Genomic DNA, 254,210 nt, shown 5'->3' with positions numbered 1-254,210 from the left:
CTTAGAATAACAATCTGAGCCGGTCAGTGAAATGATTCAGTGCATTCTCAACAAGCAATACATTGAATGTCTTTACAGCCTGTTTCACTGCTGCAGGGCGAGGCAATGAAGCATCCCAAAAACCCTTTAGACTCCATTAAGACCCTAAAACCATTAAATTCACCCAGGTTTTAAAATACCAGAATTCCCCTTCAAAGACCTGTTTTAAGGGACACCCCAACTTTTTCTTATGAAAACAACAACTGTTTACTCACACAGTATTTTTCTTTCATTAAAAATAAACAGTAGCTGAGAAGAGAAAATAGAGATAATTAATACATTGTAATCTTTGAGTTTGCATGCTAAAATAATAAGCACACAAAAAATGTATTAATTTGATATGATTTCAAAAACATTCAGTAAAAGGAGTCAAAATTATGTAATGCTTTTTTGTGTTTTTTTTTTTAGTTTTTTACTTTTATTGTGAAGGCCAGACGTCTTACTTCCAGGTGATTTAATGGCTCTATTCCGGTCTTTGTTTCCACCTAGATTGACGTCACTTCACCTACCGCCGGACAGTGTAGAGACATAAACTCGTCTGCCCTGACAACACAAATCATTCACACCTCTGCACAGTGTGCAGGGTCCTCAGCTGACAGTGCAGATGAGAGGTGATGTGCAGAGAGGTTCAAACACCTCATGGGTCGTAAGGTGAGTTCAGGAGGACGTTAGAGACGTGAGGTAAAACGACAGGACTCCACAAATAACATTCATTGAACATGAGTATAAGAGGGATTCAAACTTTTTTAACATTTTCCATTTAATTATCTTTCCAGCCAATTACAAACTACCTTTGTGATTTCATCTGGATTGCAGCTACCCTCTAAAAGGTAACTTAACTTACTTTGTTTTTTTAAATGTACCCCTTTTTTCTCAAGGGCACAGGTGTTGCCCTTGAACACACCTGTACAAAGCAAAAACTCTAAAGAAGGCCTGGTCAATCCTGGGTGATCACACTCATCCTGTGTTTTCAGAATTTCTGTTGTAGCAGCTTGGTACAAGAATGATTTGGTCTGAAAAGTTCTTGTCTTTTCGGGAAACACTCTACAGGGGGGAGAATTTTTTTTTAGGACACATCCATTATGATATAATGAAGGATAAGTGTTATTTATAATTATCTGACTTAAGGGTGGGCTCGTTGTAGATGTTCGTCAGTAGGCTAAAGACCCGCCTCAGATCCACCTCTTTGTTTTGATTTAAAGTTAGGTAGAGTCAGCCGCAGCATTTCCACTTTGGCAACCTCCATCAATGGGCTTCAAATGGTTCATGTGTACAGTCTGTGGTCCACCTCAGCCAGGGTTCTGAGCACTGTAAGTTTACCTAACAGTAGACACAGTTTGTCCTGATTAATGAAGCTGCTTCCTCTGAATCACAAAACACGACTCAATTTAACTTGCTGCACGACACATTAAAATGTACTAATAAATGTGGCCTACATGAAAAGAATTAGCATGTCTCTTGTAACCATGGACACAAACAAAGTAGTGCAGCAGAATGTTTGGGTTGCTTGGTAACAGGTCTGTTTCATTTCAGATGAGGAACTAGTTGAGTTAGTGGAGCAAAACATTTAAATATTCTGTTTTCTTCCTTATGCTGGTTGTACAACTGTTGCATTAAAGCAATATCACTCAGGAGAAAGTGAAGGCGGTTAGCCTTGTGTCTACGACCAAGTAACAGCAGTGCAACTTCCTTTTTCCCCAGAGTTGGGTGATGACATTTATATCCTGAGACTGGTGCTCAACTGGCGAGGATTGGACAAAGTGGATGTGCCAAAGAAATAAACTCAACAAAACAAAACCAGACCTAACTAGTCTCTAATCTCTTAAAATGAAAAAAACAAACGTAAGTAACATCTCTACAAAATATTGAAAGACAAAACTACATGGGTGGCACAAACCAAACTTACCTAGTGTTTCTAACAAAGCCAACTAAGTAAGTGTAGCAAATGTATGGGAACCCCAATTTCCCTGTAATCCAACCTCACCACAAACCTTTCAGAACAATGATCCAAAAACAAAACTGACAGAGAATGATGATCCAACATGACTGGCAGAGAGCTGTTACTGCGGAGTTGGTGTGTGTTTATATGAAGCCTCTCAGGTGCTGATCATTCAGTTGCTGGGTAAAACAGGTGAGGTTGATTAGGTGATTACCTAGAGGAGCAAATCAAAAAGGAGTGAGGTCTCATGCTGTCAGCCATGTAACAAAAGGCAAATCCGGTAATAATAGCATCGGACACTGCCACGCCTGCCATCTGGGATATCTATAAAAAAAAAAATGGCAACCCCTGCCTCCTCTTTATGTCATGTCCTGCTTGCTAAGACCCCCGTCATCCAACCGGGAAAACTTTTGGCTGTAAGGGATATGTTGTTTGTAACGACTTTGGAAAAATTCAGGGGATGGCTGCTCTATCCATCGGAGGCTGAGAATTCGATGGATTCTCAGCCTCCTGTTTATGTTTAGTGCATTCAAACACACAGATTCAGAAATGCTTCAAAATTTTAATAAAAACGGAGGTTGAACTGATCGTGATGCTTTGGAGAAAAAGCACCAGCACGGACTGTGAAAATGCTGTGTCGAGTCAGCCGGCTGACATGAGTGAAGATACAATCAGCACAGAGTGTGAGGAAGTGTCGGCCCGCCTCAGGCTGCTGACCAGCTCTGTGTCACACTGATGAACAGCACTCCTCTTCCTCTGTGTTCTCTGTGCACAGGAGGCGTGACAGCTCACAAATCCTGCTTTATAATGCTGCTGACACACACACACACACACACACACACACACTGCAGCCTGTAATTATGCCCCTGTCTCATGGGGATATTGATGGATAAGAAGGTGTGGCTCTCTCCATAACTTCTGACAAAGGCTCACTGTCACGTTCTCCCACAAAGCACTTCTCTGTTCCTGGACATAATCATCCTCTTCATACCGTTCACTGATCGAATGCAGATAGAGCTTTGAGTGTCCAGTTTTTGTTTTATTCAATGTGGTCAGTTGGACATCATGAAAGTACGGTGGCTGACAACAGCAACAGACCTGCATCGCCCCCCATGATATAGATTAAGAAAAAAAAATGCAGCAAACTCAGAAACAGTGTGCTGATTCAAAAAATCATACACAAGTCTATCACAAAATGCAGTGACTGGATCATGCTACAACTGAAAAAAAAAAAAGTTGAAAGAAGCCGATAAACGTTGCAAAATCAAAACATAAATACATAAAACAGCTACAAAAAGACAAAAAGCTACAAATCTGGTGATCCAGAACAGTTTATCATTAAGAGGGGAGACAGAGTGAGGGAGATGAGGAAGTTAATTTATTATCAGACCACGTAGCTGAAGATGTCTCAGGACCTCCTAAACAAAATTTTATTTTTTTAAATATTTGTCTTTGATGAGGATGCCTTTGTTTCTGTAGCCAGCCTCATGTGGACACTCAAGGAACTGCAGTTTTTTGTCCTACGACAGGCTTCAAGTTCACCACAAACCCTCCACTCTCATAAAAATATCACAGGTGCTTTTGCACAGCTATTTTTTTTCCTTGGATCATTTAATCTATTTCTTGATGGTTTCAATTAGAGAGGTGGATCAAAGGCAATAATCTCTAGAGCCTGGTAGTTGTAGGGTCGGTCGTTTCTCAAGATAATTAACCCAGAATTGCTCCTGTATGCTTCATTGGAGGCGTAAGAATGTGTATGAATGTGATTACTTCTGATGGTCACTTTACAAAGCAGCCTCTGCCATGTGTGAAGAGTGGGTGTGACGTGGTGTACAAGCTCAAGTCCATTTACCATTTTCATTAACAAGAACACATCCTGTCTCTTACACCTCTAACACAGACAGCTACACTGAGTTACTATAAACAGAAAAGGTCTCAGCTCGTATGCAGACAAGGACAGTTTAAAGTGTGGTGATGTTCAACTCTTGGTTTGTGCTTTTTTGTGTGCTCAGTGAAGCGTGTCCGAGGCTTAGGGTTGCTTTACATTTTTTCATCTGAAGTGAGCCAGAAATAGGATTTTTATGCTTTCAATGTTTGAAGGTCACACTGAACAGTCCTGAGCTGCTCACACAGCAAACAGAAACCAGTGTATGATGGAAAAGTGCTGATGTACCTGGGAGTGCTGTGAAACGAGGGTGGGGATTTACAGATCCATGGCTTTAGCTGATCAGCTGTTTTTTTAATATACTGACGTCCCTGCACCCTTTTTTCTATAATGCATTTTATAGTTTAGCAATATAAAGTAGAACCTAGTTAAACAATGTAAAAACATGTATATTTGAAGAGCAAGAAACTGTTACAAAAGCAATTTAATTATTAGCTCTCATAACAAAACAGATGACAGTAGGCAAACAGGAAAACATGTCCAAGAACGGCAAAAGAAAATCTGGATTTTCTCTTCCTTCAAGAAACAACATGTAACTTTTACTCCTTAAAAAAAGTAGTTTCACCTTTGATCTAATAGTAGCATCTCTCCCATGTCCACAGAACGCCCTGTTCACCTGTTTTGAGCACTATATAACTTTGGCAGCAGGCAGAGGTTATCTGGCGAGCAGTGCATACAGTTTTTGGCACTATAGTTCACACAGCAGCCTCCAGCAATGAAGAAGCTAGTTAGCCCGTACGGTTTGATATAATAGCTATGGCTAAGAGATGTAAGAGGACGGTCATGTATGAAGCTAAGAAGAGAAAAAGAGAAAAAGAGAGAGCAACCATGCTGGACTAGAGTTAATATTTTAATAACGAGAGCTTCGTGAAACAGTACGCTGCAAGTCAGCAAAAGCGCTCCAAACCAAATTCCTCCATACCGTTGCTTTAAAGATGTAATATGCAACATTTTAAACTTGAATATAGTGGAGTCTGTGCGGTGAGGGAGTTTTGTTTTGGACTGAGAGAACAGGGTTTAAGTGAGTCACATATTACAATAGTCTGAAATATGTTTGGACTTAATCCATCTTCTCAAAGACGATGATCTCTATTGGTGGATCATTCATTAACATCTAGAACAAAAACATCTTTCAGTGTACTACTTGACCTACTTGTGCAAGAGTCAAATCAGAGAAAAAGCAGGAAGAACTACCGAAGAGCATTTAAGGTAATAAGTAAGCTGTATTCTAAAACATACTTGGGGGACCTGTTAGGTTGTGGCTTCTCTTCTCTTATGTTGCAGGTACATATAATTGGTAGGTGTGGCTGTCCAATCAGCCTGACTGAACGTACCTGGGCCCAGTGCTCCTGTCACTATTAAAGCTGTCACCTTAGTCTGCTCAGAAAGACTTTCAACATGAGCCGTGTTTGGTTACTTCATCTTCCTTTTCCATCCAACACATGCACAATACACTTTTCATTCGCCCACTTCACTTACACTGACTCTACTGACATCTACATCTCATATATTTTTGCAGTCTATTCATAAACTCACAGTGTTGTCACTTTAACTACCTCTTTGCTCCTTATCTCATTTGCATTTTATTTTTATTTTTGTTGTAATTTTTGGAAACGATACATTTCTGTGAATGATTGGCTAAAGTGCCTTTGCAGACTTTATTTGTCTGTTGATTGAACAGAACATAAATGAGCTGTAATGTTATTAAAGTCTGAAGACAAAAATGTTGTCTACAAGACAAAAGTACAGAATCAGAAGACTAACTTCTATTGATTTGTATGCTTTTCTGTTAACAGCATATCAAAAGCAGTACTTAATAGCTGCATTGTTTCAATTGGCCACTAGATGGTGCCAAACTAGCTGCACTGCTGTCTCATTGCAGTCCAGCTGTGAGTGTGTTGGTATGTTTTTTTCCTGGAGGAGGTAAACACTTACATGTACGACTGATTGTAAAAGTTAATTATGTCAAGAAACATGGTGGTCCGCTTTTAAAGCCTCAGTACTCTGCTTTGTGTGTGTGTGTGTGTGTGTGTGTGTGTGTGTGTGTGTGTGTGTGTGTGTGTGTGTGTATGTGTGTGTGTGTGTGTGTGTGTGTGTGTGTGTGTGTGTGTGTGTACTGTCCTTACATCACACAATCATGAGCATGGCTTAAAGCACACACATATTTACTGAAGTGCCATCTGCAGAATGAGCTCACCCTGGGATAGTGCTGCTGAATGACTCGTTGCTGCACCGTTTGTGTGGAATGATTAATTAGCCCACTCAGTTAAAGCTGCTATTTAAGAGAACATAGCACACTGATTTTCTAAAGGAGGAAAGACAAACAGAATATTCATTAACCTCACTCCCCGCTCTCTCTCCTTCTGTTGTGCACACACATACTCGCTCATGGCAGCGGGACAGGTCAATTACTGGCAGCCTTTAAATCAGTTTGTTTCTCTTACAGTTTGTAAAACAAGGTCAGTGTTCTCGTCTTTTTGGTGACCTCAGCAAGTTCAACAGATGTTTAAAGTGTAAAGATTCACTCAAGGATTTTTGTTCTACTTTCCAAAATCAACCCCAAACCCTCTAATTTCTCCTAAGAGAGAGTTTTATAAAAAACAACAGTTTACAGACGTAACAGTCAGAAAATGATGTTGCAGGTTTGTGACATGAGAATCAGTGTCGGAATCAGAGGAGGACTTAAGCTTGTCATCATTTAGATATACACATATCTAAAGACAGAAGTCTCCATTCGATCCGCAGGGTCCCTTTGCACCTTTAAGTAAAAGCTGAAGACCCAGCTCTTTATTTAAATTATTGATGATGATGATGATGATGGTTTTGTTTGATAATGACAATTATATGATGGTTTTAATGCTGATTAGAACTCTCAAGAACATCTGTCAATGTTGTGCTTTGCCTCTGTGCACTGCCTGTCAGCACACAGCACCTGTGTGTCAGATCAGACTTAAAGACTTACTGACATTGTTTCCTCCTTTCCACATCCTTCCTTGAGTTGTACTTACTCTCTGATTTACGTCGCTTTGGATAAAAGCGTCTGCTAAGTGAACTGTAGAATATAAAGAAAAGCTACTGCCTGTATAACAACAATGTAGGAATTCAGCAGTTTGGTTTTGCTTTGGTGCCAACAAGAGTGCAATGTGGTAAAACATTGAAGTCAAAGAATGTCTCCAAATGTACTCCAAACGCATAAAGCTAACTTAAAGACAGACAAGAAAAGACAACTTTTTGGCGCAAGATGGATTTATTTATTTGTCTTAATGCAAACCTGAGACATACTGTAACTTGGGTTAAATGACTTTCTGCTCAGCATCAGACAACGATGACATCAATAACAATATGTCCTAATGTTATGAATAATATCTGCAGGGATGGACACCCGGCTCCTTGTTCAGTCCCTCTCTCTTTTTCTTTAATTTGCTTCATCTATCACCACCCTCTTCTCTCTTTAAGCCTCAGACAATGTATCTGCTATTTTAATGTTAAACTGTTTCATATCATACCTTTAAAAATGTGCTCATCTTCTCTGATGTGGTTAAAGAAGCTATTTATTTTGCAAAGAACCAAAAGGAACACATGCAATCTGACCTGAAGACTGTGAAATTGGGTGAGTAACATCTTAAATGTGCAGACATACAAACGTTACCTACAAGAAAAGAAACGGTGAGCAGGATCTTATCATCCTATTATTTGAAAAACTCCAATATTTTTGCTCACTGTCATTGACGTTGATCTTAAAAGGACTTCCAATTTCTTACACTCCTGTGAACTAGACATCATTTTTCTGTGAGCTCAGGGTTAGCCGAAGCAAAACTCTTCACAGAAACAGCACGAGAGTCAGCGTGATGACAGTCTGTAACTGTGAGTGTTTGATCATGTGTGTGCATGCATGTAGGCAAAGAGGGAGCTTACAATAAAAGGAAGGAATGTGGTGTTTTATGGAGACTTGCCACAGGGCAGTTTGTCTAATGAGGAGCACACAGCAGAGATATGGCAACATGCTGGCTGTAATTTAACCGTTATTTTTTATGTTGACGGAGTCATGCAGTTAGAGTTACAGATTTTCTTTGCTTTAAGCTGCTGATAAACTTTTCATTTGTGCAGAAGTCATAATGTGATCGCAGCATATGGAGGATAAAGAAAAGAGAAATGCTAAAGATACGACGTCATCATAGAAAGTGGATAGCTAAGATTCCAACACAAACTAATGGATGAAAAATCCCAAGAAGACATTGAGTATTGGATTATTCCCAATGGATTCACATTAGTGTCAGAGAGAAGAAAGAAGATCACACAGGAGCAGCATTGGAAGTTGACAATTAACACAGGGCTATGGTCAAACTGTTAATAAAGTGGAAGAGATAGAACACATATGCAGAATTGTTTATTGCAACATCATGACTTCCTGGAGGGAGTGTAACATTCAATCCATCTTTATTTGTACAGCACCAACTCATGACAAGTGTTATCTCAAGACACTTAACAAAAAGCAGGTAAAAGACCTTACTCATTGTTATGTTATAAAGACCCAACGTTAAGCCATCATGACCACAGCACTAACCAACATTTAGCAAAGTTAGAGTGGCAAGAAAAAACATACTTGAAGAGGCAGAAACCTTGGGCAACAGGACTCATGATGAACAGCCATCTGATGCAACTGAGCTGGGCTTGAAATGACATTGGCATCCCATTGTTTGCCTCCTATTTCCCACATTAAAATGTATTTAAACTGAGGTGATTTTCATGTAAAAAATCTAACATTTTCAACACTATCAACATCACTCTAATAAACAGTGATTATAAATGATGATAAGAAGGTTCTTTCCTTTTTTAAACAATGGAGAAATGATCACTATGTAAGGAATGAAGTGGGGTCAGACACGTCTTGGCTCACTAATAAAATGTTATGCAACAATTAGAACATTAATAAAGTATACAATTAAATATACCCTATGTAAATGTATGGTTGGGTAATAACTTTCTAAAATAGAGTGAAGTCAAACTCCCTCTGGATTTGTTGTTCTGAGCTCTGTGTTCACACAAACATATTCAAACATGTATTTTCTTCTTCATGTAAACGCAAGTTATGTCCATAACTATGGATCTATGAGACCGAACAATGACCGTCACCACGGTCTTTACTGTGAATAAAGCCATCCTTCTTTCTATCTTCCAGACCAAAATATCAACAAAGTCATGTGACTGACTTTAGGGGGATAGCCCCTCAGCATATAAGCATCCAGGGCAGTCACCACTTCCTCTTGCCGAGAACGCGTCAGCCGGTTCAAAGCGTTAAGAGATGGTGATGGTCACCGTTCGGTCTCATAGATCCATAGTTATGGACATAACTTATTTTGCACTGCACAGTTTTGAAGAAATAGAGGAATGGATAATGGTTCCATTTCTTTAATTAAAATTTGGCATTGAATGCTTGCAATATTTATCAGCGGGTAATAGCATAACTGGATGACTTTGAAGTGTTTCAAAATGTTGTATTTTACAGTCGAAGAGAACATCCTGGTTCCTGAAATGTAGTTTCAAACTTAAAGACCGGGGTTCAATGAGAGCAAGGGATGACAAGATGCATCAGGACTATAATAAAAAACAATCTCAGTTTTAATTCAAGACAATTTCATACCATTGATTTTTTCACATCTACAGGACAAACCGCAGGTAACTCTCAAGTACTTTGATGTGGTACTATTAACTTGGAATATAACTGTGTGCCATCAGTGTAGAGGGGAAATGAAATATACTGGTTTAGCATAATCTGGCAGTCAATCAATTTCAAACAATTGAGATTGAGATTGACTGACAGATTGGCTCAGTGTTGGCATTGTGCCGGACCGTTGTGGTGGAGAGGGAGCTGAGCCTGTCGGCGAAGTTCTCATTCCAACCCTCACCTATAGTCATGAGTTTATGGTAGTGAAAGAAAGAATGAGATCGTGGATATCAGTGGCCGAAATGAGTTTCCTCAGCCTTAGAAATAGGATGAGGAGCTCAGACATTCAGGGGGAGTGTTGAGTAGATCCGCTACTCCTTCGCGTCCCCTAATCTGGCCAAGTGGGAGCACGAGAGAGAAAATAAAAGCAGTCCCAGCATTTATCATACATTACTTGACAAAAGACAAAAAAAAAGAATAAAAACAAACACCTCACAGCTGTCCCAGATAGTCAAGTGCTGCAGCCTCTCAATAATAGTTTTGTGGTGAGCTTTGTCAAAAGCTGTGCGGTAACACTTTATAATTACCATCATCTATAAAGGGTAAATAAGGGTGACTGCAGTGTGCAATTCGGGCCCCCACATTGAGCTCCGCCCCGAATTGACTTCACTAGGAGTTTTGTTAATTACTTTTTATCTGACTCACCCTAATAGATTTGCTCCAGGGTAGCTCTGCTTCAGTATTTGACATGGAACAACTCTTGTCTCGGTCTGAGTAGGCTAATTAGGGCAGCAAGTTTGGTCCATTGCTGTAAAGGAATGGTGGGGGGGGGGGGGGGGGGGGGGAGTAGGCTAAAGTTAATTAAATAGCCTACAGTTTTGGTTTTTTTTCACATTGTTGGAAAATAATTATATATGTTAGTCGAGCAGCATCAATTTTAGGGTTAAAAACTAAATAGCCATTGTGGGGTTTTAATAATTGGTGAGCCCTGGTTGGTTGAATTCCTTTACTAATGGTAAACCCCGCCCCTTCTTTCACATGGTGCCATAAACTTAGATTAAAAGTGCATAGTGAAATCTAATATTTAATCCAATCAGGCTATAGAAGCCCATTTCCGCCAGTTAAAAATATTGTATTGTATAACGTTGTTTTATTGCCCATATTAAGTCAAAATGATGAGATAAAAAGTCTGAATTATGAGATGAAAAGTTAATGCACTCCAAAATAAATAAATAAAGTAGTTTTTGCATTTTAGGGTTGTATCATGTCCACTCTGGTGGAAATTTCTGTAACTTCTTCAGAATTATGAATTTAAAATAAAATAAATAATAGTAATTATGGGGGAAAAAAAATCAAACAAATTTGTGGGGAAAGTTATAGGCTACATGCAGCGTGTGTTTTCATGGTCAGAAGACTAGAAAAGTGCTGTGAGTCCAGTCCATTTACCATACCAATAAATTGTCATGTAGTTTACCAAACCAAAGACTATTAAGTGCTTGCTCTTTAAAAACACTTTGGTATGTTTTTGTTGTAAAGGAGATAGCACTTTAGGTATGTTATGCATTTTACTTGAGATTGTCTGTAAAAGAGCCTTAGAAATCAAAGTGGCAGCCACATCTTTATCAAAGCAAGAAAAGGTTGAACTAGGCCTACCACACAAAGATAAGTAGAGGGGATTGTAAAAACATGTGGTTTGGTCAGCCTTTAAATATAAATATTATGAGGGTGGAGCACAGAGCTCACAGATACTTTAACCACCTGGATAACAGCACCACCTGGTGTCCTTTTTTTTAAAGAGGGGGTTAATCAGATAAAATTGAGAAAAACGGTGTTTTATATTTTATATATATTCTATCTATATTCTATCTGCAGACTCAATTTAAAGACTAAAAGATTGGGGAGGAAATGATTTGACAGAAAAATGATTGGCTAAAAATAAGTTCCAGTTTTATATATTTAAAAAAAATGTAGATTGTAGATTTAAATAGCCTACATTCAAATAAATAATGTGTAGCCTATAATCTCCATCGTAACCCAGGTTGCTAGGAGACGATTCTAAAAAGTACTTTGAAACAAATCTCAGTGAGAGACAGCAGCAAATATTCACAGTGCTTTCAAAGTTTGATATTTTGGAGGATTTCTTGGACAAAGAGATTCATCAAGGACTTTTTGTTCTCTGAACATCGACTGAACATCATCACGAAGCTCAAGAGTGTCAACACGGACGACGTGAGATTGATTCTTTGAATAAAACTGTTTTACTGTCCAAATCGTTTCTCCTCCTATCAACAAGTGTTTGAGCATGCAGGATGTAAGATTGATGATTTGAATCAAACTAGATCGACACGATCACACTTTTAAAGTTCAATAAGGTAACATGGACTCAGAGGTTTTTAAGACTATTCACTTTTTATCACAAACAAATATGAAAACATGTAATAAATTAAATATTAAAACATAATCATGTCAGCAGCTGCTTCTGTCGTGATCTTTATAAAAAACTAAATGATTTTAACTGTTTTAAAACTCAAATAGTCTATTTCATTTATATTGTGTTGAGAAAGAAACAGTGAAAGTAGTTCAGGAACTTTAAGTTTGATCCTGAATGAATCTATGTGAGTGTAAACTTTAATAACACATTAAGCCAACAATATATAGATATTAAAAAAATACTTTCTACTGTAAATACTCATAGAAATGAGACTTTGAATCATTTAATGAATAATTATTGATTGTTGGTCATAACTTTATAGTGTGAGGATGTGAGGACTTTATTTTTTAGAAAACATATTCTTCAATTTATCAGAGGTTTACATTTTGGGATTGTTTCTGTCTTTTAGACGAACCAGCGATTCAGGATGGCCTACACCCTCGTCCAGGACCTGGACTGGTCCAGCCCGAGGGTGATCCTGAGGAGGATCCCGTCTTCAGCCGGCTCTTCAAGAGGTTCATCACCGAGGTCCCCGCCTGTAACTCCTCCTCGCTCTCCTTCCTCTCCTGCAGAGGTAATTATTCACTTGTTTCCTTTGAACTCAACAGTTGGTTTGTATTTCATCTCAAGAATGATTGAAATCTTTTTTTAAACCCTAAAGTAAATCACTGATCCTTAACAACTTGAAGTTTCAGTACAATTCTTGTTTATGACTTATCTTTTTACTGGTTAAAAACCTCAGTTTAGTTTGATTAATATTGTGTTGTGGAAGAAACTGTGAAAGAAGTTTGGTTCAGATAATTCATTTTTCATCCAAAAATCTTTGTGAGTGTGCACTTTGATCTTTTGATAGGTGAAGCACATCACACCAACAATAAACATAAAGGCTGACAGCCTGCCTACAAAACAATACAAATATGAACTACAGCAAATACTTGTAGAAATGTTTGTTTGAATGACTTAAAGGAACACTTCTTGAATGTTCTTTATAACTTCAGATTTTGAATGTTGAAATGTTGGTTTGTTTCTGTCTTCAGTGCTCCCACTGGACTGTCCACGACCCGGATCAGACCAGCCTGAGGATCAGACCAGCCTGAGGCTCAGACCAGTCTGAGGCTCCATGATGATTAACAAGTCCATGATAAACCTGTTTCTGTATTAAAATACAGAAAAGGATAACACAGAACAACACAGACAAAACAACAAACAAACAAACAAGACCAAATAACTTTTGAACGCTTTGAATACAACAATTTCTCTAACCACTCTCTATCACAACTATCTCTCGTGCCTATCTCAAACCCACAAACTCCAAAGTAGACCAAAAGAGTTGACACTCCAGTCATCGGAACAGATTTTATGAGATGCTGTGATGTCATAATCAACCACATTCTACAACTCAACAACAGAGAACTCATCATTTAGAACTCTTATCGCCATGGTAACACAACACAGAAGATTAACAACAGCTGGAGATGTTTCCAAGGGTCTACAATTACACATTTTTTTAATCCTCATCTATTCCCTCGTTAAATTAGAGCAATGCAAAAATAAAATGGCAGTTTTTTGTTGACATCATCCTCCAAGGCAAAGTTGCATCATCATTAATATTAGTTTATGCACCAAAACAAAACATGCTAGGTAGAAATTCTGAAAAAGTCAGATGAGGTTGTTAAATCACATACAACACTAATGGGATCTTCATGTGCTATAAAAAAGATTGTGATGAAGGTTGGCCTACTGTTTGCTATTAGGGCCAGCTCATTTTAGCATGTAAGCACACAAAAATCTGCTTCATTCTTGCAGTAGCCTTTAATACAAAGAACAGCTGGAGTTTATGATAATGGCATTAGTTTTGCTGGTTGTCAGTCATAAAACAAATTGGATAATTTGACCTGATGATGAGGCAAAAGAAAAAAAATGGATCACAATTATTAAAAGCATTACATGTAGTTCTTATCATCCTCCTGCTTTAATAGAGTAAGAACTGTGTACCTGTCGTACATTGATTGCTGATCTGACTCTGATCCTGAGACTGTTCCACAAACACATGGCACAGACAGTAAATGAATGAAGTCATGTAATGTACATATGTGATGATGTATGTTACCACATGCATTATGAAAACATTCCTGCCATTCAGGAGGGTAATGTTAATGTAGTTATCTATCATTCCTCAGATTGAAACCTAGTTAAAGACATAGGGAGTTTTTTTGAAAATGTTTTGCACAGTGACATAAATGAAGCAAAGACCAGTGCTATTGTTAAATAGATTAGTCAGACTATTTTTTATATTAATTTCCGTTTTTTGAATTATCCGTTTTGATGTGAATACAGGTAGTGTGACATATAAGAGGATGATTCATTGGTCAGGACTGCTGAATACGTTTAACATTGGGCTTTCATCATGGAGACTGGAGTCAATATCATTTTCACATATATGAATTAAAATTGAGGAAAACACCAGGGCCCGTATTCACAAACATTTTGAGAATCCTCTCAGGGAGCTCCTAATTTAGCTTAAAAATTCCTAGCAAGGAGTCTTAGCCTAGGAGTGATTTAGGAACATTGTTAGAGCAACTCTGAGCGAGGAAGAGACAGAAACTTTTATCTTAATGTAGTCAACCCCGTTGCTAGGTATGACACATTTTTTCAGAAACTGTGATTGGTTAATCAAAAAAAATTGAGATAAAACATCAAACATAGAACTAGTCAGACACTGTGTAATAATAATCTGTGTGACGTACATTTAAAGTATATAATCTACAAAATGTTTGAAATAACATGCCCACTTGTGCAGCAGATTCTTCATTGCTGATGGTTATATCAGCATGTGAAGAGCCTTAATTAGTGATTGGATGCATCAGTGGACCACATGTCGAGAAACTCAACATGCATGTCTCACTTTGTACTGAATAAAAGTCATAGATGGATTGAAATGTCTACACAAATTGTTGTAGTCTGTTCGGCCCAACTATGAGTCAAAAATAATTTGTAATGCAGTGTTTGGAGGACATTTCTCAATTTTCTCCTCAGCTTGAGAAACTCTCAAGCGGACAGGGAAGATTATAGACATGGCAGCAAACATAAAGACAACTGAGCCCCGAGCCAAGTGGTATATTAAAAAGAAGACCAGCTTGTTGAATTATGGCAACAAAACGAGTGTCTTTATAATCTCCTGCAAGATCACACAAGTTTCTGTGAGATCTGGAATCGGCACTGTAAAATGGTGACAACAAACGGCAGATGTGTGTTTTTGTCAGTCGACTTTAACAGCTGCTTATGTTTGCACAAATGCACACTGTATTATATCATTTTTCAACAGAGAGTTACATCACTATTACATGCCACTACATAGACAGAAGACTTGGAATTTAAAATCAGCGGTCCTGCTAACCGAGGCCATGCCAGTCAGACACACAGCAGACAACCTAGCTGAAAAATTGCATGAGACTGTGTGGAAGCTGTGTCCATGACAACAATAAAAATATTGTGGCAGCAAACGGTCCCACTCGTGCTAACTGGCATTCTGTTCCATGCTTCGCATACACTCTCCATCTGGCCACGTGCACCTTCTGGTACATGCACTGGGTAATTTCTGCAGCTGGGAAGCTGGTGAGCCATTTCAATCATGGCATTGGTTGCCTCTAAAGCACTGGAGAACAAACAGGAGCAAATGAAACTACCAGTGTACCCACTGATACAGTCCTGCAAAACAAGACGGAACTCTGTCTGCGAGGTGTCTGAGAGACTGTTGGAGCAGCGCTGGGCAATTACTGCTGTGCTTTCTGATCACACAGTGACCAAAACTCCAAGATGCCAGAATTTTGGAGCTAAAAGATGAATACTTGCAGCTCATGGAGGATGTCGCGCCTTTAAGTGTGCCACGACCGTTATGTCTGCCGAAAAAGAGGTCTCAATCTCCCACACGTAACCATCACATTCAGCCTGATAAATTCTCACCTACTGAGAAAAGAGGACGACAGCAGCAGGTGCTCTGAGTTTAAGTCCAAAGTCCGGGACTCACTGGATGTTCGAATGAAGGTAACAAGTTGAACCTACAGTAACTGCATTGCTTCTTTGACCCCCAGTTATTACGGATTATTATGTTATCATTGTAGCGCAGTTAATAAATATAGGCTATGTGTTATTTTAGTTACGGGCAATACTTATCACTAATGTAATGTAACTCATGCGGAGCTATTATATGTGCAAAGGTTCAGTCACTGGACCTGCTGTCTTCACCAGCACTGATTGCATCAATGTTAGACCCTTGCCACAAACACCTTGGATGTATTTTCTCCAGGAGAGAGAATTTTTGCTAACGCTAAATTGCTAGAACTGGCGTCAGCAGTGCCATTTGATAATGTGGCCTGCAGGACTGATGAACTGACACTGATACTGTCTTCTAAAGAAAGAGGAGCCGCCAAGAGGACAGTGCCGCTGCAGCCATGGCATTCTTCCTTGGGATCAGTACTTTTCAAAAGCATGCAAGAGTTTTGAAACAGTGGTGAAAAAGGCACAACAGGCATGTTAGTAAGTTCCCCCCTAACCCCCTCAGATCCACATTTTTTCTGCTGGGCAAAGTTTTTTTTTGGTCAACACCAGGAAAACCCAGAGCCTGCAAGAAGAGAGGGAAATGCTATGACGCAATCTGAACATGCACATGAACACAATATATGTATGATTATAGATAAGATTACCTAAAAAAAAAATCAGTTTTGCCTTCAGTAAACGATCATGGAACTTCCAACACATAACCATACTTTTTATAGTAGGCTAATAAACTGATAACATGGTTATTATACTTGATAATACATGGAATGGAACTGGAACTTGAACTTGAACTTGAGAAGACGTCAGCTTGTGGATGTTTTCATGTATTCTCATTTTCGATGAGCAGCCTTGAAGCAGTTTCGATGTGGCACAAAGCACAGGTGGATGTGTTTTTCCTGTACAGTATGGCATCTTCAATCTGGTAGCCTCTTTCTTTTCATCTTAATTTGGCATGTGGTCAACCATGTCATGCTGCACTTCAGGTAGAGGCCTTACATCCTGAACTGGTCTGTGAACTGGTCTGCGGGGCACATGCTGTGGTTCTGGAGACATACTGGGTCTTCCACGTTTTGCTGCCAATGTTTTATGGACTCTCATAAGACACTGGGCTACATTCATTTTGAAATGGAGGAGATCCTGGATGTCTTTGGTCTGGATATTAGCTGTCTCGGCGTCCAGCCTGTACTCCAACCAGCTGTTGACCACAGCCATGTCAAAAGCATGTGTGATCATTCTCAGGGTCCACTTTTTTGACCCAATATATGTACGGTACAGACTGACAAGTTGATCAAGCAGGTCAACGCCGCCCATTGCTTCACCACTTCTGGACTCAACACCATCACAAATTGGGCCCTCTTTTTGTCCCACCGCGGCACTTCATCCATTCTACCAACACCAACGAAGTTGGAGGCCATGACAACTGGTCTGTTGTCATACCATTTGACCATTGCCACCTTACCATCACGGCTTACAACTTCATCACAGCTTCCTCCTGCCTTTTGCCCATCTCTTTGTCAGATTGTAAAGGAGGCCTGGCAAAGAGCAAGAGACCTTTGCTGTTCCAGCGGCATGAATTTTCCTCTCAGCCAGCAGCTCCAGAAGATCGTACGTTGTGAAATAATTGTCAAAGTACAACTTGTGGTTGGCCTCAGTGATTTGCTGGCTAAGATGGTACACCACTCTAGCTCCAAGTCCCAGCTGCTTCCTGTGCTGTTGTGATGGCTCCATTGTAGTGCCTTGGTGCAGCAGGACGTCATAGGCCATGCCACTTTTCCCACACAAGAAGTATATCTTCACCCCCCATGAGTGTGGCTTGCCTTTGATGTATTGCTTGACAGACAGAGTTCCGCGAAATGGCACCATTTGTTCATCTACGCAAAGTTTTCTCCTCGAGTGGAATCTCCAAGCATCTACTGCGTATGCAATCATAGAGAGGACATACCTTGAAAAGCACATCAATGTTCTCAGCTGGCTTCTCCAAATTGTTTAACCAAATGCAAATGTGACCGGAGCTGAAAGAATCTGTCACAGGGCATGGTGTTTTGAAAAATACCAATGTCCATCCCAGCTTCCCAGTACATGGAGACTCTTGGCATCTTCATCACTCCCATAGCAAGGTGGAGACCGATTAGGGTTCTGATCTCTCCTGAACTTGGCGGTTTGAAACTTTGTGTGCCACTTTGCATGGCATAAACATTTGTGTTGTCGGCCATCAAATTGAAGATCTCATCTGGTATATACTGTTTGAAGTATTCATAGGGTCTCATGGGATGTTTATCATGAATTGGAGGATCTTCAAAGGGAGTGTCCCTGATTGTAGTGAATGGCCTGTGACATCACTTGATTTCTTCCTTCCTGGTTACTGTCATCTCCTCTTGTCCTCCTCTGTCCACCTCTGCCATCATCTTGTCCGCCTCTGTCACTACACTGTCTGTCTGTCTCCTCAATCTCAATCCCATCTGCCACATCAAATTATTCAGGCATGCATGTAAACTCTCCACTGTCCCTCTCTGAATCTAATAACAAAACAATCACATTTTAACTAATTTTATGTATTCTCACTCTTGAACTCTTATGCATTCCATTTCAATCTTACATATAAGACATTAAATTGATGAAAACCACATACTAAGAATTAAAAACACTCTTAATTTCTAAACTTACCTTCTTTCTCACTATCCTCCTCATTTCCTGAATTCAAGGAATCAAGTTCGGATAACTCTCCATTTACGAGACGTTCAAGGAAGTCTTCAACTTTATACTCTACAAGAACATTATGTACAAAAAAATATATATTAAAAATGTTATAATCATGAATAAATAAACTGTGACATCATACTTTACCTATGAAAAAGCTTACAGGTATTTTGTTTCTTTATAGACTGAGACTAAACATGTGAGTGTTAGCTAAACTCGCCCAACTCCTGATGTCCATTGCAATGGAAAATCCTATAAATTAATGACGTGACATATGTTCAAAATAACTTCAAATATTATCACTTCTAACAGTTAAAATTATACTGAAAGCAAGTTTGTTTTGGCCAGCATGAACATAAATTTATATTTTTGATTGAAAATGGGCACTTACTCTTCCCTCTCTGGAGACGCTCCGCCATGCTTGTCTTGTCAGATGTCTGTCACTCTCTCAGAGCATGCTCAAAGTCATGACATGATTGCGATTGGATAATCAGGATCCAATCAGTAACCAGCAGTGCTGACATCATCCAATTACAGAGTATTTATTGGTTTAGAGAAATATGTCATGTCCATTCCAATGGATGCAGGGTCAGAAGGGACTAATGTTCTCCTGGAGGGCTTGTCTGAGCCAGCCATTTCTGCCTTCAAATCAACATGGCAAATGACATTGCCGCACCAACAGAGGGGCGCTACTAGGTGCATTCCAAGCCCTCTTCAGCATCTGGCAGTATCTCCAGCTGCAGGGATAGCTGCTGAGAAACGGGGCTGTGAAACACCTGCCCAGACCCCCTCCAAGGAGCTTGGGGCTTCCACTGGGGTTGCAAGTCCAACAATCTTAGCCACACTCAAAACCATTTCAAATCACATCACTGGGACCAGGCTCCTATGCACAATCATCCACAGATGCAGACTTCTCCTGGTGAGATGAACTAAAAGAGTGCATCCCCTCAGCAGGCTCTGAGCGCCTCACTTCCTCCAAGAGGGATCCCTGTGCATAAAGGGAGATGGAATCCAAGTGAACAGCCAGTGGCTCCTAATATGCCGGAAGGTGTGCCTGGGAAGTCCAGGTTGAATGATCTGCCTCAGAAGGTGCCGCACCTGGAGAGTGAGCCTCAATCATTGCCACTCTGTCTGACAGACCAGGCAGCCAGGCAGCCAAAATCTGTAACTGGGTGTCCTCTGACCCTACAGCATCCCCTGGAGGAAGGGCTGGACTATGGTGTGGTGGAGAGGTACGCTTTGGGGGCAATTTTTTACCACCGCTCATGGGAATGCTCCAGAAGACGCTTGTGAGAGCGGCAGTCAGTGTTACTCGTTGTACCCCATTCCCTACCATTGGAAGGAGAAGAAGGGAGGATGACCTCCCAGCCTCGGGGACCTCTCTTCCAGAGGTAACTCCATTGGGTTGCTGGGCATGGGCTCTCGACATCGTCCAAAAGATGAGCCATGCCCCAAACATGAAGGACACTCTTGATCACGCGGGTCCATGGCTGCCCGATAAAAAAGCGACAAGCCTTGGGAGCCATCAGGCTGAAAAAAACAACAACACTTTTTCTCACCTGCTGCACGGGCATCAAATTATAACCCTCTCTTTGTACGCAGACATTTGAGGTGATAAACAAGGCAAAAATAAACTAACCCACCTGCTGCTCACAGAGGTTTAGGAAAACAACTACTCAACACAGGAACAATCGTTCATTTATACCTAATGTCTGTGTCTTATTTTATTTATTATTTTGACCTGTTTGTACTTACATAAATCCCCACTGTTTACGCGAACGTATGAGGGAAAATAAAAAACCTTAACTGCGCACTGCACACTGCAGAGGGGACAATTAACTTGTTTAACCAACTGAAACTAATAGTATTCTAAACACTCTACTGTGAAAGAACAACAGGAAAAAGCAAGTAGCCTACCTGTGTGCATACAAACAGCTGGGATTAATTCAGTCAACATAACCCGTAAGGTACCCCGTCTATAACAACAAAGCAGAAATGAAAACAGAGCAGCTAGCAATCCTCAGGGACAGAGGGCACCTGCACAACAATGTGACAGATTTACTGGTTCTGACATTCAAAACTCACCGGTGTTGATTTGAAAATCTGCTCTGAGAGTCGCTTAGTATAGCTTTTTAAACAACAGAAAAAATGATGACGATAAATAATGGATTACATTGTAACTCAACCTTTAATGACAAGTTACTAGAAATAGTTTGAGTGTCTTCTGCACCTGAACACTGTCTCACCTCTATTCCTCCTGCTGTAAGCTGTGTTGGGCAGTGCATAGTGAGTGGTTGAGTGACACGCTCCGTCAAGTGACCTATGGTCATGTCTTGATTTTTTACTTTTGTCCAAACCCTTTTCTTTGTCGCAGATCCTCTGCCCTGATTGTACTCACCTTTGCTTGTTAACCCCTGATTGTCAGTGTATAAAATCCCTGGTGTGTTCCATTGTGTCACCTTGTAACAGTAACGGTAACAGTCATTATTGGCACATTTTCTAGTATTTGACCTTAGCTTGATATTTTTGATCATTGCCTTTTTCCTGCTCCCTTTTGGAATTGTTAGCCTCGCTGATTGATTGCCTGTGCACCGACTCAGTCTGTGAAACAAACTGCCTTTTATTGAACGCTGCTTTTGTGTAAGCCTGCGTTTTTTGGGTCCATTAATCTGTCTGGTTCTGTTATTGAGCAAGTCAGGGAGAAAGTGAGAGAGAGAGAGAGAGAGAGCGGGCAGAGCCTGCCTGGAGCTGGCCAGGGTTTGTAACACCCATTTAGGGATATTGGAAGGTGAATTACTGTAGTATTTGTAGCACAACTTTTTCATAATCAGAACTCTGCAGGAGCTTAAACTCTTGGTTATTCAAAAGGTTTAATCCAGTTTACCTGTTCCTAAAGAAACACTAGACTTTATTAACCTGTTTAAAATAAAGATTTTAAGGGTGTTTTCATTGTTCTGATTCAGATGATTAATTGATATTAGGGTTGCAAATTCTAAGCACTTGACTAACCCTAACCCTACTCGACCATTGGTAAAATTAACGCTCAATCACTCGATTAATCGTGGTTTTAGTTTAGTTTTAGTTTATTTGTTTATTGTTTAGTGGACAGTCCCCTTTAATTTACTGTACAGTAAAAGAAGCAGCTTTAGCCTTTACAGCTAATTTCCAGCTGTAGTCCCCGGCCAGTTGAATCATTAAGATTTAAAATACAATAAAATACATTTATAATTACAACAGGATTAAGCAAAAGGAAAATAGACATACAGCATGTCACACACAATTGGAGCAGGCACAAACAAAGCACAATCAAAGCAGTTCATGCAATAAAGACAATACTGGGGCAAAAAGAATAATCATAGAGGCCACATTGAAAGCACATACAAGACATAACATGGAGGCAGACAGCAGCGGCAGCAGCAATGACCATGTGACATCAAACACACATATCCCATCTGACATTGATTAATGTGTGCAGTTATAGTTGTCAGACAGCCATGTTTTAAGGTGTGTTGTAAAGGTGGAGTCTCTTTGTATATCTTTGATAGTGGTGGGCAGTGAATTCCAGTTTAGCTGACCAAATGTGCTCTTCCTAAATGGAATTAGAAGGTCACCTCGTGTGGTGCTTCTAGTGATCTGACTGTTATGTTGGATTGAGGAGGAGCGGTGTTATGCTGAATTTTGTAGACCAGGCAGATGTTTTTGTATTTGATAACATCTTCCCAGCCCAGCAGTTTATGGTTATTTAATATAATACAATGCTGTGAACTGTTAGGCTTCTGGTCTATCACTTAGAGGGTTTTCTTGTAGAGAGTAGCGAATGGCTTTAAAGACAAGCTGCTAGTTCGACCCCAGCTTGTCATACATTATCTTTAAAAACATGAACGTTTTTTCTTACAATAACAATACCCAATGTGCTTTTTTCTTCCTCAATCAAACCTTTATTTGCTCAGCAACATATTTTCTGCATATGAAAAATGTATATGTCTGCCCTCTATACATTTAAAATGTTATTAAGGCCGACTAAATAACGTTAATTGAATAGCATGCATGCTCAAAAAAAATCTCTGCCATGTAGCCGTCTTTTTACCCAGAGCATTGGGTGCATAAATATTACTTGTTGGCCTATGATGACATATCAAACATAAAATAAACTGAATACCAAATTACACTTTGTGAACTCTAATAAAAAAAGACCCTGTCGGAGGTCAGACGGGAGCGCAGCCTGGTCACAAGCAGCTTTGCTAGTCGGGGAAATCTGTTCGCATTTACTTTCCATCAGTCTGTCGGTTTCGTATCCAAAGGTAGGGGAATGTCCCGCAAAAAGTTATCCACCTCCGTATCCATGCTTTCAGCGGCGGGAGAAAAGCCATAATGACGAGGGCTGATGTAGGCTGCAGCTCCCGGCACGAGTAACGACGCGTCTCTGTCGCACAGCACCGTATAGTCTCTGTGCGTTTGTTAAAAAACTCAGATGTTTGTGTCGAGGGTCCAGCATCGTTGCAACATACAGCCTACTTTGTAAATACACCATTGCACTGAGGTAAAGGTCATGTGTACTAGTTGCACTTTGCATTTTGGGAATGTTCCAAGACCCTCAAAGACTCCAAGACGGTTAGCTAGTTAACCCACCAACAACATGAGTCATAGGTTGACTTGGAGCAGTGAGGAGGTCAACTATCTCAACAATTGGACAGATAAACATGTTTATGATTTTTTTTTGTTTTTGGTTATGACATCCTACCTAGCCCATCAGGCTGAAACATCGTCTTGCCCACTCCGCACTGAGAGGGACACTCGAGCACATCTTGAGCAGCTGCTCGAAGGCCCTGTGGGATGGTCGCTACCGTTGGCGCCATGAAGGTACTTAAGGTCGTTGCTGAGAGTGTCTCTGCCGCCATAAAGAAACAACAAGCCCCACCGCCTCACCCACGAGGCAGAAACCAGTCATCAAGGCAGATGAGCAGAGCTGCAGCTGGCCTACTCCTCATGGCACAGGACTGGCAGCTCATGGTTGACCTGAGAACCGGCACACATCACTGTGACCAGATATTGTCATTTAGTCAGAGGCCTCAATAACAGCTTGCCCTGATAGAATTGACTGAGCCTTGGGAAGACCGTATTAAAGAGGCTTTTAAAGGAAGCTGGCCAAATACCAGGGACTTCTTGAGGATAGCCAGAAAAGGGGGGGGGGGGGGGGCTGCAGATGTTTTGCAGGCCATTCTATACACAGAGTATACACCCTGCTGAGCATGAGAGGGTTGGAGGCAGCAGAAAAAGCCTCGAGGTGGCTGTGGATGAAAAGGAGTTTAGTCGTGGCCTAATGCTGCTGGGATCAGCCTGGACTGAGGGTGTATGTGGTTGCGAGACCTGAAACACCCAATGAACCCAGGAAACATCACTGAAGATGTGTACCAATGCGTGAGGGCTCCAAGACTATGGAACGACCTGCCCGAGGAGATCAGGTCGGCAGAATCACTCATCTCTTTTAAGTCCCTTCTTAAGACACACTTTTTCCGGCGAGCCTTTCCTGATTTTTGTTGATTTTAAATTGTTACTATTTTCACTTTTTGGGATTCCTTTAAAAGAATTGTATGTATTTTACAGTTCTTTTAAAAGGGATTTTACATCTTAAAGTGATTTTTATTCCTTAATCTTGCCTTGTTTATTATTCTATGACCTGCCTGGTTTTATATTCGCTGTCCTTGTAAAGCACTTTGTAGCTTTAATCTTCAAATGTTTGACAGCACTCACAAAAACACAGACGTAAACAAACTTGTGAATCAGCGCATGAAGCAGATGGGCTTTAAATGCTCTATTGGTGTTATGGTTTAACACGTGTCTCTGATAACTGCTGACTTTTAACTGAATTGCATCTGAAGTTGAAAACTGCTGTTGGAAATGAAAAATGATTAGCAAATGTTTCTGTTTAGTTTTTCATTAAATACATATTTTATTAGTTAATTTTGATATTAAAATGAAAATATAAACATTCATGGAAACTGGTGTTGTTTAACACTGGTCACAAACTGTGGCTGAAGGTCTCCAGTTAACAAGGTCACTCTTTATATCGTAACACTGAGCCATGTTGGCAGAGAAACTCTGAGGAGGCCACATTCTCTGAACTAATCCAGATGTTGAACCAGTAGATGTTGTTGAGTCCTGTGATGCTCTCTTCTAGGCGATCTCTCGGCTTACTCTTTTCATTCTGCATCAGAGTGCATGTTGTGACCACATATGTACAAATGGGCCAAGGAGGGAAACGCCCCATTTTGGAACAACTTCCCAAAACAATCCAGATGTGAAAGAACCCTAAATCCAGATTACTAGTGCTTTAAATGGTATTATATACTAAATACTGTGTCCGCAGTGGGCGCCAACATCAACACAAACTGAAAGATCCTCACAGCTGTTTTAAAATGAATATTTGAGAGCTAGTTGGTGAACTATTTTATGAGGACAAAATCCTTTATTTCACAACTCTGGTGTCTACAATGTCACATAGATTCAGCAATGCAAAGGTAAAATATTCAAAATCTTAAGAAACACATTTTTTCATTTATGTTGACAATTTAAGTCATCTTATATTTAGTTCATGTATCCGGTCTGAATCCTCTGAAGAGATTATTTTTGTGCACAATATAAATATCTTGTGAGATCAGGTTGTTAGCTTGTACTTACAAAACAATGATCATGAGCAAACAAGTTGTTTTGTGCGCACAAGTCAAATGCTAACTTGTGCTAACTAGATAAATATGTTGTGCACCGAAGATATGATAATGACATTTTTCACTAGATAATTACGTCATGTACACAAGATAATTGTATTCTGTGCCCAAAATAATAGCTTGTTTAGCAAATAGCAAATTTAAGTTTATACTTTTTGGGGGACTTTAGGGGTTCCTTAGAAACCAGTCCTCTGATGGGATCATATTAATATGATTGTTTTAGATCAAAGTTATTATAATCCTACGCAAAAGTTTAAACAATAAAATTGAAATCCTTCTTTTCTTATTTTTAACAATCAGTTTTCTAAGATTTGATCCATTCACGAAAACATTGATCTAAATAGTTTACTACCCAGGCCTTTGACAACAAGGCCCGGTTGTCAATTGTGATGTTTGACCCCTTTTACAGCATCACATTACTAATTCAATTCAATTGATCAGAGGAATGAGCACTTTGAACTATTTAACATGAACTTGTTTTCAGTTTGGGCGGTGCAATGGTTAGCGCAGCTGTCGCCTCACAGCGAGTTGCCCTGTCGGACAGGAGCCTCTCTTCGTAGAGTTTGCATGTTCTCCCTGTGCATGCGTGGGTCCTCTGGGTCCTCTGGGTCCTCTAGCTTCCTCTGGATAAGACATGCCTGTTGGGTCAATTAGCCTGTAGGTGTGAATGTGAGTGTGGCTGGTTGTCAGTCTCTATATGTCAGCACTGGGATTGACTGGCGAACTGTCCTGAGTGAACCCCACCTCTTGACCAATGACAGCTGGGATTGGGTCCAGCCCCCCATGAAGTCAAACAGGGATAGTTCGGCCCAATCTGTTAACATAGAGGCGGAGTGCTTTATGACCTTATCTGCAATCATCCACCAGAGTGGGATCAAGACGCTTTACTTTTGGGCTTTCATGTCATGCATCTTTGAATACAGTCCCTGGTAAACTAATAGATAAATAATATCAAACAGATAACTTTGGCCCATATGGTATTTTTTTCTAGGCTGCGTAAACATATTTAAATGCAAATAACAGATATGACAAAGGAAACATCAGACAGAGTGTTGGAGCATCAGAGGAACATTTAGCAGGTCAATAGTGTGTGACTGTTGAAATGCTTTCCTGTAATGCATGCAATGAAAGTATCTCGTATTTCACCTGTATACTTAGAAACCCTAAAATGTATAGAAGAGTAAATGTAAGTTTAAGAGAACTGCTAAACTATTAAGAAGATAAAACACAAATGAGCACGTGTAATATGTCAGATGCTGTTCATGACTATATGAACCAGAGGTCATTAAAAATAGAAACAACACTTTACAGTAGACTTCAAATAGAAACTGACCCAATCTCAGGTTGGTCTCGTGAATGTTGGACACATAGAGGATGACGTTACAAATAAAGTGTACACCAAAGAAGAATTAAAGGGACTTTTTACTCAGTTCCACATCATCAGCACCATCAAATACATGTAGTGGCAGTTTATGTACCAAACATACTGTATGTGCAACTACAACAAAGTACAGTACAGGAATAATGAATCATATTTGAGCTACATTGGCAAAACAAATAAAAATAACAAAGACTCATTGATAAGGCATGGTATTAAATAATCCTACAGCATACAAAAAACAAATAACCGTTAACACACTGACGACTACTGACAATCAGCTGATTCCACCGGGGTGAAACAGGTCATAAGATAGCACCATTTAACTAGGAGAGATTAAGGCCTTTAATTAACACATGCACACACATGCACACACAAACACGCACACGCACACACACACACACACACACACACACACACACACACACACACACGCACACACACACACACACACACACACACACAGGTGAGTCCATCAATTGATTAAAATGTCATCAACATAATAAGTCACACATCTGCACCAGGTATGAGGGTTAACAGGGTCCTGCTCAACATTGTTGTACCAAGTTAAAGCCTTTTTTTAAAAATGTGTTAACTTAAAAACATGACCACCAACTTTGACCTTTGTCGAAGAAAAAAAGAAGTGTCATTTAGAGATGGTGATACTAAATGTGAACGCACCACAATGTGTCCTGAGGATTGAGGTCACATATGGAGGTGACCCTGGGATGCTTTTTGTCCACATTGGTTTGGTTGTGTGAAACACTCATATGTCCACATTTAAGACCACACCCCCCTGGAGTGACATCATCTTTTCGTACCACTGTCGAAAACAGGGGAGAACAATGCTGCCTCCCACCAGATGAGACGGTGATACATTTGTTTTTATATTACATGTGAATGATGGGTCCTTATTCGCATACGCAGCAGCAGCAGGCAAAGTGAGATCCAAACACACAAGTGGTCACTGAAGACACATTACTCAAGCACCGTCCACCTGTGATCAGATCACTAAATTCACAAGTTGTATACAGGGTCTATAAGTCATCTGGTTCACCAACAAGACTGTGAAACACCTTCATGAAAACGAGTAAAAACGGAGATAACAGCCTGCTAAAAACCTACTAGTGGGTGAAGTCAGACCCTTTTAGCCCTTACGCGTTGGCACATCTATGTTTTGAGAAAAACTGATAAGTATGTTGATAACAGTAACATTTAGTGGCTCAATGACTAAAATGGTCTGCAGGGTCCAGATGATGTTTAGCAGCAGCTGTATAGTCATGACAGTTACAGTCTACTGCAGGAGGGGACAGGCTCATAGTAAAGCAGTAAATGAAGCTCTTATGTGTTCAGACCAAAAGATGTACAGCAAGTTAGATTAACAGAACCTGTGAGAGTTTGTTCCTCCAGATATGTTGGACAATCAAAGAGTTAATGTCCCCTCTTCTCTGTGATCTCCAACTGTGTCATGGTGAACCTTTCTGCTGTTTCTCAGCTCAGTTTAAGGCTGGCCAAGTCACAGTTTGATGACCTGTTAGTGAGGATCAGTACCAGAAAGACTTCTCAGAAAGACACCGACTACCAGTGTTTCAGCTGTGGAGCTCCAGTCCATCTGTTTCCACTGAGTGACAGCTACAGTGTTTATAACAAGTCACACTAAAGTCAGCTGAAATCAGTCCTACTTCAGCGCTATGAACAGGTTTGACTGACATTTAAATTACATAAACAGGATGAAAGGATGCTGAAATGCAAATTTTTATAAAGACAAGTCTGGATTCAAGATTTGTCAGGTATGTATTCCAGATGAGAAAACCTTTTTTTTTTTTTTTTTTTTTTTTAACGTTTGGTTTGAATTTGTCTTGAATCAAAACTATGAAGAATGTTATTATCTTGTGCACACAAATTAGATGCCATGTGCTTACGTAACAATTATCTTGTTTCCACAAGATAATAACATGGTTACACAAGACTATTATGTGTGCAAAATATTATACAATTGCCTGGTGCACACAAGTTATCATCTAATTTGTGCTAACAAGAAATGAACCTGTCAGCTAGATGATAACTTATAAGCACATTACACCATTATAACACGCTGGACTAGTTATTAAGATGACAGCCAAAGTCAAAATAAACTTCATGTGACAGGTTAATGTCATGTAACAGATACAGCTAAATAGTTTATTTAAGCTTAATATTCAGGCCTGTTATGAAATTTTAATTTCAGGTTGTCATTATAAAGACATCCTTAACAAGGTCTACTTTGCATTGAAGGTGGTATAATTGACTGAATGACACTTGATGACAACATTCATAAACATTCATAAAGCCTCCTTCATGTTAAGGACAGGTGTCATGTCAGTCCTTTGTATACCCCTTCAAATAAAGTGTAACCTATTTATTTTTTTGTACTTTTTGTGACTTTAGGGACGGCATTGCCTCAGGTAATCACGCTGGAAAAGACTTGCTGCATTTCTGGTCTGAACACACATCTGGATCCTTGTTTTTCTGCTTTAACAGGATACTTGACGTTGGATTTGTTATCTGCCAAAGTGTTCATGTTATGATTACAGCAAAGTCAAGGGAAGTGAGTCACTGAATCTTAAGGTCACATGTCAGCAGCCTTGTACATCAGACTCATGTTTCTAAGTACTACAAAAAGCCGAGCAGGTGAAAAAGTGTCAGTTCTCTCTGCTCAGACTGAACCCAACATTCTTACCGCTAACTGCAAAACAAACAATTTGGCACAGATGGTGATCCAAGAGATGACTAAAATAATCCTTAGGTTAAATCTGAGTAATAATATTTGCAAGAAAAGTGAGATCACCAACTTAAACACAACAACCACGTACCCTCAAAGCTTTCTACACCAGTTTGGTTGATAGGCTGTATTCTTACAGTATTTCATTATGCATTAGCAAAGAATATAATAATACTTGAGTATCATAATTATATTATATGTAAACAATTTAACTTGTTTTTTTTTTTGAAAATGCAACATTTGACTATAACACAGTACAACATAGTAATAATAAAGGAGGGAGAGACAGAGAAGTCTTCTTTCTAATCGAGCACATATTTTCAGTCATTCTGTGCAATAAATCCTCCTGAAGTGGAATTCTAAATACTCCCCTGTTTTTTTTTTTTTGGTGTACAGCAAAGAGAAAAATAGGACATTTTCAAGTCTTCATCAAAATTAGAAGCTTATGAGCCCATTTTAAAAACGTACACTTTCATGTACTGGCTTTTTTTCTTATTTAAATACAAAAAGTTCCATCTGTCATTAACTGCTTTTTCTTATAACGTTTAACAATATTATAAAACATTTACAAAAAATGGAACGCTATTTGGAGAGAAATGTGGTCATTAGCTCTTGTGCAGTATTTTCTTGGCGTAAAAGTCCCTACAGGTGTCACAGCAGCGCTGGTACCACCTCATGTCCTGGCACAGGTTCTTCTCTCGGACCACGCGACAGTACACCGTCCACTGGTCCCCCAGGCATTTGTAGGTCAGAGCAGCTGTTTGGGAGGGAAGGAAAAGGGCAGTGAGTCAGTTTTGAAAGCTTTTTAATTGCCCTCCGAGAAAAACAACACTAGTATGTGTTACTACCTTTGGGCATTATTTTAATTAAAATGTTTCATCTCTTTTTTTAAAAGTCACATATTATCAAGTTTAAATAAGTCTCAGAGCTCCTCAAAACATGTCTGTGAAGTTTCTTGTTCTAAATCCACTCTGATCCTGTATTTGATCATGTCTATAAACCCCTCTATTTCAGCTCTGCTCAGAACAGGCTGTTTCTGTGTCTGTACCTTTAAATATGTAAATGAGCTGTGTCTGACCACGCCCCCTCTCTGGAAGGGCTTGGGTGTCTCTGGCTTTCTCGCTCCATCATAGTTTACGGTGAGAAGGCAGACTCAGAGGGCAGAACAAACACCTAGCTGTGGGAGTGTCACTCAACTGGGGGAGGGGTTACTGCCCTTTGTGATGTCATGAAGGGAAAATCTCCCACAGCCTTTTTGAGCACACATTTTTCTGAGAAGTGGAGCAGGCAAAAGATTAAATGTTTTATCTCTCATCAAGCACTTTACCTGTTGTGTGTATTATTCTTGTAAGAACATCAATGAAGTTTATCAGTGAAAGTCAAAAAAGGAAAATAAAGAAGAAGAATCTGTCCGGGAGTGAAAAAAAAGGAAGAGGGAAAAAGATAATGACAAGTATAAGAGTAAGTGACAGAAATGCTGTTTAGCTAAACTCACTGTTGCTTATGATTTGTTGAATTTGTTCGTTACATGCCTCAGTAACAGATTGGTCCTGATTTAAATCTTTGTTGACTGATAACCTTTTTGAGTTTCTTCATATCTTTGCTGCCTCTGACAGAAAATCTATTCAGACTCGTTCTGAAGGGCTGCTTAGGCACTAGCTTCTTGTGAGTTAAGACAGAACATGTCAGGGGACATAAAATATGTGATTTTAAATCAACAAAAAGAAAATGGATTTCCATCTGATCCGATCCTTGTTTGCAAAATCTTGTGATCCTGATTGATCTAAAATGTAACCATAAAAGCTAGAACATTCAGATTTTTTTGCAAAAGAGAGCTAGCTTTTTAATCGTCATGTAAATATATTGTATTTCTGGTGAGCACACAATTTGTGTTAAGTATTACATGTGATAAATACTTGATTCTGATTGGTTAGAAGAGAGAGAGAGAGGGAATCGACATGCGGGAATGGACCCACAGGTCGGATTTGAACACGGGCTGCTCGCTCTTTAGCACTTTAGTATCAGTACATAGGGCGCATGAATGAACTACTAGGCTACAGGAGCACCACATTGTCTTTTCTTAAGTGATTTTAAGGAAAACGATTATGGTCGAAGCATAACTATCATAACAGTACATTACCTTAAAGGCTTTATATGTGATTTTTCACACTTAAATGTAATATAAATCAAGTATATCCTCTGAAAATAACTCTGTGAGTCATGACTGTCTACAATGGGTGTAACACCCGAGTCCCACTGTCTGTGATGTTTTCAGAGTCCTATCTTCAGTTTGTTTACATCGCCAGGACGGCCGGCTGACTCCTCCCCTCGTGTATAAAAGTTGTTTAATTGAGGGACTAGAGAAAAGAAGAATAACATACTGTACTCACTGCTTAACTGTGTTTCTAGATCACGCTCATTTCAGGTAAATTTACATGCAGTGTGAAGATACGAGCATAATAAAGATCGCTAGCATTAGCATGCTAACACAACAATGCAGCGCAAGTTGTTTTGGTTTCATGCTGGTGCTCAAGGGCGACATCTGCTGGATCAAAAAATAAAGCCTCATATAAAGCCTTTAAGGAAAAACAGATTTGAGGAATATGAAGCTTTTGAAGATTGTCTGAGTGATGACATCACAATAAACAAAATACTAATATAGGCAGTGGAAGACCATTTCTCTCACAGAGTTTTAAGAGTTATGTCTGAGTTATTTTATTCCTTTTCATATCTATTCAGCAGATTTCTTTGATATTTAAACTCCAGAATCAAGTAAAAATATTTAACTAACAACAGGCCTTGACCACTTGTATCATTTCTCTTCTATAAATGCCTTTAATTCTACACAATGATTATCACAGTGGCGGTTCTTCTGGTCCCCGGTCACTGAGGATCAGCTGGTCTGTTTGATTCCTGCAGGGTTTAAAATGAAGCTCTGCGTCTGAATGCTGTGACGGGGGCGTGTCTTACCGAGCCTGGGAGAGGTGATGGTGTTCACGTTGATTTTCTCGTTGCAGGTCCCTTGGTGACAGGGTCGGTAGGTCGGTGGTCTCAATGTCGATGGACAGTCGTTACCATGACGACCAGTCACTTTGTGCATGCACTGAACCACTCGGGACTGCAGGCCCTTCCCACAGGATGACGAGCACTAAAACAGTCACATAAAAGGTGTCACATCTCTTTACTTTTACTGGGACTCCCTCGAGGTCGACTCAGAGGCTTCATATATCAAGTTACTATCAACATGATTTGATCTATTTATTTAGCCTGGTTTGAACACTAAATACAGCAGGGGTTTTAAGATTTGTAAAGTTTTTTGCTTTGCTTTACTTGTAGAAGGTCGACCACTGGATTAACCTCATTTTGTATGTCATGTCTGAATTCATCTTCCGGAAGAGATAATAACATCTTGAGGAGGCGTGGTTGACCCCGTTGCTAGGTATGACACATTTTTTTCAGAAGCTGTGATTGGTTAATCAAAAAAAAAATTACAAAAAAAAGAAAGTCATAAAATCTGGTCAGACATTTGTAATTATGAACAGTATGAAATTAGCACGTGTGTGATAATATGCTGGTACAGAAAAAAATTCAGAGATGGATTGAAATGTCTGCACAAATCATTTTGTCTCATGGGCCCAACTATGATTCAAAAATACTCTTAATGTAGTGAGTGATAAACATTTCTTAATTTTCCCCTCAGCTTGAGAAACTCTTCATCCTGTTAAAAGTCACTGCTTACAGTTTTACACCTTAGGAGCTCTCTTAAGTGCTGAGACACTTACTGAATAACTGTCATCTTTACAAGGATCTAGTCCTACCTTTGGGAGGAAATTCGAAGAAAATGTCATGATTTTAAGAATTTTCTAGGAATTTTGTCACTAGGAGAAACTCTGAGTACTTAGGAGGCTTTGTGAATACGGCCCCAGGATTTTAAGATGGACAAATGTTCCTTTTCAGCAGTGGAGCATTTGTCCATCGGTCTCCACTGAGAGGCAGATTCACTGTTTCCTGCAAGAAACACATTGTCAGTAATCTGGTTTACTACAGCGCCTTATACCCAAGTGCACCGACTTTTCTGTGACACTGTTGGAATAAACGTTTGAAGAGGGTGCCAAATTAACTATTTCATGAAAGCAACATGGGTATCATGGATCCTGTAACGTTTTTGTTGATTCAGTTTCTTCAGATGTCTGGTCCTTCTCCAGGTTTCTGCCATTTAAAATGTTGTATTTTTTTTGCTCAAGCTGGATTCATGTTGTGTATGTCCAAATACAAACCAAGGAGCATGGTAGTCCTACTCTTTATATAAAGTGATTGATTTATCAATGGAATAATTGACTGTTAACATACATTTGGGAGTATTCTCTTTGCTACTCAAACAAATCTATCGTGATCAGAGTTTTTCAACACATGACACTGTGCATTAGCACTAGAAGTAGTGTTAACACTACTGCAGAGTGATGCCAGTAAACCATAAGAGCTTCCAAACTCACTGCTCCCCTCGGTGGATGGACAAAGCAAGACAAAGACGAAGTGGGAATCAAACCACATGTCTGCTGCAGCTGTAGATGAAGCCTGCTGGTTTGAAGATAGACATACCTTGGACCAGTCTCCCGTCTTCCATTCGTAACATTTGGAGAAGTCCTCACAGGGCTCCTCTTTGGTGGGCTGGGACAGGGGATCACACAGACTCTGAGGGTTTGTACATGACACTGTCCGTCTACGAACACCTTCACCACAGCCCGACGAACACTGCAGGAGGAAACGGATGAAGAGGAAATAAAAACAGGGACGGAGAAGAAAAAGGAGTCATTTAGGTTCAAAGAGATGTTTATACAGAGTAACACAGTTGGCTTTGTCTTTTTGACAGCACCTTTAATTTCACTGAAGAGACAATTATCATGAGAAGATTTTATTAGGCTTAAGAGCTGCAAGGGGAAATTCCAATTAAAAAAAAAAACCTGAGCAGGTTTTATGTGGTTTTAATGACAAGTCATAAAAAGATATATTATTATATTATATATATTACTGCTCCTGTGTATATAGATTTTCTAAAAAAATATATTTGTGAGAAAAGTGAGATCACCGACTTAAAATAAATAAAATAAATAAAATAAATAAAATAAATAAAATAAATAAAATAAATAAAATATAAATCTTTAAGGGCAAATGTGCTGATTAAAGTATACGCAATAAAAAATCCTGTTTTGTGACATTACAGACTCAGATTGTTATCGTTAGACTTTTCTTAGACCAGAAACAGCCATTACATCACTCTCCTCAGAGCCACCACACTCCATTGACAAAAACAGTGATTTATCACAGGATTACCACTCCCCTCCTACTTATGTTTTCCAATATATTTATTATATATATATATATATATATATTTGTGATGGATCTTTAAAAACCCTTTACCAAAGTCACACATTAACACAACCAAACGAATGAGTCGAGCAGCAGTTGACATGCAGCTTCCTTGTTTTACGAGGTCAAATAAAACATTTTGTCAGAGGAGTCAGGTGGCTTTGAAAAGCACACTAGAACGTTCGTTTCTGGATAAACAAATCTTATCCTAACAAATAAAGTCTGACATGTTGATGTCATTATACAACCCCATTTTACAAAAATGTTGGGACATTTTTGTAAAATGTAAATAAAAAGAAAATGTGATGATTGAGAAATGTCATTGTTTTTCAAAAATAACGTGCCCATTTTGAATTTGATGCCAGCAGCAAGTTTCCCAAAAAAGTTGAGACAGGGTGATGTTTACCGCTCTGTAGCATCACTTTTTCCTTTTACTGCTCTCTATAAGCATGTTGTTAACTAAAGTGAAAGTTTTTGTGCGTAATATAGGTTTTCAGATGTTCAATAGTTCAGGGTTTCCTTTGTCTTGTTTTATGTTTCATAATGCTCCAATAATTTTCAATAGGTGACAGGGCAGGACTGCAACAAGGCCAGTTTTTCACCCTGACTCTTTTACTGCGGAGCCATGCTGTTGTAATACGTGCAGAATGTGGGTTGGCATCATCATGCTGAAATAATCAAGGCCTTCCCTGAAAAAGAAGATTGTCTATTTGGCAGCATATGTTGCTCCAAAAAAACCTGTATAGATGGTTCAGCAATAATGGAAATGTTGTCATGTTGTCTTAGTAATATCTTAAAAGTGGACACAACGTCCCACATTTCTTTTTTAAATGGTGTAGTCGTTACATTTGCAGCTGCTGGCTGAAGCAATCTACTGAAGCAAATAACACAAAATTTTACCTTTAAAGGCTTTCTATGTGATTTTTCACACTTAAATGTAATATAAATCAAGTATATCCTCTGAAAATAACTCTGTGAGTCATGACTGTCTACAATGGGTGTAACACCCGAGTCCCACTGTCTGTGATGTTTTCAGCGTTTTCAGAGTCCATCTTCAGTTTGTTTACATCGCCTGGACGGCCGGCTGACTCCTCCCCTCACGTATAAAAGTTGTTTAATTGAGGGACTAGAGAAAAGAAGAATAACATACTGTACTCACTGCTTAACTGTGTTTCTAGATCACGCTCATTTCAGGTAAATTTACATGCAGTGTGAAGATACAAGCATAATAAAGATCACTAGCATTAGCATGCTAACACAACAATGCAGCGCAAGTTGTTTTGGTTTCATGCTGGTGCTCAAGGGCGACATCTGCTGGATCAAAAAATCACATAGTAAGCCTTTAAATCATGTAGACCCATGTTGAAACAATTAAAAAAAAAGAATCTCCCTTGTTTCCACTTATATAAACCCTCTAAGGTTATCTCTGTGTGTGTCCAGAGGACATGAGCTCAGCATGTTTGGTACCTTGGACCACTCTGAAGCCTCCCACACTGTGAGGCACAGTCGGCCCTCACAGCCCTGAATCACCGGGGGTTTCCCTCCCTGGCAGTACAGGTCTCTGGTGTGGATGAGGGAGCCGTTCTGCAGGTGGTACACACAGGCCACCTCCCTCTGCTGCAGACCTTTACTACATGTGACGGAGCAGGACCCCCACTCTCCAGTCACCCACCTGTGGAAAAAAAACACAGACAGTTTTTAGAGACGTCAGACGACGAGTCTGAGGTGACAAATATATTTTTTTAATTTACTCAATTTAATTTAAAACAATAAATAAATAATAAAGTATATCTGCAGATCACAGCATTCTTGCTATTGACAGTGAGATTTGTAAATAAAGATAATGTCTCAGATGGTAACAAATACTGAAACTACTTGAAATGATGCAGCTTTTTATTTTACAGTCTGTTGTGTTCACATACAGAAACACTTAGTAAATAAAAAGGAGTGCAGGTTTACGTTTCTGTGAACAAGAGTTTGTTTGAATAAAGAACCTGAGTCAAGTAGTAGTCTTTGTTGAGTTGAATTCTGTTTAGCAAAACGACAGTGTGCAATAAGAACATTCAGCAGCGAAGATCAAAGAAGACGAAGAGAAAAATACGCTTTTATAGTTGAATCAAAAGAAGGGGGTGGGGGTATCAGTAACCCCTGTTGTTGGGCAGATTTAAGAGTCTAATGCTAAACATAGTCTAGACAGTGTTTGTGTCTTAGTTGGAAGAAGGGCAGAAGGTCATACAGAGGTTTTCTTGTTAAAAAAGGAAGTTCATGCAGAGGTAATGTTTTCCTCTCCTCTGAAGAACAGAACCTGTGGGGCAGAGAGGTTGATGATATTTCCATGACAATGTCACTGCTTGTGTAATTATTATTGGAAGTGTAGCGATGTGTACATAGGTCTATATAGCCTAGTGATAAAAAAAATGAAGGATGTGATCTTCTTTACTATTCACCACTGCACTGTTTCATATTTTGTCATGAAAATATTAGTCTTTTATTGTTGATATTTAATGTTGTACCTGTATATGAGAGAGCACAGAGTCACTGTTAAATTCCTTGTGTGTGTAAGCATACATGACCAATAAATCTGATTCTGACACATCATTGATATTCATGAAGAATCCTTTTGATTTGTAGTGCGGTTAAAAAGCACAGCTTGAGTCACAGCTAGCTGAAGAGGAGAAAAGTTATCATAAATATGTTTTTATGTGAGATCTGAGAGCCATCGCAGCTCTACTACTGATACATGTTCAGGACAAGATCAGCAAAGCGATAAGGGCCACCGCTTTGTCTACAGGGGGCGCCAAAATCAATACAAACGGAAAGTTCCTCATAGGAGCCTTCCAAGAAGTGTGCAACCAGAGCTGAAAGGATATGCACGCCATTGAGTTGATAGAAGTATTACAAATGTATAACAATTAAAACTACAACATCTGTAATTTTATAATCAACACGTTACAGACATAAAGACAGAGAGCTTATGTGAACTTTGTTTTCTTTAGATTTTTCTTTTCTGTAGGCTGCATTTTGTGTCACTTCTAAATGTTTCAGTATAAACAATACATTTTGCTTCTGTTATTTCCATTTCCATCTATATTAAAAAGGAAATAATCTTCAGAAAAGGTAAAGGGGTAATAATGGATTGGAAGTGTATAAAAATTTAAATTCTGGTTGGCGTTTTTTTGTTTTGGATTTTGAAAATTTCAAAAAAAATCAGAGAATCGAAAAAGACCGAGTACTTTGAGTTTTCTGTTGTATCTTTCATCACAAGAATTTCACTGATTTACACAAGTTTAGGTTTGAGATTTGTTGATTTTTTTAAGCTGAGGGTAAACCTCTAAATGGCAACATCCGTGACAGACTAGAGTGCCTTTAGCCTAGTGGTTAGTGCATCCGCCCCATGTACAGTGACTGTAGTCCTCCAAGTGGGCAGCCCGGGTTAGTATTCAAACCTGTTGCTCCTTTCCCACATGTCATTCCACACTCTCTCTCTCTGTCTCTCTCTCTCTCTCTCTCTCTCCAAATTCTGACTCTATCCACTGTCCTGCCTCTTAATAAAAGCACAAGAAGCCCAAAAAATAAAACTCAAAATACATCGCATACATTGATCTTTTATGCTTTTTTATGTCCTTGTCATGTAATCTGATGAACGTTGTTAGAAAAAAGTTAGTTCAAATGGCTTAAGCAAACAACTACCCTGAACAGTCTTACACTGCTCTGACATCATCAACGAAACACAAAACAGAAGCTTTCAGTGTTTTCCATTTGAACAGGATTCTGTGAATTATATTTTCATATCGGTGAGTACAGTTTTTGAGCAAAAGTCAGCAAAATGATAGAGTACTTTGTAAGTGTAATTGGATGAAAACTACTAAAACGTCTTCCATCAGGACGTCATCAGGGCTCAAACAGGGTGAGAGAGGTCAATATGCTTTATGTCTGAATGTGACAAATCTACAGTATGACTCAAAGCATCACTTCTGACAGCGTTACATGTTGCTTACACACTGACACTGAAAGGGTTTACTGACAGCATCCAGTGACACGCTCGCCATCAGGCTCTGATTGATTGACAGTTAAAAACCTCAATATATCAAATGTCTTCTCAGAGTTTGAATGAATATTTACATCTGTGTTCAGAGCAGCTGACACATTCACAACCAACCAGAAAATTCCAGAAATACTGTGTGTGTGTGTGTGTGTGTGTGTGTGTGTGTGTGTGTGTGTGTGTGTGTGTGTGTGTCTCACCTGTACTGGCAGGGGTGAGAGTTGCAGTGTCGTATTTGGGGATGTGGTCTGTTCTCAGGTTGACAATGGCTATCGTTGACCACCTCCATGGTTTTATTGGCTATCCTCATACAGGAAACCACTGTCCTCCTTTCACCTGCACACACACACACACACACACACACACACACACACACACACACACACACACACACACACACACACACACACACACACACACACACACACACACACACACACACACACACACACACACACACACACACACACACACACACACACACACACACACAAACATGTTGTGGTCAGCACTCAACAGTCTGGGGTTTTAGAACACACATTATTTAGGGTCACATCAGTATATTTAAATCAGACAATGATGCATCGATATTTCAAGAAAATGTTTTTATCTTTTTTTGTCATGTCACATCCCCGTCCTGTCAGAGTGGCTCACATTTAAATAATTGTGACCATTTCTCAAGGACACTCAAGGAAATGCAGCTTTTTGCACTTCTGCAATGGTTGTGTCTTCAGTCATTCCCCACTCTCTCTCCTCCCAAAATGTCCCGTCTCTCTTCAGCTGTAAATGGACTTCAGCTTGTATCACGCTCTTCTAGTCTTCAAAGCGCTTTTACAGGTCACACCTACACATTCACACCACGCCCACACACTGATGGCAGAGGCTGCTAAGTGTCCATCAACTAATCCAATAATACACATTCAGACGCCGCCGATGAAGCAAGACGGAGCAACTTTGGGACACATCTGACATGTTGGGCGGCAGTAGCTCAGTCCATAGGGACTTGGGTTGGGAACCGGTTCAAGTCCTGGAAGTTGGTCTGGTAGCTGGGGAGGTGCCAAGTCACTTCCTGAGCACTGCTAAAAATTAGAACCCTCTGACATTCCAGTTCAAGAGTTGTGACAAAATGGCCCAAAAAAAATGAACTTGGAAAAAAAAATCTGTACTTTCTTTTTATTTATTATATTTCATTATTTTGTGACAATACGCTCAGTATGATATTGATTATCAGTGAAATTTATGTTGTTGTTTTTTCAGAATTATTGATCCCTATTTGGCGTTAAGCTGCCAGTGTTTTAGTTGACGTCATTGCCAGCAGCCGGTGAGAGAGCGAGTAGTGTCACAATTATTATTGTTGTGCCAAACGACTGCACTATATATTCCACTACAGAAAACTTCCTTAAAGAAGGAATGAAGGATGAGTGTGTGATTTTTGGACACAAGCAAGGTTTCAATCATCGCAGTGATATATTGATTATTAAACACAACCATATCCCATGCCAGTGGTTCCTAAAGTGGGGGGAACCACCCCGAGGGGGGGGTCGCTCTTTCACAGTGAACAGTTTTTACATCGTTTAACTTCTTCACCTGTTTTCATCATCTCCTTTATCCCCCAGTTTGACTGAGGTCAAGTTAAATGTACTTTCAGGAGATTGATATGATTACAGTTAGTCCTCCAGAGTCTGTGATTGTCTGTTCTTATATTTATACATCTATTCCATGGTGTGGATTTTTGAGATATTGACAAACTAGATCCATCCATCCATTATTCATACAGTTCTGGTTAATTTATTCCTGTTGTTTCTTATCCATCATTGCACTACGGTCACTTTATTTATCTCATTTTTACCTTTACAGTTATATTGTATATATTAGTTCTGTTGTTCCATTATTCACTATGCACCTTATTAACTTATCATTTAGTGTTTGCCTACTTGCACATAGCTCTGTATATACATATTTATTTCTCGTTTACTGCACATAGTTCTGTGTACATCTGTTTACATCTGTTAGTCCGATCACTGTCCACTTATATCTACTCTTTTATATTTTGTATTTTTAAGTTTAAGCTTTAAGTTGTATTTAAATTGACACTTTATATTTTAGGTTCAAAATGTTTCGTCTACCTGCACTGTTGTTAATTTACTGCTCTGTGTGCCATTGAATTGCCCCCCCGTGGACAAATAAAGTTTTTTGAATTGAATTGAATTGAATTGAATTGAATTATCTATACCGCTATTCCCATTTGGGGTTGCAGGGGGGCTGGAGCTGTAATTGGGCGAGAGGTGGTGTACACCCTGGACTGTTCACCAGTCCATCCCAGGGCTGACATATAGAGACAAGACAACCAACCACACTCACATTCACACCTATAGGCTAATTTTTGATTCCCAAATGAACCTAAGGAGCATGTCAGAGAGAGGCTCCTGTCCGAGGGGGATTAGAACCAGGAACCTCCTCGCTGCCACCACTGCACCACCATGCAGCCAGATGAACTACAGTAGATCATTTAGATAAACATTTAAACCATGTAAGAGGACTAAGTGAATATAAAATGATATAAAAGTATTAAGTTTCATATTTAAAGTACAATCTGAAAGCTGCTCCCTTACTGAATACTTTCTGTGATTTATAGACAATAATTTGCGTTTCACTTGACAGACAAAGGGCATGTTCTTCTGTCTGTGTGTGTGTGTGTGTGTGTGTGTGTGTGTGTGTGTGTGTCTGGTAGAGACTGTCTTCATGAATCAATCTGCATCATTGGTTTCTCCTGTGGAGTCAGCTGTGTATTTACAGAAGCTGATCAGCTGCTTACCATGATGTCAAATCACACACGTCCATTGGGATGTGAAGCAGATAGTTAAACTCTAATCCGGCATTAAAAAGAGATGAAGTGAGCAGTGGTGGGCCCCCCCACCCCCACCCGCTGCTCCACAGACCACTAATCCACGAACACCTGACCTCATCTCCTGGATGAGAGCAGTCGACTGCGACTTCAAAGTGCTCCTCTCACATACATGTGCTTTGAAATATTTTGAGCGCTGGATCCCAATATTACAAAGAAACAAGAGGATAAGAGGAGCTGCTCGGGAGATCAGCAGCAGGGTGCCTGGCAATTAGGTTTGCCCTCTGCTCCCTGTGTGTGTGTGTGTGTGTGTGTGTGTGTGTGTGTGTGTGTGTGTGTGTGTGTGTGTGTGTGTGTGTGTGTGTGTGTGTGTGTGTGTGTGTGTGTGTGTGTGTGTGTGTGTGTGTGTGTGTGAATGTGTGAATGAGAGAGATAGAGAGAGACAGAGCTGGACCCCTGCTCTGTCTAACATGCTGTTGATAATTGGCTCGGATTAGCCACTGGCTGTCTCTCGGTCCAAACTCTCTGATATCCCCCCCCCCCCCCGTCCAGTCCAGTCCAGACATGGCTCCAGTCTGCCCATTCACCGCCGTCGCTCCTTACAGGGGGAAATCCTGTTTCATAAACTGGGCCCTAAAGTACAAACACTTCTGAACTTACTACAGTAGAATACAGCCAGCAGCTAAAAGACAGCCGGTTTTCTGGCTGCACAATAATCCTTTAAGAACTTGTGACTCGAGTCGGACTTGAGCACTGATGGTTCGGACTTAGACCCGGGCTCGAGCATTTACTCCATTCAGACTCTGAAGATGGAGGAGTCTTCAGAGACTCACTGTGGACAGCCCCCCTCACTCTGAGACCTCTCCATTAGTGCATTAATAAAGTATAAATGATTATTATTATAATTTCAAACTCCTGACAAGACAAAAGTATCTATCATAGTCTTAAGTTAATAAATGGAATGTGTTTTAATTTTAGATGTTAAAAGTGTATCAGTCCTCACTGGAGAGCCTCTAAAGAGAGAAATGGATCATTAAATTATGCACAGAGTACTGATGTACAGAGACTGTGTTTGCTCTGCAGTGCAGTTAGGGGAGCATTTAACCCTTTGTGTGAGATTTGGGAATTAGACGGTATCTTTTAGTCTCATTCCCACAGGTTGAGCAGGCTAAATAAGGCAAGCAATACATTTCAGAATCAGGCTCTGAGTTTCCCTTGCATGGCAAAAGCAGAAACCTGAAGTGATTGCAACAAAAAGCTAAATGTTTAGACATCATATCTGAAAAAGCCTCGCTAGTATCATCATAGAGCTCCCTCTAGTTATTAACCCATATCAATAACTTAAATTAATATTTTTGTGTTCCATAAATGCATGTTTCTATCTTTACACCGTCTCCCTCACCACTCATGTCCCTGTAAATAACTGCAGATGGCATGCTGCATGCATTGTCCAACACTCTCCTCTCCGCGTATAGCCATGAAGCAGCCCTGCCTCCTGCAAAGAAAAACAACCTAATGAGAGATTGTTCTTTAAGTATTACTCAGTATCCCCACATAATGAGAAGACTATAGTTTATCCAGCAGACGTCAGGTGCAGCAGGATTAGAAATGAAGCAGCTGGAGGCGAGCCCACCACAGCCTCAGTTTGTCTCTTTTATTCATGGTGGATTACAGTTTGTCTATCTGCTTCAGATCCCGTGTAGATCCAGAGCACACAGCGTGGAGAGGAACATCAAACAGCACACAGATGACCAAGAAGACCGACCAGTGCTTTTAGACTGGATGCATTTTCTATTGGAATTGTAGTTTCATTATACCAGAAACGAGACCTGGTCATTATGATTTCCATATCACTTCCACTCTGTTTTATAAGTTTTATTGAATCTGTTTTAAATCTTTGCATTGCTGCATGGTATGGAAGCCTGAACTTGTATAGGCATAGGTTGGGCTTTTGACCTTGTATAATCAGCAGGTCCTGAGGAAAGCTAGGGCCATACTTCACAGTGAGTTTGACCTTTAACCCTCAGGTCGTCGTTTTAGAGCTCCTGTGAGAAAGACTAAAAGACTCCAGGTCTCATTTTTACCAAGTGCAATTCATATGTTAAACAACAATTAGCTATTTGTTGCTCTTTTTGCACTTGAATTGCACATTTGCACATCTCCACTTTGCACTTTAATGACTTGAATTTCCATTCTGGTATGGGCTCTTGACTGATTTTATTGTGCTGGTTTTATTTGGTTTTATTTTTTGCTGTGTTGTCTGATTTTTTAAATTCGTTTTGGTCCATGTTTTATGTTGATGTTGTCCTTGTGTTTCTTGTCTTCTGTGTGCTTCTGTTGCAACGCAAATTTCCCCTTGTGGGAGAATAAAAAATCTGAGTCTGAATCTGAATATTTTATGGAACACAAAACTATTTTGCTATTACACAGCAACATATTAATTCCCATTGATTTGTTTTGCATCATCCATATTCTGGGGTTAGCTACATTAAAACTGGTATAAAAAACCCATCCATGCACCAGGATTTTCACACTACTAGAAGCCAATATCGAGCAAATTGACATGGTACACAGTATGTCACAAGTTTGGTTATCTGTGACGCCAATAACATTGTTTGCTTAATCCAGTGCACTCATACAGTACAGACATGTTGTATTTATGTTCAGCAACAAGTCTGCAGTCCCCTTCAGGTTGAGAGCATATGGTGCACATCTCTAGCCAACTCGTGAAAGTTTGCACCCTTGGCACGTGAATCGAGTTATGCGATAGTTTTGCACACTTCAAATCCATTGTTACGTCTTCAGCTGAAAGGTTGTTTATGTATTTTGATGTTATGCTCGTTGTAAACATGCAGTATGTAAATTCCGCCACCAGGGGGCTTTCAATCAAAACAATAGATGTCATTGAGGCTGGCGGGGAATTATGGGAGTGATTCTCTTTGCTACTCTATTCCTTACCCCAGATGAAAACGAACTCTGAGTAGACCGTAGTCAAGACGAAACCGACCCGAGGAAGACAATATGTTTACTGACGATGTATCGTGTATCATGACGTTTTTTTTTTTATCACAGTAGCACACAGCAACAGGATGGCAGCCTTCAGTAGCAGCTCCTGCTTCCTTATGCAGTGGTCTTTGACGTAACATCCGGTGTTTCCATGGCAACAATAAAGATCTCCTGTCTGCCAAAGACTCGTCCAGTTAAAACTATTAAATTAAGGATTTCTCTGGCTTTCATAACTGTTGGAAATATTTGTGGTAATGGAAGTACTCAAAAACAACAAAAATATAACAAAGTCAATTTTTCATGAATTTAGATATTTGAGTGTAATAGTTGTATATTTTACACCTTTAAGGAACGTTGCGTTATGCTGAGTGCACTTGAGTGTATTACGTTGAATGTGAATGTGATGCGTAGTGTTTTAAAGACTGTTGACACATTGTTGATGTGTGTTTGTGTTAATGTGTTAATTTTAAAGTGAGATGATGCGCTGTGCATGTATGATATGTAGAAACATAAACATTGAATAATGTTCAGTATTGTTCAAATGCATGAGTATTAAAACACTGTGCATTAAAACACTGTTTAGGCTTTATTTGCCTTCTGTTTTCATGCTGCTCGATGAGAGAATAATAAAGTACTTTTGCACCAGTCACAAGCCTCCACTGTTTTACTGATGCCAAGGGCTGCTTGTTTCGTTGTGTGATGAAAGTGTGTTACCTCCTCCACACTGAACAGTGCAGTCCTGCCAGCTGCTGTGAGTCCAGATGTAGAGGTACTCTGGTTCTCTCTGCTCCTCACTGCTCCTGTCCTGAGTCAAGTTCAGAGACACGGTGTACTCATAGTGGATCCCGTAGCTCTGGTCATGGAAAAGCAGCACCTGAGAGGACCACAGAAAAAGGAACTGATACTTACTGACCAAACAATACTTTAATCTGCTTCTGGGATTCTTTACAGAACATAAAATATTTTTAAAGTATTCTTATACCCCAAACCAGCATGTCAAATAAACGCTTAGACCTCTAAAATAGTATTATTCGGTCTGCACATTGTGATAGTTTGAAGGTTATGAAAAATAATTAATGAAAGTACTAATTGTTTGCCATTACAAATGCAAAGTCCTGAGAATACATTTTTCACACATGCTACATTGAATTGCCGGATTCTCTAACAACAATGCAGCAGCTGGTTTGTCCTTCTTCTTAGTTTAGACTCCAGTCCCAAATGGTCTTTTTTTGTTTTAACCAGACGGTTTTAAGGCCGCCCCACACGGACGTTTTACCACTCGCACCTCGGTTTGCCAGGCAAACAGCAAACGAACAGGTGTTCCAGTGATGAATTAAGGCAAGTCAACTGGTTCAGATATAACTGTTTCTACTAGAAGCTAAAAAAAAGCCTCTGCATTTTCTAATAAGCTCCAAACGTGGTAACACCAGGATAAATATTGGAGATGCTTCGAGCGTAGAAAGGTTTAAGACCGATGAAGAGCTGGCTAAACACTGAAGCTTCAGTGTCTGTGACATGGCAACCTGAGCGCACATCGACTCTACGGAGGAGGGGGCGGGCAGAGGGGAGATTTAAATTTGGGCTGCAGTACACATTTATTCAATCTTGTTCAATGTTTTTTTTTTTTATGTAGATCTAAACAACAAATGGTGTAAAACCAAAAAAAAACTAGAATTGCAACACACCAAAATTAAATTCTGGAGTTATTAAATAACAAACTCATTGTCAGATAAATTAATGCACACAAAAAATTAAGACACTGTTTGAAGTCTCTGTAGAATAGTTCCAAAGCAAGACACAGAACAAAGTATCAATACGGAGAGCAGACTTTTTTTCTTAATGGACAGAAACTCTTTTAAACAGGAAAAACATTTTCTGTGATAAATGTGCCTGTATTAACATTTCTACACTGATACATATGTGACTTACAAAAGCCCTATTCACATGGGCTAAGTATAACCTGAAGACCTGTTTTTAATTTGTTCATTTTGGAAATAGCCCCCACCTTCAGTGTTCGGTGCAGCACACTCACACTGAATAAGTGGAGGCTGACTTCACTGTACTGACATTTCTGATTGAAAACATTGTTGTGCACCTCACATTTTGCAGGCAACAATGCCTTAATGCTTCTACTGTTTGCCAGTGTTTCCCCTAGACAATAAAAAGCTTTCACCTGACGTCACACACTAATGGACCAGGAGCTCTGTGTTCAGGCTTATTAAGAGACGAGAGGTTATTTAAGCAAATCAATTATCGTTCATGAACTAACATTGAAATAAAGTGGAGATGAAGCACAATGAAAGTACAAATTAACCAACATGTATACATAATGTAATATAAATAGAGTAATATGGATTTTGTGGTTTTTAATTAACTCTTTCTGTGAATGGGTCTCCATACCGTGTAGCAAGATGATTTGGCTGACTTTGCACCCAAATGCTGTCAAAAACCTGTTTACAATGCCCAACACAGAATCCAATATTCTCTAGCAGAAATAGATCTTCTTAAAAAAATGGCCACACCAAAGGCCTGAGATGCCAATTAGGATTGGATTCCTATTATCAGAGGAGCTCTGCGTTGGCTGAAATATGGTCACATGACTGATATCTTTGGTTCTTAATTAGCGTTCATTCACAGATGACCGTGTGCCCATATGAATAGCGATACACTGAAAAAAGTATATTATGATACACTGATAAATGTGTGACTTTATTTGTAATAGTGTACAGTAGCGGTATTGACAACAAAAGGTAACATCATCTTTTCAGGGAGTGTTTGATATTAATCATAAATATATTATAATTATAAGATTCTTGTGCAGCTCTGTCTCCTCCCCTCTAGTGTGTGGAAATGTATTTCTGAAAGTTTTATCTGTGTGGGGCTGCTGGTGCAGATCCTGTGGCTGATTGGAGGGATCAACCAGAATCGCTGCAATCGGATTGGCCAAACCACGACATCCATGCTTTTAAATCTCCTGAATCTCCATCTCCTTTGTGATTCATGTAGGCTTGCTCTTCTGATCATGTGAGTGTGGAATTCAGTTTAGATTTTGATAGATGGACTGTTAGTTTGTAAACACCTTTGAAAAGAGATTCACTGTAAATTTAGAGCACCGCACCGTAGTCATTAAAGAGAGAAGCCCTTTTTGTTACTACTTTTTCTACTATTTTTTTTAGCAGATTAAAATAGAAAACTGTCTTGCTTGTGTAAGAGTTTTTTTGCGATGAAAGATTAGGACTTGTTTGGTTCACTAAAACACTAAAACTACTGCGTATCACATAGTGACAGAAAATTACCTTTGGTTAGAGGCTCAAGTCAAAACATTTACACCCAGAAGACTCGCATGAAATCATAAAATCATACCAAAAGTTCCATAAATAGGTAATAGCCTACGTTCAAAGCACGTGTTTATCTAGCAGAGGGATTTTACACAAGGCTAGATAAAGACTTCTTTTAAAATCTGAGTTTTTACCTGTGCTGCTGGCTTTCTTTGGAGCCGAAAGAGTGGGGAACTAACATTTTGTTATTGTACCTTGAACCTTGGTATCCTTGAAAAACTAGTTTTTGCTTAACTTCAACTTGTTCAGGGTCAAAACATCTTTGATAAATTCCGATCTGTAATAAACACAGCTCTGAGACAGCATGATTAAGAGTCACCGATGTGATCCTAATGCAGGCAGGTAGAGGTGAACACTTCTTGATCTAACAGCAGCCTTAATACCATCAATCAAACCTTTTTTATTTGACAGATTTTATAACTGGGCTGGCATGTCTGGTACAGCCTGAAGCTGGTTTCAATCATATTTGAGTAATAGGTATTTTAGAGTCTATATCAATAATCACACATTCCTCCTCTGCTCCTCTGCCGCTCGTCCACTCATCACATCCCAGCCTTCTTTTCTATCCATCGCTCTAATTGTAAAACTAAAGGTGATTTGATGTTTTAGGCCCCCCACCCTTTGGATTCAACTCCCACAATCCATCAGATCTGCAGAATCTTTGGAATGTTCCAAAATGCATCTAAAAACTCACCTGTACAGACAAGCCTTCATGTAACTCTCAAACTCTTCTTGTGCTGAGTGTGTTCCTGTTTTTTTGCCTGATTCCTATTTTGCTGTTTGAAATTTTGATTTGTTTCTGTAAATTTTCCTCCTTTTTGATTTTGATTTTCCTTTTTTGGTAAAGCACTTTGTATCTTAGTTTTAAAAGTGATATTTTTTCTTTTTTTTACTCCTTTGTAATCTTTTAACTTTTCTAAGTTTTATAAACTTTGAGAACCTTTTGATTTGCTTCTGGGTTTTATGATGCAGTTCTTGTGCAGGGCTTTACATTGTCCACTACTTAACCACATATCACTCATTTTGAACTTCAATGGAACATATGGACAAAACAAACCAGTGTACAGGTTTAGTCATCTGTGATGGCTGTGTTTACCATCAGGTGTAGGGGGGTCTTCGTGGGTCCCTTGGCAGACATCTTCTCCCACAGTCCTCTCCTCACGTAGCGCACGGTGGTCCCGGCCAGCTCAAACTCTCCAGGGAGCTCAATCTTCCAGTCACTGTTGATGGAACTCTTACTCGAGTCTTTGAGGGCTGTAGAGACGACACAGGAGGTCAGAAGAGAGACAGACACACACACACACACACACACACACACACACACACACACACACACACACACACACACACACACACACACACACACACACACACACACACACAATTGTGATTATTTCTGTTTGTTTTTTTTGTTTATTTGTTTGTGTACACTGCAGAGCATGGAGGGGTTATGGTTGAGTCGGACTGACACTGTGACTTGAGACTTGGCAGTGAGGTTGAGGTGATGTGCTGCATACAGCTGTGTATTGCCAGTCCTTGAGCCTCTCCAGCTCCCGCCCAGTTAGGAGTCAGAGTTTAAGGGCCGAACCCTCTGGATTTTCTTTTCCAGTTGGTAGGATGCGCATGTAGTCATGAGTTTAATGTTGGCCAGATTGATAGGGTCTGTCTGTAATGATACCCAGGTCAATGCCTCATGTGGTTGGGCAGCTGGTGTAGCTGTCCATGTCAAGGAGAAAATTGCTGACTAGAAAAGGTCCTTGAGAGCCACAGCTACATTAAAGGGGTCATAATATTAAAAATCCACTTTCATAGTGTTTTAAAACATATATTTGGGTAACCTGAGTGTCTACTGACCCACAAAATGTGAAATAAATCCATCCAGTCCTTTGTTTGTAGTGCTCCGTTTCAAATTTGCTCAACTTGTGAGGTGACAAGTGGGATTCTGGTTAAAATAATCCCCTCCCCTCCCCTGCTATCTCCACCCATGGACTCCACCCCCAGCCTAGAACAAAACCTTTGCACAGGTCGGCCATTTTTATTCTCGCTACAGAGGAGTGATGTCTACCAAGAAAAGTTAGGGGGGGGGCTCATTACATTTAAAGAGACACACACACCAAAACGGAGCGTTCTGAGAGAGCTGGTTTATACAGGGTCACAAACCTCCTCTGGTGCTTGATTCATGTTATATTTTGACCAAAGCACAGCACAGATGTTTCATTTAGACCACAGGGGACTGTTTGAAAAGGTGGAGAAGAGGGATAATATGTCCTCTTTAAGCTTGAGTTGGTAGGATAACATCCAGCTTTCTGCGTTTTAAATGCACTTGATAAGGGACTGTGTGGGGAAAGGGGTAGATGGTTAATGAGTGTATCATTGGCATAGAATATAACGCTCAAGCCATGTTAGTGGATGATCTGACCAAGGTGTAGATGGTGACAATGATGGGTCCAAGTACAGAGCCTTTTTTTACAGAGATTCCAGCACAGCACAGTGATGCCTATTGGTGTTAAAGTTTGTGATATTACATCATGGCATGCAAAAAGAGTGAGTCATGTAACAGACAGCATGAATCTCACACTCACCAAGCTGCCACCTGCTCGCTCTGATTTTTACAGTGACATAATTTTGTTATGTTCTCTTACTCCTCTGTTACTACTCTGATGATAGCTTAGCGGTGGAAAAACTTTGACCCTCCTTTTTTGCCTCAGAAGAAGCAGACAAGGCATAATAGAAGTTCAGCTCCTCACTGATGTCCTTAAACACTAAACCACTGGACCGACCAATGCTGAATAGTCAACCTAATCCGTCTGTACAGAGGGCCAGGGAGGACCTTGTGTCCTTTCATGAAGCAAGTCCAAAAAATGATCAAGAGGGTTATCACAACACATTACGCTATTGTGATGTGACTTTTATCTGATTGGTGTTATTTACAGTCAATGTCCAGCACAAATAAAAGCAACATCTGGCTGAGAGTGTGGGGCTGGATTGGTGAACAATGCGATGAAAATGACTGACGCAAGCTCCCTCAAGAGATGAAAGGATCGTAATCAACCTTAAGATCACCTTAAGACAAAGAACAAGCCAGAAGTGGTTGTTGATCATGAAGAAGAAATATTCTCCTTGCTCTTTCCAGTTTAATTGTCCGGTCCTGGCCGTGAATGGAGAGTCCCTCTGGTACAATGGAATCTGGGATCAAAAGGCTTTGGCCCGGTCTCTGCCACCATGGGGGAGGAGGTGGAGCCATGGGTCTTTGGGTCAGAAACGCTATTCATAAGTGGCTATCTTAGGTTTTTCATTGATTACTTTTTCAGGCTCTGACTCAAAAAATCAGACGTCTAAGTGTTGTCTCAAATATAATTGGTTCATCTTCTCCTCCGTCTTTGTAAATCCTGTCCTTCAACTCTTAAGACCTTTCTCCCCTACTCCACTCCTTAATGTTTCTTCCTTTCCTAAACTTTAACGTCTGATAGCTTTACCTTTGACCACAAAACACTGACCAGTTAAACCTTGAGTTCAGGTGAACAGGAGTGCCAAATTTGAAAATATTACCTCCAACCATTCCTGAGATATGAACTTCAGAAGAATGGGACTAAAGGACAACCGAAACATTTTAAATCCATCCATTCAGATAACATATTCATGAAAATGAGATCATGTGAATGCAAATTTGGTGTATTCAGTGAGGTGAACGTCAGCAGCTGCTGACACAAACGCTCAAGTTACCTGAGGTCATTTTTTGTTTTATGTCGATTTTTTTAAGCATTATTTTCATTTCCTGTTTTATTTTGTACTTACGCTTGTCTCTGCCTTTCACATTCCACTCTTCCTGTTTTCCCACTTTGTGCTTCCTCGCCCCGTGTCTCGTTTTCCCCTAATCGTCTGTGTATTTAATCCCTGTCAGTTCCCTCATGTCGCCTCATTCCAGCATTCTTTTTCTCTTGAGTTTTCTAGTGCTTGACCTTTGCCTGCCTTTTTGACTTTTCGCCTTTTGCCTGCCCCTCATGGATTTGTTTGCTTTGGTATTTTTTGGATTGCCTGTGTACTGACTTGAACTGGTTATTAACTCTTTTATCCCCTTGTCTTTGTATCTGTCTGGTTCTGTTAGCAACACAACAAGAACCACTGGGTTTATGAATACAGTATCTGGAAGATTGTGCTGATCAATTTCAATAAAAAATTAAATCTTCTCAAAGATTACCAAGAAAGCTATGTGATGGTTTGTCCTCCACCACTTTGATCCGTCTGGCTCCTGCAGGGATCACCACGGCCTCGATGTAGCCTGGTGGAAAGACAGATACGATAATAAAACGTGAACCGTTTCAGAGACAAAGTAGTCAAGAGCAACAAAACTTGAACAAAGAAACAATTGAAATCAAAAGTCAGACAAATGTAAAATGTCAGGAGGTTTCAGTGCAATGAGGATCTTTTGTCTGACTTTTGAAAACAGATTATTTGGCATACAGAGATGGAGACGGGGGACAGGCTGGTGACTTCTGGGTAACAGAGATGAACTGTCCTTGACCGAGGGCTACTTGACAGTGCTCAAGAAGTGAACTGGCACCTCTTCAGATACCAGACCAATTTCCAGACTTGGTCCACACAGGGTCTTGAACCAGTGTACCCTACCCTAGCTTTTTAAAAGTTAAAAAGATGATTATAAAAAACCTTATCTGCAATGTCCTTTCCAGAAACACTTCAATGTGGCTGACACTCTCTGAAGTATGCTGGGTGCTATTCTCTGCTATAACTGTGTGCATTAGAAGAGTGACAGAGAATGGAAGGACTTTCAGTAATGCAAATAAGCTCCCTGGACAAACTCTCCACCTGGGGCTTGGTTTTTCAAAAGCTATAATTTCAGATACAATGATCTGGATTCGGTAATCCATTATTTTGGAGAAAGGATCAGGTATCCAGTTCACTTTTCTCCAAGTCCATATAACTGGATTGGATCACTACAGACTTTTAAAGGGATACTTGGGGATAATGGGGATACCCATTTGCATTAAGCTTTGTATCATTAGAAACCTGGTAGTATTTTTGAATGGTCGCGCATCCCGCCCTCATTTCCCCAAGACTGGAAAGTTCTGTATATTGAAGTCTGAAAAGGAGCTTCCAGTGACGCAAATATCGTCATATTGCATCACTGGAAGCTGTTGCGGTTAGCGGTGTGAAACTACAACACTAGTTCCTCATATTTTCGACCACTGAAGCTACAGACCAATCACAGATCAGTGGGTGGGACCTCACTCCCAGAATCAAAACTTAACGTCCGCCATATTGCTTGGAAGCTATGCTAACAGGCTCTATGGAGAAAGCTGATAATGGCAAAAAAATATGAAAATAGCTGGGCTAGCAACGGCCCCGGCGGCTACTGCTGCGCGCTGGCCGCCAGGGCTGCTAGCGCGACACAAGACTGGCCTGTCGGCAGCAACCGTCTCGCGGCTATATTATATATATTGCTAATAATTTATTTAACATTTCTACTACATATATGATCCAATGTCAATACAGATTCATGTTTCAACGAGGGAAGTATCCCTTTAAGAGTAACAAATCCAGATTACCAGAGTTTAATACTTTGTCCACAGGGGGCGCCAAAAACCACATAAACTGAAAGAGCCTACCAGCCGATTTAAACTAAATATTCTTTGTTAGATATTGATGATAATTGGTGAAATATTTTACGAAGACAAGTAAGGAGGCTGTCGTGTTTCACCTTGACAACAGCACAAACTGAAGGAAACTCACAATCAGAGAAACCTTTAGCAAAATATGTTGAGTTAATTTTGGACTCAGTCATCTCTGCCCCACAGACAGACACCAGCCTCGTCTGCACACAGATTTGAAGGACAAAGTTTTACAGTTACAAACACCAGAATGACTTCATACTTACCCACACATCAGAGTCACACAGTTAACACACCATCAGGACACTTCTGACTGACACTGTGCCACTTTAAGGTGACATCAAACACAGACACACTGACAACACAACAGCAAAACATTTTGAGGAATGAACACAAATGATGAAATGCAAAATGACTCTGTGGACTGTTCAAAACATTCTGCGTCTTTACAGGTTGATGTTAACAACAGTGAGTTCTGCTGTTCGATGGTCAAAGAGCAAACATAAACAGACAACTAAAAGCACAAACATTTAGACAGTGCTGCTCCAACAGGAACACATTTCTTCAGCTGTTAAATCAAGTGATAACAAGTTGCACTCCTGTATTTGCTAAATTATTCAACACTGGACGTTGTTGCTTTGTTAAATATACATCTAATGTTTATTTCAGGAAAGAATCTAAAGATACCATAACTACTAGCCAAGCAGGACCTCAGTCATTTTTCTTAAAGATGCTTAAAAATCAATGCTTTGTCCACTTTGTTGTCCACTCCATGTGCAGATCTCTTTGTTTGCATTTCGAGCATTGTGTTCATTCTACAAAACTTTGTGAGCCTTGTTCTGAAACTGATCCTGCACAGATCTTTTCTCAGGGTTCGGGTAACTCCTCTCCACACAAACAAACAAATAAACAAACACACACACACACACACACACACACACACGCACCCTCCTACCAGCCCACCAGCACCATCCAACAGCCCGCCACCACCCTACACACCAACAGTTACACACAGGCGGCCATGGGTTCACCTGGGTTTACACACAGCAAATACCAAATGTGTGATGTTTATACAGTACTCAAATGTCAAACTTGAAACATCTCTAAGGTTTTATTAGAGTCGACTGTTTTCTCCCCCTCCTCTGCTGGCAGGAGCAGCAGGGAGAAGGAAACACTTTGGATGAAAGGAATGTGTCCCTGGCATAACTCTCGTCTGGATAATGAGGTAACGAGGTCAAACATCTGCTTATGTAACTGTTACATTTAGACTTAACCCAGGGGAGCCCACAGATAACTGTTTGCATCATCTACCTACAGTGAATCACTCCGACAGTGCAGGAAAACACACACACACTTACACACACACACACACACACACACACACACACACACACACACAGTGCATGCACCTTACATGAGAAACACTTGGGGACAGCTCTGGGTTTAGCCATCACACAGGTAGATACCCTCTTACACTGCCTAGTGGTGACTGGAGGACAAGACAAGGAAGTGATCACATGTCCTGTGGACCACACCAGCATGTGCATGCACATGTGCACACACACAAACAACACACACAGGTTCCCATTCCTCTTGGGATTAGGATCCTGGTGCATAGAGAGAGGCTGATCATTTCAATTGACATTAGACTTTCAACATGAGATCAATTTTGATTCCTGTGTGCGTTAAATATAAGTTACCCTGCCTCTTTACTACCACCCAAAGATATTAACATCATTTCATCAAACTGTTACTGCCAATGGAAAGACTATTCTAGAGGATATTCTAGAGCAGTGGTTCCCAACATTTATTGGCTCATGGCCCCACTTTGACTTCACAAAACTTATAAAACACATTCAGCTTTTTGATCAAATTCATTTGTTTTCAATCATGTAATAATTGCATGTAAACATTCATTTTAGAGCACATTTAGGATTTTTCCCTGCATATTATTGAGCACAGACGAAGAAAGGCTGGGATGACATTTCTGCTCAATGGATGACAGACAGAGACTCTGCAAGTTTCTTGTTTTGACATTGTCTACTGCTCACAGTAGACTGTGTTCAGTATATTTTAAAATACAATATATGTCTTATTGATTAATAAATACAAATTTCAATCGATACCAAAGAGGAATCTAAAGCGCCGTTTTCTGATGTGTTGGCTCACTGACCATGCTGTCTTATTTCAAAGTCGGAAATGAGAACGGCCTTATTGACTTGTTTCTAGAAATCTAATTTTTAGCTGCAGATAAAAACAAAAACAAAGAGTAAACAATATGACACCCAAACAGACACTCACCCATTCCTTTGGTGTGGTTGAAGTCTCCTCTCACGATCCTACAGGAGCGCCCGTCTCCGTTGCACACACCGCAGCGGTCCTCTTTGGCTAAGGAGCCGATGATGCCGTCACAGCCAATTTTCTGACCACAGGAAAAAAACATAGCCATATAGATTCACTGTCTTTAACTGATCCATCTCTCTCTTACTGTAAGCCCGACATATTCTCAGATGTCTGACATGAGCCATGGTTCTGTTGGAGGTTTCTGCTTCGGTAGTTTCTCCTTGCCACTGTTCAGACTCATTTACTGACATTGCTTCCTCATTACTCTCTGATGTATGTCGCTTTGGCTAAAAAGTGTCTGCTGAGTGAATTGTAACATTGTAGAATTGTAGAATGTTGCTTTTCTAAATGTTGCAAAGGTCTGTGCTCATGGTTGATTAATGTTGGGTCTTTGTAAATAATATAATAAAGAAAAAAAAGAAACAATAAAATATACTGTCTGCAGGAGGAAAGCTTGACATTACGTGGTGTTCATCAGAAGGTGGTGTTAAATCTTGAGGAAATCAATGCACCAACAGTTATTTGCCTTTTTCACATAAATGCAGATTTCTCCCTGATACACTGCAGAACAGGTGAAATGATTTGAGTCCTTAATTTTTCTGTGGTTGCTTGGATGAAACCAGGTATTTTTAATGCATATAATTACCGTCATTAAAGCTTCTTGGAAGACCTCTTGGTTTGTGTCGATTTTTGCACCCCCTTGTGGACAAATATGTATGGTCAACTCCCTTTGCTGCTCCTGTCCTACTTTAAGAAACTCCTCGCTGTAAGGTCAGAGGTCTTTCCTGAAGAAAAAAAAAACCTGTATGTGCGCAGAGTTAACTAGCTTATGTTTATCTACATTTAGCTAAAGGTAGATATAATGGTGTTGTTGAAAGTTATTGTACTATTTGACTGACTTTGAAACTAATATTTTAAGGTGGAAAAGTTAGATATTGCTGCTTTAAAATAGCAGAGGTTAGTATCATTGTCAGAATCCTTCAGTCACTTCTGTGGCCCACATTCACGAGCCTCTCTGGACTTTCTGCAGCTACATGAGGCCCTCTCCAGGCAGACTTCCAGGGTCCTTCCCGGGTCTATTTTCATAGCTTCACTAAATATATTGTTCTTCCCTTTTCCTGTCTGCTTCCTCCTTTTCGTTTCTCTCTCCCCTCTCTCCTTGCCAGTGTTTTCATAGCATGGCTGATACTCACATGCCAGGCTTAGAAAAACATCCAAGACTCCTCCTCCTCCTCCTCCTCCCTCTGTAACCTCAGAATCTGCATATTTCTCTCTGTCTCCACTCTCTAACTTCTCCACTGTTTCTCCTCTTAGTGGAGACACAGAACCAGTGTGCAGGCTGGAGAGCTTGGGCGAAGCTTGATAAATGCATGATGTGGATGTTTGAAATTAGAAAAAGCAGAGGTGAAGAGACAAAGGAACGGAAACCCAGGTTGATGATTGTGGATTCAGGTCTAATATTAAGATCTCATGCAGAGCTATATGCACACTGTGTCTGCAAAACTTTTCAGACCTTAAATGGGAAATTATATTTTTCAAACTTGGGTCAATATTTGGGTTCAAAGCATTTTCATATGGAAAGTTCAGGAATAATTAACATGTCAGGCAAGCTGATCCTGAAATCTTCCTGAGTTGCTAGTTCACATCTACACCGTGCAGTGTGAGACTTGTGAGGGGGGGTCTCAGTAGGCAGGACATATGAACGTAGGACGTATGAAGAACTACGCGGCAATGGTGGAGACTGACATTACAATTACATTTTTTGACACTTTTTGCAATATCGTCATTAGAGTGGAGCGCTGGTCATGAGCCTGAGCTGCGTTATAAACACTTTCACCTCATGCCACTTGCTCGCTTGCAGTGAATTTTCCATTTACACATGCAGCTCAGCAGTGTGCATGTGTAAATGCACCACACAGGAAATGTGTTATGGCATTACTTTAGTTTTACAAATGGTGAGCACTGAACACATTATTCAGGCAACACAACAAAAGATCAAAACAACAAATAGATCCAGGTGGAGGTGAACCGCCAACCTTTGTGTCCTGTGAGGTGAAATGATTGATGTAGTCTGTGTTTGTAGAGAGTGATGTTTGTGATGAACAAAAAGGGTCTCTATGAGGAATGATTTCTGTGATGTTGTCAGACACTCAGAACATCAATCTGAGCCGCTAAGTGACAAAAAAAAGTACTTATAGTGTTTAGTAGTGTCATAAAGCTTTTGCTGCAGAAATAAGAGCCCGTTTGTGTCTGCTGGCCGAAGATATATCGTCAGGGTATTCCAAAATATGTTTTATCTAACAGTTATTCAAACCCAGTTAAAAACCAGCAAAATCCCCTTTGATTAGAACACTAATATAAGCCCTGTTCAAGCAGAAAACACTGAACACTTTGAATGTGTGCTTCATCTCAACTTCTTCTGAGTGATCTTGCTCTGTGAAGGATAGATGAGTCATTGCTGCGATGTAAGAATTTTGTAAGCACATGTGCGTCATGATAATTGTATCCATATTAGAATTTCTGGACCCCCCCCCCCTCTCTCTCTCCCTCTCTCTGTGTTTGTTTGCCTGGCCCGGGATCAGGGGGAATTCCTCACAAATGTTTCACATCCAACATTTGCAAATAAACACAAAAGACAGGCTGTAGTCAAGTCATCAGATCAGAATAAAGTCCTCATCCCTCCACACAGCTAACCATGATTAAATGAATGAGGAGCTCAGCCATCCCCTGTGGACGTCACAGCGTTGAACTGGAAGACATTTTTTCAATTATGTTATCACTGATGATTTTTTTCTGATTAAAGTTGTATCCAATTCTGCACAGTTCACTGGGTGCAGAAAAGACTGAAGCTTTATTTTTGGATCAGTCTCTCTTACTAACAGCAGCCTGTTGCACCAGCTGGATGGAAGTTCTCTCTTTAGTTTGGGTGTGTGTGTGAAGCCATAAAGGCCCTGGCACACCAAGCGGATGGCAAAGAACGAGTGGCAACGCCTTTGTCTTGGCCAAGAAGTTGCACTTGAACACACCACAAAGACTACAGCCGACGGCCAACCACCATGTTCGTTCTGTGCATTCGAGAGAGGAAATAACTCTCCATGCCAGCAGGGGGCGGTATAGTCCGTTGCTATGATACAAGAAGACCATTTTCACACCGCTGTCGCTCACCACTCGTAGTCGAGAATAATGTCTGATAAAAAGTTAAAAATGGCGCTGGTGTTGTCAGCTCTTGGTCTTTTAGTGGAAAAAATAAATGAAGAGATAAATGAAACCTCTGAACAGCCAATCAGAGCATTTCCTCTCACCAACTGCGCTGACCGAAACCGACGCAGATTCAACATGTTGGACGAGAAAAGGCAGACTGGGGCTGATGGGTAGTGACGGAGCTGGATTCACTGATCGCTCACTGTTGGTCCAACGGGGACCGACAGCCGACGACCTCCTCGGTGTGTCAGGGCCTGAAGTTTAAACCCACCAACTGTATGAAGAATGGACGGCCCAACACCTCACTTAGTGAAGCAAAAATATTTGGAGCTTCCTATGTGTTAAACAACTTCATTTTTTTTTAACAGGCTATAGTTTGCTCAGTTTGCTAAATATGACGATCTGCTGACATCACGCTCGCTCATGATTGTAACCTCCGCCCCTTTTTTGTGAACATTCTTCGTAGAAACTCTGGGTTTACTTATTGATTTTTCTAGCTTTGTGTGATCTTTTATTGTGAAGCCAGAAAACCGTTAAGTAAGATTTGTGCGATGAATAAGCAAAGTATTGCAGGTCTGGCCAACCCGCGGCTCTTTGCCCAGTCTCATGCGGCTCTTTGCCCAGTCTCATGCTGCTCTTTGCCCAGTCTCATGCTGCTCTTTGCCCAGTCTCATGCTGCTCTTTGCCCAGTCTCATGCTGCTCTTTGCCCAGTCTCATGCGGCTCTTTGCCCAGTCTCATGCTGCTCTTTGCCCAGTCTCATGCTGCTCTTTGCCCAGTCTCATGCTGCTCTTTGCCCAGTCTCATGCTGCTCTTTGCCCAGTCTCATGCGGCTCCTCAGTTCATATAGAATTTTGTGTGTTCTTTTTTGTTGTTGTAACGTTAGGCCCATCCATTGTGTTTGTGTTAAAAATTGCCCTTGCCTGTCAGTATGAGGGCATGACAACATGTCTAATTTTGATGTAGCCTGCGAGCCAATCACAAAAATGCCTGCGAACCAATCAGCTTCGAGGGAGGGAGGGCCTTATTGTTGAGTAAACAATTTGTGTGAAACAAGCCAAGTTCGCTCTGAAAATGGCAGGGAAAAAATGCACAGCAAAATGAAAATATGAAGATGAACACAGGACGTTTTTAACAGAGTGGGAGAGTTTATATTTCTTCGTTCAACATAATGGCAAGCCATTCTGCCTTATATGCCAGGCGTCATTAGCACATTTCAAGGCTTCAAATCTTCAGCGTCACTTCAGCTCACTCCATGCTAACATCGAGCAGGAATTTCCAAAAGGTACTGAGCTTCGCAAGCACAAGTTAACAAGTTTGAAAAATCAGACAGAAAAGTAGACACAGTTGTTCCAGAAAATTACGACGCACTCAGAGATCGTAACGCTTGCATCGTATCAACTGGCTTGGAACATAGCACGAGCTAAAAAGCCATACAATGAAGGGGAGTTCATTAAAAAATGCCTCAGTGACGTGGTTGAAATCTTGTCTCCAGAAAACGACAAACTAAAACGAATGATATCAGACGTCCAACTGTCCCGCCACATTGTTGAACACAGAATATCAGACATTAACACCGCAGTTGAATTGCTCTGTGAACGGGCTTGTGGGGCTGTGCAAAGCTGACAACACATTTCCAGAGTTTTGGAATTTCCACTGCATCATTCACCGGGAGCAACTGGTGTCTAAATCACTGAATTTAGACCACGTCATGAAGCCTGTGATGGAAATCATCAACTACATCCACACACACGCACTTAACCACAGGCAATTCAAGAATCTCATCACCCAACTGGACCAAGGGCTTCCAGGTGACCTGCCGCTGCACTGCACTGTGAGGTGGCTGTCTAAAGGCAAGGTGCTTTCTCGCTTCTTTGAGCTTTTGGATGCTGTGAAACTATTCATTGAAGAAGGACAAGGACTTCCCGAGCTTTCTGACGCCAAGTGGATTATGGATCTGGCCTTTTTGGTCGACATGCTGTGTCATCTGGACAGACTGAACCTGGATCTGTAGGGTAAGTTAAAAATGCTGCCTGACCTGGTGCAAAGTGTGTTTGCATTTGTCAACAAACTGAAGCTGTTCAAGACACATATTCAAAAGGGAGAATTAACGCATTTTCGCACACTGCTAAAGCAAGCGGGCAAGCCACCAGCGCCGCCCTGAAAAAGCAAACAGCCAGATATGCAACACTGGTTGAAAACCTTCACGAAAGCTTTGTGACCCGGTTCCGTGATCTACAGCTGAAAGATTACGTTCCTCGTCGACCCGTTTAATGCAGAGACGGACTGTTTGAAAGCCCTGCTAGTCACAGACGAGGCAGCGGCCGAGTTGGAGATGATCGATCTTTGTGAGGAGGACCAACTGAAACCTGTTCTAAGTAAAGGGACCATTGAGTTCTGGAAGAGTGTGCCAATGGAAAAATACCCCAATGTCAAACGGGCTGCGCTCAAGCTACTGTCAATGTTTGGGTCAACATACGTCTGCGAGTCTGTTTTCTACCCTGAAACACGTGAAATCAAAACATCGATCTGTTCTGACAGACACACATGTGAAAGAATTGCTTCGAGTGGCCACAACGGAATACAAGCCAGATTTGAAGAGGATTGTTCAAGGCAAGGAATGCCAGAAGTCCCACTAAGAAGAAACACGCATAGTAAGATAAAAAAAAACAAAAAAACTTTTCACGCATTTTGTTATTGACGCTATTGTAAATTGTTACATTTTTGTTTGTGGACTTGGTTGAACTGAGAGTTTGTGTGTGTGAGACAGTGCACACAATGTTCCTTGTTGACTAGCCTGTGGTCTTAGTTAGTTTTAAGTCCATTTTTTTGTGTGTGTGTCTGTGTGTGTGTGTGTGTCTCTGTGTGAGGGTGTGTGTGTGTGTGTGTGTCTCTGTGTGAGGGTGTGTGTGTGTGTGTGTGTGTGTGTGTCTCTGTGTGAGGGTGTGTGTGTGTGTGTGTGTGTGTGTGTGTCTCTGTGTGAGGGTGTGTGTGTGTGTGTGTGTGTGTGTGTCTCTGTGTGTGTGTGTGTGTGTGTGTGTGTGTGTGTGTCTCTGTGTGTGTGTGTGTGTGTCTCTGTGTGTGTGTGTGTGTGTGTGTGTGTGTGTGTGTCTCTGTGTGTGTGTCTCTGTGTGTGTGTGTGTGTGTGTGTGTGTGTGTGTGTGTGTCTCTGTGTGTGTGTGTGTGTCTCTGTGTGTGTGTGTGTGTGTGTGTCTCTGTGTGTGTGTGCGTGTGTGTGTGTGCGTGTATGTGTGTGTGTGTGTCTGTGTGAGGGTGTGTGTATGTGTCTCTGTGTGTGTGTGTATGTGTGTGTGTGTGTCTGTGTGTGTGTGTGTGTGTGTGTGTGTGTCTGTGTGAGGGTGTGTGTGTGTGTGTGTGTGTGTGTGTGTGTGTGTGTGTCTCTGTGTGTGTGTGTGTGTGTGTGTGTGTGTGTGTGTGTCTCTGTGTGAGGGTGTGTCTCTGTGTGTGTGTGTGTGTGTGTCTCTGTGTGTGTGTGTGTGTGCGTGTGTGTGTGTCTCTGTGTGAGGGTGTGTCTCTGTGTGTGTGTGTGTGTGTGTCTCTGTGTGTGTGTGTGTGTGTGTGTGTGTGTGTGTGTCTCTGTGTGAGGGTGTGTCTCTGTGTGTGTGTGTATGTGTGTGTGTCTCTGTGTGAGGGTGTGTGTGTGTGTGTGTGTGTGTGTGTGTGTGTGTGTGTGTGTCTCTGTGTGAGGGTGTGTCTCTGTGTGTGTGTCTCTGTGTGTGTGTGTGTGTCTCTGTGTGTGTGTGTGTCTCTGTGTGTGTGTCTCTGTGTGTGTGTGTGTGTGTGTGTGTGTGTGTGTGTGTGTGTGTGTCTCTGTGTGTGTGTATGTGTGTGTGTCTCTGTGTGAGGGTGTGTGTGTGTGTGTGTGTGTCTCTGTGTGAGGGTGTGTCTCTGTGTGTGTGTGTGTGTGTCTCTGTGTGAGGGTGTGTCTCTGTGTGTGTGTGTGTGTGTCTCTGTGTGAGGGTGTGTCTCTGTGTGTGTGTGTGTGTGTCTCTGTGTGAGGGTGTGTCTGTGAGTGTCAAGGCTATTGTTGTTTTTTTATTTTAAATCTGTGTGTTTGAGAGAGAAATAGAGAGGAACGTGGAGGAGGACGAGAGTGAGGCAGAGAGCAAAAGAGAGGTGAAGGGACAGGAAGATGTTCATGTGTGCCTGTGTGTATGATGTGGCTCTTTGCAGTAAGACAGCAAAAAATGTGGCTCTTAGTCTCTGACTGGTTGGCCACCCCTGAAGTATTGTAATATATCTTAATGCTCAAACTTTTAAATAGCTACAACGTTATGCAGATTTTTAAAACTGAAGAAGAGACGAACAAACAACTTTTTTAAATGTAAATGGTTTTACAGCAAATGTCTTTTGATGCAGATTTTGGGTATCAGGAGGAGCGAAATATTGTTCAGCTTTAGCAACGCAGCATCCACTGCATTTCTAGCTGGAGTCGATTTTTTCTTTGTAGCACTAATTTGCTTCCATTTGGATCTTTTGATTCATGTTGTTCTTTTAGCATGAGTGATAAAAAATGTGGCTTCTGTCTGACCCTACCTCAGCAAAGCGTGCCGAGCTGCTTGCTGTCAATCATCTGCAAGACAGTCGAGACTCGGAGGAGCGCTACACGATAAAAAGCTTCTGTTGTGTGTGTGTGCAGAGGAGCATGTTCATCAGCTGAGAGGACTATGTCACCACTTAAGAACAGAAACGTAGCTGAACTGTGACTTCAACCACCAAGCCAAAGACAGTCTGATTGTGATATGTATTATAAGACATGAATGTGTGGCAGTGTGTACATGTCTCTAATGTGTGTGTACCTGACACCTCCCGTTAACACACAGGTCAGCCTCATACGGTCCACAGGGCGTCCCGTCCATCACTCTGTCAGCCATCAGCACCGACACATCTCGACCCACCGGGCTGCAGAACAACACACACGGCTTTTCTGCTCACACACACACACACACACACACACACACACACACACACACACACACACACACACACACACACACACACACACACACACACACACACACACACACACACACACACACACACACACACAGAAAAAAAACTGAAATTATGTGTGAAGTGGGAAATGCTAATGTGTGCTCATGCTAAGTTCTGCATACATTTCTCTATTTCCCATAACACTGAGGGGTAACTCACAGAGAATGGGTTGCTGCAGCTTCCATTAATTGCGAACAAATTGCACCCACTGTCTGCTTCCTCTCAAGCTCTTCTTTACAAAGCAGAAAGCACAAATGATATTTAAGTGCAAACACGCCTTTGAAGTGCTGCTATTGCTCTCGTTCGCGTCTACCCTACCCTGACACACAGCTCCAACACACTCGCACTGTCAGTAAACTCAGTCATGTCTCTAATTATGCAAAATGTATTACTCAATATATTCAAAACGGATAAGTTATAAAATAATTCAACCCTGTGCAGCATTTACCTAAAAAGAAAAGTGATAATATGTTTAAAATAATGTATCAGGCATGTTTGTTTCTGCTGTAAAATTGTACTTATTAATATGGGACCTAATGGAAAATGAAGCTTCTCTTGGACATTTGAGGAACCTGGTTGCTGCAGTGGTGAGATTTCTGTGTGTGTGTGTCTCACCGTCATTAATAACAGCAGTCAGCATGCTGCCCTTCTTCTTGCTGGCATGGCGGTCGTAGGAGAGACACTGCAGGTCTCTGAAGCTGGGGGCCCCCTTAGGACAGGGGGGGCCTTCACAGGCTTTGTGCTCCACGCTGGTCCTCTGACAGTGTCGCCCCCCAGGACCAGGACTGAGCGCACACACACACACACACACACACACACACACACACACACACACACACACACACACACACACACACACATTTGTTTTTAAGTTTTTTTTTCATCGATTATTAGTTACACACCTTTTTGTTAAAGGGTTAACTCACATCCAACATAACACAATAATACACAGTTACAAAACAAACAAACTGATCCCTCAAGGCACAAGTAACGCACAGACTCTGAGGTGTGTGAGTGTCTCTCAATAAGGTCTGCTATAACAACCTCTTATGGTTGAAACAATCCTTTCTGTTCTGTTGACAGATGTTTGGTATAACAATCTGATGTACTGGTTCACTAAGAATGGATTGCAGCCGCTAATAGCTCCAAAAATGTCCCATCATTTGATCCCACTAAAAAGTTGTCCTGCTTACAAGACTTTCAGTCATTTAGAACCAAATACGCAAAATTGGATTTAGGACACCCCAGGAATTTAAGCTCGTTTTTTAATGCGATTTGGAGAATGTTTGCCTACACATGCAATCAATTTCTCTCTCCCACATCCACAGACAAAAACACTGACAGGCAGAGAGACGGACACACAGACGGGCAGTGAGACGGGGACATACGGAGGGTTGTCACATTTCCTCTGTCTGAACTGGACTCCTGTACCACAGGTCCTGCTGCACATGCTCCACGGGCTCCATGGACTCCAGTCACCATCCACATGCTGAGGGATGGGAGTCTTACTGACACACTCGCCTGTCCTGCACCACTGATACACACAAACACACACACACACACACACACACACACACACACACACACACACACACACACACACAGTTAAAATACACTTTTCACTGTCAGCAGGCTTCTTCTGTCAAAAACTGGCTGCCTGAAAAAAATTGTACTCTGGATGCACTGATCCGATACTGCCTCAAATAGATTGATTGGGTATCTGTGACAATGGGCTGATCTAATTCAGTTCAATGCTTATCTGTGCACATGCACATATTACGTCACTGTCATCAGTGTGCTTTTAGGTCCTTTGCATTTCGCTTGAGTGTTTTTTCAACTTTTGTGATTTTTCGGTTAGACTGAATTTACATTTAAATTTCATGTGGTGCTGGTGGGGCAGTGGTTAGTGCATCACTAGTCCCATGTATGGAGGCCATAGTCCTCCAAGCAGGCGGCCCATCAGGATCAAATCCCACATGTGGCTCCTTTCCCGCATGTCATTCCCCTCTCTCTCTCTCCCAGATTTCCAACTCTATCCAATGTCCTATCTCTCCATTATTGGCACAAAAAGCCCAAAAATAAAGCTTAAAAAAATAAAATAAATAAATGTCATTGACTTAATTGAATAGTTGGCTAGGAACCTCCCCGGTACAGTATACATTGTATGCATATAATTCAGCTCTCAGTAAACGAGGGTTCACTCAGACAGCAGAGGGTGAGAGGTGCCACTGGCACACAGAGTTCAGGGAAGAGTGTTGTCACAATGTAGTGTGTTTACTATGCTCCTTATATCTGGAACAAACTCCAAGAAAACTGCAGGTCTGCTGAAACTCTCAGCTCTTTTAAATCCAGGTTGAAGACACACCTGTTTACAGCTGCCTTTCATTAAACAGCTTTAATAAGATTTTAAACTTTAACTCTGCACTGTAGCTTTTAACTCTTTTTATATTTTTACTTTATTTATTTCAATTAATTTCATCTGAATTATTTTTATTTGAACATATGTTCAGATTCAATAATTCCAGTGATTTCTTTTTTTAAATGTTTTATTTTAATGTTTCTTTTCTTTCCTCTGTCATGATGCTTTTGATGTCTTGTGTGAAGCACTTTGAATTGCCTTGTTGTTGAAATGTGCGACATAAATAAACTTGCCTTGCCTTTACATTTTGTTTATTTCACATATTGTTTAACTAATTAGAAAAAGCCTGATGCTGCCTTACACATAAACGGTTCACAGTGTCATCCTCACAGTGAAGAATATACAAGTTATTAATTAAACACTCATATCAGATCAAAAACTCTGTGTCAGCAGATAAAGCCTGGCTATCTGTGTCAGTATCAGAACTTACAAAGTTGGATGGGTGCATAACTAATGTGAAAATAGTTGTGGATGAAGTGAAGCTGTACCTTGTCTGCTCCGCACTCTGTCCCATCCAGAGGAGGATCCAGTTTAGTCTTACAGGTCGAGTCTCCTTCTACTAAACACCACAAACCAGCACACATCAAGTGCTGACACACACACACACACACACACACACACACACACACACACACACACACACACACACACACACACACACACACACACACACACACACACACACACACACACACACACACACACACACACACACACACACACACACACACACACCCTCATAAATATCAGGTTATTCTCATACCAATGTGGGTTAAAACAGCAGCATTGATGTCTATGATGACTTGGATGTACAACAACAGATCTGTGTCACACTTATCACAATCCTGCTTTACTTTTTCTCTCGTTCTTTAATCGGCTCGCTGTTTCAGTGAACGAATGGTCGTGTGTGACTTTAGTCTTTCCTCGGTTAGTTTGAATACAACATTTTGTAGCAACCAAAGTAACAGATGAACATAGCAGCAGATCAGCAACAACTTCTTTCAAGGGAGGCTGGTGACTTTTAAAAAAAGGAAATAAAAAGGCCTTTTTGGTGCAAAGATCCTTTCAGCCACTAGGGGGCTTCATACAGAACATATGTACACCTGTCGAGTTTGCATTCAAAGCAAGCCGCATGAAAAATAAGACGGAGAAGTCTGCGCTGCACTGTTTGCTTTAAAAATAGAATGTGTGCTTTTCTCTGCAGTGAAGGTAAATAAATGTTATGAACACAAACAGAGAATTCATGGAATGTTTTGAACAAGTTCAACCCTTTACAGACTAAATATACAGAGTACAAACATGTACTGATGAAGGTTCTTTTTAGTCTACTTCTATGTTTCACAGTGGAATGACATGCCTGGAGCTCAGCTGGACTGTGTTTCCTTTGCTAAGGTTATATAATTAAGTCGCGACCAGGTGGATGCAAACAGCAGCAACCTGCTTAATATCAGGCTTTAGTAACAAGAGGTCCGTCTGCTGGAATCTCAAGTATTTTTACAAAAAACAGGGATTACCACCTTGTGCTTGTTTTCCTCTGCCAACCAGTCCTGTAACAGTTTACATCCATCTGTGTTTCCCACACTACAACGGCTAAACTGCAGCAGAATAAGATGAACTTAAAGGCTTAATATGTAATTTTTTGATCCAGCAGATGTCGCCCTTGAGCACCAGCATGACACCAAAACAACTTGCGCTGCATTGTTGTGTTAGCATGCTAATGCTAGCGATCTTTATTATGCTCGTATCTTCACACTGCATGTAAATTTACCTGAAATGAGCGTGATCTAGAAACACAGTTAAGCAGTGAGTACAGTATGTTATTCTTCTTTTCTCTAGTCCCTCAATTAAACAACTTTTATACACGAGGGGAGGAGTCAACCGGCCGTCCTGTCGATGTAAACAAACTGAAGATAGGACTCTGAAAACTCTGAAAACATCACAGACGGTGGGACTCTGGTGTTACACCCATTGTAGACAGTCATGAGTCACAGAGTTATTTTCAGAGGATATACTTGATTTATATTACATTTAAGTGTGAAAAATCACATAGAAAGAGAGGAGGGCCAGAACACCAGAGAACTTCTCTCAGGTGAATTGTCAGCTTTTAAAGTTCAGTAAAATATGAAATCCTAAAACAATGATGTTGAATCAGAAAAAAACATATTGAACTCCTCATATCAGGGCGCTGATGGCCTAGTGGTTAGGTCGCGCCCCATGTGCAGAGGCTATAGTCATTCAAGCACACGGCCAGGGGTCATGTACAACCTGCAGCTCTCTTCCCACATGTCCTTCCCTACTCTCTCACTCTCTCACTCTCCTGATTTCCTCCTCTTATCCTCTTACTGTACCTATCTTAAAATAAATGCAATAACTTATTTTTTAAACATGAATTTCTTTTAACCTTTTTTTTTAATGTCTGCATTTATACTGCTGTCCTTTTATGGAGTAACTCCTCGTATAAACCTTAAAAAATGAATCACACACCTGGTGTTGGGAGAGGCGAGCGTTACAAGAAGTGAATAATCGTTGACATTTAAAGCTTGAGCACTGATGAAGTGTGTCATACCTCCATGTTGTTACAGAATGTGGCGTTGGTTCCAAACAGGATCTGGCACTGTTCGTCCACACTGTAGTGCATGCCCGGCAGCTTGGGAGGAAGCCGGACCTGGTACCTGGTCCTGGGGTCTGTGTGCAGGAGGCAGACACTCGCTTTGGTCCTGTTTAGAAAGACACACAGGTCGTGGGTGTGCGATATAACAATAGTAGATCATGAGTGATTAGTTTTATGCTCCTACACAGACTCGTCTCCTGCTCTCTCTTTGTTTTCGCAGCAGAGCGGGATTCATCGCTGAACATGAAAACAAAACATAATAGTTATTTATATGCCGGTTATATGGAACTCTTTAAGGTATTTCCAAAACAAACAGGGTGCAAGAAACATTTATTTAGTTTGCACAGCCAAAGGCTTTATATGCAATCTTTTGATCCAGCAGATGTCGCCCTTGAGCACCAGCATGAAACCAAAACAACTTGCGCTGCATTGTTGTGTTAGCATGCTAATGCTAGCGATCTTTATTATGCTTGTATCTTCACACTGCATGTAAATTGACCTGAAATGAGCGTGATCTAGAAACACAGTTAAGCAGTGAGTACAGCGTGCGTGGAAGCCAGAGTCAAATGTGACCGACAGAAACAGTCAGCTAACAGACGCACATCTCTTATTTAGGTGCTGAGTCGTAAAAAAATCCCCAGATATAATGCACAAAGACTCGCAACACTATGGCTCCCAAAGATATTATTTATTTGCTCAAACACATTTCGAGCCCGACCCCGCACCTGAGGAATGAGTTCAATTTACAAATTATCCCTGAACTCAAGTTCACTTCATTTGTCTGTCTACTCGCCATTATATTGAATAGTTTCTACTGATAATATGTCTACACTCCTGCAATTTAACTGATGTATCACTGATTGCACAGCTCTGGACAGCTTCCCCATGTCAATACTGTCCATTTACAACATTTACATCTACCTCCAGCAAAGTATGTTGTATTTAATCTTTTCATATTTAAGACTAGTAATGCTAAGTTAAATCCTGGTTGTATATATTTTTATTCTTAGTTTTGATATTTTTAGTGCTTATTTACTTTGTATTTAATATCATATTGTGTTTATTTGCTAATATTGTGTGTTTGGATAACCTGCTGCTGTAACGCCACAATTTCCCAGTTTGGGATCAATAAAGTCATTCTATTCTATTCTATGAAGAGTTGGGGAAAGACAGAGTCAACAGGAGAGCCACTTGGACCCCAAAACACCAAACCATTCAGCGTTTCATCGTACTTATTTGACATCCCAGAATGCACAATATGTAATGCAGCCAATACTGTCCTAATTAAAAAAACAGGTTGACCTTTATTCTTGTATGAGCAGAAGCATTCTTCAGGCTGTATTTGTTGTTGGTTGTTGCAATCATTGTCAGACTGTCAAGACGAGCATTTGTGATCCTGTTTCTCTGTTTGGCCTCGACAGTGTTCATGTTTGAAAATGTTCACTCCCATGTGTATGTGCGTATAAAGAAATACATCACTATTTGTAAAAATGGATTCAAAGTGGGAAGGTCTTCGTTGACTGGAATATCTATTTAATTTCAAGAATTAGACGATCAACTGAACATACTGAAAATAATGTAAATTGGGGGAAAAGGCTAACTACTTGGTGTATCCAGCCAACCAGCATGGACAGGAAGTAAAGGATTGATGTAATTTAGACAAACAACATGTCCAAAGGATTTTTTGCGGTTTTTTTGGATGGACGTTGGTTGACTTCAGCAGCTTCTCACCTGAGGAAGTTCTCTAGGTCATCGCGGCTGCAGGAGGACCAGGACAGGTCGCTGGGGTTTCTCCCTTTCACCCACTCTCCAGACATGATGTGGGAGTGACCGGTGCACGTGGCGTGGTCGTCGTCATGGCTCATTCCCATACTTGATTGAGACACAGATACAGTTGTGTTAAAGAGAAGTAGAGGTGGATGGGAGTAAAGTTGTTGAAAGTTTGACACTTTTGGATACTACACACTTTTTAAAGCGATAAAGTCTCTGTGATTTTTAATGATCGATAGAATCAAAATGTACTGAAACTGAGAGGTCACATATTAAACTCCTTCACAACAACAAAGTCTCAGAGATCCCCAAAACAAGCATGTGAAGGTTCATGCCAGAAAACCACTCCAATCCTGTGTTTTAGCATTCCTATAAAGCCCTCTATTTTCAGAACAGGGTGCTTCTGGGTCTGTAGCTTTGAATGCAAGTGAGCTGTTTCTTACCACGCCCCCCTTAGAATGACCTGGTGGGCTTTCTTGCACCATGTCCACTTGTTGGGTAAGATGGTCATAAAACTCAGTCCAAGCTGTTTAAAGGAAGTCTTTTTCTCGCTGCACACTAAGCTCTAAGCGTCTTTATATCACTGTCTTGTGTTTTTTTATTTTTTTTTATATAATGTTGTCTTGGCTTTTAATTTGCTTGTTTGAATGATTTAATATAATATGTTGCCTGTAGGGGGTGCTGGTAGCCTAAGGGCTCAAATATACTTGCTTTGAACAACGCGTATGCGTAGACAACCTGCTGCGACATTAAAGTAAATGTTCACACACTTAGCCTAGGTACAACGCGTGTTACTGGAGGATTCTCTCTAGAGGGCGCACCACATAAATCAGACTGCGTAAAACACCAAAGTAGAGATGATCTGGGGCGGCTGTGGCTAGAGTCATCTTCTCTCAACTGGAAGGTCGAGGGTTAAGTTTGCGTTCATTTCTGAGTACGTTAACAACCAACGCTCCAAACCACCGCAGGATGCGATGTGTAGCGTTCTCGTCCTTGTAGCTAAAAGGGAATATACTCAAGGCTTTATGGTTAGTGCGCGCCCCATGTACGGAGGCCGTAGTCCTTTAAGCGGGCGGCCTGGGTTCAAGTCCGACCTGTTGCCCCTTTCTCACTCTCTCTCTCTGATTTCCAACTCTATTCACTGTCCCATTTCTACAAAAAAAAAGCTTTTAATGTTTTTATAAATCACATTGAATTGCCTTGTTTCTGAAATGTGCTGTATAAATACACTCGCCTCGCCTTACTGCTGTTTCTCTGAGTCACTGGATACTGTGTGAGATGAACAAACCTGCACATTGCAGTGAAAGCACATCTTAACCATTACAAATTTGAAACATAACAACTGAGCAGAGTCAGAGAGCCTGAATGAGGCTCCAACAGAAATAGTTTACCCACAATGCATCATTGAATCTGTTCACACACAATGCATTTCTTGGAGACAGATAATAATATACAGCAACCCAGGGCGGAGTGTCGGGTTGAACAGGAGGATTCATTTGGACACTCTGTGTGTCTGTGTGTGTGTGTGTGTGTGTGTGTGTGTGTGTGTGTGTGTGTGTGTGTTTCCAACCAATGCCATGACCTACATTTGCAAATTAAAAACAACAACCTGTTCTCAACAGCAGGCACGGATTCAGAAAGTAATAATTCACAAATGCAGACTATTCTCCTCTGGTTCAAACTGAGCTGAATTGAATCATATTTATATATTTTTTTATATTCGCCTGCAGAGAATAGTGCAGTGTCTCTGACAACAGACAGGTTTGTTCCAGGTGTCTGACTTTACACATTGGTCAAAGAAAAGAGACACATAGAACAGCAAAACAGTTTTTAAGTTTTCACTTTACTTCAATCAGTGCTTCCCACAGGAGGACTGTGCAACTCTGGTCAGGGCGGGGAATATATAAAAGTAAATTAAATATACTTGAAGGATTATGTCATCCCTGATCCAAACAAAAACATGATATTCCCACAAACAGAGAGATACACCACTTTCTTTTAAAGGAGGGACATCATACTGTGTGTTCTGCCCGCTCGCCTCATAGACTGTAAATATTACGTTAGCCTGCCTGGGAGCTGGAGTCTGACATCACTTTCCTGCGCCGTCCACTTTGCCATTTCATTTTCGAGTTGGTTTGAATTATGATCACTTTTTAGCACGGCAAGTTTTAAAACAAAAAGCCTAAGACCTTTTCCTTTTCATTTGAATGATGTCATACAATATTTATACATAGAGAGTAAAAATATAATGCAAACTGGATGACTGAATATTCATTTTAAATATAGGTCAAATAATGCACCTATAATCTGAAAGTTAAAAAGTGTTTCTGTTACTGTATTTTCATTTTAAAATTAGCTTTTTCATTTGAATTATGATACAGATGTAGCGGGGCATTTTTTGAAAACGATAAAGCAAATGTAATTTTCTTCCTCATTTTAATTTATTTAAATTTTTAATGTGCATTTTTGAAGTTGAAAACTAAAATTAAAATTAGATAATCATCATTTTATTTTTGAGTCAAATAATACACTCATTCTAAAAATTAAAAAGCATTTCTGTTAATGCATTTGAATTTTCAAATTAGCTTTATCGTTTCAATTTTGATCACTAATCGCTCCCATACTTGAGTGCTCTCAAACTTTAAGTATGATATGCAGCACAGAGAGAACATGATTATAATTCTACTGACTTTGTGGCTCATTTTGAGTTGTTTCATTTACATCAGCCCTCTTAAAATCCTGGATTTCTCCACTATGCAAGACGGGGACCGACTATACATCATGTCCATGTCACCTTCCCCATGATTGTGCTCATGCATGAGCAACTATACTGTCCCGTTCTTGAGCACAGTATGGAGCACTCACACTAGTAAAAAATGATCTGGACTTTGGGGGTCAAACATGCTTGGGAACAGTACAGACCTCCTTGTTTAAGTGCACCATTAGCGTCAACTTGAAAATGTATTTTGGCAGCCGTAATGGTTGTGTTTTACCTCTACGATTGTGCTTGAAAATCCCACTGGTAATAGTAAACTTAGTGGATAAATATTTAGAAACAGCCTGTATAGGTGTATATTTATGTGTATCATAGCGTTCATCTCGTATAACATGGTGTACTGTGTCTGTGAAACATAGATCCATTAAAACCCAGGACACGATGCCAGCCTGAGCTCACAGTTTATACGACCGCATTAGCTCGTTAAAACACACACAACACAATAATTCCATTTGTGTAAGTTATGGAATAAGTGTCACATCAGCACACACTGGTACACACACGCACGCACGCACACACACACACACACGCACGCACGCACGCACGCACGCACGCACGCACGCACGCACGCACACACACACACACACTGGCAGCATCAGAATCAGTGTGTGCCAGCCTGGTACCTTTTCTGGCCCACAAACCTGGAACAGCAGAAACCGTTCAGTAAAAGTGTGTGTGTGTGTGTGTGTGTGTGTGTGTGTGTGTGTGTGTGTGTGTGTGTGTGTGTGTGTGTGTGTGTGTGTGTGTGTGTGTGTGTGTGTGTGTCCTGAGGGGGTCGGCACAGTCTGAGCTGCTCCAAAGCTTCACACACTTCATTGTGATTCTCAGGTGAACGTGTTCCTGTGCTGTCAATGAGGGATTTATATGTAGACTTTATGTTTCCAGGTTTTAAGCACAAAGTCATGAACAGACATGAATGTGATAAGAATGCTAATTTACTGTAGGGGCGCCATGAGGGAAGCTTCACAATCATGTATTAGTGATCATTCATGTGTTATGTCTTTATTCCTGCACACACACACAGGAGACTGAAACTGGAGATTCTGCAAAGTTTAACCATTTCATGCATCGCCTTAAAGGTTTGTTAAAGGCTTTATATATTTTTTGATCCAGCAGATGTCGCCCTTGAGCACTAGCATGAAATCAAAACAACTCGTGCTGCATTGTTGTGTTAGCATGCTAATGCTAGTGATCTTTATTATGCTCGTATCTTCACACTGCATGTAAATGTACCTGAAATGAGCGTGATCTAGAAACACAGTTAAGCAGTGAGTACAGTATGTTATTCTTCTTTTCTCTAGTCCCTCAATTAAACAACTTTTATACTCGAGGGGAGGAGTCAGCCGGCCGTCCTGGCGATGTAAACAAACTGAAGATAGGACTCTGAAAACTCTGAAAACATCACAGACAGTGAGACTCGGGTGTTACACCCATTGTAGACAGTCATGACTCACAGAGTTATTTTCAGAGGATATACTTGATTTATATTATATTTAAGTGTGAAAAATCACATGTAAAGACTTTAAGAACAAGAGGAAAGTAGAATTTAAGGGAGCTTGACAACGTGGTGTACCCAGTGTTAATTTTATGACTGATAATATGTTGATAAAAGTTTTTTTTTTTCCTTCCAAATCTTTTATTTTAAAGCACTTTGTGCATCTGCTCTTGAAATGTGCAATACAAATGAACTTTACTTCCTTACTCACATTTCGCTGCCTGCCTTCCTGCAGAATGCATTGCAAAAAGCTTGCAGGGCACAAAAGGCTTGGTGGCGTCACTTTAACATCTTTCTTCCCTCATTATGTCAACATCGTCCATACAAAGTAAAGCAATGTGACCACAGACGTTTTGAAATGAAATCAAAGACGCGCCCCACCCCCCACCCCACCCCACCCCACACACAGCAGCATTGTGGACAGTATAGAAGCAGTCTGATCACACCATACAGGGTGGCAGTGAAACCTACTTGTGTCCCAGCTCATGAGCGATGGTGAAGGCCAGATTGAGTCCGTTGTCCTCAGCTAACACACACTTCCTCTTCGCACTGCAGACTCCGCCCAGATAAGCAATACCTGAAAAACACAGCAGTGTATCAGAGAGCTGCAGATTGAACAGTAACAAAAAGGGTTTGACATGAATGGACGAGGTAAGGTTACAAGCTGAGTGATGCATTCAATGTCCACGAGTCTCTAGGTCATTTGATGTATTTGTACATATTAAAACACATAAAATCCATTGACTAAGAAACAAAAAAAGAGATGTGTCAGGAGAGGTAAAAGACAGACCTCCACTTTATTCAAGCTAAAAATAAGGATAACAACATTTTAGAAAACTTAACAAGACACACGTGTTTTTGTTGCAACAGGTCTAACCCCCCCTCCTCCCCTATTGGCTTGAGAACTGTGAGCCAGTCATTGTGTGGATGTGATTGACTGAGAAAATTCAGAAACAACCTCACACTCCCCATAGTTTTCTCGCAATCAGGAAGATAATACCTCGAGGAAACTTTCTGACTTGTTGACATCGCATATCCTGAAACCTAAGACCCTCCACCCCTCCCGTTGGACAGGGTGACCCCGCCCTGTCATACTTAAATGCACAAGTGTTCCTGGCACAGAAGTAGATATGTTTGCATATTTGTGGCAGTATCAGCAGCTCTAATTAGAATAAATGACCTGCCGTAGTTGGTCCTACATAAGCTGCTCAGATTGTCTTTGAATGACACTGGATGCTGGCGGCAGGCAACAAAAAGCCTGTGTGAATCAAACAAAGCGTGACAGTGAGGTCAGAGCGTGCCTGAGATTTTCTGCAGCATCAAAGATCCGTTGAAGCCAGCACTTCTGAGACTAAAGCCCCTGCACAAAGAGCTGCGATCCACAGCGCTGCGTTATCTGGTGCTGGCTGTTGACCCGGCGTTAGGGGCACGCTGGCTGATCAAACAGTGATGTGGCTGGCTCACAGAGCTGGCAACACATCCAGCCAGACAGCCTCAAAAGAGCCATTAATCCTCATCAGGCCCCTACACACTCACAGCGCCGCGCGGGCCTGCTAGCGGCGCAGGGCCGGCCATTTATGTTGGGCTAATTAGCCGTTACAACATGAAGGGCTTTCCATAGAGCTGCTGAATCCTGGACGCTCGGCGCTCCAAGTGATGACAGCACAGGCCTGAGTCAGCCTGAACGAGATGCTTTGTTCACACACGCACGCACGCACCCACCCACCCACACACACACACACACACACACACCCACACACACACACACACACACACACACACACACACACACACACACACACACTTGCACATAAACACTTGCAAATACTTGTTCACCGTAAACTGACCCTGGTGACTTTTATGTCACATTGGCCTCCCCTGTGATAAGCACACTCAAACACACACATTTGTTCAGGGGACCCCCCAACAACACATTCATTCTTTCAGTGACAGAGCCGTACATCCTGCATAACACACAGTGCATTATTGTCGACTTGCATTGGGTCATCTGTAGGAAAAGCTAGAAAACCCTAAAAAGTGAGTCTAATGTTTGAGGCTATCTGCAGATGAAAGCTCCGCCTGATTCTAACTTCACTCAGACATGAGATCATGTTTGTTTGGGAAAGAGATGCACTGATTGTGAAACTCAAGGCAGCTACTGATGTTCAGAATAACAACGTAGCTGACTGAAGATTCTGATATCAATGTTTTAGCATTGTTTTTACGGTTATTGTTTTTCCAATGAGCTGTGAGATGTGATGTATTTAAATAGTTGTCATTAGTCCTTCCTTTTCAAATGTCACTGGAACATGAAATACAAACTGCACGTTTCTGATATTTCCCTGAGATGATGTAAGACTTCCACACTGATAACTTTGACTTTCATGTTTAAATACCTCTTCTCTGAATCAGGAGTTAGGTGTACTAGCTTTTCCAGCATTGAATTAATGCAACATGACAGAAACACATCAGCTTATCATCAGCGTAAAGCACATTATTTGCAGATGGGCTGGTTGTCAACAGGGCGACATCAGCCGATACAGATGTTCAGTTGATACATCACTGCATCTGTAATTTGTGATGATCCATTTATGAAGATGATCCTTTCAGATTTTTTGATCCTTGTAACATTCTGCCAGACAAAATCTAGACTTTCTGCAGATGTCACAGATAAATCTACCTGACTCGTTGATCAATCTTTACACTGACCATCAGAATGTTATACTGGAACTTTTTCTCTTTTATAGAATCTACAAAAGAATCTGTGCACATGGGTCTGTATTTTCAGCATTTGGAGTGCTCTGGTTTCTGTTTGTGGTACATTTGTAGAACCAGCTGTATTGACCAATTACGTTTCAGCAGTCGTTTAGTGTACAGGAGAAACAGTCTGTGTGGACATCAAAGCAGGCATAATCCAATCCGCACTAATGACATACAGGCTCCCATCAGTACTACTTTGACAATTATTTCTTCCAAAATAGATCAAACATGTCTACTTGAGTGACAAATCTGCCTAACACTGTGTCTCTAAAGCCACTTAGCGTTTAGATCTCCTGACTAAATGCTTCAGAAAAAATCAATCTGACCTCCTTTCAACCAAACAAATAAGTCTCTAAGTTATTTTCTTCTGCTCTTGAGGATAGACGTGACAAAGCTTGACTTTTAAAGTAAGCCAGAGTGCAGCCCATGTGAAGCTACTATCTACTGTTGAACTGAGAGTCATGAGAAAACAAATGAACGGGCACTACTCTGGGAATTGTTATGGACAATATAATAATAATGTAACTATAATGATTCATCAGTGTAAAATCGTTGGTTCTGCTGCTGCCCTGCAATGTTCTGATGTTTCTCACTCAGGAGATAATCTGAAAAGTCACCCATTTTAAACATTTAAGGTCCAACCTGTCAGATCTGCAGAAATGATCACGTTTGATTGTAATTATGTAATAGCCATTAATGGACAGTGACCTGTGGATACGACCTTGCATAGTCAGTACAGACTTAAGTGTAATACACACTAACTCACATACCTTACTTAGACACATAACTAAAATAAATAAGGTCACATAATCTACATCTCTATGCACAAATAAGTCACTGATGTGTTCCGGATATGTGTTCAGTACAAACAGATAAACCAATGTGATACATCAATCTGTTTATTTCAAGAACATTCCAATAATCCAAACAAATGTTCCATTAAAGACTGATTCTGAAAGTAGCATTCCCTCAGTGCTCTGTCTTCACCAAACCCCTCCCCTAGGTGCTCCCTCAAAAGCCACGCCGCCTCATTACATGCACGAGAGCTGTTGCTCCAGAAGCGGTACTCAGCACATCGCTTGCAATGTGTAGAACCTACATCGTATCATTTCTCATTCAGCGGTGAGGAAACTCACAGTATTGAGTCCGTCATCGGTGACGCACTTTGAGTGTGGGCTAGTGCACGCAAGGGGTAGAGAGCGAGCAGGGAGACAGGGAGGCGTGTGATTGGTTCATCAGATTGGTACCTCTTGGCAGACACTGGTCCAAGTTTTCACAGGCTTACTACTGCTACAGAAGACAGATTTTCTTTGTTCCTTTTTCAGTGAGTTATTAATTTCTGTCAGGACCTAAAGACAATTTACACCAAAATCTGAAAAAAATGTATCTGGAGAAAATGACCAACCCTGCCTTTAAATTAAATACAATACAAAACATATAACAAATAAACTCAAAGTAAGCTCCCATATGCTGAACGCCGACACGGGCAAAAACGTGTATGCCTTTAATTCACACCTGGCTCCAATTACCTGGAGCATGTCTATATGCTTAGCATAAGCGAAGACTCCACCTACAGTTCAGTATCGGAATTACACTAATTATCACATCGTGTTAACTAAGCTCGTATGCAGAGACAACATGGTGGCTATGGCTCAGGGGTTGAGTCAATCAGAAGACTGGCAGTTTGAACCCTGGTTACTCCTGTCTTCATGCATCATTGGGCAACATACTGAAACAAGAGTTGCTCATGAAATGTTTCCATGACAACAGTGGGCAGTGACTTATGGCTTACACAGAAGCAAACCAGGAAGGTCCTCAGTCAGCTGCTGCTCCTGGAGTAAATGATAGCAAACTCAAATCCATTCATCCAATCTACAACTCTGTTTACTCTGGTGAGCAACTTCTACACTCATAAGGACACTTTCAGCCGTTTGCAGATACACTCATGAAGTGTATAAAGCAGATAACCTCAGACCTCCCATTGACTCTGAAACAACACGGTGTCTGTGTGTTGTTGTATCTCTGCTCGGGCTCAGTTCAGCGTCACCTCTCAGCATAAAGTCAACCGTCAGTCTCCAGTCTGGCCTTGTTTAACATCAACATCCCATCGAGCCCTAATCTCCCAGTTACATATCTGCTCCAGCAAAGCAAACACAGGAAATAGGATACTGCTACAAATACTACTGGACCCCAGTCCCACCCTCCTCAACCACTGACTCAAAACTTCTGCTTTGTCTTTTTAATTTTAGACCTCCATCAGTCAGCTAATATGAGGACAGGGCTCAGCTTTTTTTAAATATCTCCTATCAGTCAGCCTGTATTGTCTGCTGCTGGAGAACATTATTAGAAAATGGTTTAAACAACCTGGAAAACTACACTCTGTGTCCTTCCAGCAGCAGTTATGACTGCAGGAGACAGGAGACAGTTGGCTGAAATGATGGAATATCAACCCAAGTGTTTGATGTCAAACTTGCTGAAAACCTCACAACATGTTGAGTTTCTTCACACACTCTTGGTTGCAAAAAGCTGCTCAAACAGCACAGACGACCTGTGCAGAGCTAACACACATGAAGTTAAGCATCAAAGGTCCCTCTGTCGACCAGAACTGTTTCTCTGCATCATCAGCCACAGAAGACTTGATGAAGGAGAAAAATCCTCTTTTTCTCCTTCTGTATGGTGCGTCATTTTCTCACACACCATACATTACTATTATGGACTTACTGCCCACTAAATTAGCCCTCACTCATTGTTTATTGCAAGTGGCAAAGCATTCTTGGATACCCAGCATCTGGCTGACGACGCCACTTATTAACAGCCTTTCTCCCTCATTGAGTCATTATCACACATTTACAGAAAATTGTGTAGTGTATTTTATTAGATACAATTTTAAGGGTGCTAGTTCTATTGACAGATACTTACCACCAAGGCTAGGCAGACTCACATAAACCATTGTAAGCTTGTTAGCCTGAACTCAGGGCGAATAATACACCGTGACACACCCTGTGCATTTGTGGATTTATTTATGCATTTGGAAATTGTTTGCAACAAAAAAAGATCCATTGTAAATTGCAAAAGAAAATTGTTAAAAGCTAACATCCTACAGCAAATACACCCTTAAAGTTTATCTGCTCGGTGCAGTTTGCTCTTTTATTGTATCCAGTTGTGGAGAACTTGTACTCCTCCACCCTTCACCACACAGATCCAACATCTCATCCCAACAGAGCTCAGTTAAATCTACATTAAGATTATGAGTGTTGAGAAACAGGGACGACCGTTCTACTTGTGAAGCACACGACTTGACAGATGTGATACTACACTGCCTTTAAATGTTATTAAAATAAATTGTTAGAAACGTTTTTCCTCCCAGTAGTGAGGCTGCTAAAGGATCTCGTTCAAAAAAAACATCACATATATTCCTGTCCTATGTAACAGTAACAGACTGTCTCTACTCATGATGAAAGTGTGCTTGTAAAGAAACCAGGACAGGTATTACCGCTTACACCACAACCAAATAATGACAAAGCACTATCATCTTTTGAATGGCCAAAAAAGTAATTCTGGAAACTATTTAAACATATGATATATTTTGCACAATAATGGAAGTATAAAATGTTCAAAAACAGAAAAAGATATATCTGTCAGAGCTTGTGCACTATAGAGCGTTATCTATCCATCCATTATCTATACCATTTATCCTGTCAAAGATAATGGGAGATCTGACGCCGATCCCAGCTATCATTGGGAGAGAGGCTAGGGTATTAGATTGATGACAAAATGTGTTGCCCAGGAATGTAATTGAGTATAATTCCTTGGTTACATCATCTTGCATGTTTTTCATACTGTGGACATAGCATTGTTTTCTGGAGCTGAGTTGCTTTGGAGTGAGCAATTTCACATCCTTACTATCTCTCATGAGAATAACAGTGACCATGACACAGATCAACAAAACACACCATAATGGTGGCAGCTGATGCAGCACCATCCCTTCCTTTATTTTTCAATTTCTGGGAGCATTTCACCCTATGTATAGAAAAGTGTTGAACTTCCCTGCATCAGAGTATCAACCATAGTCAGAAAACACAGGGGCGCTAATAGCCTAGCGCTTAAGACCCGCAATATTCCATGTCGCAGCTGCCATGGGTTCAAATCCAACTTCAGCCCTTTGCTAGAGGTCAACCCCCACTCTCTCTCTCTCCCAACATTTCCCGTCTCTCTTCAGCTGTTAATCCTGTCCTAGCTATTGAAGGCAAAATGGCAGAAAAACTTTTTCTAAAAAATAAACAACAAGCGGCAACATGCCCAGCTCGACTGTTGAAGTGTTGGGTGTATATTGTTGCACACACAGCTTAAACTGAACGTTGTCCTGCTATTTATTATAGTTGCTGATCACTCTTTCTTCACGATCTGCTGCTTCGGTCCTGACAACAATGTAACACTCTCCCTCTCGCTGTCTTTATTTATCGCCTACACTTAAACACTAACCTGGGTTTGAGTCCAACCCGTGTGTCCTTTGCAAAATTTAATTCCCCAGTCTCTCCCCCTGATTTCCAACTTTATCCACAAACACATAAAAAGCTGTCCGCTGGTTCAGTTTTTCTGTCAGTCACCTTTAGGGAAGATGGGATGTGGACTATACTGAAGGCTTGGGATGTGGCAGGGTTGCTATTGTGAAATTGAAGGTAAAGTCTTGCCATGGGGTAGTTCACCCCAGTTCAGATTTCATATTTGTGTTCTGATAGTCTGTCCTGTAGAAGTCTTTTTTGTTCTTCGAAATACAGTTTAGTCTTTTTTATATTGGTGCAGTGGTTACAGTGGTTGCATTTGTACACTCTTTTTGTTTTGGGCCTAGCCATGAAGATTGGGTGCTGGGTGAAGGCAACAGTGGACCAGTTTCTCTTGGGTGTTGGACATCTCCTGAAACTTATGAGTGGTGGTCAAGGAAAGACTTTGCTTTGTATTTCATCACTTTGAATGCTGTCTTTGTTTTTGATAATTATATTTGTTATGTTTTCTGCTTCTGTACTGTAGGTTGTGACAAATACCATTCTGTCCCTTGTTTGTTTTGGGTCATTTCTTTCTAGGAAAGACTGATAAATCGGGTGGCTGTGACTCAATTGGTAGAGTTAGTCATCACTCAACCAGAAAGTTGGAGGTTCAATCCCCAGCTCCTGCAGCAACATGTCCGATGTGTCCTTGGGCAAGACACTTCACCCCAAGTTGCTCCCGCTGCTTTGTCAGCGGCGTATAAGTGTGTATGAATGGATAAGTTACTCCTGATGGTCACTTTACACAGCAGCCTCTACCATCAGTGTGTGAATGTGTAGGTTTGACATGTGGTGTAATTTCCTCAGACCTACCCACACAGTCTTTTCCTGGTTACAGATTCTATGTATCCAATGGAACAGTTCATAAGGTACATTGTCTCCAAGCCACTTTGGATGGAAGCTCCATGCATTAAAGAGAGTGTTCCTTTAGTAGGTTTTCTAAAAATTGACATGTGCTGAGTCTTTTAAGATCTTGAGGCCAGCAGAAAAGGACAGCTGCCATTAAAAGTAACACATGAACACCAAGATTCCTTCAAGTGTTTGTGTCGTCGTGTCGTCGTGTCGGCTTGTCCCTACCCCCCCCCAACGCTGTAAACCTAGGGGAAACATTGCATATTATGCTTTTCTGGTTTTATATGCTCTTTAGTGTGTTTTCCAAGTGTCCTGTGCATGTTTAGGCACATCTGTGTGCAAAAATTCAAAGTCCGCAGAAACGCAGCTTCTCCTACGTCCTCCTGTTAGCTGTAGCATTAGCTGCATGTAACACTCGGTTCTAGCCCCCCTCGAAAAAAATTTGTCAGTGCAGCGTCATTGTCAGTGTGAGATCACTGATCTAAGTCCATTGGCTCATTGTGGCAAGCCCTGCAGCTCATGTTGAAATTTCCGAGACGTGTGCTGAGCAACTGACCAATAACGACAGAGCGGATCGGCAGACCAATCAGAGCAGACTTGGCCCACGTGGGGTCTAACAGTTTGGGCTCAGCAGAGTGTAGCTGACAGACTCAGAGTGTAGAGGGAGCAAGGAGGAGCAGTACATGAAAACAGACACTTTTTTTGGACTTCAGCTATTGTGAACGTACAAAAGTAGGAACATAGATTAAATATACAAACCCCAAAAAGGGCAGAATATGGGATCTTTAACCGGTTAAAAAACCTTGTCTTGTATTAAGAAGATTTTATCATTTAGAGTCTATTCTGTCAATGTCAATAAAAAGTTAGCAGGTGGCGCTTCAGATTCTGAGCTTGTTCTCAGGTAGTATCCAAGAGCTGCAAGCCATTTTGTATGACCAATGTTTATTGATCATGTTCATTGTGATTTCACATCCATAGTGGCTAAGACAATCTCTGTGCCTATGTTTACCCAATGTGTAACCTTGTTAAGTACATCAGTGGTGTCTTACATAGGCAGATCATTGTTATCAATAAACGATCCAACTGAAAGAATGCCAACAAAATGGCAACGTATCCTTAGTTCCCTGGGTATATTGTACAATTGTTAAACCAGGTCTTCAACATACACCTCATAGGTCTTCAGAGTCTTATGAAAATAACTGCTCCACTGCTCTACTTGTGCAAATCGTGGGGCCTTGTGACATGAAAGAGCCTGAGATGGCCTGGAGAGGAGAAACAGGGAGGGGGAAATGTGGGTGGTAGGGCTTTAGAAGCAGGACCTTTTATGAGTGCTGTGATTACAGTGAGGCTCAAAGTAGGTCACACACTTTGGGCCTGCTCAAACAAAGAGCAGGAGTGTTCTCATTGTGCACGACGATTAGCAGGTTGAGAGTATTATGGTGTAGGAGAGAGCTGAGCAGAGCCAGGCATGGCAAGGAGGTGCCACAATGCTGCACAACACACAGCGCTGCCTCTGTCCTGATCTACTTCCATTACCTCATAGCTCTGCTGATAATAAGTGATAATGTGTGGGAAGGAGTTCTATGTAGGGTAAAACTCGGTGACCCTGCGGGACCTGCGGTGGATACATAATTCAAAACAAATAAACTTTGAAATTCTGATGCCAGAGATAAAACTGATATAGGTCTGCATCCTGCTGGGAAGTGCATAGACTCTTTGAGAACAAGCTCTATCTGAACAACAGATGTCATGTATGTCTGGCCCAAAGTGACCAAAAAATCAAATAGAGCAACTTGGTCAGTGCTAAATCTTTGTAGTCCCAAAGTGTTTGCCATTTAGGTAAGTATGGCAGATTGTGCAGTATTTGATTTATGTATGTCTGTTAGTTAAGGGATTCCATTAAATTAGGTAAGGTAATTAAGGCACAAACATAAGTCAGGGCCTGGAATGCATGTGCAAAAAAGATTCAACCCCTGCATATCTGGCCCCTTTTTGCGAGAACCCCCAAACAAATTTAAGCACAGGACAGACTGGTTGGAAACACTGCATCAGAACGGCCAATATATATTGCAAGTCTGGAATGGCCTTTTGCACAACAGGTCGCTTTCTCTCGCTCACCTCAACTCGTCCGTAAATACACACATTCATTTGGGCAGGTGTGCAGGGATTAGTGGAGGGGACGGTCTGACAAGGCAGTGCTGTCAACACAGACTATTACTGGGTGACCCACCCAGCTAGGGCTGACAAAGTAAAGTTGCATGTATGTTATTAACATGTTTGTTGTTTTGAGCGTCACAGTGTATGTTTTTTTTAATATGTTGAGGTATCTCAGGCTTTACTTGCTACTTCATCATGATGTTATTTTTGTCGCCCTCAGTCTTTTGTAATATTTACACACTGGTTTGTCTTCTCTAGTCACTTTACATCTACACCCTCCTTTAAACAAGACAGTGCTTTTGCCACCTCAAAATCGCTGACTTCCACCATGTCTGCATGCCTCCCTTCTTCAGCTACTGATATCCAGCAAAAAAAAAAAGCACAAAATGCCCTCTGCTGGTTAAAATAAGTATTGCAATATGTTTCTTTGTCTCATCGATTGAAATTGTCCATGTTTTTATTGCTTTTCATTTGTATTGCAAGGTATCATTACATACCTACAGACTTATATACAGTAAGTGAATACTAACCATTACAGAGGGAGAGAGACAAGGGGATGAAATAGTTTTTCTTGCTTACAATTTCTATCTATGTTGATACAATACAAGTATGAATAATCATAAAAATAACTGAGAGTTTTTTTGTTTTTTTTTAAAGAGATACATCCCTTAGCCTGTATGCTAATATGTAGAGAAGCTTCATCGTCATCTTCATGTAAATCTTCATCTTTTTTGAAAAACACTGAAAACCATCAGGGGCCTGTTTCAGAAAGTCTAACTCTAACAAGTCTAACCATGAGATGATTCACCATGGCAACAGGTGACACAAATAAGTCCTTGCAGACATATGGCAAGTATATATTTTTAGAAAAAAAACCCAGCTGCTGAAAATTGCTGCTTGAGTCATTGAGGTGTGAATGTTGTCCATTCATTTAATATTTAATCACACTTTTATTATTACAGATAAAATCTGGTAAAATGGTATTGAACCTAAAATGTTTTTTTTCATATAGGTACAATTCAGCTGGGAGAAAAGCAGACTTGGAAGAAGCTTGAAATGAAATATAAGAACAAAGTTCAAACAGGTAAGGCTTAGACATAATAGACTCAAAGTAAATAGTAAATGCTTGGAGCACATCCACAGCGGTGGTGATGTGAGGCTGGATAAGATTCTGCAGATAGAGTGTGAAGAAAAAAAAGGTTAATGTTCCAATAAGTGGTCATCTGGAAATGATAACACATCCAGCCGGGGTCTCAATATCCTCGCCCGACATAAACATACCTCCCTGTGGAGTAATGCCGCCCCTTCATCTATAGGCGCTTCAACAAAAGGATATGCCATGTTCAACATAAAAGAAGGCCTACATTTTATACAGTAATCTATGCCTAACAGACTTTATGAAACAACCTGGATTTTTTTTCAAACGGTGAATATCTTGTATGAATGATTGAATAAATGAAAGCTTGACTTTGGCTCTGTAAGAGGGAGGAGACTGAGAGAACCTCTGGGTTAATTGAAGTAAACCCTCTCTCAACCAGGTTAGGTTCACAGACTCAGTTACCATAGTAACATTAACATGAATTTAGCTTACCTCTCTTTCTGGAACGGGCTTGAGTTTTACCCCTTTCTTGGGTTTGAGTTAACTCCCAGTCAGAAACGTTTCCCTGATTTCAGGATTAACAGACTCAGGGTTTGCACTAAACCTGCTTTCTGAAGCGGGCCCCAGATTCAATTAGCATTGCCTCCTGGAAGGAATTGATGCTCGACATTTACAACATGAAATGACTGTTGTTTCAGACAACTGCCGTTCTTTAAATATGTCATTCTTAAATAAAAAAAAACAGCCAATCAAAGGCCATGGGCAGTATTTACAGTGTCCTGTTTGATCTGTAGGCCAGCCCTCACTGAGTCAATGAAGAAAACACCACAGTATGTTGTTTATTTACAGGGCACTCATTGGTAAACTCCCTCCTTCCTGACTACTCTTCTGTCTATAAACATTTCACTCCATTCTGCTTGCAGCCAGACTGCTTTTAGTGTTGCTCCACTCATTATGTGGGTTCACTTTCAAAGGACATCTAAGGTGCTCTTGTTTCAAATGGCGTTTTTATGATCTAGTGTCTGAACTACTTGGGGGAGGAAATTGAAACTGTTTTAAAAAAGTGAAATCATTGAAATGGATATGGTTTGCAAGTATGAACATGTGTTTCAGTGACTTTTTTTTACGATTACTGCAGGGCACCCCGGTGGGTCCTCCCTGCTAAAATAGAGGATAAATAAAAAATGTAAATTCAAATGTATTACGAACATAAAAGGAAGGGAGACATCAGCCAGTCACTGTGTTTTCATTCTCGTTCTCTTGAGTCTCAGAAGTTTCCTTTACACAAATGAATCACTGTACAGTTGCAAGCACAGGAGAACATATTGTAGATCACAGATCACAAACGGATGCTGTAACGCTCACAAACTCTTTTTTTGAAGCGCTCAAGAGACTAATTTAATCCCATACAGGGGTCCTTCCTGAGCCTCAGGTGCTGGCTTTGTGTGGTACTCCTCCCTGGTATTTCAAAGAGGGGGAATTCCTCTTTGTAAGTAGATCTGCAGGTTTACTGGACTCCGTTCAAAGGTGTATTTCCCATGATGGGAGACGTGTGAGGTGCAGCTGCTGCTCTCTGAGGAACTCTTGTTTTCTGTGTGTTACATTGTTTCACTCACATAAAGTCAGTGCACAAATGGGTATGTTTACTACTTCTCTGTGTCATTTATATTTCAGGGAATGTCATTTATAATTCAGAGAATGTTTTTTGCCTTCTGGGAAATATCCTATGATAAACGGAGCCAAAACAAACCACACTCTGAGTTCATGTGGTCAGATGGGGAAACAAGCAACAACAAAAAAAAGAAGGGAGAAAAAACGGCTGTGACTTCTTTGGACTGAGGCCAATTCTTTGACTTCCATGGGCATAAATCACAGTGTTGGTGGAAGATATCCAGCCTTACATAATACAGAAACACTGAGGCACAAGACAAAATGATCCTGCTTTAAAATACCAATGCTGACTACAGTAAGTATGGTATATTACACCAACTTCTTCTTTCGTCACACATCTTCTCGAGGAAACATTATTGCTGCCATCATATGTTCACTTTTTCAAACTCCTGTGGAAATGTGATGTTATTACGCAGGTCAGTGGACGGTTTTTGAGTTCAAGCTGCAGGAACCACATCCTGCTGCCCTCGTGTTGTCAGGTTTAAACAACATGAACAGTTGATTTAGGTTAGGCGATTCAACTTGAAAAAAGTCCACACATTCTGTCTACTTCTTCCAGTCAAATTCCTTTTTTTGAAAAACCACAACTGGGAACCATAGAAATGTTAATGATGCTTTGGCTGCCAGTGGTAAAATTGTAAGAGAAAACATATGCAAATCAGTTTGATTTGACAAAAGTAGAGTATGATCAAATGTTTCTACTTGTCAGTCGATTTATTACATCAGTAAACATTTTCCTAATGACTTCATGGTCTCATTCTCTTGTTTCAAGTCTTCTTCAATTCAGCATGATGTTAATTTAGTATATTATGGTCCCATTTAGAGTCTAATAGACTAGCGGTTTTCAAACTGGGAGACGTGTTCCCCAAACACAAACAAAAATAAGAGTAAACATCTGCTCAGATAAATTTTAGGAGGTGTGGGGGAAATTGATGGATTTTTAGTGACTAGAGAGACCCTTGCATGTGCTGTACTTACTCTCTGATGTACATCGCTTTGGATGAAAGCATCTGCTAAATGAATTGTAGAATTGGAGAGAGAGGAGAGGAGATTCTGGAGTGAGCAGCAAAGTGAACAAGTATGACCACAACTATTTAAGGTTTGGATCTTCACGGATTGGTACTGATGATGCTCCACAGTCACAGTGTATCATGTGCAAAGAGGTGCTAGCTAATGACAGTATGAGACGGTGCCAACTCTGGTGCCCAAATTTGGTGGACTTTTTTGATAGCTAAAGGCTGTCAGAGAACTGTAGTTTGTAAGCTGTAATGTGGACTTCAAACCACTTACCTGTGTGAGCGTGGGTTTTAGCAATGACAGTGATCAAAAGAATGAAGATTTCAAGTGCATGATGCCTGAAATGTTTGCATATGATGTGGTTTTAGTAGATGTTCACTGTCTATCTGTGTTGCCTGTATAAAAAGTTTCCCCGGGTCGTATTTTCCGCGAAAGCTCCAGGAAGTGACATTTTATGCACATTCTCAATGTCCTCCTCACTCCGCTCCGCTTACAGAGATCAACAGTACAAACTCATCACACACTCCCGGTCTTCACCTGCACAGCCAGAGGCCGTCTTCCACACACTTCTATCCGCTATAAGAGCTCTCAAAGGTAGACAAACTCAACACACTCTGCCTGCAGAGACTGTCGTTTGTAGGATGGAGAATGAATACAGACACACAGACTCCTTCATAGACTTTCACACGTGTATGACCACTTACCTCCTCTGTAAACATTATGCCTGTAAATATCCAGTGTTTCACGGACGATGATGATGCTCGTTTGTGTACGTACGAGCACGCGAGGGAGAGCGAGCAACAGGTTGATGGTGCAGTTCGCCTAACGGCCATGCGGTGTCGCTACAAACGCAGTATTTTAGAAAGTTACATATAGCCCCTTTAAGTATCTCGGGGTCTTGTTCACAAGTTAGCATAGGATTGACAGGCGGAATGTCTCAGTGTGGGCATTAATGCAGGGAGCTGAGCCTGAAATCAAAGCTCTCGATTTATTGGTCGATCTTCGTTCCAACCCTCACCTATGGGTCATGAGCTATGGGTAGTGACAGAGAGAATAAGATTGCGGATTCAAGCAGCCAAAATGATTTTCTTCCAGGGGGTTCCTGGGTTCAGCCTTGGAGAGAGGGTGAGGAGCTTTGACATTCTTGGGGAACTCGGAGTAGAGCCGCTGCTACTTCACATCGAGAGGAGTTGAGGTTGAGTGCTCGGTGTGAGACAGCTGTCGGGTTCTGCTGACACCTCGGGTTTATCAACCTGCTCTCCATCCAGGAGGCCCGTCAGCTCAGGTTGCTCCAAATTGAACCAGAACCCAGAGTGTCCTTCAGGAAACTTCATGTACAATAACAGGACATAGCCTGTATACTGACTACTTCAATGCATCTTTTAGGAGTGGTTTTAAGATGAGGAAAACGTAAAAAGGGGCTGTGGGTTTTAAAAAATGGTACTTAAAGAAGTACTATCTTAACCATGTGAGGGTCTCAAATCCCCCTCAATACTCAGAAAAAGGGGAGTAAGGTCTTTCTGAGGTGAGGTGGACAACTAGGTCAGAGGGTGCAGATGAATACATTCCCAATCTCAGCTAATTTGTTTGTTGATGTCATCACGCTCAAACATCTGTCCTGGTCACAGTGAAGCATGAGAACATGAGTGTGTTATTTCATCTAAAACATGACTCGATGACGGTGAACATGATGAGGACGTGCACTGTGCACTTTATACCAACGAGAAAGAAAATACTTTTTTTTGTCTAAGATACCTCAAAGAAATAAGAACAGAATCACCATTTGGCTGCATATCTGAATGGAGATTAGTCCTGCAAATGGCTGGGCTCAGTCAGAACGCAGAGGGAGCGGTTGGGGGAGGAGGGGAGGTATGGTGCTGAGTTTGTTTTGGTCTGAGAGACCGGTGCTAATGTGCGACATCTACCAGATTGAAAGCGACATGTGATATCTTTAAATGTTAAAGTGAAACGTCCTCGTGGTTGACACCCAAGAGTTGGCAGCTTCAGCTTTCTGGTGTGAACTGTCTTATGTCTTTGGCGACACCACCTTCAACCTCCTCGATGCTATTTTCTTACTCACCCACGGCCAGTCCCCTGCATAGCTCCTCATTTATTTAAATAACACTACAGACTGATTCTATGACCCTCCTGCTTTCACATTAACTCTAAGTGTTCAGCTTCTGTTGTTGATGGACACATCAGAATTGCAGAAGAGCACAGATACAGCCATGGTTCTTTAGCTCTGATTCTGCACTATTCACCACTGCACTGTTTCATATTTAGTCATGTAAATATTAATCTTTTCTTATTATGTTTATTGTTGATATTTAATGTTGTACCTGTACATAAGAGAGCACAGTTCACCAAAGTTAAATTCCTTGTGTGTGTAAGCATACCCGGCCAATAAATCTGATTCTGATTCAAATATTTAATACTGATGCCTCTACACGACCCTCAGTTTTTCACACTGACTGACATACTTCCTGATCCACCTGTCCCCTCCACCCTTCCCACCAGTGCACCAAAATACAGGAAGGCAAAGATAATTGAAGTTGATAAAATAGTGAGTCAGTGGAGTGTTGCCTCCTCTGCTCAGCTAAATGTTTTTTATCTGAAGGACCTGGATGTGTCTACTTCTATATGTCTGTCAATCGGGAGTGCAACACGAGAATATTTTGTTGATATCCCCTCTAAAGTCAGTGTTCTTATTTGCACATATAATTTCCTATGGGAGAAATACTATTAATGTTGCATTTGAAACAAAACCAACAAAAGACTTATCCGTGCTTAGGTTTATCTGGCAGTCTGGCAGTCACTGGGGTTACTGCCCTTTATGATGTCACTAAGGGAAAATCTCCAAATGGCCTGTTTAGCACACATTTTCTGAAAAGTGGAGCAGGAAAAACAGAGAAGATGGACTCATTGGGGGTTAGTCTGAAGACAGACTAGGGACACATATTAGTGTTACATGCTAAAGTGTAGTTTGCATAATATGTGACCTTTAATCTCCAGCTGAGCTCACCTCATGCCCTACAATGAACACACATACACACAAACACACACAAGTATGTTTATGACAGGACAGACATAGTGGTACTCACCCACAGTGTCACAGGGTTCGTCTTTGTGAACGCAGAAATCTGTCCTGAAAGAAGGAAAGAAAAAACGGTTTACTCTGTGCGACCCTTTCATCATATTTTACTACTTAATAAGAGCACAAACAGATGTCACAGATTTCCATTTGAATGAGGACACATTCATGTAGAATCCACCCATACCAGAGAAGTCTCTGTTTAAGACTTCTGCAGGTACAAAGTAGACGAAAAGAAAAAAAAAATACATGCAGAGTGACCTGCATACTATGATTTTTTTGGAGTCTGTTCTCTGGGACTTTTTACACCCTTTAATACCACATATGCAAGGAGCTGGTGACTTTAAGAATGTCAGGCTCGTGTCTTTAAATATCTGTGATCTACGAAGATGTTTAGCCTGGATTCTGTACAAGCACTCCGACTGGTTTCTTAGAAACGGGGCCGAGATGACCGACATCTCTTGTGGTTGCTCCGACAACTTGACTTTAACAAATCAGAACTTTACCTTTAAGTAAAATTGTAAACTCTGTGATAACAAAGGGTTAACACTAGAAGTGACATCTTTTTGTTTTCTTTTTTTCCTTTTCCTTTAATGTGATTTGATCCCTTTATATTGATTTTGTTCTTATATGTAATTATGTGTGTATATGTATATATTTCTCCTTTCTATAGGTCTGTTCTGCCCGTGGCTCACACGCTGATCCTTCTTTATCTCAAACTCCTTAGCATTTTGATTGCTGTGTATAAGGGTGCGTGTGTGTTTGTGTGTGTGTGGATGGGCGTCTGCTGCATACGTGTTTTAGAGCGCGGAACTTTGTTTTTTCCAAACGGTGCACTCAAACCAAGTTGGACACCACAAAGGTGGAGTGCAGGCCTATATTTGATTTCATGGTATGACTGTCCTATACCATATTTGTATCTGTAAAAATACAAAATGTTGATCGTAAAAAAGAAGAAAGAAGTGACTTCTTCCACATTGGACGGTGACATCAGATCATCTATGAATAAAAAACAATTGACTGATTCAAGAACTTATTTGAATCTTTGTGTAATAAGGAACCAATGAGTTCCTTTTAAGAGTTACAGTCCATGTTTCCACAGCAGACCTCGGACCTCCTTATACAAAGACAAACATGTCAAATCAGTATCTTTTACAACATGTAATCAACTACTACCCCGACCTGTGATTACATTCTAACTTTCATCCTCACACTCTCAGACACTTGTAACTGTGCCTGAGTCAGCCTGCTGCTGTGACTCAGCTCTGTTCTGCTTGTGTAACGGCTGCTGAGCGGTCAGCACAGCTGGCTGCTTTCCCGGACTCCAGCGTCTGATCAGCTGGAAGAGGAAGCAACACTAAGCGGAGCTGACTCCCGTTTGGAAAGAGGTGGAGGTAAACAGATGGAGAGGGGCTGCAGCTGCACAAAGAAATGCATAACAAAGACAGAGAGGGATGATGGTTATGAAGGAAGAGAAAAAAAGAGAAAAAGGAAGGTTGAAACAGTCTGAAAATGAAATCAAGATTCAGCAGGACATGCTGGCTCTGATGTTTTATTTTGGGGAGAGTTTATGATGGGGCACATTACTGTACAGTTTCATTATTTTAGCACTTCCTTTAACTGGGACTTCCACATTGAGACATCACTCACATACAGTAACCTAAAATGTCAGCGTGACTCAGAAGACACAGACTTTGAACTTGCATCACATGGATGTGTATTTAATAATTACTCTAGCTTTAAGACTTTTTTTACTAGCTATACAGTCTGAAATATTGTCAATGCCTCTTTATGAGCAACAGAAGCAAACCAGACCATCTACTGTCAACCAGCATTTGACAAACGTCTCTCCATCCTGAACAACACCCACCACCTCTCTGCACAGGAACCTTCACCAGGCAGAGTGTTCAGTGGCAGACTGCTGTCCGAGTCCTGCTCCACAGACAGACTCCAGAACTCTTTTCTCCCCCTGGCCATATGACAAAAACATCTCTGTTATAGCAGGGACATCTGAGCTGTGGCTCCGACCATCCGTCTCTCAACCGGAAGGTCGAGGGTTTGATCCCCAGCTCCTGCAGCAACATGTCCGATGTGTCCTTGGGCAAGATGCTTAACTCCAAATTACTCCCACTGCTCTGTCGGCAGCGTATCAATCTTTGCCATCAGTGTTTACATCTATCTATCTATCTATCTATCTATCTATCTATCTATCTATCTATAGTATCCATCCAATTAAAGAAGATCAAAGGTTGATTACAGACCAAGTGCCTTTAATTCACATTTTATACTGATCAGATTCCCAGTAACTAATATGCCTGCCTGTTAAAGACGATTTTGCATTGCCAACATTTAATGTTGATCAGACAACACAAAGGTGCAGGCAAGGAGATGATCCAGTTGATATTCTGTTGCTTTGAAATCACACAAAATCAATACCTCAGTAGCTTCAAAGTTTGTTAGAACCAAAGTAAACTCATTTTCTATCCAGCCTGATAACATCTAAATGCAACTTTGGATTGTATTTGTCGTCAATAAAAACAAGTGAAGAGGTGAACAAAATGTTTTCTGTGCAACATAAATCAAGCATGGTACTCAAAAATGTTAATCTATTCACCTTTTTTTACTTTTGTAAGTGTAGGTGGGAGAGAGTGCAGAGAGAGAGCGGGAGTCTGAGAGTGTGAGGCGGTTGAGTTTAGTGTTGCCATGACCAGAGCAGCAGAGAATGAGAGATCAGTGGTTGCAGGATTTATCAGGACAAATGATCTGTCAAAGCTGTGTGTTCCAAAATAAAAGCCCCGACTCCCCAATACTCAAGGCCGGCTCCGTGTCTTGTTGCTGCTTGCTCCAGGCGACTTAGCCCAGAAGTTAGAAAGGTCTGCCCAGGAGCAAACCAAAAAGTCTACCCAGTGCTTTCTCACTAAAGTCATGACTCTGCAGCAGGGAAATTAATCAATTTTTACTTGCAACACCGAGTGTGAAATGCTCCAGAGTTTAAAAGATTGATTATGTGATGGTGTCACTTCAGCTGCCGCCTTAACGTTATGTTGTGTGTTTCTATTGTTACAACATGGCTGTTTTGCTAAGCTAACTCTCTGCAAAGATAGTAAGGATGCAAGATGGCTCACTCCTCAGCAACTCAGAACGATTTAACGTATGCACACAGCATGGAAAAAAACACACAGAGATGATGTAACCAACCAACAAATCTTTGATGATTAAATGAAACTAATTCAGTAGACACATCATGCACCCATTGGTTAAAGGTCATCAAACTGGGACCGGGTCAGCCAGTAGCTGGAGGCAGCAGGAAAGTTCTTCCAGACACAGTTCATGGAGGAGGAGGAGAGATTAACCCAGCTGTGATGATATGAACTCAGACATGAAGGAGTGTGATTTTCTGACAGTGAGGTTGTGATGATCTAATGCAAAAAACACACACAATGATCCTATAGTCAAACTTTGTTGAGGAACACAAAGTGAAAATTAGCTTCACTTGTGGTTCTGAATGTCGGATCAAAAAACCTTTTTTCATGTGGCAGCAGGCGGCTACCGATGAAGACAAGAAATGATCACAGGCCAGTATCAAATATCTGACGATTACACACACACACACACACACACACACACACACACACACACACACACACACACACACACACACACACACACACACACACACACACACACACACACACACACACACACACACACACACACACACACACACACACACACACACACACACACACACACACACACACACACGTTGGGCGTTGAGTGACCGGGCATAAAAAGGAAACCAGAGATTGCTGTGACACGCTTTAATTTGCCCGCCCGCCGCCTCTCTATCACCCTGACTGCTGCTGGCAACATCTCGCTCCCCCCCTGCTCCCCCCCTACTCCAGCTCCAGAACAAAAGACCCCTGTATTCACCCCCCCTTCGCAGCAAGAGGAGACAGGATAGGATCTGACAGCAGACATGAGTACTCATTTAACCCCCCCCCCCCCTCCCCACAGCACTGGAGTTAGAGCAGATAATAATAGCTAATCCTAAATTAGGAATGTGTCATGTTGTGCCAGATGCTGCCATGTCGGGATTGAAACATGAGGATGAAGAACAAACCTGCCTCACTGACAGACTGAGGGAGACCTGATAAGAATCCCCCACCCCCCCCTCCCAACCCACCCTGTGTCATGAACAGGGCCAGGATTATAGAGACTGTTTTCAGGTGTCCCAGCTCAGGGTCAGCTCCTTTGAAGTCCATGTTTAAGATCAGTGTTGTCACTTACAGTAATTGCCAATTAAGAATAGAAAGTTAAAGGTATGCTGACAGAACATCTCTGTTTTATGTTCTATAATATTAAAAAAGTTTGTAATTATTGATGCTAACACGTTATGGCAGTGCTGTTGACAGGTTAACATAATAAGCATTGTGTTATCTTAATTTAAGGACCTATCTATTTGTAAAATGGAACGTTTCAGAGGTTAAATGTTTTACATGTGATTTGTTTGATCCAGCAGATATCGCCCTTGAGCACCAGCATGAAACCAAAACAACTGGCGCTGCATTGTTGTGTTAGCATGCTAATGCTAGCGATCTTTATTATGCTCGTATCTTCACACTGCATGTAGATTTACCTGAAATGAGCGTGATCTAGAAACACAGTTAAGCAGTGAGTACAGTATGTTATTCTTCTTTTCTCTAGTCCCTCAATTAAACAACTTTTATACTCGAGGGGAGGAGTCAGCCGGCCGTCCGGGCGATGTAAACAAACTGAAGATAGGACTCTGAAAACTCTGAAAACATCACAGACAGTGGGACTCGGGTGTTACACCCATTGTAGACAGTCATGACTCACAGAGTTATTTTCAGAGGATGTACTTGATTTATATTATATTTAAGTGTGAAAAATCACATATAAAGCCTTTAAGGTTTAGAGGGAGCAGCGTTCAGCCAATCCTCACAAACAACTAACCACCAAATTCGTCTTTGTGTACTTTAATATATGAAGGCTGGATATTTAATTTGACTCAAAAACTTTATCAGACAATCAGTATGTTTGTGCACCAGTGATTTGATTAAAATTACTCAACTCGAGATGTAACATTATGTTATGAGACCCTCGAGACTGGATAGCTAAAACGTTGTTGATTTTTAGGTTTTAATACAACAGGCTTACGATCCCCTTTGATCACGAGTTAAAAGAGTGAAGTGTCTTCATATTGAAGATGAATGAAGCTGAGAGCACATTTCATACACGTGGTGATCTGAAGAGCTGCCTACATACCTGGTGACCAGCACAGCAGTGTCCACAGGTGGAATGTCGTCTCGTCCACCAGGAACGTGGTTGGTGCCCAGGTACCGCGGCCCCCCGAACTCCTGATACTGCCACTGACAGAAGCTCTCCAACGACCTCTCACCATGATGGCCCACTTTGAGCCGTTCCTAAAGAGCAATGCAGGTTAACCTCCTGCTCTCCTGGAGATGAGGCTCAGTGTTTTTTCCCTTAGATGTAATATTACACTATTCACAGTAGTCACAGAAATACTCAAAGCTTGTTTAATAAATGAATAATGACAAGATGAGACATTAAAAATGTCCAAATGCACTCTATCATTGGATCTGATATCCTATGTGCCATCTTATTTGTACAATTTGGACAGTGTGCAGGAGTTTGCCTGCAAGTTTTTGTAAATAAAACAATAAATTAGCCAAACTTGGATCCCCTGAAAGGACCCCTACAGAGATAGAAATGTTGTGTACAAGAGTTTAATCTTACTTTAAAGCTGTTGCATCACTCTTCACAGCTGCCTAACTCCATTGAGAAAAACTGTGATTTGACCTCATACAACACAGAGGTTGCTGGTTCAGTTCTGCCTGAATTCATGTTTATTTTTTTATTTCTTTGTAGAGCAAAACTTTAAAACTCTAAAATTGTCTTTATTTGTTCATGCTGTATATGTTCAGGGTTTAGATTTTATTTTCTTGTTTCTATTATGTCTCATTCTTCCCTGGTGTTGCTTTATCCCTGTGTGTATTTTTCTGTTCATATTCCTGGCTCAAGTTTTCAGTGTTTCCTGTTTTATTTTGTAGGTCTTGCCCCTGCATTATTATGCCTTGTATTACTTCCTCCCTTTGTGTGTTTCTCTCCCTTTTTGATCACCGTTGTCTTGTTAGTCTCACCTGTGTTTGATTGCACCCTGTACATATGGTGCATTCACGTGGTGTCAGAAACATCGGAAAAAAAACGAGTTTCAACTCGGAAACTTGGACCACCCGAGCAGCACATGCATGCAGTCTCTGTGTTTCTACTCTTCTGTGTCAGTTCATACGTATACATACTCTTGTTCCTAGTGTTGCTCGTAACTCCCCGGTTTCTACTTGTGGATCTTTTTGTTGGATTATAATTAACTTTGATTTGGAACTTGGAAGCCTTGTTTTTGCCTTTTTATTCAATTAAATATTTTAGTTTCCTGCAATAAGGTCCACCTCTTTGTCTTTCTTACTAAACCTGTCTAAAGTTTCAATAAATAAAATGTAAAAAAAAATGATATGTTAATTTTGTGAATTGCTGCATGCTGGGATTTCTTGCCAGCACTCAGACACTGGGTGGGGCAGTGTCTGCTGTGGGGGTCTGACAGAGAGTTTAAGAGGGGTCACAGAGGGTAAAAAAGTCAGGCTTACTGGGCGGCTGTGAAGCAACACCAGCTTGGTGACCCGAATGTTGATCCTGACCCCCAGGCTGCGGTGATGGAACATGTTGTAGACCTGTGAGAGACAGAGACACACGTTTCAGGATCAGGAGACCAAAGAGCTGAAAGGAATGCAGTGAATGTTTGATACGGTTAAAAGGCCTTGCACATTGCCAGGGAACCAGTTTCCCTATTAACTATGGTTTCATTATTCGTTCCACTACACGGGGTGTTTCTGTTCTCACCAGAGATTAAGACAAATCACTGTTTTCGCAAACTTACATCTCTTACCTCCAGCAAGTATTTTTACATTCAGTTGACAAGCCTGAATAAATGCTGTATTTAATTTTCATTTTTTTAACCAGTAAGAATGTTAAGTTAAATCCTCTTCCTATTCTTAATTTTTTATATTTTAAGTGCTTATTTACTTTGTATCTATTCTTATATTGTTTTATTTGCTCTGATAACATGTTGCTGTAACACCACAGTTTCCCAGTTTGGGATCAATAAAGTAATTCTATTCTATTCTATAAACATGAACAAAGTCTCAGTGAAGTCACCCATTGGCTTAAGGCCAGATCAGCCACGCCCCTAATTATGCATACATGGAATCCTTCAGAAATATCAAAACAGGTGAGTTATAAACATCACAACTCTCAAACTTTTGTGTGTGTGGAATCAGTTTCATGCCTGGAGGTTTAGGCTTGGTTCTGTTGAGTAAGGGTTTTTTGGAGAAAGGGTGTGATACTTTATTATGAGGGCAGGGAAACGCAAACAAAGTGATAGCAGCTGTGTTGCACAAGCTTAATGTCCCAGGCTTATGAAGATGATACACTATATTAGCATTACTATGGCAGCGAAGCTTTGTGTCCCCCTCCCCCCGTCTGTAAATCAGAAGCAAAGTGAATGTGAAACAACATGTGGCAAACATCATGAAGCGTCTTCACCAATATAAAGGTAGTACATAAGTACTGAGTAATTATGTTACTGTCAAGTAACTTAATGAAACATCTAGAATCAAATATAAATGTGTCACAATCAACAGCGTGTAGCTGAAACAGTTTGGCTTCAGAGAAACTTAAACAGACTGTGAAGGACTTCTGTCACAGACCATTTAATGTTACTTCCTCACGTCTGTGTGGAGTAAAGACTCGACATTTTAAGTTAATAATAGAAATTAAAGGGATACTTCACCCATTTGCACTAAGCTTTGTATCATTAGAAACCTGGTAGTATTTTTGAATGGTCGTGCATCCCGCCCTCATTTTCCCCTGAGATGTGAAATCTTTGTATTTCTGAGTGCAAAAATCTTACTTTTGCTTCACTGGAAGCTGTTGTGGTTAGCGGGGTGGAACTACATCGCTAGTTCCTCATATTTTTGACCACTGAAGCTATAGACCAATCACAGATCAGTGGGTGGGAACTCACTCCCAGAATTGAAACTTAACGTCCACCATATTGCTTGGAAGCTATGCTAATAGGCTCTATGGAGAAAGCTGATAATGGAGAAAAAATATAAATATAGCAGCGAGATGACTGCTGCCGACAGGCCGGCCTTGTCATGGCTGCTGCAGCCGCGGGCCCCCGCTGGTATATTGCTGGCGGCTGGTGGTGAGGACGAGGAGCCGGGGCCGGCTCGAGCTGGGGCGGACTAGTAGTGTCGGTGCTCTCACTGTTTGTCTATGGACGCAGACATAGAGTCTGTTTTCTGACAGGAATTTACAAGATCAATTCTGGAAGAAATCTCTGAATCAGTTGAGGAAACAGTCTTATGTGTTGAAGTAAATATGTCTGTAAACCTAACCTTAGTGGGAGTGGCCTGCGGTGCTGTGCATTCTGGGATTTGGTGTCTTTCATCCACATGAGCCAAAAAGACACTTTCTGTCTTTTCTCGGCCAAGAAGGCACCAACTTCAAAATGTATTTCACATTTCTACATATATGACCCAATGTCAATACAGATTCATGTTTCAACGGGGGAAGTATCCCTTTAAATATTAATGGATGAAGCCTGAGTGACGTCAGCCATCTGTTACTGCAGGGAGGTCCTGAGGCAAACCTTCAGTCATGTTTTTAAGAAGACACCTGAAATGTACTGGAAAGTGAAGTTTTATCAAATGTGTGGATGAATGTCCGCTCAGGGCTTCAGTAATATTTGTCTCCGACCCTCACCATGTTCATGACGGTCAGCAGGAACCTCTGAGCCGCTTCAGCGCCGTGGTACTGCACCATGTCGGAGTCAGCCACCACCACTGTCTCCACAGTGTACGCTTCATGCAGCCTGATGGCGTTTCTCTTCCCACGACCGTCCTCACCCATTTTAGTCACCTTCTCCTTCTTCTTCCCTGCAGACACAAACACACGCACAGAATGAATCAGGATTATTTAGTCAAATGTACCACAAAAACGTCTGAGTTCAGAACTCAACAGTACAAGAACTTCATTGCTCTGCATTCAAATCACTGTTTAGAGACCGACCTCAACCTGAGATGAGAAGGCAGAGATGAGGGTAGATGTCGAGGGTAGTTGAGGGTAGATTTCGATGTCAGGAGGGACATCTGCTCTCTCACAGTATGCAGATATCTTTTAGAAGAGTTTATTTAAAACCTTATTTGTCGATGGGCTTTAATAGAGTGTTATGGCCTAAATGAATGATTGAAGCTAAGAAGAGAGGCAAACTACAGGTGTTCTGTTGGGATGTGCTGCCTTGTTGAAAAATGCAACCATAGCTCGAAACCATAGCAGAAGCTATCTGTATCCCCCACCAAAAAATGCTACCAAAACATAATATATTAATTCACTACTCATTCCCAGAGGAGAGCACAGTCCATCAAAACTGTAACTCTATTAACTATGAAGCCCTTAACGAAGACGTTAACTTTGATGGCAGTTAATCAGTTAATTTGGTTAATGATTAACTAAAGTTAAGATTAACATTAACCGGTGTTACGCTTTAAAGAGTGGCCATGTTTACTGTCAACTTTCAGACGAATCCGTCCGTGGTTGTCATGGTGTATTACATATGATTGGTGTTTTGGACATTGCAATACAAAACAAAACAATGCAGCACTCGTAAGGACACTTTCCATCTTTAACATCTGTTGTTACTTTGATAACCATAGACACATTCAGCTAAAATAATCCAATAACAATAACACTTTTTAAACCATTACACAGGTATTGTGAGAGAAAAAAAAAATCTGCTTTTTGCGATGTCATTAGACTTGAGTTCTTCTATGATACTTGGCCAATGTTTTCTACAGAGCTCTGTTGTAACTTTAGTTTTTTTTTTTTCTGTTGTCTTCTCAGCTTGAACCAGTCTGACCATCTTGCTCTGACCTCTCATTAGAAAGATGTTTCCATTATTAGGTACGCTGCTCAGTGGATTTTTTCTTTTTTTTTTTGCAACATCAATGTAAACTCCAGAGACTAATGTGCAGAATATCCCATGAAAGCAGCAGTTACTGTTACACTCCAACAACACCGTCTGGCACCGAAACCATTCCCCAGTCAGAGTCTTTTTACGTCTGGTATCCAAACACCATCATGTCTGTGTTCATAACATCACAGTTGGGTTAATCTCCCCCTCCTAACTCATGTGTCTGGATGAACTTTCCAGCTGCTTCCAGCTACTTGAGGCTGACCAGGTCCCAGTTTGATCACCTGTTAGGTAGGATCAGTACCAGGATTTCTCTGATCGACACCAACTACCGTTGTTCTGTTTCAGCTGGAGCTCCTGTCCATCTGTCTCCACTGAGTGACAGTTTCACTGTATCTAACGAGCCACACAAAGTCGGCTGAGATCTGTCTTGAACCTTAGATAAACAGATTTTACTGAGATTTCATTACAAAAAACTGCTGAAATAACTACATCATGATGTTGACTTGAAAAATGTTTAACTCTTGCTTGCTGTTTGGATCACCATTTCTTAGGGATGAGATTGGCAAAGGACTAAAAAGCAGGAAACAATGAGTATGGCCTTGAATGGCCGAAGCTGTCATATCCAGCGTATGCATTATAGTCAGTGTATCTTTCTACTGTTTGCTTCTTTTTCCCGCACCTGAAGATGCATGTCATTGTTGCCAAGCAACCATTGTTTCTGGATTACCATTGTAACTCTAAAACTAGATAAACCTCATCTTCAAGCTAAGACGATGACAACCAATATCATGAAAAGAATAGAATACAAGAATGACATGTCATGGAGAAGGTTTGAGCCATACTGTGGAGCACTGATGAGGCCGAGGCTGAAGGAGGAGCGGGATGGGACAGCACTTAAAAGGTTCTCCTGACGCTGACACTTCTGTTGATACAGAGAAAATCCCCTTTTGCGAACGCCACTATACGAGACTCTACAAACAAAAAAAAAATGTGACAATGTAGTGTATGAGAGCTGCTCCTTAGAGGTGGAGATTACCTGTGTTGGCTGTGAGTAGACTTATAATTATGTCTGACTGAATGTTGTATCCAAGAAAGTGCATTTTACAAGTGTTCATAAAGGGTTTTGAAATACGTGTTATAATAAATATTGTATCCTAATATAAAACGAGGAACAAATAAGTTTAACTAAGAAAATAGCCAATAAGCCTATTCAATATGACTTTGTTGAGGCTATAATTATAGTGCGTTCCATTTACCTCGGAACTCATATCTCGGAGCTGGGAATTACTTAACACCCGTGTTAGTCGCGTTCCAGGGGGGCTTTCCTGATGATGCATTAGACCAGTAACTCAGAATTTCTGACTTCCAAGATCAAATGGAACACACCATAAGCCGACAAAAGCAGCTTATGTGACTGCCAATTAAAAGCACATATTCATTAAGATTCCATATTTGTTCCCTGATGTGTGTTATTACCTATCATCAGATTATTATTAGAATTTAAGTTGTATCATCTAATAATATTCAAATATTGTATATGGGATCCGAATGGCTGCTAGGGTCATTCTTAGTAGTTCAAGAATTCTGGGAGTTTGAGTGTTAATGCACAGAGTTGCTGCCACATGATTGGATGATTAACAAGGGGAGGGCCAAAAATAAGTCAATCCACATGTGATAATGTCCTTATATATTGTTTCTGTGGTTTGTTATCCGAGCATACTTTCCACAGCTGCAGTATTTCCACGTTTACAGAGGGATTTAGAAAGAAGAACACATTTTCCATCAGTCACACACATTTGTTCACTTTACTCTGCAAGTGTACAGAGTGAGCAATACCAGAAGAGGGATAATACAGTAATACAGCCAGGTGTAATGTGTTACAATAAAACTTTAAAACTTTACTTTAACATGTGTCTCCTGATATAAAGGAAGGAAAGACACAAACAAACAGGACTTCTTTGTTTTCTAACAAATCAAAGCACAGTTTAAATTCGAACAAATCCAACACAGAGTGAGTAGAGAGAAATGATATAAACATATTTTTATCTCTGACATATTTGACAGTGTTAGAATATATCATGTTCAGCAGGAGACAAAGAGCTGGATGTGATAGCAAGCGCTCTGCATGCAGCTCAGTGTTCATCAGTGCTGAATGCTTGGAACAGCCCCTGAACATGTGTTTACACTACATGTCTGTTTCCATCACTCCCCCCTCGCCTCAACTCCACTTTTCTGTCAAACACAGCGGCCTGCTGGGGGATCTCGCCCCTTTTTTCTCCACTAACACGATTCTTACACTCTGTAATTACTGGAAGCTAAGACTCAAAGGGGGGTCTAAGCTTTTCTTAATGCTCTATCTGGACTGAGTGGTGTCATGGGAGCTCTGCGGGATCTGGCTCTGGGTTTTTTTCTCTGTGCTGCAGATTCCAGCAAACCCGAAATGTTTGCATTTCAACAAAAAAACACTGAATGCTAAAGAATGAAAATAGCCAGGACTACAAGAATCAAAACACTACAATCAGGCAGCGTTATGCTTTCAGAGGTCAACAGTAACCGGTAACAAGGTGATGCTAACATGCCATGCAAAAAAAAAACCTCTGTGCTGTATGTTACGAGACCTCAGTAACTTCTCAGGACTGACCACACTGTGCCTAAAATGCTTGGATTGGAGGAAAGTCAAGCGTTGAAAATCTGTGACTTGAAGTTAGACTACAACAGCACCAGTATACAGAAAGAGAAAAGCCAACCAGAGAATGGGTGGGGGGTTTAAACTCTTGTTAGCCCCTTTCTTAAATGCACCAGAAAATTTCAATTTGCCCCTGACATTTTCCAAAGATCCCCTTTTACACATGCCCCTCAAAGCTTTGGACACAAAACATGGCATAAAAAAGACACTGCAGAATTCACAGTCTTACTTTTACGACATATCCAAGATGCCGGGTGAAGTAATAGAGTCCATCACTACCAAGTGCTGGCGCTAGGCTATACATCACTCCAGATAGGGTCAGTTTTACCATATCATTTTTAGGAAACCAACCTAAAAATCAATGATGATGTAAGTGTATGACATAATTAAGACATTTTCAGCGCCTTACTTTACTAGCAGGAAGAAACTTTATGTTGTCCCTACTTTGTCATGAACCAAATACGTGTTCATCCATCTGAAGCTGGCTGCAGAGTTCTAGCTCAGTGTACCTCTACAACAGCTGACACATTGTTTTTTGAAAATTAAAAAATATTGTATTTAACATGGATTCATTCTGCAATTTTTAAAAAACAATTTGAGCCGAAAACGTACTTTGTGGACAAACTTTCATTCGGCTCTTCTGGTTTTCCAAATGTATTTCTGTATGGCAGGGAGGCTGAGTAAAGCGTACTGCAGGCATGTGTGAGCCGCTGACATCCTCTGATTGAGGTCCTGAAGTACAGTTTTTACCAAGTCCTCCTCAGAAAGAACCTGTACCGGGTTGCACCAGTTCGGTACAAGTCCAAACATAGCCTAGTCTGAAGTTCAGTACAGCTGAGATAGTTCCAACTTTTACCAACAATACGGTTGTTATGGTGATGGATTTGAAGAGTGGGATAACTTGGATGAGGATGAGCAGAGGATTTTAGAAGCGTGTTCTTCATGATAGATTACATCTTTTGTTTTCCATGAATGTACTGTTAAATGAGCTGATGTTGTAGTGGAAGATTTCACCGATCAATGTCACCAATGTTATTTTTACGCAATAGACTTTAGATATAGATTAAGGCTGTGAGCTTCAGTAATCACCTCATCATAATGCTTTGTCATAATAAAAATATTTTAGTATCTCTTTGTGAATTACTGTTAGTAACAGCAGATATATTCAGCCGACACGAGAGGAAACACCGTAACAAACACTGCATTAAGAAAAAGGCTTTTCACTGATTGGTCACATCAAGTTAAAATGTCATTTCTGCCACAATATTTTGATTAATTTAGACATTACCCTCTCCTAGTTAAGCTAACCAATATGTCTCTGTGGTTACCAAACAACAAAATAAATTAAGTTAAATCCTAATCTAGTTTACATGTAGGGTTTAGTGTGGACTTTGCATCAGAACTTAAAACTAAACTTGTACACTGCTGGTGCAACAGGACACTGACGCACTGATGTTACCATGTCCAACTCATAGCTCTGGGTTCATGGACATGGGCTTACAGTTTACACACCTGCGATACCAGGTAACTTTGAATCTCTCCTGTGCTACAGTTTACACTAAAACTTAACCCTCTCTCTTTTGGACCTGTTGCATCTTCATCTGAAGAAGTTTTTTTCCCCTGTGTACTCTGCTAAATAAAACTATTCTGTATCCTAAATAACTGTCACGTCATATTTGCTGTAAAATTTCCGAATTGTTTTTGTTTGGTTGTATTTGAAGACGGCTAACCAGAACAGCTAACCTGTGGAAGCATCTTGCAACTAGCTGGTTGCAAAGCAAGAACAAATTAATAGATTCAACTGGTTTCTCCTTAGAAACTAACTGGCGTCTCCTGTGTGTATTATAATTACTCTTGCCCCTACTGTACAACTACTTAGATTAAAAAAAAATCCCTTTAACACATACGAATGGTTTCTAAATGTAAAAAGATGTAATTGTTGGAGTCAATCATTAATCAATGATGACTGAACTCTTGATCCAGCAGGTTAAAATTGAACACATTCAAAGCATCATCATCTACTCCCTTATCCTGCTCCTCTTCATCACCATAATTACTGCTGACATTAATTTGGCTTGTTAAGGGTGTTAGGAGGTTTTAACATTCCTCGATGTAGTTAACTGGGGGTCTGCAGTGTCGCTGTGGGACTACTTCTTTGAGGCCCTCAGTAGACACCTCTGCAGAGGCCAAGTTTTAGCTTGGAAAGAGCATTGTATTGTTTGGCCCATCTGGTGTCTGTTTAGCTTGTTTCCTGGAGTGTACAAATGTGACTGATAGATGTTTTGTTCTCAAGGAAGCTCTGACAGGCCAGTGACAATGCAGGGGGCTCTCTGTAACACTACATTAAAGATTCACCCAAGTCACGGACTCCTAACCAAGAACCAAGAGGGCCCCAGAGTATTGGCAGCCAATGGGCCAGAATAATTGTTGCATACATACTGTATAAAGCCTAGCATCTCACACTTGAGTTTCTGCACTTGTGTTGCTTCTTGACTTTCTTTGTTTTGAAAGACTAAGGACTGCAAATGTGCATGATGTATTTTTGACACCCTGTGCTTTCTTTCTATAAAGTCAAGCACATCTACTGTGTGTCTATCTTGCAAATCATTTAAGTAAGTAAGTAAGTACGTTTATTGATATAGCACTTTTTACAGACAAAAGTCACAAAGTGTTTTATATCAACAAAAAACAACAATATCATACATACAATAAAAACAACAACAAATGAGTACGTCATGGACGACATTATAAAATCCTGCTATAACCAGGAACAATAATTGGCATAGTAAAACATAGATGAGTAGGTACACTGGGTGGACCTGATTACCCATAGGCCTGTCTAAACATCAACGTTTTCCTATATGCCACAGGGAGCCAGTGCAGTGTTTTCAGTATGGAAGTGATGTGAGACCGTTTGTTAGACCTGGTGAGTAATCGAGTAACAGCATTCTGGATTGACTTGAGACGGTTTAGGGCAGTCGTGCTAAGTGAGGTGAAAAGAACATAAAAATAATCAATACGGGATGAGACAAAGGCATGTAAGATCATCTCAAATTATGTCGAAGACACTCATGTTCTCAGTTTACTGATATTTCTTAAGTGATAAAAGCATGATCTGGTTAGCTGCTTAACATGGCTGTTTAGTGATGAGGAAGGATTACAAATAACTCCCAGATTACATAGGTTGGTGCGAACAGCAGAGGAGAGGGGCCCAATGTTTTGCAAAATTTTAGGAACATACTTGTCTTGGGCAATAACTAAGACTTCCATCTTTTGTGCATTTAGTTGTAAGAAATTATCAGTTGCCCAGTCCTTGATAGCGTTTAGATAGTCTATGAGTCTGGACAACATGAAGGCCTCGCTAGGTTTGAATGAAAAATGCAGTTGTATATCATCTGCATATAGATTATATGCAATATTAAAACTTTGTATAATCTTCCCTAGGGGAAGAAGATAGAAGTAAAACAGCAAAGGTCCCAGGACCGAGCCTTGCGGGACACCACAAGATAAAGGAGAGGAGTCAGACATAAACTCACCAATAGAGATAGTGAAGGTCCTTTCACTTAGATACGAAGAGAACCAGTACAAGACTCTACCTGATATTCCCACCCAGTCGTGTAGTGTCTTTATGAGGTTAGGGTGGTCAACCGTATCAAAGGCAGATTTAAGAAGAACCATTATAAAAATGTTGTATGATTAACTGCAAAACCTAATAACAAAACTTAAGTACTGGTGAAAATCAGGGTCTACCAGAGAAATCTAGTGGTCCCAGGCAACATTTCACACACAGGTACAAAAAAATATAGGTCTCAGTATAAAATACATTTACCATTGGGAAACAAATTATCTCACTGAAGTCTGAGGGGCTTGTTGTGTTGGACTGTTTTCCTGAGTACAATTAAAATCCACTCAAATGTGGTATTTCAGTACTACATAGCCTACAAACTAAAAAACACAACTTTTATGATGCCATGATAATGTTTCTCACCAACAGACTCTGCAATCATTATCTGATTTAAAGCGACTTGTGATAGACATCTGAGTTTGATCTGTAGGTATTTTTCTAAGGTCCTGCAAACCTTGTTTTGCTGTCAACTATACATGAGAGGAACACAATTAAGACACGGGTCATCCTTTGTTGACCACCACGGTATGTGAGGGAACAGGGAAACAATACAAGAAGACAAATATGGTATAAAGGTAGAAGAAGATGACACTGAGTGCCTAGATATGACAGATGAGAGCTTGTGAGAATATCAACAAAAGTAGCTACACTTCCTCACCCAGGCAGAAAAGTGAGAAACCCCCACAGGGATCACAGAGCTGCTCCTTGTTTGGAGGGGGGAATTCTCGTAATAAAAAACAGAGGGGATGTTTTTGAGTCATACAGTGACAAATTACAGTGTTTGAACTGTGAAACTAACACTCGCACCAGAGGCAAACAATGGCTCTGTCTGCTCAGCACTTTGTGTGAGATCATGACTCATACAGTGCCTGATCAGCTGCTGCTGCTTGTGGGGTCAGTCCTGAAGTCATCTTCTTTTTTTTTTAGTAATTCACAGACAATAAGCACAAAAAACATCTTATACTTGCTTTTCAACGACATTAATGTGTAATGATGTGTAACTATCCAGGTAAAAACCCAATGCTTTAAAAAGGGTGAATAAAGGGTGATGGTGTAGGATGTTCCTGAGTTTGGACAATCAAAAATGATAAATTTAAAATTCCAAAAGGACACACACTTTGGTTTGTGATCTAAGCTAATCGCTTCAGAAAACACATTTAATGTCAAATCTCTTGGTTCAGTACAGAGATTGGCAGAGGATTCATACTGTCTAGTCTACTATACATGAAAAAAGTCGGCAGCTGCCGACTATCCAATTTTTGTCACAAAAGGAAACGACTAAAAAGCAAGTTAAAACTCTTGAAAAAAAGATCTGTTAGTACCTAAATCAAGCAGCAACCTCCAGTACTGAGAAATGAGTCCAATACAGAAGTTCAAAAACATGCAGTTCCTTAAGTGTCCACTTGAGGCTTTCTCCTGCAGTGAGTCAATCCCCGTAAGGTCCCATATTTAAAAGTCCATTTTTAAAGCAGACATGAACATGCTTACAGACTGGCACAAAGAAACAGTTTTGTTCTTTATCGCTCTTTTCTCTATTCATGACAGGCTGCTTGAACAATCAGCTATGGTAAATTATAATTCATTGTCAGAAGTTGGTGTAAATGTTCTGATAACTCATTATTTTCACTGTATGTCAGCTTAACTACTGTAAAAAAATCCGACAACTGAAATTAAGAAAATTAGTTAAAAAGATAAACCTCATTAGAAAGTTGACCAAAAGATAAATAATTATATGAGTAAGATAGTTTTATACCAAGTGGCTACATAGAGCTGTGGTCACTGCTATTCAAAAGGGGAATTGAAAATGAAAATTCTGTGTTGACAAACCAATTTAACTGTAAATACCTGTTGTGTAAACTAAAATAAATTTGTTTATTGCAAGTATAAAGGGTTTTATTTTATTTTGGATCTATACAAATTATTCTCAAATTCTGTCAATGCAACGTTTTAAGGCAGCCTGGACACTATTTTTTTTTTCGGTTCAAACAACTAGATTTTTTTTCAACAGTGTACCGAGGGGTTGAATTTTTATATAACTCATCCTTTTGGGTTTTATTAGGCATAATCATTTTTTATAATTTGCTAAACTAGTGCCATGGTTAAGTTGACTGACAGGTGGGGGTGTTATAGCTGTTTGTCAGAAGGCTTACGGCCTTAGCTCCACCTCTCTAGATTGATCTAAAGTTAGGTAGAGTCAGAATTTCCAATGCGATGACCCAACAGCCATCGTCAAGCTTCATAACTCCTCTTAAGAAACCACAAACCATTGGGGGATGTCACACTTAGTCAATGGCCTCCACTGTGTTTTGGTTATTGTGTCACTTTTCTGCAATAACGTACATCTCCTCTACACCAGGATTATATGCTGTTCAACTAGCAACAAGGTACCGCTGGACACGCCTTAACATGAGCTTGCACTTAGCAGCTTCGACCACTTCCTATGGTTTAAATAGGATCATGATGAGACGCACTGCAAAATGTCTCTTTTCTATGTGACGCATGGCTAGGCAACTCGAGCTGCAATGATTTCACTGAAATGCGTCATTCTCCAATCACCTGACAAACACATCCTCCCTAATTGGGCAATCTATTTAAGCTGCAGGATATACGGTCTCTCCCACTGTCCTGCCAATTTCCAGGTCTGCCACACACCAGTTCTACACTTACTTTCTACCCCACCACCACCCCTAGCATCCACCTAGGCTTAGACTTCCTCCTTGGATTTCTGCATGTACAATAAATCTGTGAGGAGTAAAATACAAACTAATTAATAAGCCAGTCTTTTGTTTTCTACAGTTAATGAATCAGCCTGCCTTTATTTGGGACAGGCGTCAATAATGGGCCTTTTATTATTTTTGAACTAAACTCTTACTCTAAAAATATGTCCCACTATTTTTTTTGTCAATTTTCTCCAACACTCAATGCATAGGTGCCTCTAATTGAGGCCTGCTTTTATGTGTCTAAACAGGCGGCAACACCAAGCCAGTAAAAAGGGACTGGGCCTTATGTTCTGAAAATGGTACAACTAGATGAAGAACAAAGATTTGATCCTACAGGGTTGTTGTTGTTTTTTTCAGATTAAATCCTGATCAAAGTAACCCGTGTGATGTTTCTGCCTCAGTGAAAGATGATCTCCTCAGGAGCAGAGGTAAGCTGCTCCACACTTGAGGAAGCAGATGCCTGGGCTCCACTGTTGCCTTCACTTCCTTTTTGTTTTTTTTCCTGTCGACTGAGTGACAGTCTCAGATTCCTTTCATGGAGCAGAAATTTCATTAGTGAAGACGGCATGGAGCAGGCGACTTTATTAAGAACTTGAATCAAAAAGTCTCCGTGTTTGAAGATCAGAAGCAGTAAGTAAAGGACCGTACTCTTTTTACTCACATGATACTTGATGCTGATTCTTAATGGATATAAAGTCTGCATTTCTCTCCAGAGACTTTGTAGTTTTGAGGGGGAAATGGAAGGCTTTGGCTGAAAGGGGGTCAAGACATGAGAGGAGGACCCAAAGAATATACATAAATGCATACACACAAGCATTTTGTAGGATCATCTAAGAACCCGTCTAATTGAATCACACAAGTGTTAAAGCCACAAAGAGTTAAAGTGGAAAATGACTGTCAGCTGAGCGTGGTGGTAACTGCACCCGCAGTATCTATAAGAAATGTCACATTCACACTTTCCAGTGATCGGGAAAACAATTACACCTCGTTATGACTTAAGGATAAATTATCTGTAAATGAAGTCTATTACTTTGAAATGAATACTATAAATATAACCAAGGGTTAAATCAGTCTGGGGCTGTTTTGCACGATGAGGATGTGAGTGTTTTTAGTTTTTTTTGCTCCAATAAGCGCAAATGTTTTGTTTTAAATGCTGAAACTCATATCACGTTTCCCCTCCCCTTAAGTAGAGTCAGTATTTCTAATATGGTGACGTCAATGATGGGCTTCATAACTCTTCTCATGAACCAATGGGTGGCGTCACTGATACTACGTCCATGTTTTACGGCTGTGTTTTGGTTATTGCAATGTCACTGTTCTGCAGTAATGTACATCCACTTCATACCAGGATTATGGGCTGCTCAAGTAGCAACATGGGGATGCTGGACGCTTGCACTTAGCACCTTATCACATTTTTCACATTTATCACATCAAAATAAACTTGAAAAAGTTCAACCTCCTAGGTCGTCGTCTTTATGTGTTCAGCACTGAGCTCCTTCAGCATGAGAGATAGCTTCTCTCCAAATTCAGACACAAAACAAGAGCAAACTGCACGGAGCAGGACAACCTTTTGGGGGTGTTCTCACCTGAATATCATTAGAGGTATGCTGGTTACTATCTAACCAGCATGAGGGAGCAAATGGTGCACATTGTTTGGAGTTATTAGCAGCAACAACCCATTCTAAGTGAATCAGGTCCTACATTTATTTGGGTCTGGGGGCATAAAAGCATGCCAACGGTTAACAGGGTTTCAAGAAGTCATAATAAGGAAAAGTTGAACTTGACTATGATTTAATTCATTACAGATTACGTGAATTAGAGTCTGTTGAGACTTCCACAGACGTCTGACCATGGCCAGTGTCTTTGAATACACAAATACTTTTGATACTTTATTGATACCTGTTTTAAAACGATGTTGTTTTAATTATGATATAATAATGATGTATTGTAAATATAGTGTAAGTACAGAAGTTTTAGAAAACACTTCAGCTCTTCAGTCATATTTTTTAACCAAAAGCTGCTGCAAGAAAAAGAAAGAGAGCAGTTTCTAAATTGCACAAATACATTGGCAACCTTTCGGTACCAAAATGTTGTCAGTGTTTTTGTGCAATTTAGACAGTGTGTAGGAGTCTGGCTGCCCTTTTTTTAACCACATATTAGGCGCCTAGGACTATGTGCTATGGTATGAAAACAGGTATCAATATCTTTGGATTTTTTCTAGAATCATATCAAAGTTGAAGATTCAGGTATCGTGACAGCCCTATACAGCAGTATGACGGCGTATCATGTGAAAAGCTCTAACCACTGTAAGCCGGCTGGAGACATACACACAGAGGAGCTGCAGCTCTGCCCACACACACACACACACACACACACACACACACACACACACACACACACACACACACACACACACACACACACACACACACACACACACACACTTTTCTTCTTTCCTTCTAAAGAGCCGTTGCCCGTTTTTTCAGTATGTCCCAGTTATGAACATATGGAAATAATTTATTTATACAGGTTGTCAGAAGTGCTGGTGGTCTTTAGCTGGGCTGGTGTTATATAACTTTTGGGGGTGCAGCTCGGTTCTCAAGGTCAGCTGCTCCAGTGAACGACTGAGCACAGGGGAGAAGGTGGAGAACTTCAGAGAGGGGGTTATAATTGTCTGAATGCTTACAGAACAGCAGACAGATCAGACACAGCACACATTACACCCCCCCCCCCCCCCCCCCCCCCCATATATAGCTTGAATGCTATCTGTCTGCTTGAGGAAGCTGACACTGGTCTGTTTTCAGTATGGTTTTTTTTTCTTCACTAAAGCTCTTTCATACAACGATCAAGCCACAGTGCTTTACTCCACTCTTGTACTTTTACTCTGAACCCCACAATGGGTGTAATATCAGGGTCTCAGTGTATGATTTCAACCAGTCAGAATGTTTACATGCACAGCACAGTGGAGCTAGAGTTATAGCCGGATTAGGTCGTTGAATTAATCTGCTGTCCTTGTATACTATTCCAGTAAACAAGCTAAGAGGGCAGTTTGTCTGACTCCTCTTCAGTAGGAAGCAATAAACCCCCTTTCAGCTAGTTACTATGGAAACTCCTTATGATTGAGCTATTGCGTCACATACCAAAAGATCATAGATATACATACATATATATATATATATATATATAACAATAATAACAATAACCTTATATAACACTTTTCAAAACAGGGTTACAAAGTGTTTTTTACACGTAGATGATGTGATAATGAATGTAAGTCTATGACGGCAGGAGGTCTAGAGGGCATGCACATGACGTCACAGTGGATGGAGTCACTGCACTTGGAGCCAGTGAGTGGCAGAATGTTTGGACTGGTGACAGGAATCAATAAGAAGTAAGCAGTACATTTCTTTATATCAGCTGAAAAGTGTTGCACAATATAGATCCTCAGCTGATGTTTGATTGTATTTATAATACTGCGGAGGAAGTGGTGAGGCACAAACTGTTATCAGTATACAAATCGCATTACGGAGCACACTTACATTCAGTTCGTGATAAACATCATCTGAACCCTCTTCATTCTCCCTCCTCTCGTTTTAACCTCTTTGTTTGTTTCAGGGAAATGTAAGAGTTTTAATATTAGCAGATTCATCTCGCAGTATATGAACGATGATGACTCAGGAGCTAAATAATCCTAAATCTGAGTGACATAGTTGATTTAACATTGAAAGATTAACAACGTTCAGAGGTGTCAAGTAACAAAGTACAAATACTTTGTTACCTTACTTAAGTAGAAATTTGGGTTATCTATACTTTATTGGAGTAATTATTTTTCAGCCGACTTTTTACTTCTACTTCTTACATTTTCACACAATTATCTGTACTTTCTACTCCTTAAATAGCCTCGTTACTCCTATTTCATCTCGGCTTGTTTTCATTCTGGCTTGTCATCGTTCAAAAAAACACAAAAAAAGAAAAACCCATCCAGATAAATTGCGCCATCTGGATAGAGTGAATTTGATTGTGGTTGGATGAGAAGTATAAGCACATACCATTCCGACACACTGTGGCGCAGCCTAAGCTTTTGTCCTTAATGGCATTTTTTCCCCCCTTACATTACTTTTACTTTTATACTTGAAGTAGTTTTGAAACCAGTACTTTAACACTTTTACTTGAGTAAAAAACTTGAGTTGATACTTCAACTTCTACAGAAGTCTCTTTAAACCCTAGTATCTATACTTCTACCTGAGTAATGGATGTCAATACTTTTCACACCTCTGACAACGTTATAGATATTTATCTCAGATTAAACTAAATCAGGGGTGGCCAACCAGTCAGAGACTAAGAGCCACATTTTTTGCTGTCTTACTGCAAAGAGCCACATCATACACACAGGCACACATGAACATCTTCCTGTCCCTTCACCTCTCTTTTGCTCTCTGCCTCACTCTCGTCCTCCTCCACGTTCCTCTCTATTTCTCTCTCAAACACACAGATTTAAAATAAAAAAACAACAATAGCCTTGACACTCACAGACACACCCTCACACAGAGACACACACACACACACACACACACACACACACACCCTCACACAGAGACACACACACACACACACACACAGAGACACACACACACACACACACACACACACACACACACACACACACACACACACACATACACACACACACAGAGACACACACACACACACACACACACACACACACACACAGACACACACACACACACAGAGACACACACACACACACACCCTCACACAGACACACACACACACACAGACACACACACACACACACACACACAGACACACACACACACACACCCTCACACAGACACACACACAGACACACACACACACACACACACACACACACACACACACCCTCACACAGAGACACACACACACACACACACACACACACACACAGACACACACACACACACACACACACACACACACACCCTCACACAGAGACACACACACACACACACACACACACAGACACACACACACACACACACACACACACACACACCCTCACACAGACACACACACACACACACACACACACACACAGACACACACACACATACCCTCACACAGACACACACACACACACACAGACACACACACACACACACCCTCACACACACACACACACACACACACACACACACCCTCACACACACACACACACACACACACACACACACACACACCCTCACACAGAGACACACACACACACACACACACACACACACACACACACACACACACACACACACACACACACCCTCACACAGACACACACACAAAAAAATGGACTTAAAACTAACTAAGACCACAGGCCAGTCAACAAGGAACATTGTGTGCACTGTCTCACACACACAAACTCTCAGTTCAACCAAGTCCACAAACAAAAATGTAACAATTTACAATAGCGTCAATAACAAAATGCGTGAAAAGTTTTTTTTGTTTTTTTTATCTTACTATGCGTGTTTCTTCTTAGTGGGACTTCTGGCATTCCTTGCCTTGAACAATCCTCTTCAAATCTGGCTTGTATTCCGTTGTGGCCACTCGAAGCAATTCTTTCACATGTGTGTCTGTCAGAACAGATCGATGTTTTGATTTCACGTGTTTCAGGGTAGAAAACAGACTCGCAGACGTATGTTGACCCAAACATTGACAGTAGCTTGAGCGCAGCCCGTTTGACATTGGGGTATTTTTCCATTGGCACACTCTTCCAGAACTCAATGGTCCCTTCACTTAGAACAGGTTTCAGTTGGTCCTCCTCACAAAGATCGATCATCTCCAACTCGGCCGCTGCCTCGTCTGTGACTAGCAGGGCTTTCAAACAGTCCGTCTCTGCATTAAACGGGTCGACGAGGAACGTAATCTTTCAGCTGTAGATCACGGAACCGGGTCACAAAGCTTTCGTGAAGGTTTTCAACCAGTGTTGCATATCTGGCTGTTTGCTTTTTCAGGGCGGCGCTGGTGGCTTGCCCGCTTGCTTTTAGCAGTGTGCGAAAATGCGTTAATTCTCCCTTTTGAATATGTGTCTTGAACAGCTTCAGTTTGTTGACAAACGCAAACACACTTTGCACCAGGTCAGGCAGCATTTTTAACTTACCCTACAGATCCAGGTTCAGTCTGTCCAGATGACACAGCATGTTGACCAAAAAGGCCAGATCCATAATCCACTTGGCGTCAGAAAGCTCGGGAAGTCCTTGTCCTTCTTCAATGAATAGTTTCACAGCATCCAAAAGCTCAAAGAAGCGAGAAAGCACCTTGCCTTTAGACAGCCACCTCACAGTGCAGTGCAGCGGCAGGTCACCTGGAAGCCCTTGGTCCAGTTGGGTGATGAGATTCTTGAATTGCCTGTGGTTAAGTGCGTGTGTGTGGATGTAGTTGATGATTTCCATCACAGGCTTCATGACGTGGTCTCATGCAGTGGAAATTCCAAAACTCGGGAAATGTGTTGTCAGCTTTGCACAGCCCCACAAGCCCGTTATACAGAGCGATTCAACTGCGGTGTTAATGTCCGATATTCTGTGTTCAACAGTGTGGCGGGACAGTTGGACGTCTGATATCATTCGTTTTAGTTTGTCGTTTTCTGGAGACAAGATTTCAACCACGTCACTGAGGCATTTTTTAATGAACTCCCCTTCATTGTATGGCTTTTTAGCTCGTGCTATGTTCCAAGCCAGTTGATACGATGCAAGCGTTACGATCTCTGAGTGCTTCGTAATTTTCTGGAACAACTGTGTCTGCTTTTCTGCCTGATTTTTCAAACTTGTTAACTTGTGCTTGCGAAGCTCAGTACCTTTTGGAAATTCCTGCTCGATGTTAGCATGGAGTGAGCTGAAGTGACGCTGAAGATTTGAAGCCTTGAAATGTGCTAATGACGCCTGGCATATAAGGCAGAATGGCTTGCCATTATGTTGAACGAAGAAATATAAACTCTCCCACTCTGTTAAAAACGTCCTGTGTTCATCTTCATATTTTCGTTTTGCTGTGCATTTTTTCCCTGTCATTTTCAGAGCGAACTTGGCTTGTTTCACACAAATTGTTTACTCAACAATAAGGCCCTCCCTCCCTCGAAGCTGATTGGTTCGCAGGCATTTTTGTGATTGGCTCGCAGGCTACATCAAAATTAGACATGTTGTCATGCCCTCATACTGACGGGCAAGGGCAATTTTTAACACAAACACAATGGATGGGCCTAACGTTACAACAACAAAAAAGAACACACAAAATTCTATATGAACTGAGGAGCCGCATGAGACTGGGCAAAGAGCAGCATGAGACTGGGCAAAGAGCAGCATGAGACTGGGCAAAGAGCAGCATGAGACTGGGCAAAGAGCAGCATGAGACTGGGCAAAGAGCAGCATGAGACTGGGCAAAGAGCAGCATGAGACTGGGCAAAGAGCAGCATGAGACTGGGGGTTGGCCAGGCCTGAACTAAATCATTGAACTGAACTACACTTCTATTTGTTCCTGTTCATATGACTGAATTTCAGTCGGACTAACATGTTTACTTGTATTTTTTTAGTCACACTCACACAATAACAGGACTGCGCTTCTTCCCTCCAGGTCTCATGATTCAATCTGTTATCCTAAAAACGATTCGCAGGCCTTCTCCGCTGTTTAATTACACATAAAGGGTCTAAATGATGCTGAAATAATAACAAAACAACACACCAATCCAGAGGAAAAGCTGATCGAGACAGCAAGTTGACCAGCATTCTATTTTACTGTCAGGTTCAAATGACTGTTTTTGTCAATGGAGTCTCACAGCTTTGAAGAGAGAGATACGTTACAGCTGTTTCAGGTCTGAAAAGAAAAGCTGTAATTTACTGTAGTCTGAGCATGAAAGTGATAAAAACAAGACAATTTGTTGGATTATGTTTGGCTGATCACAATGATTACGTTGCAGTCGTTACAGCTTGTTTCACAGCTGCTGACTGAAGCGATTCACTGCAGCAATTCTAAAACCCCAAGATATGTGGAAAAGGTGAAATTTGTTAAATATACATGTGTTTTGATCACAATATTCAAAAGCAGCACTCACTCATAATAACAAAAAACAGTTATCCTTTCAGCAGCCTTGGTAACAAAATATCATGGAAATGATATGTAATACATAAATGAACTTCACTTCTCGTCCTTGTCTGAATCAGCTCTTTATCTAAATGATTTCTGCCTCTAGGTGGATCCCAACCTAAAAGCAGCCCTCTGTGCTGCTTTGAAGACAAAATAAAATCTCTAATGTACATTTTTCTCGAACTTAAAAATTCCATAATCTTGTAAAAAAGAGACGCTAAGTGTTGGGAAAAATATGCTCAGCGTTGATGCTAAAGATCAGAGTGCCCTGGCTCTGTGTTTTCATGGTGTTAACAGCGAGCAGCTCGGCAGGTTCCAACAAGAACGCAGCAGAGAGGAGGTCCACATTAAATTAGGGAAACATCTGGATTCCTCACAGCCTCTCTGACAAACACAGTGGAGCTGAATGAACATCAAAGAGTGTCTGATAGCAGTAAATGCCGCTCTGATACTCATGATTTATCAGCTCTGCTTCCGCGGGGATGTTCGACCTGTCCTGTTTTCAGAGAGGCAGGATGTGTCTCTCTCTGCTGTGTGCTGCACTGACGAGGCATTTCAAAGATCGTCTGGGGTTTCTGAGGTGAGCCACTTTCTGCAAAATGACACCACACCCCTCCACTGAAATTTGACTATTAAGAATCAAAAATGTTCTGCCTCAAACACTGGAGCCCCTCCTGAATCAAACAAGTACTGTCGTTAAGAAAGTCGGAGATTCCATTTTCAGGAGCTTTTTGAGCTTAAAGTCATGATTGAAGAAGGTTAGCTTAAATCAAATTGAAAGAAAACGTGCATGGCAACAGCTAGCTGCTGATGAAACACTGTAATGAAACATTCTTAAAGAGCACAGCAAAGACAAACACAGCAGCAGTGAAGCTCTGTCTGTTGAGGTTGCCAACATTTTGGATACTTGTGGTCAAGTGGTTAGGGCGCGCTCCACCACGTACAGAGGCTGTAGACCTCACAGCGGGTGGCCCGGGGTAAAAATCCGACCTGTGGCTCCTATTCCGCATGTTATTCCCCACTCTTTCTCTGTCCCAGATTTCCAACTCTATTAAAATAATACATCTATTTCATAAAACAGGTCTGTAGGAGAGGAAAGCATCCATTTAAAAAAAGTCTTTATTACACAACATCATTGGCAATGATGTTTTTGTGCAATTTAGAAAGCCTGACCAAATGTTGGTCTTTAAAAACAAACTGTTACCTAGTACCTCTTTTTTTGTTGCTGTGGTATGAAACAGGTATCTATATAGTTTGATTTTCCCTAGAATTAAATGGAAGTTTAAAATCCTAGTATCTTGACAACCCTAATTTCAGTAAGTCTGACCACAGCTTCAAGGATCGATATTAGCGTGAGCACACTCCTGTATCCTGTTCATGTCATCCAGTCCAGCTCTCTGTGTGACTCTCACCTTGCACAGTCCCACAGTAGACGGGCTGCTCAGCATCTGGAGCAGAGCTGGTCTCTGCAGAGCGCCGCTGTCGCTGCAGCCGGTGTTTGTGTCCGGAGAACGACTGTGATGGGTCGTATTCACCCAGCGGCTGGATGAACAGGCTCTCCTCCCCGACCTGGATCAGTCCAGTCTGTGCACAAAAACAGAGACATGTATGAGATGAAACCATGAAGGGGATAACAAGTTGATACAGTACAAAGATATATGTTAAATGGATTGAGCTTAAATTGAATGTAACCTTTATAACACACAGGCCAATAGCAGCTCAGGACTCGAGCTGTGGGTGGAACGTCACTGTCTGCCTTTTTCTTGTTTCTCTACCTAACACCCCGGGGATTAGTGCCATAATAATAAGTATTAAGGACTGCAGAGACTTCTAGTAGTTAATTATATCTATGCAGTTTTAAATTAACATTGTCATTTTCACTGTTTGTTCAACATTTGCCTTTTTAACTTGCTATGGGGTGATTATAAATTTCCCCCAAGGGGATGAATAAAGTATCTATCTATTCACACCCATTCACACACTGATGGCTGCTATGTAAAGTGTCCATCAGAATTATTAACTAATCCATTCATACACATTTATACGACGCCAATAAAGCAGCGGGATCACTTTAGGTTAGGAGTCTTGCTTAAGGACACATCGGACATGCAGCTGCACGCTCAGCTTAAAAGTTCACTTCAAACAGATTTAAATTAATTAGTTCACAGTTCAGTATTTTACATTTTGAACATAATTCACAGTCCAAAAAAGGAACTAGTTAATGTTCATTAATTTGTTTTGTTTTGGAGTTTGTTTTTTTGGCTGCACCGAGCTACTCTTTTTCAGTTGTACTGAAGCCCTAAGAGGACATGCAGCCGTACGTTTTACTCTTCTTACGCCATACTCTGTTTTCCTGTAATGACGAGTACATGTTTGAAGACGGCTGCAAAAATCTCATTATCAGAGGAAAACAGAAGCAACAATAAAAACCTAAAATGTATGGATGCATGTCCTCCTAGAGCTTTGTACGGAAGAGTCACCATCCCTTATGGTAGTTATCAGCTGTCCATGTTTGTGCACCACCTGTAGCACCTGTCTGATCAGACATTGTTTCCTTCTCTCTATATCAGGGATGGGCAACTTCGGTCACAGCAAGGGCCACATTCATTTAATACTCAATACCACGGGGCCAAATTGTAGAATACAAAAACGATTACAGTCAATTATGTCTCAAATTTAACTCAACATATATCAGTGATCAAATATTATTATGGACATATTTCTGGTTTTCATGATTTCATGGCAGATTTTGTCACGTTTTCTTCATGTTTTCCAATTAATTGATATGTAGAAATTGACCTGAGGGCCACGTTGTCCACCCCTGCTCTAGATCCTTGCTTGTGTTGTTCTAACTGCGATGTGTGTCGCTTTGGACAATAGCGTCTGCTAAGTGAATTGTAGAATTGCAGTGATCATTCACTCGTTAGTTTTAACCAAATTAAAGATAAAAACTATATTTATGACAAACATATCTTGGTTTTATAAATACCACAAGGCCAAATGGGGTTTTCAATTCTCCTTACTTAAAAGGCTGTTTGCCATATTTGCCACATATTATCTTTACACAATAAACAATTGTATACAGAAGAAGGCAGGGAGGGGGGAGAGAATGAGAGGAAGATCACACAATAAGAAATATGATCCGTAACCAGACATTTTTAATTTATTAACATAGCGTATTTGAGGCCAATTTTTTTTATTCAAAAATAGAGTAGTAGGGACTCTAAGAGAGAGTCTTCGGGAGAGAGTCTCTCCGTCCAGACAAAGAAGATGCTAACTATAACCTGACTGAAGCTCTAACCACACAACTTCAAAGCTCTGAACTTTTCCTTTAAAGCTCTAACACCTCCTAAGGTCTGATGTGGTTTTATTCAGACATTTCATCTCATGTCTTTTCTTGGAATATCGTCTGATCTGACGGTTATCTTTTTAAGAGAATTTAGAGTATACAAAAATACAGACTCTTTTATCCATTAAAAAACTTCCACACACACAGGAAGTGGTAGCAGTTTGGGGTTTTTTTTGACCCGAAATAACATCAACAAAGGTCCCTCTCATGTTGCATGCAGACCCAACAAGCTCAGCCAATCAGAACAGCAGTTTGTAAAACATAGTAGTTCAATCTGTTGGTCCAACATGCCTCTTTATGGTTGTGAAGTTATTCCTTAAGTAATCTTTCCATTGCACAGGATATGATGTCTTTTATTTGATTGTAGTGGATTTGTCAAGAAATATTTTTTTGTCAAGAAAAATGCCGTCTCCATTACGTCACAGTAGTTACGAGCTCATTGTAGTGGCAGAAAAACAGTAGAATAAGTGGAGAGAAATCTGCACTGCTGCATCTCTGGTCATTTATTAAAAACCTCCTCAAACACCACCTGTTCACCAAAGCATTAAGCCTCATCTAACACTCCCCCCAGCTGATCACCCACTTCCTTTCTCCTTCATTTGTTTGTCTCTTGTTGCCTCCCATTACGCTGCTCAGAACAGGCTGTTTCTGTGTCTGTACCTTTAAATACAAATGAGCTGTGTCTGACCACGCCCCCTCTCTAGAAGGGGATGTGGCTCGGGCTTTCTTGCTCCATGTCCTATTGTTAATGGTGAAAAGGCAGACTCAGAGGGCAGAACAAACACCTAGCTGTGGGAGTGTCACCCACTTGGGGGAGGGGCTACTGCCCTTTGTGATGTCACAAAGGGAAAATATCCAAACAGCCTGTTTGAGCACACGTTTTCTGAAAAAGCGGAACAGGGAAAAGAAGGAGAGGATGGACTTTTTCTCATAATTGGGGATCAGTTGACATGCTAGTGATACATATTAGTGTTCGAATAACAAGGTTAAAATGTATTTAGCATAATATGTGACCTTTAAATAATTAAGAAAGAGTTACAGAGTTATTAAGAAAGATATACAACTGTAGTTGTCTGTCAGTATATAGTTGTTTGGCTTGTTTGTGAAAGACCACGTCTAGCTTTGCTGCGTTTAATGTCCTTGCTGCTGCCTAGGCAGTACGTTTGTCCTTAATACACAAAATATATTGTTGGACTCTGCCCAACAAACCTATCATCGATGTGTACAAACCCGAAAAAAAATTCTATATAGGGTTTAAAAATGTGTTAAACCTTAGCACGTTCTCCAGAATAAACTATTCCCCACCATTTTTACTCTGAACTTTGTTTGCTGCTTCCTGTTCGGTGGTGGAGAGAGGGCTCTTACTGGTTGTTGACAGTATTCACATCGTATAATGTCCATGTTTATTTTAGCTAAGTCTAGAAACATCTAATAATCTTACACATCTTGGATAGGGATGCACTGCTGTATAGGCTGAATGTCTGTGTCGGCCAATACTTGCCCTGTTTGTAAAACAGACACCGGTAATGTGCCACCCAACAATGTTAGTAGCAGATATGTGTCTGCGGTGTTGCAATTTACTGAGACTCAATCAATTTACTGTAATGCTTAATGTAATGTAAAGCTAGCAGGGGCGTGTCCAGAGGGCTAGCAGTGTGAGACTCTTACACTGTCTCAGAGAAGGATCATGCAGTTTGTGAGACATGTTCCTGTGACGTTTAACTTTGTCTGAGAACTTGTCAAACTTGTAGGAGAAATTAGTTTGGCATCAGTGAAATCATGTATTTTAGATGTGGTGATTGGTTCCTTTTGAAAGTTACATACGTTTAGCTGGTCACAGCCAACAACAAGCTTCTAAAATGTCTGGATTTCCAGAGCTTTTCAAAGTCTTAAACACTTGTGATGAGTTAACAGGCAGGGCCAGGTTGTCAAGAAAATCAAGGTAGTCTTAAACTTAAGCTTAAGGGAGAGTTTAAAAACGTTTCAAATCAGCTCATGTTGAAATAAGATCGAGTACACAGATACAACTCAGTGATCTCTCCAGATAGAGACACACTTCTGCTCTCACTCTTGCACAGACGTTAAGTCTCTACACACCAACAACAGCAGAGCAGTCACAGTGCAGTCACTATGAACAGAGCTGCTGTGACTACAGCTGTGTGGCATGTCACAGAATAGAGCAGCGACTCACTCAGTCTGCTCTCAGCTGAGCCCCAGAGCTTACAAATGGTGTTAGTGCAGCATGATGATGACTGGACAATGGACTGCATCTAGGGTTGCTAAGCATCCCGTATTAGCCGCGACATCCCATATTTTGAGTGGTACTCACCGGTACGTCCCTTTTATTGACGTTATTTCTCTGTAATCACTACATGACACTTTACTGATCAGATCTGAAACAGCCAGTAGCCCTTCAAACAATGCTCACATCCGTCAACTGACAAGTGTCAATTCCAATCACAGCCACACTCGTGTGCATCACATCAAGAGGGCTGCAGCAGTCAATCAATAACAATCAGTAGAAAAAGTTTTGGCAATGAATTTGATTATTATTTTGTTGCGGTGAGTTAAACGTCACTCGCAGTGATGTGGAGCCTTTAAAGTCACACTCAGACAGTTAAGCAGAGTGTTATAAAGACTTGGTCAGCTTCAGCCATGTTTAAATGTGATGTATGAATAAACTGTACATCATTTATCACACTGATGATCATGTTTTAATGATTAAGGAAAACTATCCGAAAAACTGTTCATTAAAGACCATTTTTAGACCAATTATAATTTTTCTTATTATTAGTATTATTTTTTCTTAATTTAATATTATTTTTTCTCTTTGTACCCTTTCTTTGGATATTTTATTTATTTTTATTTTATTTCATGTTGTATGTATGCAAGAGGAGCAATCGTGTGTGCTAGCGTGTGTGTGTGTGTGTGTCTGTGTGTGTGTTTGCGTGCACGTGTGTGTGTGTGTGTGTGTGTGTCTGTGTGTGTGTTTGCGTGTGTGTGTGTGTGTAAGGGGGTTATGCCTGTGCTCTGGCGCAACCCGGCATACTGATCCTCAGGGTTAGGGACAGCGTCTGTGACCGGGTTAGTGTTACAGGCTGCATCATGTGGAGATCAGTGTCACACATTCAAACTGAATAACCTGTGTTTGTGTTACGGCTTTTCCTACTCAATGTGTCACTGAGCATATCCTGCTTTCTTCCAATGAATGACAATTACAGGAGAGAAGGCAGGAGAGGACAAATCAGCACAAACACAAAAAGGTCAAAAAATCTGCTCTGGCCAGCAGCCAGGTGCAGATTTAGTCTGAGTTTAAAGGCACCTGTGTGTGTGTGTGTGTGTGTGTGTGTGTGTGTGTGTGTGTGTGTGTGTGTGTGTGTGTGTGTGTGTGTGTGTGTGTGTGTGTGTGTGTGTGTGTGTGTGTGTGTGTGTGCTTGTTCATTTGTTTGTGTGAAGTCTGGACAAATACAGACAGTCTTGTCGGAGCTAAGATGAAACACACCCTGACCACAGGTGTGTCAGGCAGAGTGACAAACAAATGTTAATCATAATGTTTAATACGTTTAATACAACAGTTACTTCTATGTCTAATATCAAAAAGCACAGAAACTTATTTTTAACCAAAAGCTGCAGTGAGAGAGCGCTGTCTAAATTAGAGCTCGCCCGATTAATCGGCCACCTGATAATGTGATAATATGACTTTCAGTATCGGCTAATTATATCGCAGGTATGTGCCGATATCACTAGATTTATTCACCAGTCAGACAGCATTTCATTTGAACTATATGGATTACAACAAGCATTTTCATTCTGAACATCTTGTCTTCATGTATCTTTTCCACAAGTATTTGATAACTGCATTTGAGGGATCAGCTCAAAAAATATGTGAATATATATCTTTATCATCAATCTCTATCGGCTAATATATCAGTATAGCGATATTGGCCCAAACCCTCCATATGGGTCGGGCCCTGACTCTAAATTGTACAAATAGGTTGGCAATAGGGGTGCAGAAATGCAAAATCGATTACTCTTCCCATTGTTAAAGCAAGTACTCGAGTAATCGTTTTATAGTTCTTTTTTTTCTGTGATTCTTTTCCCCCACGGGAGGCCCCGCCCCCAACTATGACATGATGCCGACTGTATCGATTGATTCATTTGAATCTATTGCATATTTTGTTTGTTTGGGACTTTTAGTTCATTGTGAATTCATAAAGGGGTAAATTAAAGGGATATTTTTGTTAGTGTAGCAGCGTACGGATCAATAACGAACGCGTTTCTGCACAGAGCCTTTATCAGCGCTTTGTTTGTCATCTGTTTTCTTTTTGCGCTCGTGCACCTGAAGTTTTATTTCTGTTTGAGTGTGCTCCTTTTTTTCTGTTTTGAATTAGGCCTATCCTAGAACCCACAATGCAACAAGAAACATTTACAAAAATGTGGACAACAAAACAATTATCGATTACATTTTTTTTGTAACCGATTATTATTTAATGAACGAGTACTCAGGGTTTGCACCCCTAGTTGGCAATATTTAAGTACCAAATTATTACTAACATATTTGTGCAATTTAGCGAGAGTGCAGTTTGCCTGCAGTTTTTGGTCATTAAAATGAGAAATTCCCATTAATGCAATGCAAAAAGACAAAGAATATAGTTACTCACATCTGAAGAAAATAAGAACTGAACAGGAGAGAAAAACCTTTAAAAATGACGCTGCTCAGTTTTACAGTGTAACATTTGCATGATGACTGCACATCATGTTATATTTCACACGGCTCATGAAGTTCTGCTACACTACAGCAGGGTAGCTGACTTTTATTACTTTGCATGATTAGTGCACATCATGTTTTAACGTACTTTTATTACACTGCATGTTTTCTCTTTTATGTGCAATAATTGAGTTCACGTTCAGAGCTGGCCTGTTTCTGCTGAAGAGCCTTCACTCCTACCTGAACACTCACTTTACATAAAAGACTTAACCAAATGCCTTGGCTAATGTGGCACTTCACTGCTCACAGTGGGGAAATTCATATTTTCTTTAACCCCCCTCCAGAGGGAGGTCAGGCTGTTACCGAACAGCAGAGCAGAGATGGAGAGAAGCTTTTTCTTTCACATGGATCATCTGTTTTCTTATCGCTCTCATTCAGCTGCTTTCAACTCTGTAAATCCAGTTCTAGTTTCCTGTATGGCATTTACATGAATAGAATAATCGTATAACACTCTGTCTGATAGCAACACGATCAGCTGTGCCGTACAGTCACAGCTGATAGGATGACATTGAAAGTGCCATCAGTGGACTGAGCTTGATCCATGATTTTTGTTTTGTGTTGAATGTGATTCTGCTTTTGATTATGGAATATCTATTCAAACGTTTCTAGCCTTTAAAGTTATGTTACTGTTGCATTTGTAGCCTGACATCAACTTTTAAAATTATGAGTCAAAAAAACAGATCTAAAGTTAGCAACAGCTCGCCTGCAGCTCCCCCAAAGGTCCACTGAAGAACAAAAGAAGAAAATTTGATCTTTAACTTGAAACTGCTTCACTTTTTAACCAGTGCTAATCTGTTTCTTTTGTTTGAGGTGAACACTTCCACAAACATGTTCAAAAATATATAATCTGGCTGCTCGTAAACTCTTGATAAATCCTGACATAAAACCAAGCTAGCAGCATAATGCAGTCGCTCTGACAGGTACAGAATGCTCACCTTCAGGTCAAACAGAGCCATGTCTTTGTGCCCACATATATCAGACTCATGAACAGCTGATCAAACTATTGATTTATTCTTACACCACTCTTTTTAAAGGAAGAATGTACGACATGTTAAACATAAATACAGAAGAAATCAAGTATGTCCTTTGTAAATGTCTCTCTGAGTCATGACAATGAGTGAGAAAATCAGTCAGTTATTCATGACCTATTCAACATGCTTTTAATACATCTCTCAAGGTAACTTTAATGTTTATTCTTTTTAACCCTAGAATGTGTAGCTTTATTTATTATTGCTAATCTGTCATGCATCATTTGTGATGGCTTACAAGTTTCACCCACTCAGCACTCTTTACATTGCACTTTGAATGATGAGTGCTATATATGTGTGTGTGTGTGTGTTTTCTTTAATGTCATACATGTGAACTGTGTGCACACTGATGCTTCTTTACACAGCTGAAGTTCCAAAGGGATAAATTCAGTTATTTGAACTGAATTGATGTTACGTAAAGGTTTTATATGTGATTTTTTTTGATCCAGTAGATGTCGCCCTTGAGCACCAGCATGAAACCAAAACAACTTGCGCTGCATTGTTGTGTTAGCATGCTAATGCTAGCGATCTTTATTATGCTCGTATCTTCACACTGCATGTAAATTTACCTGAAATGAGCGTGATCTAGAAACACAGTTAAGCAGTGAGTACAGTATGTTATTCTTCTTTTCTCTAGTCCCTCAATTAAACAACTTTTATACGTGAGGGGAGGAGTCAGCCGGCCGTCCAGGCGATGTAAACAAACTGAAGATAGGACTCTGAAAACTCTGAAAACATCACGAACAGTGGAACTCGGGTGTTACACCCATTGTAGACAGTCATGACTCACAGAGTTATTTTCAGAGGATGTACTTGATTTCTATTACATTTAAGTGTGAAAAATCACATATAAAGCCTTTAAGTGTTGACTGATGGAGAGCGGTAGAAACTCTGAACTGCTTATTAGAACATTTTTTAGTGGATTTAATCGTCAGATCTGTTTGTTTCAAACGAGAAGACCTCCGCAGAGGATTTCTGTTGAAACCTTGTTAACGTTGAACACTGAGGTTTAATTTTACGTCTCACTTTCTTAAGTTTTACAAAACAGTGAAGTGCAAAGATTTGACCGCTGAGATGTGAGTCGCACCCCCCTCTGAGTGTTCTCGACCAGTGGTTGGAAAATGTGGACTTAAAAGGGTGGGGACATCAAACACAGCAAAACGTTAAATCCACTGCCTTTAATAAATACTTGTGTAGTTTCTGTTGCATTCAGGCCTTTTGAGACACAATGCAGTTTCGAGCTGTGTCACCTTCAGGTTCAGTGCACATCACCTCACCCTGCACCTTAAGGTCAACCTGGTCCCCGCTCGCTGTAATGCGCACAGTGCTTGATGCTCGCTCTGTGCTGTTGTAGCATTGTGTCTGCAGAGGCCTTCAGTGGTTGATGAATGAATGTGAATGTGGAGAAACATGCAGCCAGTGAATGTGTGAAAACCACGACCACAGCATGTACTTACACTGTGAGTGTACCAGGAACACTTCACATCTACAATTCTACAATTCACTTAGCAGACACTTTTATCCAAAGTGACGTACATCAGAGAGTAAGAACAACACAACCAAGGATCTAGAAAAAAGGGAACAATGTCAGTAAGAGCAAACGAGTCCGATTGGACACACAGGTGCTGACAGGAAGTGACCAGAGGCAAAGCACTTTGTTATAATAAAGTTAATATATCATCAGTTGTTCATTAGAGTTCATATCACATCAGCATAAAAACCATCCTAAATCATCATCCTCAATATTAAAGGCATAGGTGTTCATGAAAGAGCTGTGTCTTTAGCTTTTTCTTAAAGGTGCAGAGGGATGAATGGAGTTTGAGATCTGAGGTCTGTTAAGGGTAAAACATATTTCAGTTACTTTGATACTTTTTCATACATGATTTAAAACTATCTGTTATTTTAATTAGAGTGCGATAGTGTCATAAAAACTCTTAAGACAAAATGTCAACCAAATACTGAGAGAAAAGGCCATTGTCGAAATTGAACAAAAACAATGCCAATGTTTTTGTGTAATTTAGACAGTGTTCAGGTGAATGCCTGCACATTTAGACAATGAAAAAAACTAACAGCCAATAACTTTCTTCTGATATTAAGATTTTCAGCCATCTCTAAAGTGTAATCAGTTAACTGACACATTAAGTTTCTTAATGACTTAAACAAAAGGTCAGTGAGAATGACAGACACATGTTTAGCTAAGCAACATTTTAAAGTTTAAGTTTCAAATCAACATTGGATCAGTAATAATGTTGAACTTGACATGTGTTCAAGTTTATTCTTCTTTCAGCTCAGTTAACTTGTTAGCTTTACAACAGCGTCTCTGATTGTCATCAACAGAGAGAGTTTGCTGTTTTTTCCATGTTCACTAAGGCTGTGAACATTTTAAGATACTTTTTTGAATGATCAACAGTATCGAAAAGTATAGAAGCTTTAAAAAAAGATAGCTCTTCAGTCATATGTTTAACCCAAAGCTGCTGCGAGAGAAGAGAGAGAGAGCTGTTTTAATTGTCCAAAAACATTGGCAACAATTCAGTTCGAAACATTGCCAACATATTTGTGCAATTTAGACAGTGTGCAGGAGTTTACCTGCAAATTACCCAACAGGACTTGTTGCTGTAGTATCAATGTATTGAAAGTTTAAAATTGGGTTATTGTGACAACCCTTATCTTGACTATGAAATGTATTTGAGAGCTCCTCAGAAAGCTTCGTGAGTTCACTCATTCTGCTTTCATTTCTCCAGGTATGTTCTCTCTTAAAGAAGAAAAGTTAAGATAGTTTAAATGATCACGAAAGAAAAAGTTTTTATAGCAACACTCTGGATCGATTTTCTCTCATTGCAGCCTCCTGAATGAATCTTTGAAATGTGAGAGCTGAGCAGGCATGTGAAATAAAGCTCTGCGGGGGCTGAAAAGTGGGGGGGGTTTAAACTGGCAGGTGAGGAGGTTTAACAGATTAACTGAGTGAAGAGACAGCAGCTCCAGTTAACAACCTGCCTTTTCATGGTTTTACATTTAAACGACGTGTGGAGCTCAGCTGCTTGGGGCTGCATATGACATAAGAAAAGGAGATGGATTTACCAGGCCTCCACAGGTGCTCACGGATGCCAGAGAGTCCGTGTGGTTGACGATGGATCCGGAGTAAAAGCAGCGCTGATTGGTGGACAATCTGCTCACAGCTGCGGGCTGCTCCCTCCGCCTCTCCTCCACCACGAAGCCCCCCGACAGAAAGTCAGTGTCCCGCGTCAGGTTTAGATACAGGGTCCTTCCAAAAGCGGGCACTGACAGTATTATATGACCCGGGTCACGCTGCCCTCCCCCCGGGACGTCCAGGGAGCGCTGACCGCGGCGCCGCAGCGTGTGGACGGCGGACAGGTGCGCCTCCTGTCCGGACAGCAGCCAGGGAACCACTTCATCTGTGTCCGACTCAGACTGGGCTGTGTGTGGGGGGGGGGGGGGGGGGAGGGGAGGGAGACACTTTCCATCAAACAACGGCCACATAGAAGAAGAAGAAGAAAAAAAACCTCCTGTCCTGACTCCATGAACTGGGTGAACTGTCTGCTCTAATGCTCCGTGACTCGCTCAGCCACGTTCAACTTAAGAGCTCAACTTGCAAAAATCCGCAGAAAAACTCCGCGCAAGGCATTTCTGCAGCGATTACTTCTGCTTGCTTTTCGTGCGCAATCTGACCAGCACACTGTCGACTACCTCCCATCTGATAAGTAACACATTGAGTCCCTGAGCTGAGGAAACGGATTGCTGCGGTTGACCTATATCTAAGAGAAACAGACGGAGCCTACATGGCACAGAGCTGAGGCGGAAAGTCAGTACTCACCAGCCGATCCGATGCAGAGCAGAGAGAGGAGCAGATGGGGAACATGGCAGTGGAGCATGATGAAGCGACGCAGGCAGAAGAAGAAGTTAGGGGAAAAAAAGGGTGGATGAGTTTAGTGTGAGGGGGCTTTGCAAAGGCGCAAAGCGGACTGCGCAACTCTTTGAAAGTTGGAGAAGTTGCAGTAATTCAGTCTGTAGTGAGTTTATAGCGCAGGACACGCCTCCACGGCCCCGGCACCGCCTCAGCTCATGTCACATTGGTATCTGTAAGCCCTGACACGAGAAAACCGGAGAAGTTCCGGCCTTCTCATTGGTCAGAGAGACTGTCTGTCACTTTCGGGGGTTGAAACCCTACACGTGGTTTCAAGTGGAGAAAAAAAAGTGCAGCTTTCAATGGTTTTGTGTGTGACAGTGTATGCGTGGCCATTATAACCCCAATTTATCATACCCCCTCTTTATTATAACCCCTCTTTATTATAACTCCTCTTTATTATAACTCCTCTTTATTATAACTCCTCTTTATTATAACCATACTTTATTATAACTCCTCTTTATTATAACCATACTTTATTATAACTCCTCTTTATTATAACCCCTCTTTATTATAACCATACTTTATTATAACCCCTCTTTATTATAACTCCTCTTTATTATAACCATACTTTATTATAACTCCTCTTTATTATAACCATACTTTATTATAACTCCTCTTTATTATAACCCCTCTTTATTATAACCATACTTTATTATAACCCCTCTTTATTATAACCCCTCTTTATTATAACCCCTCTTTATTATAACCCCTCTTTATCATACCCCCTCTTTATTATAACCCCTCTTTATTATAACCATACTTTATTATAACTCCTCTTTATTATAACCCCTCTTTATTATAACCCCTCTTTATTATAACCATACTTTATTATAACCCCTCTTTATTATAACCCCTCTTTATTATAACCATACTTTATTATAACCCCTCTTTATTATAACCATACTTTATTATAACCCCTCTTTATTATAACCCCTCTTTATTATAACCATACTTTATTATAACCATACTTTATTATAACTCCTCTTTATTATAACCATACTTTATTATAACTCCTCTTTATTATAACCATACTTTATTATAACCCCTCTTTATTATAACTCCTCTTTATTATAACCCCTCTTTATTATAACTCCTCTTTATTATAACCATACTTTATTATAACCATACTTTATTATAACTCCTCTTTATTATAACCATACTTTATTATAACCCCTCTTTATTATAACCATACTTTATTATAACCCCTCTTTATTATAACCCCTCTTTATTATAACCATACTTTATTATAACCATACTTTATTATAACTCCTCTTTATTATAACCATACTTTATTATAACTCCTCTTTATTATAACCATACTTTATTATAACCCCTCTTTATTATAACTCCTCTTTATTATAACCCCTCTTTATTATAACCCCTCTTTATTATAACCATACTTTATTATAACCATACTTTATTATAACTCCTCTTTATTATAACCATACTTTATTATAACCCCTCTTTATTATAACCATACTTTATTATAACCCCTCTTTATTATAACCCCTCTTTATTATAACCATACTTTATTATAACCATACTTTATTATAACTCCTCTTTATTATAACCATACTTTATTATAACCATACTTTATTATAACTCCTCTTTATTATAACCATACTTTATTATAACTCCTCTTTATTATAACCCCTCTTTATTATAACCATACTTTATTATAACCCCTCTTTATTATAACCCCTCTTTATTATAACCATACTTTATTATAACCATACTTTATTATAACCATACTTTATTATAACCATACTTTATTATAACCATACTTTATTATAACTCCTCTTTATTATAACCCCTCTTTATTATAACCATACTTTATTATAACCCCTCTTTATTATAACCATACTTTATTATAACTCCTCTTTATTATAACCCCTCTTTATTATAACCATACTTTATTATAACCCCTCTTTATTATAACTCCTCTTTATTATAACCATACTTTATTATAACCCCTCTTTATTATAACCATACTTTATTATAACCATACTTTATTATAACCATACTTTATTATAACCCCTCTTTATTATAACTCCTCTTTATTATAACCCCTCTTTATTATAACCATACTTTATTATAACCATACTTTATTATAACCCCTCTTTATTATAACTCCTCTTTATTATAACCCCTCTTTATTATAACCATACTTTATTATAACCATACTTTATTATAACTCCTCTTTATTATAACCATACTTTATTATAACCCCTCTTTATTATAACCATACTTTATTATAACCCCTCTTTATTATAACCATACTTTATTATAACCATACTTTATTATAACTCCTCTTTATTATAACCATACTTTATTATAACTCCTCTTTATTATAACCCCTCTTTATTATAACCATACTTTATTATAACCCCTCTTTATTATAACCATACTTTATTATAACCATACTTTATTATAACCATACTTTATTATAACCATACTTTATTATAACTCCTCTTTATTATAACCCCTCTTTATTATAACCATACTTTATTATAACCCCTCTTTATTATAACCATACTTTATTATAACTCCTCTTTATTATAACCCCTCTTTATTATAACCATACTTTATTATAACCCCTCTTTATTATAACTCCTCTTTATTATAACCATACTTTATTATAACCCCTCTTTATTATAACCATACTTTATTATAACCATACTTTATTATAACTCCTCTTTATTATAACCATACTTTATTATAACCCCTCTTTATTATAACTCCTCTTTATTATAACCCCTCTTTATTATAACCATACTTTATTATAACCATACTTTATTATAACCCCTCTTTATTATAACTCCTCTTTATTATAACCCCTCTTTATTATAACCATACTTTATTATAACCATACTTTATTATAACCCCTCTTTATTATAACTCCTCTTTATTATAACCCCTCTTTATTATAACCATACTTTATTATAACCATACTTTATTATAACTCCTCTTTATTATAACTCCTCTTTATTATAACTCCTCTTTATTATAACCATACTTTATTATAACTCCTCTTTATTATAACCATACTTTATTATAACTCCTCTTTATTATAACCATACTTTATTATAACCATACTTTATTATAACTCCTCTTTATTATAACCCCTCTTTATTATAACCATACTTTATTATAACCCCTCTTTATTATAACCATACTTTATTATAACCCCTCTTTATTATAACCATACTTTATTATAACCCCTCTTTATTATAACTCACTTTATTATAACTCCTCTTTATTATAACAACACTATTATTCAAACCACTCTTTTTTTCATGTTCTAGTTTTATTCTACATAGAAGAAAATGTTTTTCATTTTAGGTTTAAAGGAGTGAACTTTTTAAAACACAAAGTAAAAAGTAAAAAGAATGAATACATAAATAAATGAGAAGAATACAAATAAGTGTCACTGATTAGTGATTAGTGGGATCAAAAGACCCCTACCATTAAACATGTTATGAAAAAATGAACAGGAAAAAAGATCTCTTTATCACACGATAACAACGCTAGTTTTCATGTGAATTTCTTCAGGTCTTTAGTAAACGACTGAAAGTAAGTTAGCTATTGGTTTCTTAAAATGTGGAGATAAATAAGTCGAGATCACAAGAAAACAATAGAAATGTATCCAGTTAGCAGTACAAGAAGTTTACTTATTGATATCTGTGCTCAAATCAGTAAAGTGTTATATGTAGAAAAAGAACATGTTGTAAATAGCTTCAATAAAAACTTAGTTATAGTTTAATAGTTTTAATAGTAATAGTTTTTTAAAGAAATTAATGAATCACCACAATATTAAGCCAATGCTCATCAACGCCCTCAAGCAATAAGTGTGTGCTGTCAGGTGGGGCCTCCTTAGGGAGGTTTCCTACTGTTATTGCAAACTTTGTACATTTTGAGCCACTAATGTGGTTTAAAGTTTGTAGGTCTGTAAACCTGCAGAAAGATGCAGAAGATGGAGTTAGCCTTATTGATGCGTTGTACTGCAGATGTTTGGACATCCCCTTTTGTAAGAGTGCTGACTAATTACGTGAGGTGTGTAGAAAATCATTTTTGATGTGAAAACAGCCACTGACAAATTCATCTCAATGTAGACCTCTTAAGTCCTCCAAGCCGGTGGCCCAGGTTCAAGTCCTATCGCTGTTCTTTTTGCATGTCATTCCCCATTCTCTGATTTCCCACTCTCAGCTGTTCACTCTAATGAAGGCATAGAAAGCCCAAGAATAAATCTTGAAAAATAGTGATGCAGGTCTTTTAGAGCCTTCATTCTGAGGAGTCTGAAGGCAACAAATTGTGTCAAACATTTACTTGATTTACAATATGAACACTAATGACAATACGGTATACTGTACTTCAGTTTGATCTTTGGTCTGCTTTTCCTTGATTCATAGTAGCAAACAAAGAGATGGAGCTGAGGTGGGCCTCAAGCCTCCTGGCAAACAGCTACAGCACCACTGCTTGCAGTCAGATACCGCTCTAAATGAAGGTTTGTGTCCTTCATAAAATCAGAACAGATAAGTTACAAGAAAAAATCCACCCTGTACAGTGAACAAACCAAAAATCACTTTTTTACACCAGGCTGGAAACTTGTTTCTATATCTGCTGTCAAACAGACATTTTAAAATGGGTGTGTATGTGACTTCCATAGCTTTTAGAGCTAGCCTCAAGTGGGTAATTGAGGAACTGCAGTCTTTTGCACTTCTACATTGGCTTTCTTTCTCCACATTAAGCAAGTCTTAATTGGGAATTTAGGTAGGTTTAACCCACTGTTTTTATCAATTTAGTCTCATGTCTCTGATGAGAGTTATGTAATCGATACATTTTTGAACCAGGATGTACAAATGTTTCTTTCTGCTGCAAATTTGACATTTTAATATGGGACCTACTGGGATGCCATTGCTTTTGCAGAGAGGCTCAAGAGGACACTTGAGAAACTGCATTTTCTGTTGCACTTCTGCATTGGCCTCATTTTCCTTCGCCGCAGGTTGCCGTTTAGGATACATGAACTAAATCCAAATGTATCTGTTAAAGATGTGTTGATTTTGTGACTGACAGGCTCAGAGTGTTATTTTAAGTGTCTGACAATATTACTGAAGTGATCTAGAAAGATAGAAGTTTTCACTATAGCTTTTGTCTTTATTGGTACACATTGCTCAGGTGGGTGTGTTGTAGCTGTTCGACAGTTTCTTGATTCATCTAAAGTTTGGCAGAGTCAGCAATTCCAACATGGCGACTGTCATGGTTGACGAATGGAGACTATGTCCATGTTATATACCCTTTGATAATATCCCAGCAAAAACACCATGTCAGTGCTGCAGGCTGAAGAAACCTGCTGGAGCAATTGTAATATTTGTGCACCTTTTTGGCAACAGTTCCAATCTGACACAAAGCCCTGCCCATGGAGAAGTTACTATCCTATTCTTTATGGGAAGAACTTGAAGCAACACCTTAAGAATATTCTTAAAGGGACTTGAGTCCAAGTCTTATAATCTATTATCAATGTCCTTTCTTATACACTTAGGGCCATTTGGTGTCTAATCCCTGCAGCCAGGTTCCAAAACCAGTGAAAGTCCTGAAACCAGATGAGAGGAGGCTGTTGGTCTGCTTCTTCACAAGTGCTTGTCGGATGGTTGACTAGCTTTGATCCCCCTCCCCCACACCTTTCTGTTTGACCATTCCTGTAAGTTTTTGAAACCTACAACCCCCCCACCAAACTCACACACCCACACACGTTGTTCAATCACTCTGTAAAACAGAAACCTATCCCGCATCACTTTAACTCCTTCAGCTCCTGTGTCCAACATGTTGGGTGTCTCCTCGTCTGCCCAAATATGTGTGGTTCTAGCTCCAGTAATCGTCATATTGATACCTTAATTGTGTGCTTGTTTCCCTCTCTTCTACACGTTTATGCGGTTCATGTTTGGGGTCAAAGCCCAGTGTGAGAATGATGGAGCTGAGAACGCCTAGGCCAGTTCACGTCCAATTGGAGTTCATTCATGCAAGAGTAAAACAACGCCTAACCACAGTATTTAGGTGCATTAGTCCAACTTTGAGAAATTTGACTAAGTATGATTTCAGTTTGACTCACTGTAAATGTTCACATTTATTCTAAAAATGTAAGTTTTAGCCAGACTGACATATGAAATAAAAAAATGTTTTATGATCATGTAAACATATTCAGCGTCTTAAGCCATTTTCACAAATACGCTTGAACATTTCTAGAGAATTTCCATCGGAAATCCTTCTGATGTGGTTGTTCACACATGCACCTCACAGCATGAGACTATCCCTATTTTACGGGAGGGAGAGAAGTCTCCTGAGGTAAGACATGACTTAAAAAGAACAACAAGGAAGAGGTGGACAAAGCAACATACAACACTATTATGAGATTATTTCCCTTTAAATCAATGTTACCTGTAGTTCGACCTAATCACATTATAAACAAAAGAGCAGAGAAGAACATTCTGCTGTAAAGAAAACATAAAAGAAGTTTAATATCATACATGGAGATCGTACCGGCCGCATGCATTTAGTCTATGGTCGTAAAAAATTGTTTTCAGGAAAATACACTAGGGGACTGGCAGGAGAAAGAATAAATGCCAAGTGAAAAATTTGGCTGTTTGCATTCACAGATGCAGCTAGTCCCGAAAACAGGAGTTTTTCAGGAGTCCTGTGCAAGTGTAAAAGCAGCTTTAGTAATACTTCTTGAGTACTGTTTGTGTAATCACATTGAATGCATATACTTGCATTTTGTAAGATAAAAGGATGTGAATATAAAGCTATAACACACAGTGTGTTACGACTCGGCACGAGTACGGACAAAAAAACCACGACTCCAAATACAGAAGCACAATCCAAACAGTTCTTTAATTGTGCAACGAAAACACAATGCCAAAAAGGGAACTGGAAACAGGTGTCCAAAAATCCTCAAGGGAGAAACGACAACAAGCAAGCAGGCAGGCCAGTGATCAGGCAGGCAGACACGAGCACGAAACACAGGACACTGAGGCAGAGAGACACAGAGGTTAGCAACAAGCAACATACAGGAGTAGTTCACACAGAACTATAATCAAAGATGAGAGCCAAACGAGGATAATACCATAGCGAGATATTGTATACTCAGGCGACGAGTGGGGAAAGACTGGAGTAGATAAACTCTTGATGATGATGAGGTTGATTGTCTGCACCTGGGCTGCCTGTGGAGAAAACCACGCCCACCTGCACTCACACACACACACACACAGCCATGCACACCTGACACACAGGGGAGGAGAAACAGAGGGTTGAGACAGACAGAGAAAAACTAACAACATACATGAGGAAGGGAGGGGCTGCTATGGGTGAACCATAACACAGTGACATGTATGACAATGCTCATGTTGCAGAAATACTGTTTACTGTATATTTAATATAAACAGAAGGAGTCCTAGAATAGATCCCTGGGGTACTCCTTTGCTGACGAGCGTAAAGCACAACATTACATAATCAGCTTGCTTAATGGTTGAAAAATGTAAACACAATTACAAGCTATATCAAATGAGTGTAATCAGAACAGTGAATCCTAATATTCAATTGGAGCTGTCTGTTTCTAATCAGGACAGGGACATAAAAAATGCTGTTGGTTGTTCCAAACCTGGTTTAGAGTTAACCTTTGATCATGGTGGAGCCAAAGATTTATAACCCTAAATAAAAATGAAAAGGATTTAATATTGAGAAGAGATGAACTACTGTTGTAACATTGTTAGCGCCCCTGTCAGCGGAAGGCCCTGACTATAACCCTAACTTTTCTTCCTTATATGGCGCCCCTGGTGGAGCCATTGTGCTAGGGACTACTATCAGGGAACATCAATCATTTATGAACCGGTCAGCAATGGACCAATGCACGAACATGTCAAGATCATTGACTGTAAACAGACTGTTATGTCTCCATTTCCTCTTGTCATACAAAAATGAAGCCAAAATATGACCACGTCAGACACTGATTATCCAGTGAACACAGCTGCCTCATTTGTCAACAGAGCTCTCAATCTTGTTGTTATACCACTTATACCACTATTAAAAGACTAATTAGAGTTAAACTTTTCAGAAAATGAGCCCTTGGACATAAATTATCATGGCAAGACTAACTATAATGACAGAAGCCATATCTGAGAAAAGTTGATTTGGCATGTATTTTGATTTTATCGTTTGACCCATGTCCCATCTCGTAGCACGGAGGAGCTTAAAGGCTTTTTATGCGATTTTTCACACTTAAATGTAATATAAATCAAGTATAGCCTCTGAAAATAACTCTATAATAACTGTGAGTCATGACTGTCTACAATGAGTGTAACACTCGAGTCCCACTGTCTTTTCTAGCCGTAGCTTCAGTTTGTTTACATTGTCAGGACAGCCGGCCGGCTGACTCCTCCCCTCGTGTATAAAAGTTGTTTAATTGAGGGACTAGAGAAAAGAAGAATAACATACTGTACTCACTGCTTAACTGTGTTTCTAGATCACGCTCATTTCAGGTAAATTTACATGTAGTGTGAAGATACGAGCATAATAAAGATCGCTAGCATTAGCATGCTAACACAACAATGCAGCGCAAGTTGTTTTGGTTTCATGCTGGTGCTCAAGGGCGACATCTGATGGATCAAAAAGTTGTATATAAAGCCTTTAAAATCTATACTTCAGCCAGTCAGCAGAGGGAGCTCTGAATGTTTTGGCTTAATTTTTGGTGAACTTTCATGTCGTCCATCTTTTAACACGTGTTAATATGTATACATTTTAATATGTCTAAAGATGATGGGCAGGTGGAAATGTAAGAGTGACATTAGTTAAACTTAATCATAGGTTTGCAGACTCACTTGCTAGCTCAGTGTGAGGGGTTGCTGGAGTATGAAAGGATGGAAAGGAGACGAGCCTCCCCCTCTTTCTGCGGTCACCAACCAGTATGCAGGACCAGAACAGAGGCTTTTCATATGGTGACTGAGCAGGGCTTCAGGTTTCTCTTAAAGAACCAAGTCAAAGGTCCTCAGGGAGAATAGCAGGTGGATCATAGGCAGGTGAGTTTTAAATCTCAGCTGCAGGGAAGTAGTAGTGTCCACAGGTTGCACGAAAGTAAAAAAAAAAAAACCTTTCACCCAGAGACATAAGAATGTCATTAAATCAGTTAATTAAGGTTTTATTTTTTGGTACTGTGGTCCGGCAGAAACCTCCGTTACATAAGTTGGATGACTGGCTGATATGATAATTCATAAAAGGCCAACATATCTCCATATTGCTGAGACGTTGTGGGCGACATGTTGAGCTAATTACACAGCAGTCACACAGAGCTCAGTGGGAATCTGTGCCGAACTGACCACAGATGGCTCTTTATGGAGGCAGAGGAAATTATTTTTCTAAGCTTTTAGAACATGTCTGTGTTCGGTTTGAGAAATCTTTTTCACAGGCTGCTCAGCACCTCATGCTGTGTCTGAACACTCCAGCCTACATCCTTTTGGGTTTTACTCTTTTCTGAGATTTGTTTTCAACAGAGAAAAATATTGGATGAAAACAGATTTAAAGAAAACTTACAGCAGGACTTCAGTTTTGTCTTTTTTCAGTTGTTTGCTTCTTGTTCATCTTATATTTATTGTTAAAACAACATATTTATTTATTTATTCATATATATATAAGTCATTTCCTTTATCAAGGTTTATCCATATGTTTTTAAATGCACAGCTGTTTACACTTACCCATGTGTCATCATTGAATCCAGCCTGATGCCTCTCATGTTTCTTCTGGCATGATGTCATCAGTCTGATCTACTGACAGAGCAAAGTGTTGAGCTCCCTCTGGTGGACACTGTTGAACTGACAGTCTATTTTAATCAAAAGAACAAGGTCATTTCGAAAAAAGAATTGTGCACCGTCCCAACTCCTTCTTAGTCACTATTTTGGTCCTCAAACATCAAAACAATTATCAGAAAATTGTTTGAATCTGGAGACATTGTTGGACCTTTTAAAAAAAAAAAGAACATGAAATACTCATTGCATTTAAACATTTGGTCTTGTATCATATTTGACACATTTACAGCATTTATGTATGTAATATACTGATTTAGAATATATTTAAAAACAAAATCATTTTGTTGCATTTTTAGTTTCTTTATGATTTTACGATCTAAAAAATAAAGCCAAAATAGAAAGGTTTTTGTATTTCTTTTCCAAATGTATCAGTTTTTAGGGGAAATTAATAAGGAAAGGAAAAACATGAGCAAGTAATCCATGAAAACATCCAATCATTAATGTGTTATTGTGTTACAACAGGTTTCATATTAAAAATGAATCCAGAAAATAACAAAGTTTCAGTTTCAATTTGAATGTTGCCTTGCTTTCATTTTTTTCCAAATTAGCAAGAATATCCATGTAAATCACATCTGTGTCTCTGGTGGATTTTTGCTATTTCTGATGTGCCAAACACAGGTCCTATGGTGCATTTCTTCTGCCCTGTGGTGGAATATCTGTGCACTGCATAACTGCTCATTTAAATATGTGCAACAAGCACCGGGGGACAGTTTGCTCTGCAGCACAGTAACGGGAGCGTTCAAGCCTTTGTTTGTGTTTTTTGAATCAAATGATGTAATTTGACTCATTTATAGAGATTTAGTAGGCGCACAATCCTTTTCTGAAGATGAGGAAGCAGTTTGACTCAGGTATGCACTGTGGAGTGTTTACCTTTAATTTAAGTCAGCATATTCAAAAACACAATGATCAGGCAGCAGCCTTCATATGATCAGGTTTATATCTTTCTGTTTCTACATGAATTCAGATTGTTCAAGTTCTAACACGGCCTGAAACTAAAACCAGTGGCAGATGTTCAGATCCTTTACAGACAGTATGTCAAAGTGCTAATACAACGCTGTAAAAATACTTCATTACATATAAAAGTGTTGGGTAACACTTTATAATACCCATCATCTATAAAGGGTAAAAAAGGGTAAATAGATAGTAAATTAACCATTAGTTAATAGTTATTTACTGTTAATTAACAATTAAATGATTGTTAATAATGTTTGCTAATGGTTTGTAATGCTATAATTTATGTTATGTTAACAGTTTATTGATGCACACATTATAACGTTTCATACATTTTATGAAATGTTTGTTAATGATGACCAAATGATTTATAAACCTTTAAGAGATGGTTTAGAAAACATCTATAAACATTACAGAGATACATGGACCAGATATTTCTTCATGGTTTGTAAATATTTTTTTAAGTGTCTATTAACATTATTTGGATGGTTATTATAAAGTTGGAATTGAAGATTATAATCCCTTACTAATACTTTTTAAAGCATCTATAAATATGTTTTAGATAGATAATTAATATTTTATCAATGATTAATAATTGGTTTATAAACCATCTACAATTATTATCCACGCCATTTTTGTGCCCCCCATTAAATGTTTCATAGATGACCTCTATAAGATTAATTGTTGACACACCAATAACAGTATTTAAAACACTTTATTTTCCAAACCTTTAAGTTAATGTTAATTAGAAGGAGACCATCGGAAGACTCAGGGAATCACACAGAGGACCTGCTAAGAGATCACCTGATTGTGATAGAGTGGAATGAATGGCTGGGTAAAAAAACACTATAATGTTTCTTTAGGACGTCTGCTTGATGATATTGTTAAGTGTAGCCCAGGTTTAACTATGACACATTCCTTTATTTTAAAATGAACATATATGCAGTGGAGGTGTAACTCAAAATATAAAGTTATTGAAAGATAGTTAGATATCATTTTAAGCCTAAAGAAGATGATTGAACGATAACAAATACAATCATATCTAGCTGTCTGATCAAGTCACTTCTAAAGGTTAAATTTCTGTTGTTGTCTTTGAGTGATTTGATGAGTTTGTAAGTGAGCCAATCAGTGAACTCTATTAGTCCGTGAGCCGGCCAATCCAAGTACCAACGCCTTGTTTGCTGCATATTTTCCTACAAAAATGAAATCGTAGGATGGGTTTAATATGTAGCCAAACCCCCTTGTATTCATATGCCATGTGTCATCATTTCTACATACCTCAGTGAAATCACAGTGAGGTATGTAGTTCATGTAATTCATGATAGCAAAGATAAAACTTATATCTCTTAAGATACTTATTTAGAATATAGAAGACCACCAGTCACCATGGCTCCAAACATCAACATATAGCTCTTTATAGATGCTCATACTGATTTATATATTTCATATGCAACTCATGCATGTCTCAGTATTTTGCTGTCTTTATTTATTTTATTGTATTTTGTCATAGCTGTCCTGACCTTGTCTGTTTGTTTTTTTGTCATATGTCCCCAGTTTGTCACGCTATTGCACCTAATAATAATAATAATAATAATAATAAAAGAAATACTTACCTGTGCTTCTGAGTGACTCCCAGTGTTTGCCTAGTGGCTCCTTGTTTCCCTTTTCGGATTTTGAACTTTTTTTTATTTTTATTTTTTTTGTCTTTTTGTTTAATTCAATATTTTACTTCCATATCTGCATTTGGGTCCAGTTCCTTGTTTTCCACTTCCTGACAGTTTCTTGCCCATCTGTGCAAGGCTTAGTCCTGCCTTGTTGCTGTTCTGCCTTCATGGGCAAACTTTTAAGATGTGCAAGGACCTTTTTATTCCATTTGAACTACTGTAGTATTTTCTTTTTGAAAATTCAGCAAATATCAACAAAACACAGGACCCTGCTTAAGATGGAAATGTTTCCCCGTTGTGAGTTAATATTGTGACACTGTCGTAGACATGCGATAGATTTTTTTACATTTCAGAATGATGGTTGTTGTCTTGTGACATTTTTTACATTTTGATGTAAATCTGACTTTCTATCTCAATTCATTTTTTTATCACACTGTTTTGACTTTGGCTTTTCTCATTTGGCCAACATTTTTTACCTCGTAATTTGAACTTTCTTTATCTTATGTTTTCCCATTGTCTATTTCCTATTGTGTCTTAGTTTCAATCTACTGCTTACATGTACTTTCCTAATATCATGTTCCAAACATTAAGCTGGATCCTCTCCTTAAACCACATTTACACATGTATCCTTTATTTACCATGTAAACATGTAATTGATCATCTTCTCCATTATTGTGCACATTTTAATGCAGTTGGTCTGTAATGTCCTGGACTTGCACAATCATTTTCCTGGAAATCAGAGCTATGAAAGGGGACATTTGTTACAGAAGTTTATTTGTTTTGAACACAAAGAACATCTTTGTGTGTGTTGGAAAGAAACAAGGATTAATACACGAGTAATCATTTCTTTGACTTTGTTGTGAAAAAGAGTTCCTGAAGATTGAATAGACCTTTTTCTTTTTTTACAGCAAATATTGTCAACGTGTCGTTAAAAACACTTTGTTTCTTTGTTTGTTTTGAGCCCTCCACACCGTGCTGCTTGTTTGTTCTGTTACAGGTTCAGGTCAAGGCGGGGTCGTAATCAGGGGATGAGCTGCACCTTGGCCCGGTGTAGTCCTCATCCATATAATCCTCTTCTCAGGACAGACGCTCTCTCTCACCTTGTTCTCACAACGTTTGTGTTCTCACAATCTCAAATATGTACTTGAAATTGGAAATTTGATCAACTCCTCTGTTGGATTTCACGATTGCATCATATTGGGTATGATAACAGCAGCAAAACATGAACTTAAAAGTAAATAATTCAGAGTCAGGATATTAAACATTTTTCAGAAAACCTGTTTTTTCCTTAATAAGGTGATATTATTAAGGATATATAAATGACCCCTACATCAAAATAAAGAGAAAATACCAACAGTTGAGATTATTCATGGATCTATATTTATTCAGATTTGATTTGCAAACTCTGTTTTTGCAGCTGATTCTAAATGTGGTGCAGACCTCTTGTTGTCTCCAAACTCGTCCGTCTCCTCTTTAAATGGACTCCTCTGTTTGCTTTGAGGTCTCAGCTGAAACAAACAAACAATGGTTTAGTGAACATACATCACAAATCAAATGAAGTTCATCTAATGTCAGAGAAATGTTCCTCAAAGTGAGCCATGTTTTCTTATGAATATATTCAGAGCTGTTTTCATGAAGTTACCATTGACACTTGTCTCTCATCTTTTCTTCTTCTCTCTCGTTGTCGGTCTGTTCATTCAGCCTCATCCTGTCTGTGTCCTCTGTGCTGCTTCCTGTCTCCTCTGTTCTGTTGTTCACGGCTCTTCTTTAGATTTCACCTCCTGTTCCTGAAGAAAAAAAACAAAAAAAAGAATCAAAAAGGATTCCATGCTGAAAACAAACATTGTGTAGGAATCAAACTCACCTTTTTTAGATCCCACCTGTCTGCTGAGGGAATGAATCAAAGAGACGCTGGGACATTCAATGAACCAAAAAGTTCATTTTGATGAAACAAAATGTAGCTCACATCACATGACCTGATATTATGTGACATCATTAATCATCACATCAGATCACATCACATGACGAGACAACACATGACAACACAAAGTAACACACAAAGACACAACAAGACACAACAAGACACAACAAAACAAAACAAGATAACACATCACAACACAACGTAACACACAAAGACACAACAAGACACAACAAAACACAACAAGACAACACATCACAACACAACGTAACACACAAAGACACAACAAGACACAACAAGACAAAACAAAACAAAACACAAACAAGACAACACATGACAACACAACGTAACACACAAAGACACACAAAGACACAACAAAACACAACAAAACACAAACAAGACAACACATCACAACACAACATAACACAAAGACACAACAAGACACAACAAGACACAACAAAACACAACAAGACAACACATGATAACACAACGTAACACACAAAGACACAACAAGACACAACAAAACACAACAAAACACAACACAAACAAGACAACACATCACAACACAACATAACACAAAGACACAACAAAACACAACAAGACACAACAAAACACAACAAGACACAACAAGACAACACATGACAATACAACGTAACACACAAAGACACAACAAGACACAACAAAACACAACAACACAACACATCACAACACAACGTAACACACAAAGACACAACAAGGCACAACAAGACACAACAAAACAAAACACAAACAAGACAACACATGACATGAATAACACCACATAACACAAACACAATATAATATAGAAACATAATATCTGAAAAGAATCAAACAACAACACAACAAAACACAAGACAACACATGACGTAATATAACACAACATTACATATTTACACAATAACACAACAGCATGTGAAAAAACATCAAATCTGAAAAAATTCCAACATCACATTAATATCCCCTGACTATGTTTTCAAGTTTCCAGTTTTCTATTGTTAAGGTCTTAAGAGCCAGAGTTTACTGTATTTGGATGAGAGGAGGAGTCAAAGAGGAGCAGAGGTTACCAACAGAAACATATCAAAAAGTTAGCAGACAGTCTGAGCCCGTTGTTAGTTGATAATCTCAAACAAGAGCTGCAACAATAAATGACAAACACTAAACAAGATTGATGTTCAGTGAGTAAACACACTGATATGTGGCTACAGCGAGAGCAACCAGAAGTTCATAATAACATGAATAGATGCTGTCACTGTGATATAACTCATTGGTTTGTTGCCTTTTTAAAGCCTGTTGTTACCTGGAGACACAGGTGACTTGAGGAGAGGGTGGAGCTGAGGAGGAGCGCTACATGAGAACAACTTTGTGCAGGAGATGTTCAGTATAATGCTGGAGGAGGAGCTGGAGAGGAGCAGAGGTTAGCAAATGCTTATTTAGCATGTGGCTAACTCATTAGCTGCCTAAAGATAGAGATAACAAAACATTACATCACAACCATAGATTTGTTAAATGAATAAATGATCCCACTGTAATAGAACTCATTCTTTTGTTGCCATGTCAAAGCCTTTTGTTACCTGGAGACGGAGGTGACCATGTTTGAATATGACGGTGGAGCTGAAGAGGAGCGAAGCGCTGGCAAAAGCCAAGTTACACGACCAAACAATGTAACAGTGTTAAAACACAGAACAACACAATATACCAGGTACAGTGAGTGAATACACTGATACCATGAGCACAGTGTTAAAACACAGAACAACACAATATACCAGGTACAGTGAGTAAAGACACTGATACCATGAGCACAGTGTTTAAATAATTCAATGAAATCCTGGGTCTTTCATTTTCACATTTTTGTGATTTTTGGAGGAGAGGAGGAGCTGGTGAGGAGCAAAAAGTGAGCAAATGAAGATGTTAGTCGGGACCTCTTATTAATTCATTAGCTGCTAAATTAGCTAGTTTTCTTCACATTATAGAAGAGTTATAACATCACAGCACATCACAACCATAGAGCGTTAAAATGGATGTATCCACTGTGATGTAAACTTTGGTTTGTTGCCTTTTTAAGCCTTTTGTTACCTGGAGCCACAGGTGACCATGTTTTGAGGAGAGGGAGGAGCTGAGGAGGAGCGCTATATGAGGACCACGACGTATGCTGGAGATGCTTATTATAATGCTGAAATATATTTTTGAAATTCAACTTTTTCTTCTGTGACCATATTTGGAGGAGAGGGTGGAACTAAAGAGGAGCGAGATGTTATCAAATGCCAAAGAGCTAAAGAAAGAAAACTACATCACACATCACAACCTTAGTCTGCAAGAATATCTTATCTGAACTTAACTTATCTGAACTTATCTAACTTATCTTATTCTATCTTATCATATTATACTCAGCACAGGAGATTATCTCTAGTGAGGACGCTTCCGTGGAGGCTCTCCTTCCGCCCGTGCAGCCGGTCTCTTCTGATGAAGAGAAGGAGGAGGGAGGAGGAACAAGAGGAACAAGAGAAGGAGAAAGAGGAGGCAGGGGAGGAGGGGAGGAGGGGAGGAGGGGGGAGGAGGAAGAGGAGGGAGAGAAGGAGGGAGAGGAAGGAGGTGAGGAGGGAGAGAAGGAGGGAGAGGAGGGAGGGGAGGAGGGAGAGAAGGAGGGAGAGGAGGGAGTGGGGGAGAGAAGGAGGGAGAGGAGGAGGGAGAGGAGGGAGAGGAGGAGGGAGAGGAGGAGGGAGAGAAGGAGGAGGGAGTAGGAAGAGGAGGGAGAGGAGGAGAAAGAGAAGGCAGGGGAGGAGGGGAGGAGGGGGAAGGAGGAAGAGGAGGGAGAGAAGGAGAAGGGGGGAGGAAGAAGAGGAGCAAGAGAAGGAGAAAGAGGAGGCAGGGGAGGAGGGGGGAGGAGGAAGAGGAGGGAGAGAAGGAGGGAGAGGAAGGAGGTGAGGAGGGAGAGAAGGGCGGAGTAGAGGACGGAGTAACAAGAGGAGCGAGAAAAGGAGAAAGAGGAGGCAGGGGAGGAGGAAGAGGAGGGAGAGAAGGAGGGAGAGGAGGGAGGGGAGGAGGGAGAGGAGGGAGAGAAGGAGGGAGTGGAAGAGGGAGGGGAGGAGGGAGTAGGAAGAGGAGGGAGAGGAGGAGAAAGAGAAGGCAGGGGAGGAGGGAGAGAAGGAGGGAGAGGAGGGAGGGGAGGAGGGAGAGAAGGAGGGAGAGGAGGGAGTGGAGGAGGGAGAGGAGGAGGGAGAGGAGGGAGGGGAGGAGGGAGAGGAGGAGGGAGAGGAGGGAGAGAAGGAGGGAGTGGAGGAGGGAGGGGAGGAGGGAGTAGGAAGAGGAGGGAGAGGAGGAGAAAGAGAAGGCAGGGGAGGAGGGGGAAGGAGGAAGAGGAGGGTGAGAAGGAGGAAGAGGAGGAAGAAGAGGAGGAGCTCACTTGAAGGTCAAGGATCAAGCAGTTAGAGGGACAGGCAGGAGGAGACACAGAAGGGGACCTGGGTGGAGACGGTTCTGGAGAGCTGGCTGCTGCAGGGACCCTCTGCAGAATGATCCTCAGACTGGTCTGATCCTCAGGCTGGTCTGATCCTCAGGCCGGTCTGATCCTCAGACTGGTCTGATCCTCAGGCTGGTCTGATCCTCAGACTGGTCTGATCCTCACACTGGTCTGATCCTCAGGCTGGTCTGATCCTCAGACTGGTCTGATCCTCAGACTGGTCTGATCCTCACACTGGTCTGATCCTCAGACTGGTCTGATCCTCAGGCTGGTCTGATCCTCAGGCCGGTCTGATCCTCACACTGGTCTGATCCTCACACTGGTCTGATCCTCACACTGGTCTGATCCTCAGGCTGGTCTGATCCTCAGACTGGTCTGATCCGGCTCGTGGACAGTCCAGTGGGAGCACTGAAGACAGAAACAAACCAACATTTCAACATTCAAAGTCTGAAGTTATAAAGAACATTCAAGAAGTGTTCCTTTAAGTCATTCAAACAAACATTTCTACAAGTATTTGCTGTAGTTCATATTTGTATTGTTTTGTAGGCAGGCTGTCAGCCTTTATGTTTATTGTTGGTGTGATGTGCTTCACCTATCAAAAGATCAAAGTGCACACTCACAAAGATTTTTGGATGAAAAATGAATTATCTGAACCAAACTTCTTTCACAGTTTCTTCCACAACACAATATTAATCAAACTAAACTGAGGTTTTTAACCAGTAAAAAGATAAGTCATAAACAAGAATTGTACTGAAACTTCAAGTTGTTAAGGATCAGTGATTTACTTTAGGGTTTAAAAAAAGATTTCAATCATTCTTGAGATGAAATACAAACCAACTGTTGAGTTCAAAGGAAACAAGTGAATAATTACCTCTGCAGGAGAGGAAGGAGAGCGAGGAGGAGTTACAAGCGGGGACCTCGGTGATGAACCTTCTGAAGAGCCGGCTGAAGACGGGATCCTCCTCAGGATCACCCTCGGGCTGGACCAGTCCGGGTCCTGGACGAGGGTGTAGGCCATCCTGAATCGCTGGTTCGTCTAAAAGACAGAAACAATCCCAAAATGTAAACCTCTGATAAATTGAAGAATATGTTTTCTAAAAAATAAAGTCCTCACATCCTCACACTATAAAGTTATGACCAACAATCAATAATTATTCATTAAATGATTCAAAGTCTCATTTCTATGAGTATTTACAGTAGAAAGTATTTTTTTAATATCTATATATTGTTGGTTTAATGTGTTATTAAAGTTTACACTCACATAGATTCATTCAGGATCAAACTTAAAGTTCCTGAACTACTTTCACTGTTTCTTTCTCAACACAATATAAATGAAATAGACTATTTGAGTTTTAAAACAGTTAAAATCATTTAGTTTTTATAAAGATCATGACAGAAGCAGCTGCTGACATGATTATGTTTTAATATTTAATTTATTACATGTTTTCATATTTGTTTGTGATAAAAAGTGAATAGTCTTAAAAACCTCTGAGTCCATGTTATCTTATTGAACTTTAAAAGTGTGATCGTGTCGATCTAGTTTGATTCAAATCATCAATCTTACATCCTGCATGCTCAAACACTTGTTGATAGGAGGAGAAACGATTTGGACAGTAAAACAGTTTTATTCAAAGAATCAATCTCACGTCGTCCGTGTTGACACTCTTGAGCTTCGTGATGATGTTCAGTCGATGTTCGGAGAACAAAAAGTCCTTGATGAAGATCTTTGTCCAAGAAATCCTCCAAAATATCAAACTTTGAAAGCACTGTGAATATTTGCTGCTGTCTCTCACTGAAATTTGTTTCAAAGTACTTTTTAGAATCGTCTCCTAGCAACCTGGGTTACTATGGAGATTATAGGCTACACATTATTTATTTGAATGTAGGCTATTTAAATATATAATCTACATTTTTTTTTAAATATATAAAACTGGAACTTATTTTTAGCCAATCATTTTTCTGTCAAATCATTTCCTCCCCAATCTTTTAGTCTTTAAATTGAGTCTGCAGATAGAATATAGATAGAATATATATAAAATATAAAACACCGTTTTTCTCAATTTTATCTGATTAACCCCCTCTTTAAAAAAAAGGACACCAGGTGGTGCTGTTATCCAGGTGGTTAAAGTATCTGTGAGCTCTGTGCTCCACCCTCATAATATTTATACTTAAAGGCTGACCAAACCACATGTTTTTACAATCCCCTCTACTTATCTTTGTGTGGTAGGCCTAGTTCAACCTTTTCTTGCTTTGATAAAGATGTGGCTGCCACTTTGATTTCTAAGGCTCTTTTACAGACAATCTCAAGTAAAATGCATAACATACCTAAAGTGCTATCTCCTTTACAACAAAAACATACCAAAGTGTTTTTAAAGAGCAAGCACTTAATAGTCTTTGGTTTGGTAAACTACATGACAATTTATTGGTATGGTAAATGGACTGGACTCACAGCACTTTTCTAGTCTTCTGACCATGAAAACACACGCTGCATGTAGCCTATAACTTTCCCCACAAATTTGTTAGATTTTTTTTCCCATATTAACCCTTCCAGAATTAACAAAACTCCTAGTGAAGTCAATTCGGGGCGGAGCTCAATATGGGGGCCCACATTGAGTTCCCCCCCGAATTGCACACTGCAGTCAGGGGCTTCTCGGAAAGTTTTGATTCTGGGAGTGAGTTCCCACTCATTGATCTGTGATTGGTCTGTAGCGTCAGTTGTTCAAAATTAGAGGAACTAGCGTTGTAGTTCCACCCCGCTAACCACAGCAGCTTCCGATGGCGCAAAAGTAAGATTTTTGCATCACTGGAAGCTCCTTTTCAGACTCAGAAATTCAAAGATTTCACATCTCAGGGTAAAATGAGGGCGGGATGCACAACCATTCAAAAATACTACCAGGTTTCTAATGATACAAAGCTTAATGCAAATGGGTGAAGTATCCCTTTAACTGAATGATGACATATCTGTTAAATTTAATTGTGTTTCAAGTGTTGATTGAAGGGGCCTATTTTTAATTCATTCTCTCCACTGTTACCAGTGCAGGGAGGGATATTTAAGCGCGTAAACGTCTTAATGCCTCTAAGTTACATTACTACAGTTAAAGTCCTGTGAGGAAATAATTCATGTTGATGAATGTTAACTTGCACTATGCCATTTATGCCATTTTATTTATGATAGTTACTAATGTAACTCAGGTTCTGTGAAACTTGAATAAAAAATAGTTTTTATAAAAGTTTGTCTATTAACGTATTTATAGTTTTGATACCTGAGAAGAAATGTAAGAATTGTTGTACAACTAAACTGAGATTTTGATTTGCCTTATGGGTTTACTGAAATATTACACTCATTCTATTTTAACAGTAGCCTGTAGCAATTGATTTGATTACACAATGGTAAATGAGAGAAATGATCTGACCTTATTTATAGGTCATGTTGTGGTGACGGGTTGGAAATCATCGGACAGCCCGAGGTCCATTCCACAGAGGACTACGGATTCCAGATTGTCCTCAGATCCAGATATTCACAGGTTCCAGTGTTTCCAGATTGCACAGATTCCAAGTCCTGTTGGCTGGGTGGGGAGCCGGATCGTAATTTTGACTCTGACTTTAGAAGGATTTTCCCTTCCTTGCTCATTGTGTGGTATGACATACACTGACACACATTCATAAGGGCCCCAACGGTTGAAAACTAAGCTCAAGGGACAAAAAGGGTTTCCTTTTCATTTGCACTTTATCATTTTAGTTTGTTATTTTTCACATCTGTCATACCTGTTTATCTGTGTATGTATGAACCATATTTTGTGTATTTAATATACAGGTTCAAACTTTCATTCTGGTGTGGAAATTCTCTTTATTGATATTCAAATTCTCTGGCTCTTAACAATCTAGTTTCTTTTGATATTGGTCCACATTCACATTGATGAAAACATATAAGATCAAATTCTAATACTTTAGACCATTACTAAACTATAAGAAGGGCTACAGAAGCAAATAGATACAAATCAAATACAGCTGTAAGCGACAATTATAGGGGTCGAATCATTGAAACATTGAAGTAGTAGCAGCAACCATGTATCTGACTTTGATAATTTATTGATTGTTTGTGTCTCTCTGGCCTCATACAGTTGCATTAAAATAAAGTGGTCATTCCTGAGTTGTTGTGTTACCTTTTTTTGAAGTCCCACTGTTTATAAATGTGTTTTACTTGATGTTTTATAAACCACTTAATATTTCATTAATTATAAATATTACTAGCATTAGTTGCAACTTTATAATAGTCATTCACATTTTGTTTATGAATGGTTTCTGAACCACGTGTAAAGCAATTGTTAGTTTTATAAACATCAATTCCAACTTTATAATAACCATCCAAATAATGTTAATAGACACTTTATAAAATATTTACAAACCATGAAGAAATATCTGGTCCATGTATCTCTGTAATGTTTATAGATGTTTTCTAAACCATCTCTTAAAGGTTTAGAAATCATTTGGTCATCATTAACAAACACTTCATAAAATGTATGAAATGTTATAATGTGTGCATCAATAAACTGTTAACATAACATAAATTATAGCATTATAAATCATTAGCAAACATTATTAATGATAATTTCATTGTTTGTTAACAGTAAATAACTATTAACTAATGGTTAATTAACTATTACCCTTATTTACCCTTTATAGATGATGCTTATTATAAAGTGTTACCAATTTAGCTTTTTTTTTTAATCTATCTCTACAGTTGCTCAGTCTGTAGTGACTTGGGATGGAAATCGGAGAGTCACTGGTTCAAATCACGTGGTAGAGCTGGAGAGGTGCCAGTTCATTTCCCGAGCACTGCCAAGGTGCCCTATATCAAGGCACTAAAATTCCCCCACTAGCTTAGCTGTGGGCAGCCCCCTCACTCTGATACCTCTCCATCATTTCATGTACATAGGATCCTGTGTGTGTATTTCAGCCTATGTGTGTGTAGCATGTTCAACAACAGAATATAAAATTTAATTTCAACTTCTGCAAGAGGGATAAAGTACATCTTTGTCTGCTTTATTCTAACTTTCCTAGCCTCTTAAGTGGCTCTGTGGCTACTTAAGACTAAACAGTAGCACTGTTTACAATAACCAGTGCTCAAAAAACCTTTGAAAAACTGAGAGGCTGAATCCTTTTCAAGAGAAAGCTGGTGGTAGATTCAGCATTGTTTCTTAAAACATTGTGTCGCTGACCAAACCAGCGTATTTGACAAGTTAAGATTAGCCCTGGTGAGTTAAGAATCATCAAGTGGGGAAATAATGTAAAACCATTTAAGATGGGGGGTGGCATGGGATTAAAACATTAAAGCACAGCCTGGTCTTGTACCAAATCTGGAACAAAACAGGTGAAATTAAAATTGAGAACCTAAGACTAATGGTATTCAGACCAGAGGGAATCAAACTGATTTCATGCTATTACTTCCATACAAAATAAATACTAATTTGGGAATAGACTAATGGAACTGAAAAATATGAGAATAATGCCTAAAAGAATCTTACGCAAATAAGTAATTTGCATAAATTAGTTACTTTTATTAAACCAGAGTGAAAACATTTTTCATGACAATGTGTTGTTAAATCGCCCATCAGTGTTAAGATCCACCTGCTATCCTGAGATAGCACGACATCATGACCTTTCCTTTTAAAATGAAGAATCGTAAAAGTTGTTTCGATATCTCTTCTTCCAGACATATCATGGATCATTAGATTTCAGTTCTCAAGAGGCCTGAGGTCTGTTCTTTTTTTAAAACGTTGACAATTTTCTATCTCGCTGTGCTTAGGAAGTACCTTCATGTGTGTCAAGCAGGATTTCACAATAAAAGCATTGGGGGCAGCTAGACGGGCAGTGGTTCTCAACTGGTCAAGCTTCAGGATCCACCAACAACTCCTTCATGAAACATTGCGTCCCACATTTCTTAAATATCTAAACCAATCAGATTAATTTAATGAAACATTGTGCAGTTTGGACCTCAGAAGGAGCAAAACAAGTGATGGAACAAAGAAACAGAACCAAACAAAAACATGTTCAAAAGGCACTTGATGGACTTTTTGACGCATTTGATTTCCAAGCACACATTCGCAACCCACTGAAAACTACTCTGTGACCCACCTTTGGGTCCCAATCCACCAGTTGAGAACCACTGCTCTAATGTACAGGAGGTGGTGTGCTCTCGCTCAGGTTGTCTGCGGACCGTCTCACCATGTAAGAGCGAGATTTGGATGATAACAGGAACTAAATGTACCGCAAGTTAAAGGTTTCAATAATTGTTTTTCAAATTAACATCCACATTAAAAACGTATAAAAAAGGATGAATACCGATAAGTAACAATTTGCAGATTAACGGACACGTGACCAGCTCTGTCTTCAACCAATGCATCAACCAATGCAAATAAAATTAAGTTCCTCAATGTGACATTTCTTCCTCATTTGATCATTGGGGGTGTTTAACCTTCATGTATTAATCTTTATGATGTGATCTTATCTCTTAGAAATATACAAGAAAGCAAATGTTTGACTGTGTTTCAAGAACAGCCACCATTTTGTCCGGTTTAAATATTACAGTAGTATCAGAGACAAATTGATTAATAATGAGTCCAGCCTGTCCGATGTAGGAAAGTTTCAGTTCCTGATCTTCATACTGAGCTGCAGTCAGCACACCGTCTTCGACCAGCAGATGTTCTCTGGTGGAGACAAAGACCCGAAGCAGCCGTTTTTGTCTTCCTTCTCATCCATCGCCCGTCCATTACCAAGCTTGTGCTGTCCCTCACCTTCATCCTCTGATGGGACGCTCTCCTCCTCTTCTTCATCTTCACCGTCACTCCTCTCATCTCTGGTCAGCTGTGACAGGAGGAATACAGAGTTACAGGAGCCATTAGTAGTCAGAGAAATCAGATAATCCGCCATCAGAGGTAGTGACAGAGGTGCTACAGGGAGCGAGACAGAATGGACAGATTGGAACACCTTTGTTACGCTGCTGGTGGTGACTGATGGGAAGCTGTTTGCTTATTTGACTGGCCGAGTTTAGTGAGCTTGTTGAATGAAGCAGACTTGCTGCTTGCTGAATGCTCATTTGCTCACAAACATCTTGAGTTAAAAACAGAATCACAGGTGATATAAAATCCCCTGAAAAAGAACTGTTCTTCTCACTATGGTCCACTGACTTCTCCGTGAAGGGTCAACAACCATCCAGTCTTCAATACATGGATCTACACATATGAGAAATACTGAATGAGCTAACAAGCCGGGTAGAAATTGAAAGCTTAAAAGTTATTGAAAATATTAAAATAATTAAAAAACAATAAAGCATTCTGCAAGACGGACAATTTGTCTGAATTAAAAAAATCTCCAAAAGGCTCCAAAAGGACAAACACAACCAAGATGTTCAGTAACTGAATTAGCTGAGGGGACAGCTAGCAGGCAGCTAGCAGCTCCCACCTGTCACTCAAATAGGCCACACCCCTAAATCTTCATCACTTTACTGTAAGCTTTAATATAATTCAAACAGGGAAGTTGGAGAAAAAAATCAGTAATTTTTTTACCAACATGTTTATTTCTCTGGTAAAGTTGTGACCATAGGGCTCTATGGGGACTGACTCACTGCAGCCTCTAGTGGCTGTTGAGGGAACTGCTATTTTTTAAACTATTGACAAAGTACAGAGGTTTCTCAGTGAGCAGACTTACTGTGCCAAATATGAACTTTTTGATCATGCGGAGGATGAGATAGGCCCAGAACACGTGCAGACAGAGGAGCACCACCAACATCACATTGAAAAAGTAGTAACCAAAGAAAGCCGGGTAATGGTGAACAGGATACACCCAGGTACAGTGGATCAGCCTGAGACACAGCAGGACAAAAACAGCAGGTTGAAATGTGAAATATTCCTCACTGGGTTCACTGAAACATAAAAATAAATTCAGTAAAACAATGAGCTGATTGGGACTGTATACCTAGCTGTCGACCAAAAGGAGGTTCAGGACATAGGACAAACTAATTTAACCATGAATTGTCCATTACTTGCAACTACTATCTGCTCCTTGTCAAGATAGGATTGGCAAAATGCAATTGGGATAGTACTCTCTGAATGCAAACTCCAAAAACACCCACAGAGTTTGGCAGTTCCTAGAATTTGTTCTGTGTGTGAATAAGTTCAATACCAGCAAGTTGGGAAGGGAGGGGGGCAGCTGTTTTTCCCAGTTTTCCATTTTGTTGCTCCAAATATACAGTTGCAAGAAAAAGTATGTGAACCCTTTGGAATTTCTTAGTTTTCTGATTAAATTGGTCATAAAATGTGTTCTGATCTTCATCTAAGTCTCAACAATAGACAAACACAGTATGCTTAAACTAATACCACACAAACAATTATATGTTTTCATGTTTTTATTGAACACAAAATGTAAACATTCACAGTGTGGGGTGGAAAAAGTATGTGAACCCCTAGGCAAATGACTTCTCCAAGAGCTAATTGGAGTCAGGAGTCAGCCAACCTGCAGTCCAATCAATGAGACGAGATTGGAGGTGTTGATTAAAGCTGCCCTGCCCTATAAAAAACACACTCCAGTTTTGAGTTTGCTATTCTCAAGAAGCATTGCCTGATGTGAACCATGCCTCACTCAAAAGAGCTCTCGGAAGACCTACGATTAAGAATTGTTGGACTTGCATAAAGCTGGAAAGGGTTACAAAAGACTCTCTAAAAGCCTTGATGTTCATCAGTCCACGGTAAGACAAATGGTCTATAAATGGAGAAAGTTCAGCACTGTTGCTACTCTCCCTAGAAGTGGCCGTCTTGTAAAGATGACTGCAAGAGCACAGCACAGAATGCTCAATGAGGTGAAGAAGAATCCTAGAGTGTCAGCTAAAGAGTTACACAAATCTCTGGCACATGCTAACATCTCTGTTGATGAATCTACGATACGTAAAACACTAAACAAGAATGGAGTTCATGGTGAGGACACCACAGAGAAAGCCACTGCTGTCTAAAAAAAACATTGCTGCACGTTTGAAGTTTGTAAAAGAGCACCTGGATGTTCCACGGCACTACTGGCAAAACATCCTGTGGACAGATGAAACCAAAGTTGAGTTCTTTGGAAGGAACACACAACACTATGTGTGGAGAAAAAAAGGCACAGCACACCAACATCAAAACCTCATCCTAACTGTGAAGTATGGTGGAGGGGGCATCGAGGTTTGGGGCTGCTTTGCTGCATCAGGGCCTGGACAGATTGCTATCATCGACGGAAAAATGAATTCCCAAGTTTATCAAGACATTTTGCAGGAAAACTTAAGGCCATCTGTCCACCAATTGAAGCTCAACAGAAGATGGGTGATGCAACAGGACAACGACCCAAAGCACAGAAGTAAATCAACAACAGAATGGCTTCAACAGAAGAAAATATGCCTTCTGGAGTGGACCAGTCAGAGTCCTGACCTCAACCCGATAGAGATGCTGTGGCATGACCTCAAGAGAGAGATTCACACCAGACATCCCAAGAATATTGCTGAACTGATGAAGTTTTGTAAAGAGGAATGGTCCAAAATTCCTCCTGACCGTTGTGCAGGTCTGATCTGCAACTACAGGAAACGTTTGGCTGAGGTTATTGCTGCCAAAGGAGGGTCAACCAGTTATTAAATCCAAGGGTTCACATACTTTTTCCACTCTGCATTGTGAATGTTTACATGTTGTGTTCAATAAAAACATGAAAACATATAATTGTTTGTGTGGTATTAGTTTAAGCAGACTGTGGTTGTCGATTGTTGTGACTTAGATGAAGATCAGAATTCATTTTATGGCCAATTTATGCAGAAAACTAGGAAATTCCAAAGGGTTCACATACTTTTTCTTGCAACTGTATGCCATGTGACCAACTTTAGTAGTGAATTCAAAACAAATCATTTCAGTTCAGTTTTCTTTGCAGCATGGCCAGGAAGTGAGAGCTTTAAGTTCTTTGCGTGTGATTTCAGACGGGAACAAACTAACTGGAATCCTTGTGTTGGGGGATTGTTCTGTTACAAAGAGTAAAAAGTGGAGGGTGGACAGGAAGGGGCCAATGATGGACTTAAAGTGCAGAGGATGACATGTTATTGTCAGTATTTAAAATGCTTAAAGGCAAACAGGAAACATTGTAAACTTGTTCATGTCTTACAAAGTCATGAAAAAAACAATGAAACATTAATCTGTAACTAATACAAAAAAATATATTATCTCTCTCTCCAACATACAGCACACATACATATACACACAACTTTTTTAAAGCTTACCAGAATGGGAAAATGACGAGTCGCGTCACTATGAACACCACAGCAAACAGAACAAAGAGAGTTTTGCAGGTGTTCTCCCATTTGGCGTAGTTGAATAACTTTGCAGACTGAAAGAAAAATGATTTTTTTTTTTGTTAATCATTTGAGGACAAAGACCAAGGTGAGTCAGTGACTGTGCGAACAAAAACATGTTGGTTTTTCATTATCTGGAGAAATAAAAGATTAAAGTAGGGTGCATTATTTTAAAAAATCACAATCAGCCAATACTGCCAAGCGTAATCACCTGCTGAGGTTTTTTATTTATAGTAAAAACTTTTGAACACTTCTGATTCATGAATTCATAAGTCAGCAAAAAGTTGATAAGAGTGTCTGATAAGAGAGGGATCGAGGCCAACAGAGTGCAGGAACAAGTCTGAACGAAGGGAAGATGAAATAATTTAGAAATGTTATTATTATATTTTATTTTTATTTTGGCATATTATGAAATATTGATCCTCGACAGTTCGAAATGTACAAACTAGGGTTGTCCCTGATTAGCCGACTAAATTATTAAACTTTGTCACCCTTACATTTAGTTGTTTGTTTTACTAATTAGTGATATCGCCACCTGCCACTAGAGGGGGCTGTAGCTTCGTGTTAATGGGCCTGCTCTCCTCGCTCTATACTAAACATAGTAGATGGAGGGCATCTCTTTGGCACAGCGCAGGTAAACTGGTATTTAACCACTTGACGGAAGCAGTGTGTAACCACATTTAACACAGGTATGTACGTTAATCAGCGAGGAGGACCGAAGGCTGATGGTGCTAGCACTGCTAATGTTAGCCACACTTGAGAATGAAATTGATGTTAATCTGCTGACGCTGTGATCCTCTGTTCAACAACGTTAAATGAATTGTGCTCAATTTGGATGTTTTCTGATTGTGTCCTATAGCCCATTTCACTCAATTAAATTATTATTACATTTGCATTCAATCACATTGGAAATTGGCTGCTTGGACATCCCCAATTGTAGTAAGATGTTTTATGTTTTAATGCTGACAATGATCATAATGAAACATAATCACTATGCTCTGAGGAAACATACAGTATGTGGTTGGGACTAACCTCCAGTAAAACATCAGAGGCATCATGAACCAGCATGACCAGAGTCCCGATCCGGATGTAGTTGACGCACCAGGAGAATGATAAGAGGACCAGTGTAGCCAGGTGGTGGATAATCTGCTCCTTAAAATCCTAAAGAACATAATAACATAATGGCCAGTCAGTTTCCATTAACACCTTTACAAGCATTACTAAACTTCTGGGGTCTCAACTAAAGGCTACAGGATTATTAATCTGCCAGTGTATGCAAATAAATATTATACTCATCATTTTGAATGTCCTGAGCTAAAGGAAAGGTTTGGACATCGGTGTAATCCAAAGGGCTCCTAATCTGAAGAATCTGAATGTTCTCAGTAAATGTCAAAGACATTAACCAATCAGGTTGCACACAGAAAAACTTTATACTGAAACTGTGATTGAAAGAATAAATCTGAAGGGTCAACAGACAGACACACATCTGTCAGAGTCCATCCTCTGGAGACACCTCCGTTTTCCTGTGATAACGAGGACATTTTGGTTGCTTTCTCAAAATCTTAACTTGTTTATCTTGTTATTTTTGGATAACAACGTTTTTTATTTCATGTGATCACGAGTTAGTTCACATCTGGACCAGAAGGCAGCTGCCCGACAGCTCAAATTAGGTTGATATAACTGAAAACCAGGATTGTTATCCCAATAAAATGGGATAATTAAAGTCGAGATCTTGAGTTAACTCCTGACCACTGGAAAACCTACATTAAGCTTTAACAAAAACAAAACAAAAAAACAAAAAACTACGTCAAGAAGAAAACTGAAATCAACTTGTTATGATTAGAAAATGTTACACACATTAAGATTTTTTATTTGTTTGTTTTTTACATTTTTAAATTCTATTTTATATATTGTAATATCTTCTTATACTGTATTATTTAAGTTGTTGATAGTTCTGCTTTATTTCCTTGTTAATTGTTTAGCACCAAAATGTACTTGGCAATAAACCCCAATTCTGATTCTGATTCTGAAAACGGAAATAAATAAAGTGTATTGATGCGTGTTCACTTCGGACTACCGTATATTTGGCTCCAGCTAATGTAAAATATCAAACTGCGAAGGAATATCCTGAAAATCACTTGGTTTGGTCAACATGTATCCATTCAGACGCTCCACATGTCCGTTTGAAGCGCTGTCTGGATCTTTGTATGAAACTAAAAACACTGTGAAACAGTCTAACTCTGTGCTTTCTCCCTCTAGTTTGAAGTTTTGTTGCTGATAATTTTGTTAGAGTCTTTAATTAAGGTTAACCTTACTGATCAATTTACAGACTGATGCTGATCCTAGGAAATGTTTTTAATGCAGGCAGACCACCAATCTTCTGTGTTCTGTGATATTAAAGGCCCACTTCTTTGTTTGTGTGTCATCTTCAGGTTTATTCAAATTCTTTTTTAATTTTTTTTTATTTTAGGAGGTTTTGTTTTGGTGAGACTTTTAACAAACATTTTTAAATTTTGGGTTTCAGGTGGTCAAGGTGTTGAGAAAAAAAACCCACTACTCACCTTTCTCTTGACATCAAAGGTAACGCTGAAGAGAAGAGAGGCGTAGAAGCTCATCTCCAGGATATAATACCAGTACTGAGACTGCAGCATGGACTGCACAGAGCCACAGAGAGAGAGAGAGAGAGAGAGACAGAGATGAATGTGACACATGAAGCTGCAGTGAGTCTCAGGTTTGTCCCTTCAGGCTGAGTCTTTGTCCTCCTTTTCTTTTATCTGGAAGAATCTGCAGCATCTCTGTTCACCTGATGACATCGTCTCTCTCTTAAAGACAGTTTCAAACAAAGCTAAGGGATGAGATAGTCCCATAGTGTTGCCTTTAGCCGAATGACATCATGGATTTATAATAAACTCAACTTAACAATGTCTGCAGCACCTTCATTACAAAAATGCAGCCCACAGAGGGAATTTAAAACAACACAAACAGAAAAAGCACAACAATTGATGCTAGTACAGTATGGAAAGAGTACAGAAAAATGTAAAAAACAAACAATAAAAAAAGCTCTTAAATGTAGCACTGTGGTTATCGTGATGCATTACATTTTTTATTGCGTTAATCACATGCTATGTTGTCCCTTTTGGTGCACCATAATTAAGCCGCTGTAGCATCTTCCTGCTGCTGCAGTGATGGATAATAATGACACCTCTGTGCCTTTGAATGTCTCATTTCACTTAAAAAAACAACAACTACCAGACGACTTAGTTGACAAATCAAAATCAGTGGCTCCGGTAGCGTAATCCTGTAAAAGCTGTGCGGACATTTTATTAGCTTTGAAAAAAAAATCTATTAAATCTAAAATGAGAAAACCGCAGGTCTGTGTAGCAGTGCAGCTCTGATAAAAAAAACCCCAAAAAAACCAATGTTGATATGGACTAAAAAAAGTTTGGAAATGCAAAACAACTGAATTTAATAACATGTGACATAGATTTCCATTCATCGCAACCTGAATTACATAAAAAGATAGATTTCATTTCCTTTGACAGTTATCAAGAGAGCTTTCCAATCAGAAATCCTAGAGTGCAGTCTCCCTGATACTTAAATCTTACACACACACACACACACAGCAAGTAAAGTACTCTCAGTTTAAGAAAGGACAACATTTCAAAATAAAAGCCTAACAATTTATATTTTTAAAAGCAAAAAAAATGCGATTAATTACACGACTGAAACACAAAATATTTAAAAGAAAAGAAGTTCTTTCCCAAATCAGACATGATGATGCACAACAACCATTGTAAAACATAAAAGGCTGTAAAATGAGGCTCTTTCAGTGCGGTGTGCACAGCCTTTGTGCATTGTGTGATAATGACAGTGAGGCTTGATGATTGTTAACTGACAATGCAGAGGAGGATGTCAACAGCCGCTGCTTAGAAACAGCATTGTGTGTTTCAAAACACTGAGCAGCTCTTTGTTCCTTTAATATGTGTGTTTGTGCGCTGCAGTTGAGTTTATCTATCACCTGCACATGAGTGACATACGACATGTGAGACACCTTCATGTCTCATTTCAGGCTTGATAAAAAGTGTGCATATAAAGTGTAAAGAGTTCAAGGCTCATTGGGAGGTTATTCCACAAATTCCTTGGTTTGAAGCCCTGCCTATACCATAGGAGTATGTGAAAACGGACAGTCCAATACCTCCCCTCAAGTGAAGCCAAAAGATTGAGAGCTCCCCCTGCTGACTGGCTGCAGTATAGGTAATGCACCCCGCCTCCTCTATCTTTGTGGTCATGTCAGAAGTTTATTGAGAAGTTATTTGATGCTATTAAAAGGAGTATTACACCATGATTGACAGCTCTGTTGACAAATGACGCTCCTGCAGCTCTTTGTGCACCTGATTATCAGAGAAGAGGAGGGACGATGAGCAGTAATGTAATGAAGAATAATACAAGAGTCATTGAACTTTCCATATTTATGAGTGTCTGCTTGTAATTCTAAGTTTAAGGTAGTTTAACGTGTGTTTTGGTTGAAGTTAGTGATGCAAATTGCACTACTATTGCATTACTGCAGACTCAAATTCAAAATATGTCATCACACATCCCGGGGATAGTTTGGGTTCAAATTGGAGGGACGCTGTCCATTTGTATACACAGTCCATAGTGTGACATAACAAACAAGCATGAGTTGACTTAAAATGGGTTTCTAATACTGAGCATGATAGAAAGGGACCTTAGGAGATGGCAGGGTTTGTTTTAATACTGCAGCCAGTCAGCAGGGGGAGCTCTAAATCGTTTAGCTTTACTACCAGGAAGTTGTTGCTCGATCCATCTAAATATAGTCTGTGGTTAACCAGAGCTCCATTCTAAGGTTTTAAGAAAATACTTTTGCCAGTTAAATTCAAATACTTTAAATCAGTTTATACCAAAAGTCCCCCAGAAAACATTTCAAATAAAAAAATAAAAGTGTAGGAGAAAGAATACCGACCTGTCGAGGAAATCCAGTCCACACTTCCCTGGTGTCATAGAACCATTCTTTCTGCATTAAAGAGAGAACAAATGTCGTTACACATGAGGGAGTTATTGGAATTTAAAATCATATTTTCTGAAGGAAGACAAATGTGTTTTTCTGACATATCCGCCGCCAGCACCGAGGGGCCACGCGGCCTCGGGTGCGGGGATCTCAAAACCGGTAATGATCCTTCCGCAGGTTCACCTACGGAAACCTTGTTACGACTTTTACTTCCTCTAGATAGTCAAGTTTGATCGTCTTCTATATATATAAACTCTTCATCAAGTCTGCAGGTGAAATTAAACCACAGCTGTGTGAATAATGGAGTGAACACAGATCATTTAAATCAGAGTAATTCAGTACTTACCATGTGGCACTATAAAACACAAGTTTTATATGTGTATAAGTTGCATCACAGCAATAATTTAAAAAATGTTTGTTTTAATTTGAGGTTTGTTGTGAAAAAAAGAAATGGTCATGTTTTAATCACCACTCTCTTGAGACCCTCCCCTCAGGTAAGAAGCTGTGGTCCATAAGACCCAAAACCTCACACCACAAGAATAGTCCCCCCCCCAAAAAAAGTATGCCAGCTCAACATTACACATTCTCATCCTCGTCTCAGAGCCTCACTTGTCATAATTTCTACAGTCATTTAATGAATTAAAAAAGGTATGAATATCATCCAGGTTACATAACATACTGTATTATTTTCTTAACAACTGATAACTCTGGAAATACTCAAGTATTCTATTTGTATTTGCACCAAAAACACCAAGACAAATTCCTTGTATGTGTTAACATACTACAATAAAGTTTATTGTGATTCTGACAGTAGCTCTGTTTGTCTCTTTCTACTCACATCATACAGAGCTGCTATTCCACCCAGGAACGCCAACAGGTAGAAGACAAACCTCCAACTGTGGAGAGCAGAGACAGAGACATGGAGACTACAGCTGCTGCGGCTTCTTTAGAATAATCCTGATCACACACACACACACACACCTGGCCTCTGTGAACTTCTTGAGGACTCCCGGACGGTCCTGAGATCTTCTCCTCCTGAACCATCGCTCCACCTGTCTGACTGACAAACTGCTCTTCTTGGACAGCCCGTCAATATCTGCCTGCAGAGAAACACGCGCGCGCACACGCACACACACACACACACACACACACACACACACACACACACACACACACACACACACACACACACACACACACACACACACACACACACACACACACACACATTTTTTTGTAAGGGCTCCAAAACTCTAGGAAAAAAAGATTACCAAAGGCAAAGTCCAACAGAGTGAAAACTCATATTATCAAAATGCTAAACTGTAAGAATGAAGTCCTGTTCATTCATAAAGCTGATGGATGTTTAAGTGAAGGTTTTATATCCTCTGACTCAGTTTTCTGGACCCCCTACTGTTAATATTGAACGTAGTATCAGTATCGACTGCCTGAAAAAAGCTGACAAGTGATTTATTTTAATCTTCATGATTTTGAGAATCAGAAAAGATAATTGGTGGTATCTTGTTGTGGTTTGGTCTGATTGTGATTATTTCCCCCATGATGGACGCCATCACTGTCGGCTACTTCAAATCTCTGACTTGGCGCTTTGCATTGTGGGAAACAGTATGCAAGGGAGACTGGTCTGATGCATACTGTAGATTTTCCTGAATCAGTACACGTCATCATCCAGGTATTATTTGCATAATGCAGATCTTAATTCGCATACCGGATACAGCATTTTGATGAAATCAGTACGTACTGCTAGTAGGCGATTTTAAAAACAGCCTGAGTGTATTTACCTGAGCAGGACTTCTGCTCTGACAGGTGTAGTAATGCTCCAGGATGGGGACATGCTCTGTTCTCAGGTGGACTCTCTGTTTGATCCCAGCAGACAAAGCTAACGGTGTGGCTATCCACCTGAAACACAGCAAACACACACATGACTTACACACACACAAACACATGGCATGCAGTGTGTAATGGATCACATCTGAAATATATCTCAATAGAATAAATGTGTTATTAAAGAAAGCACCATTAATTATTAGTACTGTTTTTTTGAAGGAGTAAAGAAATGGAATGAAAGTTTGAAAACAATACTTTCAAGTGTGAATGAAAGTCAGAATGTATTGAAGGACAGTTGGATTATTTTGAATGAAAGATTGAAATGATACATTTTGTCAGGTTGAGGACATGAAGGCTCATATTTGATCTCAGACTAAATGTAAACAAAAGATGATTCAACAAGCTTTAATATTTGTAAAGAGAGATAATCCATATAAAATACTCAGTGCAGCTCCCTTGGTTAAACTGCTCCCGATGGTTGTGTATAATGTAAGTTAAAGTCTTTATATAAATAGTGTAAAGTTATGTAACTGGGTCTATTACTCTAACACTTAGGGCCAGATTTACGAAAGGTTTGCGTGTCTTAAAACGTGTGCAAACGTGATACCACCAGCAAAAAAAGTGCTAACGGCGCGCAGTAAGGATTGCGTCTTTCATATGAACAAAACAACCAGCATTGTCAATTTAGTACGTTTGACTTAATGAATATGCAATATGGGGCGTTTCTGCCCTAACGTGCAAAACACTGGGAGGAGAAAATGCAAACAAGTTAAGTTAGTACACTCATTGTGATTTACCAAACCTGACAAAAACTGAGGTGATTGTGTCTGTATTTAACATATTTGAAAGGAAGGTGTTAACCCAGGAGACCAGTGTTACACACAACAGGCTGCTGTTATGTTAGTTAGGAGGAGACATAGGCACAATAAAAGAAGGCATACAGATCGCGTTTTTCCCCACATGTGTTTACATGTTTCAAATGACAGAAAAATAAATGGCATGCATTTATTTTTTAATTTGATTCAATATTCTAATCGTTAAGGAAGAGAAACACCATGATTAAACTACAGGCTATTGTTGCCTTTTTATAGCCAAAGAAAACTGAACATTCACAGCCTCTGCATTTTATAGAATTTCAACATTGACATTTATGTCGTCCTATTTCCCTCTTCTCACCAACATTTTATTTTAAACTGGGGATTTCCTTTTCCTCAGGTCGTGCGTCTCTCCCCCAGCTCGCCCCCTCTGGTGCGCTCCTCTCCATAATGCGCTCGTCTCCTCCCTCTAAAGCTGCTGCTACTCTGTAGGACGCTTTGATTGGGGGACCTCACCACTGTTTGAACCCCCGTAATCGATACCTTTTTCCAGGGCATGTCTGTCTGATCAGATACAGCGCTGGCCAGCTGTCTGGTGCGCAACAATGGCCGGTGTGTAGAGCGCCCGGTCCACCGAGGACACAGCTCACACCTCCTGCGCAATGTATGACACTTCATTCTTAAGATGGAAAGAAGAAAAGAGAGGCCCTGTTTAATGCCGAAATTAATATTTTCTTATAACCAAAATTTTCTTTGTAATATTCAGATTTATCTCCTATAACTTAAAAGTATTTATTGCGTTTATTTGCCTCTCTCACTGATACCTATTTTGCGCTTGCAGTCATCCTGCTTTCTGTCCAAACTCTCCGTGATGTAAACCAGTAGAACACGCAAAAGCCTAACTTAAATAGTACCGCCTCCACAAGGTTTGCACCTTGTGTCATTGACGCAAAACGCCCACCAACCAAACGTGCAAACTTTTGGAGTGAACACGCAATTTAGTACTCTTTAATTGGGAGCTTAGTAAATCTGGCCCATAGGTACTATTGTCCTATACATGTCCCTGTGGTCCTGTGTGGTATTGTTTTTTGTATTTGTTTTTGTATTTTTTTTCCTGTGTTGTATTTGTTCTCCCTTTATTTAACTGATGTACATATATTTGATTTTTAACTTCTTGTTATTTTTGAGAATTATATTCCTGTTTCTTGAGCTGTTGTGACACAAAAATGTCCCGCCTTGGGGGATCAATAAAGTTTAACTTTATCTTGATCTTTATCTGTCACAGTGGCTGATGTTTAAAGATAGCGGTTTTGGTTAAATATTGAAAACGCAAACACGTCATTCCTCCAGCCTAGAGTCAGGCTTGACTTTTTAATCTTTAACTAAGACCACCTTCTCCCCGTTCTCTTTAGCCCAGATGTTTTAAAACTCTTCCGTCACGCTTGATCGTCTGTTTGACTCTATGACGTTATGAGTTAAACCGTTGGCTGTATATCATTATGGACAGCCCTTTTCTGTCTCCCTCTGTTTTACAAAAGTGGAGCCAAAAACAACAACAACGACAGGTGCTGTCATGGTGCACCAGTGAAGTAACTCGAGGGGAGATACAGGTCGTGTATAATCCTAAATGATAAGTGATACAGAGTGAGGACGTTACCTCTCAAACAGGTATCTGATGAGTAAGCAGGTGAGGGCGTAGGGAATAGTGACATATAGATGTGAGGCTTTGGCGTAGACGCGTCCTTCCCCGTCCTCCAAGTCGGACCACGTCAGGTTTACAGGCAGCCAGAGTCTGTCCCACCAGAACCACTCGTACAGCGTGTCAAACATGGCTACACCCGGTCAGAGCCTCCCCGTCCTGAGAGGAAGAAGAAGAGGGAAACGATGAGGTGAGGACTACAGGTGAGAACATGCAACACAGGGACAGGACTACAATAAATGTGTCCTCTTAAAACTGCATACTCGTGTCATCACCGACCAACTTTTTTTTTTCTTTTTTTTTGTCCAACTTTTTATTTATTTTGACAGTCTTTACAGGTGTATATCATCCAATACATTCATTTGGTAGTAATTCATACATCCATTTTATTGTAATTATAACAATGCAAATACAATAAAAAAGAAGAGGATGACAACACAACCCTACAAACAAAAGTTTAGTTTTCATAGCCCCCCCCCCCCCCCCCCTGCAGGTCACAGGATATAACGATCATCACCATCTCCTGCTCGCATTTGGTGAATTTTACTGAATATTTCCTGCTACTCTCTCATGTCGGCTCACACAAACTTCACGCTGAAAATGTCGGGGCTGTCAGGAAGAATTCCAGTTAAAGTCAGAGTGAAAACTTCGGCTGTTTGCTGAGCAGTATAACTAGATGTTTCTATGGGATTTGGAGTCTTAGTTGATTATTCTTTTAATACCTATTAGATACCTAATCTAATAGAGAGAGAGAGAGGGAGAGAGAGAGAGAGAGGGGGGGGGGCTCAGGACACACCCCAAACAATCTGGCCCAACCAAATTATGTCAAAACAAAAAGACAATTATATCAAGGAAAGCACCAAATCACAAAGTCAATTAGAATTCTATTTGAGCCTAAACAGAGAGTACAAGCTGGCAGAGTAGCTGAGCACAGTGAGGCATGTGAAACTAAGGAATACTATGACATATACAGACTGAGTGGACACAGTCTGACCATAGAAACAGGTCGTCACAGACAGAACTGGTTACCCAGAGAGGCCAGGCTTTGTTCACTCTGCCATCAGAATGTCACTTCCTCCTACACTGTGACATGTATAAAGATTTAAGAGAGACTCTCTTTGATTACATTTATAATAAATATCCTGACTTTCTCCATCTCCCTGATCCTCAGAAGCTGCTCTATCTCTGTGGAGAGAAAGGTCTGTGTGCAGTACGAGCTGATAAATATATTCATGATTGTCACAAACTGAGACAGAATACACTTAATGTTTCATAGAAATACACCTGAGAATTATTCATGTTATTGTAAATGTCTTTTATTCATATTTGTTGTATTTGTTTACTGTTTATATTGTAATCATTTGTTGTTCAAAATGTTTTCTGTACTGCTTTGGCATTGTTGATCTGTCATGTTAATAAAGCTCATTTGAATTGAATTTGAATTATAGAGAGGGGGGAGAGAGAGAGAAAGAGGGAGAGCGAGAGAGAGAGGGGGAGAGCGAGAGAGAAATAGAGAGAGGGAGAGAGAGGGAGAGAGAGAGAGGGAGAGAGAGGGAGAGAGAGAGAGAGAGAGAGAGAGAGAGAGTTTGAATTCATCCTCACTGCTCTGTCATATAGCAGTCTGTGTGAACGTTCAGAAATGTTTTGTTTGTTAAATGTTTTGAAAATGGGATGAGCTGTTGTTATTAGCACGTTAGCTGTGACTCACTTTAACAGTAACAAAAACATAACCAACTGGTTAAGCACTTTTAATGGACGTACTCTGGATGTGCACATTTGCCCCGAAGACGATCTCTGTTTAGTTTCTACATGTGAATGAAGAATCTACACTTTCTGCATTTCTGCATTTGTCATTCAAGACATCTCCTGGCTTCACTGGAGAATGACTGTGTATTACCCTGTTATTCATCTTTTCTCTTCTTGACTGAAACAACATAAGGCCATCCTGTCCATGCAAACATGATGTGAACACGACTCCGACAACAGTACAGCTAGCAGGACTCGCGCTTCTCACTCATCGTAGACAGTCATCATGACTCAGAGAGACATTTACAAAAGATAGACTGGATATCTGCTCTATTTATGTGTAAAATGTCACACAAAGACACCAAATGTCTGTTAAGCAAGATTTATGCTGAAATGAAAGTGATATGTAAAAAAAATCCTTTAAAAGTGAGTTTGCCGGTAACTGCAACAATGTAGGTGTCTGTTGATCCCTTCAAATAAAAACATCACTTGTCTGTCTGTTTATAACATTTTGTATGTCCACTCAGTTTACACATGGAGATTACTTGTGTTCTGCTTCTACCCTTAAAACAATGAACTACTAAAAACTTATTCTATTATTGTATTTTTTCTCCCTTTATCTAACTGATGTACATGAGTTTGATTTTTAACTTCTTGTTATTTTTGAAAATTATATTCCTGTTTCTTGAGCTGTTGTGACAAAAAAAAAAATTCCCCCATGGGGGCTCAATAAAGTTTATCTTTATCTAAAAGGGACAGCGGGGGTCCCCAGTCTCTAACACAGTTATTGTGGGGGTCCCGAGCTGAAATGTTCGGGAACCCCTGCTGTAGATGATGACTGCTGATGGGTTCCCAAGTTGCCCCCAAAGCTCAAGGCTGAATCAATCTAGTGGAGTTTTTCAAATGGGGAAAAAAATGGACAGACGTTTTGAAAATACTGAATTTCTCCTTTAATATCTTATTGGTGTACATCCCTGTAAAGCATTCTTATGGTATGGTTTAAAAAAATGTTGTCTATCTACATAATATTCCTTTTCATATCATCATGGAGTCTGGTCTGAAAAGTTTATACTTTTTTCTAAATGAATGTACCAAACATGTTGAAGCCTCCAATAAAAAAACAAGCATCTATAAGAACAAAAGACAACAGCACAAAAGTGTCGAAGAAGTTAAATATAACACTGCTGCCTGGAAAGATCAAATATCAAGCTGATGTAGTCCAGGGGAGCTACATGTATGTGCTGTGTCACGTTTAAATACAGCCATGTTTGTTTCATTCATACACAGTTTGATTGAGAATTGTTTCATCACAAACTAGAAAAGTTGAAGCTCCTTCATAACAGAAGTGGATGTAAGAGAGAGAGAGAGAGAGAGAGAGAGAGAGAGTGCACTTACACACAGCTACAGTTACTGCAGTGTACACACACAGCTCTGTTTCTGTTTCCTAAACAAATATTGACCCAATGTCCCGCCCTGTTCTCCAGATAACACACATGCCCATTACAGCTGCTTTTACATGGAGAGAGAGTGTGTGTGTGTGTGTGTGTGTGTGTGTGTGTGTGTGTGTGTGTGTGTGTGTTATCCACATCCAGGACGGCACAGGAAAAACAAACAAATAGTCCAACAAAATTGGCTAGACAGCACAATTGAAACATGACAATATGTTGCTGTGATGATGTCATACTAAACACTAATATGATATAATAAATTATATTATTTTGTGGAAATCTTTTGTGGATACATACTGTGCATCCATATATTTTATTTCACTGCATTTTCCCGTGATAATGAGTACATTTGGGTTGTTTTCTCCGGATCATCATTTATTAATCTCTTTATCTTCACAGCGCTGGTTTTCCCATGATAACATATTCATTTCTTGAGAAATTAAGTCAGTATTATGTGAAGCCTGAGTACAATAAAATACATGGATGCATGTCTGCTTAAGGCTTCCTTACAAGGCGTAGTTGTAATTGACACATGCTTCATTAGCTTTCTTAAAAACAGCTTTTCCTCATTTTTAATATTAATTTAAGAAATCCCTCCAAAATCTGAGGTCATGGATTGATTCTCAAAACAAACAATGAAAAGAAAACAGTATGCAGGGTTTTCCTCCTTTATGAATATCTTAAAGTGAAATGCAACCAAACGTCTTGTTGTCCTGTTAATCAAGTTTTCTTCTTATAGGTGGTCGGAGTTAAGTTACATCCAGATCTGAATATCATGTGCAAAAATGGGAAATTTAGAAATATGGAGAACGAAGCTATCTACCATTACCCGTGTTCTCTGACAGTCTTTGGTCTGTAGAACAGTGGAGTAGTAACGGGATGAGGGGGTGAGGGGGGTGATAAGTGGAATGGTCGAACCTGCGGCTGCCTGCTTCAAGGACTACAACGTCCTTACATGGCGCTTGCAACATAACCCTCTACACCAACCCGCGGCCCTTAATATGCCATTCTTAAATAATATTGTCTACCTGGACTAACATAAATGCAGCACATGCTTCTGTACAGCCTTATTATAAATAGCCTTATAATAGTCTTATTTGATGGCCTGTGATTCTCTACAGGAATGTTTTAGAGGCGCACAGTGATTCTCTATATAGGGAATCCCATTAATCTTATAAAATAGAACATTTCAGTATGAAAACCTGCATCAATCATTTAACCAAGTATCCTTGATCCTAAATAAACAGTATGTCCAACATGTCCACAAAAAACAATCTGCTTGAATATTGTCACATTTCGGCAAGTTATAAATATTTTAACTGTTGGTAGCCCTCCTGCCATCAGAAAGACTTACATTCATGAGGAGCTGCAGCTACCCCTCTGCAAGATGGCGGCCATATCACCAGTGGCATCTACAAGTATATATCTTTGGAAGCTGCCAGCCATCTTCATGGCTCGTAATTTCTTAATTTCAATGATCAAAACTTAATAAACTCCTGCTCACTGCCAAAATTACACAAAACAGGGGGAAATTATGTTCATATATGAGGTTATCAAATACTAGTGATAATACTTATGATACGTCAATAATACTGAGGCACATTCAGAGCACTGTGACCCAAGGTCAACTGACCCAGGACTTTTTGAAATAACAGAGGGAGAATTTCTGGTTCTATAGCAAGGTCAATGTGTAAGTGTAAGTAAACTAATGTGACTTTGAACATCAGATATTTGAAACACTGGACTCCTGGTAGCTCAACATACATCATAATGTTCCTGTTGACAAATGCTGTAAGTTCAAACTCCTTTAAATGCAACAAATACCTTCTCAGTCATTGTGCCATTCACAAAGCATAATGATCTTGTTTTGTATTTTCAAAGTGTCATTGTATCATGTACTTGTGAATAGTCTGTCATTTGGCTAGTCCAGTGTCGCTAACGTGAGCTGTGCTAGCACCACAACCTTGCAGGTAATGTCCTCATACCTGTGTTACATCGCTCTGATGGATATTCCAGTTTAACCTGACACAGCCTACAGACAACGTTATCTCCATTTTGAAGATCAAAACACTGACAAACAGTTCTGCTGCTCCTACAAGATGCTATCTGTTAACAGTGCTCGTTTACATCCGGGTTGTAGAGCAAGGAGAGCAGGCCCGTTAACCAGAGCGATAGTGGGCGCTGTTAGTGGGCAGCTGTGTTTGCAGTTTGACCATGACATGACATCTGAATGACATTGACAGGGAAAATATGAATCATTTGTTTAAGCGATTCATTCTACTGCTGAATAGAAAAGGGTGAAGATGTTTAACCGTTTAGTCAATTGAATGTGAACACCCCTACTGCCAACAGGGACATTATGATCATGCAGAGCTACGATGAGAGATGTAAGCTAGAGGTGGCTTATCAAAATGCAAGGTTATGATCACATTATGTCCATGCATAGAAAAGAATGATTTGTTACTGAAACATTGTAGACAGTGTGCAGGAGAATGCCTGCCATTTTTGTTTATTAAAGAAAAAGAAATTATCCAATAATCTGTGTCAAAGACTTCTATTTTTGTTGCCATGGTGTGAAAACAGGTATCAATATTTGGATTTTGACTAGAATAATATCAAAGTTTAAGCTTCTGGTATCATGACAAACCATACCCAACTACCCTGGACTACTGTTTTTTTCCCGGTTGCCTCTCAGGGCTTCCGTACTCTGGACAAACACAACAGTGCCATCTCAGCTCTCCTTTTATTTATTTGTATTTCAACTTAAACAGGATGTTTGAGACCTCTGAGGTCATCACACTGACAGGCTGCTGGTCAGGCTCTAGATTACAATCTCTGATAAATATCCCTAAACCCCTCCCCTCAACGAAGTCTACAAACCAGCAGCATCTGAAACTCCCAATAACAACTATTTACAGGTTCTACATAGACATGTAGAAACTGTACACACTGATTTTCAGCATGGAAAGTGTGCTGGTTTCCCGCTGTAGTACATTTGTAGTCCGAGCTGTATTGCTTTATCTTAACAGAAATCTAAATTAAAGTGCAGAACAAAATGTTCTGATTGATTACTGAGTTTGCTCCTTTTGCACAGCTCTGAACCCCTCATCTGAAACCTCAATCATCAGCTTTCACACCACTATACACACAGCTACACATTCATAAATTCATATTCTTACATATACAACCCTATCACATTTTTTCACTTCTCAAGGCCATCAAAACGACATAGGTGCCCTTTCTTTTCTTTTTTTATTTGATCTCTGTCTGTGTTTTTCTTTCTTTACAAACAATTTAAACACCTCCCGTCACTAGCCGATGTTTAGTGTTTCCATAACTGCCCATATTGTCACTTTGTATCCTCTGAAATGCTGAGCACTTGTATTGCTTTCACACCTTTGCTCAACAAAAAAATAAAACACCGAACACTTTGAATCCACGACAAATGTCCTCCAAGGGGACAATAAATTGTATCATATAAGAAATCACCTCATTGGTGGGACAACCCCGTTCATTTTAAAAGTGATATAATCGTTTTGTAAGGAGGTGTTCGCACATCCCACTATCTCATGAAGTAGGTGCGTAGGACAACAAACTGTAACTTGAAAAGAAACCATCCCACATCACCAATTAATTAGAAAATAATCCCAACATTTTGGTCCCTCTGAAACTTTGTCAAGTGTTTGACAGTGATATCATCCAAACTGTGGATTTCTGAACTTTGGATTTATTCACTTATATGTCTGACAAAGTGAGACAGTTATTATAAAGTGAATAAAGTATGTCAAGTTCAGCCTGCATGTTGAATTCCCCTCAGTGCTGTTTTGGTCATTTTCTCAAAGTTAAGATTTAAAAGTTAAATATGTGTCTCTGAAATACAGAACACATTATAAAAGTCTCACTTGGGGAATTAAAAGAGCAGTAAAGATCAAATGGACCCTTTTTTAAAAAAAAGCTTTTTTTCATGACCTCAGGCTTCACAATAACACAACACAGTTGACGTGTCCGCTAGCAGTTTGTTAACAGTTTAGCAAGACATTAAAGGATAATGGCTTTCAGTCACACTACTCGTCATTCCACATTTTCTTTTCATAGCTCCGGGCCCTTCAAAGGTTACCCTGACGCACAGGTGCCAAACACAGAAAAAAACAAAACATCCTAAACCCACACGATTAAACTGAAGCCAGACTTTCAGATCTAAAGTGGGCCCGGCTCAGCTCTCACAATATCTTTGTGTTGATCTGGGTGAGAACAGTTACGGCATTCATCCTTCAGCCGTGACAGAGCGAGCTGAGAGCAAACTTTACCAACACCAGGATCTCCTCACATCAAACAGGCAGCAGACTTCAACTTCTAACTTACAGCACACACATTGACACTGACCTATTTCCCATTCAAGCTGAAGAACAAGCAGAGCAGATTCCAATCACACCACAAGGTCACACAAACAGACTTACCTCCCCTCTGTGTGTGTCTCTGTCTGTGTGTGTGTGTGTGTGTGTGTGGTCAGAGCAGGTACAGGCTGCGTCCTCTCTGCTCCGTTTGCTGTGAGAGAAAATAAATCCTCTATTCCTTCACTCCAGCGAGCAGACACACACTCTCTCTGTATTTGACATTCTTCATGTCACACCCAGCACAGGTACAATTACCTGAGAAGCCTTTTTTTACCCCCCTCCCCTCCAGGAAGTCGAGGTTGGTTAGCGGATGGACCAACACACACAAACACACAATCACACACACACACACACACACACACACACACACACACACACACAAGCACTGCCATGCAGGGATCCAATAACCTTGTTTGTATTGTGTTGCTGAAAAAGTACAAAATCAGGTTCTCCCACAAAACAATCCTTCAAGAGACAAACGAGGAGACAAAGGAACTCTGTTAATAAAACACTCATCGTTTGTCCTGTGTTTGTAAGATGAATTATTCTATGTACTGAGGTTGTCAACAGTTTCAATGCTTTGAGACTTTCAGAACTTCTAACAGGAAGTCATTGTAACTACTTTAAAGTGTGACTTTTTAACCAGGGCATGGGTTTGTAAGAATGCATGTGTTTATAAATGTATATTTGTAATTATTTTAACTGTGCATTATGTTTTTTTTTCTATCGTTCATTTCATTTCATTTCATTGTACAGTGTTCCTCTTTGTAATTGTTTTGTATTATATATTTGCTTTAATACAGTGTATAGCTTCTGTACAGTTTATTTTAATTTACTTACCTGTTACTACAACTTCTTTATTTTTTTCTACTCTTTTTTTCTTATAATGTTATTCTATTTTATATATAATTTAAACTTTTTTGTAGAAGCTGACTCAGGGAGAAACGCACAAAAATTCCAATGTACCTGTACTGTCCTGTACCTGTGCAAATGGAAATAAACATCTATTCTATTCTATTTCTATTCATTGTATTGCTGTTGGGCACCTCTGGAAAACAGATTTCTGCCCCTTAAAAGGAAGTTTTTTCTTGCCTCTGTAACTTTTGCTAAATGTTGCTAAGCGCTACGCTCATGATGGATTGACTTGTCTTTTGTAATATTAAATAACATAGAGTAAGGTCTTATCTCGAGGTAAAACTTGTTATGAATTGGCGCTATACAAATAAAGATTGATCCCAGGGGGTTCTCCCTGTGAAATTAAATACATCAAATAAAAACAATGTTCAATACATGTTTTACAACCTCTCTTATTTGAATGATAGTAGACTCAAAAGTACCAAAGCTTAAAAAAAAGAAAAGAGATGCACCCTTCCACTTTTTGTCAGTTCTGATCCGATAATGATACATTATGTACCAATACTGATTTTGATATCATGACTAATAATGTTATTGTTGTTGTTGGTATTATGTGTAAGGCTGCACAAAGCTGTAGTAAATCCAGCATCGCATTCTGCTGGCTTCACACAAACAGGAAGCAGCAACAGCTGTCAGATTTTTCAAATTAAAACATTTTAAACTGAAGTGTAAGAATTCTACTTTATAATATATAGAAGGAGCTGTTTCATCTCGTCTGAACGTCGTCATGGAGACGACTTGTGGGCACTTCTTACAGTTCAGTCTGAACGTCTTCAAAGTGAGAGTGTTCAAAGTGCCCAACCATTTCTAGGTCAGTGACGTGGATCAGCACCGTCAGTCTGATTTCCGATACGTAAATTTATTTCAATATTGGACGTGACATCAATATAAGATCGGATCTGTCCCATCACTAAAAAGAAAAAAAACGAATTCATAAGACAATCTGCTGTGGTTTTGATATTGTTTGATTTTTTATTATTATCAAAATTGTGACAACCGTGCTATGTGCCAAATTTCTCTTGTTTTCTGCATGGACACAAAAGTAACCCTGCCCGTATGGAAAGGTTGCCAATATTTTTGAGAATTTTAAGACAGTCTGCAGGAGTTTGGCTGCATTTTTTCATAGTTGAAATCTAAGTTGAAAATTAAAAACATATAGAGTTTCTAGGTGTCAAAATAAGTACAACTATCTCTTCATAAACTACAGTGTTGCTTCTATAAGGCCAACTAAATTAAATTCAACACTTAAAAACATTAAATTGAACATAATTAGGTGTTATCTTGTTTTTGTAAACAGTATCTCAGAAGACCCAGGAGGGATGGGCTGATTGGTATTTAATGTTCAGAGGATAACATCTTCAGCTTTTAGTGATGAACCTTTAGAAAAATGTTAAAGGTTCATCAGTTTTCTCGCAGGAGTTTAGTCCTGATTAAATCTGTAGTTCTCTTGTGTGCTGACATCATCATGAAACAGTGCAAAGATTGGAGGGTTTGTTAGCTGTAAGTGGGCTTACAGTCAACTCAGTTGGGTTGGGTTGTGTGGACTCACAGAGCAAACAGTGTTAGTACTCAGTGTCAAACTAAATCAATAGAGCACTTTCATGACTCTGAACTAATAATTAACATGATAGTCACATGGAAAATATGTATCTGGAACGTTCCCATTGGGCCAAAAGAAACAGAGGAAGCATTTTGTCAAACATTATGTAAATCTTCCTTTACCCTCTCTTTTATAGCTTGATATATTTTTCTGTATTTATTGTTTATTTTATACTCAAATGCATGGCAACACAAACAGGATATTCAACCCAATTTCCTAAAATACTGGGACGTTGTGTAAAATGAAAATGAAAACTAAATGTGATCATTGTTTTTGTAAAATGATATCCCCATATGACTATGATGCTAGCTACATGTTTAAAAGAAAGTTGGGACAGGTTCATGTTTACCACTCAGTTTCTTTTTTTCAAACAAAATTAAATCACAAATTAAATCAAACAAAAAATTAATCTCAAGGATCTGCACTGCATGCTGCTAACCTGCAGTTTGATTTCTCCCATTTCTTTGAGACTGCTGGTCCTGTTTGTGGATGTATGGTAGAACCAGACGGTTGTCCTGGCACATTTAATGAGGCATTCTGACACGGCCAGACTGAGGCGACGTGCCACACAGCTGACAGTTATCAGGTCAGGGAATGCTTCCTGGTGCCTTTTTCCAATTCCATATCAATTTTCTAAAATAATTTAAAAAAAGATCACCGCGAAATACTCAAATACCCAAACTAAACTAAAACAACTCACCAATATTCAGTCACCTCGTTTGCCAGTGACGCTCCAGCTTGTTTGTAGGTAGTCTCTTGTCAGCCAATATGGCATCATAACATGTTGATGCATCACCAGCAGACAAATAAATGCAGGAATTTGATTTTTACAACAATGCATCCCACTATGTCAGGCCCCCAAAAATTATGTCCCTATGTACCTGTAAGTGAGAGGAGATGTTCAATTCACGTTCATGTAATTAAATGGCAGCAGAATTTACATTCAACCGATCAAAACAAGAACAGCCTAATCACTTGCACAGTCACTCATGTATTATTCTAAAGCAGCCTTCAACAGCTCTGCAGTGTTCTCCCTAAAAACAGAAAATATTTTGCTATTATTCAGGGATCATTTTGCCAAATTAATTTTAAGATAAAATAAGATAATCCTTTATTTATCCCACAATGGGGAAATTTAAAAAAAATTTGGCAATGGCTTTAATTTTAGTCCTACCTTTTCTGAGGTGTTGCTCATTCTCCTCCGCCTCTTTAAAATGCCACAGGATGAAAGATGGACATAACGGCCATTCTGTACAAAATGTGGACGGCTGCCACACACAGCCAGCTGCAAGCTGTGTGGGGGGGCCGCTGTGCTTCTGGCATACATATCATGCCATCCTCACTGTGTCTGAGCCAGGTGGGGCTGGGGTTGTTTTTTAGCCATTGCAGTTCAAAACCACTGGCTGTGTGTTAGTTAGGTCTGGGAACATAAATGAAAAGTAATGTTAAAGTGTAGTAGTATTCACATGTATACCACATTGTTTTATCTCTTTTGATGTTTGTTTTACTACAACCGAACAATTTAGCGCGTTCCAATAAATGTTTGATCCAGTTCTCACTCACAGAAATTCAAGCAAATTGTTACACTGATGGGATAAAGCCTAACATTAATTTAGGCAACCCCTTCAAGACAAAGGGATCAACAAAACAGAGTGCTCATAACACGCTGAAAACAATTAAATATCTCTGTTTCAACATCTGATAAGTTGTCTTTGTGCTATTTGGAATCAGCTCACTCCATTTACATTGTACACAACTGTTTGGAAACGGGGCTTCACTTCATAGAAGTTTGAATCAAATACTGTTAAACCACAAGCAACGAGACAGATGGACACGAGCTCCACAGCTGAAAACAGAACACTGCTAGTTGTTGTCCATCAGAGACATCCTGGTACTGATCTGACAGGTCATCAAAATGAATCCAGGTATGACAGAGTTTGGTTCGGTCAGATGTATCAGGAGGAGAGAACGCCTTGTGTTTAACTAACACTAAACATACATGTTGTGATCCTGCGACTTTAGAAAGCAGGATTTGTGCACATTATGGTCTGAACTGGGTTGTCATGACACCAGAATTTTAAATTTGGATATGATTCTGGTAAAGATGAAACAATATTGACTCTGGTTTAGAATACCATGAGATTCAAACTATAAGTTACACAGCTCCGTCAATGCACCTTTTGTACATTTTGTGTTTTTTGTCTTTTATATTTTTAAATTCTATTCTATATATATCTAATATATCTAATATCTTCTTATACTGTATTATTTAAGTTGTTGCTAGTTCTGCTTTATTTCCTTGTTAATTGTTTAGCACCAATACACCAAGTCAAATGTGTAAATGTACTTGGCAATAAACCCCGCTTCTGATTCTGATTCTGATTCTGAAGTTCTAAACACCCAGTTTTGGGCAATTTCTTGTTTTTAAATGAGAAAAAAATTGCAGGCAATCTCCTGCACTCTCAAAACTTTGCCAATATTTGTACAGCTTAGACCTCATATTTTTTAAAGCTTCATACCTTTTGATTCTGTCGACCATGTAAATCAGAGATTGTATATTTTAAAAACAAAAACCTTAATCTGAACAAAAAAATTGTCTTTGACACCACCTAACAAAACACAAGTGGTATTGGTCATGTTTTATTGAACTGGGACAGGATGCTGAGATTTGTTCTCCACTTGTGCGAGGAGCTTTATAAGAGAGGACGGGTTGTATGGGAAGAGTTTCCTCGCATGCAGCCTGGTCAGCAGCACCCTGAGCTGAGACAGACAGAGGACTGTTCTCTCTGAGGTGCTCACCTGTCCTGACAGAGCGGCCATGTTTGGACCCGTTTGCTCACTGTGTAGCACCGATGATGATGATGAGCTCTTCAACGCAGCGTTAGCTTGACTCAGAGAGTGTGATGACTCATATTGTTTCTGTCTGATCGGTCCTGGTGGTCCACTCATCTCCTGTTTCACATCATGATTGACATTTAGTCGACTGTTCTCACAAACCGGCATCCTCGATTCATCATGACAAACCTCCATGTCCTCTGGACCGGACTCGTCAGAACTACCATACTGTACCAGACGGAGCCCACCCGGCTCACCTTTAGTCTTTTGTTCCAACACATCCCCACCACATGAGGCAGGTGAGGACCGCTGCTGGAGGGAACGTTGACAGCCGATTCTTCCACACGCTGCAGTGAAGCCCGGCCAATCAGCTGAGAGGTACTTGAGGTACCGCACAAGGAACTCCAGGAAACAGGTTTCCGTGGAGATGAGGAAGTCGAGGAGGATGCTGTGGTCGAAGGAGACGCTCTGGAGCAGAAGCAGGAAAATGCAGTGAGGGTTGTTACCAGACGCACAGGCTGCATCCAACTCAGCCAAATCCTCCAACCCAGAGCACCGCCTGCAGGCAGAAACAGGTACTGCAGTTCACTCATTCTGAAAACATGACGCTGCATCACACCTCGCACCAGCTGATTTCACCAACAAGGTGTCTTTATTGTTGAAAGCATTAGGTCACATTACACACCTGACTTAACATGTTTCTCCTCATACCACAGACATCTGTTTTAGTCTGCAAGATGGACAAATCTGAGTATGAATTATGAAGCTTTTATCGATACAATTGTGGGATTAGTCAAGACAAGCAGGTGAATCTGTGTCCATCAGGAGGGTTAGACTCTGTAGTCACATTAACAATTTTTAGCATTTTAACAATGTCAACAATTCTTGCCGTTTTGACGTCTTGTGTGAATCTCTTTGAATATATTTGACTGCGCCTGTATCTGCAATCCTTATATAGGCATGAAGGTTTTTCTGTGAAGCATGTGTATATAAACCCAAGCATATTGTGATTACTTGGAGCTTTCCTTCAGACTGTATTGACACTCTGAAGCTTTGTTCCTTCTACTTGCGAGAAGAATTAAACTAAACAAAGACATTGATTTACTCATGATCCTTCCTTTTGCAGTGTTAACAGAAATTTCCAGCACACATTCCACAGATCTGTGTCAGCATATGTGGATATATTCATGCATTTGTCATTATTTTGCAATAGCTCCATTATTACTTCTCTGGGTTGGTGTGATCTCCATCCAGATCCTGTCTGATCGTTGAATAAGTGTTATGAAGTGTTTTTCATCGTCGCTGTGAATTGTTTACATTCATTTCTGATCCATGTCAGTCTAATCACATAATTTTTCAAGACCAGGGACGCTCCTTGGCAACTAATTACCGAGTTGGTTAAACAGATTTATTTGCTGCATCACTGTATATCGTGATATTATTACTGTGGGTCACATTTTGCATATTGTTGTCATATCATATTATGAGTTACCCAGCGATTCCCATCCCTTATATATTAGACACAGTCCGTCTTTGTATGTACCTGTGATGAAGGAATATGGAGAGAGAAGCTTTGGCCGCCTCCATCATGTCGTCGTCCTGCTCTCCAAACAGCACGCTGATCCAGCAGCAGCGGTGAGTGAGCGCACTCAGCAGGACGCTGCATCTCCTCAGGAAGCTCCACAGACTCTGCAGGTACCCATACACCTCTGTGGCTCTGCTCCATCCTGCTGGGAGGGGACACAGGGAGGCTCTCAGGACAGCATAGAAACACGGCTGTAAGCAGTGCGCCCCCTGCTGTAGAGGTGCTGTGTGACACTACAGTGGCCGATTTGTTCTGAAACTATACACTCTATTCATATCATCATGTCATTCATATCACCTAAATGAGACGGAAATAAATACAAACTCACCTCAAATGATAACAGTAGTGATAGTGTCATTTCAGTATGTTGAGTTGTGAGTGTTTGTCATGATGATCTCACCTGTCCCAGCAGCTGATTGGATGCGAAGTTCTGCTGACTTGAGAAGCAGCAGACTGACAGCTCTCAGCATCACACAATCCGGTTTTTGGTCTTCTTCACCTCGGACCGCCCGGGTTCCCCCAAAGAAAGAGGCAGATTCTACTTGAACAGTCTCCAACCAATCAGCAGCAACTGCCGTCAGCACATTGTGAGCAAGCCGGCTCATATCTGAGCTGAGTTGCTCGTGTTTCAGCCCGCTGAGCAGCAAGTCTCCTGAAGCCCAGTCCTCTCCAGCCTTCTGCAGCACGACCCTCTTCAAGAGCAGCAACGCTCGCTTCTTCACAAAATACTCTGAGGAGCCGCTGACTGTTTCCAGGAGAGCCGAGGAGTGACTGTGTGTTATTATCTGACTCTTCAGACACACAGCAGCTCCGCAGATCCAAGTGGACGCAGTCAGCACCTCCAGCAGGTCCAGCAGGAGGCAGAGTGTTGTCCCCCGGTCACACTTTGTCCCTCCGTCCTCAGGGAGAAACTTTGAACATAAAGAACTCAGGGCCGAGTCAAAAGCTGCAAGGAGCTCCCCAAAGATCACTGATGAAAGAAAAGAAAAAAAAGAAGAGGTTACTGAAAAGTAAACGGCTGATTGGTGGAGAACATTCAGCAGATATTCAGGCCGCTCTTCCATAAACAGCATCCCCATATTCCAATACAGAGAGGAGAGCTACTTGATCAATGCAGGAAAACATGATTCAGTTATGAGGAACAGTCTAGCTGCAATCTAACTCTTGATTACAGCATGTAAAGGTTGTTATTAAAGGCAAGTTTTTACATCCATCCGAATACTTAGAAATTCACACTGTATTGCATCGTCTATAATGGTGTTGACAAAAGGTAGAATTTCAAAACGTTCATTCAAATGTCTTTGGTTGGAGAACAAAATGCATTTTGGCTTTGCTCAGTTTGGGACCAGTTTGACTTTATGAGTAAAAAAAAAAATAAAAAAGCTTCAATTACACATTGATTTAGAGAACAGAATCTACACAAGAGTAAATGAAAGTGTCATCAGCATAAAGACGGGCAATGAAGTTTTTATCTGAAGAGTTTTTGTTTTTTTAATGAATAGTGAAAATAGTGAAATCCATGAACTGAACCTTGAAGAACTCCCTCAGTCATTTGGGGAAAAGAGGGCCTTGAGATAACGTTGACACACTCTTAACTTAATATCTAATGTTAAAGGACTTTATTCTTTATAACTATGTAGGTGGCAGACATTGTGCTTTGCTTAGACCAGGCCATAGCTGTTATCTTTAAACTCTCCAACATTGCTGTCAGTATTGACTTTAATAATTAAGTATTTGAAGAGCTATAGCTTGACTTTTTATCTTCTCCCCATTACCAAGTGTATGAGACATTTGGCAACTGACTCGCGTTATTTTTAGGATATAGAAACAACTGTGCTGCACACTGTGTCAGTAAACCAAACACAGGAAATCTCTGACCTTCAGCGGGCTGATGAAGTTCTGGTTTTACCTTGATGAGCTCCTTTAAGAAGTTTTTTGCAGACTTCAGTCAGTGACCACAGACAGGCGTCCAACTCGGTACCGGGGAGTGATCTGTGAAACGCCAATACACACGTCTGCCTCCAGACCGGACAGATGGTTCCCTTAGGAGTCAAAGCACATATTTAAACATGTAATATCAGAACACAGTAGAACATGTCGACGTGCTGCTGTAAGGACAAAATTAATCAATTCTCTGCATGAATCTCCTGACATTTCCAGCTTTTTTTTAATCAGAGTTTATATTTGCAGCAAACCTCTATGGCTGACTCTGCATGTGCTCACTGACACTGTGTCATCTATTTCATGTGTTTTTCTGTGAGAATAACACTGACTGTACTAAACACTAGAACTGTCACAATACCAGATTTGTAAACTTGGACAGGAGTCTTGTAAAAATCGAGCAATATACCTTTATTGATGCAACGGCAACAACAACATAAGTCCTAGGCATCTAATACTGGGTAATTTCTTGTTTTGAATTATAACCTCACTTCAAAAACAGTTGGGAAGTAGTGTACAATATTAACAAAATATTTTTTAAACGTTTTATTTTGGGGCTTTTAATGCCTTTATAGGAAGTACATGACGGTGAATAGAGACGGAAATCTGTAAGAGAGTGGGGAATGACGTGCAGTTCTTTTGTGAGGCATTTTTGGCTTCATGTTTTTATGTATAAAAGGTGCTAAATTAATAAAGCTGAGTTCAGTTCAGTAGGGAAAGGATTCGGATTCAAGCCCAGCTGCCCACTTCGATGGAGCGCGCAAGCTAACCCCTCGGCTTCAGATGCCCTAATGCGATAATTTTGAAAAACAGTGAAACCCTGACAAGTCAAAATTTAACTTTTTGCTTGGAAATAATGGACGCTGCATCCTCCTGAATAAAGACAAGAGGGACCCTCCGGCTGGTGTTGGCACTCAGTTCAAAAGCCAGCATCCGTGATAGTATTGGGGTGAATTAGTGCACATGGCATGGGTATCCTGCACATTAGGTATCACTGTTATTAATAATGCTGATCCATATATACAGGCTTTGGAGCATCATCAGCTGTCAAATAAAAAACTCCTTTTACACATTCCTCTTTCAAACTGACAGGAAATGATCGCTTTAGTTCCCAAACAAACAATAAGTGACGAACAGAGTGCTAACCATGACCTTGTTGCGTTTTTTTAAACGTGTTGCCGGCTTCAAATTCTCTAAGTGCTAATAATTTTCCAAAAACAATGAGATTGCTCAATGTTGTATTTGTTCTCTTATATTTAAATATGGAGTTTAAATGTTTTGCAATCCATTATTTTCTGCTTTTGTTTATATTTTACACAAACTTTTAAAACAGGGTTGTGTCAAAAGTTCCAACAAACTCCTGCATACAGTGATTAGTAACCTAACAGACGTAAATTGCACAAATACATTGCTCTCTCCCTGAATATGACTGATGATGTGACGTTTTGTTTTTTCAAAGTTTTGGTACTTTTTGAGCTGATCAATCACAAAATAATAACAGTTTTCATCGTTTTAAAGCAAGCTGCTTTTGTTCATCACTGGTTACAAGAAAAGAGTGACAAACAAAATAGCCATATTCTGTTATTGCATTAATATAACACAAGTGTGCACTGTGAACCAACTTTGCAAAACTCTGCAATATCTCTACCGTCCAATACTACACTTTTTGTTCATGTTGCTTTATTTCTTATAGTTCTTATTCTATTCATATATCTCCTGTTGTAATATGTATTACTGTAACGTCGAAGCATTAATAAAGTATTTCTGATCCTGATAAAGACTTGCATAGTGTTTATAAAAAGCAGACAAGAGAACTCACTGATGTTTGTAGAGAATAGAAAACACACGTTGACACACTCTTAGCAGCCAGGTGTGAGACGATCAGGTCCTTGGACTGGAACAGATGCACCTGTAGAGCGGTAGGATTTTAACATGTTATTGTAGAACTACATGTGAAACCACCTGATTCTAAACCATGGCAACAAAAACAGAAGTTCTTCTAGGCACACAATATTGGAACAACTACTGTATGTTAGCAACACTTTGACTAGATGGAGGAGCAGGAGATGAGTAAGCATTCTCCTCTCCAATTTTTAGTGCTTGCTTTCAATTCTGGTTCAAAATTTGGCTGTAGATCTGTATTTGTTTTTAAGTTTCTTTTTAATATCATCGATATTTTAAAACATATCTGGTATCGAGACGTATCGTTTTTGACAGCATTAGATCATAATAATCATGTTAGATCTTGATCAATCGTGCAGTCACTTACGAGCTGAGACATGAGATCCCCGTCTCCGAGCAGCAGCCTCAGGACCTCCTCGCAGTATGACGTCACCGCAGGACTGACGCTCCGTGACGTCAGGCAGGAGGCGATCTTGTCCACCAGACTCACGCTCATGCAGGACAGCGCCACGCTGTTGTCATGACAACGCTCTCTGTCCTCACCACCGGGCACCGGTCCGCACACCGCGGAGCATACGACGTCCGCCACCTCCGCAGCGGTCCAGTCGGGGCAGCGGCCCGTCAGGAGACACCTGTACACCTGTGTGAGAGGGGGACCCTGCCCGCTGCGCACTCCGTGCTCCATGCTGCTGCTGCTCCAGCTACCGGATCCACCGGCCACGATCCACCGGTCATGTGATGCACACGGAAGCTACAACCTTCTATTTGGTGAATGCTTCTTCTTCTGTGGTGTTTAATGTCGGTTGGCATCCATCTGTGTTGCATTACCGCCACCTACCGATTTTTAAAAAGCTTAAATATCGAATATCGAGATTTTTAAACGCAGTCTTAAAACTCATTTATTCAGTCTGGCTTTTATATAGTGCTTTATATCAATTCAAATCTTAACATTATTGTATTGTCTTTTTTATCCAACTACAATTTTAAATATTTTATGAATATGAAGTTTTTTGAATTGAATTGAATTGAATTGAATTTTCCCCAGTCTTTTAACAGCTTCGGCATATGAAAGTCCTTTCTCAGTTCTAATTTCAATTACTTTCACCTCCTAATCTTTTTTGGACACATTTACAAAGCACGATAACTTCTGACAAAAATACTGTAACAGACTAAGCGAATGTAAACAACACAAAGGTTAGTCAACAAGACCAGTATGACACAAAACTATGACACAAAAGGGACAAGAAAGCCAAAAATCAAAAGGGAAGTGAATAAATAAAGTAAATAAGTGTGAAGTGTAGATTAGAAAAGCACTCATGAAGCTATAAGGCATTTTTTAAATCTTGTACATTTCAGAGATTATTTAACAATTCATGTGGTAACTTTTAGAATTTATATTTGTGCAAAAAATAGGCCTACTTGGACATTTAAAAAACAAATAGGCCTACATCTGATATAATTATAAATTAAGGATGACATGGTCATACTATTATACATTTGTATAGATTTATTTTAATAATCCACACTGGAAGGGGTTAAGCAAACATTTATGTACATTTCGTTCTGATGATTTAAAAAAAAAAAGGAATAAATTGTTGTTATCTTTTTGGAAGTGGATCGAAGCCAATCATGAAAATATTTCCATAGTTTATGAACTGTATCACAAACACAAGACAGTTCTGATGTCTCTAAATTTGCGCTGGATATGATAGGCCTAACAGGTTTCTGCTTCAAATTTAAATCTTGTTCTAATGAATTCAAGTGATGGTTGGGCCTTGATGACATAACATGCATTTCTTTTTATTTCGGAAGATTGGAGAATTGGGTATTTTAATTTTGTGGTTTCTGGGATCAATCATGCTCCTTGTTAAACCAAGATAGCCTGTAAATGATTTAACCAAATCTCAGCATTGTATTATTACACTTAGACTTAGACTTTTCTTTATTGTCATTCAAACTTGTACTTTACAGTGCAGATAAGAACGAAATTTCGTTGCATTTACTCGTTACTACAGGATAAAAACAGCAGCAAGTATTCACATAGATGTATAAAATTTCTATACAGATAAATATATTGCACGTTTGTGATGTATGTTATATTGTATTTTACAGTCCAGTGAGATAGTCCTGTGTGGGGTTCGAGGGGAATGGAGGGATTATTTTACTATTATTTATATCAAACTTTTGTGCAGAAAATTCAGCTAATTTATTTTTAAATCTGGTAAATGAGGCGTTTAAATGTTATTTAGATTGTTTAAATAATTGAACATGGGTGTTTTATGTCACTGCATTCTCTAAGGCAACCGAAGGGGGCAGTAACTGATGATGTCTGCCGTAAACTCCACCGTAGAAGAAGAAGGTGCCGTGTTTTTATTCTGAAGGATTGGAGGTGGAAGTTTTATTGTTTTTGCTGAGGGGTCAAACTTACAGAGACTTTTAGGTAAAGCTGATTGTTGAACAGCGACATGATGCCCAGCACTACAGTGACGGACATGTAGGGAACTTTTGAACAGATATTAATGAGCTTAAGTGTTTTCTTTGAGTCGAAGCAGCTTTGACTGCTTCTCATTCTTCCGTCTGATTGGCTGAGTTCACCGTGTCTGTCAGTAAGTCTTTGTTTTACTCTTTTCTGCTCTGTTTGTCAGTAAATACATGAAACCACCTTCATATCTTTATACTCTGTGTATTTACTTTCATGTGTTAACACTGAATAGAAAATGTCAACACAAGCTACCGAGCTACCGCTGCTGAGTTTGTTAGCTTGTCGGCTAAGCAGCGTTAGCTTACAAACCTGGGGTAATATTAGCTGAAATTAAAGGGTTTTTTTAGGGAATGTCATGTTTAAAATATGTCCTGCTTGTGTGAAACGTCTTTTTTTCGTTTGCTTACTAAGCTAGTTCGTTTTTTGTTGGTTATCGTTTTTTTTTCTCATTATGTTAGCAAATACAGCCATTCTTTTGTCCATTGTTTTTCATGTTTAAGCTAGCGACACAAGACTCATGATGTTTACTGTTAAATGTGCTGCACAGGTTTCTACCTGGTTAGGTTTCAGTCATTAGGTCGAAACGGGGCGTTAGCTGGTTTTTAAACCTGTGTTAAACAGGTAAGCTTTGAAGAGAGACGTCTTACTGTACTAGCAATCATCTCATCTTACTATGTTGTTTATATTATACCAATATATTAAGATAAGATATACTTTATTCATCCCAGCAGGGAAATGTAAGTGTTCCAGCAGCCAGCATACACACAAACACACAACACATATATACAAACACACAACACAACACATATATACACACAACACAACACATATATACAAACACACAACACATATATACACACAACACAACACATACACAACACATACACACATACACACAACACATATATACACACAAACACACAACACAACACATATATACAAACACACAACACATATATACACACAACACAACACATACACACAACACATACACACAACACAACACATACATACAAACACACAACACATACATACACAACACAACACATACACACAACACAACACAACACATACACACAAACACACAACACAACACATACATACAAACACACAACACAACACAAACACACAACACATACATACAAACACACAACACAACACACAAACACAACACATATATACAAACACACAACACAACACATGTATACAAACACACAACACAACACATATATACAAACACACAACACAACACATATATACAAACACACAACACAACACATATATACAAACACACAACACAACACATATATATACACAACACAACACATATATATACACACAACACAACACATATATACATACACACAACACAACACATATATACAAACACACAACACAACACATATATACAAACACACAACACAACACATATATATACACAACACAACACATATATACACACAACACAACACATATATACATACAAACACATATATACAAACACAACACATATATACAAACACACAACTCAACACATATACAAACACAACACATATATACAAACACACAACTCAACACATATATACAAACACAACACATATATACACACAACACAACACATATATACACACAACACAACACATATATATACACACAACACAACACATATATACATACACACAACACAACACATATATATATACAAACACACAACTCAACACATATATACAAACACATACACACAACACAACACATATATACAAACACACAACTCAACACATATACAAACACAACACATATATACAAACACACAACACAACACATACATACAAACACACAACTCAACACATATATACAAACACACAACACATATATACACACAACACATATATACATACAAACACACAACACATATATACAAACACACAACACAACACATATATACAAACACACAACACATATATACAAACACACAACACATATATACAAACACACAACACATATATACAAACACACAACTCAACACATATATACAAACACAACACATATATACAAACACACAACTCAACACATATATACATACAAACACATATATACAAACACAACACATATATATACACACAACACAACACATATATACATACAAACACATATATACAAACACAACACATATATACAAACACAACACATATATACAAACACACAACTCAACACATATATACAAACACAACACATATATACAAACACACAACTCAACACATATATACAAACACAACACATATATACACACAACACAACACATATATACACACAACACAACACATATATATACACACAACACAACACAACACATATATACATACACACAACACAACACATATATATATACAAACACACAACTCAACACATATATACAAACACATACACACAACACAACACATATATACAAACACACAACTCAACACATATACAAACACAACACATATATACAAACACACAACACAACACATACATACAAACACACAACTCAACACATATATACAAACACACAACACATATATACACACAACACATATATACATACAAACACACAACACATATATACAAACACACAACACAACACATACATACAAACACACAACTCAACACATATATACAAACACACAACACATATATACAAACACACAACACATATATACAAACACACAACTCAACACATATATACAAACACAACACATACATACAAACACACAACTCAACACATATATACAAACACACAACACATATATACAAACACAACACATATATACAAACACACAACACAACACATATATACAAACACACAACTCAACACATACATACAAACACACAACTCAACACATATATACAAACACACAACACATATATACACACAACACAACACATATATACATGCAAACACACAACACAACACATACACCCAACACAACACATATATACAAACACACAACACAACACATACAAACAAACAAACACACAACACATACATACAAACACACAACTCAACACATATATACAAACACACAACACATATATACACACAACACAACACATATATACATACAAACACACAACACAACACAACACATACACACAACACAACACATATATACAAACACACAACACAACACATACAAACAAACAAACACACAACACAACACATATATACAAACACACAACACAACACACATATACACATACAAACACACAACACAACACATGCGTACATGTCCCACCCATACAAAAAACATGAGCCCACAATACATAGCCAGGATAAAAAAGTGGTATGCATGGTCCATGTGCATTAGTAGCTGTTACTCAAAGATAACAGTACAAAATATGATAAATAAATAAAGAATTGTTATAAAAAAGCAGTCAGGTATGCAAAATACAGTTTGATATATGCAACTCAGGCTAAAGTTTAAATGTCTTCTGTCCTTATTTAAAGGGGAGTCGTTATAAAGTGCAATTGCAGTAGATAAAAAAGTATTTTTAAATCTGTCCTTTTTGCAGCTTAGCTGCCGTAGTGAGTAAAGGTTGTTAAAGTCGTCGATACTTTGATACTTTTCGATACTTTTCGATACTACATGTTTTTAAACGATCCAATATTTTTATTTTAATGATAAATAGTATTCTAAGTAGTTGTATCATGACATCGATATAAAAAAACTGCTGCACACTGTCTAAATTGCACAAAAACAACGTTTTTGCAGGAGTATGCCTCCTGGGTGTCTGAGACTTTTTTTTAAGTCACTGTGGCATCAAAATTGGTATCGATACCGTTAACCAAAACATACAGAAAGCAGCGGTCCATTCACATTTCTCAAGTCCTTTTGGCTTCTTATAAAGATGCAAAAGTTACGATTATGTGTCTTACAGCACTGTGTACATGTTGGTAATTAAAAAGCAAAGTAGAACAATGTTTTGCATATCAGTTTAATAAGACATGCTTAGGAGAGGATTGAGTCCATCCAATATTGCTGGGTATTATCAGATGACAATGATTAAAAGCACTCAGCCAAAACAGGCTTTTTCTATAAATTTCCTGCGTGGCAGGTTTGTCAAAATGTTTGATACTTCCATACTTTTTGATACCACGTGTTTGAAAACGATCAAATCTGTACAGTACTTGTGCACTGATTTCATTCTGCGTGTGTAGAAGCTGCAGTCCTTTTCTCACTGGTTGCTTCAAGCAAAAGAGAGAGAGATCATTGTCTAAATTGCGCAAATATACCCAAATGATGTGTAAAATTTAGACTGGTGTGCAAGAGTTTTCCTGCAACTTCTGGTGATTCAGCACGGTCATGGTTGGAATCCCTGTCAGACAGAAGCCTCTCTGTGATGAGTTTGGATGTTCTCCCCCGTGCATGTGCACAGTACACAGACATGTCAGTTGGTGACTCTATATTTCCTGTAGGTGTGAATGTGAGTGTGGTTGGTTTTCTTGTCTCTATATGTCAGACCTGTGATTGACTGGGGAACAGTCCAGGGTGTACCTCACCTCCCGCCCAATGACAGCTGGGATCGGCACCAGCCCCCCATGACCCCGAACGGGAAGTAGCGGTATAGATAATGGATGGATGGAAGTTGCCGCAACAGAAAGAGAGAGAACAGCCGTGGTCCATTCAAATTCACAGATCTACATACTGGCATTTTCCAAGTCCTTTTGGCGCCTCATAAAGATGGAAAAGTTAACTTTATGTATCTAATAGAGCTGTGTACATGTTGCTTTTAATAACAGAGGAGGGAAAGATTTTCCACATCTATTCCATGAGACATTAGTGTAGGAGAGGAATGATCAAGTAAACTCCTGCACAGGTTATCATTTTACAACAACCTTTGAAATGTTTTTAGCACCAAAACATTGCCAACATCGTCCTGCCCTTTAGACTGTGTGCAGGGAGTTTACTTGCAATTTTTATGATTAGAAAACAAGTAAAGACCCAGTATGTGCAGGACTTGTACTTTTGATGCTTTGGTATTGAAACATGTCACTGAAGATATGTCGATCTGTGTCTGTGATTACGTTAAAGGTTTTTATGTCTTTAACTTGTTTATTGTGTTGCTGCCCCTCTTGGCCAGGACACTCTTGTAAATGAGATTCTTAAATCTCAGTGAGGTTTTCCTGGTTTAATACATTCTAAATAAATAAAAAAATGGACAATGTTTTATTTTTCCTAGAATCATTTCTAGGTTTTACATTCTGTTATTGTAACAACTCCAGAGCAAATATTCATGTTGGTTGTTAGGTTTAACTTTTAAAAGAAAGCAGGATCCATTATTTTATAAGAAAACATGACTAATACGTGTTTGAGACAAAATCAGGGAAGAGATTTAAAAAAAAGAACAGTTTTGTCCACAGGCGGCCTCAAAATCAACATAAACCATGGACTTTAAAGTTGATAATCATGGCTGTTTGAAAATGTGAGTGTTCACAGTTTTCCACCTTGTCAGTCTTTTTCTTTTTTTTGTGTTTCTCTCCGCAGAGTGCCTCCTGTTTTCCCTCTCTGTGGTGCAGCTGTATATTTACAGGTGCAGCTCCGATATGACTAAGAGAAGCACGTCTCTGCAGCTTGTCAAAAGGTACGTTACTGTCCTTCTACTCGATTCATACTCGGATTCAAATAAAGAAACTAATGGGAAATCAATTAACATAAAAATGTAAACATTGCATGAAAAATATGCAATGAACCTTTTTTTCAAATGTTGTTCATACAACTCAGCTTCCAAAAGATGTTTTAAAAGATGTCAAAAGAAACAATGTGATGATTAATACTAGTAGAAGTTGTCTTTTTTTGGGGAAGCTCTTGCTTATTTCATGAGACAATGCCGACCCCCTTTTCTGGATGTATTACATCTGCATGGCTCCATGGAAAGAGTCCCAATAACTGACCTTCTTGCAGTCCTGACTTGTCACCCATTGAAAATATTTAGAGCATTATGAAACGTAAAATGAGACAAAGTAGTCCCTGAACGGTTGGAAAGCTGAAATCCTGCAGGAGGAGAGATGGAGAGAGAAAAAGTGGAGCTACATGTGTCTTCATAAACTTGTTACTATGTCACGTAAACGTCATCGACTATTACTAAATCATAACTCATCGTGTCTCTGCAGGTGTAGCTGCTTACAGTGAACAAACAGCAGCACATCCACTCCGTTATGTGGTCACAGAATTAACAAGCACTGTGAATACACTCATGTTTAGTCTGTGATTGAGAGTCTGCTCCGAGCGACATGCCGGTGCCATGTGTAACAGCAGCAGTGTGACCTGTAGCCTGAACTCTTTCACATGCAGGGGACACACACACTCTCTGACTACTCATGGAGATATGAGACAGACTTTTGTTGTACATTAGTCATGGGAATAAGAAATCTGACGGTTTGGGGTTTGCCTGGTAAAACAAGATTGAAAGTGAAAAGATGTGCTTCAGCTCACTTGACTGACACCCCGCGTCTGTGAGATGTGACCATTGTGCATGCGCAAAACGAATTGTGAAATGCGATATCGTTCAGCCCTTATCGTTACCACGATGAGAGCGCAGAGCGAGAGAAGAAATGCTGACAGCACGGAGCTGCTACTCTTTATGGGTGTGTTTACACCTTCAAATCATTCCTGTTTATGTTCTTGTTGTAAACTTGACACGGAGCAGACAGCGGGAGCAAATGATGCACCTTTCATGTGGCATTTAGCTCCAGCTTGCTCATTCTGTAGTGCATTCACCCCTCAGTCTTCTGTTGGGATAATAAATATGAGAATAATGTCTCCACAGGTTGCCAGTTATTTAGTCTCTACTTTATTCGTCATGGCATTGTGAACATTGATTTTAACATACTGGTAATTGGTATGTTTATCATTTAAGTTTTATTACTAATTTGACAGGAAAAAAATGTATCATCCCAAATTTTGTTGACATTATGAACTCAGCTTCAGTTCCTTTCAGTCTCCATATTATTGATGATGATGATGATGATGGTTGTGACGATGGTTTTTGTTTGATAACGACGACTTATAAGATGGTTTCTATACTGATTAGAGCTCTCAAGAACTGCCCTCAATGTTGTGCTTTGCCTCTGGTCACTTCCTGTCAGCACCTGTGTGTCCAATCAGACTCAAAGCTGATCGTTTGCTCTTACTGACATTGTTCCCTTTTTTCTAGATCCTTGCTTGTGTTGTACTTACTCTCTGATGTACGTCGCTTTGGATAAAAGCATCTGCTAAGTGAATTGTAGAATTGTAGTGCCGACAATATGCAGGAGTTCACCGTCTTGTTGTGCAGGGTAACTGTCTGCCAGGTGTGCATAGGACTCAAGGAAAGTCTGAAACTTGTAGTATTTTGAAAGGTAGAATCAGAAGTTCTATTTCAGCAGAAATCCCCCCCCCCCTGATGTTCAGCACAAGTAAACATTCTCTCTCCCCCCAATGTGAAAGGATGCTGAACCATCAATGCAGAAGGAACCCTGAGCTTCATGAGGAGCTGCAGATTCAGGCTGCCGTGGCAGCGGGGGACGTCTACACCGTCCGGAGGATGCTGGAGCAAGGATACTCGCCGAAGATCCGAGACGCCAACGGCTGGACGCTGCTTCACTTCTCTGCTGCCAAAGGGAAGGAGAGATGTGTGCGAGTCTTTCTGGAGCATGGAGGTCAGACACACTGACACACACACACACACACACACACACACTCTGTCTCTTTTTTATTATGCTGTACAAACACTAGAGGGCCTTATAATACAGGAGGATTCAAATCCATGGGAGCAGAAAGACTTCAAAGTGTTGAACAAACATGTAGAGTCAGAGAACGGATTCAAACAAATTGTGTTTGTAAAAAAAAATATATATCAGACTCAGAATTATCTGCATTCTATACATGTATGAAATTGGATTTTATTTATTTGTTGGTCTCAATAAGTGTTGAAAAAAAGAAGAATATGGAAAATGTTTTTAAATGTAAGCCCGTTCTTTTTTTCTAAAATCTGGATTTAAAATACAAGCAGAGTGTTTTTCATGTTTGGAGTGCAGGTCAGCGATTTGTCCTATTTTAATGGCTACAAATGGTTTCACACTGAATGATTTGCAAAGGTCTCATGATTTCATGGAAAGTTTACTCACAATTTTCAGTATTTAAACACAAGAAATTATGCAATATTCATGAGAGCATCCCATCTGGGTACTTTGCCCAAACGATGCTGGCCACGCCCCTTTCTGAGTGAAATCATTCCATCTGAATGAATGGCCGTTAATGGAAAAGTTGGGGTCTTTACCGATTTAAAGTCTTAAAAAAATAAAACCGTACTTTAAAACTGCAAGTATGAGCCTAAATCTGATGACCAGTGATGTAAACATTTAAAATATGACATTTCTGAACAGAGATCGGCATCATAACGGTGATGAACCGTGTACGTGAGTGTCTGTTCAATCTCTCTCCGTCAAACTGCTCAAACGAGTCATCAGAGGAGTCATAAACTGACTTTAAACACCTGATGAGTAATTATTAACCGTGTTACCTGAGAGGGATCTTTATTTTTAAATATTTATTTGTAATAGTTTCTAACAGTGTTCATAGCTGTAATGGAGAGGTTACAGACGTTTACATAAGCTCTGAGTTATCAGCTGATTTAGAAAAGAATAACATGTAAAGTCACCTGGATGACATTAAAACCTTTTGTATTCATAGTGAGTGTAAATAATGACGAGTGGGGCGAGACGAGGTGTTATATCGAGCTAGCAAACTTTTTATTTTGACATTTATTTTTCAGTAAGAGGATTTGGTGTAGTGTTCCTTCGTTTAGAGACATTTTCACCAACATATTTATGTGACGTGACAGTTGAAGTGTTGTTAATACGTTAGTGAATGAAAGGTTTAAAGAATCTGTTAACAGACTCCTCTTCTGCTTTAAAGCTAGCAGGAACATGACAGCGGTCCCACAATTTACCACTTTAATACTCTCTAGTTTCGGTCCAAACACACACAGCTCTTCTTTTACCCTCCTTTGTCCCGATACTAAATTGTATTTTTAAAATAGTTTGAAGTACAAAAAGCTTTACAATCGCATTTAATCTCACAGCTACCAGTGTTTTCTAATCTACCGCCGATACATTCTCAGGGCTTGTTTTTACCCAAACGGGGGCATGGTCACTCTGGCGAGCCGGAAGTGACGTTCGACTGCTCTTATAAATTGGGTTGTTTGTTTTTGTTGCCCTGGTAACAAACTAGTATGAATTTCTTTAATCTTTTACTAGAACCAGCTCTATGTTTAAAACAACCCTAACGTACTAACAGCTGCTGTTTAATGTGTGTGCGGGGGAAAATGTACAGATCTGCTTCTAAGAACTGCAAACAATCACTGAAATTAATCATTAAATGTATCCCAATACATCCCTCATGAAGTTTTAGTGTATTGATTAATTTCAAAATACCTTGATGCTCTGTAAAATAAAGAAAAGTCATACTTTTTAAAGATGTAATTAATAATGAAAATGTGTGGTCTGAACTCTTTTGTAGTATGCATCTTAAGAAACACAACACCTCCTTATGTTGTAGAATCATGTCAGAATTGAAAATGTGCTGGTGTGCTCTTTAGTGTGGATTAATCAGGATCTTTATGAAACCTTCACATGTTAAAAAAATCCATCACCAGCAGAGAGGAGGATCTTTGTGGCAGAAGAAATAGAAAGTGGACTGTAGAGTTGATGATTATTTATCACAATCTGTGCGATCATCTCCTGCAGTATCTGACTGTTCTCTGAACCCCCCTCTCTGCCCCCTCTGTGTGCAGCCGACCCCACAGTGAAAGACTTCATCGGAGGCTTCACAGCTCTCCACTACGCTGCCATGCACGGAAGAGCACGCATCGCTCGACTGATGCTGGAATCGGAGTTTCGCAGTGACATTATAAACGCAAAGAGCAATGACGGCTGGACGCCGCTGCACGTGGCCGCCCACTACGGCAGAGACTCGTTTGTGCGCCTCCTCCTCGAGTTCAGGGCCGAGGTGGACCCGCTGAGCGACAAAGGCACCACGCCGCTGCAGTTGGCCATCATCCGCGAGCGCTCCAGCTGCGTGCGGATCCTGCTGGACCACAGCGCCAACATTGACATTCAAAACGGCTTCCTGCTGCGATACGCCGTCATCAAAGGCAACCACTCGTACTGCCGCATGTTTCTGCAGAGGGGAGCGGACACTAACCTGGGACGCCTTGAAGACGGTCAGACACCCCTGCACCTGTCGGCCCTCAGGGATGACGTGTTGTGTGCCCAGATGCTCTACATGTATGGGGCCGACATCAACACCAGGAACTATGAGGGCCAGACGCCGGTAGCTGTTTCTGTTAGCATGTCCGGGATCAGCCGGCCGTGTCTGGACTTTCTGCAGGAGGTCACAAGTGAGTCACAACTTCACACTCATCATCACACACACCTGTTCCACTGTGGGAGTGAGAACAGTAAACACACTGATATCACCCAAAAAAAAACAGTAAGTCAACAAAGTGCATCAATAATAACCATGTTTACAATAAAAATAAGGGATATCAGAATCAGAAATACTTTATTAAATTTGTTTGCTTCAGTTGCTCATAACACCAAAAATCAGTAGGAAGTACAGACAAGTTCACTATATAAAATAAAAATAGTAATAACAATATAATAAGCATAAGTACCAAGTGAAAGCAATAATAAAGTAGTATAAGTAATAAGCTATGTTCAAGCGCAGGTAATTGAAAATATAAACAATATTTACAAATCTGAATATACACTGATGGATTGTGTCGATATTGCACGGTTCATGTATAGATTGCACTTTTGATGTATAAATATTGTCCAATAGATTGCACAGTTTTAGTAGAGAAATGATAACATGTTTCATAAAAACTTGAAAGGATGCCCAGTAGTTTTTAACTTGAGCTGAGTCTAGAGGTACAGAACGTTTTCAAAATGCTCCAGTAGATTTCTCGAGTGGTGATGAAACAGCTGCATTATAATCCACTGACAGTTGTTGTTTTTGTCACAGACCGGCTCACGTCTTTATTTTAAGTGTCTCGACATTACAGAGAGGTTTCCCTATAGACGTCGTCCTTTCTGTTGAGGAAGAAGATTTTTTTATTTTTTTTATTAAAATAAAAATAGCTTTTTAATACACTTAGATACCTTGTGTTTTAAAATGTTAATATCTCTATAATTTTGATTATTAATAGTATTTAAAAAAGAACAAATCAGAATTTCAGTCATATTTTAACCCAAGCTGAGAGAAAGAGAGAGACCATTGTCTTAATTGTACTAATACATTGGCAACATTTTTCTAAACGTTGCTGATGTATTTGTGCAATTTAGACACAAGTTTGCCTGCAATTTTTAGTAATTCAAAACAACATAACCCTTCACTTTTCAACATCAGAGGCATGTGCAAGTACTTAAACTATACAGCTCTGACTACTAGACAGAAACACCCCTGGGTGCTGACGTGAATATTTTGTACCTGACACGAGGAGGACAGTTTAGTAGAAATGTTTGTAGTTGACGGCAGAGAGTATTGGACTTGAATGAAGGCCAAAACCAGGTGAACTTCTGCGTGCGTTATTTCAGATGATGACTGTGATACACTGCTCACTTTCACAATCATTTTAGCAGTTGTAAGTATGAGATTCATCACAATGTGTGAATGTGTGCTAAATCTTGTGACAGATGTCCCGGTGAAAAAGACGTTTAATCCAAGTCTTCAAATAGTCGTAGAAAACACAGTCATGTTTGAACCTGTTTAAAACATCTTTCAGTGATGTCCACAGATACTTCTTAAACAGCTTTTAAACAGGCTCACTGGGCGCAGTCATTTCAACCTGAACATTTAGAAAATGATGAATTATAAACACCAGAATTTACTCCTTTACTTTGAAAATGAACACTATGATTTGAAGCCAGAATATGAGCCCACGTTACCGGCTTGTTCAGTATGAGTAATCAGCATGAAAAGAAATGTGAGGGATGGGTGGGGTTGATTCCCATTTAATGCAAAAAGTGACAGAGGTTTTTTATTGTAATCTGAGAGGAGGGAAAAAAGTGAGACATGTAAAGAGAGAAACACGAGGTCATAATGAACAGTGTTCAGCCGCAGAACAATCCCAGGTAGGATGAACAGGAGAGCACATTACCTGAAGCATTCTGATTTACAGGGAACAATGGCTGCATTCCTCCTGCCCCCTCAACTTTGATATCAAAGATATCAAAGGGCTGTTCTCTGATTCTGACAAGGCCTTTCAGAGACTCCAAACCCTCAGACAGATCACATATCTGCTGCCTTATTGATTACACCTCTGCTCCTGGATTAACTCATACACCATGAAAGGCTTGTCCCATACCGAGTGACAGGCACCCAGCTCTTTTCAACAGCTGCACACGTCAGTGCTGCTCCCTGCAGCTTTTTCTCATGTCACACACTGAAACAGGACCTACCTCTCTGTTTTATCCTGGACCTGGTAGGCGAGTAAACCTAATGCAGGGAGTAGTGGGGGAATCTACTAAGACAGTTAAAATATTATTTTCCTATCCCCCCATGACCCTGAACAGGATAAGAGTGATGGATAATGGGACAATTAATTCATGTTGACTGGACAGTTTAGAGGCTGCAGAGGAATCATTGTCTGTGAAGAGATTGATTTGAGCTTCTCTTTTCTCTCTAGACACTTGAATTTTCTTTTCTTCAGTGATGCACAAAACACACCAACAAAGTGTTTTTATTAATCAGGATTTTGTTTCCTACAGAGTTATATGGATTTAAATTGTATAAAAGTGTTGGCCAACTATAGACTATACCTGGGTGTGCCTCTCACTCAGGTATATTTAAGGCCGCCCCGGTGTTTTTTACGACTATTTTTACATTTGATCTTTTTTTTTATCTGTAAGGGTCGCCATCAGAGATCGACAAACTAGTGGATGAACTGCAGATGCTCTCACACACACTCTGATAAAACACAAAGTTTTTCTTGCCACTGTAACATTTTCTAAATGTTGCTACGCTCATGATAGATTAAGCAGGGTCTTTGTAATATAGCATTAAGTAAGATATTTTACCTGCTTTTTGTAAAGCGTCTCGAGATAAGACTTGTTTGATGCTTTGAGTGGCGTCTATGTGCTCTGCAGGGGATCAGAGAGCGAGAGGTCTCTATTTGAATGTACAGTAGGTCTTTAATTTATGATTATTTTAATAATCAATTCATCTAGAGATTTTTTTTTTTTTTTCCATAACTTTATTCAAAAACAGAACACAGACACCGTAGTTGCATGAACATCCCTTAGCTGTAAAATAAAATAAATTCTACATAATTACTTGAAAAAACTAAATGACAAACTAAATGTCGAGAGGCTTTGTTACATTGAAGCTTTACCATGCCATGGACCAGCACAAAAAATACAAATATAAACTCCACAACGTGTTTAAAACAGTTTTGCTTTCCTTCACTCCTCAACCACGTAAATACACACTTTAAGATTATACTGATGACAAAATACTGATATACTTTGAATTACTTTTAAAAGGTGACTTATATTATGAAACCATCAAGACTTCAGTCCCTCACTGCTTGTCCAGATTATCTAAAATCTTTTTAAAGCTTGTTGTTGCATTCGGTGATCATCTCTCTGTTGCTATCATTCACTGACTCACACACACTCCTCTGCTCCTCTTGCTGTCTGTCTGGCAGAACACACACATCTGTCCTTTCTCCTGCTTTTATTTGAACCTTTTTCACACATACAGAAATCTCCTGAAAAACTCTGGGAGATTTGGTTTAGGGTCTTTTTTTTCACGCAGACTTTACCCGGAGTTTCTCCGGCCAGATGTCTGAACACGGCTGAATATACTCCGGAGATTTCAACTCGAGCCAATAGAAAGAGAATGACGTTTATATACAGTGACCGGCTAAAGTGTCTGCACGCGACTACTACGATCTCCGTGCACGTAATTAAATGGCTGCATTATGTTTTTGGTTCTGATGACGTCTTACCTCAGGAAATCCCCCCCACTCTCTTAGTTTTGCTTCATTATAACAGCTGTTATAATTTAAACGTAAAATGACTAATAACAAACGTTTTAAAACCAGAGTTGTTGTGTTTTTTTGGGTGTTTACTGCTACTGTTTGAAAGAAAATATTATATATATTTTTTCATATTTTCTTGCTTTTTCGTCCTTTGCCAATCTCTGATAGTAGGCTGTTCCTCAATAGGTTAGTTAAATGAATAGTTTTCCACTGGGTCATGATGTAGGAGGATGTTTTGAGATTCCATCTCAGTACAGTGAATGTCAGTGGATGGCCTCAGATTAACAGTTTAATGTCATGCAGTCCATTGAGCTGGAACCCCGCCCTCCCACCTACAGAGTGTTGAGGTGATTCTGTGTCTGTGCCCGAGGCATCAGGCTGATAACACACATCACTTCCTGGAAACAAGGTTGTTCCTTCCTGCCTGTTTGCATCCAGCTGATAACACAGTGGATGTGAACATTTACTGCATGTGGATAGATGTTTGAAAACTGTACAAGAAGTTTGAAGCTTCACGTGATGTACAATTTTGGGAGATTCAGTGACAATGTTCCCACTAGAAGAAGCCAAAGTCAGAATTGTAAAACCACTACACAAACTCTTGATTTACTTGTATCCTAATTCTGATTTATTGAGGACCAATCAGATTAGAGAGAAGAGTTGGTAGAGCAGTGAAATACATTATATTTTCATTGCCATCCCGGGGAGACCATTATCAGTTCACTGATCAGCTGACATTTTCTCTAAAAACAAATTCTAGGAAGATCAGACCTTACCTGTCAGAACACGCTACACAGCTCCTGGTACAGACTCTTGTGATATCACACATCGACTATTTCAACTCTCTACTGGCAGATCTTCCTACATGCACTATCAAACCTCTGCAAATGATACAAAATGGTCTTCAACCTTCCTAAAAGGGCACATGTCACTCCGCTGTTCATCTCCTTACATTGGCTCCCAGTTACTGCTCGCATCAAATTTAAAACTCTGCTGCTTGCTTACAAAACAGACACAAAAACGTCTCCTCCTTACTTTAACTCTCTGATCTAGGTCTACACTCCCTCCCACCCATTACACTCTGCCAATGAAAGGCATCTGATCCAACCTTCACAGCAGGGTCCAAAGTCTCTGACTAGACTCTTCTCCTCTGTCGCCCCCCGCTGGTGGAATGAACTTCCAAACTCCATTGGATCTGCAGAGTCCCTCTGCACCTTTAAGAAAAAGCTAAAGACCCAGCTCTTTCATGAATACCTACTAACTTAATGATGATAGTCTCCATATTATTGATGATGATGATGGTAATGACGATGGTTTTTGTTTGATAACGATGACTTATAAGATGGTTTCTATACTGATTATCAAGAACTGCCATCAATGTTGTGCTTTGCCTCTGGTCACTTCCTGTCAGCACCTGTGAGTCCAATCAGACTCAAAGCTGATCGTTTGCTCTTACTGACATTGTTCCATTTTTTTCTAGATCCTTGCTTGTGTTGTACTTACTCTCTGATGTACGTCGCTTTGGATAAAAGCGTCTGCTAAGTGAATTGGAGAATTCATACTTGTCATGCAATTTCTGTATTTTTAATGATCAGTAGAATCGAAACGTACAGAAGCTTTTAAAAAAGCTACAGATCTTCAGTGATATTTTTAAGCACAAGTTCCCAAGAGAGAGGAAGAGAGAGATAGTAAGAGAGCAGTGATTGTCAATTCAGATTCATAAGGTGGCAAATTGTGGTGTTCCTCAGGTCCGTTTGGTGTCTCAATGACTCAAAAGTAACTTGTGTTTCTTAAACAGACGGAGGTCAGAGGAGGTGAGAGCACAGTTTATAATTCAAATAAATTCATTACCAAATATTGAGTGTCTAGGACTTTTTTTTCATTGTTGTTGCTGTGGTATCAAATCAGGTATCTATATCGTCTGTACTGTATGCGTTTCAAAGTTTACACTGGTATTGTGACGTTTTACACATGCATCATCAGTGATGTTGGTCAAACAGACGTCGTAATTAGGGGTGGGAATCTTTCAGTATCTCTTGACACAACTCAATTTAAAAATCCCTCTTACCTCTGAGATTGCAGAATCTAAAGTGTGCTCTAATGGTTGCCTTTTAATGGAAATGGGACGGACTGAAGTCCTTGTTGCACCACAGACAGTACAGGCAGTACATAAACATGGCAGACACAGTCATACATTACAGACACTGAGCGCTTGCTCATGTTTGCCAAACGACTGACGACCCAGGAGCGTCTAACTCTCTTCAGCGTTGTTGCATTGAGTAGATTACCAAAGGCGAGCTTAAACTGGCTGCTGGTGAAAATTCAACGTAAGAAACTACGTTTTGACAAATAGATTGTGAAACATTTCAAATAGATTCTGAATCTTAGAAATAATTAATTGTGATTTTGACATGAATCGATTGAATATTTCCACACTTCTACTGGTCATTTCATTCACTGTTCATGAGCAAACAGGAGCTGGAAGAATAAAACTTATAATACCTGCCCCTTTCCTAATAACACAAGATACTGTTTAACAGAATAAGATGGCTAACCTGTTGTTTTCTCTTTCTTTCACAAAACAAAAAATAGATCAACAATATACAATCAGTTAGATTAACTCAATACATTCACAATTTCCCAGAACCTTTTCTTTATACATTCTTTTAAATTGAATGATCTCAAAATAAAAAATGTTGACTCTGAGGTCTGTGTGTATTAGAGGCAGTATGGTGAACACACGGTGTCTGAATGAAGCTTCACTTCACACCTTTTATACTTTGTCTGGATTTGTCAACTTCGTTGTTGTTTTTTTTACCAGCAACGGAAATTATCAACGTTGGTCTCTTAGCCACCTCAACTGGTAGAGTAACTGAAAAAAGAAACATTTGGATTTAATTTGATTGTTTTTACAACATCTGAGGCGGTTTGACCACTACCTGAAGGACAAAAGAAGTGAAACATTACCCAAGTAGTCAACACTTTGACCATCCAGATAAAAGTCTATTTCTTGCCTTCTTTCATCAGAGACACAAATATAGCTCATCCTCAATGATCATAAATCATTTAACAAACGTTCCTTTTCCTCTGTGTAAAACATCTTTCTGTTCCTCTTTCAGGACAACCTCGGACTCTACAAGACATGTGTCGAATAAAAATCCGCCACTGCATCGGCCTTCAGAGCTTGAAATTCCTGGAGGAGCTACCGATTGCGAAGGTCATGAAAGACTACTTAAAACACAAGTTTGACAATGTGTGAACGAGGAGAGGAGAGGCGGACTAAAAAACTCTGTGCTGTCATATTTAAAGACTATGCAATAACCCTGCTCCTCGTGTGGAGGAGACGTCCATGAGCTCAAGTCCACTTTGTTCATCCAGTACAACACATTCAACAGTTCTCATGATCCTCATTTGAGCCTTCTGATCTCAGAACAGGTGCTTAAGGAGTCAAAGAAGTCCACCTCATGTGAACATTTCCAACGGTTGTTGTCAGGAAAAAAGGAAAACCTCAATTCAGTGGAGAAAGCATTGTTACTGTGGTTACCAAGAAAATGTGCATGTTCTCCTTGCTGGGTTGGATCATATAGTAAAACAACTCCCTGACTTTGTTCTATTGATTGAATATGAATCATTAAATAGCCAAAAAAAAGCACTTATGATGTGCACAGTGCCAACTAGTTAGGAGTCTGCCCTGCATGAGCATGAGCAGATCATGTCAGCAGACCTCTGTTTTCTTTTTTTTATAAACCGTAAAGTGGATTGAAATGTGAAGTTAAGGACTGCTGCAGGGTGCTCGGACAAAGTCAGGGTGTGTTTCTCACACTAAACACACTGGATTGGATTTACTCAAATTAAATGTGTCAGAATATTCATTGCATTTCTATGCCAAGTGCTTTAAAACAATACGATCTCTGTTGTTTTAATAATCAATAGTATCACAAAACTGCTGATCTTTAGTCACACGTTTAACCTGGGCTGCTGCGAACAAAAGAGAGAGAGAGAACTGTCTACATTGCACAAAATCATTGGCAACATTTCCAATGTATGTGTGCAGTTTAGATCTCTCTCTCTCTCTCTCTCTCTCTCTCTCTCTCTCTCTCTCTCTCTCTCTCTCTCTCTCTCTCTCTCTCTCTCTCTCTCTCTCTCTCTCTCTCAAAGCTTCAGTACGTTTCAATACTATTGATAATTAAAATAACGATGAGAGATGAAGGTTTGTGTGTAAAAATCAGGACATTCCCTATCAGCTTCCTCAGTGTGCTGCAAAAACAAGAAATGACCTAATATTGGGTGTCTAGGACTTCCATTTTTGTTGCCATGGTATCGTAACTGGTATCAATAAGGTTATGTTTACTATAATTAATTCCAACATTTTCAAACCCTGGAACGTATTTTAAACACATTTGTGTGAACAAAGTTTAGGGACGGCTTCAGTTGAAAATTACACATCGATGGTCTTCTGTCTTATATAAATTAGTATTTAAAACTCTAAAATCACACAATGGTACAAATGAAAGAAAGGATTGAGGAAGCAGTAGATGAGCAACTCCTGTGTGATGTAAGATAACATCAAGGTAACAGGATCCTTTCTGTAATGTTGTCAAACTCTTGATGACAATCCGTGCCTGTCTGTAACAAAAAAAAAAACTTTAGTGGACAGACTTGGATCCGGCACAAGATGAAGACTGTTTTTTTCTTCTACCCATCAGTCAAAAATCAAACTACTGGAAAGTCTCACTGGTTTATGAGACTCTGGACTTTGGTTTCAACTGTCTTCCTGTTTGTTCATCAGTCAACAACATGCAGTTTCTGTGCAGCTGTTCAGCCCTGTTAGTACCATCTGTCTTCACCATGGGGAGTGTGTACTCCTGCTAGCTACCTGTATCGTGCGCTAGTTAAGCTGACAGTTTATGGTAACGTTCATCGTTGTGAAGTACAGACCATACAGCCGGCGAGTCTTTCTTCTCCACCTCCTCTGGCCACTTGTTTTCTTTGCCATCAAACCCGCACTACACCAGGTTTATTTACTCAACAGTGTACCACCCTTTTTTTTTCAAATGCACCATTCTGACCTCATGAGGGAGAAAAGATGGTAACAAGTGGCGCTGCCTGCCTGGTCCACATAGCTTTGTATTCCAGCACGCCTTGCGCAGAGAAGCGGAGCTTACAATTTGTTATTCACCCCCCAATCATTGTGTATTGTGTCAGGTGGCATGCAGTAGGTGATGGTGACAATTACTGTTATGACGGGGGCATGACTCAGCATTTTATACTGGTTGCGTCGGTGTATAGGACACAGCCAACATTTTAGATTGTCAGACGTGTATTTTTTCATACATATTTTTATTTTACGGTAGATCTCAGGTTTAAAAACAATAATAATAATTCACACGAACATTTCTTTTCATAATAACACGAGCAAGAATATGACATGCTCATGTTTTTGTGAACTCAGTGCAATGCTTCTCGAGGCCGATCTGTTCTGCTTTCCTCTACTATAATTCAAGTTATCAATTTCTACTCCCATGTGTTTGAGTTCAGAGTGAGAGCGTGGCGACTCGTGTTCTCAAAGCACCAACGTCTACTCATGTCAGCCGCTGTCGATGAAATCATGAGTAAGACAACATTAACACACTATCTCTAGAAGCTACAGTCGATGTAAATACGTTACAACAGATATTTTTGTAGAGTTTATTTAAGCAATGACCTCTGGTATTCTTAATGTATTTAAAGTTTGGAAAGTGTTGTGATCTGTTTGGTGTGTATTTCTTTTTCTGTGTGTCTGATTGAAACACTTTGTTGTACAAAAAATAATTTGGAATCAAGTGTTTATTCATTTTTAAAGCAGAAATGTTGGGTGCTTTCTTAAAATTCATCATCTCTTGCAGGAAACTCTTGTGGAGATTATACTGTGAATTTTTCATTTTGACAATTTAAAATAAAATGTAGGATTTGGGGCTTGAATGCTGTCTACACATGATTTCTTTTTGTGCTTAAGTTATATTTTATAAGGCTCTGACGTTGTTGGGGTTTTATTTTTTACAAAGTTGAGCTGCGTTTTCATGTTTGTTTTTATTTTATTTTTTTAAACTTGCATGTCAGTCTGTTCAGGTAAACGAAGAAATTGGATGAAAAATGTGTTTTCATTAGACTTTATACATACAGGCAGTGTTTAACACAGGACAGACAAAAATGATGTTGAATGGAGATGTACTAAGCTGAGTTACTCACAGGCTATGATTTTTTTTTCATGACAAATACTTATAACAGGGTGGTACTGGTAGCCTAGTGGCTAGAGCATGCGCCCCATGCATGAGGGCTATAGTCCTTCAAGCAGGCATCCTGGGTTTGACTCCGACCTGTGGCTCCTTTCCTGCATGTCATTCCCCACTCCCTCTCTCCCAAGTTTCTGACTCCAGCCACATTCCTTAGAACTTTGAACCCTATAAATTAGGGTTAGGAGAAAGCATTAGTTTCAGCCAAGTGAACATGAAATGAAAATAATGCCATTGCAGAAGTGCAAAAAAATGCAGTTCCTTGAGTGTCCACTTGGCAGCAAAAGACCTGGAAATCAATCATCAGGTTAGGTACCAAAAACTAATTTGGTCTGCAAAGATTGTCTTTTCTGGCACAACACGATGTGTTGAATGTGGGGTGAATTTTTGTATTCTTCATTAATTTAGATTTTATGAAGGATAAGAGTTGTACATAAGAGGTGTGGCTGAGTCAACTGAAAGGGGGCCACACTCTTCATCAGAATGCTTAAGTCCTGCCTCAGTTCCTTCGTCTGTTATAGGTTGACGGAAAGGTAGTCAGAGGGCCTTTCTCACCTACTTCACCCACCTCTGTGACGACCTCAGAAAACTGTCCATGGATGAAAATCAAAAGAAGACCTTCAAAGCATCAGAAAACCCACCAATTCAGCATATGAAACCTCTTTCCATCCCACATCATCCCCCAACCACAAATAATAAGTACCTATCTCTTTTTTTCTCCTTGTCATAATGACCCACACCATTATAAACAACAGAGGAAACGAAGAAGAATTAATCCATCTACTTGAACCTCTCCGATCCAACACATCAGGCATCAGCACCCCAGTTTACTACATTATCCAGAAATAACATTATATAGGGAGGATTTTCCATCTCAAACAAAAAAACACATTGAATACAGCCAAACTGATTTTTGGTCCTTTATAAAAAGAATGTCACAATGAAAATCTAAATTCATTCACATCATCCAATCACAGTCACTAGCATCTACAGTCCTGCTTGAAAAATACCCTCAGCTCTTCTGCTCTGAGCCACCGCCAACCCCAGCCACTCCCTGATGATGGGCGACTTCAATGCCAAACATACACTCTTACTGCAGGAAATCAAACACAATCAGAACGACACGAGCAGATTCTACAGGACACAAATGAAACCCACTTACATATCTCCTCAGACTGGCAACACCAACATTCTGGACCTAGTCTTATGTACCCAGTCTACAAGACTCCACCTTTTCTCCACCACAAACCCATCTCTCCAGTGACCACCTACCAGTTCTCACCAGTTTCTTCTTCCATCGTCATCAATCCCAAAGACAAAATAAAACTACAGAACAGCAAACTGAGACACCTACCGAACAAACATGGAAGAAATACTTAAGCACATCACTGTAGAGCATCACCCCCCTAACAATTTGGCTTATCATAAAGTGTGACGGTCTATGACCCAGGCCCTCATGTCCTTGAAGTCCACAGATAGTCATGTCCATGCAGCTCCACAGGTTGCACTCGTGGATCAGAGCCCTGCGAGTCGTTCCCGGTGGCCACGTCCGCTTTGTCTCCCCTTACCGGACGTGGTGGAGCCACACAAATGTCCCCGACCTCCTCGGCAGGCTTGAGGAGGTCCCCTGATGTGTGGCAGATGACTCTATCTGCTCAACTTACAAGTAGCAGCTGAATGTTTGTGGACACACCTGCAAGGCAAATTCGGTGTTGTCCAATGATAGCCCAATTACTTACCTACATCCAGCTGCAATCAATTCAATCGTTTTGGCCTCCCATCACTAACAGAGATTCGTTTTTTTGTGTACGAATACAATTTCACATGCAAACATGGTGATGTCAGTTTTATTTTGAACACACCAAAACATGTCACAATGAAAGTTACTTTGCCTACCTGATGACATTTGACTTGTTGAGCAGGTAAGAGAGGCAGAAAAGGGTGGAGGAAAACGAGGATACAATTTAAGAGACATGAGAAGCACCCAGGGTGGGGGGCTCCCGAAGGAGGTCATATCTGCATCTGGTTCCACAGCCACAGTGTTCATTAGAAATCAAGTAGACATCAGCCTACAGTCTAAAACTCAATCTGAGCAATATTCTACTGTGAACTCTGAATCAAATCCAATCACTGCATGTGTCAAGTGTGACGGGAGGGATCAGAGGGCTGAATTCACAGAGAATCAAATGCAGCCACTGACATTGATATCTGCTGTCTCAGGGTCCAGTTCACAGAGGGTATTGTGTTGATGAAATAAGACAAAGTTGCCCTAAAGTTTGCAGTTCACTGCAATTTGCCTCTGATTCAGGAGCTGTCAGTAGCTCGGCTCTTTGCTGACAGGTGCTGGGCTATCCTGCTGATGGAGCAATACTGTCCATTCATGAATGTTGAGCTTTGAGGGACACACCTCTTTTTCCTATTTCACTGTCTATAACGCAGGTTTCTCATGCAGTGAGTCTGACACTTCTGGACATAAAGCTTTAAAGAGACACCTATTGTTTGACACTTTAATAATAATTTAGAACATCTTAAAGTACAAAGACTCATTATAAACTTGCACCACCTCCATTCAGACACTGCTGTAACGTGCCATATAAATGCAGCTGTAACAGAGGTCTGCTCTTTATTGGACATGTGTCATTTGAATCTGTGATTTAAATGATATAAAGGGTTTTATTATTTTTCTTGTACAGCTTAATTTACATTTTATTCGTGCATGCCTGCTTTCTAATTGTGATCTCTGTGGGGTTCCTTTCAAATTTCCATGCAGATTAAGAGGCTCTAAACACTATATACTCTTAAACTTAAACTTTGTCAATAAACTTAAACATAAGAACTTAAATCCTTTGTGTTGTCTCCCTAATTATGCTCAGCATTTGAGCCAGCCGTAACAGTGTATGTTTCTACCATGCCATCGTCTGGAATCACAAATGTCTGCAGTTTTGCCTTTTCTTTTTTGTGACAAAATAAAACTTTTAAATCCTTTGCACAGCTCAATCAGCAGTGCTTGTTCAGCTGGCGCTCAAACTTCTTCTCTGCATGACTCGTTTGATGGTCTTTTCATTCGTCCATCCTGAAAGCTTGCCTTTTTGAACCTATGTACAGCACCTGTCAGAATTTACAAAGGGAAGACAGATAAATTAGATCACCCAAACCCCTTTTGGGTTGAAAACCTTATATTGGTAATTATTTATTTCTCCATATCTAACATTCTTTGAATATCAAACTCTGTACTAATATACATGGCAGAGTTTTAGACCCCTGATTTCATTTAAACAAATTCAACTTTTTTTTTCTCTAAGTAATTTAATAATAAATTAATATGAATAACGCAACTTAAATAGAGCCATGCTCTTTAAGTAAAACAAAGATTAATATAATGATGTGAAAGAAAATTAGTTTTTAGCATTGTCCAGCACAAGATTTTTATCTATGTTTTAATGATGAATATGATTTTACAAATGTGCGTGGTGACTTGTTCGACATGTTGAGTGACAGTGCTGCCACCTCTCAGGCCCCTTCTAACGCTAGTATAAGTGTTCATTCTGTCAAATCCATGTTTAAAAAATGTAACATTAGGAAGAAGGGTTAGGGGTTAGGGTAGGGTTGGGTTAGGGTTAGAACCCCCGACCAGATATGATCACTGGCAAATTTGTTAAAGTGTGTGCAGATCAGTTATGTGATGTTTTTACAGATCTTTTCAACTTGTCACTTACTATGCACAAGGTCCCCAAGATGTGGAAGGATTCTATTGTTGTACCTGTGGCTAAGAACAAATCTCCAAAAGAGCTAAATGACCTGAGGCCTGTGGTTCTGACTTAAGTTGTAATGAAGACTTTTGAACAATTGGTCAAAAGAGTTCTGACCAATCATGTTCAGGGCCTGCTTGACCCGGTGCAATTTGCATATCAGGCAAACAGAGGTGTGGATGATGCAACTATTACTCTATTTAACTATTTATACAAACATCTTGAGGGTACAAAAGCACATGCAAGGCTTTTATTTGTAGATTCCTCCTCAGCTTTTAATACAATCCAACCCCACATTTTAGCAAAGAAACTGCTGTCCAATTTTAACCTTGATGCTGGGTTGGTGAAATGGGTCTTGGACTTTTTAACTTGCAGGCCTCAGGCATTCAGGGTGAATGGTGCCCTATCCGAGAAGTGGCTGTCATCCACAGGCTCACCCCAAGGGTGTGTCCTGTCCCCTTTATTGTATATTTTATATACAAACGACTGTAGGAGCACCTATGACAACAGGCATCTCCTGAAGTTTGCGGACGACACTGTTCTAATCAGTCTGCTCCAGGATGGAGAGGTCGATCACGGGCCTGTTGTGAAGGACTTTGTGGAGTGGTGCGACCACCACTTCTTAAAGATCAATGTTAAAAAAACAAAAGAGATGTAATTGATTTTCGGAAAATCTCCCACTCCACCTTCCCTCCTATGATCAAAGGTACACCTGTGAAGAATGTTGAGTATTACAAGTACCTGGGCACTGTGATTGACAAAAACTTAAATCATGACAAGAACACAGATGCAATCTGCAAAAAGGGCCTTCAGAGACTCTACTTTCTGCACAGAATGAACACTTTTAATGTGGACAAGACACTGATGGTTTTATTCTACCGATCTTTTATCGAGTCAATTTTAACCTTTTGTTTTATCTCATGGTATGGTAACCTTTCTGTTCAGAACAAAAATCGTCTCTCCATTATCGTCAATACAGCCAGTAAAATAATTGGCGCTCAGCAGCGTTCATTGTCAGATATCTGGAACAGACAAGTTGTAAGGAAAGCAAAAAGTCTATCTTGTCCAGCTCTGACCATCCTCTCTTAGAGGAATTTGTTCTTCTCCCCTCAGGTCGGAGGTACAAGCTTCCCAGTGCTAAGGCAAACAGATATACATTTTCATATGTTCCTCGTGCAATTAATGCTCTTAATCTTCTTTAAATCCTTGACTGCACTTTCAAGCAGAGCTATTGCACTTCATATTTATTATATTTATTTATTTATACCATTTGAGTGAAACTTCTTAACGAACAGTGAGTTTTATATTTTATAGTTCTTGGTTGTATTTCATCAGTCTTATGTCTGTTTATCTGTTGTGTTTTTGTGTCCACTGCTGCAAATCAAATTTCCCTTCCAGGGACAATAAAGATCTGAACTGAACTGAACTGAAGGGAAAGTTTTCTTTATCCGGGTAAGAACAGCAAAACAACAACAATGGATGGTTTCAGCACTCGGCCTCGATCATATCTTTCCTCCTCCATTTGAGCTCCTTCCTTGAAGAACATTAGGAGTTCTCTCCTTTTTGGGGAGGTGGGGATCTTCTTCCCATCTTCTGCCTGTGTGATGGATCTGCAACATGTTCTATATGCTGTGCATCCTCCATCCTCCTCTCATTCCTCCTGACAAGCCTGGCTACAAATTTCATATCCAGCTACAGGAAGATGATGAGCCACCTGCAGAGGCAGCCTCAGGCTCATGACGTCCCCTCAAACATGAGTCCATCAGGGTTGGTGGCTAAATAGAGGGTCCAGCAACTCGATTGGCTACATGCATAAAGGCAAACTCATGGTCTTACCCCTGTCTGTTCCTGTCCCTGTTGGAGGATTTCACAGCTCCTGGAGGACATAAAACAAGAGATTTTATCAGTGAGACCAATAACTAAATAAAACATGAAAACAATTTGCATTAAAAAACAAGCTTCACCAATGTCTAAGGATTTAACGTACTTGTTGAGGGCTAAAGCCTAAAATGTGATCAATGAACCTTAGCAGGATAAATATTTACTTCAACAAACACTACATTTCCAAAAGTAAATGTACAGTAAGCATGCTGTGGGATTGATCACAGGCAGTTGTTTCCTTCGGTCATTATTATAATATGACTCAACTGACGTGACATTAAACTCAATCCCACGCCTTGTTAGCAGTATGTAGTTTGCCTGTGAAGAGATGGTCGATGTCGGTTCAGATCTGAATGAACGTTGTGGTTATTGCTTCTGCCCCTGTATAAATAAGACAGAGTATTTTATTTATACAGCATAGGGCACCATACACGCCATCAAACACTGTTGTTTCACACCTGACCTGCAGAAAGACCAGTGCTTATGTTCTATTCCAGTGATACGTAAGTTTGGAAATCAGGCGCCATGCTGTTTCTGCCAAATGTTTACTGTTGTTCCTGTTTTCACATCATCATAGTTTCCAACACATAGCCTAAGTGATTCTATATTCTATAACAGAACGTTGTTACTGCATACAGCGGGCGGTGATTACATTACATGTTGAATAAATAAACAATAACAGCAAATACAAATGTTTTGGATGCCCATCCTCTTGCACAACATATTGTTTCTTTTGGTAGACAATTATATGAAAGTGGGGGAGGACAGCTGACAGTCTCCTTCAGGAAGTCTGTTCTCGTGTATCCTCGCTTCCTTTCACCTTGATCCTCGTTTCAGAGCTTTGGGACGTTGCTTAAGATGACGGGGCAGGAACTACTCCTGGTCTGGCAGAGGAGCGAGGACACCACATTTAAGAGAACTGAGATGCAGGGTAGGTCTCATTAAAAGGTAAAAGGTCAATGTAAGGGTCTCACAAGTTTGAAGATGATGACCAGAGTTTATGCAGGATGGACTCAGTTAAACTGTTTATAATGTTGAAATCATGCCATTATTTTTCTACTGATCCATGGCTCTGGAGCAGACCTGCATATTAAAGACTGATGCACTTGGATATTTAACATTAAGATCAATAACCATTTCAGATCAGTGAATCTTTACACCCATAAACCAGATCCAGTTTTCATTCACAGTTAACTGTGTAGAGAATAATAAAAGACGGCCTCGTTCAGTCTGGCCCGTGAGTCATCGTTTTCGATATATGAAACATATTGGTCGTCAGGAGGAGACATTCCAGCAGCTTCTGTCGGCTCGTTCCCACCGCTCTTTCTCAAGGGACTCTTTATCTTGTTGCTTATTGCTAAAACAAAGAGGCCCTTTCTGATTTCCCCTCTGTTACCATAACCAGCTGTTAGCTTGCACCCTTTTATTAAGACTTCATTTTGTGGTGAAAGCACTTCACCGTCCGGCCAGATGCACCGGTCACTGAGGCAGAACAGAGTGACAGAGAGGCAGAGCAGGAATTCACAGAAACCCTCTCAGACCCTCTGCTTCCTGCTCCGACTGTGCCAACACTCCTCTACAATCACTTCATTTTACTCTAGCTCTGGTCACATCATGTGTCACGCTTAGTAAGAAAAACAAAGGGGAGGACCCACATGCAGAAAACCGATATATTTAATTAAACAAAAAAGGCAAAAACAAGGCTTACTTCTTGAAGTTCTAACAACAAATCCACAAGGACAAAACTGGGAGTCACGAGGAAACACAAGAAACACGGCTAGGAAGACGTATAAACTGACAAAGAAGGGAAGGAACATTGAGACTAAAAAGACTCTGGGGTAATCAGACACAGTTGAGACTATAGTGACACATGTAAAGACAATCAGGTCAATCTAAACTGAAAGGTAACACACAGAAGCAGGAAGAAACACTAGACTTCAACAACCAGGGGGCCAGGACATATCCTCGATCTCCTATAAAACAAGATAATAGTTAAAGGCTTTATATGTGATTTTTGGATCTAGCAGATGTCGCCCTTGAGCACCAGCATGAAACCAAAACAACTTGCGCTGCATTGTTGTGTTAGCATGCTAATGCTAGTGATCTTTAATATGCTCGTATCTTCACACTGCATGTAAATTTACCTGAAATGATCGTGATCTAGAAACACAGTTAAGCAGTGAGTACAGTATGTTATTCTTCTTTTCTCTAGTCCCTCAATTAAACAACTTTTATACACGAGGGGAGGAGTCAGCCGGCCGTCCTGGCGATGTAAACAAAGTGAAGATAGGACTCTGAAAACTCTGAAAACATCACAGACAGCGGGACTCGGGTGTTACACCCATTGTAGACAGTCATGACTCAGATTTATTTTCAGAGGATATACTTTCTATTACATTTAAGTGTGAAAAATAACATATTAAGCCTTTAAAAAAGCTCACTGTTTCTGCAATTTCAAATGACTTAAACTGTACACTAACGATCCATGCGTGCATGCAGCTCCTTGTTCCAGGCGCGTGCCCAAAGAACTATAATGCACAATTCTAGAGTCTTGTGAAGCAGGAGCCCACATTGAGAAGATGGTTCTGAGAGTCGCAGATTAGTTGAGTGTTGATGGAGTGATATTTCTTGCGGTTTAGGTGGGGGGAATGGGTCTGGGGAGGGGGCTTTAATGTGCATATGTGTGCAGTCAATGGCATTGATGACGTTAGGTAGGCCAGCATTGTAAAATCCGGTCTTGACCTATTTTGCTGCTGTTTACTGGAATTTGAAGAACTGTGTGGACAGTTGGTTAATACCATCCAGGACTCGCACAGCAAATGGATGGTTATGAGATGCTCATCCTGTCTCCCAGCTCCCTCTGAAAAGTCCTGGTAAAAAGCCTAAGGCGTAAAGGACCTGAACATGGGGTGGTACAGAATTGGACCTGAGGGTCAGGCTGCGTAGAGCTGGCTCTACACTGTTGCACAATTCAATTAGAAGAGCTCTAGGTAGCCTTATTTAATCAAACAGTAATGAGACAGGCTAGCAAGCTGCTTTGTAGATCAAGACTGCTGAACCACTTCCATAAAGCCTGTTGCACTTTAGCGAGAAGTGCATCCTGCTGCCAAAGCTACATAGTGCTGAGAACAAGCCACTCTGTGGACATGGGAGAGGGGCCTTTTATAATTATTGTTCTATTAGATCGACTTTGAAACTTCTATTTTAAAGTGGAAGAGCTGTATATTGTTGCTTTAGGCCAGCTAATGTTTTATTCTTTAATACAGTTCTCGAGCAAACCAACATGGCTCCCGGCTATGATAACAATTTAGAGGCTTTTAGTCTTGCGTGATCTGGACCCATATCATGTTTAGTTTGAGAAGTGGCTGCCTGAAAAGTGCTGTGTAGGCCAAACAACTGGACTGCTGTAGCAGAAAAAAATTGTTTAAAGCCAACTTCACCCACGTTAACACTTTCCCCTGTATAGATTTGGTTTCATTTAAAAACGCTCTGAGATATGTGTCTTTCTGCCTCCACAGTTCAGTGCAGATGAATTGAGCCTGATCACAGGGACGGTATCACTGACACAAAGGAACAGAAAGGTCACACAGTCATTACCCACACTCACCGAGCACTTAGTATGTAAATCTAAGCCCACACACACAATGCTGCGATTATTCTTCTCACAAAGACTGTTCTTCATTTTACACCTTCATGTCCATTATTTTAAATGTGAACGGAAAAGTATGGAGCGGTCTGTTTGTTCAACCAGAGCCCTGAAGGACAAGAGTCAAACTTCTTAAAGAAACACATGAACATCGACATTTAAAAAAATCATATTCTAATATTAACACGGCTGTTAAACCATTAAATACCAGTCAGCTCAGTAACTACAACAGGGGACAGTGTATGAATTAATATGCAAAACCAATTCATTCAGCACTCACACCATGGTCACAAAAACTACAACATCGTAGTGGATCCATTCAAATTAAAAAAGAAAGCAGGCCATAAATATCATCAAAAAAGCTCAGAATCTTTTGAATCATAAAGACATACATTTACAACAAACCAAACTCAGAATTTTTTAGATAATCAAGTGGTCTTCTTGGACATTTTCAGTACGTCTCTCCCATACAAAAATTGAATATCTGTATCTGGAATAAAGGAAACTTCAAGCACAAAGAGCTTTCGTACAAGAATGCAAGATGGGTGTGACTTCTGATTTGAGTTAGAAATGTTGGAGGAGACACGATTCAGTTACATTTTTTTCATATTTTCATTGGGATATATGGAATAAAGGAAATTTCAAGCACACAGAGGGAAGTGGAAGTCAACTTCGGTAAGTGCAAAAGAAGACGTTGTTATTGGACACAGGCCCTAAAGAATCAGAATCAGAATCAGAAATACTTTATTAATCCCAGAGGGAAATCCGATCGTTACAGTTGCTCCAAAATATACAATATAGCAGTAGAAATATAGAAATAAAAATATGAATCAAATAGAATAGGAATGTAAGTAAGACATCAATTATAGGTACACAAAATATTTACTCAAATAAGAGTCAGATGGAATATAAACACACATTTTCAAGATTATTGCACTGTTTCTTTCAATATTGCATTTTTTTTATTATGGACATATTATTCATTATTATTATATTGCCGTTTTAATAAATATATATATATTTTTTTGTGTATGATGAATTGTCTGTTTTGATTTAAGTGCAGCATGCGAAACAATAGACGTCACTTTGTGTTTGCAGACTCTTTTTCTCGATGCGCTCATGTCTTTAGATCAATTTGCAGATGAGGACAACAACTCATCAAGGACACTCTGACCTGGTCCCTTCACACCGGCGCTCTTGTGAAAAAAGTGCAGCAGCGCATGCACTTTCTGCGTCGGATGAAGAGAGCACACCTCCCCCCTCCTATTCTCACCACCTTCTACAGAGGCACTATAGAGAGCATCATAACAAACTGCATCTCTGTCTGGTCCGGAGCCTGCAGTGCCTCCGACTGGAAGTCCCTGCAGAGAGTGGTGAGGACGGCGGAAAAGATCATTAAGACTCCACTTCCTCCCATCCAGGAGATCGCAAAGATCCGCTGTCTGACCAGGGCTCAGAAAATCAGCAGAGACACCTCCCACCCCCACCAAGGACTGTTTTCACTGCTGGACTCTGGAAAGAGGTTCCGCGGCGTCCGAAGCAGAACTTCCAGGTTCTGTAACAGCTTCTTCCCACAGGCCATAAGACTTTTGAACAGGAAAAAATAATCCCTCCATTCCCCCTCAAACCCCCACACAGGACTACCTCACTGGACTGTAAAATACAATATAACATACATCACAAACGTGCAATATATTTATCTGTATAGTAATTTTACTCATAGCTTTTCTTTTTATATCTATTTATATCTGCACCTTATTTTTATTTTTCTATGTGAATACTTGCTGCTGTTTTTATCCTGCACTACAACGAGCCAAATGCAACAAAATGTCATTCTTATCTGCACTGTAATGTACAAGTTTGAATGACAATATAGAAAGTCTAAGTCTAATTCACTTGAATGAACCTTTGAAGCTGGAGAGTTCCAGGTACTTCAGGGAGTATACTTTTCCTTACATTGTATCAGCACATTAGCAATTGTGTTTCCACTCACTAAATGCATTTCTGTGGTTTTAAATAGACTACAAGAAACTTCTGAACAGGGCAGCCAATGTAGTCTGAATGCCTCGTATGAATGAAAGAGGCCAGAGTGAACACTGTTTGGAAGAAGTCGCCGAACCTCTCAGCAGCACAAATAAACTGTTTGTGTTCAGACTGTAAAAGCTCTGAACAACATCCCAACGTGCTCCTGAAGCACACACAGTGAGAACAACACACAGTTGATTGGCAGCTGACTGCACTTCCTGTTCACATGGACTCACTCAGCTGCTATTTACAGTTCTTCTATTGTAGCTCTGATGTGACGGAAGCTCAAAAATAAAAACTTTCCTCTCCTCTTCTTTGTTCAGCTTTGTTCACATTAAGTACTCTCCATTCTTTTTTTAACCTCTCCTTGATTCAAATCCGATTCAAACCTCCATCCCTGTTCTTTTTTATAACCTTTTCTCCCTTTGCACATGTTACTGTTAGATCATCAGTGGCTGTTATTATACCAGTTTTTGGTTAAGTAACCAGTTAAGTGGAATTCAAAGTTCAGATTTTCCTTCTTTTATTTGTATGTTTTTGTCTCAAATGAAAAGTAATGAAAAATGAATTTTAATCACAGATGATATGCAAGATATCTGCCCAATTAATTCATGAATTACCTTTCTATATCAGAAGACATTAAAAGGCATTTTCTCAAGATACACCTTTTAAGATTTTGGTTGAAATTTTCTTTAGGTCCTGACAGAAATTAATAATGCATGTGCTCTGAAAAAGAAAATCTGTCATCTGTAGCCGTTGTAAGCGTGTAAAAAACTTCTACCAATGTCTGCCACAAGGAAGCTCTGTCAGGTTGGATGGGGACCGTCGATGGACAGGCATTTTCAGGTTCGATTGGGTTCAATTAAAGGCTCTGGCTGGGCCACAAAGTTGTCCCTAAGACACTCCTGCGTTTTCTTGGCTGTATGCTAAGGGTCATTGTCCCCTAAGCATTAATCCTTCGGCCTGGTCTAAGGTCCTGAGCGCTCTGGACCAGGTTTTCTTTAAGGATATCTCTCTATTTTGCTCCGTTCAGCATTCCCTCAACCCTGACCAGTCGCCCAGTCCCTACCACTGAAAAACACCCCCAAAGCAAGATTTGGCCACCACTATGCTTCACTGTTGGGACGGTATTGGGCAGGTGATCAGCGGTTCCTGGTTTCTTTAAGACATGACCCTTAGAATTGAGGCCAAACAGTTTTATCTTGGTTTCATCAGACCAGAGAATCTTGTTTCCCACAGTCTGAGTGTCCTTTCTGTGCTTTTTTATTTGCAAACTCCAAGCAAGCTTTTATGAGTCTTTTACTGAGGAGAGGCTTCCATCTGCCCACTCTCTCATAAAGCCCAGACATCTCTGGAGCTCAGCCAGAGTGACCATCAGGTTCTTGGAAGAGGACTGGTTGTTCAGAACTTCATCCAATAATTATGGAGGCCAATATGCTCCTGTGAACCTTCAATGCAGCATATTTTGTTTTTTTGTAGCCTTAATAAATTTGTGATACAGTCCTGTTTTTGAGCTCTAGAGGCAGTTTGACCTCACGGCTTGGTTTGTGTTCTGATATACATTGTCAGCTGTGTGACCTTATATAGACAGTTGTGTGCCTTTCCAAATCATGGAACAATTAAATGTACCACAGGTGAACTCCAGTCAAGGTGGAGAACTGTTATGTTAAGAGTTTTAGAGTTTGGACCTCAAGATGTAGAAATGGACACAAAGTCAGTCTTTAAGGTGTATAATGTAGATCTTTGTGAAGAAAAAGGTTTAAGGCAGGTTGTGGCAACCAAGATCTTGATCTGTATTTATGGCAGGAGTGATGACCTAATGAGAACCAGGTGCTCAGAACATCTCAAAGAGGATCAAAAGAAATGGGCGGAAACCTGAGCTAAGTGTCATGGTAGAGGGTCTGAATCCTTACGTCAATTTAGATTTTTCTGCTTTTCCTTTTTCAATAAAAAAGCAAACATTTCTAAAATTCTGTTTCCGCTTTGTCAGTATGGTGTACTGAGAAGAGATTGATGAGGGAAAAGATCATTTAAACATTTTTAGCATAAGGCTGTAACATGTGAAATGTGACACTTTGTACATATGTTTGAAGGCTGAAATAAGATTTTTTAAAGCTTTACTGATCTTTTTCCAAACAAGGAGAGTAACAAGTGGAAGTAGACTCTCTCTCTACACACGGATCCAGGATCTGCTCATGCTTCCCTGATCATCACTGTGGGAGTCTGTCACTGAGCTGCACTGAGGCTCACACAATGAAGCGTATTGATTCCACACGGATCCTGAACTGTTACTCTGGAGCAACAGGAGAACAGGTGATATCTCCACTGTGGCACTGACCAGCACAGCGTTACATTTCTCAGCAGAAAAGCAGCCCTGTGTGTGTGTGTGTGTGTGTGTGTGTGTGTGTGTGTGTGTGCGTGTGTGTGTGTGTGACAGAGAGATAGAGAGAGAAAGGTAGAGAACAGTGCTCAGTCACTAATGTTTTAAGTTTGTAGGAGAGAGTATAACATCCTGATAAAGAGAGTTCTGATAATCTACTTTGAGAAACTTGATCTCCAGCACACAGAGAAAACTTTATATGCCTGCGTCAGATTGCAGTTAGAGGCAGCAGATCCATTCAGTAGGACATCCTCCACTGTTTTCCACTAAATATCCACACCAAATACAAAATAACAACCTCTTCTGTCTCTCTTGTCAAATTTAACAGCTTGGACAGTGACACTTCAAATCGTGACCCTGTATGGACTGTTCCTGGATCATACACTTGGGTTAGTTGTTCTGATGGGTTGAGGTCCCAGTATGAAGAGCTTGAAAGTCAACTAATGGTGATGATCGACGTAAAGATAAAAAAGATTGCTCATCATTTGCTCCTGCTAGCCACTCCATCTCAAAGTCTAATTCCCAAAGCATATAGAGCTAATGAGATTGAGGAGCCAACACACCCAAAGAGTTCTGCTAGTGCTCTGTGCAGTTTGCTCTTGTTTCATGTCTGAATGTGGAAAGAAGCTATCTGCCCCTTTACTCTGCACTGAGCTGCAGTCTCCTGCTGATTGAGCTCAGTACTGTCCACATAAAGATAATGAACTAGGAGGGGAAGGAAAACTTTTTCAACTTTATTGTGAGGCCAGACTCCAAAAATTTGATTTTCTCATTTTAAAACAAAGCTTCCTTCCTGAATGGAGCAACAAGGGCAAGTCAGTGGAAAAAAAGCATATAATCGTCATGGTAACATTGTTGATAGGCACCGACTGATTTAGCCCCTTATTATATTAATAATAGAAATGTAATAGTTATTTAATGATCACTTATTATTGATTTAAGTCATACAATAGCCCTGAGTGTAGACTTGTGTAAAAAAACAAAAAAAAAACATCTATTTTTTTAAGTTACCATATTTTCTGTACTTGAGTAACTTTGTTTGTCCACTTGCAGAATTACTTAACTATGTGTGTATGTTGTTGGTGTTTATTTAGACATACTGGCCCTTACTTATCAATCTGATGTAGAAACCAACAAATATTTGAGTGCAGAAATCCTCGTACATCAGGGTCAACGCGGACCTGTGTGTAAATATAAGCACAGCTCTGACCACGCTTACGTAGAGAATCTAGCGGTAGACCATTGAAAATAAAAATAAAAATAAAAAGCACTATGAGTGTCACAGCATACCTTAATCAAACTCAACGTAGATGCATATTCCAAGTTTGCTCCCGCTGCTTCGGTGGTGGTGTATGAATGGCATTAGTTACTTCTGATGGATGATACTACATAGAGAGCACTACCATCAGTGTGTGAATGTGTAGGTGTGACATGTGGTGTAAAAGTGCTTTAAGTAGTCGGAAGACTAGAAAAGTGCTATATAAGCTCAAGTCCATTTACCATTTACCATAAATGGTTTATTGGAGGAGTTTCTGAATGCAAATGTCCCTGAACGTGCACAAGCCTGCTGGTTAAGAACATGTAGGATTTATCAACACTGATTACCTACGTACCTATTGATTAATACAGATTTTTAGTACTTAAGCACATTCTACATTTCATTCGTAAGACAGAATGTAGAACACACTTGATAGTTGTCCAGGTGGCCAAAATCCCCATCAGTGTGGAGTGCACCTGCAGCGGTTGGCTACAGGTATGAGATTGGAGTGCCGGTTGTTCTCTTGGGTTCACATGGGTTCCAGAATTTGATATAACTCCATAAGGAGATGCCTAGTGATTAACACTTCAGATTAACAGCTTCCCCATCACTACAGCCTCTCCTCTGCAAAAAAAACACTGATGAAAAACACTGATCGAAATCACAGAGAAAGTATGGTGAGCAAAAATATAATTTACTGCCAATAATAGCATATGGAGCATGAATGGGGGTCAGCCCTATGTTCCCACATTTCTAAGAATTTTCTCAAAATTAGGCCCTATGTTCCCACAGGGTTGGGTTAGGGTAAATTACCCTAACCCTAACTGGAAAAAAGGAAATGTGGGAACATAGGGCCTAATTTTGAAAAAAATCGTAGAAATGTGGGAACATAGGCACGCTCCCCATGAATGAATAGCATGAATAGAAAAATGACCTATAGATACTAAAACTGTTTTTGTACCAAGCTGTAAACAATAATTTCTGCTGTAGAGTTGGACATTTTAACACTGGGCTCTATGGGGATTGAATCACTTCAGGAGCCAGCTTTAAGCACTCAAGGAACTGCAGTTTTGGCACCTTGAACCTTCTCACCCTCGCAGGCTGCTGCTCATTTGTGCAGAGAAAATTCCACAGGTGAATTGAATATATGCAAAGAGATAGATAAAAGGTTAAAAGGATGATGGTCAAGTTCAGCATTGAATGTAGACTGGTTGCATTTACAGAGTCAGTCCTTGTTTTATATCCAGTACAAACCCACTGACCCCCTATATCTCCATCTCCAGGCCAAAGGGAGATGTAAACATTGTTCTGTGATTCTATCCTGCACATTAGAGTGGAGCTTTCACATGGAGTCACACAATGCTGTTACATTCCTGAGTGGAGAGCAGGGACATGGTCTAAGTCTGATCTTTGACACCATATCTACCAGACTGCTTTTCATCTCAGCAGCAAAGACACAGGCAACAAGTGAGAGAGGATATGGTGGAAAAATAACAGTGGTGGAGGATTAGGGCCACGTTAAAAAAAAAAAAAAAAAAAATATTTTGAGATTAAAGTCGTAAATTTACAACTTTATTCTCATGAATTTACAACTTTATTCTCATACTTTTACAACATTATTCTCATAAATGTACAACTTTATTCTTGTAAATTTACTTGTTTAATATCGAATTATTATTATTATTTTTTTAAATTTGGCCCTAATCCTCCGTCGTACGAATGAGATAACCGAGGATGCAAAATAGTTGCACAAGCAAGTCAAACTTGAAATCATTTCTCAATTTCCTGATATTATAAAATTATCCAATCTGTGGCTTCAATCTGTGAATCGATTCAACAGAACATATTACCTTATTGACTCAATTAAATGTGCTGTAACATATGTGTATGTGAATCGAAAACCTATTATTATTATTATTAAAAATGTATTATTTTGGCTGATGAAAAATGTGCTTGGCCAGTTATTTTTTTCATCTACCTGCCAGATTGGTCAGTGAGTCCAAAAGTTAAAATCATACCCTGTGTGCAACATTCCGGTGCTTGAGATAACAAGATTTAGATGCATGTTATGGATATATTAAAAACGTATATAGAGCCAACCAACAAGACTGTGTTGAAAAACAGTGAACCACAGACCACAACAGTGACGTCTGGTCACAGGAGATACACTCAAAAGATCTTTCCTCTACACCTGTGGTTAGCTTGTGCTAGTGTGTGGTAGCTTACAGTGTTTGTACAAGCAATAAACTTACACACTACATCCTGCAGTGAGTGTGCACTTCTAGGGGGCGATAAGCCCAGGAGGAGGGGCCCAGTTTGAATGTTGTGTTTAGAAGATGCAACGAAAAATGCTTCTGACTCCATCTTTAAAGTGTTTGGAAAGTTTCACCCTACATTTTATGTAAGAGGTTTATCTCTTATCTGCACTTGGACTTGGCTTGGATCTTTTTTCTGACAGATCGTTTTATTAGAACCAGAGCTGTGTTGAAATCTGAAACATGACCCCTCACTTAAGTGCTATTTATGATGGGTAAATGGTCTGTGCCAGAAGCAACTGGATTTAAATGAAGTAAAGTGGGCTCCAGTAGAGTCCTGTAGTTTCATTTATGTGTAGAAGTTATTTATTAACTGGAATAAAGAAAGTTGTTAAAGATGGGTGAATATAGTTTATTTATTGTAATTGCTTCTTATATTTTATTATTTAAATTCTTGCTAGTTCTGCTTTTTTTCCTTGTTAATTGTTTTGCATGTACTTAAATAAATAAACTTAAATAAAACCCTATTCTGATTCTGATATCTAATAAGGTGTATGTTCTCCTGCCTCCTGAATCTTTAACCAGGTCTGGGTTGTAGGGGGGGAGTTTTCAGCAGTCAGTTGTTGACTGATGGATGACAGACCACTTGAAGTGTCGTTTTACCTGTGCCCATATCTTTAAGGTAGACACAACAATGGGCTCAGTTGTGAACCGAGGAGGAGGAAAGTGAAGGCTGGCACAGCCCGGTGCCCCGGGTGAGCAGCAAATACAAGAGTAAGTCTGTAGTTTCACCAGACGCTTTGTGGAAAAGACTGAATGTTTGCAGCCTAAAAGTTTCTCTAAGTAACCCAAGAACCACCTAATGAGCTGTCACTTTACAGAAATGTTCTCACAGGTCCACACGAATGCTGAGATGATTAAATGAGTCACATTGATAAAAGATTAAGAAGGTAGGTTTACCCTGGAAGAGATAAAACAAACCTGGATAATATTTTCAGTTTAAACATTCTCTGCAAACACTTCGGACAAACAGTGATGACTTGGGACCTTTCAGTAAACAATGGTAAAGCAATGTAATCTTTTAAAAAGTAGTTGTTGGAACAGAGACTATATATGTGACACATCCCAGGGAATTACTTTTGTCTTTGACAGTAAGCTCCTCCTCAATCCGTCAGGTAGAAAGTAAGCAAACTCCTCCAGTCTCAAGGTCAGATTCAGAAAAGGATTGTGAGCTTTTTTGCCCACCAAATCTATGCAAATGGGACAAAATACACCGTCTAATTCACAAAACAAATGCAAAGGGTTAAATGCTCCTCAAATTGCGGTGCAGAGCAGACAGCTTAATGATTTAGTGTATTTAAAAATAATCCATTATGGAGTCTTTTGGGTGAAATTCTCCTCTTCCTATGCAAATCAAATCAGCATTTTCAGAGTGAAAAGATTTACAGTCTGCTGAAAGTTGGTGGTAACTGCGCCGCAGAATTTACAAGAGATGTCATGTGCAAACTTTACAGTGATCAGAAAACAGTTCGACCTCTGCATTACCTAAAAGCATATCATCAGTAAATCAAATGTCTATAAATAACTCGGACATTACTATTATAATTAGAAACAGGGGTTAAATCCCTCTGTGGCCAGCCCAGCTCAGACTCAAACATTTTGTCCACGTCATTTTTCTGGAGGAGCTGCTCTTGCTGCTTCTTACTGTACAGGAAGGGGAATCGGTTTTAAATGGTGACACATGCATCACATCTGTAAGGACTCATCTGCATAATATACTGGAAAAAGTGTTGTGTCTTTATTGTTTTTATCAGATACAGACAATATTAAGACATGATTGTGTATGATGGTGATTCTGTTTCTGTTTCTGTGTTTCTGGGGAACTTTGGAGGGTTTTTCTCTGCAGCTGGAATTCAGCACGACTTTTTTTCTTCAGCTCTGTAGTTCATTCACAGAGAATCCACCAGTGATGAGAGCTTCTAAATGCACCCTCCTTTTGTTTAACACTGTTCATGAATGAAGCTGCAAATTGTTGTGATCTGAAAACACAAAGCGCCCTCTCACTCTTTACCACAGAGGCTGGACTGATGTGAGTTGGTGAGAAATGGCCAGGAGTAAGAATCTCTCCCTGACATCAAAAGAGCGCCCTCTCACTTCTGTCAGCTCAGGCAGGGCGGGGTGACAGAGGGCCGCCGGGTAGACAAGTATCCCTCTGCAAGCTGAGCCCATGGATCGCTCTGCATTCAATGGATGTTGAAGTGGAGACTGTACCATTGATGAAATCTCTGGTATATACTCAGGTATGTATAGAGCCAGAGAGAAAATTCAGACAATGACACAGTCCAACCCAACCAGGGGGTTTAGTTTTAAGATCTACTGTCATTTTGAGTTCAAATCATGTCTACAGCACATCCAAACCTCAAAAATGTTTTTGTTGCTGAGACTATTTTCAACATAGCTTGCTGCAAGTTTACGTCAAGCTGAACAGAACAGATCGACCCGGACAGGTAGTCAGCCAGGGGAATGCACAAAGTCATTTAAAAAATAAAACACAATATACAGACTCAAGATCGTATATCCCATCACTTAACAACATTACGTCAAAACAGGCACCAAATAAAGAGCAAATCAGCCACGGAAAGACTAACTAACCTGTTGTTTAAACGTTGGTCTCTTCAGTCAAGCTGCTACTACAATGCTACGATTCACTTAGCAGATGCTTTTATCCAAAGCGACGTACATCAGAGAGTAAGTACAACACAACCAAGGATCCAGAAAAAAAGGGAACAATGTCAGTAAGAGCAAACGATCAGCTTTGAGTCTGATTGGACACACAGGTGCTGACAGGAAGTGACCAGAGGCAAAGCACAACATTGACGGCAGTTCTTGAGAGCTCTAATCAGTATAGAAACCATCTGATAAGTCGTCGTTATCAAACAAAAACCATCGTCATTACCATCATCATCATCAATAATATGAAGACCATCATCATTAAGTTAGTAGGTATTCATGAAAGAGCTGGGTCTTTAGCTTTTTCTTAAAGGTGCTGCTCATGGTGGCACTCCGCTGTGCTTACACTCCAGGAATGGATCCAGTGGGTAAGGATGTGCCACGTCGGACCATGGTCGAGACAGAAGTTTCACACACACATCCTGTGGAAAATCAGCAATTTACATAGCAACTGTTGACTCTCCTGTCAACTCTACTGTGACCTCCGTGTAGAGTCAGGCACTGAATGTTAGGACTTGGGCTATGACCATCCTGATGCTACAACTCATACCGCTGTTAAGCCACCCTATTGTTGTTTTACAATTAACTCATTCAGAGTATACGACTATTAATAGTTGCACAGGTAACCTGACATGGGTAGGATGTAACAGTGCCAATTTTCTAATGAATTCTGGACCTCTGGAAAAAAGTGGTTTCAGCCTTCTAAAAAGCTACCTGTATCGTCTTACACCGAAATTCCTCCAACACATAGAAATTTGATGTGAAGCAACATGGATCCGCAGACGTCCACAAGAAGAACTACAGGCTTCGCAGGAGTCTCTTTCACAGAGACGAGAACGATCTTCACAAGTCCAAGTCCACCATACACTAGACAACCTATGGTACAAACTGTGAGTGTATAAAGCTTTGAGCCATGTTCCTTCCAAATTACATTTATATGCTTCAACGAAATTCCAATTAAATGTGCAGAAAAAATGTATGACTTAACCAGAATCTTCTTGCTATACTGCCCCTCAAATGTAAACTTGGTAAACGGACTTGAGCTTGTATAGCACTTTTCTAGTCTTCTGACTACTCGGCATGTCACACCTACACATTCACACACTGATGACAGAGGTTTCTATGTAAAATGACCATCAGAAGTAACTCATTTCATTCATACATTCATACTCCTCTGACGAAGCAGCGGGAGCAATTCAGGGTTAAGTGTCTTAATGCATCGGACATGATGCTGCAGGAGTTGGGGATTGAACCCCCAACCTTCCAGTTGAGAAAAGACGACTCTACTAACTAAGCCACAGCCGCCCCAGGCAACTGCTCCTTGGCATTTTTAGCTCCCAGACATTGCATGCCCTCAGCCCTGCCTAAAGATCTGCTCAATCTGTGGACTGTTTAAAAAAAAAAACTGTTTGGGGCGCTGGTAGTGCAGTGGTTAGTGCACACGGCCAGTGTATGGAGGCCATGGTCAAATCCCACCTGTGGCTCCTTTCCTGCATGTCATTCCCTACTCTCTCTCTCCCTGATTTCCAACCCTATCCACTGTCCTGTCTCTCCATTAAAGGCACAAAAAGCCCCCAAAAATAAATCTTTAAAAGCCTAACTGTTTGACTTTGGCTTTTGTGATCCTCACTTTTGATCTCTGTATGTTTAACTGAGGCCCTGTATACATGATGATAACAGTCAACCTTGGTTTGGTTCGTTTTTTTTTTCTGTTTGTTTACATGTCAAGGGCATTTTGGGTGCAGAAAACACCAGTTTTTAAACAATTCCAGAATGCAAACTTTTGAAAACGTCTCGGTTGTTGTTGACACTTTTCGCACATGCGTATTACGCTTCCATTCATGGGCAAGTAGGCGGACAACAATAATGGAAGATTCCCATGTATTGTTTGAAAAAGGTTGACTGGCATAGCACAGGATAGTATGATTTTATGTTTTGTATTACTGTGCTTTATAAGCATCTTCATCACTTTTTCCCCCACTGGACACTAGTGAGGCTAATATAATTGGGTTTGATGCTGTGCCTGTGTTGTGCCCTCTTTTCTCTCCTGTATATTTTTGCAACAAGTGGAGGAGCAGCGAGTTCTCATCAGGGCCTGAAAAGAGTCTTTGTTTAGCTCTGAACACCTGGACAGATTTATCTCACTGGTTCACATTGTCCCTCCCCCATCTCTCTCTCTCTCTCCCTCTCTCTCTCTCTCTCTCTCTTTTCTCCATCCATCCATCTTCTTGATATAATTTGTTCTCTTTTTATAGTCTGTATGTGTGTCAGGCTGCACCATGACTCAAACTACAACCATAAGTTTGAAGTCCCCATGAAATTAAAAAATGAATGTTCTTGGCTTTAGTCCGCTGTCCTGTGTTAAATGCTTATTTATCTGCCATTCCTGCCACATATATTTCAATACAGCATGAGCCTATCTGCAGGCTGGCCTGGCCTGTGGTGTTGTGTGTATACAAATGAGCATTGAAGCGAGCATGCATGGAGGAGTGCTTTGAAACAAACAAAAAACAAAATCTTTCCGTCTCCCAGCCCTCTGTCCCATTAAAATAACATTTGAATGTATTAGCAAACGCACTGATATTAAAGTGTGGAGAAGGTGCCATGTTGTGCATCCTGTGTGTGAAGAACAAGTTAAGTGGAAGTGTGCTCTGAACTTCCCGATGTCCGTCCATCTTTCTAATATGCCATCTAAATATCAAGAACATAATGCGACAGTGACTTTAGACTTTGAAACCAGGTTTGAGGTGGTCGAAGACACAGTTGTTTTCTGCGTCCACAAGATAGGACCACACCAGCTTTGCACCTGACCACACCTCATTTTAAAACAAAAACACCCCTGGCTGCTAACGGGAACGCAAGTTCATTTGCTAGTAAAACAACGTAAGTAATGTTCTTTAAAATGACAACTGTGTCAGGAGGAAAGATAAGGAGAGCCACCTGCTCTGTGGGCCAAGATGCGTAGTGTACCACACAGGTCCAAACTTTCGTAGGACAGTTCAGAGAGTATTGATTTGTGCAGTTACAAACATCTCACTTGCACTGCACCATCTAGGTATCAGTAATATTCTGAAAGCATCATTATAAGCTACTTGCATGCTTGTTCTCTTGTAATTTGTCAATATTACTTTACAATAGGTGTTTCAATAAGTGTGCAGTGTAAGTGGTGTGCAATACCCTTTATACAAAGACATCTTTATATCATCTAACATCAGGTTGTTTGCTTGTGCATTCATCTTGCACCATTGACTGTAACTAAAATCACCATCTGTTATTTTGTCTGTAATAAAAAGACTCAGATATTTGACTTCATTGCTGACATCAAGGTTATTGTTCGCCAGTGTAACAACAGGAGAGTGTGGTGTCTGATCCTTTATGGTGCAACAGATCAGGGCAACTGTGGCTCAGTTGGTAGAGTTGTCGTCTCTCAACTGGAAGTTTGAGGGTTTGATCCCGAGCTCCTGCAGCAACATGTCCGATGTGTCCTTGGGCAAGGAAGTTAACCCTGAATTGCTCTCGCTGCTTCGCTGGCGATGTATGAATGCTAAATGGTATTAGTTATTTCTGATGGTCTCACTACTTGGCAACCACTACCATCAGTGTGTGAATGTGTAGGTGTGACATGCGGTGTAAACGCGCTTTGAGTAGTCAGAATTCTAGAAACGGCTATACAAGCCCAAGTTCATTTACCATTTACTATCAACACAGCACACTAACTGGTAATATATTTGGTATATTACAGCACCATAAAAGGAACCTTTAGTCAGCAGCTCCTGGAGACCAGCACTACTTGTATTGAAAACAACCAGGTCATCTGCATACATAGGAAGCTTCACTTTGACTGTTCATCCACATTGTGTTTGGACACTCTTCTTTCATTTGATTTGGATGCATAAATAAAACACATTACACATGGATGGATGGATGGATATATGACTTCTGTCATCTAAACCAGTTAACAAACTCCTTTAGTGCATTTACACTATGTATACACAAGTCTTTGCCATGATTAGCTTTAAACCCAGGTTGGTGGTCAGAAGATGTGTGCATGCACATATTTAATAAGTAAGGGCCCAGGGCTGCCTGCTAACTTTGGGACCATCAACCATGAAACTTAAAGGGGTAGTACTTTGACTTTCCATCCAGAAGATGTCACACTTAAGCACCATTCTCTCAAACCAAACCAAACTCTCTCAGCTCACTGCCTAACCCATCCCTCCCTCAGTGCTCAGACTGTGTTCAGCCTTTTGTAGGACTGATCTCCATTCAGATATGCAGCCTAAATGTAATTCAGTTCCTATTTCTTTGAGGTATTTCAGAATAAAAACAAATCAGTTTGGAGAGTCTGTTGATTCTCCTTTAGTTGAACTCTTAATGGCACTCCATCATTATCATCTACAAACAGCCTCCCTAAGTGGGCGGGGTTGTCTCTCTTCCCCCCCATGTTGTGAAACGACTAGTTTCCAACTAGTCCGGCGTACTTCAGTCCGACAGCGCACAACAGCGCTGTTTGCTGCCACTCTAGTCTGCTCCTGTTTCCACAGCATGGTCCATCTCCAGAGCATGCCAGCAGTGCCAGTGCCTCGGCAAATATGATTATAAATAATTATTTACAACTTATTAATTATCTCTGAACTTGGCATTTCAGGATCTGCCCTCTGCTGGTTCGTGTCCTACCTCTCTGGGCGATCCTTTAGAGTGTAGTAGAAGGGAGAAGTGTCCAAAGCACACAGCTTATCCACAGGGGTACCTCTAGGGTCAGTGCTTGGTCCCCTTCTCTTCTCCATATACACAAGCTCACTTGGTTCAATAATCTGCTCTCATGGCTTCTCATACCACTGCTATGCTGACAATACCCAGCTCTTCCTGTCATTCCCGCCAGACGATGTTACAGTCTCTGCAAGAATCTCGCCTTGCTGATATCTCTAAATGGATGAATGAACGACACTTTCAACTCAATCTTTCAAAGACTGAACTCCTTGTCATCCCAGCCAGTCCCTCTATGCAACCACAGATTGCAACCTGGGTGTCATGATTGATGACCAGCTAACTTTTAAGGTTCAAGTAGTCTCGATTGCCCAGTCATGTCAATTTGCCCTGTACAACATCAGGAAGATCAGACCTTACCTGTCAGAACACGCTACACAGCTCCTGGTACAGGCTCTTGTGATATCACACATCGACTATTGCAACTCTCTTCTGGCAGATCTTCCTACATGCACTATCAAACCCCTGCAAATGATACAAAATGCAGCAGCACGACTGGTCTTCAACCTTCCTAAAAGGGCACATGTCACTCCGCTGTTCATCTCCTTACATTGGCTCCCAGTTACTGCTCGCATCAAATTTAAAACTCTGCTGCTCGCTTACAAAACAGCCACAAAAACGGCTCCTCCTTACTTTAACTCTCTGATCCAGGTCTACACTCCCTCCCACCCATTACACTCTGCCAATGAAAGGCATCTGATCCAACCTTCACAGCAGGGTCCAAAGTCTCTGACTAGACTCTTCTCCTCTGTTGCCCCCCGGTGGTGGAATGAACTTCCAAACTCCATTCCACCTCCACCTTCCACCTTCCACCTCCACTCCACCTTTAAGAAAAAGCTAAAGACCCAGCTCTTTCATGAATACCTACTAACTTAATGATGATGGTCTCCATATTAATGATGATGATGATGGTAATGACAATGGTTTTTGTGGATAACGATGACTTATAAGATGGTTTCTATACTGATTAGAGCTCTCAAGAACTGCAATGTTGTGCTTTGCCTCTGGTCACTTCCTGTCAGCACCTGTGTGTCCAATCAGACACAAAGCTGATCGTTTGCTCTTACTGACATTGTTCCCTTTTATTTTCTAGATCCTTGCTTGTGTTGTACTTACTCTCTGATGTACGTTGCTTTGGATAAAAGCATCTGCTAAGTGAATTGTAGAATTGTAGACTGTCCCATCAGTGTGAACACAGATCTTAGAACAACAAAACCAGAGGAAGTTTTACTTTACTATCTTTTTGGGAAGTCATTACTCAATAATACATTTAGTTAGGATATATTTGATAATGTTTAAAATGTCACCTATTGTACCTTTAGGCCTAACTGTCTAATTGAGATCTTTCAGGTCATGTTGAAACCTGCAAGTTGGCACCTAGGTTTATTGACCTCTTCTCCATTACCAAGACTAAAAGCTCCTTACTGTTTCCTTTATGTATGAAAATAGATACATATGTTTTAAAAGATGTAACTATCACTACCGATATACTCCCACGCATCCTTTACGCTTGGATGTATGTCAAGCAATGCATCCGCTAGAGGGTGCAGTCTTATATTGGCCTCCATTTCTCCTTCTGTGAAATGAGGGTTTCAGTCTGATCTACGCCAAGCTGTTGTATTTGTCTGTCCCTCCGCTTGGCCCAGCTAAAATAATTTAAATCAGGAGAGACTTAAATAAGAATGAATAATTATTTATTTAACAATTTAGGAAATAAATGCGTAAAGTCATTGGGGATTAGACTCCATCATGAGGACTTCATGTACATTATGGAGGGGTAATGAGGCAGTATATGATACCCGGAAGGTCGAGGGTTCGATCTCCAGCTGGGCAACATGTCCGATGTGTCCATGGGCAAGACACTTAACCCTGAATTGCTCCCGCTGCTTCTGTAGTGGTGTATGAATGGGATTAGTTACTTCTGATGGATGATACTACATAGCGAGTACTACCATCAGTGTGTGAAAGGGTGGGTGTGACATGTGGTGTAAAAGTGCTTTGAGTAGTTGGAAGACTAGAAAAGCGTTGTACAAGCTCAAGTCCATTTACCCTATGAATCAATTGTGTGAGAGAATATAATCACTCTTTTGGCTTGAATTTACGCTGAGCTCCATATACAGTATACATATGTTCATTATGTTCATAGTTTCGAACCAACTCGCACAATCTTTCCTCATAAAGTTCCACCATTTTCCAAAGCATTCTTTGTTGTGTTTTGCTGGTCTGGCTTGAACCCAGGATGTCAGGTGTATTTTGTAAGCTTCCAGAAAACTTGGAGAAATACAGTTGAAATGAATGCAGAGTACAGGCAGAAAGCTCCATATCCCTATGGAACGTATAGCATGAATGCGCCCTAGTTAAACCCATCAGTGGACGTACAGTTACACATACTCGGTTACTAGGCAACCTGCTGTCCATGTCTCCAAATTTAAGCCATCTCATCAAGTTTCTCCTCAAGCACTGTGATTCATTGGTAAACATCGAATGCTCTGGTCTCCAACATGTGTTTGACTTGGAGGGATTAAGGTTAAAGAAGCGCTCTTGGTGTTTTTTTGATAAAATCTCTTGAACTAATCACACAGGGTTTTTAACAGCATCATCCCAGCCCGACCTGCAGTCTGGAGTATACACAGAATCAGGGGTGTGATGAAGTAACAGTTTGTATTTTGTCTTCCTTGTTCGATTTCTAAATTCATACTTTTCTTACAGTTTTAATTCGGCCATTGCATCGTTTGTTTTATATGATACCCATTAGTCTTGGCACATGGCTGCAGCTACTCTTCCACAAATTACTTCTGAATTCCCTTCATTTTCTACAAATAGCCGTTCTTACTCACCTGACCCTGAAGTTTGGCATCAGTCAGTCCTGTTTATAACACTCTCTTCCTCTTGCCCCATTTACCTGCTTTTATTTGTCCATCGTTCCATGTCTTACCCTTCATGTTTTCAGTTGAACTGTTTATTCCATTCTTTCTGTTTTTTTTGCATATTTGATTTACTACTTTTGTCCTACCACCCTTTTTTTTGCACTTCAACTCATTTGGTTAAAAAAATAAACTTTGTGCCTCTGTCTGATTTTCCAACAGAATATTTGAGGGTATGTTGATTTCTCACTTTCAGTTAATCCCACAAACTGTTTCAGGGATCACTACATCGCCTTCGGAGCAGCTTCCTGTTTATTTGCATGGGTCTAGGCCATGCTTTGCATTTCATATTATTTCCCCTGACTTCTCCTGCCAAGGCCGAGCTAACACCCCAACACTCCCACTCTCCCTCCTCCCTTTGAGTCTCTCTCCCTCACTCATTATGAAGTGTTAGAAAGTTGCTGAAGTGAGAAATGAGCCCGCAGAAGCTCGTTGTCCTAATTAAACTTTGACATAAAGAGTGACAAGGAGCGATGAAGGGGAAACAATAGCAGATTGTGTAAGAGTGCCAGTCCGGAGAGAGCGAGCAGCTTTGTCCTCGGAGAACAAAAGGATTTGTTTGCATGTGTTCAACTCCATTCAACTTCAGCAGGCCCAGGTGCAACTTCGGGGGGAACATCACAACTCATCACACCTTTGCATGCTTGATGAGCGGTCTGCAGTCGCTCTACATAGGCAGACAGAAACAGATCAAAGCTGAAGTGTTGCGATGTAAATATTGTGCAACAGAATTATATCAGCCTGATTACTGCGCAGACTCAAAGACAGGGAAAGTGCTCACTGCCCCCACAGCCTTGCTATACTTTACAGAAAGAAGGACACAATCAGAGGTGGGCCCAGTTAATCAAACATTTCACTTTGATAGCAGTTAATCAGTTAATTATGTTGATAATTAAGGTTTTAAGGTTGATGTTAATGTTAAGCGGTGTTACGGTTTAAAGAGAGACCATGTTAACTTGTGACTTTTGGCCAAATGCGTCCATAGTTTTCATAGTTGACAATGACATAGTCGACAGTTGACATGGACCATAAAAAAACTACAAAGAGGCATTTGTTAGCCCACTTTCTTTTAGCCCACTTGTCTTCTTCACATCTGTTAATTAACATCTAACTATGATAACCACAGACGCATCCAGCTTAAAGTCCTAAGTTAACACGGCCATTTTGTTAAACCACAACACCGGGTTTCATCAACAAACAAACAGAATGTATTGTCAATGGATTTGAGTTGGTTAGAGGCCACGATGACTTAGAAAACTCAATATTACATACGTGTCTGTATTGAAAAATCTTCAAATAACAGAAACCTTTTCATATATCACCACCGGCGCTCTGGAAGTATCTCACATAGGTCAAGCAGCATTTCACAATAAAAGCGCTCCGGACAGAGACTGCCGTTTTGGCTTGTTTTTCACTAAGCTCTCTAAAGTGGAGGCGCTATGCTCTTAATTAGGTTTCCACTCAGGGGCGTATCCAGATTTAATTTTTTTAAATGGGGAGACCCAAATGCAGGCCCTGACTTGTAAAGGGGTGACTCAAGAAGGAGATGTTTGTCCGATGTGAAAATGAACGTAGGCCTATAAATTGCATACAAACGACTGCACAATGTCTAACTTGACAAAATACATGATTATTGGTTCATTCCAGGTAAGACAGAGTGCAGGAGGACTCATTGCTCTCTTATATGTCCCCAACTTGTGAAATAGATGAGCAGAGAAAATATGCTGCATTGAATTGCTAAATTCTAGCCGACCAAATAGTCTGACAAGGCAAATAGCCAATCATAGTTTAGATTATGTTCAGTTTTGGCACTTGAGGTAGTCAATAAAATGTGGGGCCCATGCCATCCCTGCATGGCCACCCCTCTGGCTACGCACCTGATGCCACTTGTTCTCACTGTGAAGTCTGCAAGGTTTTAAATAATTAGAAATAAAGTGCAGCATGACTGAATCCACTCTGATGCAGCCTTTTTTTGAGCATTCAGGGGAGGAGTTGGGCTTGATGTGAGGAGGGAGGAACTCCACATTCTTATAAAAGCTGCTGGAGGGGCTGAGACAGTTGTTCAGACCAGCAGACGGAGCACACACCCACTGAACCTGTCTATCTCACTTAGAATGGCACAGAACGGAACGGCAGAGAATGGAGTGGGCGACGAAATGCCTGTTCCTCATCCTGTCGGAGTGAAGGACATCACACACACCAAGGTGAGGAGAAGGGAAAAAACCCTCAAACTGCTGCACATGAACTAAAGACGCCTTTAGTTTGAGTGTGTTTTCAACTTTAAACATAAGAACTTTTAACTCCTCAGATTTTTATCGACAATGAGTGGCACACATCCAGCAGAGGAATGACGTTTCCAACTTTCAACCCAGCGACAGGTGTCAAACTCTGTGATGTGGAAGAAGCAGATAAAGTAAGAGGGCGACAAAGGAAGAGCTGCTGGCTTTATTTGAACTTCATTTAGTAAATCCTACTTGTTGCTTTAATGTTTCTCTCTCTTCTAATTATGAAATATGAAATACAAAGTTTTGTGCCAAGATTTAAGATGTGGTCTTTATGTTCAACAAAAATGCTTTCACATCAGTTTACACATTTACTGAATATGACACCTTAAGTGTTAAGAGAAGAATATATAGCCTAGATAACTGAACATTTTCTACATCTGGTTAAACCTAAGACTGATTTGACTTTGTTAAACTAAATAATGAACGTGTCCTCATTAAGGGAGACGTGTTTCCATGACATTTGATCGGCTGTTTTCTGCGTAATTCTCCGGTGCAGGAGGACGTGGACCGGGCGGTGGGAGCAGCGAAGGCGGCCGGGAGGAGAGGCTCTCCGTGGCGGAGGATGGACGCGTCCGGCCGGGGAAGACTGCTGCACAAACTGGCCGACCTGATGGAGAGGGATCGGCTGCTACTGGCGGTGAGCAAACTCCCCTGTTCTTTCTTTATGCTACAGTATTCCAAATGTGACGCAGACTGGAAAAAACATATATTTATTTATCTTTTTTCGAAGTCTGTTCCACTCTGCAAACAGTAGCCTTGTCTCTCTAGTTCAACTGGCTCAGAGTTCAAATGTAATAGAGTTAATTTATTTCCATTAATTTGATTCACAAATCAAGATTCATAATTATTTATTCAAAGTTAAAATGGACTAAAACTTTTTTTAAATGCAGAATAATGTAATTCTATACATGCATTTAAAAAAATTAAATAAACTCAGCAATTTAAGAAATAGTTTTACTGCCCTTAAGAAAATTAGCAAAGCTTATCATGTTCAATTCTTTCCCAACATGACAATGAAGTGACCCTTATCGCTCCCAGTCAGAGATGTGAATTGCTCTGTTAGTAGGTGCTGCTTATGACCTGGAGGTTTCACAGTAACTTGTATGGAAGAAAAGTCATTCAGTGCATGAATTAATCTGCATCATGAAATGATAAACCGTCTCTAATAAGCCAAGTTTGTGTGCAAGTTTGCTTTTCTTCCTCCAGCTCATCATTTAGAGCTGTGGGAAGATTCTTGAAGTTGTGGTTGCTGTAGTTAGAGATGCATTTTTTTTAATTTTTGAATATGACAGGCTATGCATGCTGTAATTATTTTTATTTAACGAGTTTGAATTCAAGTTCAATTATAAATGATGCATCTTAAATTAGGATTTTAAAAATAGCATTAGGGTGTAAGTGAACTTTCATTAAATGGTCTTGATTCATGAGACAAAAGTTACCATTCGATTTATGTCAAAGTTTTTTTTTTTATTAATTCAAAGAAAGTTCTTCCAAGGTTTTTAACAGGGATACTTTTCGTTGTCATTCCTGGACCAATGAGGTGGAATCTGTATTTTATCAAAATGTGATTAATCTTTTCTTATGTACAGAGAAAACTTGTCTGTTGATCTGTGGTGTCAGCCTAAACGTATTCTCTCATAAAGAAAAGTTACCCTGTAGAGGTCTATGTTAAGTATTCTGTAGTTTCACAGAGAGACAAAGATTCCTCTGTGTTCAGAGATCGGCAGGTGTAATGTCACTCTTTTTCTCTTTTACTGTCTCATCTTTTTTTTACATATAAGGGACGTTCTTTTTAAATGTCTTCACTACCATGTTTATTTATTCAGTTTGGACTATTGTGAAAGCTTGTGTTGTGCTTCAGAAGAGGAACTTTTTCATATCTGCAAAGCCAGAGAAAAGCAAGAATACAATGTTTAAGACCAACCTGTATATAAACTGCAAAAACCTAAATCTTTTTGCAAGTGTCTAACTTCTGGTTAAAACATTTAAAAAAATTTTTTTTTATTATTTAACCTTTATTTAACCAGAAAAGAAAACTCATTGAGATTGAAAAATATATTTTTCATGATTGTCCTGGCCAAGACAGGCAGCAGCACTATTAACAGAGTTTCACACAAGCAACGAGCAGCCAAACATTTAAATACAAAAATACATCATTAAGGCATTAAAAGACAACAAATCATCAAGTCAAAATCATCCACAAATACATCAGGTAGAACATCTACAGACAGATGTTTCTGCCTCCAAAAATATCTCAATACAAACATTCAACCGACAAGGCCAGACAAACATGTTATTTCTGGTTATAAAAAAAACAACAACAAAAAGTCAGGAATTGCTGAAAGTGCACTCAGAAAAATTTGAAAATGCACTTTCGTTTCTTGAATTAAGATAAAGATCTAATTTTGAGAAAGTTAAGTCAAATGTGCTTGCTGCATTGGCAGCAATTTTTATTTATAAAAAAGCTAAAAAAAAAAAAAGAAAAGGACTTATTAAATTATAAATTGTTACAATATCTTGAAATAATATGTATATCTGGACTGGTCAGGTGAATGGGGTTTATATGAAGTGAAATTAAATAATTCTCAGCTTAGTAATGAACCATTGGACCACTGCTTCTGTATTTCTGGTGTCTTTTGTACACCGATGAGTGTTGGGCACTTTGAATTCATGGCACGTAAATATAATCAATCAAAAAGACAAGATGAATGATATGAGATCATTTGAATTGGCTGATGTAACAACACCATTATGATCACTTCTGTATTCAGCAGATTTATTGCAAATGTCACTAAAGCAGCAGGATGATTGGAAAATGTTTCCCCAGTGTCAGACTTTTAATGGTTGAAAAAAGAAGTTGATTCCTGCAGGTAGGTAAGTAAAAGTAGTATTAAAAGTATTACATTAACACCTTCGTGTGAGTGAGAATCAAAAGACAAACGTCTAAGTCATGTTGGATGTAGATTAATTCTCAAACTGGAGCTCTGTGGTTTATTAAATGGAAGTGGCAACAGAGCAGCAGAAAAGGAAAGCAAATTGCAACAACGTGATAGATGATGTGCAGTGCTGTAGTGAATGTGTGACTCTTTCTTTAGTCTTCAAACAGATGTTGATGAATCTTTCTCCGTCCTCTTTCACAACCACAGAATCAGATCTCAACCAACACATGGGCTCACTTTTCTTCCAGACTTGCCCAGTGTTGGTTCAGATTTTGTTCCTAACATTAGAACAAACTTGTGTGATTTGTGCAGCTGAAACACGTCCACGTGCTGTCATGATGTCGACTTGTTCACATCAGGGATTGGCTCGTGTTGACGCCTGACATCACGGCACTGTGACTCCACCCGGCCTCTCGTCGTCTTTGTAGTGATTGCTGGATGTTTTCTCTCAGACATTTCTTGGAGTGAATTCCCTAGCTTTGACTCTGTTTAGCTGCCAGCTTGCATTACCACTCAGATCCGCAGATGAACCGTCACAGATGTGAGGAGTAGAAGCAGATCGCATGTGACTGCTAATTGCAAACATGCTCTGGAGTGGTGGAGTGCGGCTAATCACGCTAAACTCCAGCTCTGTTGGGGGAAATAAGGACCAGATTTAGAGCTCTTAATGTACAGTAAGCTGTGCAGTGGTCTCAGAACAGAATAGAGATGTGTTCACAGTACAGTGTAGCAACGTGCTCACTTTATTGTTGTATATTTATGTGTTGTTACAGTGGACCACTGTGGACGCTCCACCTAGAAACTACCTCACCAACTTATTTACCCTCATATAAAACTCACTGCCTTTGTTAGGCCTCACATTGATTCAACATTCCTACAGTAATTATTGTCATTGTTTAACCTTCTACGGCGCTCCGCAAGGCTCTATGAGCGGGCTCTTCTATTTGAACGCTGGGAGACGGTTTTTGTTGTTATTTAAAACACAGCAGAATAAAAGGATGATGGTCTCCACACCGCTCGGACACAGGCACATCTTCTTCTTTTTTATGTGTTTTTTGGTTCGGTTTTCCTTTTAATGGATAGGACAGCTGAACAGAGAAAGAGGAAATGCTGGGAGGAGAAAGTGGAGGATGACATGCAGCAAAGGGCCGAGGTCGGATTCGAACCCACGGCACACAAGGCACATCTAGTGCTCAGTGGTTATAACATCAATCTTTTATACTAACCATCAAATTAAAATTGTGTTCTTCTGGCATTTATTATGTTAAGCACAATGACTAGGGCTGGGCCTTTACAGTAATCTAAATCTTGAGTACTCGCATTATCTTATGAACAATTACTTTGGTACTCGCTGATTATCTTTTTTAACTGTGAAAACAAAAGTCGGACACAAACCTCCCAGTGGTCCACTTTGTTTCCTGCAGTTTGTCTTTAAGACAGCTGTATTGTTTCCACTCTCTTAGCTTAGTCGTGATGGTGGCTGTTACTATAGCTCGACAAACTGCATCAGCCTGCGAAAGTCCTTTTTTTAATTGTTCTTATTTTTTTTATTTTTTTTGGGGGGATTTTTTTTGATAGGACAGTGATGTTGGTAGGAAATCGGGAGAGTGGAGAATGACATGCATAAAGGGAGACGCAGGTCGGACTCGAACCCCGGGTTCCCCGTCTGAAAGACTATAGCCTCAGCACATGGGGTGCCACCTAACCGCTAGGCCATCTGCACCCCTATTTAAAATAAAGTCTTAACGTCTAAGAACAAATTTTAAACATTTTTCATCCAAATGAGTTATAACATCAACATGTCAGAAAACACTGCTCTGTCTTATGATTTTGATAACTTGTTCATTGTATCTTTGAGGAGGTGACAGATATTATGATTGTAGTGGCATTTTGTAAAAATGATTTTGCAAAGGTGTGTGAAATCCCATCTATGCAAAAGACATAATTTAGATTAGTTTTACTTTCCATACAAAATACATTTATACAGCTTTGTGGGCATTAGTGGAATTTAACGAGAATGTTCATGGAAAAGAGAGAGAGCAGTTTGAAACCTTCCTGACAGAAGAGGTCATGATAAGACGGCTCTGTCTTCTTAGAAAGGATTATTATTTAGGATTTTATAGAAATGTTGGTGGCTGATTCTGGAAAGCATCGATTTGTTGTGAGTTTAAAATCAGGTCTACTCCTGTGTGTGGACTCTTCTTCTTTGGTGACTGTGATGCACTGCTCTGTAACTCAATCGTTGAAATATGAGAAGCATCTTGGAAATGACTGTTAAGATGCGTGAAAATGTGTGATGATGAATCTTGTGAAAAAAGCAGATTCCCCGTGTCTGACAATAGACATTGAATCACATTTTCATATAGACTTTGAGAGTTGAAAAGTTCACTTTTTAAACCAGTTTAAATCTTCTTTGCAGTGTAAAAATGCTTGCTGGGATGGATTCTATTAGAGATAATTACTTTAGGTTTTCTATAAGAGATTAAAATGTTGTTCCTTTATTTCGTTTTTTTCCAACATTTCAGCCTTCCACAAACTTCATAGTTAAAATAACTGCTGTGATGTAAAGCACATCACCATCTGATCTGAATCACCCTTTATGATGTCAGAGTGAAAGTTATCAGTTATGAGGTCCATGAAGGGACATAGAGGGGAATATTCAGGCTGATCCTGATCAACTTTAGTGAAATCTTCAGCAACTTTTAGAAGATACAGATGATTTGTTTTGTCTGGATCATGATATATACGAGACACTTTTCTGACCCTCGTGCATCATGTACAGTTATAGTGACCAACCACACTTCTTCACTGTAGTAATGTCTGTGCCAATGTATTTCATCTAAAGGTGTTGTGTTTCTGAATGTGCAGACCTTGGAGAGTCTGGACACAGGGAAGCCCTTCCTGCAGTCCTTCTTCATCGACCTGGACGGCAGCATCAAAACCCTCCGCTACTACGCAGGCTGGGCCGACAAGATCCACGGGAAGAGTCTGCCTGTAGGTCAGTGTGCGTGTGTGTGTGTGTGTGTGTGTGTGTGTGTGTGTGTGTGTGTGTGTGTGTGTGTCATTGTCTTCTCACTGTCACACACAAACACTACATGGCACACACATAAAGGAATTATGATTTCACTGACTAATCACAGGGGGATTCTAGACAGTGTTGCCAGATCTCGCCAGAGAAACAAGCAACCAGCTCTGTGGAAACAAGCGACCTGGCTCCTCGAATGAATAAAATGAAGCCCAACAGGTGACCTAACCTACCACATAATGTAAAAGAGAAGTCACTTGATAGCAGTATATATATACAGTATATATATATATATATATATATATATATATATATATATATTTGTGTTTGTCTTGTCTCATTTTGATTTGAAACAGTGAAACTGATGTCCGTAAGCCTCATGGATTTTGGTGAAGTTTTTTTTGTGCTTTTGGGTGCCAGTCTCTTTCTCTCTCTTTCTCCCACTCTTTATTTTGTTTTTTTCCATATTTCCCCCCCTTAGCATTGTCGCTCTGTCACGTTGTCGGATGTATCAGGCAGGCGGGCTAACCAAGGAAACAGGGTTGTGGACGGATCCTGGCAAAGGACAAACTAACTATCGCGATAGTGTTTGGCTTTATTGTGGAGAGTTGGGAGTGAATCAGTAGGGGTTCATACAGGGAGCAAAACAAGCCCAAACAAGCAACTGCACTTTAGAAAACAAGCCCAAAAACCTGCAACACGCGACTGACGACATTTGCAAGCGACTTTACAGAAAAACGAGCCCAAAGTCGCTTATAACAAGCGGACCTGGCAACACTGATTCTAGAGTCTGTTGGAGCCCTTCAAAATATAAATGTCAAGAATATTAAAATTTAGAATTAGAATTTCAAAATGTATCAAGCTTTTCAGAGTCGGATTGGTTTATTAAGAATTTTTTTTTTCCGAATTCTTATACTTATGTTTCCTCAAGGGCCACTATTAAGCCAGCAGCCCTTTTCAGACTGCTTTGTTCTCTATAGTGTCATCACTAAGCACAGCCGTCATCATCTCATTATGATTCTGCACCGGCGTAATATTGGTGTCCCAGTCTGTGAATTCACATTGCATTTAGGCACAGCGGGAGCTCAACATAGACACACAGTCAGACATGCACACACACACACACACACAGTGTTGTGCTTCCCCTGACTACACTGATACCGTTTCACTTCTTTTGAAAGGCACATAGTGCTGGACCAGTGAAGACTGGCATAAGCCACTGCTGTGGTTTACAGTTTGCCCTCAGGGGACCCCCTATTGGACTGGTCTACTAAACAATTACCTGCCTTGCCCATTGACTATCAGCACATCTGGCTCCTCAGCGTGTGATCACAAAAAACCTTTGCAAAAAAAAAAATGTTTTTTAGTTTTTTATACAAAAGAAGAATGTATTATTAGCCACCAGGCCAAATTTCAGCAACGAAAAAACCTATAAATCTTTCAAATTAAGCTTCAAAATCATGAAAAATTATGCTGTGAGCGTGTCGATAAAATGCGCCGAAGCCACGCCCACTTGTGGGAAAGACATTCCTCTCTCAACTGTCAAAAATGTAAATGACCTGACAATGGAGGCCTCAGCAAACTCCTCTATCAGACTTACCCAGAACCTTAATATATACGAGCCACCAGAGACTGAATGTGATTTTGAACTGGAGAGTGAACCTTTTTATTAAGTTTTTTCAATTCTTTGAATGGAGCAAAACAAACTGTTTATTTCCTCAAAGATTTAATGATGTCGTTACGGAACAACTTAAAACTAGTTCATTTATTTTTTTATTGTTTTGACTTTCCCCCTGTTTTGTAAGGTTGTCTTTTAATGTGCTTGTGATTGCATTTGGCTGCTACTACGACCAGGTCTCTCTCTGTAAAAGAGATTTGAATCTCAATGGGACTTCCTGGTTGATATAGATACATCTCATTACAAGGCTCAAGATCAAGTTCAAGATGCTAAAGTTTTTATGTTTTTGTCAAAGCGTCTTTGAGTTTTCAGAAAAGCGCTATATAAAACCAATGTATTATTATTATTATTATTATTAAGTGGCATGAATGATAACAAACGTTGTTGCCAATGCCAAATAATAAAAAATTCATCAAAAATAATACAATAACACAACACATACAGTAATAATATAACCATACAAACTATTTGATAGTCATGTTATATCTTATGAATCTATATCAATTAAACCAAATAAAGACACATGCATATATACTTCAAATTAAATAAATCAATTACAACAAAAAAATATGAATGAAAATGACAAAATGAACTAAATGTAGTGGTCTAACTAACTGCTTCACTTACAAAGTTGTACTAAACTACAAATGATGCGTGTGAGTGTTTAAGTTGTAGCTCTTCTGCTAAACGCTGTCTCATCAGTTTCTTCTATTGCTCTGCTGATGTAACCGCCTCAGGAAGCTTCATGTAGCGGACACATGCGGAGTACGTCTACCTCTGTTTGTTCATATTTACAGTTTTCACAAATTCATAAACATCCTTTTTGTAGTCAAAGTACCGCTTATTCTATACATTTAAAACAACAAAAAATACAATGTTTTTAAAGAGTTTTTTTAAAATTTCTTCAAATTTGTAGACAGCAATCAACTAAATGTTGCTGTTAAATTAGAGAAGTTTCCAGTGCACATTAAGACACATGTCCCCTCTCCGTGGGTAAATGGGTTAATTAACTGGTGAAGCAGCAGCAGAGACTTGTCTTGGCTCAGGATTGTTTCCCCGGCCCTGGGTGGTATCTCGTTCACATGGATGAGTATAATCTGAATACTTCCTCTTCTTGTCAGATCCTACTTTGTGTTGCAGATAGACAAAACACGGCTGCCTTTTTCCTCCTGATTAGATCCTAATAGAGAGCTGAGAGAGGAGAGGAGCTGCAGCACAAAGGCAGAGGAAGACGCTCAGATAGGAGTCAGTGAGCTGAAACAGTCTGTGAGGATTAACCCGTCAGTGTGGGCTCCATGCCTCACCGAGCCACCAAGTCTCTGAACCTGTGATCCTCACTTATATACCCAAGCAGACTGTCAACACGAGGTGCTTTCATAGAACTACTGTAGAGGCTAAAGTTGTTGCTTGTTGAGAGCTATTGTACAGCCAAAGGTTTTCAAAAATGTCATTACTTCCATATTTTTTCGATCCTACACGTTTTTTAAATTGATACAATCTAAACTTTCAACAATTTCAAATCTTCCATCACATTTTTAACCAATAGCTGCTGCGAGAGAAAGAGAGAGCAGTGCCGAAACGATGCAAATATATTTGTGCAATTCAGACAGTTTGCAGGAGTTTGCCTGAATTATTTTGTTAATCAAAAATAAGAAATGACCCAATAATGGCTGTCTTGAACAGGTATCAATATCATTTAGTTTTAACTTGTATCGTATTGAAATTTAAAATGTGTTACTATGACTACCCAAGCATAGACTGTAAGTTTAAATGGATGCACATTAGGCATTAAACAAGTAGACTAATCCTTCTTGTTTAGAGGCTATCAGGCCCCCTAGACGTTTTTGAAAAGTTTTACTCGTTGCTGCGGTTGCCTCCCAGTTTTTTTTTTTTGTTTTTTTTTTAAACATCCTATGTGAAAAGACAGGAACACAAACACAAAATACATGAATTCATCTCTCATGGTAGAGAGCAAATACATGTTAAGGACAGAATGTTTTCAACCGGTAATGCTGTCCTTAACATGTAACAATAACACTCTGCAATGAAGACTAAAAGAAAACACTATTTGGAGAGAGCAGTCCTTTAGTAAACAAACTGATTGTGTCCCTCTGTTGTTTTTCCAGATGAAAACTTTGTGTGTTTAACCAAACACGAGCCTGTTGGTGTGTGCGGCGCCATCATCCCAGTAAGTCCACAAGGTTCTGTTTTTAATTTATATGCAATAATGTATCACAGGGATTGTTATTACTGTTCTAATTACTAAGACTTCAGTGATGATACAAAAAAATATTTAAGGGTTTAATAGAATAAAACAAACCACATGTGTCTGAGGATTAATTTATTTAGTCAGGATTAATCACTGAATTTCAATAGTTGATCCCAATTAATGGCATTTTTAATCACATGTTTAAAATTCTATTGTTCTGCATTTCCAAATAGTTTTTTAAGTAAACAGTGTAAAAAGAATCTTACCAGTATTTGTATTTGTGAAAAGAAATGTAATTAATGATCCTTTCATTTTTTAAAGGAGCAATATGTAACTCTGACACCTAGTGTTTGAAATTGGTACTGTAGTCCAAAATCAAAACTTTGGAGAGAGCTGTCTCCCCCCGGCCCCCTTCTCCCTGGAGTCAATGTGCAAGCAAGTTTCCATGTCACAGACACTGAAGCTTCAGTGTTTAGCCAGCTCTTTGTTGGTCTTGAAACCTTTCTTTGTACTAACCTCTCTGTTTTGTAAAAGCATCTCAGATATTGATCCAAGTTTGACCACTTATCTGGTTGTGGACCTTATTAAAATCGTTTTTTCTGAACCAGTTTGCTTGCCAATTCCAATCGATGCATTACTTGTTGGTTTGTCGTTTGCAAACCAAGGGGCGTCCAAAACAGCTGTTTATGGAGTGCCATGAAAAACGCCTTCCTTCTCTTGCAAAAACAAATACAGACCTTTTCCTGACCGGAATCTAAACTTAGGAGGAGGAGGACATACTTGCTGCTTCATGTTGTGAGAGAAGCTAGTATTTCAACATAATATGTTTCCGCTCTGCCAATGAAAGGCGTTAACCTTCACAACAGGGTCCTAAGTCTCTAACTAGACTCTTCTCCTCTGTCACCCCCCGGTGGTGGAATGAACTTCCAAACTCCATTTGATTCGCAGAGTCCCTCTGCACCTTTAAGAAAAAGCTAAAGACCCAGCTCTTTCATGAACACTTATGCACTTAATAATATTAATGATGGTGATGGTTTTTGTTTGATAATGACGATTTTAGGATGGTTTTTTCATGCTGATTAGAACTCTCAAGGTCATCTGTCAATGTTGTGCTTTGCCTCTGGTCACTTCCTGTCAGCACCTGTGTGTCCAATCAGACTCAAAGCTGATCGTTTGCTCTTACTGACTGACATTGTTCCCTTTTTTCTAGATCCTTGCTTGTGTTGTACTTACTCTCTGATGTACGTCGCTTTGGATAAAAGCGTCTGATAAGTGAATTGTAGAATTTATTCCTTACTGTCTGATGATTTAGTAAGGTCATGTTATGATTTAATTCAGTAGATATATTACATTTTGCTCCTTTAATCTTGACTCTCTCTAAACAAAAACTTCCTTGCTTTAAACCCCTTCAAGGATATTCTTACAGTAACACATGACTTCACTGCTGTGCTGCAGAGATTTACTTTCACACACTGAATATATTTTCTTTAGATGTGCTTTCATCAGTTTTAGGGAGTGACAGTGTTCGGTCGTGTATTGTGTTGCACACAAGTCAGAATCGGATTTTAAGACCCTGAAAGAATACAGACGTTGGCTCTTTATCTTTGAGCAGGAGTGTGTAACCCTCGCGTCGCTCTGGAAACAAAGGAACAAGACGTCTGTTGTTTGACGTGGGAGATTATATCATAAAGTGAAATTCATCCTGAAGGACGTTGTGTGATTACTGAAGCTGGCACACTAACAGCATGAGTCATTGTGAGGGGGGAAACAGAAACCTCTCTCAGACCTGTGATCCTCGAGTGTTTCCAAAGTGTTGTAAAAGTTAACAACGCCTGAACAATAAACAGGCAGCGCTCACATGGACGGCCGTCTCGTTTAAGTTGAGGGCCTCATTATTTGTGCATTAGTTTCCAACATGGAAACAATCAGCGGGAGAATAAAGGAGCTCTTTTTTTCTGATTTTGTTTACATTGAATCATATTCAGTCCTTATGATTTTGGAGCTGCAGCTATTGTCCTGTGAGATGTCTCCAGATCAACTCTGAAGTGATGCAGTGGATTATGATCTGAGGAAACATGATGTGTGTGTGTTGTTTTGATTATCAGCTCCAGATTTGTCCTCTTAATGCAGCTCTGATTATGTTCATTTAAGGCAGTTACAGCGATGACTCAGCAATAAACTGATGTTTACACCAAAAGCAAATGTTTAAGGCATTAAGATAAATGTTTTTTATATAGAGATGCACGAATTGTAATTTGATTGGCCTTTTATGATTCCACATTTCTTTCAAGGTCTGACCTACTGATTCTGGATCTCAGTTAGTGGTGCAACAGATCTTTTCGTATCAGATCATAGATTTTCGGATCGGCCCAAAAAAAGACGATATTTATTAAATAACATTTTTTTTACTCGTCAGCGAGTCATGTCTCAAAGTGTGCATTTTAAAGCATTGTATACAGGTTGATACAATTCTTATAATAATAATAATAATACAAGCAAGTTAGATCATCATGAACTTCGTTTTATTTAGAAAGTCTCAGTTCAACAGATCGATAGATAGAGAGATAGATAGATACTTTATTGATCCCGAGGGAAATTCAAAGCATCCAGTAGCAGGTTACAAAGACGTACATGACATGAAACATTTGTTACAAATTAACCATAAAACCGACCCCCCCCCATACATATTTTTTTTTTTTGC

General features: G+C 39.8%; 5 protein-coding genes, 1 long non-coding RNA gene and 1 pseudogene across 11 annotated transcripts in view; 3 read left to right on the top strand and 4 right to left on the bottom strand.

The window, feature by feature from the left end:
* Positions 1–28,739: 28,739 nt before the first annotated feature.
* Positions 28,740–133,092, bottom strand: adamts17 (ADAM metallopeptidase with thrombospondin type 1 motif, 17). 2 transcript variants are annotated; one of them, XM_020631453.3, is made up of 24 exons: positions 132,890–133,092; positions 132,136–132,491; positions 121,325–121,496; positions 101,548–101,720; positions 99,369–99,452; positions 97,972–98,129; positions 92,693–92,736; positions 75,963–76,068; positions 71,182–71,322; positions 69,406–69,556; positions 67,328–67,429; positions 65,809–65,954; positions 65,036–65,205; positions 64,225–64,352; positions 56,163–56,283; positions 55,276–55,350; positions 52,433–52,513; positions 49,331–49,488; positions 45,611–45,770; positions 39,246–39,381; positions 36,471–36,675; positions 34,236–34,388; positions 32,607–32,784; positions 28,740–30,393 (listed from the first exon to the last, which is right to left on the bottom strand). In XM_020631453.3, the coding sequence occupies exons 1-24, from the start codon at positions 132,945–132,947 to the stop codon at positions 30,242–30,244; spliced, it is 3,408 nt and encodes a 1,135-aa protein (XP_020487109.1). In that variant the 5' UTR covers positions 132,948–133,092; the 3' UTR covers positions 28,740–30,241. The 2 variants fall into 2 exon arrangements, with proteins under 2 accessions (XP_020487109.1, XP_065809263.1); XM_065953191.1 differs by lacking the exon at positions 55,276–55,350.
* Positions 133,093–146,802: 13,710 nt separating this feature from the next.
* Positions 146,803–149,046, bottom strand: LOC109982299 (uncharacterized). Of its 3 annotated transcripts, none has more exons than XR_010665910.1 (5): positions 148,953–149,046; positions 148,679–148,838; positions 147,310–147,356; positions 147,088–147,232; positions 146,803–146,953 (listed from the first exon to the last, which is right to left on the bottom strand). It is a non-coding gene; the product is annotated as an uncharacterized lncRNA (long non-coding RNA). The 3 variants fall into 3 exon arrangements; XR_010665909.1 differs by having other exon boundaries at positions 148,679–148,779; XR_010665911.1 differs by lacking the exon at positions 147,310–147,356 and having other exon boundaries at positions 148,679–148,779.
* Positions 149,047–156,372: 7,326 nt separating this feature from the next.
* On the bottom strand, positions 156,373–178,404 carry cers3a (ceramide synthase 3a). Its single transcript, XM_020631461.3, has 11 exons — positions 178,226–178,404; positions 170,533–170,733; positions 168,015–168,132; positions 167,200–167,318; positions 167,057–167,114; positions 166,174–166,224; positions 163,754–163,846; positions 162,225–162,353; positions 161,121–161,227; positions 158,546–158,699; positions 156,373–157,702 (listed from the first exon to the last, which is right to left on the bottom strand). The coding sequence occupies exons 2-11, from the start codon at positions 170,703–170,705 to the stop codon at positions 157,514–157,516; spliced, it is 1,191 nt and encodes a 396-aa protein (XP_020487117.2). The 5' UTR covers positions 170,706–170,733; positions 178,226–178,404; the 3' UTR covers positions 156,373–157,513.
* Positions 178,405–183,304: 4,900 nt separating this feature from the next.
* lins1 (lines homolog 1) lies at positions 183,305–189,686 on the bottom strand. 2 transcript variants are annotated; one of them, XM_020631544.2, is made up of 6 exons: positions 189,308–189,686; positions 188,858–188,947; positions 187,007–187,139; positions 185,498–186,067; positions 185,056–185,242; positions 183,305–184,071 (listed from the first exon to the last, which is right to left on the bottom strand). In XM_020631544.2, the coding sequence occupies exons 1-6, from the start codon at positions 189,623–189,625 to the stop codon at positions 183,318–183,320; spliced, it is 2,052 nt and encodes a 683-aa protein (XP_020487200.1). In that variant the 5' UTR covers positions 189,626–189,686; the 3' UTR covers positions 183,305–183,317. The 2 variants fall into 2 exon arrangements, with proteins under 2 accessions (XP_020487200.1, XP_020487201.1); XM_020631545.2 differs by having other exon boundaries at positions 185,056–185,239.
* A 1,602-nt stretch (positions 189,687–191,288) lies between these two features.
* asb7 (ankyrin repeat and SOCS box containing 7) lies at positions 191,289–211,447 on the top strand. 2 transcript variants are annotated; one of them, XM_065953188.1, is made up of 5 exons: positions 191,289–191,542; positions 196,948–197,044; positions 198,889–199,100; positions 201,236–201,841; positions 208,606–211,447. In XM_065953188.1, the coding sequence occupies exons 2-5, from the start codon at positions 197,007–197,009 to the stop codon at positions 208,743–208,745; spliced, it is 996 nt and encodes a 331-aa protein (XP_065809260.1). In that variant the 5' UTR covers positions 191,289–191,542; positions 196,948–197,006; the 3' UTR covers positions 208,746–211,447. The 2 variants fall into 2 exon arrangements, with proteins under 2 accessions (XP_065809260.1, XP_065809259.1); XM_065953187.1 differs by having other exon boundaries at positions 191,289–191,546.
* A 25,150-nt stretch (positions 211,448–236,597) lies between these two features.
* Positions 236,598–237,325, top strand: LOC136178622 (uncharacterized; annotated as a pseudogene).
* A 4,125-nt stretch (positions 237,326–241,450) lies between these two features.
* aldh1a3 (aldehyde dehydrogenase 1 family, member A3) overlaps positions 241,451–254,210 on the top strand; it is a 22,117-nt gene continuing 9,357 nt past the window's right edge. Inside the window, exons 1-5 of the mRNA XM_020631525.3 lie at positions 241,451–241,577; positions 241,682–241,786; positions 242,155–242,295; positions 247,466–247,595; positions 251,427–251,488. Of these exons, the coding sequence (XP_020487181.1) occupies positions 241,488–241,577; positions 241,682–241,786; positions 242,155–242,295; positions 247,466–247,595; positions 251,427–251,488 (528 nt within the window). The 5' untranslated portion in view covers positions 241,451–241,487. The remainder of the gene's footprint in view (positions 241,578–241,681; positions 241,787–242,154; positions 242,296–247,465; positions 247,596–251,426; positions 251,489–254,210) is intronic.

The sequence above is a fragment of the Labrus bergylta genome, chromosome 3 (genome assembly GCF_963930695.1).
Source record: "Labrus bergylta chromosome 3, fLabBer1.1, whole genome shotgun sequence".
Taxonomy (NCBI): Eukaryota; Metazoa; Chordata; class Actinopteri; order Labriformes; family Labridae; genus Labrus; species Labrus bergylta.
This window is presented reverse-complemented; position numbering and strand designations above follow the sequence as displayed.

What these genes read in the sequence shown, in the direction of transcription:
- adamts17 (XM_020631453.3), bottom strand. Translation starts at nt 132,947, where the DNA reads ATGCTCCACTGCCATGTTCCCCATCTGCTCCTCTCTCTGCTCTGCATC. An exon ending in GCTCTGCATCGGATCGGCTG is followed by an intron (nt 132,492 to 132,889) that starts GTGAGTACTGAC and finishes CCCCACACACAG; the next exon opens with CCCAGTCTGAGTCGGACACA. An exon ending in GTGTTAACGGGAGGTGTCAG is followed by an intron (nt 56,284 to 64,224) that starts GTACACACACAT and finishes TCCTGTGGTCAG; the next exon opens with AAAATTGGCTGTGACGGCAT.
- asb7 (XM_065953188.1), top strand. Translation starts at nt 197,007, where the DNA reads ATGACTAAGAGAAGCACGTCTCTGCAGCTTGTCAAAAG. An exon ending in TCTCTGCAGCTTGTCAAAAG is followed by an intron (nt 197,045 to 198,888) that starts GTACGTTACTGT and finishes CCAATGTGAAAG; the next exon opens with GATGCTGAACCATCAATGCA. An exon ending in AGTCTTTCTGGAGCATGGAG is followed by an intron (nt 199,101 to 201,235) that starts GTCAGACACACT and finishes CTCTGTGTGCAG; the next exon opens with CCGACCCCACAGTGAAAGAC.
- lins1 (XM_020631544.2), bottom strand. Translation starts at nt 189,625, where the DNA reads ATGGAGCACGGAGTGCGCAGCGGGCAGGGTCCCCCTCTCACACAGGTG. An exon ending in GGGATCTCATGTCTCAGCTC is followed by an intron (nt 188,948 to 189,307) that starts GTAAGTGACTGC and finishes ACCGCTCTACAG; the next exon opens with GTGCATCTGTTCCAGTCCAA. An exon ending in TCTATTCTCTACAAACATCA is followed by an intron (nt 187,140 to 188,857) that starts GTGAGTTCTCTT and finishes TTGACTCCTAAG; the next exon opens with GGAACCATCTGTCCGGTCTG.
- cers3a (XM_020631461.3), bottom strand. Translation starts at nt 170,705, where the DNA reads ATGTTTGACACGCTGTACGAGTGGTTCTGGTGGGACAGACTCTGGCTG. An exon ending in ATCAGATACCTGTTTGAGAG is followed by an intron (nt 168,133 to 170,532) that starts GTAACGTCCTCA and finishes GCTGTGTTTCAG; the next exon opens with GTGGATAGCCACACCGTTAG. An exon ending in CCTCTGATGTTTTACTGGAG is followed by an intron (nt 161,228 to 162,224) that starts GTTAGTCCCAAC and finishes TTTTTCTTTCAG; the next exon opens with TCTGCAAAGTTATTCAACTA.